General features: G+C 38.8%; 1 protein-coding gene across 1 annotated transcript; it reads right to left on the reverse strand.

Annotated features, from left to right (window-relative positions):
- Positions 1–4,626: 4,626 nt before the first annotated feature.
- On the reverse strand, positions 4,627–203,854 carry MEI4 (meiotic double-stranded break formation protein 4). The gene is made up of 4 exons (XM_060167689.1): positions 203,623–203,854; positions 163,164–163,699; positions 74,265–74,396; positions 4,627–4,896 (listed from the first exon to the last, which is right to left on the reverse strand). Exons 1-4 carry the CDS (start codon positions 203,852–203,854, stop codon positions 4,627–4,629), a joined length of 1,170 nt encoding a protein of 389 aa, XP_060023672.1.
- Positions 203,855–288,358: the final 84,504 nt, after the last annotated feature.

Below are 288,358 nucleotides of genomic sequence, written 5' to 3' on the forward strand. Positions count from 1 at the left end.
TTCTGGCTTGCAGAGTTCTGCTGACGTACCAGCTGTTAACCTTATGGGGATTCCCTTGTGTGTTATTAGTTGTTTTTCCGTGCTGCTTTTAATATGTTTTCTATGTATTTAATTTTTGACAGTTTGATTAATGTGTCTTGGTGTGTTTCTCCTTGGATTTATCCTGTATGGGACTCTCTGTGCTTCCTGGACTTGATTAGCTATTTCCTTTCCCGTATTAGGGAAATTTTCAACTATAATCTCTTCAAATATTTTCTCAGTCCCTTTCTTTTTGTCTTCTTCTTCTGGAACCCCTATAATTCGAATGTTGGTGCATTTAATGTTGTCCCAGAGGTCTCTGAGACTGTCCTCAGTTCTTTTCATTCTTTTTTTCTTTATTCTGCTCTGCAGTAGTTATTTCCACTATTTTATCTTCCAGGTCACTTATCCGTTCTTCTGCCTCAGTTATTCTGCTATTGATCCCATCTAGAGTATTTTTAATTTCATTTATTGTGTTGTTCATCATTGCTTATTTCATCTTTAGTTCTTTTAGGTCCTTGTTAAATGTTTCTTGCATTTTGTCTATTCTATTTTCAAGATTTTGGATCATCTTTACTATCATTATTCTGAATTCTTTTTCAGGTAGACTGCCTATTTCCTCTTCATTTGTTAGGTCTGGTGGGTTTTTATCTTGCTCCTTCATCTGCTGTGTGTTTTTCTGTCTTCTCATTTTGCTTATTTTACTGTGTTTGGGTCTCCTTTTTGCAGGCTGCAGGTTCGTAGTTCCCGTTGTGCTTGGTGTCTGTCCCCAGTGGCTAAAGTTGGTTCAGTGGGTTGTGTAGGCTTTCTGGTGGAGGGGACTAGTGCCTGTGTTGTGGTGGATGAGGCTGGATCTTGTCTTTCTGGTGGGCAGGTCCACGTCTGGTGGTGTGTTTTGGGGTGTCTGTGGACTTATGATTTTAGGCAGCCTCTCTGTTAATGGGTGGGGTTGTGTTCCTGTCTTGCTAGTTGTTTGGCATAGTGTGTCAGCTTGCTGGTCATTGAGTGAAGCTGGGTGCTGGTGTTGAGATGGAGATCTGTGGGAGATTTTCACCATTTGATATTATGTGGAGCTGGGAGGTCTCTTGTGGACCAGTGTCCTGAACTTGGCTCTCCCACCTCAGAGGCACGGCATTGACTCCTGGGTACAGCACCAAGAGCCTTTCATCCACACGGCTCAGAATAAAAGGGAGAATAAGTCGGAAGAAAGAAACGAAAAGGAAAGAAAAGAAAAGAAAGAAAGAAAGAAAGAAGATAGAAGAAAATAAAGTAAGATAAAATAAGAAATATTAAGAAAAAAAATTGTTTTAAAAGAAAAAAAGAAAGGAAGAAAAAAAACAGACGGATAGAACCCTAGGACAAATGGTGGAAGCAAAGCTATACAGACAAAATCTCACACACACAGAAGCATACACATACACACTGACAAAAAGAGGAAGAGGGGAAAAAATCATAAATATTGCTCTCAAAGTCCACCTCCCCAATTTGGGATGATTCGTTGTCTATTCATGTATTTCACAGATGCAGGGTACATCAAGTTGATTGTGGAGCTTTAATCCAACGCTTCTGAGGCTGCTCGGAGAGATTTCCCTTTCTCTTCTTTGTTCGCACAGCTCCGGAGGCTCAGCTTTGGATTTGGCCCCGCCTCTGCGTGTAGGTCGCCGGAGGGCGTCTGTTCTTCGCTCAGACACGTCGGGGTTAAAGAAGCCACTGATTCGGGGGCTCTGGCTCACTCAGGCCGGAGGGAGGGAGGGGTATGGAGTGCAGAGCGAGCCTGCGGTGGCAGAGACCGGCATGACGTTGCATTAGCCTGAGGCGCGCCGTGCGATCTCCCGGGGAAGTTGTCCGTGTATCCCGGGACCCTGACAGTGGTGGGCTGCACAGCCTCCTGGGAGGGGAGGTGTGGATAGTGACCTGTGCTCGCACACAGGCTTCTTGGTGGTGGCAGCAGCAGCCTTAGCATTTCATGCCCGTCTCTGGGGTCCGCGCTTTTAGCCGCGTCTCGCGCCCGTCTTTGGAGCTCGTTTAAGTGGCACTCTGAATCCCCTCTCCTCGTGCACCAGGAAACAAAAAGGCAAGAAAAAGTCTCTTGCCTCTTCGGCAGATCCAGACTTTTCCTGGACTCCCTCCCGGCTAGCCGTGGTGCACAAGCCCCCTGCAGGCTGTGTTAACGCCACCAACCCCAGTCCTCTCCCTGCGCTCCGACCGAAGCCTGAGCCTCAGTTCCCAGCCCCACCCACCCCGGCGGGTGAGCAGACAAGCCTCTCGGGCTGGTGAGTGCCGTTCGGCACCAGTCCTCTGTGCAGGAATCTTTCCGCTTTGCCCTCCGCACCCTTGTTGCTGTTGTCTCCTCCGCGGCTCCAAAGGCCCCCCCCCCCCGTCTGCCACTCGCAGTCTCCACTCGCGAAGGGGCTTCCTAGTGTGTGGAAACCTTTCCTCCTTCACGGCTCCCTCCCACTGGTGCAGGTCCCGTCCCTATTCTTTTGTCTCTATTTTTTCTTTTGCCCTACCCAGGTAGGTGGGGGATTTCTTGTGTTTTTGGAGGTCTGAGGTCTTCTGCCAGTCTTCAGTAGGTGTCCTGTAGGAGTTGTTCCACGTGTAGATGTATTTCTGGTGTATCTGTGGGGAGGAAGGTGATCTCCGCCTCTTACTCTTCTCCCATCTTCCCCTCGTCCTAGTAGTTGATTCTTTTTTTTTTTTTTTTTTTTTTTGCGGTACGTGGGCCTCTCACTGCTGTGGCGTCTCCCGTTGCAGAGCACAGGCTCCGGACGTGCAGGCTCAGCGGCCATGGCTCACGGGCCCAGCCGCTCCGCGGCATGTGGGATCTTCCCAGACTGGGGCCCGAACTCGTGTCCCCTGCATCAGCAGGCGGACTCTCAACCACTGCGCCACCAGGGAAGCCCAGTAGTTGATTCTTAAAACAACTTAGAGCACTTTCATATTAAATGAAAGACAAATAAGAGGCGAACGTCATTTCCTATGTGTCAATCATATTCCACTCAAGGTGAAGGGTACTTCCGTGTCTCTTTCCTGTGGGCTTGACCCTTTGAAGTAACTCGGCCCAGGCATGTGGGCAGGAGTAACAGTGTGTGATTTCTCAGCCGAGCCCTTTTGCTCTTGCCCAGGGTAAGCACATGTGGAAGAGAACAAAGCCCAATCTATAAAATGGAACCTTGCCCAGTGGGAGCTGCCAATGCAGGAGAGTTTTCCAGCAGAGCCCAGATGAACTGACTCTGTAGCAACCTATAGATAGCTGAGAAGAAACACTTATTGCTGTATACCACTAAGATTTTGTGGTTCTTTATTACATAACAATAGCTGTCTGATACATTTTGTTTCAGTATTATAAAAAAGGCTTTATCTTTTCTAGTGATAGAAAGCTAGAAATAACTCCACAAATGTGTGTCAGATAATGATACGATTTTATATAAATTGTTTTTTAATACCAATGACATTCAGGAATGGTAATTAACTTATACAATATCACATACAATTAATAAAGCAAATTTGTATTTGTTGTGCCTTAAATTGCACTATAGGATAGTAAATAATGTGTTCTCATTAAGTTAGTTGGTTATGATTTTAATAATTGAAAGTCAATGAAATTGTGTGACTGGAAAATTCAACGAATACGTTCATAAGTATAAATATACTTTCAATAAATATAAAGTATATTTCTACACAGATGTTAGACTTAATTACACATAAGAACTACATTTTAACAACAGGAATATTTTATATAATCAACAGAATCAAAACAAACATTTGTTGAAAACCAAACAACATTTTTAGCAACTAGTACTTTCAAAAGGACTTGATAAATATGTTGATTATATGAAATTAAAGGCCATTAGGTTTACAAATGTTAAGAACTTTTCTCCTTCTACATTGAGACCCCTCTAAGACAACAGAAAATTATATAAGTGAAACTATTTAAGAAAGAAAAGTTAAAAAAAAATCTCATTGGGCTTCCCTGGTGGCGCAGTGGTTGAGAGTCCGCCTGCCGATGCGGGGGACACGGGTTCGTACCCTGGTCCGGGAAGATCCCACGTGCTGTGGAGCGGCTGGGCCCGTGAGCTATGGCCGCTGAGCCTGCGTGTCCAGAGCCTGTGCTCTGGCAACGGGAGAGGCCACAACAGTGAGAGGCCCGCGTACTGCAAAAAAAAAAAAAAAAAAAAAAAAAAAAAAAAAAAATCTCATTTATAACCACTTATTTTAAATGCTCTGTTGATAAAGTAACAAAACATAAGCTCTTTTCTGTTACCTTTTAGCATCTATTACATGAAAATCTTTTAAAATCTCATTTTTTAATAAAAGACAATTAATGGTCCACTTTAGAGAATAACAGAGCTAGACTGTATTGAGTAACATATTGTAAGGTATCGTTCCGTAAGAATAAGGAGGGCATTCTCAACTGAAACTGGCTGATTTTAGTATAGAAATATGACTAATAATCTTTTATACACAATTTAAGACTATTAAATTGAATTAATGATTATATTTAGAGATGCATTTAAAATGCTCATTTAAAAACATTCTTGAAAATCTGTTAAGCACAAGATCTTCAATAATTTCAACTTTAGTATGCTTCTGATATTTGGTAAATTGCTAAGGAAGTGAGTTATTTTCAACAGTTCCTGTCTCTACTGAGTTCAAGAGAGTGCCCAGTCTCCATAAATAAAAAGTAAATAAAGGAAATGCATCAGAGAGTTGCAAAATAGTTTCATCATGCTTCTGAAGAAATTTCTTGATTTCTTGGTCCTCATGCCCCATTGTTGAAGCGTTGCCTTCTTCGGTTTCCTTCTGAAGAAGTTGTTCCAGAACGCAGAAAACAGAGAAAATATTTTCATAGCGTGTCATGTCGTAACTGGCTTGCACCTACAGATAAACAACAAACTAATGAGAACCTACTGTATAGCACAGGGAACTCTACTCAGTGCTCTGCAGTGATCTAAATGAGAAGGAAATCCAAAAAAGAGGGGATATATGTATATGTATAGCTGATTCACTTTGCTTTACAGTATAAACTAATACAATGTTGTACAATACTGTAAAGCAACTGTACTCCAATTAAAAAAAAAACTCCTTTAAAAAAATATTGGTTGTAGCTCAGATCAGCAAAAGCCAAATAAAGAGATCAAATTTTTGAACAAAAAGTAAAATACTTGGCTTATTTAACACCTTCTATCTTCCCGTTCCTCTGATTGGAGTGGGGGGAGAGAGATCAAAAGAGAACATTTCCTCTTCCAATCTTGGTGAATGACTTTTTCTTCTCATGGTTTGCAAAGTTCTGAATCCTTTCTCTACGGTGCTGCTATAATTCGTTACTGAGATGAATCTGCGAATACTCGGCAGAGAGTCTAACACACAACAAATCTTGTGTGTTGAATTCAATGTTTCACCAAAGACTTCCAATACTCCTGTCAATGATAACAAAAGGCTCTTTGGCAGTAGGATTTTAGGAACATGTTTCGAAGTGTAACTCAGTCCTAAAGCAGTTAGGGTTATGACCTGTAAGCGACTAGATGTGGTCTCATCCTGAGACTACACAAACTGGGGAAAAGGAGGATTAGATTGTGTGGAATCAGATAGATGGTCATGAGAAGAGATGCAGATGTTTCTTGTACAAATTATTTGGCCTAGATGGCTGAAAGTGAGAAAAATCAAAGCAAGGCCTAAAAAGTGCACAGTGGAAAGCAGAACATGAGGGGATACAGGAAGCATGTAAAGATATAAACTGGCTTTATCATTTGCTTATTAAGAAATATGTTGGAAACATTCCAACAAATTTATCCACTGTAATAACACATAAATGAAGAAACATTCTGTTAGAACCCAGAGGAATTATCTTCAACAAGGTTGTCTGATAAAAGAATAAAACATATACAGATAACTGATACTTTCATTTTCTTGACTGAGGTATAATTGACATTACATTATATTAGTTTCATGTGTACAATGTAATGATTCAATATTTGTATATGCTGCAAAATGATCATCAAAATAAGTCCATTTAAAATCCATCAGCCTACATAGTTACAAAATTTTTCTTGTGATATTTTAAGATTGAATCTCCTAGCCACTTTCAAACATGCAATACAGTATTATTAACTATAGTCATCATGTTGTATATTACATCCCCATGACCTATTCATTTTGTAATGAAATCTACACCTTGTGACTCCCTTCACCCATTTTGCCCCCTACCCTCACCTCAGGCAACCCCCAATCTGTTTTCCATATCCAGGAGCTCAGCTGTTTGTTTTTTGGTTTCACATATAAAAGAGATCACACAGTAATTATCTTTTACTATTTGACTTATCTCACTTAGCATAATGCCTCAAGGTCCATCCACATGTTGCAAATGGAATGACTTCATTCTTTTTTACAGCTGAATAATAGTCCATTTTACATACGTGTGTGTGTGTGTGTGTGTGTGTGTGTGTGTGTGTGTGTGTGTGTGTGTACCCCACCTTTTCTTTATTCATCCATCGACAACATTTAGGTTGTTTCCATGTCTTGGCTATTTGGCTGTTGTAAATAATGCTGCAATGGACACAGGGGTGCAGTGCATATATCTTTTCTAATTAGTGTTTCAAATTAGTTAATGCTAGTAGAAGTGGAATTGTTGGATCATACAGTAGTTCTATTTTTAATTTTTTGAGGGATCTCCATACTGTTTTCCATAGTGGCTGCACCAGTTTTCATTCCCACCAGCAGGTGCACAAGGGTTCCCTTTTTCTCTACATCTTCACCATCATTTGTTATTTCTTGTCTTTTTGATAATAACCATCCTAACAGGTGTAAGGTGATATCTCATTGTGGCTTTAATTTGCATTTCCCTGATGACTAGTGGTGTTGGGAATCCTGTCATGTACCTGTTGGCCATGTGTACATCTTCTTTGGAAAAACGTCTATTCAGCTCCTCTGCCCATTTTTTAATTGGATGGTTTTTTGCTATTGAGATATATGAGTTCTTTATATATTTTGGATATTAACCTCTTAACAGATATATGATTTGCAAACATTTTCTCCCATTCAGTAGGTTGCCTTTTCATTTTGTTGACTTTCTTTGCTTTGCTGAAGCTTGTTAAAAGTTTGAAGTAGCCCCAGGTTGATTTTTGCTTTTGGTGTCAATCCAAAAAATAATTGCCAAGACCAATGTCAAGGCACTCACTGCCTATGTTTCTTCCAGGAGTTCTATGGGTGTAAAGCAGGCAGAGTATGTCTTGGTCCCTTTCCATTTGCTTGGAGAATCTCACTTTGGGCGTGTTTAGCTTGCTTCCAGGTGGGCTGGGGTTCCCTGTAGTGTCCCATTTCTCTACTTTGTTTGGGACTTTGCTTTTACCAGAATTTATCTGTCTTGGGTTCCACCTTTATCCCAAATGCCTATTCTCATAATATTAATTGGATAAACTCTTTTGCTCCAAGATATTTACATCTCATAGAACATTAACTTGAAACGAACTCCTCCATTAAGAGACAGTATACATTTAACTTACACCCCTTAGCAGCCCTCCAGCTCACCGTGACTCAGATGGCATGTCTGTGGGGGAGGTCTTTCCTGTAGTTCCCGAATTTTATCACACTGGCAGCCGCCTGCTCTGCCTAATTATATGTTCAGACACTTTCTGAAATAGTGCATACGCTGAATAAAAGCTAAAATAAATGGAATTAAGATGACAGCTGATACCCTTCTACTACATTTTGGTGTAATTTTTACATTCTCACTGTCAAATTAGACTGAACAGCACCAGTACTGGAAAATCCCCAACACAGATGAAACATACTCACCTGGAAAATGCCCACGTGTTTTGCCTGAACACCTACCAGGAAGACTGAATGAAGCCCAGTACACAAGCATGATGGCTCTGTACATCCAATAGAAAGCTATCAATTTGTCTCTCTATCTGGGTCTTTCTGAACTGAAGGACCCCTGAGAGGCAGCTTCGATAGTCCCATGACTACTTCTTATACCTAATCCCATTTTATACAGTAGGGGACCTTCAGAAGAGGAAATACTTCCCTGGTAGGAAAATCACCATGTATTTTTGTAGGTCACTTCTAGAATTAAATATTTCTTATGATTATTTTTCTATTTCTGAGTTGGGCTTGAGAAAGTCAAAGTATCCAAATATTTATTTAAATAGTAAAAAAAAAATATTTCTTTACATGCTGCAAAATTTTACTTCAAAACTTAGATTATGAAATTAAGGCTATAGACAAATGCTGCCAGTTTCCTAACTGTTGTTTCAGTTGAAATTCAGTCAAGGTTAACTTGATATTTTTATAAAGACTTATTATCCTTGAAGCAGACGTATCTACTTGCTTACTCCATACACACTTCTCCCTCATTTTTCATCAACAGAACCCCAGTTTTGTTCAGAATGACAACAGATCAACAAAAAATGTATATTTTCCAGTCTCTCTTAAGGCTAATTCTGGTCAAAGAAATGGAAATATAAGTAACTGGGTGGGGCTTCTGGGAAAGTGCTTTAATAGCAGGCAAAATCTGGTGGAATGCGCTTTTGCCTTCTCTCTTCACCACTGGTCCTGCTTGGAACTACACATGTAATGCTTGGAGGTCCAGCAGCCTTGTTGTGAGCCTGAGGATGAAGGCTGCCCATGGATAAGTAGAAAGGGCCAGATTCTGGATGGCATTGTGCAGCTCAATATACCCACGCAGGATGGCTGTACCTTCCTGCACTGTGCTGGGGCTCCCTTCTTCCATTTTGGTCTTTTAGAATCGGAAGCTTGAGACTTGATCTGGGCAGGAAGGAAGCTCTTAAGTTCCCTTTGTCTTGGAAAGGTGCTGTTTGCTGCTGTCTCTGACACAGAAGGGACAGCGATGGCTAAAGGGACAAAAACAGTCACACTCCTTGGCAGCTGGTCATGTGGCAAAAGGACTGTACATGGAAGGTGTGGCTTGCAGTTTGGATGCTTATATATAATGCTGAAAAATATGAACATGTAAATAGTTCACTAAATTCAACACTTTGACAATTTAAGTGTGCTAACCAAGGGCATGCAGAAGTGCAGTCTGACTCTTTCAGAACTAAGCACGCTGCTACGGAAAGGGTAAAAAAAAAAGCCACGACATTTTTCTTATTGCTCCAAATGTAAGAGATGAAGGAGAAACCTGGATCGTTAAAGGGCAGAAAACCAAGTCAAAGAGTACAGGTGCATGGCCTCAATGTTCAATTAAATGTTCACGGAATATAATATGCCATTGGCTCAGTATCCCACATGCCAGATTTTATTAGACAGAAGCAATAAGTAAGATACAATTAAGACAAGCAGTTTCTAAAAGAATGAATTCAGCACAGTACTTCAAAGGAAAAGGTCAGTTGTCTACCTGATAATTAAGTGAAAAACTTACCCCTAAGTTTTAATAACTTAGCCTTTTTTATCTACTAGAAGGCAGTAGATTTCAGTCAAGGAGCTGAGGAGGATAAAAGTTAACTCTCTAGCAGCTGTTTACTAAGCAGCTTGCAGCTTCTGAAGCACACGAGAAGATGCTGAAAGAGCCCAGTGCGATACTGCACGTGACCATGCTAGCAACCGTGCCTGAGAACAGAGTAGGAGAACCACATGCATATTATATATCATCTATATAAAATATAAATCACACACACACACACACACAATCAATGAACTTATGGTTACAATAGAACCCTGGCAACCTGGGTGCCAGACCCATACCGAGGGAGTATAAGGCAAAAGGCTGATCAGAGCAGAGTGTAGTTAGCTAATTAGGGAAGATTTCCTAGGGATGAATTGTGGGCCAAGGCCCAAAGGGAGTGAGGCGTATAGATGGTGAATCACCTTTTGATCAAAGTGTCAGGTCAAAAAGAATAAAAAGGATTCAATGGATATTAATCCATTTTGCTTTCAGATAATGGTATAGTTATCTGCCTAAAATGTTGCATCCTAGAGACTGGCTCTAAGAGGCTAATGTCTAATTTGTAGGTAACTTAGATGAAAAATCCTAACCTATTAAAATGACTAGCATTTAGGATCTTGATATTTTGCCATGTTTCCAGTGGGAAGTAGTTTAATCTTTCAGTATAAATCTGAAAGATTTATACATAAAAATATCAATGAAAGGAATAGACATAACATAATTTTTAAAAAATCTGTCATAATTAGCCTTGTTTAAAGATGATGGTTTTCTCATGAACCAATTTTACCTACTTTTCTCAAATCTGTTTCTTGAATATTAAGAACACAGCACAGGATCACAAATTTTCAAATAAGTATTACCTATTATCATCATCATTATCGTCATCATCATCATCGTTATGTTTTTACCCAAAGCGAAAAAGATATCATCCCTATCCATAAGGTACTTTGAACCTAGAGGAAAGCTACTGGTATTATTCAAGTACTGTACTATGGTCAGCTGTTGGGGGCATTTCACGTTCACTGTGAACTGTTCCTGTAGAGATGTGTAAGAACCTGAGGATGCACCTTCACCTACTTTCCTCTACCAAGAAAATCCTTCATGAATAGCAGTCATCTAGCAGACAATTCCTTTTTGCATAGAAGGGTGGTAACAAGGAACCTAAATGTGAGACAATTATTTTAAAGTCTTTCTGATATGAGAAGGCCCTGAAGTAGGCGTAGGTGTGGGTTAAACACGGCATCTTACAGGAAATAGAAAAAGTTCCAGTTATTTGACTAGTGTGAGGTGAATCAACTTGTTCATCTATTCTAGTGGTAGGTTGGTAAAAATGACCTTCTAAGCAGTACGCCCTTTTGGTGACTAACTCAATAACATCACAGATTAAACCCCAAGTGCTTTAAATTTTATATTTGCACATCTCTCTGGGGAAATCTCCTGTGGTTTGACTCCAATTCATCCCTTTCTTGGTCATCAGAATAGCAGATTGTTGGACATAATAATAAGATAGATCCCACATCAATTTTAATTCTCAAATCTCTTCGTGTAAAGAACAGAGAGTTCCTGATACAGGGACAAAGCATTTCTTCTATGAGATCCCCTGAGTCAACTTGAAGTAGCTTTACCCGGCATCCCCACTGCTTTCTTAGGATCTGCGCCCTTAATTATGGGGTCATCAACCCCACTCAGAGAAACTTTTTCACTACTTTACTTTATACCACAATATTAAACTTAGTCTCAGGCTGGAAATGCCTTTCAGGCATTTTGAGAAGCAAACAGATCATTTATTTGTCTGGACTTCCATCACAGTAGTTCTTGACAAAGCAGTACAAACCGGATGACTTTGTTATTATTCTGAGAGTCTATTAAGTGAAAGAGCAGGGCTCACAGACTGGAATAAAAGTAGCTGAATTCATTAAGGATGAATTTAGCTGCGAACACTTAGCACTTTATGACGTTATGTTTCTGCCTGCCTCACGCGCGCCTCCTCTCTTGCTTCAGTCCTGTTACAAGCACTGATTGGGTACCTGCAAATGCCAGACCCCACCGTGAGTGCTGAGAACGCAGAGGTGAATAGGACAGGATCCCTACCTGTAGGAGAGCTCCTCGCACGCCTCTAGGGAGACAAAGAAGTAGAAAATAAAGGCAATGCAGAGTGCGTGCATGCTATACGGGCTATAGAGGAACTCTAAAGATAGCTGAGTCACCTGTGTGAGAAGACGCTGAAGGGCAGCAAATGAGTTAGTCGTGAACGATCACCCCGTAGGCTCAGCTCCTGCTGGATGGGATGGCAGGATTCTTTTGCAGAAGTGACTTGAAAGTTATCGTCAGTACAGGCCAACACCTGTTTGGCTTCCACCACAGGGCTCTCAGTCTCTGGTCATTCAGTATGCGCTGGGGCAAGGGAGCAGCAGAGAGCTTAAAGGGGGAGTTGGGGGGTGTCAGCATTCTCTGCAACAGCTCACTCGGCACAGACCCCACCTCTCAGCCTTCTTTAAGGCAGTGGAACCAGACCCATCTGACTGGTACATGCAGTCAAAGGCCAAGTCAGGCCTATATGTTAAGAAAATCTTACAGACTGTGTTTGGTTCCATGAGGTCTATGGTTACTTTCATGCCTGACACTTATCTTCCTGAAGGAAGGCACGGAGAACAAGAGAAATGACGAAGTATAATTCGTCATTATTATACCTTACAGCAGAGAGAATGCACCGCTTCACTAAGTGAAGCCACCACCGCCATGCAGTTCAGACACCGCGTGAGTAGAAGAAATCAGAGCTGGTGAAATGTCTGATATATATTAGAAACAGAGATCCAGATGGCCATTATTTATGGCAAACACACGTCCAAATAGCCAGTGGGGATAAAATCAACAAGAAACTTTCCTCTTTAGGACTCTAAAGACTATCCAAGACAGCATCAAAACCTGCGCAACCAGGCAGAAGGCAGAAACCAGATTTGCTGGAGTAGAATCGATGACCACCCAGACTAAAAAGGAATCTAGAGGCTGCTTAGCTAAGCGTTGATAAATGTGCCAAAGTAAGCAAGAAATGTAGATATATTTTTAAGAGCACTGGATCCAAAGCCTAAGATTAGTGACAACAGGGGGTGGACTCATAAGTGACCAGATCTTTTCCAATACTTTTGTTTGGAAGCTGAAAGCTAACTTTGGCCTCAGATAAATCTACTAATTATCTCCCAAAGCACAACTGAACGGGGTTGTATTTACAGAAATTAAAAGCCAACACATTTGTCCCTTTTTCTTCCTATTTTAAACATGTGTCACCACTGATTCAATGAAATCATTTTATCAGAACTTGCTTTCAAAGGCTAAGTGAAACTGCACAGCACCCAGGAAAGTCTGGAAACACAAAAGAGAAAAAACTGAATGTGTTCTCATGAACATGACTGTGTCTGTAGCAAAGTGAGTACTGCATTTCTTGTTCTTTTGTTCTTTTTTAAAAATCAACTGACCACCATTTCTCTTTTTTTAAAAATCAGATTTTTTGAGATATAATTGACAAACAGTAAAATTTACCCTTTTTAAATTGTTTGGTATCATGAATTTGATAATTTACTTTTAAGAACAAAGAAATGTCATAATAGAAGTAATCTTTGAATAAAAGAAAAAGCAATCATGCTATAGCCATGTGATATTGTTTAACAACATTTTAAATGTTTTGCTACCTTCTAGTTGATTTATTAAAATATATATAAAACATTTAGTGTTTTTTTTACTACTATATGAAATCCTTCTATAACCATGATTATAATAACTATAATTTGTTACTTGAAGATACTCTAGAGAATTTTTTTAAAAGAAAAGATCCATATGCAATGCAGAAGGTTTAGGACAAGGCACTAGACTTCCAACTATGAGACAGTTATCTGGTTTGACTATTTTCATTACCTTTGTGCTGAGAGGCTGCTGGGGAAACTTATCTGTTACAAAAGTGCTAAGTGGTTCTACAGAAAGCTTTGGTATGTTAGTGCTGGTGAAAGTTGCTACCTGATGACAAATGTAAAGAAAGGAATATAAAACCAGAGGACCTAACCTTCCGTGTCTCCTTCAAAGAACATCTCCTCAGTAGCTACAGCCAACCATATGCTGAGATGGAAATTATACAAAGATGACTAGAAGTATGGCTTCATATCCTTTAGGCATCACGGTTCAAGGTAGAATTACATATGGGAATAAGCATAATACAATGGGATGTATATTGTAAGAGTGTTCTTGTATTTGCATTGCTCCTGGATGAGTTACAGTCAAAAACATGAAGAATGCTCTCAGCACATCATCTCAATGGAGAATGCTAAATGCCTCTGTTTTAAACTAGCAATGGCTTACAAGGAAAATTAAATACATTATGGGGAATTAAGTTAACTTAAATGCACTGAAAATAAAACAAGTGGGAGAACTCAGTATACATATATTAATATACAGGTTGTGGGAGAACTCAGTATACATATATTAATATACAGGTTATAAAAGTATTTCTCATCTTTTTTAGATACATGTTCCAAAACGAAAATCAAGTATTCTGAGGAGTACCCACATTTGTAAGACAGATCAGTTACTTTGCTTAACCAGTACTGTATGGACTTGGTTATATGCTTTATAAGCAATTATTTTCAGGAAAAAATAAACGTTCCCAAGTAAGTTGACTATCATTGGTTAATTTCAAAGAAATGTTTAAAATAAACGCTGACCACATTTTAAATGTAACTGTATTTGTTTCTGAATTTTAGTCTGAAATTACAATAAATTTTACCTTTTTTAGAAACTAAACTATGCCGCTAACATTAGAAAAGTGATAGATTCTTTATTCAAACTTAACCCCAAAATGTAATATCTGGATCTGATATAAAAATGACATTAAAACTTTAAGATGATATATGTCACTAATGCAACCAAAAAACTCTCCAAATACTTCAAGAAAGTGGCTTCAGCAATGAAAAATGAATATTTCGTTCAAAAACTTTTTCATACTCTAATTTATAATGTAAGGAAATACAGCAGTTTCCTGTAAAATGTTCCACTTTTGGGGAATAAGAAGCCAACTTCTCCGGATGTCTAACTTCCAGACATCAGGTGTCTTGAAATTTGCAGACCCTGAGACAGTGAAACGTCCACTAGGAGACAGTTCCTGGTGGACTGTGCACGTGACTCTGCAGGAGGGTCTCGGGTCCTCACTCAGATCCTCTCAACTCACTTCAGGGGCTCATTCTGAAGGTAACAAGGACAGAGGAGGAAGTCCTGCTAGAGGAAAGCAAAAGAAGTGAGAACTGACAGCAAAGGAACAACTATAAAACTCAGACTGGGTCTTCTAGAATGGAAAAGGAGCTCTGTATGCTTGAATGTGCCTCCAAGGACATAACTAACACCGCACAATTCAAAAGCAGATGATGGGTATGACAAATGTATAAATGATGCTTGATTCATTCAGTTTAATAAATTGAATTTACTATAGCATTCCATTAAAATGTTAAAGTTTAAAAAGTATCTTATTCATGTGGGAAATTTTCTTATGCAGAATAGTTAATTTTTGTAGTGATTTTAGAAGACGTGATGTACCATCAAATAACGTTACTTATTTTAGCATAACTAATATGTTCCTGAGCATTACCCACAGAAAATTACTACAAAATAGTTTTTCTTGGCAAGTATACTAGAAAGTTTAGTAGCAGTGTCTTTTCAAAGATACACTGCGTTTTAAGAAAACTCAGGCGGAGGGGAAGATGGCGGAAGAGTAAGACGTGGAGATCACCTTCCTCCCCTCAGATACACCAGAAATACGTCTACACGTGGAACAACTCCTACAGGACACCTACTGAACGCTGGCAGAAGACCTCAGACCTCCCAAAAGGCAAGAAAATACCCACATACCTGGGTAGGGCAAAGGAAAAAAGAATAAACAGAGATAAAAGAATAGGGACGGGACCTGCACCAGTGGGAAGCAGCTGTGAAGGAGGAAAGGTTTCCACACACTAGAAGCCCCTTCGTGGGCGGAGACTGCGGGTGGCGGACAGGGAAGCTTCGGCTCCGCGGAGGAGAGCACAGCAACAGGGGTGCGGAGGGCAAAGCGGGGAGATTCCCGCACAGAGGATCGGTGCCCACCAGCACTCACCAGCCCGAAAGGCTTGTCTGCTCACCCGCCGGGGCGGGCGGGGCTGGGAGCTGAGGCTCGGGCTTTGGTCGGAGCACAGGGAGAAGACTGGGGTTGGTGGCGTGAACACAGCCTGCAGGGGGTAAGTGCGCCATGGCTAGCCGGGAGGGAGTCCAGGGAAAAGTCTGGACCTGCCAAAGAGGCAAGAGACTTTTTCTTGCCTCTTTGTTTCCTGGTGCACGAGGAGAGGGGATTAAGAACGCTGCTTAAAGGAGCTCCAGAGACGGGCGCGAGCCGCGGCTAAAAGCGTGGAACACAGAGACAGGCATGAGACGCTAAGGCTGCTGCTGCCTCCACCAAGAAGCCTGCCTGCGAGCACAGGTCAATATCCACACCCCGCTTCCGGGGAACCTGTGCACCCCGCCACTGCCAGGGTCCTGGGATCCAGGGACAACTCCCCCGGGGGAACGCACGGCACGCCTCAGGCTGGTGCAACGTCACGCCGGTCTCTGCTGCCGCAGGCCCGCCCCGCACGCAGTGCCCCTCCCTCCCCCAGGCCTGAGTGAGGCAGAGCCCCCGAATCAGCGGCTTCTTTAACCCCGTCCTCTCTGAGCAAACAACAGACACCCTCCAGCGACCTACACGCAGAGGCAGGGCCAAATCCAAAGCTGGGCCCCTGGGAGCTGTGAGAACAAAGAGGAGAAAGGGAAATCTCTCCCAGCAGCTTCAGGAGCAGCGGATTAAAGCTCCACAATCAACTTGATGTACCTGCACCTCTGGAATACCTGAATAGACAACCAATCATCCCAAATTGAGGAAGTGGACTTTGAGAGCAAGATTTATGATTTTTTCCCCTCTTCCTCTTTTTGTGAGTGTGTATGTGTATGCTTCTGTCTGTATAGCTTTGCTTCCACCATTTGTCCTAGGGTTCTGTCCTTTTTTTCCTTAATTTTTTTTATTTTAATAACTTTATATTTTATCTTTATTTTATTTTACTTTATCTTCTTTCTTTCTCTCTTTCCTTCCTTCCCTCCTTCCTTCCTCCCTCCCTCCTTTCTTTCTATATTTCTATCTTTCTTTCTACTTCTACTAATTCTTTCTTTCTACTTTTTCTCCCTTTTATTCTGAGCTGTGTGGATGAAAGGCTCTTGGTGCTGCAGTCAGGAGTCAGTGATGTGCCTCTGAGGTGGGAGAGCCAACTTCAGGACACTGGTCCACAAGAGACCTCCCAGCTCCACATAATATCAAACGGCGAAAATCGCCCAGAGATCTACATCTCAACACCAGCACCCAACTTCACTCAACGACCAGCAAGCTACAGTGCTGGACACCCTATGCCAAACAACTAGCAAAACAGGAACACAACTCCACCCATTAGCAGAGAGGCTGCCTAAAATCATAGTAAGTCCACAGACACCCCAAAACACACCACCAGACGTGGACCTGCCCACCAGAGAGACAAGATCCAGCCTCATCCACCACAACACAGGCACTAGTCCCCTCCACCAGGAAGCCTACACAACCCTCTGAACCAACGTTAGCCACTGGGGACAGACACCAAAAACAACGGGAACTACGAACCTGCAGCCTGCAAAAAGGAGACCCCAAACACAGTAAGATAAGCAAAATGAGAAGACAGAAAAACACACAGCAGATGAAGGAGCAAGATAAAAACCCACCAGACCTAACAAATGAAGAGGAAATAGGCAGTCTACCTGAAAAAGAATTCAGAATAATGATAGTAAAGATGATCCAAAATCTTGGAAATAGAATAGACAAAATGCAAGAAACATTTAACAAGGACCTAGATGAACTAAAGATGAAACAAACAATGATGAACAACACAATAAATGAAATGAAAAATACTCTAGATGGGATCAATAGCAGAATAACTGAGGCAGAAGAACGCATAAGTGACCTGGAAGATAAAATAGTGGAAGTAACTACTGCAGAGCAGAATACAGAAGAAAAGAATGAAAACAACTGAGGATAGTCTCAGAGACCTCTGGGACAACATTAAACGCACCAACATTCGAATTATAGGGCTTCCAGAAGAAGAAGAGAAAAAGAAAGGGACTGAGAAAATATTTGAAGAGATTATGGTTGAAAACTTCCCTAATATGGGAAAGGAAATAGTTAATCAAGTCCAGGAAGCACAGAGAGTCCCATACAGGATTAATCCAAGGAGAAATACGCCAAGACACATATTAATCAAACTGTCAAAAATTAAATACAAAGAAAGGACATTAAAAGCAGCAAGGGAAAAACAACAAATAACACACAAGGGAATCCCCATAAGGTTAACAGCTGATATGTCAGCAGAAACTCTGCAAGCCAGAAGGGAATGGCAGGACATACTGAAAGTGATGAAGGAGAAAAACCTGAAACCAAGATTACTCTACCCAGCAAGGATCTCATTCAGATTTGATGGAGAAATTAAAACCTTTGCAGACAGGCAAAAGCTGAGAGAGTTCAGCACCAACAAACCAGCTTTACAACAAATGCTAAAGGAACTTCTCTAGGCAAGAAACACAAGAGAAGGAAAAGACCTACAATAACGAACCCATAACAATTAAGAAAATGGGAATAGGAACATACATATCGATAATTACCTTAAATGTAAATGGACTAAATGCACCCACCAAAAGACACAGATTGGCTGAATGGATACAAAAACAAGACCCATATATATGCTGTCTACAAGAGTCCCACTTCAGACCTAGAGACACATACAGACTGAAAGTAAGGGGATGGAAAAAGATATTTCATGAAAATGGAAACCAAAAGAAAGCTGGAGTAGCAATTCTCATATCAGAAAAAATAGACTTTAAAGACTATTAGAAGAGACAAAGAAGGACACTACATAATGATCAAGGGATAGATCCAAGAAGAAGATATAACAATTGTAAATATTTATGCACCCAACATAGGAGCACCTCAATACATAAGGCAAATACTAACAGCCATAAAAGGGGAAATGGACAGTAACACGTTCATAGTAGGGGACTTTAACACCCCCCTTTCACCCATGGACAGATCATCCAAAATGAAAATAAATGAGGAAACCCAAGCTTTAAATGATACATTAAACAAGATAACTTAATTGATATTTATAGGACACTCCATCCAAAAACAACAGAATACACGTTTTTCTCAAGTGCTCATGGAACATTCTCCAGGATAGATCACATCTTAGGTCATAAATCAAGCCTTGGTAAATTTAAAAAATTGAAATTGTATCAAGTATCTTTTCTGACCACAACACCATGAGACTAGATATCAATTACAGGAAAAGATCTGTAAAAAATACAAACACATGGAGGCTAAACAATACACTACTTAATAATGAAGTGATCACTGAAGAAATCAAAGAGGAAATAAAAAAAATACCTAGAAACAAATGACAATGGAGACACGACGACCCAAAACCTATGGGATGCAGCAAAAGCAGTTCTAAGAGGGAAGTTTATAGCAATACAAGCCCACCTTAAGAAACAGGAAACATCTCGAATAAACAACCTAACCTTGCACCTAAAGCAATTAGAGAAAGAAGAACAAAAAAAAAACCCAAAGTTAGCAGAAGGAAAGAAATCATAAAAATCAGATCAGAAATAAATGAAAAAGAAATGAAGGAAACGATAGCAAAGATCAATACAACTAAAAGCTGGTTCTTTTGAGAAGATAAAATAGATAAACCATTATCCAGACTCATCAAGAAAAAAAGGGAGAAGACTGAAATCAATAGAATTAGAAATGAAAAAGGAGAAGTAACAACTGACACTGCAGAAATACAAAAGATCATGAGAGATTACTACAAGCAACTCTATGCCAATAAAATGGACAACCTGGAAGAAATGGACAAATTCTTAGAAATGCACAACCTGCCAAGACTGAATCAGGAAGAAATAGAAAATATGAACAGACCAATCACAAGCACTGAAATTGAAACTGTGATTAAAAATCTTCCAACAAACAAAAGCCCAGGACCAGATGGCTTCACAGGCAAATTCTATCAAACATTTAGAGAAGAGCTAACACCTATCCTTCTCAAACTCTTCCAAAATATAGCAGAGGGAGGAACACTCCCGAATTCATTCTAGGAGGCCACCATCACCTTCATACCAAAACCAGCCCAGGATGTCACAAAGAAAGATAACTACAGGCCAATATCACTGATGAACACAGATGCAAAAATCCTCAACAAAATACTAGCAAACAGAATCCAACAGCACATTAAAAGGATCACACACCATGATCAAGTGGGGTTTATTCCAGGAGTGCAAGGATTCTTCAATATATGCAAATCAATCAACGTGATAAACCATAATAACAATCTGAAGGTTTAAAAACCATATGATAATCTCAGTACATGCAGAAAAAGCTTTCAACAAAATTCATCAGTCATTTATGATAAAAACCCTGCAGAAAGTAGGCATAGAGGGAACTTTCCTCAACATAATAAAGGCCATATATGACAAACCCACAGGCAACATCATCCTCCATGTTGAAAAACTGAAAGCATGTCCACTAAGATCAGGAACAAGACAAGGATGCCCACTCTTACCACTCTTATTCAATATAGTTTTGGAAGTTTTAGCCACAGCAATCAGAGAAGAAAAGGAAATAAAAGGAACCAAAATTGGAAAAGAGGTAAAGCTGTCACTGTTTGCAGATGACATGATACTATATATAGAGAATCCTAAAGATGCTACCAGAAAACTACTAGAGCTAATCAATGAATTTGGTAAAGCGGCAGGATACAAAATTAATGCACAGAAATCTCCTGCATTCCTATACACTGATGAAAAATCTGAAAATGAAATGAAGAAAACACTCCCATTTACCATTGCAACAAAAGGAGTAAAATATCTAGGAATAAACCTACCTAAGGAGACAAAAGACCTGTATGCAGAAAATTATAAGACACTGATGAAAGAAATTAAAGATGATACAAATAGATGGAGAGATATACCATGTTCTTGGATTGGAAGAATCAACATTGTGAAAATGACACTACTACCCAAAGCAATCTAGAGATCCAATGCAATCTCTATCAAACTACCACTGGCATTTCTCACAGAACTAGAACAATTAATTTCACAATTTGTATGGAAACACAAAAGACCCTGAATAGCCAAAGCAATCTTGAGAACGAAAAACAGAGCTGGAGGAATCAGGCTCCCTGACTTCGGACTATACTACCTACAAAGCTACAGTAATCAAGACAGTATGGTACTGGCACAAAAACAGAAAGATAGATCAATGGAACAGGATAGAAAGCCCAGAGATAAACCCACACACATATGGTCACCTTAACTTTGATAAAGGAGGCAGGAATGTACAGTGGAGAAAGGACAGCCTCTTCGATAAGTGGTGCTGGGAATACTGGACAGCTACATGTAAAAGTATGAGATTAGATCACTCCCTAACACCATACACAAAAATAAGCTCAAAATGGATTAAAGATCTAAATGTAAGGCCAGAAACTATCAAACTCTTAGAGGAAAACATAGGCAGAACACTATGACATAAATCACAGCAAGATCCTTTTTGACCCACCTCCTAGAGAAATGGAAATAAAAACAAAATTAAACAAATGGGACCTAATGAAATTTCAAAGCTTTTGCACAGCAAAGGAAACCATAAACAAGACCAAAAGACAACCCTCAGAATGGGAGAAAATATTTGCAAATGAAGCAACTGACAAAGGATTAATCTCCAAAATTTACAAGCAGCTCATGCAGCTCAACATTAAAAAAACAAACAACCCAATCCAAAAATGGGCAGAAGACCTAAACAGACATTTCTCCAAAGAAGATATACAGACTGCCAACAAACACATGAAAGAAAGCTCAACATCGTTAATCATTAGAGAAATGCAAATCAAATCTACAATGAGATATCATCTCACACCAGTCAGAATGGCCATCATCAAAAAATCTAGAAGCAATAAATGCTGGAGAGGGTGTGGAGAAAAGGGAACACTCTTGCACTGCTGGTGGGAATGTGAATTGGTACAGCCACTATGGAGAACAGTATGGAGGTTCCTTAAAAAACTACAAATAGAACTACCATATGACCCAGCAATCCCACTACTGGGCATATACCCTGAGAAAACCATAATTCAAAAAGAGTCATGTACCAAAATGTTCATTGCAGCTCTATTTACAATAGCCCGGAGATGGAAACCACCTAAGTGTCCATCATCGGATGAATGGATAAAGAAGATGTGGCACATATATACAATGGAATATTACTCAGCCATAAAAAGAAATGAAATTGAGCTATTTGTAATGAGGTGGATGGACCTAGAGTCTGTCATACAGAGTGAAATATGTCAGAAAGAGAAAGACAAATACCGTATGCTACCACATATATATGGAATTTAAGAAAAAAGATGTTATGAAGAACCTAGGGGTAAGACAGGAATAAAGACACAGACCTACTAGAGAATGGACTTGAGGATATGCGGATGGGGAAGGGTAAGCTGTGACAAAGTGAGAGAGTGGCATGGACATATATACACTACCAAACGTATATGTATAACTGATTCACTTTGTTATAAAGCAGAAACTAACACACCAGTGTAAAGCAATTATACCCCAATAAAGATGTTAAAACAAAAAAAAAGAAAACTCAAGAGATACCGTATGCTAACACATATATATGGAATCTAAAAAAAAAAAAAAAAGGTCATGAAGAACCTAGGGGCAAGATGGGAATAAAGACGCAGACATATAGAATGGACTTGAGGACACGGGGAGGGGGAAGGGTAAGCTGCGACAAAGTGAGAGAGTGTCATGGACATATATACACTACCAAACGTAAAATAGTTAGCTAGTGGGAAGCAGCCACATAGCACAGGGAGATGAGCTTGGTGCTTTGTGACCACCTAGAGCGGTGGGATAGGGAAGGTGGGAGGGACGAAGATGCAAGAGGGAAGAGATATGGGGACATATGTATATGTATAACTGATTCACTTTGTTATAAAGCAGAAACTAACACACCATTGTAAAGCAATTATACTCCAATAAAGATGTTAAAAAAAAGAAAACTCAGAGTACCCAAACTATATACACAACTTATTTTAGAAAAATTGTGTGTGTATACATGTACACGCATACATATGTTTATGTGTGTATACAATTGCATATAATTAATATGGACATAAATACTTACTTTAATGATTCATAAGTATGTATATAATATCTTTGCAGTAATAATGTTTTATATACATAGTCTTCAAGCAAATTACCTTGAAGGAAAAACCTGCATAGGCTTCCATTAAATAAGAACTCTGGTTTAAAGGTATATTATTTTTCATAAAAGTGTAGGAAAAATGTTCAGTAAGCACATATTATATAATGAAGCATTTGTCTGATCTGTGTCCTTGGAATATCCTGAGTGTCTTTGTTATTCATGGTGGGCCCTTGGCTTCTACTTGACATTATGCTAATGAGATGAGTCAGTATAGGGGTTGGTCACCTGCAACACCAACCATGTAATCAAAAGATTGAGGCTTTGAGCCAGCCTGACCTCTGGGGAGCGGGGGTGCTGGGGACTGAGTTCAATCATGTGGCCAATCATTCAATCAGTCACAGCTACATAAGAAAGTCCAATAAAAACTCTGGAAAATGATGCTGAGTGGAACTTCCTGGTTGGTGAACACACTGATATACCTGGAGGGCACCGCACCCTGATTCCAGGAGGGGAGGGCACGTACCGTTCTATGCTTAGGACCCTCCCAGACCTCAAACTGTGTGTCTCTTCATTAGGCTGATCCTGATCTGTATCTTTTATAATAAGTGTAATACTTTCCTGAGTTCTGTGAGTCATTCTGTTAAATTATCAAGCCAAGGGGGGAGTAGGAACTCCCCCACATATGTAGCCAGTTGGTCAGAAGTGCAGACCCCTGAACCAGTGGCTGGCACCTGAAATGAGGGCAGTCTTGTTGGAGACTGTGTCTGTACCCTGTGAAGTCTGCACTGAGTCCAGGTGGCTAAGCATCAGAACTGAACTGATCTGGAAGACACCAGTCTGTCTTGAAGTTGAGGCAAGTTACACGAAGGTATTCAAAAGATCTAAGAAGTCACAAGAATGTAAAATAAATTTCCCAAGATTTCTTCCTCATCTTTCACACTTGTTTTTACTGAGGTATAACATATAATGCTATATTAGTTTCAGGTGTACAACATAATAATTCAATATCTGTATATATGTGAAATGGTCGCCACAATAAGTCTAGTTAACATCTATCACCACCATACAGTTACAAATGTTTTTTTCTTCTGATGAGGACTTTTAAGATTTACTGTCTTAGCAATCTTCAAATACGCAATACAGTATTATTAACCATAGTTACCATGCTGTACATTACATCCTCATGACATGTATTTTATAACTAGAAGTCTGTACCTTTTGACCACCTTAACCAATTTCACCCATCCCCACCCCCCTGGCCTGTTGTATCTATGAGCTTGTTTTTTTTGGTTTGCTTATTCTGTTACCATCCATCGCCATACAGTTGACCCCCTTCACCCATTTTGCCCACTCCTAACCCCCTTCCCCTCTGATAACCACTAATCTGATCTCTGTATCTATGAGTTTGGTTTTTGTTTTGTTCTTTTAGATTCCACATATAAGTGAAATCATACACATTTCACTTAATATAATACCTTCAAGGTTCATCCACGTTGTGGAACATGGCAGGGCTTCATTCTTTTTAATGGCTGAGTAGTATTCCATTGTATTCATATACCACATCTTTATCCACTCATCATCCATCAGTGAACACCTAGGCTGTTTCCATATCTTGGCTCTCATGAATAATGCCACAATGAACATTGGCATGCATGTATCTCTTTGAATTAGTGTTTTGTGTTCTTTGGATAAACACCCGGAAGTGGAATAACTGGGTCATTCTTTATTTTTCGAGGAATCTCCATACTGTTTTCCATTGTGGCTGTACCAATTTACAGTCCTTCCAAAATGTACAAGCATTCCTTTTGCTCCACAGCCTACCAACATTTGTAATTTCTTGTCTTTTTGATAATAGTCATTCTAACAAATGTGAGGTGATCTCATTGTAGTTTTGATTTGCATTTCCCTAATAATTGGTGATGTTGGGCATGTTTTTCATGCACCTGTTGGCCATGTGTATATCTTCTTTGAAAAAAAGTCTACTCAGATCCTTTCCCCATTTTTAATCAGATTTTTTTTGTTGTTGCTGTGTTGTATAAATTCTATATATTTTGGATATTAACCCCTTAATAAATATGATTTGACAATATTTCTGATTCAGTTCGTGGCCTTTTAATTTTAATCATGGTTTCCTTCACTGTGCAGAAGCTTTTTAGTTTAATGGAATCTCATGTTTATTTTTGCTTTTATTTCCCCTACTTTTGGAGCTAGATTCACAACAACATCGCTAAGACCAATGTAAATGAGTTTCTGCCTATGTTTTCTTTTAGCAATTTTATGGTTTCTGGTCTTACATTCAAGTCTTTAATCCATTTTAATTTTTGTGTATAGTGTAAGATAGTGGTCTAGTTTCATTCTTTCACATGTGGCTGTCCAGTTTTCCCAACACCATTTACTGATGAGATTGGCCTTTCTCCACTGCATGTTCTTTGCTCTTCTGTTGTAAATTAATCGTCCATACATGTGTGGGTTTATTTCTGGGCTCTCTATTCTGTTCCATTGATCTGTGTGTCTTTTTTGTTGCACCAGTACAATGCTGTTTTTATTACTATAGCTTTGTATTACAGTTTGAAAAACACGGAGTATTATATCTCCAGCGTTGTTCTTTTTTCTCAAACTGTTTCACCTACTCAGGGTCTTTTGTGGTTCCATATGAATTTTAGGATTATTTACACTAGTTCTGTGAAATATGCCATTGGAATTTTGATAGGGATTGCACTGAATCTGTATATTGCTTTGGGTAGTATGGGCAACATTTTAACAGTATTAATTCTTCTAACCCAAGAACGTGGAATACCTTTCCATCTACTTGTGTCTTCTTCGCTTTCTTTCATTAGTATCTTATCATTTTCAGGATACAGTTCTTTCACCTCTTTGGTTAAATTTATTTCTAGGTATTTTATTCTATTTGATGCCATTATAAATGAGATTTTCGTAATTTCCCATTCTGATAGCTCATTATTAGTATATAGAAACAACATGATTTCTGTACATTGATTTCGTATCCTGTGACTTTCCTGAATTCATTTATTAGTTCTAACAGATTTTTTGGTGGAGTCTTCAGGGTTTTCTATACATAGTATCATGTCACCTACAAATAGTGGCAGTTTTACTTCTTCCTTTCTGATTTGGATGACATTTAATTCTTTTTCTTACATAATTAGTGTAGCTAAGACTTCCAAAACCATATTGAACAAAAGTGATGAGAGTGGGCATCCTTGTCTTGTTTCTGATCTTAGAGGAAAAGCTTTCAGCCTTTCGTCTTTGAGTATGATGTTAGCTATTGGTTTTTCATATATGGTCTTTATTTTGTTGAGGTACATTCCCTCTATACCCAGTTTGTTGACAGTTGTTATGATAAATGGATGTTGAATTTTATCATATGCTTTTTTCTGCATCTAATGAGATGATTTTTACTCTTCATTTTGTTAATTTGACGGAGCATGATGATTGCTTTGCAGATGTTGAACCATCCTTGTATCTCTGGAGTAAATTCCACCTGATCATGTTGTATGAGCCTTTTAATGTATTGTTGGATTCGGTTTGCTAATATTTTGTTGAGAATTTCTGCATCAGTGTTCATCAGGGATATTGGCCTGATATTGTTCTAACTAAGTGACAAGAATACAAATAAATTTTGCAAAATTTTCACCTCATATTTCATACTCTAGTGACCTCACATGGTACTGTTTAATTAGGGGCCCCTTGCTGTTTAAAACCCTTTCACACCATCACTTAGATGTCTCTTCCTCCAGCTCAAAATCTTTCAATTAGATCAAAACATGGCATAAGCAGTCCAAAAAGTAAATATTTATAACTAACAAAGGTAAATATTCCCACAATATTTATGTCTGCTTGTTGTTCAGCTTCTCTGGAGCTTTTCTGTTTTTCATCAATAATAAAATCTATGTCATTCTAAGGTACAGCTGCCCCACCAGAATAGCTTTTCTGGGATAGTGGAAGTACATCGAACAGTGTCTGTTCTCTTTGCTCTGGGTTTGCTCTAGACACTTTCAGGGTCCAAATATGGATTCTGGGGGATCGAATGTGAAGCCTCAACTACTCAGGGAAGAGCAGTCCTTAAAACAGACCCTGAGGCCCTTGTTCTCATGAACTTCCACAGATCATTCCTCGCATGGCATGTCCTCGTTGTACAGATTGAATCCAAGACAACTTCTAAAACAGCAGCACAAGTCTACGCTGAAGATGGCTACAAAGGTCACTGGTAGGAGGGCATTCTTCTCTCTTCAACCACTAATGGGGCAACTGCAGCATGTAGAGAGGGACTTCTCAACCTTTATATGAGACAAGGATGCTGTTTACTGTGAAATGCTGTGAGGATGCTATGAAATCAAAGATGTAAGTTTGCATGGCCTATGTGTTCTAAATTCAGCCTTGGCACAGTTTCAGAGAATACCCAGAAGCTCGATTTAAAGGGGGAATAAAACACTTATGATTAATTTAGAGTTTGGTTGAATTTAAGCCTTGTGACTTGGTGTTTTAAGTGTCGTTGATGTGCATGGTGTTTTCTCTACATAATACAAGACAATCCCTACGTGTACTTTTCATGTCATCATTTTCTAATCCCAAATGTTTGACTCAGTTTTAGAGACGTAAAAACAGGCAGTTGATATTGAAAATTAAAAAATTTGATAGCCTATAAGTATAAAACAGCATCACATTTTGTTTAATACATTTACTTAATATGAGGAAATATTATATACATATTTTATTTTGAATTCAAAAGAAATAAACTGTTTTGTGTGTGTGTTAATTTGTTTTGGTTAATTTGTTTTTCCAGGTTACTCATGTTTAAAGAGACATTATAGCCTTGTCATGCCAACGGAATATCCGGTATCCTGAAAAATTCTATCCTCAGTATCACTGAATAAATTTGGATTCTAATTGTTTTTAAATGCTGACAATTGTAGAACAGATATTTAGGTCACTGACTGTGGGATCCTCATGAGATTTCAAATGTTTTCCACCTTAAATGTCTATATGTTGCCACATCATACAGATTCTTACACAAAAACCTGGAGTGTAACCTAACCTTTAGGAGGTCCAGACCTAGACCTATATCCTTGTTGTATTAGGTTAGGCCATATCAAATTTTCTATATTTGACAGTTGTGACCTACAAAAACAGCAGTTTTATATGGTTCAATGTAATACCATATGTATGTATCCCTATACCAGTAAATAAAATTTACTTCAATGGTTCATTTGATTAAGAACAAAATGAAAACAAAACGAAAAGACAACCTACGGACTGGGAGAAAATATTTGCAAATGATGCGGCTGATAAGGGCTTAATTTCCAAAATATACAAATAGCTCATACGGCTCAATATCAAAAAAACAAACAGCCCAACTGAAAAATAAGCAGAAGACCTAAATAGACATTTCTCCAAAAAAGATATGAAGATATACAGATGGCCTATAGGCACATAAAAAGATGCTCAACATCACTAATTATTAGAGAAATGCAAATCAAAACTACAATGAGGTATCATCTCACACTGGTCAGAATGGCCATCATTAAAAAGTCTACAAATAACAAATGCTCAAGAAGGTGTAGAGAAAAGGGAACACTCCTACACTGTTAGTCGGAATGTAAATTGGTACAGCCACTATGGAAAACAGTATGGAGGTTCCTCAGAAAGTAAAAATAGAGTTGCCATATGATTCAGCAATCCCATTCCTGGGCATATATCCAGACAAAACTATAATTCGAAAAAATGCATGCACCCCTATGTTCATAGCAGCACTATTTACAATAGCCAAGACATGGAAACAACTTGAATGTCCACTGACAGATGAATGGACAAGGAAGAAATCGTATGTATATACAATGGAATATTACTCAGCCATAAAAATGAATGAAATAATGCCATTTACAGCAACATGGACGGACCTAGAGATTATCATACTAAGCGAAGTAAATCAGAAAAAGACAAATGCCATATGATATCACTTATATGTGGAATCTAAAATATGAAACAAATGAACATGTCTATGAAACAGAAACAGACTGACAGACATAGAGAACAGACTTGTGGTTGCCAAGGGGGAGGGGGTGGGGGAGGGATGGATTGGGAGTTTGGGATGAACAGATGTAAACTATTATATACAGAATGGATAAACAACAAGGTCCTACTGTATAGCACAGGGAACTATATTCAATATCCTCTGATAAACCATAACAAAAAAGAACATGAAATAGTATATATATATATATGTATAACTGAATCACTTTGCTGTACAGCAGAAATTAAAATATTGTAAATCAACTATACTTCAATAAAAAATGAAAAATAAAAAAACTATACTTCAATAAAAAATGAAATAGAAAAAATAAAATAACAAACCTCTGATCAAATATCTGTAGGTCATCTGAAATTAAAACATCCACTACAAAGTGACTATTTCTGACTTAGCTAGCTAATGGTCAACAATTAATTGCATGAAACTAACTTTTAAAGAGATTGCCATCTAAAGATTTCACCATGTCCCTTTACAATGTATTATTATGCTTACCTTTTCTGAAGACTTCTATGCTCATCTCCTATCTATTAATTGTGCATTTTAGAAATCTATTTCAAATCATTTCAAGTATTCATTAGGAAGAGTCCTATGATTATTATTTATTGTTGAACACTTCAAGTTTGGAATACTGACTATCAATGGCACTTAATTTACTAATTAATTCCTTTTTATTTGTCACCTACAGGTAGTCAGGCTTTCAAATCAGGGGGTTATTTATTTATTCTAGTAGGGTGTGTGTGTGTGCGTGCATCTGTGCGTGCATCTGTGTGTGTGTGTGTCGGGGGTGGGGAGAGTGCGTGTGAGCAAGAGAGCTATAAATGACAAAACACAGGCAGAAGCCCATGGAATCAGCTATTCTCCACCCAGTGACACAGTAGTGCTGCCCATGATGACCACTCAGGTCCCGGTGCAAAGCAGTCTTTCAAAAGTGGTCACAGCAAAGGAATTAATTGTTTGATGCATTTTATTGCTAATTTACTATATTAAATTTTAATTATTAAAGAGTGAGTATCATTAAATGCTCTCTTTCCACTTACTTGCATCAGGTTCAACATGTTATGACTTCACCTCTATTTCACGGTGAAAGTAGTAATGCGGTTTTCAAAAAAGTCACACCATAGATTATCTTTTCCAAGCAATCTTCTGATTCTCACATCTTTTTTTTTTTTTAAATGGTGTTTCAATAAGAATAAGAGATTTTTGAGAGGAGGGAGAATCATTCTCACATTTTCCAGTGCCTTTTCCAATGCTCCTTACCCAGTGAGTTTTCCAGAAAAGGGGGTTGACTACTCGGTTTCTGGAGCACAGCATTTTCAGCTCTCCAAATCAAAACCAGCAGGGGGACAGATTGAGTCAATGCTCCCCTCAGTCATAGCAACTGGTATTTTCAAAACACTCAATTTTCAAATGGCTAGATTTGCCATTTCTGATAATCAATATTTAAGATGGTTATTCACGTCCTGAACTATAAGCCATCTACTTGAGTATGTATGTGAATTAAAAAGGTTAGCAAACCTAAGCGTGTGAGGATATCTTCCCTTGTCAGCCATCAAGTGTATGACACTCAGGGAAAACGGCATAATTTCTTTCCTTTTGAATACTGGCATTTCAACCGTCGAAAGATTATCTTCCTAAATATTTGGCCAAGGAAATCTGAGCAACGCCATCTGCTAATGGGCTCTTATCAGTACAAACTGGAAGAATCGTAAGAAACTTAGAAGGAAAGATATATATATATCTTCTGTTTGTAGCTAGTAACACTAAGAGTTAAGTGTGATTCCATTTTATTTGCTTCAGACAAAAAATAAGTATATAATATATATATATAATTACTTATATATTATATATATGAATATATAATATACATGAACAACATGAATAAATAAGCAGTTAAAAGCAAAGTGGGTATTTCTAGGATTTCCATCAGAATATACTTTAAAACTCCATTTTTCCTTACATGTTCCACATTCCGTCCTGAGCCTTAAATCAGTGCTGCTTCATAAGTAGTATCCCTTCTACAAAAGATTAATAGAGTCCTTGAACTGATGGGCATGACCCTAACATTTGACAATTTCACTGTGCACTTCCGTTTTCCTTTCTTTCTCTTCCTTCTTTCTCTCCTCTTCCCCCCCTACTTCACACTTTTTCTATTTCTCTTCCTAATTTGAGAAGCACTGCCTGAGACACTTTGTCATTGAAGTTGTTACGGTATTTTGTCTCATATTTTGCTAAGTCATTATGTTTTATATTTTTAATGGCTTTAACTGATCAGTAAACAGATTGTCTTGGCAGCAACGTTGTGGGGTTGCTATTACTGGACATGGTACGAGGAGAGGTAATATTTAGGAGAAGGCAGAGGAAACTTTTATTGTCAGGCTAGGGACCTGACATATGAACTCTTATTTAAACCACACTGGGTTAGGCAGTTAGTATTATCATTGTTATTTTATAGACCAAGAAACAATGCAACTGACCTGGGTCATGATATAGCTGTGATCCTCCCCAGGTCTCTATGGCTCTGAAGCCTGTGTTCTTTTATATCCTGAACTCCAGTATCTGGTGGTGAGACCCTGATTTACATCATCACATTGCAGAAAAAGGATTTGAAGTAGATTCATTACCTAGTCTCTCTGGATTACAGTTTCTTTGTCAAAAAATGAGGATTTCCATTCAACTATCCCTTGAATACTGTGGTTTGATCACTTCCATATGGACTAGTGGTCCCCAAGTGCCCAGATTAAGTGGTACAGGCATCTCTTATGCTGGATGACTGGCATTTTATCATGAAATACATAATTCAACGCAACTCTTAATTCCTTGAGCAGTCCTAAGATCTGTTAAACTCTGTTGCCACGGAACAGTATTACAACATTTATTTAGTATAAAACTATATGGGTCAGTATTAATCCACGGCCTGTCATTTAGTATAGAAATCCCTTTCCAAGATTCTGAATTGCTGAACTCTTGAAGCCCGAAAAATCATTGACAATGGTTAAAACTACTCTTTGTCTAGTTTGCAGACCATTTGCAAAGCTTGTTTCACAATTTCAGAGACGTATAATGGGGTTTAAAGGCTCCTAGATCTTTAGCAAAAAACTAAAGCTACTGTTAAACTATACTTTGTTCATACTTATCACACAGTCAGTTATTCAAGGAGTCATTCATTCACACAACATTTCCTAACTGCCTATGGGCCACATAAAATTCAGGGCCTCTATGTAGTAGTGAACCAAAAAGATGTAGAATGTGCCTCGTGGAGTCTACAGTCTAATAAAGGAGAAAGAAAAGAAACAACTAAATGTGCACGCACACACACACACGCGCGCGCACACGCACACACGCAGTGATGAGCACCACGAAGAAAACAAATGGAACGCTGTGACAGATCGGCTTAGGAGATGGGGAGCTACCCATGGTGGGCCCGGCAGGGGAGGGGGAGCCTATGGAGGGGCCACCTTTGTGAAGGACGTGGGCTGAGCATGCCAGTAACATGAGCTGGGCTGGGTACCTGGGCCCATGTACACACCTGGACAAGCTGAACCCCATCCTTTAGCCATGACCCTTCAGCTTTTAAAGGAACCAGATTGATAACAGGCAAGACCTTCTACCTCCCTGCCTACTTGAGGGCTCACAGAAGACAATTTTGCCTTCCTGTGTAAACATTTCTCCTGAACGTAACTTTTTATGTTACGGTGTAACATCTGTACCTAAATCTACAAAATTAAATTGAAATTAAAATGAGTATATTCTACAGCATGATTATAATTTCTCAAGGTTTTTTTCAACGGACTTAGGGTTCTTTCTGGTCTTTTTTTTTTTTTTCCTAGTAGGACAAAAGAGCACCAGATGTCAAAAGCTTACAATCCTAGCCCTGACTTTGCCATTTGCTCGATAAAGTCCTTTCTCTCCCTTGAGTTTTGTCTCTTCATTTGTGAAAAGAAGGATTGGCTGTGAGGTATGTAAGTACTTCAAGCCATCTCCAGCTATAAATTCTATGATGATCAAAAACGAGGTAAGGCTCTGTCTGAGTGTTAAGGAATCCAACTCATGGTGCTAAGTCTACAAATACGAAAATATGTGTAGGAGTTGTGTTATTATTACTATAGAAGTCTTCTTTAAACATAATTCATAGGCATTTGCCAAAAAAATACTTAACTGATGAAATCTCCCTCAAAGGAAACCTACAGTTTTGAACCTAATCTAAAATGATGGTATTTCAGTAGTTAATTTAAAAGGAAGAACTAGTTTCAATAATTTATTATCAGAAAGCATTACGCTAACCAGATATTCACTACAAATTCAGGACACGTTTTAGAAACTACACTTCCCTGCTGTAAAAAAACAGCTTTTAAAAATGCAACTACCTGATGAAAACCAGCATATCACAGCTTCGCTCAGTGTAATTATAGTTTTGCTGGCTCTGTAACATTCATGTTTGTAAACTGTTTGAACGGCGTGTAATTATCTGTTTTCTCCTAAAACTCTCCCTGAACCTCTCTGTTAATGTCAAAAAAAAAAAAGAGTGGTTCCAAAATTAAAGGCAGTCAAATTAAAGCGACATCCATTTAACTTCACAGTTTGGGCACATCGCTTTAGGAAGTAAAGTGATATTCAGCAGTACTGCATAACTCACTCTACACTTTATTGACGATTCTTTTGTTCATCCCCCTTGGCATTTAAAACGTGGGTTTAGGGCTTCCCTGGTGGCACAGTGGTTGAGAGTCCGCCTGCCGATGCATGGGACGTGGGTTCGTGCCCCGGTCCGGGAAGATCCCACATGCCGTGGAGCGGCTGGGCCCGTGAGCTATGGCCGCTGAGCCTGCGCGTCCGGAGCCTGTGCTCCACAACGGGAGAGGCCACAGCAGTGAGAGGCCCGCGTACCAAAAAACCAAAAAACCAAAAAAAAACACGTGGGTTTAACACGCATCATTAAAATGTTTACATTCAAAGGGAACCAATTTACCCACGTCCCTTCTGTCTCTCCTCACCCCATCTGTTCTTCTGCCTGCAGCCCCTGCCCGTTTCCTCTCCGGGGGATGGCAGGATCGCCCTCTGAAGCCTCCCCGCGGAGCAGTTCCACATTGTGCCCAGCCTGACCTCCGGAGCCCTCACCAGGTGGCGTGTCCGGCAGCGGGGGAGAGCGGGGGCTCCACCAGCCCCATAAATCCCGATTCGGCAGGTCCGCACTGCATACCCATGTCCCCCCATCCACTCAGCCATTCCCGTGCTCACCAAACATCTATCCCCGGCACTCTGCAGCCTCAGGACTTCTGTGCTTGCTGCCCCTCTCCCTGATGGTCCCCTCACTGAATAGTCACAAGAGTCCATTCCCTTGCTTCATCCAGGCTGGTGTTCCAATGTCACCTCTGCAGGGAGGTCCACCCTTCCTGATGACAGGGCCCCATTCCGTTCCATCTCCTCACTGCATCCTTTTCTTCATAGCACTTACTATGGGACATTCTTTATATGTAGCTTTTTCTTCATGTAAGGTCCAGGAAATACTTTGTCTGGCACTGCACAGTGTTCCCACCATGTAAACTGGTCTCCAGTACGGAGTCGCCATTCAGAATATAAAAGCTGAATGGGGAGTGACTTTTCTGAGGACCTCCGCTGCCTAAGGCAGGGGTCCCCAACCTCCGCGTTGTGGCCTCTTAGGAACCGGGCCGCACAGCAGGAGGTGAGCGGCGGGCGAGGACCGAAGCTTCATCTGCCGCTGCCCGTCGCTCGCGTCACCGCCTGAGCCCTATCCCAGTCCCCCCACCGGCCCCTTTCCATGGAAAAGTTATCTTCCACAAAACCAGTCCCTGGTGCAGAAAAGTTTGGGAACCGCTGGCCTAAGACACTGGACTGGGCCAAGTGGGAGATGCAGCCAAGAGGAGGCCGCATCCCAACAGCAGGGGAGCAGAGCCCAGACAAGGACCGGGGCTGCACCAAGCACAGGGCTCCCTTCAGGTGCCAGTCCCTGCCTTACCACACCCGGGGCCACACTGTGCTGCATCTGGGCACTGCTGGTGGGGATCTTGGGATGACCCCAGAATCAGGGCAAAGGTGAACACCTACTTCATACGTGGCCTAGACGTTAATCCAGTCTTAGATTCTTTCTCTAGAGACTTTGCTCAAGAGCTCTGTCTTTTGACTTACAAGACAGGGGACAAGAACTTTGGAGGTGGGTTCTTACCTTCCTTTCTTTCTCATTACCTTCAACATCTATACTTTTTCCACTTTTGAGTAGAAATCACGTAACTGTTCTTTTGGAGAAACAAGGGGGCATTGAGAGGAGAATTTATTGCACACTGCTCTAGACTGTGCCTTTAATAGCTTGTTTGATTAATTTTGCAAAGTAAAAAAATACAGTTTTAAATATATACACACACACACACACACACACACGTATGGATGTGGAAGACTTCATTTACATGTATATTACTGCTGGTGTGTAATGGGTTAACCTACCCAAGTTTTCCTTTTCTTCAAGTATGTGCAGTGCTGCTCTGTTCACAGAGGCCCTGCAGTCTGATTGCCAAAAGTACATAACATCAGTGTCTGAACATATACTGCTACTAGGGAAAGCAAGGCAAACTGATAAATGTTCTGTATCCCGAGTTTTCTTATATAATCTAAAAAATTAAAACTACTGTACTTACTTGCATAATTAATGAAATTAGTATAATATTTGTAACCAGAAAAATGCTACCTCTACTCATCAATTGCGTATCTTTCCTGCTACTGGCAACTTTTCTTTTTAAATTTTTCCTGCACATGTGCCTTCTGAAACTCACTGGCCACAAAACATGTCCTAGAGTAGTGTTTCCCAAACTGTGTTTGATTAAAAGATGCTTCATCCCAAGAAAATAAAAAGATTTCATGGTCAATAAGCTTGGTAATATTCATAGTAAAGGCTCCGATAAGTTCTTCAGCAAATACATATGAATAACTTTCTTTAAACCAACGTTTCCTATACTTTTATTTTGAATGCCTTATTCGCAGAACAAGATCTAGTGAGACAATGATCTGTGGGGTATTGATTTGGGAAACGCTAGTTTCCAAGCCTTTTGGGTCATACTCTTCTTTCCCCTTTTTCCTACTCCCAAGTCTTTGCATCTGCCATGACACTACCCATCACTTAGAGCCCATTACAAACATTCTCCTGGGGGATTACCCTGCGTTCCTTCCTCCACCCTCTCTGCCCTTCCTTCCAATAATTATTTTTCCCACATCTACTGTGTACCAGGCTCTGTGCTTGGCTCCCATGATGTAAGACCAACAGACTGATTACCCTAGAGGAGTACTGGGGATGTAGAGGAACATGGAACCCAAGCTAAGCTGATAACTGGGCTGAACAAGTATGAATTAGGGAAGTGATCCAGATAAAAGGGGATATGGGGCTGTACGTGTGTGTAGAGGAGTAACTGGGGGAGGGTTATTTGGTGCACATGACACGTTATGTGCAAAAATAACTTGACCTATAGGAATCTGCAGATTTCCCTGCCCTCTCTAGAACTTCCTCTAGGGAGAAAGTAGGGAGGTGGGCTGCAAAGGAGAATGATGGAGAGGTAAGAATTCATGTGATCACAGAGGGCTCTGCATGTTAGACATATTGAATTTATCCTCCAAACCAGAGGTTCTCAACCTAGACGCCGCTTTTGCATTACCTGGAGCTTTTAAGAAATGCTTATTCGTGCAGCCGCCATCAATTCAGGGGGCATCGAGAGGAGAGTCTACTGCATAATGCTCTAGATTTTGTCTTTAACAGTTTGTTTAATTTTGCACAGTTAAAAAAATAAGGTTCTATGTATCTTTTCTGGCATGGAAGATTTATTTTATTTACATGTATATTATTTTTGGTATATAAGGGCTTAACATACCCAAGTTTTTCCTTTGCTTTTAAGTATCTGTATCGCTGCTCTGTTCACGGAGGCCCTGCAGTCTGACTGCCAAAAGCATGTTATATCACTGTCTGGAGTAGGGCCTGTTTTTTGGTTTTGTTTTGCAAACGTCACAGGTGATTTAATATGCAGCCAGAGTTGAAACCGCTGTTGGATGCCTTGGAAACTTTGAAAGCTATTGAAAGGTTTTGAAAAGTATGAAACATGATCAGATTTATATTTCAGAGATATCACTTTAAAGGAAAACAAAAGATGTCTATGATTACAGAATGATGTTTAACCCTGAGAATCCCTGGCACGCAGAAGCTATCCAAGAAACATTTGGTGCAAGAATAAATAGGAAACGAACAAAACGTTTGTGGTAGACACTGGAGCCCTTGCTTTCCAAGCTGGTCAAGGGAGGAGTGGCAGCAGCAGGAACGGAGCTCTCTAATAAGGAAAGAGAGCAGGATAGTATAATCTCAAATCTGACCCTTTTTGTCAAAACCTTTCTCTAAGGGCTGTCTGGTACCCAGGGTAGGGGTATGAGGTTGGAATCAAACAGACCTGGTTTCTAATTCCTACCTAATACATACAACTGTTTACTTTTGGATGAGTTATTCATTCTCTTTAAGCCTCAGCTTTAGTATCTGTAAAATGGGGATGAAGATAAGACAAATGAGGTAATGGTTAAGAATCATTTAGTCTAATGCCTGATACAGAATGAAAACTCATTAAGTGTTCACGGAAAAAAAAAAAAACCTTATGACTGACACATACTTCCTGGGAATTCATCAAGGAATTTCTCCCCTTTCTGTTCTATGTGTAGCCACCAAACACACCAACTGTAAAGAGAAGTTTCACCTACAAAGTATAGCTGTTAGTATACCCTAGGCATATGCTTAGTCTTTCTTAAAGCAAACATCTTGGGATGCCAATATGGCAACACAAAAACACGTACATAGCTCAAAACTTCGCCCAAATGCACTTCTAGGTGAACAGTGAATGAGTAGCATGGTATAGAGAGATTGTGGAAGGCCTGGAGAGGTCAGGCAAGTAGATGGTATGGCAGGCTGCAGGACCCAGTATCAAAGGGTCTAAACCAAAGAAAGCTATAGAGAATACGAATATTATAAAACTTTGTGGCTGTTTTAATCATTATAAAATGTCAACCTCATAGAAAATATAGTATTTATTCAATTGTCTATGAAATATTCACAAAAGGTGATCATATATATTATATATGATTCAATATATAAAGTAAACACAAAAAGAAATACATAGGTCGCATGATCTAACCAGAACACAATAGAAATAGTAATTAATAATAAAAATATAAATAACCAAAAATAGTTAAGATTAACTAAATACTACAAATACTGCTTTGGGCATTTTATATGTTTTTGTTAATTTAATGCTACCAAACACCCCTTGAAGTATTTATTACTATTGTCTGCATTTTACAGATGAAGCTTAAAAAAGATGAATGACTTGTCCAGCTAATTAGAGGTGAAGACAGCACTGAAATTCAAGAAGTCTTATGTCAAAACTTTCAGTTTAACTGCTCTTCTACACTGCCTCTCAAACTCTTGGAAATGAAATTTTCTTTCTCAGAATGAAACTTTAAGTTAAAATAGTTTTTTTTTTTTTAAAACAAAAGAAATGCAATTCAAGAAAGAAGAAAAAATAAAGTCAAAAGCAGAAGTTAATGAACTAAAGACTGAAAACCAATACACATACTAAAGATTCAACATGGTTTTTTTTGAGATGTGCACAATAATAACAAATGACCACATACTCTAATTATAGAAAAAATAATTAGCCATACTGCTTCTACTAGTAAGAGTAATGACAATATGAGAGCCAACTGTTATGCAGAATTTACCATGTGCCAGGCACTGAGCTAAGTGCTTCAATTTGTACTGCATCAATTAATCCTCACAATAAACCTTTATGATAAATACTCTAAAAAAAACTCATTTTACAGATGAGGAAACTGAGTCTCAGAGAAGTTAATTAACTTGCTTAAGTTCACCCAATTACTAAGTGCCTGCATCAGGTTTTGAACTCATGTCCTTTTGATTCCAGAACCCAATCTCATATGATTATACATGTAGCTACTCAGAGAAAACAAATATCTAAAATTAAGAAGAAAGTACATGTAACAAAGTAAGTGAAGAATATTAAAATTTATTAGAGAATACTAGGAAAAAACATTTTGTGGCACAGAAGTCAGAATCTCTATTAAATGAATGATTTTTACCAGGAAAATGGTATTGACTCAAGCTGATGTAAGAAGGAGATTAAAAATGCATAACCATAAAAAAATGGGAGCTGCTGTTTTAAAATAAAACAAAACAAAAACCTTTCAATAAAAGAACCAGGCCTAGATCGTTTTATACGTAAATTTTATCAAGCTTTAAGAGGCAGATAAATCCCTTACTATGTAAATCTTTGCAACCCATCAAAAGGGCACTAGGGAACAAGACAGACAAATGAAGATGGCGTTACAGAGGGTGAGGCAGACAATAAAGTAACCGTTACAATGAAGTAACTTTAGATAAGTTCTATGGAGGTGATGGGGTTGAGAGGAATTCTGCTTCAGATGCTACTGCCAGTACGGCCCCCTCCAAGTATGTGATATTGCTATCGGAGCAATGATGGGACAGGCAAGAAGCGGCTGGACACGACAAGATAGGCAGAAAGCAGCATTCAAGGGAATAACATAGAGAATAACAAGGAAAAACACCCTGCGGCAGGAATGTAAGGAACATGAACGAGAAATAGAAAAAAAGGACAGAACAAAAATATTAACAGTGAAGAGGGAGAAGGGGATGAGATCATTCTGGAGAGGCAATTTCAGTCATCCAAGTGACAGATGGTGGTAACGGGGGAGATGGTGAGATGGGAAAGTTGTGAATTGTATTTTGGAAATGCTGATATTCAATATACATGTGTAATATGTTATATATATTGTATATGTATATATACACACACGTATATCTATTTTACTCTTAATATGGTGAGGGAGGCATAATGAAATGCAAAAAAATATTCTTCCATAAGTGGTCTGATATGAAATGTAATAAAAGAAACTCTGAGTTTAGACTGAGAGACGTGGTTTATTAATGAAAAGATGCTTCTTTATGAAATAAAATCATTCTATAGCATTTCAATCCATCATGACGACCCCTGTTAACACCTCTCTGAGTGGGAACAGATCTTCTAGTAAAGTACACTGACCAGAATGTTGGTTACTGGAATGGAAAAGAATAGGCAACAAACTGTGCCACAGAATCTTTGAAATTGTCAGTTCTAAGGAACCATTAGGAGTACCTTCAAATTACTGTCTGTGTAATTGGAGAATCTGTATCAAAGCAATAGGAATCAGTCTTCTATGAAGTCAATGTCCCACTCCTTTGAACAACGCTTTCTCTAATCAATTCATCAGTAACAACTTCCTATCCCTTTCTTCCAACTATTTGCTGAATAGCAACAAAAACTAAAATGTATCCATATTTAAAAATAGGTCTTTTTTTTTTTTTTTTTCTTGTGGTGCACGGGCCTCTCACTGCCGTGGCCTCTCCCATTGTGGAGCACAGGCTCCGGACGCGCAGGCTCAGCGGCCATGGCTCACGGGCCCAGCCGCTCCGCGGCATGTGGGATCTTCCCGGACCGGGGCACGAACCCATGTCCCCTGCATCAGCAGGCGGACTCCCAACCACTGCGCCACCAGGGAAGCCCTAAAAAATAGGTCTTTTAAGAAGTCCGTGATTAACAAAATGAGAAATTCTGTCCTGAAGATGACTCATTGTATTATAATTTTGAGATGTTCCAAATTATCACAGCATAATCTGAAATTTCTGTTCATGAACCTTCTCTAAAAGAATTGCTTGAGGATGTGCTTCAGCAAATGAAAAAAGGATTCTAAAAAAAAAATGTGGATATAAAAATGGAATACACACTAAGAAAGGCTCCGATGACAGTATTTTTCAGCAATAAAGTATTTTTAATTAAGGTATGTGCATTGTTTTCTAGACATAATGCAATTACGCACTTAACAGACTACAGCATAGTGTAAACATAACTGCACTGGGAAAACAAAAAAATTGCGTGGCTGGCTTTACTGCAGTTGTCTGGAATTGAACCAAGCTGGCTGTAAAGTTCACTAGGAAGAGAAAATTAAACTTATCAGTAAATAGATGAGTGAAGTTAAAAAAAAAGAACCATATTCACATAACAGCAAAGTTCTACAAAGCCTCATGCTGTCCATCAGATACATGGCAAGTCAGCTGTATTCAAAAGGCCACACACCATTTAGGATTCAGTTTGAGACACCTTTTATTCCCTCTATAAAAGCAATAACAGTAACACCAATTGGTTGTAAGATTTAAAATTTTAAAGTATACTAAAAATATCAAAATTAGTACTCTCTTTGAATTCTATATAACCTAAGTAATGTGTCTATTAATTTCTTGAATTTTCATTATTTGCCAGGTATTTTCTTCTTTACACTTCATGACCCTCATTTAAATCTTACTGTAGGGTGTCCAATGTCCTTTCACATACCTGATTTTAGCATCTGCATGCAATAGGGGCATTAAGATTATCCTGCTTTATAAATAAACAGCCCCAAAGTTTAGTTTGCCCAAATCTATGTAGCTGTGAGTGACACAGGTCTAAGCCTAGCTCTTGCACTCGACACTCTGAAGCCCTGAGGGGCCAATGCAGAAGACCTTGATTTATGGTTGGAGATCAAAGGGCATTCCCCAAACCACATGACACGCTCCTGGGCTCTGTCTCTAGATGAGCTATCATCAGTCTGTTTCCCTTCTCCATTCTCAAATAGTTACCAATGTTAATTTCATGAAGCCTGTCCTTCCTGATACATCTGGGTAACTCTTCATGTGTACAATGACATAAATAGATGGGGTTTCATGGGAACATAAGACAGGGATACTCAACAGAGTCTGGGGAGAGTCAGGTAGGCACCTGAGTTGAATTTGAAGGATGAAGAGTCAGCAAAGAGAAGGCAGGCTGGGGTTAGGGAATGACATTCTAGCAGCGAGGGAGTAACCAAGGCAAGGATGTAAGAAAGAGAACACCGCCTGTCAGTACACACTGTGCCACACTGGCTGGAAAGGCCAGTTCACACAGCAGCTTCTCTATCATGCGAGGGAGCCTGGGTTTAACCACGGGACTAATGAGGTGCCGGGGGAATGGATGCAGGTGCAAGAGAAGCACCGTTGATAGAGCCCTGTGGGAGCTGGGTGAAGAACTGATGCCCAGGGTAAAATTATGGGAGTAAGGAAATCGTATTAGGAGAGAAATAGCAACTTCTTCTCCCAAGAATACAAAGCGCCTGTTTTGAATTCTAATTCTTTGTTAAAGTTATAGTTAAGCCAGCTGTCTCAATTACCAACTCCTGATTCTACTGAGATGAGTAAACCATTACAGTTATGTTTCCTTGACAGTGTGATTCCTTTCCAAAGGGAGAGTGAGGAGACGTTTTTGAAACTACCTTTTTAGTGATCGCAGAGTTTTTCTCCATTTTATCTTAGCAAAACAGAAAGTCTTATTAAATTTATCTGCTTTGAACTCTCCCAAGAAGAAAGCTTACTAGTTAAGGGCCCTGAGTTTGGAGTCAGATAGACCTGAGCCTTACCATCCATGTGACCTAAAGCAGTTTATCCACCCTCTCTGAACCTCAGTTCCTGAGCAGTATTGTGAAAGTAATATATATCTTGGGGGGCTTGTAATGTTTAAATGCAGTAATTTTCTTAAGTACTTAGCACAAGTCCCATACATAGGAAGGGCTCAAAAAATAACAGCAGCTATTATTATTATTATTATTATTATTATTGAGGTAGCATAGGTTGATACCTGAAATCATGAGGCTTTGCAATTAGTAAGGTTTGAATTCCAGCTCAGACACCAAGTTTCTGATCTCAAAAGTTATTTATCATCTCATCTGCAAATTGGAAAAAAAATTATACCTACACCAGAGGGCTGTTTTGAAGATTAAACGAGACAATGTAAGTCAAGCACATCTCTGGGCTGGCACAGAGCAAGCAGTCAGGGCATGTTTACACTACCATGTTCACCACCACTACCACTGCCCCTGTCATTAGTAACCTCTTCTCGGCTCAGTCACGAGTATAACAGGCCAGACACAAACATCTTCACATAAGCTCTTTACATAAGCTACTGAAATATGGCTATTACTGGGGCACACATGTATTTTGGCCAAAATTACTTCCTTTCCTTCCTCCTTATCTTTGTTTATAACCATGTGTTTTAGTCTTTAAAGAAAAATACTGCTTTTTTTCCTTATTAAAAAAGACATACCACATGATCCATGAAAGAAATAATTGGTGAGCTGGAGTTTATTAAAATTAAAACCTCTGCTCTATGAAAGACAATGTCAAGAAAAGACACCAAGCCAGAGGCTGGGAGAAAATATTTACAACAGACATATCTGATAAAGGACTGTTATCCAAAATATACAAAGAACTCTTAAAGCTCAACAAGTAGAAAACAACCCAATTAAAAAATGGGCCAAAGATCTTAATAGACACCTCACAAAAGAAGACACACAGATGGCAAATAAGCACATGAAAAGATGCTCAACATCATATATCATCAGGGAAATGCAAATTAAAACAACAAGAGATTGTTATGCACCTACTAAAATGGTTAAAATCCAGAACGTTGACAACACTAAGTGCTGATGAGGAAGGAATTCTCATTCACTGCTGGTGGGAGTGCACAGTGGTACAGCCACTTTGAAAGACAGTTTGGTGGTTTCTTACAAAACTAAACATATCCTTATCACAAGGTCCAGCAATTGTGCTCCTTGGCATTTATCCAACGGAGTTAAAAACATGTCTACACAAAAACCTGTACACAGATGTTTACTGCAGCTTTATTCATAAATGCCCAAACTTGGAAGCAACCAAGGTGTCCTTTAGTGAGTGAATGGATAAATGAACTGTGGAACATCCAGAAAATGGAATGTTATTCAGCACCAAAAAGAAATTAGCTATCAAGCTACGAAAAGACATGGAGGAACTTAAATGCACATTACTAAGTGAAAGAAGTCAATCTGAAAAGGCTACATACTGTGTAATTCCAAGTATATGACATTCTGGACAGGGCAAAACTATGGAGACAGTAAAAAGATCAGTGGTTTGGGGAAGGGGAAGAGATAAAGAGGCAGAGCACAGAAGATTTTTAGATCATTAAACTACACTGTATGATGCTACAATAGTGGGTACATATCATTATACATTTGTCTAAACCCACAGAATGCACAACACCAAGAGGAAATCTTAATGTAAACTATGGACTCTGGGTAATAAAGATGTGCTAGTGTAGGTTCATCAATTGTTTTTTGGTTTTTATTTTTGCGGTACGTGGGCCTCTCACTGTTGTGGCCTCTCCTGTTGCGGAGCACAGGCTCCAGACGCGCAGGCCCAGCGGCCATGGCTCACGGGCGCAGCCGCTCCGCGGCATGTGGGATCTTCCCGAACCGGGGCACGAACCCGCGTCCCCCGCATCGGCAGGCGAACTCCCAACCACTGCGCCACCAGGGAAGCCCTAGGTTCAATTGTAACCAATGTACTACTCTGGTGGGGGCATTGATAATGGGGGTGGCTGTGCATGAGTGGAAACAAGGGGGTATATAGGAAATCTCTGTATCTTCACCTCAATTTTGCAGTGACTGTATAACTGCTCTAAAAATAAAGTATATTAAAAAAAGGCATGCATAGTATAATGGAAATTTAGAGAATATAGATTAACAAAGAATAAATAAAAATCATTCATAATCCATCACTTTACAATTACTGCTGACATTAACATTGTATTGTACATTATTTCACTCATTTTTACATTTGTTCCTGTTTTTTTCTTATTTTAAAACAAGATTATTTCTAGGGCTTCCCTGGTGGCGCAGTGGTTGAGAGTCCGCCTGCCGATGCGGGGGACGTGGGTTCGTGGCCCGGTCCGGGAAGATCCCACATGCCGCGGAGCGGCTGGGCCCGTGAGCCATGGCCGCTGAGCCTGCACGTTCGGAGCCTGTGCTCCGCAACGGGAGAGGCCACAGCAGTGAGAGGCCCGCGTAGCGCAAAAAAAAAAAAAAAAAAAAAAAAAATTATTTCTAGACAAAAGTCTTATATTGAGCACGATGGCCAAGGCTTTCATCTCAAACACTGAAGCAAACAGTTGGGGTGAGTGATACCATCTCTCGTTTAGATTTAAAGGGTAAATTTAATAGCATGTCTTTAATAGAGCAAATTCTCAAACAAAAACCTAACTAGAATCCAAAGGATTTAGAATCCTCATTTAACTTGTTTCCCCCTGCCTCCATGCTGTGCTTTTAGGAGAAATATTAAAATAAGAATACGAAAAGAACACATGATTTATGTTTTAAGAGTAAGTTCACGGTCACAAAGAATCACTATTAATGCAGTCTCTTTAGTTCAGCTAAAGTCCAAGGACAAGTGATATTCACCAGCATCACACTCTTCAAGATTATCTAGAAAATATTTAATTATGTTGAATTGATTCGTAGTTAAACATAAAATCCAATTAACCAGAGTAGCCCATTACTTGGATATTCCAATAAAATATTACATAGTCTTTGAAGAATGAGAGTCATCAAAAATGGATCTTCTTTAACATAGCTACCTTTTAGACTGTACTTTCTAAGACTCTCATTATTTCATTTGCTAATCTTCTAACAGAACCTATTTATTTATTTTTGTCTGTGTGCCGTGCAGCTTGTGGGACCTTAGTTCCCTGACCAGGGATTGAACCCATGCCCCTCCCAGTGGAAGCAGGAGTCCTAACCACTGGACCACTAGGGAATTCCCTAAGAGAACCTAATTTAGACCCTGAAATAGAAAATTCCTGAGACGTACATTCAAGGAATTCAGGCCAACCTTCGGATTTAACTCTTCTGGAAGAGACTGAGCTTTAATACTTTGACAGAGAATAAGAATTCTGCAGACCTCGATCTGTCACAGAGTTTCAGTATAGTTTTCAAAGCACCCAGATACACACTGTCTCATGTGCTTTTCACAGCCATTTAAGTTATGTAGTGAAGACATTGTTATCTTTCACTTAAAACAAAGACACAGATTCAGAGATATTAAATGGCTTTTTTCCTATGGGCGCAAAACACTGAAATTGCAGTTAGCACAGCATTCTTGTTTTTCCTACTGTGAAAATGAGCAACCTTGGGCATGTCACAGAATCTCCTCGGAGTTCTTCTTTCACTAGTAAAATGCAGGGATCAGGCTAGATGACCTTTTATTTCCCACCCAGCAGTATGATTCTATGAGCTATCACCCTCTAGAGCACAACGCTCTTGGGCCCTAACAGTTAGGTAGTAGGAAACCTTATTTTGCTGGAAGTAACCTTTCTTACTGACTTTTCCTCTTAAAGTGTGGTTCACAAACTCCTGGGGGCTGAAGACTCCTTCATAGTGTCTGTGAGTTAAAACTATCAGAATAAAAGTAAGAAATTATCTTTTTCACTGTGTTAATATCTGTTAAGATTATACAAAAGTGATAATGGGTCAAATTGTGAGCACCTAAGCACCAAATCAAAGCAGTGGTACCAAACTATCTAAGCAGGTACTGTTTTCTTCATCATCTAGCAGTACAAACAAAAGTAAAAAGCAAAACAAAACAACAACAAATGCTAGATTCAAGAGTGTCCTCATGGAGCAGTAAAAATTATTCATTTTATTAAATAGCCATGCTTGAGTGCACATCTTTTTAATCATCTATATGACAAAATTGGAAGCATGCAAAAAGCACTTCTGCTGCATGCTTAAGTATGATGGTTTTCACAAGAAAAATGACTTGGGTGATTGAGTTGCAAGCTGAACGAACTTATTTTTAGATGGAACAAATTTTTACTTGGAAAAATAGCTATTAGAAAACTATGAATGACGTGAAGCCACCATTTCAAAGAAAACAAATTACAGTATTTGCTGCTGATGCTAAATTCTAGCTTTCAAGCAAAAATTAGACGTTTGAAAGATTTGTGTCCACCACAATGGGCTGGAAAGTTTTCTAATATTTAGAGACTTTTCTGATGAGATCAATGGTAATATTAACAGATATATTTTTTTTTAGTATTGTATAATGAAATGTGTCAACATTTAGAAAGTTTATGTAACTCAGTGAACCAATATTTTCCAAATAATTAATGCATGGGTAAAAGGTCCATTCAAAGTGCAAGCTAGACCAAAGGATTTGAAGATAACACAGTATGAAAAGTTCACTGTTGTGATTTCTAATCAGTTGATGTCCAGAACAAACACGTCTGGTGTTTCTCATCTTTTTTCTTGTGTGATTCCCCATTCCTACAATTCCGTCCCATTTTTCACTGTGTCTCTATATTCTCATTCTTTAAGGTCTATCAAATCTTGCATACAGGAAGCGCTAAAGAAGTATGTATTAATTTGTGTTAAATTATAACACAAATACACAAGAAGCCAAATCTTTCAAATCTCACCTCACTCAAGAAAAACAAGTACTTATTGCCCATTTCCCATAAGGAATTGGGGATCCAGAGGTGCATGTAATACACGTTCTCCCTGGAGGACAGACATGCTTCCTGCACACTCTCTACCTGGGAACCTCCCACGGCAGCCCAATCCCCTGTGGTCTCTTACTCCACATCTTGGGCAGCAATCACTTGAAGCCTCTGAGTTCTATGTCTATGTCTGTATGTTAATATATGTTGGCATACACTTCACTGCTCGGGAAGACCAAGCCCTTTGAACGCTTGCTTGACTGGTTCTACTGCAATGGAAAATTCACTTGCTCCTTGCCCACAGTTGAAACGTGAAGACTTTTAAATTACTTAGTTGCTGTCTTTCTGTAAAAGTTTTTGCATTTATTTGTATCGCATCTTGATTCAAAAAGGAATCAAAGCATACCAAATTGTTACATATATATGCTTTACACATACTTTGAACTGTGAACTTCGACTTTTTCCCAGGTAGGGACACGTGCTACAACACTCTCATGATGCTGTGTAGTGGCTGCTACTCCCATTCAGTTGGCCACACCATCACAAGGGAAAACAATCAGTACACTTAAAACCATTCTGTGTCCATACGACCATTCTGTTTTTCACTTTCAGTATAGTATTCAACAAATTATGCATGAGAATTCAACAGTATATTATAAAACAGGCTTTGTGTTAGATGATTCTGCCAACTGTAGGCTAGTTTAAGTGTTCTGAGCGCATTTAAGGTGGGCTGGTCTAAGCTCTGAGGCTCCGTAGGGTAGATGTCTGAAATGCATTTTTGACATACAACATTTTCAACTTATGACAACCCATCGTAAGTCCAGGAATATATGTACCTCCTCCTCTGTGACCCCAAAGAAACCTGGCTCTGAACTAACAGTGGCACCTCCAGAGTTTCCTTGAGAGAGGAGCTTAGACAAAGAGAAGGGGGTGGGATAACATAGCAGATCTGGATGTGCTGTGTCATGGCCACCAAGCTCACCTTCCCAGACATCCTAGCAGAGCTGAGCCCAACGCCCATAGCAGCGACCTTCATAACGCGCCCTCACCACCCTCTCTTCTCTACTTCTCATCCAAAGATTTTTCATTCTTTCATTCATTTTCTGAGCTTAGACTTACCCAGCGCTCTTGCAGGCACTGATCAAAGAGTCAGGCACCTGTCTCTCAGGCCCCTTTCCTTCTGTTTTACTCTCATTTGACTGATTCCTTTGCCCACTGAATGAACCACCTAAGAATAATGAACCATACCTCGAATAATTTCTTGGCCTAGTCAACTGCGATAAACTTCACCACCTTCGCTATAACCAAAAGCTACAAGTGAGTGCCCCAATTCTAAAATCTTAAACTCTAAACTTCCACACGCAGGACACAGCTTTCCTTCTTTTTGTTTCTTTCTTTTATTCACTAGACTTGACACTTGACACCCCAGGCCATCCAAAACACCTCTCTTTATCACTGTACCTTTTAGTTGCTTTTGTTTTTTCCCTGTTTTACTGTGAATATAATTGACTTATAACTTTGCATTAGTTTAGGTGTTTTGCCTAATGATTTGATATATATTTTTATCGTGAAATGATTACCACAGTAAGTTTAGTTAACATCCACCACCTCACACAGTTAGAAAGTTTTTTTTCTTCTTCTTTTTATATATATATATATATATATATATATTTATTTATATTTTTGGCTGCATTGGGTCTTCATTGTTGTGCACGGGCTTTCTCTAGTTGCGGCAAGCGGGGGCTACTCTTCGTTGTGGTGCACGGGCTTCTCACTGCGGTGGCTTCTCTTGTTGCAGAGCACCGGCTCTAGGTGCGTGGGCTTCAGTAGTTGTGACACGTGGGCTCAGTAGTTGTGGCTGGTGGGCCCTAGAGCGCAGGCTCAGTAGTTGTGGTGCACGGGCTTAGTTGCTCTGCAGCATGTGGGATCTTCCCCGACCAGGGCTTGAACCCGTGTCCCCTGCATTGGCAGGCGGATTCTTAACCACTGTGCCACCAGGGAAGTCCCAGTTTTTCTTTTTATGGTAAGAACTTTTAAGGTCTACTCTCCTAGCAACTTTCAAATATACAATAGAGTACTGTTTACTATAGTAACTATATTGTATCTTACACCCTAGAACTTATTTATCCTGTAACTGGAAGTCTGCATCTTTTGATCACCTTTCCTATTCCCCCCAGCCCCTATGTGACAGTATGGTATTTGTCCTTCTCTGACTTATTTCACTTGGTATAATGCCCTCAAGATGCAACCATGTTGTCAAAAATGGCAGGATTTCATTCTTTTTTAATGGCTGAATAATATTACATTGTGTGTGTATTATATGTAATACGTACACTATATCTATATATATTTATACCCCGTTTTCTTTATCCACTCATCCACGGATAGACACATTGTTTCCATGTCTTGGCTACTGTGAATAATGCTGTAAAAAACATAGGAATGCAGATTCCCATTCGAGATCCTGATTTCATTTTCTTTGAATACATACCGTAAGTGGGATTGCTGGGTCATATGGTAGCTCTATTTTTAGTTTTCTGAGGACCCTCCACAGTGTTCTCCATAGTGGCTGCACTGGTTTACATTCCCACCAACAGCATACATTTTCTTCACGTCCTTGCCAGCACTTCTTATCTCCTGTCTTTGGATGATGGCCATTCTAAGAGGTGTGAGGTGATGTCTCATTGCAGTTTTGTTTGCCATGTCTCTGATGATTAGTGATGTTGAGCACCTTTTCATGTACGCATTGGCCATCTGTACGTCATCTTTGGAAAAATGTCTATTCAGATCCTCTGCCCATTTTTCAAATCAGATTTTTTTTTTGCTATTGCATTGCATGAATTCTTTATGTATTTTGGATATTAACCCTTTATCAGGAATATGATTCGCAAATATTTTCTCCCATTCCATAGGTTGCCTTTTCGTTTTGTGGATGTTTCCTATGCAGGAAGCTTTTTAGTTTGGTGTAGTCCCAGTTTATTTTTAATTTTGTTGCCTTTGCTTTTGGTGTCAAATTCATTTCTTTCTATTTCTTCAATAAGTACTTTTTGAAGTACCAAATATGTACCTTCTCAGGAAAATACAGAGAGCCATAGATCAGCCTTTCACCTGAAATCATTCTTTTTAGGTCCTCAAAGGATTTCGGCACAAAGTGAACACGGAGAGGAGATTTAGATTCCAACATCCTTTTCTTTCTTTTTTTCCTTTTTAATTTTGAGTGAACCACAGCTTAGAAAACAAGTGGTGTGTGTTTCAGGGTCAGTGAGAGTTGCTGATTATGTGTTGATTCCTTTCTACTTAAACTGAAAAATCCTGATTTGATCAACACATTTCTTTCTTTCATAGGTGAGTTACAGAGAGAGAACAATGGATAAGACATTGTCGCTAACCTCAGTACATTAAAAAAAAAGCATGTGAATGATACTGGATTCTAAGTATTTCCAAGAAAATGTGTTAATGTCTATCATACAGAGACAGGAGTGGGAAGGATTTGGGTGCCCTTGCCCTTGGTGATTAGAGAAGACTTCCAAGAAGGCATTAGGTTTCAGTTGCATCAGAAAATTGTTCAGAACAAATATAATTTTACTTGCCACAGGGAGCAAAAGCAAAACAATCAGGAAAGGATACATTATTGAAATACATTTGGATTTTCTCATGACACTGAAGTGACTCTTATAATTTCTTTTCAGTACTGATAGATCTCAATCTGACAGCCGTTAAAACTGCAGCAATACATTCTCCCACTTATGGAAAAAAGAAAGAATTAATCATATTTAATTGACATTTTATTGCTAGCCTAGCCAAGTACAGTGGAAATAACTGGCTTTATTCTCGGTACTTACTCAAAACTTCTCTTATATTAATTGTACTGTAAGGCACAGAATTGTTGTGACAGCCACTGTTCACCTGGTCTCCCCACAACTTTTTGCTCCTGCATATAACGAATGACTCCATATACCGCCTCAGAACTTGTAGGAAGAGCCCCACTGATTCTTTTATTTAAGCACATTTAAATTTTTTTATTAACTTTCCAAAATAAATGAATAAGGAAATGTTCCCTCACTCCTTTCAACTCCTTATAAGGGCACAGAACCTTTAAAGGTGATAGGAATTCTCGTTAAACATGACTTCCCCAAGAGTCCTCCCGTTTCGCACTAAAGAATCTGTGATGGCAAAAGAAACTCTAAGCAAGAAGCTGACTGAGCAGAACAGAGAAACATAATCCATAACCTCCCCCTAAATTCTCCCGTACTTGCCGAACAACAGGCTGGGGGATCAGGGGGCACTGGTGCCATGCACACGGCAAGGTGTGGCAGAAGCTCTGGAAACCGTCAGTGCTTGACACCCTAGTCCTACTGTTTCTGGTAAACTCATCCAAACGCTATGGTCAAGGCTACCGGAGTCCGTGTCGGGTCAACAGAAAAGCACTGACCACAGGTGCCACAATCTGCTCTCCAGGACAGGAGTGGGAGGGGTGTTTCTCCTGTCATCGAGTGCACTGACCAGGGACAAAGGACACAGGCAATTGTGGGAAAATTCTGGTCAGATCCAATGATAGTTTTCTCATTAGAAGACAAGGGAAAAGGAAAAAGGCAATTAAACAAACGAAACTATAGATCCCATGAGGAACACTGAGGTAACACAAGAAAAGGGATAGCATCCTAAATACAAGGAGGAAGGGCACGACGGAAAAGGCTTACTAAGGAGACCAGACTAAACAGAGGGAAGCGGATGTGGTAAGCTCAGTGGTAGGCAAGGATGTGTACCATTATGAGAGGGGGAAGCCAAGAGAAGATAAAAAGGCAAGCATACTTAATTATGGAAAGCATATAAAAACTGAAATAAAAATGGAATGTGGTGAAATGATGAAAATTTATGAGAACTAAAATTCCAAAAGGAAAACTGAAATCCACCATTGAAGATAATAAACTGAAGAAGCAATACTACAGAAAATCAAATAAACAATGAAGGAAGAACTTGAAAAGTTCCACTTGACATATAATGGGTAAGGACAAAGAAATTAAAATAATAATAAAATATGATACATAGAGAGAATGTCAACTATAAACTACAATGACTGGTCTTTTTGAAGACATAATTTTTAAAAATGTTTCCTCGAAAAAATTCTCAATGAAAATCTATACAGTTTTAATTTTGAACTTGAAAAAAATTATTCTCAAGGCCATTTAGAAGTATGAACAGGAAGAACACCTAATAAAAAGTAGTTATAACAATTGGGCATTAAAATATCTAATAAAGCTAAGGTAACTAAGTTAATGTGGTGGTAGCGTAGGAACCTACAGGTTAGGTGAATAAACAAACGCTGTATGTGAAAACAAAGTATAAACTAAAGGAAGGATCACAAACCAAAGGAAAGGCGTTAGAGTGATTCAACAAATAACTGGGAAGCTGAATTCTTTTTCCACTTGGAGCCTCAGTTCACTCTATGCATCAATATATTTTCCAAATATATTAAATAAAGCTAGAAAACTAAGCTATGAGATGAATCCATTTTTAGCAATATGATGAACCAGGCTACCAAATTAACCCTCATGCTACAGAATACCTAAGAGTATTAAATAGATACATTCCCCCTCACAGACCCATACAGACACACAAACCTAGAATTAACAAGAGGAGGAGGGGGCTGAACTGTCTAGAAAATAAGGATCAGCTGTGGGAGTCCGAAATAACAAGAAAGAGCAAACACCAAGAGCTGATCTGCCTGACACTGCTGAAGCTGCGCTGCTGGGGAAGTTACCAATTCCTTGCTGACAAACAGTTTGGGTTTTACCTGGCTACCTCCACACAGGATGGAAGACAAAGGCTGCTGCCTGTACAGGGTGAGATTTTGGAACTGAGGCAACCACACGAGACTGAAGCCATCAAAAGTCACCGTAAGTAGGTGAACTAGGGGAAAAAAACAAAAGGAGAGTGTGAAATCTTCTCTGCTTCACTGGGTTCCCAGTGGATAAGACAAAAGGAAAAAGAATTTCTGAAAATTCGGAGTTGTAAACCAACCCTCACCCCGGTTGAAGACGAAGTTCGCTTCTATTTTAACACTTACATGGACTGTCTTATTCCTTGAAGGTTAAGTAGTCGTAGGTCCTAAAGCCACCTGCATGTATTGCTTTGTCCAGGAGTCTAGGAAAGGGTGTGGAGATCTTGGCTTCCCTTTCATTTTTTACTAGCCATATGATATAAATATATTTATGGATTATATTCAATCCATATAATATAGATCTATACAATAAAATATAAAACCATTGCCTTTAACTTCCTTCCTCAACGTGTGGCAAGGAGTGGGGGATGGATTCAGGCATGGTAAGTGTTGTAAATATAACAATAAGTATACTCTGATATATTCACTGCATATTTTAAATTTTTGCATCAAAAAATTTACCAAATTACTGATTCCTGTGTAATTATTTAGTGTTTTGTATTTGTCCCATCATTCTTTAACATAAAGATTTCAATTTACAATACACACTTCTGAATTAATAAGCAAAAATTTAGAGAGCTGAGAAAGCTTGATCAATCATGGAGAAATGACTAGCCTAGATCTTCAAGACAGAGGAAATTAACCCCAATGTGTTCATGTATTGCTAGAAGGTTTCTGTTAGGTTTTCAGGGTTTGAAAGATTGTGACCTTTCAAGGTAGACGGAGAGATTTGGTTTGCACGTGTGAAAATACTCAGAAATTCCACATTTAAATTTTAGGACATGGCTTTGTGATCACGAACTCTACTCTTAAAAGAATTATTCATATCATGATTCAAAAAGTTATGAACAATGATTGTGTCAAGAGAAGAACAAACAGAAACAGATTCATGATCCATTCTAGCAAGCAACAGTAACGTCACTATGCTTTGTGTGGGCATCTGCTCTATACAACCCTTGAGATGTTCTCCAAACTAAAATGGTAAAATGGCCAGAAAAGTGGAGTGACCATGATGCAATCTGGTTGAACAATACCCATAAACCACATGTTCGATTGGCTGCCACTCTAAGTCTTTGATTCAACTGCCTGAACACAAAAAAACATACTTCTCACCAAACAGCAACTGCATCTGATTTTAGAATTATGCTCAGAGGAGTGGAGTTTCCAAAGCCACTAAACTAGTTAATGATGGAGCCAGACCAGAGCCCAGGGCTCCCAGCTGGCACTCTGCTCTATGTCCCCACATTTCCCCAATTCTATGACAGCTCCGTCTTCATTATGATCAAATCATGAGTAACTTAATAATTACTTGAAAATGTCATTTTTAAGAATAACTCATTTTCATACTTTGAGTTGCCTTTTCACAGCCCCTTCAGATATGGCTTCTGAAATTAGAACATAGAGGCCATCAAAGTACTCCCAAGTACGCAGTAATGTATGGCCTTTAGTGATAAATCACCCTGGCCTTTATGTTTCTTACAAATTGATTATGCCCTCTAGCACGAACTAGACAGGGATTCAAATGGTTATTTTGAACTACTTGTTCTTCAATAGGTTTTTTAAAATAAAAACGTCTGCCTATGTTTTCATAGCTTTCTCCTTGGTTGTTTTTTCTCAACAGGCCTATGGCTTTGAAATTAAACAGAAAAAATGGGTAATTAAAGTTACCAAACATTTAATGAGGATATTATGGTAATAGAGAAGATTTTGCAAAATAAGGCATCTTAAATAGATCTAAAGAAATTTTACTTTTAGACAAAAATAAAACATCCACTTATTTATCCAGTGTTAACTTCTCAGTAATATTATCTAAGTGGAAGCCATACTCCATAGAAATGCTGTAATGGTGTTTTATTTTAAATACTCACCACCTGCATGCCATTCTACCATAAAGCATTTATTTGAGGTAAGCACAGTGTCCAAAACTTTAGCAGGTTTTTAAAAGGCTAATTATTTTTACATCCCACCACCGCAGAAACTTATAATAGTCAAACCTGTGAAACCAATCCTGGAAATAGAAAAAAACAAAAACAAAAACAAAACACATGCTACCTAATTTCTCTCAAAGACCATCAGAATTTATGTTTGCTCCTCCCATCTCCCCCCTATCCTCTCCTGCTCTCATTTCTCACTGCTTTTTGCCAGAGACACTAGGTGTCTCTCAGTTTTAACCACTCATGCTACTGGTGCACATTGACATGACCATGACCATTACAGAAGGCACTGGAGAGAAAGCAGACACAAAACTAAACATCTATAGGATTCCTGCCACACTTTCCAGCTCATCAAGGCCCTGCTCCCAGTCTGCTTGCCAGAGATGTTTCGGCCCAACCTTTTGGGCAGACACCGTCTTTTTTTTTTTTTTGCGGTACGCTGGCCTCTCACTGCTGTGGCCTCTCCTTTGCAGAGCACAGGCTCCAGACGCGCAGGCTCAGTGGCCACGGCTCATGGGCCCAGCTGCTCCGCAGCATGTGGGATCTTCCCGGACCGTGTCCCCTGCATCAGCAGGCGGACTCTCAACCACTGCGCCACCAGGGAAGCCCCCTGTCTTAAAATATAGCCTCCTTATTCCTCTCTTTCTCCCCCTTCCACTTCTTCTCTCTATAATACAATCTATTTGTTGGGAAAATAAGTTGTTTTTTCCTATACAGGCTGGATTTTACCAAAGGTTTCCTCATGGTTAATTCAACATGTTCCTCTGCATTGCCTATAAGTTTGTAACTCATTCTAGAGCCTTCAAGTTTGATGTGTTGACAAGACAGACTACTTCAGAAGTCACGTGGCATTTTAACCAGGCATCTGATTCCAAAGCTCATGCTCTGAGCCAAAATAATTTCACTTACCCTTGGAGCCATCTCTTAAAAAGATCTAGCCTCCATGTGGCAAATGCCCCAGATAACGTTCATCTTTGTTGCCAGCTGAGTTGATAGATAGAAGTTTTTTCTTAATAAGAAGTAGCTACAAGAAGGCATTCAATGATGTGGAAACGTTTAGGCCAATAGTATATTTTGACAAATTTTAAGCCTTATTTGATCCTTACCTAATAAATTATTATTTGCATCAAAAACACTGGTAAAGGAAAAATTGCGCTAATCTAAAATAGAGCTCATTATTGGGAATTTCTAAGTCCTTGTTAAATAATTCAAAATAAAAAGGGAAAAGCCATACTGAGGACCCCTAATCCCTTATATTGTCCACTTGAGCACAGTTTGATGCAAACTCTATTCTCACTGATGGACTGACTGCTGACTGCACCAGGCTTCCAGATCTTAGAGATGATCAAGATATGCATCATTTGAGAAAACAATATGGTTTCTCTCTCAACTGAAATAGGTCAGCTGTTTCTTGCTCTGAGCTACGATTACTTTTCTCTTTATCTTACTAAAAATGATTATTTTGTTGCCACATTTTGCCCTGATATAAAAAGTTAGTTTACTTTGGAGAAAGTATGCATAATCTCATTCCAGATTCAGAATCTTTAATTCGCATGTTCTATTTTTGTAAATGAGTTGCTTAGCTTTTATTTTATTTAACAAGTTAAACAGACATTTGAAAAGTAAAAGTGCTTCCTGATGTAAGCAGGTGAGTTTTTCAGCTTTCTTTTGCTAATATGCTTTACTTCCAATTAAAAAAAATCTGTTTTCATGTAGAAATTTCATTTACTTTGTAAACATTAGGCTTATAAAGTATTTAATATGAGTAGGCATATAATACTCTAAATTCAGATTTCACCCCAACCTTATCAATATTCCAAAAGCATTGCCACTTCTAATAGCTTGGCTACTACACCCCAAAACATGCTGAGAGGTATGAAATGTACATAAGGAGAAAATATTTCTGTAAAAAAGCCATTAAAAACTGGTTTCATTTTAAATGAATATAGTTCTGATGCTCACAGACTTTTTCTTTTAGAATCTATTTTGTATTTTTAATTGTGAAATATTTTTTCAACATAAAAATATTTCACAATATAAAAAGCATAGCTCTTGAGTACACAAACTATGTATTTTCAACACTCATTGATATTTTTCTTATATTTACTTCAGATTCCGTATTTTTAAAAGAAACTTTAGAAGTATGAGTATACTGGAGAACTGTTTCGTGTGTGTGTGTGTGTTTGTTAAAGTTGTTTTGTGTATATAATTTTCAAAACTGGTTTGAGTATCTCCCCTCCTTGGATACTTCCTTCTTCCTTATAAGTCAACATTTATGCTTTCAAAATTTATCACTGTTGACACATGAAGACCTAATTTATTCATTTCAACTGCCACAGGATATTCATTTTTGCCATACCACATCCAGCCATCTTTTGAAAAGGGACAATGTTATTTCCAAGTTTGAGCTACTTCAGAAATGTTAACATGCACATCCCTGTACAGGTGTCCTTTGTACAGTATACAAAGTATTTTAGAGCATATATATCTTTAACTTTACCCGGTGATAAACTCCATTTCCCCACACAATCACTAACACCTGATATTGTTGCTAAGTTATCTTTTTTTGAAAGTTAATATCAATAGAATTGGTATGAAACATGCCATTGTTTTCTAGACTTGCATTTCCTGGAACCGCTGAGGTTGATCATCATTCAGGTTAATTTTCCTTCTGCGTTTTCCCTTCTATTAAAGTGCCTTTTCATATTGTTACCTCACTTTTCTATTGGATTGTTTATCTCTTCTTATTCATATGCAGTTCATTGTATAATATATATTATATAATTATAATGATAAATTTTACAGATTTTTTGAGGGAAATACCATAACCCTGTTTACCATGTGAACAACTGAAATATACCTTTATATAAACATTTTCTTTCTCAGCTGTCTTGGTTCCATAAACAATTCTAGCACACTGAGGCCTTGGGAACTTGACAGCCAGTTGGGAGGAAGAAGACAAAGCTGCTGGTACTTACTGGGGATATGCCCCCCTGGGAGAAAGACAAGAAGCTGATGACTGGGCCTGTCTCCTCCTCAGGTGGACCTCCTGGCATTTGCTAGTAGGAGGAAATTTTATCTATGGAACATCCTTAGTTGGACATTCCTAGCAAAAGAATTACTTATTTAAATGGACCCAGAATCTATGAGACAGAGCTCCTTGAAGATGGTCATACAAGCTGTAAAATTCTCCGGGTTATAAAATGGAGATGCTCAACAACTTAAAGCTCCCTCTGTGTGAGACACCCTGCAAAATCTCGCTTGGGGACCTCATCTACTGTTCGAGGATAGAGAGACACATCTCTCAACAAGGACCCTGGGAAACACAGAGAATGTCCCACATCTCGTTCTGATTCACCTCTGCCCTGGGATTTTCTATCTCTTTGAAATAATTAGTTACGCTGCTATTGACTAAGGTCTCTCTGATTCACAGGATTCAATGTGACAATCCAATCATGAGTGTGCTCACACGTATGGGCGGCGATTTTGCCTGGATAAGCCTGACCCTCACTGAACCTCTGTATTGTCTACTTTCTGCCTTGTTTCTGGACTCTCTATCTCTGCCTATCTGATTTTACTTGAAACAACATAGAAATGGTCTTTCTATTGATTTCAGTTTCTTCAAAAAATACTCTCTTTGCCACCTTCCTACTTATTCTCGCCTCAAGGCAACTGGTTTGTTAATGAGGCCCAAATTGGAGCCAGGATTGGAGTTAGGATTCTTCAACGTTCATATAAACTAAACAGTTATGCCTCTTTTTCCATGTTGCCTTTCTGCATTAACAAAACGCTCCACTTTTGTTAAAATTTAAAAATAAAATATACTGATAAGCCAGCTTTCAGTAGTATAATATTTTTGTAATGCCTGATCGAAAGGATGATTCTGTGAAAATCAGGTACCATCTAGATCTAGACAAACCTATAAACTTATTAATAAAATTCTAATAAATAAAACAGAAAACTTACTAAAAACATGTGTATTGTTTTTTATAGAGATATCCACCCCGTGCATTCTCTGTAACTATTTGTGTACCGGCTGGCTTTTCCTAGATGGCAGCTGCTTCAATTCTATCTGAAAAGAGGAAGAAAGCTATTCAAAGAAGGAGTTACAAAATTTTCCAACACGAAGTCCCAATGGCATAAGGATAAAAAAATTAAAATCAATGTCTTGATTTTGTTCTCTGTTTTGAACAAACAATGCAGGCCCTTAGAAAATCAGTATGTCAGCAGTCTATGGACTCCTATGGGAGCCACCTTTTCAAAGTTATTTTAAAAACAAATAGAAAATCAAGGTGATTATGTCACAAGGTGGTGAATATACAGTAACTGTGGTAAGAAGATTCTGTCACTCCAAAAATGAATGACAGACACAAATTCTTAATTTTAATCAATTGATAAAGAAAAGACTCCAACAGGAGAATACAAGAAAACATAATTTGTCAAGATATTAGGACAGTTTTATGCTCAGCTTCATGTAAACAATTTTTTCAAGACCTAAGAAAACTGCATTCAAGTAAGCAAAGCTATAGAAAAGGATAACAAAATAAGGGGATACAAGCCCACTTTATCATAAATCTGGTTCACAGATTACAGATGAAGGATATATTAAAATTGACACAAATATATTATCTACTATAATTTTACCTCTATAAAAATAGGTGAGACAATATACATATCAGATGAAGACAAGTTAAAATAAAAACTGTGTCAGTGAAATACAAAGAACTAAGGTGGGCAGTCAGTGGCTTATTTATTTTTTAACTGGAGGTTTGTACCTCTTAATCTTGTTCACCTATTTCCCAGCTGCCCTGGCAACCACCCATTTGTTCTCTGTATCTGTAAGTCTACTTTTGTATTGTATTGTTTGTTATTTTTTTAGATTCTCTATGTAAGTGAGATCATATGGTATTTGACTTATTTCACTTAGCATAACACCCTCTAGATCCATCCATGTTGTCCTAAACGGCAAGATTTCTTTTTATGGCCAAGTAATATTCCATTGTACTGGCTATTTTAAACAAAAAATATATGTAAAAGCCCTGGAGGAGTATGAAATGTTTAGAATAGTGTTTGATATACAGTAGGGCTCAGTAAATATCTACAATAGTAATTATTATTGAATTTCCACTAATTATATAAAACAGGATCTCTCCTGCTTCTGATACACAAATACATTGGAAATTGAATCAGATTCATATACACTGAATTATATATATTTATAGTTTTTGACTTAATGACCACTTAGAAAACTTTCTATCACTAAAACGTAAAATTGTTTCTCATGAAGTCCTTGGTGACATCTTTGCATTCGTTATGATATCAACAAAGAAATAAAGTCGTTAAAGTAAGCTAAAGCACTCACTTTATAAAAGCACTGAGAATATTATGTTATTATAGTTATTTTGGATTCAGAAAAAACTCTTAAATTTCAAAGAATGTATTTTAATTGAGGTATAGTTTACACACAGTGGAATGCCCAGAACTTCAGTGCCTATTTTGATGAGCTGTGACACTTGCAGGTGCCCTTGTAAGCACACGCCAGTCCTTCCTGTCCCTTTTTAGTCAATCCCAGGCCCACCTTTGAATCAAGCACTACTGTGGCATCTTCTGCCATACATTAATTTTGCCTGTTTCAGAACTTATTAGAAATTTAGTCAAACCATATATGTTCTTTTGGGTCTGGTTTATTTTTCTTAGTCTAGTATGTTTTAGGTTGATTCACGCTGTTGTGTGCATCATTGACTCAATACATTTTATGGTTGAATAATATTCTATTAAGTATGTTTAAGATAATTTACTTATTGATCCTCCTGTCAGTGGAAATGAGTCATTTTCAGATTAATACTCAAGATTAAAGATACTATGAACATGCACAGACAATTGTTCTTGTCAACGTAGCTGCTGAATTGCTAGGCCATGTGGTAAGTGTATGATTGACTTTCTGAGGAACTTCCAGTCTTTTTTATGTGCTCACTAGCAATTTATGACTTCCTACAACCCCAGTAGAATTTGGTATTGTTAGCCTTTTAAATTTCAGCCATTCTTGTAACTGTCCATTGTATTTCTCTTCTGACTAATCAAGCTGCACATTATTCATGGATTTACTGTCCATTAGTATATATTTTTTCATGTGTTTAAATCTTTTGCTCATTTTTTTATTGAATTGTTGATCCATTCTTTCCTGATCGAATTACCTTAAGATATGTCTACAACCAACTGGCTATATGTGTGTGCTCTATTGCAGGATTATCTACGTGGTAGCTTTTTGATAAACTCTAGGATTTTCTCCGTTCCTGGTCATGTTGATTCTACATATAGTTTTACTTCTTCCTTTCTCAAAGTACCGCAGCCTTATTGCAATGGCAGGGAGGTCCAGTACAATGATAACTAGAAGAGATGAGAAAGGACATCCCTCCCTTGTTTCTCATCTTGGGGGGAAAATATTTAGTCTTTCACCATTGGTATATCTGTAGGTTTTTCATAAAAAACAAAATTTCTTGAGGAAATTTCCTTCTATTCATACTTTTGTATTTTTTCTAGAAAATCATGAACGAGTGGTGAATTTTGGCAACTGATTTTTCTGCATATACCCGGGTAATATGGGTTCTCTGTTAATATTATGAATTATATTGATTGTTTATGAATGAGAAAACAACATTGCATTCCTGGGATAAATACCACCTGATGATCATGTAGTATTTTTTTGTATGCTGCAGGATTCTATCTATTAATATGCAGTAAGGATTTTACTTCTGTGTTCATCTGAGGTATTCTCAGTTTGTTTTTGTTTTTCCTTGTAATGTGAGTCTGGTTTTGATACTGAAGTACTTATGGTCTCATGAAATGAGTTAGAAATGTTCTCTATTCTTCCATTCTCTAAACAGAGTTTGTGTAAGAGTGCTATTATTTCTTTCTTAAATGCATGATCATTTGGTCCTGGACTGGCCTTTGTAGGGAGGTTTATAAATTCAAATACACTTTATTTAATAAGCATAGGGTAATTTAGGTTTTCTATTTCTTCTTGAGTCAGTTTTCGTAATTTTCAAATTACAAGGACTGTGTGTTTAATCTAAATTGTTGAGATTACTGTCAAAATTTTTTTCATATTTATATTTATCTATTATATTTTAAACAGATATATTGGTATACAGTGCTTTTATATTTATGTTGAAATTTCCTATTTTCTCCTTATTATTCATATTTTCCTTTTTTAATTGAATGAAAGGTTCCTTAAATTCTATAATGCTTTACAATTTTCAAAAGTTTCATTCACATGATTTTATGTAATCCCATAATAACCCTTTCTTTCTTCCTACCCCTATACTGCCCCTACCCCTTCCTTCTCCCGATTGGTAACCACTAGTTTGTTCTCTGTATCTGTAAGTCTGCTTCTTTTTTGTTTTATTCACTAGTTTTTTTTTTTTTCCAGTTCTTTTTTTTTTAACATCTTTATTGGAGTATAATTGCTTTACAATGTTGGGTTATTTCTGTATAACAAAGTAAATCAGCTATATATATACACATATCCCCATATCCCTTCCCTCTTGAGTCTCCCTCCCACCCTCCCTATCCCACCCCTCTAGGTGGTCACAGACCACCAAGCTGATCTCCCTGTGCTATGCAGCTGCTTCCCACTAGCTATCTATTTTACATTTGGTAGAGTATATATGTCAATGCTACTCTCACACTTCGTCCCAGCTTACCCTTGCCCTTCCCTGTGTCCTCAAGTCCATTCCCTACCTCTGTGTCTTTATTCCTGTCCTGCCTCAAGATTCTTAGGAACCACTTTTTTTTTCTTTTTTTTAGATTCCACATATATGTGTTAGCATACGGCATTTGTTTTTCTCTTTCTGACTTACTTCACTCAGTATGACAGTCTCTAGGTCCATCCACCTCACTACAAATAACTCAATTTCATTTCTTTTTATGGCTGAGTAATATTCCATTGTATATATGTGCCACATCATTTTTATCCATTCATCACTCAATGGACACTTAGGTTGCTTCCATGTCCTGGCTATTGTAAACAGTGCTGCAATGAACATTGTGGTACATGATTCATTTTGGATTATGGTTTTCTCAGGGTATACACCCATTAGTGGGATTGCTAGATCATATGGTAGTTCTATGTTTAGTTTTTTAAGGAAATCCCATACTGTTCTCCATAGTGGCTTTATCAATTTAAATTCCAACCAAAAGTGCAAGAGGGTTCCCTTTTCTCCACACCCTCTCCAGCATTTACTGTATGTAGATTTTTTGATGATGGCTATTCTGACCGGTGTGAGGCGATACCTCATTGTAGTTTTAATATGCATTTCTCTAATGATTAGTGATGTTGAGCATCCTTTCATGTGTTTGTGGGCAATCTGTGTATCTTCTTTGGAGAAATGTCTATTTAGACCTTCTGCCCATTTTTGGATTGGGTTGTTTTATTGATATTGAGCTGCATGAGCTGCTTGTAAATCTTGGAGATGAATCCTTTGTCAGTTGCTTCATTTGCAAACATTTTCTCCCATTTTGAGGTTTGTCTTTTCGTCTTGTTTATGTTTTCCTTTGCTGTGCAAAAGCTTTTAAGTTTCATTGGGTCCCATTTGTTTACTTATGTTTTTATTTCCATTTCTCTAGGAGGTGGGTCAAAAAGGATCTTGCTGTGATTTATGTCATAGAGTGTTCCGCCTATGTTTTCCTCTAAGAGTTTTATAGTGTCTGGCCTTACATTTAGGTCTTTAACCCATTCTGAGCTTATTTTTGAGTATGGTGTTAGGGAGTGTTCTAATTTCAGTCTTTTACATGTAGTTGCCCAGTTTTCCCAGCAACACATATTGAAGAGGCTGTCTTTTCTCCACTGTATATTCTTGCCTCCTTTATCAAAGATAAGGTGAACACATGTGTGTGGGTTTATCTCTGGGCTTTCTACATTGTTCCATTGATATATATTTCTGTTTTTGTGCCAGTACCATACTGTCTTGATTACTGTAGCTTTGTAGTATAATTTGAAGTCAGGGAGCCTGATTCCTCTAGCTCCATTTTTCTTTCTCAAGATTGCTTTGGCTATTTGGGGTCTTTTGTGTTTCCATACAAATTGTGAAATGTTTTGTTCTAGTTCTGGGAAAAATGCCACTGGTAGTTTGATACGGATTGCACTGAATCTGTATCTGTAGATTACTTTGGGTACTATAATCATTTTCACAATGTGGATTCTTCCAATCCAGGAACATGGTATATCTCTCCATCTGTTTGTATTGTCTTTAATGTCTTTCATCACTGTCTTACAGGTTTCTGCATAAAGGTCTTTTGTCTCCTTAGGTAGCTTTATTCCTAGGTATTTTATTCTTTTTGTTGCAATGGTAAATGGGAGTGTTTCCTTAATTTCTCTTTCAGATTTTTCGTCGTTAGTGTATTGGAATGCCAGAGATTTCTGTGCATTAATTTTGTATCCTGCTACTTTACCAAACTCATTGATTACTATAGCAGTTTTCTGGTAGCATCTTTAGGATTCTCTATGTATAGTATCATGTCACTGCAAAAAGTGACAGTTTTATTTCTTCCTTCCTAATTTGGATTCCTTTTATTTCTTTTTCTTCTCCGATTTCTGTGGCTGAACACTTCCAAAATGATGTGGAATAACAGTGGTGAAAGTGGGCATACTTGTCTTGTTCCTGATTTTAGAGGAAATGCTTTCAGTTTTTCACCATTGAAAATGATGTTGGCTATGGGTTTGTCTTATATGGCCGTTATTATGTTGAGGTAAGTTCCCTCTATACCCACTTTCTGGAGAGTTTTTATCATAAATGGATGTTGAATTTTGTTGAAAGCTTTTTCTGCATCTATTGAGATTATCATATGGCTTTTATCCTTCAGTTTGTTAATATGGTGTATCATATTGATTGATTTGCTTGTATTGAAGAATCCTTGCATTTGTGGGATAAACCCCACTTGATCATGGTGTATGATCCTTTTAACTGTTGGATCCTGTTCTACTAGTGTTTTGCTAGAGGAACTAGTAGAATGAGTTCCTCCCTCTGCTATATCTTGGAAGAGTTTGAGAAGGATAGGTATTAGCTCTTCGCTAAATGTTTGATACAATTCGCCTGTGAAGCCATCTGGTCCTGAGCTTTCATTTGCTGGAAGATTTTTAATCACAGTCTCAATTTCAGTGCTTGTGATTGGTCTGTTTCTATTTTCTATTTCTTCCTGGTTCAGTCCATAAGGTTGTACTTTTCTAAGAATTTGTCCATTTTTTCCGGGTTGTCCATTTTATTGGCATAGAGTTGCTTGTAGTAATCCCTCATGATTCTTTGTATTTCTGCAGTGTCAATTGTTACTTCTCCTTTTTCATTTCTAATTCTGTGGATTTGAGTCTTCTCCCTTTTTTTTCTTGATGAGTCTGGCTAATGGTTTATCAATTTTGTTTATCTTCTCAGAGAACCAGCTTTAGTTTTATTGATCTTTGCTATTGTTTTCCTCATTTCTTTTTCATTTGTTTTTGCTCTGATCTTTATGATTTCTTTCCTTCTGCTAACTTTGGGTTTTTTTTGTTCTTCCTTCTCTAGCTGCTTTAGGTGTAAGGTTCTGTTGTTTATCTGAGATTTTTCTTATTTCTTGAGGTATGACTGTATTGCTATGAACTTCCCTCTTAGAACTGCTTTTGCTGTGTCCCATAGGTTTTGGGTCGCCATGCTTTCATTGTCATTTGTTTCTAGGTATTTTTTGATTTCCTCTTTGATTTCTTCAGTGATCTCTTGGTTATTTAGTAGTGTATTGTTTAGCCTCCATGTGTTTGTATTTTTTCCTCTAATTGATATCTAGTCTCATAGTGTTGTGGTTGGAAAAGATATTTGATACGAATTCAAATTTCTTAAATTTACCAAAGCTTGATTTGTGACCCAAGATGTGATCTATCCAGGAGAATGTTCCATGAGCACTTGAGAAGAAAGTGTATTCTGTTGTTTTTGGATAGAATGTCCTATAAATATCAATTAACTCCATCTTGTTTAATGTGTCATTTAAAGCTTGTGTTTCTTATGTACTTTCATTTTGGAATGATCTGTCCATTGGTGAAAGTGGGTTGTTAAAGTTCCCTACTATTACTGTGTTACTGTCAATTTCCCCTTTTACGGCTGTTAGCATTTGCCTTATGTATTGAAGTGCTCCTACAATGGGTGCATAAATATTTACAATTGTTATATCTTCTTCTTGGATTGATCCCTTGATCATTATGTAGTGTCCTTCTTCATCTCTTGTAATAGTCTTTATTTAAAAGTCTATTTTGTCTGATATGAGAATTGCTATTCCAGGTTTCTTTTGATTTCCACTTGCATGGAATATCTTTTTCCATACTCTCAATTTCAATCTGTATGTGTCCCTAGGTCTGAAGTGGGTCTCCCGTAGACACTATATATATGGGTCTTGATTTTGTATCCATTCAGTCTGTGTCTTTTGGTTGGAGCATTTATTCTATTTACATTTAAGGTAATTATCTACATATATGTTCTTATTACCATTTTCTTAATTGTTTTGGATTTTTTTTCATAGGTGTTTTCCCTCTTTTGTGTTTTCTGCCTAGAGAAGTTCCTTTAGCATTTGTTGTTAAGCTGGTTTGGTGGTGCTGAATTCTCTTAGCTTTTGCTTGTCTGTAAAGATTTTAATTTCTCCGTCAAATCTAAATGAGATTCTTGTTGGGCAGAATAATCTTGGTTGTAGGTTTTTCCCTTTCATCATTTTAAATATGTCCTGCCACTCCCTTCTGGCTTGCAGAGTTTTTGCTGAAAGAGAAGCTGTTAACCTTATGGAGATTCCCTTGTATGTTATTTATTGCTTTTCCCTTGCTGCTTTTAGTATTTTTCCTTGTATTTAATTTTTGATAGTTTGATTAATATGTGTCTTGGCATGTTTCTCCTTGGATATACCCTGCATGGGACTTTCTGCACTTCCTGGAGTTGACTGACTATTTCCTTCCCCATTTTAGGGAAGTTTTGAACTATAATCTCTTCATGTATTTTCCCAGACCCTTTCTTTTTCTCTTCTTCTTCTGGGACCCCTAAAATTTGAATGTTGTTATATTTCATGTTGTCCCAGAGGTCTCTGAGATTGTCCTCAATTCTTTTCATTCTTTTTTCTTTATTCTGCTCTGTGGTAGTTATATCCACTATTTTATCTTCCAGGTCACTTATCCATTCTTCTGCCTCAGTTATTCTGCTATTGATTCCTTCTAGAGAATTTTTAACTTCATTTATTGTGTTGTTCATCATTGTTTGTTTACTCTTTAGTTCTTCTAGGTCCTTGTTAAACGTTTCTTGTATTTTCTCCATTCTAGTTCCAAGATTTTGCATCATCTTTACTATCAGTACTCTGAATTCTTTTTCAGGTAGACTGCCTATTTCCTCTTCATTTGTTTGGTCTGGTGGGTTTTTACCTTGCTCCTTCATGTACTGCATATTTCTCTGTCTTTTCATTTTGCTTAACTTACTGTGTTTAGGGTCTCCTTTTCGCAGTCTGCCGGTTCATAGTTCCCATTGTTTTTGGTGTCTGCCTCCAATGGGTAAGGTTGGTTCAGTGGCTTGTGTAGGCTTCCTGGTGGAGGAGACTGATGTCTCTGTTCCAGTGGGTGGGGCTGGACCTTGTCTTTCTGGTGGGCAGAGCTGGGTCCAGTGGTGTGTTTTGTGGTGTCTGTGAACTTATTATGATTTTAGGCAGCCTCTCTGCTAATGGATGGGGTTGTGTTCCTGTCTCGCTCATTGTTTGGCATGGGGCATCCAGCACTGGAACTTGCTGGCTGTTGGGTGGAGCTGGGTCTTAGCGTTGAGACAGAGGTCTCTGGGAGAGCTCTCACCGATTTATATTATGTGGGGCTGGGAGGTCTCTGGTGGTCCAATGTCCAGAACTTGGTTTTCTCATCTCAGAGGCTCAGGCCTGACACCAGGGTGGAGCAACAAGACCCTGTCAGCCACACAGCTCAGAAGAATAGGGAGAAAAAATGAAAGAAAAAATAAGAATAATTAAAAAAAATTAAAAAGATAAAATAAAATATTAAAATTATTAAAAGAAAAAAATAAAAAATAATTTAAAAAAAAAGAAGAGAGCAACCAAACCAATAAACAAATCCACCAATGATAACAAGCGCTAAAAACTATATTAAGATAAACATAAAAATCAGAAACACGTCAGTTGCTGACAGCAAACCTCAAGTCTACAGTTGCTCCCAAAGTGTACTGCCTCCATTTTAGGTTGATCCATTGTCTATTCAGGTATTCCACATACGCAGGGTACTTCAAGTTGACTGGGGATTTAATCCGCTGCTCCTGAGGCTGCTGGGAGAGATTTCCCTTTCTATTCTTTGTTTGCACAGCTCCTGGGGTTCAGCTTTCGTTTTGGCCCTGCCTCTGCATGTAGGTTGCCCTCAGGCTTCTGTTCCCACCCAGACAGGATGGGGTTAAAGCAGCAGCTGATTCAGGGGCTCTAACTCACTCAGGCCAGGGGCAGGGAGGGGTACGGAATGCTGGGCAAGCCTGTGGCGGCAGAGGCCAGAGTGAATTTCAACAGCCTGAGGCACACTGTGTGTTCTCCCGAAGAAGTTGTCCCTGGATCATGGGACCCTGGCAGTGGCGGGCTGCACAGGCTCCCCGGGAGGGGAGGTGTGGATAGTGACCTGTGCTCGCACACAGGCTTCTTGGTGGCGGCAGTAGCAGCGTTAGCATTTCATGCCTGTCTCTGGGTTTCGCGCTGATGGCTGCAGCTCGCGACCGTCTCTGGAGCTCATTTAGGCGGTGCTCTGCCTTCTGTGGGCAGACAGGGAAGGAATCCCTTCTCCTCGTGCACCCTGAAACAATGGTCTCTTGCCTCTTAGGCAGTTCCAGACTTTTTCCTGGACTCCCTCCTGGCTAGGCTGTATTTACGCCGCCAACCCTAGTCCTCTCCCTGGGGTCTCCAAAGCCCGGGCCTCAGCTCCCAGCCCCCGCCTGCCCCGGTGGGTGAGCAGACAAGCCTCTCAGGCTGGTGAGTGCTGGTCAGCACGGATCCTCTGTGCGGAAATCTCTCTGCTTTGCCCTCTGCACCCCTGTTGCTGCGCTGCCCTCCGTGGCTCCGAACTTTCCCCCTGCCCACCCCGTCTCTGCAAGTGAAGGGGCTTCCTAGTGTGTGGAAACCTTTCCTCCTTCACAGCTCCCTCCCAGAGGTGCAGGTCCCGTCCCTATTCTTTTGTCTCTGTTTTTTCTTTTTCCCTATCCAGGTACGTTGGGATTTTCTTGCCTTTTGGGAAGTCTGAGGTCTTCTGCCAGCATTCAGTAGGTGTTCTGTAGGAGTTGTTCCACATGTAGATGTATTTCTGATGTATTTGTGGGGAGGAAGGTGATCTCCATGTCTTACTCCTCCACCATCTTGAAGGTCCCTCCCTGTTGTATTTTTTAGATTAAGTGATATCATATCTGTCTTTCTCTGTCTTATTTCACTTAACATAATCCTCTCCAAGTCCATTCATGTTGCTGCAAACGGTAAAATTTTATTCTTTTTTTATTGCTGAATGGTATTCTAGTGTGTGTGTGTGTGTGTGTGTGTGTGTGTGTGTGTGTGTATGAGATCACATCTTTATCCATTCATCTCTTGCTGAACAGTTAGGTTGCTTCCATAACTCAGCAATTATAAATAATACTGTTATGAGCATTGGGGTGCATGTATCTTTTCTAATTATTGTTTTTCAGATATATACCCAGGGGGGTTATATGGTAGTTTTATTTTTAGTTTTTTAAGAAACCTCCATACTGTTTTCTATAGTGGCTGCACCAATTTACATTCCCACCAACCGTGCACGAGGGTTCTCTTTCCTCCACATCCTCACCAACATTAGTTACTTGTTGTCTTTTTGATGATAGCCTGTCTGACAGGTGTGAGACAATATCTAATTGTGGGTTTGATTTGAATTTCCCTGATGATTAGCTATGTTGAGCATCTTTTCACGTGCCTGTTGACCATCTGCATTTCCTCTTTGGAAAAATGTCTATTCAGTTCTTCTGCCCATATTTTTATTCCAGTTGTTTGGTTTTTTTGATGTTGACTTTTATGAGCTATTTATATACGTTGGATATTAACCCCTTATCAGTCACATCATTTGCAAACAGTTTCTCCCATTCTGTGGGTTTTTTTTTCATTTTTCTTTTAACACACATATATATGTGTGTGTGTGTGTATGTATGTATATATATATAAATAACTGTCTTTGTCCTTATATGCTGATTCCATTATTCTGTCATTTCTGGTTCTATTTCTATTAACTAATGCTTTTTCTCATGGCTATGAGTTCCACATTCTTTCTTTTTCACATGCATGATGTCTGAATGGACGTAGACATTAATGATATCATACTGTTGAGCTTCTGTATTATGTTGTTCCAGCAGGCAGCTAATCTAGCTGTGAACCAGCAAGAAATCTTCAAGGTGTGTTTCCAAGCTCTGTTAGAATCCCTCCAGCATAGCCTTTTCCTAGGACTGTAAAGTACTGTACTGCTAAGTTGTAACATTTTAAGGTCTCTACTGAATGCCTTATTGAGTAAGGTCTTGCCATTGTATCTGGATAGAATTTGGATGGTCCCAAGCACTGTGTGAGGTCTGGCCATTATGCAGCTCACAATATCTTTGTAATATTTCTTTCCTGAGTAGTTTTTCTTTGCTTGGCCTTGTGAAGTGTCCTCCTACACATGTGCAGCTTAGTATTCAACAAATGATCCAGAAAACCTCTGTTCAAATTTCCTGAGTTCTTCTTTTCAGGGTTTTCTTCTCTCCATGACTCCGACCCAGAAATTCTCTGCATCAGTTCTCTGGAACTCCAGTCTCTGCCCCATCAGTTCAGTGAGACTGCTGGGACTTGGCTAGGCTTCACTGTGCCACAGTCCAGAAAGGGCCTCCAGGCCCAAAGTCAAGGCAATCACGGGGCTCACATAGTTCGCTTGCCTTATTTCAGGAATTGCAATTTTGTACTGCCTATTGTCTGAAATTCACTAAGTCATATATTTTTCCAGAGTTTTAGCTGTTTACATTGGGAAGGCTACTCTGTTAACAATGAACTTTATGACTTTTTAAATACTTTTTAATAAGTTCCAAGAAATTTCATCTTTTAAAAATAATTAGACATTTTATTATGCTTTTTCCAAAAAATCAATAAGAGTTGAATTCAGTTAATGCAATCAATTCAACTTCTGAAATGTATTGCCATGAATCAGTTTCGGAAAATAGTTAATGTTAAGTTTTATATCAGAGGTCAAAATGTATACAGCAATGACCTGTATGTCCAACAATAAGACTATGTCTAAGAGACATAAAGAAAACTGGAAAGTCAAAAAATATGTAGTATGACTTTAATATTTATAGATTTTTTTGCATAATCCATATTACATATAATATATATTACTGTTTATATCTGATGAAAAATTAAATCATTTAAGCCTGACATTTATAATAGTCAGCTAACATCTAATATTAAAATAAAGCTTGTCTTCTTTCCTTGTTTGTATATCTGCCTCTCCCATTCCACAGTACTTTTCCCTGAGTCCCTGTTCTCTTTCTGACTATGATTTCATGATTGCCATATAGTGATATTCCCCTAATTTGTATGTATGTCCCCTCCTTTCCCTCAAGTTTTAATTTCATATTTCCATCTGCCTATATTTAGATTACTTCAATGTTTCCTCATATTCAATATATACAAACTCAATTTTTTCTGCTCACAAAGAAGCATTGCTTCCCATTTACCTAATTCTTCTTAGTGATATTTTTCCTATCTCTTAGGTTTTTTTTTTTTTAAACATCTTTATTGGAGTATAATTGCTTTACAATGGTATGTTAGTTTCAGCTTCACAACAAAATGAATCAGTTATATATATACATATGTTCCCATATCTCTTCCCGCTTGCGTCTCCCTCCCTCCCACCCTCCCTATCCCACCCCTCCAGGCGGTCACAAAGCACCGAGCTGATCTCCCTGTGCTATGCGGCTGCTTCCCACTAGCTATCTACCTTACGTTTGGTAGCCCTTTGCCCTGTATTCCCTCCTATTCTGACGCCATCTCTTACCACCATGTTACTGAATTTCTGAGCCTTACATGTGATAGACACCTTGGACTGACCACATCATTAGTCATTCTATCATCCTTTTAGAGTAAAGAAGCTGAAAAAGCATAAAACTACATTTTCTGTACCTCCTTGATGCTAGGGTTCTGAATATGTTGTTGGCTTAGAAATAAATGCACTGACAAAAACTGAATTAGTTGAAACTGAATCACACAGTGAGACAGGACAACACAGGGCATATATCTGGCTGTCGTACCTTGTAGCAGGACTGTTTTATGGACCCTGTGTCTGTAGTAGTAGCTCCTTGAGTCAGCAGGCAGCTTCCTGGTCATGACAGCAAAGGCAGCAATTCCTTTGGAGCCTATTCCTATTCAGCTGGGTAGTTGTGGAGGTCATTCATGAAAGTACGGCCTAGTCTCTTCTTCAACTATTCCATAGCTATTCATGTATCCTTTTCTGCTTAAATTGGCTGGAGTGAATCCTGTTATCCATTGTTAAGAATGCTGATGAACAGTTTCCTTGTCTTTAAACAAGGATACTAATATCTTGAAGGGTTACTAAAAGGATTGAATGGGACAATTCGGGTAAAGCATAACACATATTACCCGCCAAAAACTAGTTCTTGTTGTTGTGTTATTGTTACTCTTATTCTAAAGTGGCTTAACAATCAGAATGCCTGGGTCTGAATTATGGCTCTTAGCATATGTTCTTTCTGCAAGCTTGGTCAAGGTGCTTGACTGTTCTAAGGCTTGACTTCTTTATCTATAAACTAGGTAAATAATATAACTACTTCATGTATTTTGGTAAAAATTAAGTGAGAATATGTAAATAACATTTTCTTTTCTGTGTTTTGTTATTTTCCACACAAATCTGATTCCATCAAACTAATTTCCCATATTGCTTCCTATTTTTAATGCCATGACCTTACCTTGTTTCCTCAGAATTCTGAGCACACTTTTTAAAACTAACACCCAGCGCCTCAACATTATGTATTCTCTCCTTTTCAATTCAAATCCATTTTTCAAGCTGTTCCTTTTTCATGAAATCTTTTCAGGGACTTGCAACCTACCTTGATCACTTCCTTGATCTTGGAGCTCCTACAAACGGCACCATGCATTTTAATACTTCACTGTTTTTTTCCCACTAGTAAATGTGCCTTATTTCTTTCTCAGATGGATTTTTAGCTCCTTGAGATCAGTAACAACTACTTTTTAAAAATACATCTACAGAGCTCTTACAAGTGTTCACCATTTAACAGTCACTTGAAAAACTGCTGACTAGATGATTTACCATGACATTGATTGAATTCAAGTAGATTATATAATATTTTGGAATATGTTATTAAATATAGAGAACTTAGACATAAGAACTTGGTTAAAAGCATTTAATATTATATAAATATATATATATATTTCTCTTATTTTTTCTCTTTACCAAAACATTTCTGTCTCTGATTTCCTTTATTTGTGTTTAATTCTAACCACAGAAAGAATAATATTAAGTGAGCTGAGAAAGCGAACACATAATATGCCACTGTCAACATTAGAACATGGGAATAACTTCTGTTTCTTAGACACATTTGTCAGCAGTGACATAAGAGTTTGCACAGATAAAAGAGCATTGTTTTCAACCTTGGTTGCACACTGGAATCATCTGGAGAACTTTAACAATACCAATACCTGCGTCTTAACCCCAGAGACCTCCATTTAATTGGATTGGCATATAGCTTGGCAACAGAGTATTTAAAGTTAGCCACATGAGTGTCATGAGCAATTAGGAATAAGAACCACTGGTCAGAGGCTGTTCTCCATTTATCATCCTCTCCTGTTCACTTTCCTCTCACTGCTTTGCTTTAGGAACACACTGCCTTCTTGGAGAGGTTTAAGGCCATTCCTTTGCCATCACGAGTGACACTTTTGGCACATATATACCAGTAAGGATGATACAATGGCATTATTTTGAAAACTATTTTCTGAAAGTATCTTTCTGTAATTTCAGCAGGCAGCAACACTATTCATGTACGTTAGAAATAAGGTAACGACTAAAATTTCAGCCTGGCAAAAAGAGAGGGGAGAAGAAAGGGAAAGAAAAGTCTACAGCTGCATTAACTATAAATGAAAGTTACAGTATCAAGTTATATGTACCTGATTGATGGTGCCCAGATCATCAGCGAAGCTGTTTACTTCTGACAGAAGCAGAGATATTATAGATCTTCTCAACAAGCTGCAACTTCCCAGGGCTACCAGACTCTGAGAGACATAATGCTGCACCTGAAACTAAAGATCAAAATGAATAGATTTCTATTTTCTATCAAGTTAGCTCAAAATATATTTAATGGGCACTTTCTAAAATTTACTATTGAGCTCCATGCTGCAGGGAGTACAAAAAGTGTCAACATAATTCTGGGTCAGTCTCAAGCAAAACTGTGAAACAGACAGATTATCATAATAGAAGTAATGGAATTTTATAGCAGTTAATATTTTGAAATGTGTGACAAGGTGCTAAAATGGAAGTTTTAGCTGAAGAACCAAAAGATCATATCATTTAGATAGAGTACATACAGAATGAATCAAGATGATAAAACAGGGCTTCCCTGGTGGCTCAGTGGTTGAGAGTCTGCCTGCCGATGCAGGGGACACGGGTTCATGCCCCGGTCCGGGAAGATCCCACATGCTGCGCAGCGGCTGTGCCCATGAGCCATGGCCACTGAGCCCGCGCGTCCAGAGCCTGGGCTCCGCAACGGGAGAGGCCACAACAGTGAGAGGCCCGCGTACCGCAAAAAAACAACAAGATGATAAAACAAGACTCTCAAGCCCTTACCCACTAAATACACTGGGTGGGCCAAAAAATGCCTTCGTTTTTTTAAGTAAAAATAGAAGACACAGCTTTCCTTTTCACCAAGAACTTTATTGAACAACGTATTCACCCTTTTGCTCCACTACCTTCTGCCATTTTTCAAGCAACTTCATAATTCCATCTATCCAAAACTTTTAATCTTTTTGAGCAAAGAACTGTTCCAGGTACCTTTTACAGTCTTCCAGGGAATGGAAATTTTTTCCATTAAGAGAATTTTGTAAAGACCTAAATCAATGGAAATCCGAAGGTGCAATGTCTGGTGAATACAGCGGATGAATCAGAACTTCCCAGCCAAGCTGTAACAACTTTTGCCTGGTCACCAAAGAAACGTGTAGTCTTGCGTTATCTTGATGGAAGATTATGCGTTTTCTGTTGACTAATTCTGGACACTTTTCATTGAGTGCAGCTTTCAGTTGGTCTAACTGGGAGCAATACTTGTTGGAATTAATTAATCGTTTGGTTTTCTGGAAGAAGCTCATAATAGAGGACTCCCTTCCAATCCCACCATATACACCGCATCACCTTCTCTGGATGAAAACCTGCCTTTGGTATAGTTGGTGGTGATTCATTTCACTTGCCCCACGGTCTCTTCTGTGCCACACAGTTGTACAGTATCCATTTTTCATTGCCCGTCACAATTTGTTTTTAAAATGGAACGTTTTCATTACATTTCAGTAGAGAATCGCATGTGGAAATATGGTCAAGAAGGTTTTGTTCACTTAACTTATGTGGAACCCAAACATCAAAGCGATTCACATAACCAAGCTTGTAAAAATGATTTTCACTCTTGATTTGGATAAGTCAGATTTGAGTATGTCGGCTATCTCCCGTGTGGTGTAACGTCTCAATTATTGTTTAGATTTGATCGCTATCAACTTCAACTGGTCTACCCGACCATGGAGCATCGTCCAGCGAGAAATCTCCAGCATGAAACTTCGCAAACCACTTTTGACACATTCAATCAGTCACAGCACCTTCTCCACACACTGCACAAATCTTTTTTTGCATTTTGGTTGCGTTTTTACCTTCTTGAAATAATAAAGCATAATATGCCAAACTGTTGCGTTTTTTTCTTCCATCTTCAATATTAAAATGGATACACAAAAATTCACCAATTTTGATGTCTTTTTTTTAAAAGCAGGTTGATATGACAGCTGTCACATACAGTCTTAACATTGTTTCGAATGAAGTTAAAGACAACTAAGTGCCACTAAAGCCATCTAACGGAAAAAAATCAAACGAACCTTTTGGCCCACCCAATAGATATGGAGATATAGAGGTAGAGGTGGATAAACAGGGTAAGAGGAAAAAGTTTGAAGACGTTTTTGAGGAGAGTCCCACCTCCACGTTGCAGAGGGACAGGTGTGGGTGTGGGTGTTTATTCTCCACTAGCCAAAAGTCTAAAGTCACGGGGCTTCCCTGATGGCGCAGTGGTTGAGAGTCCGCCTGCCCATGCAGGGGACACGGGTTCGTGTCCCGGTCCGGGAGGATCCCACATGCCGCGGAGCGGCTGGGCCCGTGAGCCATGGCCGCTGAGCCTGTGCGTCCGGAGCCTGTGCTCCACAAGGAGAGAGGCCACAACAGTGAGAGGCCCGCGTATCGCAAAAAAAAAAAAAAAAAAAAAAAAAGTCTAAAGTCCAATGTTTTAGAGTGAGGAGAAAGAAATGTGGGACTCTGAATTTTTATGTAGAGGCAGCAAAAGATCTCGTCATTAAATAAATTTCAAAGGATTGTGGGAGACAATAAACTATATCCCCTATAGTTAGTAGGAGAAAGGCCATTTGATTATAATTCACATTAAGTTGCATATAACTCATATCTGGAATTTCATTAAATCTTTCCTTTAATATATCTGGGACAAAGGAGGCTTCATGGAGTATCTCAAAACACAGAAACAGCATCTGCCTTGCCATTGTTCTCTATGGGCTTAAAATCAGATTGAGGAGACACTGCTTTTATATGTAAAATGTTTAAATGACAATGCTGAAATAACTAATGCCATATGAAACTAGGAAATGCCATCTGTGTCCTTTACGAAGTATACTTAACACAGATATTTCTCAAACTGACATCTTAATAATATACTTTAACTTTAAAAGTTAATCAGTGACACTAAGAAAGTGAATGAATTATAGACTTCAAAAGAAATTTCTATTATAAATCTGGGCACGTATAACTAGCTGTTAATAATAATTTTTGAAATCAAGTTATCAAATTTAAAACTAAACCCACATCAATTTATTATCATAGAAAATCATAGTTATTTATCATTATTTCCTAACAATGTAATTAGCAAAGACTCCCATCTTTTGTAACTCTCCAGTATGACTTATTAGATGTCACATGTTTTATAACATTTTAATTTGTACCTGAAAAAACAGTACTTTTACCTAAGTCCTAAAAAACTTCGGTTGAGTATTTCACTGATGCTTTAATTGTTTATTTATCTTTTTTCCTCAATATTTAATCTTTAGGAGATAACTTAAAGAGAAGAAAAATTTCACCATAAACTGAAAGGGACTTTACAGAATGGGGATGAAATGAAAATGTGACAGGGTAGGCTAGACTCTGGAGTCCAACACCGCCTGAGTCAAATCCCAACTCCATGCTTACTAACTTGTACTAACAACTTACTTAACCTTTTATGTCTCAGCTTACACATCTGCAAAACAGTGTCTGGGACAGCACCCACTACATAGAGTCGTGCATATTAAGTTAGACAGCAAGACTGATTAACATAGTGTCAAGCCCCTAGCAAGTGCCCAATAAGTGTTAAATGTTATAATGTAGGATAATAATGTAAAAGCATTGAAGGTTATACGTGTAATTCATTGACCCTTAAGAAGTTAAATACTAGAAATAAAATCCATTTGTCTAGAGTTAATACGGTCCTTTTAGAGGACATTGCTGAGAAGGAAATTTCACCACAAATAGATTTTCCACAATACAGCTATGAACTGTGACTGTCTCCCCCGTATGACTGAGGTTCAAACGAGAGCAGACTAAGTATAGAGCCATTAAGGTGATTTAAAATTCTGTGAATATTACTATAAAATGGCCTCTCTTCTTCCTTAAATTTTAATTGTCACTTGCCCTTTTGTAAATGCAGTGGAACTTTGAGAGAGGCTGACATGGAGGCCTGGGCTCACATTATGCATGCAGCAACTGCAGCGGAAACCATGGAAGGACCTGCCAACACCCACGCCATCATTTTCTACTCTAGCACATCTTTCTGCATTTCAGGGACAGAGGAGCTAGAAATAAATTTCCCCAGATTCCTCTGCAGTTAGGATTTTGGATGAGGTTTGAGTTCTGCCAATCAGAGCATTCATTTGAGAACCGGATTTAGCAGTGCATTACGGAAGAAGAGAAGCGGGCTCAGGGCATGCGTTTTGCTGGCGCGGACTGTAGCAGAGGCGGCACAGTTCTGGCTTATCCTGCAGCTGGTTCAGAGGCTTCCTGCGTTTCCAGGTTCTTAATCCTAGTAGAAGCAGCGGGATGCTATCTTGGTGACCCACTGGTTTAGGGAGTCATTGCTGTAAACTCAGTCTTCCCAAATGTGCTTGGATCTATATATCCACCTGGAAGATTCACAGAGCTCAGTGCCACGCTGAAGTCTTGAAATATTCAGGGGTGGAAATTCCTACCACATGCCCAATAAATTTGCCTATCTGACCTGTTCAGGACACTGAAGGATCTTGGAGAATAACAGTGAATTATCACAAAATTCATCGGGTGGTGTTTGTAATTACACAGTGCTAATTACTGTTCCAGATGCAGCTCCCTGCCTCTGATGCATATTAGACAGGTCTTGATCTGGGGGTTTGCATTCACCTAGGAGACGGCAGGGCACTTTTCCTGTCCTATTAAGGCTATGTTAACTTGCTGGCTCCAGGCCATTATTTAATAGTTCATAGGATTCTGAACATTGAAACGTTCCACAGGATATCGTGCCACTGCACTGTACTGATGACATCATGCTGATATGGCAGGGTTTGAGGGCCCTGGTAAATCACATGCATTCCAGAGAGGGAACCCCAGAATTCAGGTGCCTGACACACTTGGGCAGTTTCTGGGTCTTAGGCATGTTGGAATACACCCCTAAAGCGAAAAACATGTTGCTTCAGATGTACTTACTATCACTAATAAACAGATACAATGCTTGATGGGTCTCTGGATATTTGAGGCAACATATATTTCTTTGGTTTTCTACTCAGATGCATATATTGAGCAACCACAAGGCTATGAACTTTGAGAAGGGCCCAGAGGAGCATATTAAGATCTCTAGCTGGTCTACGTTGGGGAACAACAGGCTCTGCCACATGGACCTTATGACCAGTAAGAGCCAATATTCCTGGAGCTAATCAGTATACCTGTAGCTGACCCTAAAGAGACAATCACAAGGGGGGGAGGGGACTTGGGTTTGGGAAGAATGTCATAACTTTCTTGACAAGTAAATATTACCCTTTATAGAAAAAAGAAAAACTCCTTGCTTATGCTATTTGGCCCCAGTAATGACTGAATGAGTGCCGGATAGTGGGACACCAAGTGACTATACGCCCAGAGCTGCTCATCTGAACTGGGTGTCGCCTAAGGTTAGGTATACACAGCCGTACTCCATCATCAAGTAGGTGTACTAGATACAAAATTGGGATCAAGCGGGAACTGAAAACAGAAGTAAATTTTCCTTGAACAGTTAGTTCCAACTAGAATACCACTTCTTATAAGGCTGAGTGATAGGAAACTTATGTTCTAAACCAGTGACCGATATCCGACGCTCTTTCTCCCACATCCAGAATATACAGGTTCAGGAGCCAAGGTATGAAAGTCAGACTGGGAACTCTCAATATTACATCTAATGATTTATTGGCAAAGTGTTATTCCCATCCTTGTGGCATTGGATTTTGTCTTAGAGGTCTACATAACCAAGTGAAAATGGTTCCGACCAAAGGACTGAACAATGGCTTCGTGAACTGGAAGCTGAGATTTCCACCTGGCTACACGGATTTCTTTATGCCACTGTACCAATGGCAAAAAGAAGTTCCTGTGTTGGCTGGTGCAATTGACCTCTATGGTGGAGTGGAGGAAAACAGGCATTTACAATGCCATGTCAGCAGGGAAGATTACATCTGGAAGCCAGGGATTGCCCTCTATTTCTGACACGTCCAAGTGGCAGAAATAAATAGGATACTACAGCAACCTCATGAGGCAAGATGACCAAAAGGTCAGATCCTTCAGGGATGAAACTCTGGGTAAGCCAACTAAATGAGGTTCTGGCTGAGGGCAAAGGGAGAATGTAATTGGCAGTGGAGGAAGAAAATCAATACAAATTATGGAATTATAACCAGTTACAGAACCGAAGGCCATGATGGGTTACTTTATTCCTTCTTTGTGGGTATGTGTGTGTGTATTTTATAATTTAGTCCATGAATTACAAAGTATCAAACTAGAATTGTGACTGAACTAGCATAGGGATGATCATCACATCACACTATATCACACGAAAAGATCGAGATTGAATCCTTCCTTTTGATAAGAGGTCTATAGATTTTTGTTTCTATAGAGCACTGGTGCATTATGTTTTCACAGCATGTTGCTGTTGCTACTGAGATTTGGTGGAAGTTTGAATATGGGGAAAAGGGAGTATATGAACACTGAATAATTAGAGGAGCAGTCCACAGCAGGTAGACTGGGATCACCACTCAAATATTCTTCAAGCATGCTTCCAGTGCTAAAGAGGCTAAAACTCTCTTTTAGGGAGGGTTCTGGATATAATGTAAATGTTTGTAGTAAGTCGATCTTATGTAAGACATAGTCAGAATTACTTGAGGTGAAAGGCAGGTTGCAGGGCATCCCTTTTTTTTTTTTTAAAGAAGATGTTGGGGGTTGGAGTTTATTAATTCATTAGTTTATTTTTTGCTGTGTTGGGTCTTCATTTCTGTGCGAGGGCTTTCTCTAGTTGTGGCAAGCGGGGGCCGCTCTTCATCGTGGTGCGCGGGCCTCTCTCACTATCACGGCCTCTCTTGTTGCGGAGCACAGGCTCCAGACACGCAGGCTCAGTAGTTGTGGCTCACGGGCCTAGTTGCTCCGCGGCATGTGGGATCCTCCCAAACCAGTGCTCGAACCCGTGTCCCCTGCATTAGCAGGCAGATTCTCAACCACTGCGCCAGCAGGGAAGCCCCAGGGCATCCCTTTTGAATGATGATATGGTTCCTAGAAGATGCAGCAGGATTCTGGAACAGATGGCAGAAGTGTACCTGATTCAGGAGATTCCTGACGATGACAGAAGTGCTATCGATCTGGGACTGGCAGCTTTGGAAACTTCTATCTCTGTGCTGCCTCGATCATGGCAGAAGCAGCAGCAACCCTGATTCTGTGGTGTGGTTTACAAGAAGAGATTTTAAGACAAATTTCAGAACTGTGCTTAATGTGAGCACTGATCCCAAAGATACAAGTTCAGTAGAGAAAGAGAAAAGAGTAAAAAGAACCAAGCAGAGATTCAAGAACATGTGAAATAAAAACTCAAGGCAGATGAGCTCAGGAGCAGAATGAAGATGACTGAGGAAAAAGTCTATGTACTTGAATACAGGTCAGTAGAATTTATGCAGCCTGAGGAATGAACAGAATCTCAGGGGCGCATGGGACAATATACACAGGTCTATCAAGTGTAATTGGGATCCAGAAGGAGAAATGGGTCAGCAAAGGCAGAAAATGTTTGAACAAATAATGGCTGAAAACTCCCTGAATTTGGCCAAAGACATACATTAAAGAATCTCACTGAACCCAAGCAATAAATATAAAAAGAAAAAATAAAGCCTAGGCATATCAGAGCCAAACCCTTAAAACTGTGGATAAAGAGACAAAGTTGAGAGCAATCAGAGAAAAATGACACCTTACAGGGCACATAATACAAATAACTGTGGACTTCCCATCAGAAACTAGGGTGGTTTGAAAAGACTAGATTATTATCTTTAAATTGCTGGAAAAAAAAGAAATGTCAACCTAGTATTCTACATCCAGCAAAAAATCCTTCAAGAATAAAGGTAAAATAGATATTTTCAGATAAAAAGTAAAAGTAAGAAAATAGGTAACCAACAGAGCCACAGTATAAGAAATGCTAAGATAAATTATTTTTATGCTTAGTAGAAATGATACTAGTGGAAAATTTGAATCTTCATGAAGAAACGAAGGGCATCAAAAATGGTAACTATTTGGGTAAATGTAAAAGTTTATTTTCCCCTTAATTTCTTCAAAATACAAGTAAAATATATACAATATTGTCTTGGATGTGGATTAATATATGTGACAATTATAGCATAAGAAATAAGGGCATGAGCCAATGGTCAATTTACCACCTCTCAGCTCCAAATTCACCCTTCAATATATGATCAGCGACAACAGACAGCATTCTTTTAAATATCTCTCCTTTACATGAGCAACACAGCAGGTTTCTCAGCAGAGGATACTGAGAAAGGATTAACTGCAGGAGAAAGAAGGTTTCCTGCTGTTTCTGGCTGCTGCACAGCGGGCCGGCGGCGTGGATGGGAGGACATCTGGTGGAGCTCAGCCCCAGCTGCCCATCCAGAACATCAGGTCCCCTGAAGACCTTGCAAGCTCACCCTAGCCTGGCGATAATCCTCCCATAACCCTCTCTCCACAGAAACCAGCAGCCTGAAGTCCTCCTGCCCTGGATGCCGGCTGCAGGCATCAGGGTGGCTCGTCTGCAGCCCAGAAGGTTCCTGCCAAGCTGACCCTTCCTCTGTGGCTTTCCTGTGACCTGGAGGGTTTCCTCTGAGCCCCCACTCCCTGTGTACACTCACTCCACTAATAGCTGACCACCTGAATCCTACTGCGTGAAAATACAACATATCGACACTTGTGTAATACAGCTGAAGATGCTCTTGGAGGCAAATTTAGGGGGGAAGCACGGGAAGAAAAGCCTAAATCAAAGTAACTGATCGTTCACTATTTCTTACCTTCATTCATCTGGAAAGCAGAAGCTAAGCTGCCTTTGAAGGTCTTAGAGATTATATTGCCCACCTCTCATCAGCCAACAATGACTTTTGCAATTTGATCTTTTTTTTTTTGGATAACAGCTCTCCATTTGCCACCCTCCCCCAACAGCCCCTGGCAACCACTAATCTACATTCTGTCTCTACTCTGTCTCTATAGATTTACCTATCTGGACATTTCATGTAATAGAATGATACCACACGTGGTGTTCGTGTCTGGCTTGTGCCACTTAGAATATTTTTTCGAAGTTCATAAATTCTGTAGCATGTATCAGTATGTCATTCTTTTTAATGGCCAAATAATAGTCCATTGTATTTATGAATATACCATTTTTGTTTATCCACCCATCAACTGATGGACATTTGTGTTCTTTCCACTTTTTGGCTATTAGGAATGTTGCTGCTATGAACATTCACGTACATGTTTTTAGATAGATACATGTTTCAACTCTCTTGAACACATACCTAGGAGTGGAACTGCTCAGTAACATGATAACTCTGTATTTAACTTTTTGAGGAAATGCCAAACTGTTTTTCAAAGTGACTACACCATTTTGTATTCCCACCAGCAATGTAGAATGATGAGTTTCTCCACATCGTTGTTACATCCTCATCAACACCTGCTATCTTTTTTATTTTAGCGATCCTACTGGATGCGAAATAGTATCTCATTGTGCTTTTGGTTTGTACTTCCCTTAAGGACTAATGCTTCTGAGCATCTTTTCATGTTGTTTATTGGCCATCTGTATATTTCCTTTACAGAAATATCTACTCAACTCATTTGCCTATTTTTATTGGTTTATTTATCTTTTTTTATTATTGAGTTTTAAGAGTTCCTTACATAGTCTGGATATAGGTCCCATATCAGACATATGACTTGCAAAAATTTTCTCCCATTCTGTGGGATGTCTATTTTCCTGTTATCACTAATAGCACAAAAGTTTATTTATTTTTTTTCTTTTGGCATCTCTGTGTTTCACATCTAAGAAACAAATGCCTAGCCCTAGGTCAGAAATAATTACTCCTATGTTTGCTCCTCAGAATTCACAGTTTTAGTTCTTTAACCTATGATCCATTTTGAGTTAGTTTTGGTATATGGTCCATTTGCATGTGGATATCCAGTTCTTCCAGGACCATTTATTGAAAAAACTATTTTTACCACACTGAACTGCTTTAGTACCCTTGCTGAAATCAACTGTCTACAAATTTAAGGGCTTACTGACAGATCCTCAATTCTGTTACATTAATATATATACGTATCCTTAACCCTTACTCTTTGCTATAAATTTGTATTTAGGACATGTGAATCCTCCAACTTTGTTCTCCTTTTTGAAGATTATTTTGGTTATTCTGGGTCCTTTTTTTTTTTTTTTTTGCGGTACGTGGGCCTCTCACTGTTGCGGCCTCTCCCGTCGTGGAGCACAGGCTCCGGACGCGCATCAGCGGCCATGGCTCACGGGCCCAGCCGCTCCGTGGCACGTGGGCTCCTCCTGGACCGGGGCACAAACCCGTGTCCCCTGCATCGGCAGGCGGACTCTCGACCACTGCACCACCAGGGAAGCCCTCTGGGTCCGTTTTATTTCCATGTGAACTTTAGTGTCAGCTTGTCAATTTCTGCAAAAAAATGTGGCTGGGATTTTAATAGGGATTGTGTGGAATCCCTAGATCAATTTGGGGAATATTACCATCTTAATAATATAATCCCTGAACATGAAATATTTTTCTCTTTGATTTCTTTCAACAATGTCTGGTAGTTTTTAGCAAGGATATCTTGTACTTCTCTTGATAATTTATTCCTAAGTATTTTGTTATTTTCATGCTAATATAAACAGAATTATCTTAATTTCATTTTAGAATCAAATCACTTTTTGAATATGTATTTTATATATAACTTCCCTTAATATATATTTTTCTTAAACATGTGCAAGAAACAACCAAATTATCAATACATTCTTCCTATAGTATATAAGATAAATCAATAAACCTAAGAATTGTGGGTGGGAAGCAAAAAAAAAAAATTACATACAGCATCTCCTTTGGTTCCCTTTTTGCTTCAAAAATACTAACTTCAGCCATTAAAGATAGGAAATGAAATTTGTAACAGAATTATATCATCAAAGTGGTACTGCTGTGTAGCATTTTCATGAATATTTGGGATATACAATACTATGGATTCTGTAATCATCTCTATATTCTCTAAAATGTCCATCACATAACCTCTCAGGAGGCTCCCATAACTTGGGGTATAACTTGCCTATCCCTCTGCTGCTGCTATAGCTACTACTAAGATACTTAGAACTATTACTACTACTATCCCCACCTCTGAGAGGTGAGATAATCTGGTCACTAAGAGTTCAGACTCTGAAGCCAGACGCCTGTTCAAAACTTGACTCTGCAAAGTACTCCCTATGTGACCATTGGGAAGTTACCACACTTCTCTTCACCTCAGTTTTCTCACTTGTAAAAGGGGGATAAGAAGAGTTAAAATTTCATAGGCTTGTTTTGAAAAATAGATGAGTTAATATACATAGGTACTTGTAACAGTGCTTGGCACATAGAAATGCCCAATAAATGTCAGCTATTTTCAACTCCAAGAAAAGAAGATAACAAAATGGAAGTATGGAGATGTCTTTTTTTTTCTTCTCACCTGCAGCTTTATGAAGCGCTTACATCTCCTCTACCCTATTTCTTCTCTCAAGGAGGAGAAGTGCAGGAATGACTGGGTTCTGGACTGAAGTGCTAAAGAAGGAACAGGTTGGGTAAAGAAATAACAGGATCTGTGCCTTTGGCTTTAGCTCTCAGGGAACATCATCTCTTTGTGACTGCAGTGATGAGAGACTCTCAGAGGGTGCCTATCTCCTGACTAAGAGTACACCCCAGTTAAAAAAAAAAGAAGGGGGCTTCCCTGGTGGCGCAGTGGTTGACAGTCCGCCTGCCGATGCAGGGGACACGGGTTTGTGTGCCGGTCCGGGAGGATCCCACATGCCATGGAGCGGCTGGGCCCGTGAGCCATGGCCGCTGAGCCTGCGTGTCCGGAGCCTGTGCTCCACGACGGGAGAGGCCACAGCAGTGAGAGGCCTGCGTACCGCAAAAAAAAAAAAAAAGAAGGGAAAAAGGGTGACAGGAGGAACACGGTATGGCCAAGAATGCCTAGATCAAGCACTATTGTTGACTAGAGATATGCACATATGCCTGACACAGGTACATCCCAGTCCTTTAAGGCAACGTTACAGGTAGGCCTTCATTATAGTAGGGCTTTTGCTCTAAAGACAGTGCATACGCCTGTGGGCAGAATTCTGGAAATCTTCTCCTCAGAGGCGCCACTAAGGAGAAATCTACAAACTAGAGCTTAGCAGGTTTCCAGAGGAGAGACCTAGTGTTGGATAACACTGGTCAGCAGGAGGGATAACTCCAACGAAGTGTGTTTAGAAAGACAGTAATAGTAGACAAGTTCAGACCTTGTCAGAAGAACAACAAGAAGTGACAGGCACCCTGGCAATCAAGTTCAGTACAAGAGCAGAGGTCGTGTTTGAAAATCCATGATCAGCTGTACACTGCAGGATCTCAGTGTTGAGGATAAAGTAAGAAATGGGGAAGGCTGACAATGCAGGGAGCCAAGCAGAGAGAAATAAGACAGGAACTCAGTTCCCATGCCTGCCAGACATGGGCAAAGCACGAAATACGCTTACTGGGATTAGAATGGGAGGTCTGCAGTTCTAGAAGTGCTACTGATTTGAGATGAAATTATCCAGGGCTCCTCGAATCCTCGCCATGGAACAGCCGGGAGCCCAGGGCTTGAGGAAGAGTTAAGCACACAGATATGGGTCGACTGACTGCTGGGGAAATAGGTAGAAGGGGCAAAGTCCCACTATGTGAAGACACTCAAATACTTCGTGTATCATGGAGCTTCAAAATAAAGCAAGGCTTTAAGAACAATCAAAAGGTAGGCAAACGTTTGATTAAGTTTAGGGCAAGGAGTAAAAAATGTAAAAAATGGTGGTACAGGGCTAACAGATGACCCAAAAACCCCCATTTTTCCCATTCAAAGGGATGATCCTCAATCTGGAGATAATAAAAAACAGTATAAATAGAAGATAATATAATGCAGAATTAGAAGTTCAAATTCAGTGATTACTGGGTAGAGCAGATCTAAGTGCTTTGTAAAGCTGCAGATGTGATGAAAAAAAGACATACTGTGAGAACTGAACTACTTGAACTGAGCTCAAAGTTTCAAGAATTTTATCCTAAAGTACACAAGGTACTTGTAAATGTGACTGATGATATATTCATGATAACTGTTGAGAAATCAGAAAAAAGGCCCTAATGAATAGAAATGGGCAAGTGACACATGGATTTGAAAAAAAATATGAGAGTAGACGTCTTGAGTCATAGAATAATACGTATGTAGATACTGGGACAATTCTAGACATTACTATGCAGAACGTTTTTGACAACTAAGAGAAGCATACAGAGTCCAGGAGAAACGTGCATCAGTTAATAAATGCCAGGCACACTAACCTTAATTTCTGTCCTGTTATGACAGAGTTGGTATACTCAATCAAAAGAAGTCCCAGACGTAGAATGTATTGATTTCAACAAAGGCTCTGAGCAAGCCTTTAGCATTTCCTGTGGTTATAATAGGGGCCGTATGAGTTTCAGGCTGGTTCAATGAACTGCATATGAATTGCATGTGTGGATTGTAACTGCAGGGGCTCCTCTAACATCATGCCACAGTATTTGGTCCTTTGGTCACATTTTTAATGAATAATTTGAACAGAATCTTGCAAATCAAAATTTAAACTATGCAATACTGGAAGAGACAGCTAGTGCTGTGGTAGCAAGATCAAGATTCAAATGAATTCCCTCAGCTACAATAACTAGCCCTAATTAAGTGAAATTTAATAGGGATATGTGAACAGTTATGTTTATTTAAATTCTTATAAATGCTGAAAACAAGAATTGTAGCTAGGGATATTAAAAATATCTTTTTTTAATATGCTAAGTACCTACTCAGGTTGGTGCTAAAGACAATTAACATTCAGAAGAATCCAAAAGGTCCCAAAAGGGAACAGTGGTACCTTCATAAAGGTCTTCATATTTCCTATAAGATTTCTCACGTAGGCTCAGACATGGGATAGGCAGTGACTTCTGTTAGACTTTGTCATTTTGTTCAAGCCAGTGTGACTGAGAATCTGGAAAGGTGTGGGGCCCTATCCAATAAACTTTAAAACAGCCATCTGCCTATATGCAGATGGCTTATTTATGAAACTTCTCAAAGGCAGCAGATTAACTGAACAAAATTTCATTTCCTTATCACTGGGGACTGTGTGACATTTGAATGGAAGTCAAAAGCAAATAATAATAACATGGCATTTTATATGCTCAAACTGATCTGAGGGGGTTGTAGAAATTCTATGCTTTGTCATTTATTCAAATGGTTCCTATCCTTGAGTCACTGACATGTGTTTAAAGATGTACATGCTAGTAAGAGATATATCATATCACATTTCACAAAAGAATAACAGCAAACATGTGAGTGCTAGCAAGTTCACACTGAATTCTGGGAAACAATCTGAAGAAAACGGTTTGAGATCAAAGGTACATAATTATCACTGAATAACCAAACACGTAGTAGAGATTGGTTATATGGAAGGACTGCCTTGGATAAGCATTAGGATGCTGAATCACGCCTTCTATTTCTATGATATCTATTTGTATAACTCTACTAATGAAGGAAACTAAGTTAAACCAACTAAAAATGTCTATTAGAACGACAAGAACTATGCTAGTTTCTTCTGCCTAAGAATTTAGGCAAAAGAATTGGGATACTCCATTTAGTATCCTGAGGACACTGATAATGGCATTCCCCATTTGCAAAAGAATTTGAAAAATGAGGCAATTAAGGCTCAAAAATGTTAAGGTTACACGGTGAGTGGTAGAGTCTAGTACTAGATTTAGATTTTTTTTTCAACTTGAATGCCTATTATCTCTGCTGCCAGTAAAGTAAAACTTACAGGATAACATGGCAACAGAGTAGCAGAAAATAATATCGGTAAAAATACACTGCAACTTATTAAGCTTTTATGTTGCATTATGCACAGTGCTTAGTGTCTATATATTATATCATTTAATCCTCAAAACAATCCTAGGAGGAGGTGTAATCTCAATCTAAATAATAGGAATTCGGTTGAGAGAGAGTAATCTGTTCAAAGTTAGATCAAATACACATTAGAATCAGAATTCTCTTGTGCTCTTAACCATTGCATACCTAAAGCTATCATATCCCAATCTCTCATGGAGGCATAATTAATCCGAAAGCCTCCAAGAGCATTCATGGAGAATGTTCAACTACTTGCCATATATTTTTTTTTTTTTTGGCACGCGGGTCTCTCACTGTTGTGGCCTCTCCCGTTGCGGAGCACAGGCTCCGGACGCGCAGGCTCAGCATGGCTCACGGGCCCAGCCACTCCGCGGCATGTGGGATCTTCCCGGACCGGGGCACGAACCCGTGTCCCCTGCATGGGCAGGCGGACTCTGAACCACTGCGCCACCAGGGAAGCCCACTTGCCATATTTTGATAAGAATGTGATTACCACTTTGAATTAAAGATACAACTGCTGGACTATAAAGTATCGATTTCTGTTACTAGGCCAACACTGGAAACAAGCTGAACTGTAAGGGAAAAGAGACTCAAATACACAGGTACAGATGGTATCAGCCCTAAATCTGGGTGGACAATGCAGTGATAATTGTTTCCTACTTCCTGAAACATCTAACATTATATTTCACCCCTTTATTTCCCTAGTATTCTATAGTTAACATGCATTAATTGTATAAAACAAGAAAACCAAAGTCTATGTAGAACAAAATATATATATTCTAGGGACTGTTACTCCAGGAAAGCTGGGGAAATAAACAGGTATGAAAACCCTCTTCCCATAAATGTTACAAGCACACCTATGAAACTTCTGAAATAACCAAAATATTCATCAATATAAACTGTAGCTATTAATATAAATCTGTATTATCAGAATGGAGGTGACCACAGTAGTCAAGCAATTTAGAGGTAGAAATGTCCAGAGAATTGACCTCTGGAACTAACCACGGCTTTACACAAACCATATGAAGGGCCCTGCCACCTCCCTAGCCCTCCAGGATCTGAGCAGTGCTGATGTGTGGAAGAGAAGCTGTTTTACAAAGATCTTAGAACTTCAGTGCAGTAAGAGTGAAGGTAAGCCATCCAAACTCAATCGAAAGGAAATCACAGTAAAAAATTTTCAAGGCTCTCACTCATATGAAAAAATATGTACTACAAAAGTAAATATGTTGTAGAGTTTAGAGTAAAAGTTACTGCTACAATTAATTACATAAAACGATTTTTTTTAAACAACTGCATGTGTTAAGATTTCCTATGAGGTAGGAGATTATTCATGAAAATGCCATGATTCTAAAGAATAGGACACAACAAAATTAAAGCTATAATAGTCAAAAGTAAATGGTCATACATTCATTCATTCTTTAGAGCAAACTCCGACTGAGTGCAGACCTTGTGCAAATGACTGAGCTAGTCCCCATGGTCACTTAGAATTCAATAAAGAATAAAATAAGATTACTTTTGCTTTAGTGGTTACTTCTGCCTATGGTGGGCAAGATAATTTAAAAAGCTTTCAAAATGCAATCCAATTTGATCCTGATGTGAAAGGATTCTTCTCAGAAAGTTTAAAACGTGACTCTTACAAATTTGGAGTGAACACATCAGTGGTGTATTTGTATCATTAATGAGGGTAAAGAACATTTGAGGAATTGAGCATTGGCTTTAAAGAAAGAATACTGTAGTAAGACTGCTAGGTAAGATACAAAACTGGTTAATACCTTACAGAATAAATCCCTAACGTAACCTCCAGGCTAATCTTTTTCTTTTCTTTTTATAAGGTTTGAGAGAGTTTATGCATTAACACAAATGGCTGTGCCTAGTAGGGCTTATCTTTTCAACTGTACAGAATCATTTGCATCTACACTAGACAATAATCAATGTGTTAATACGGAACTTTACAGAGTCAGGGCTCTGATGAAGTACATTCCCAGACATTTCGATACTCCTTGGGTTACCCTATTAGATAAGGCCCTAGTATGTCACTAAGAGGATGATCAGCTAACCTCTTGTCTTATTTCTAGCTCTTGATAATGTATCTTAACACTAGATAGAGCAGTATATGTTAATGCATTGTTGAATTCTTAAGAAAGAAGGAGGGATCCTCAGAGGCCAAAAGACAAAGAGGAAATAAAGAGAAAAAAGATGAAATCAGACAATTAACTTTTAGAAATGGATAAGCTGGGGCTGCCTTGTCAGTTAACAAGTACTAACAGCACAGAATTCTCAACTAATGACTGGGCACTTCTGATGCAAGTGAAAGCCTGAGATTCCCTAGATTAAGTCTAAAGGGCTAAAGTACTAATGAAAGGCATCCTGGGAAACATCTACTAGCAAAAGAAACTTCCAAATTAATAATGATAATACCAGTGGAAGAACTAGTAATAATCACCTCTAAGGACGTGCAAAGTCAGCTATGTCTACATGGGGTCTGCAGTTCAAATTTATACTACTGAGTATTCCAGGACCCCAAGCTGAGAAAGTCAGCTAGTTTCTTCTGGCAACTAGAAGATGCAAATATAAAAACACTTTTTTTCTAGCTTTACTGAGATATAATTGATATATAATCTTGTGTACGTTTCAGATATATAATTTGATGATTTGATGCACTTACATATTGTGAAATGATTACCACTGTAGGGTTAGTGAACACCTCCATCACCTCACATAATCACCATTTCCTTTTTTGTAGTAAAAGTTTAAGATCTACTCTCTTAGCATCTTTCAAGTATATAATACAATATGATTAGCTATAATCACCATGCTGTACATTAGATCTCTAGAACTTGTTCATCTTATAGCTGAAAGTCTGTACCCCTTGACGAACATCTCCCAGTTTCCTCCACCCAACAGCCCTTCATAAACACCATTCTACTCTCTGTTTCTATGAGTTCAGCACTTTTAGAATTCACTTATAAGTGATATCATATGGCATTTGTCTTTCTCTGTCTGACTTATTTCACTTTGCATAATGCCCTCAAGCTCCACCCATGTTGTCAAAAATGGCAGGATTTCCTTCTTTCTTGTGACTGAATAATATTCCATTATATGTATATATGCCACATCATCTTCACCCATTCATCTACAGACAGACACTTATGTTGTTTCCTTCCTTATCTTGGCCATTATGAATAATGCTACAATGAACATAGGAATAAGGATATCTCTTCGAGATCCTGATTTCACTTCCTTTGGATATATAACCAGAAGTGGAATTGCTGGATCATATGGTAGTTCTGATTTTAATTTTTGAGGAACCTCCATACTATTTTCCCTACTGGCTGTACATTTTACATTCCCACCAACAGTGCACCAGGGCCCCTTTTCTCTACATCCTCATCAACATTTATCTCTTGCCTTTTTTATGACAGCTGTTCTAACAGGTGTAAGGTGATATCTCCTTGTGGTTTTGTTTTGCATTTGCCTGTTGATTTGTGATATTGAGCGTTCTTTCATGTACCTGTTGGTCATGTTTATGCCTTCTTTGGAAAAATGCCTGTTCAGTTCCTCTGCCCATTTTTAAACAGATTGTATGTTTTTTCGTTATTCAGTTGTACAAGTTCTTTATTTTCTCCCATTCTGTAGGTAGCCTTTTCATTTTGGTGATTCTTTCTTTTGCTGTGCAGAAGCTTTGTAGTTTGATGTAGTCCCACTTGTTGAATTTTGCTTTTGTTGCATGTGCTTTGGTGTCATATCCAAAAAAATCACTGCCAAGACCAATGTTAAAGAGCTTCCTCCCTGTCTTCTTCCAGGAATTTTACAGTGTTAGCTCTTATGTTTAAACCTTTAATCCATTTCAAATTAATATTTGTGAGTGGTATAAGATAGGACTAGGGGTCTGATTTCATTTTTCTGCATGTGGTTACACAGTTTTCCCAACACAATTTGTTGAAGAAACTATCTTTTCCCCATTGAGTCCCCTTGCCTCCCTTGTCAAATATTAGTTGACCATATATGTGGAGGATTTATTTCAGCTCTGTATTCTGTTCCATTGGTCTCTGTGTCTATTTCTATGTCAGAAACATACTGTTTTAATTACTATAGCTTTGTACCATGGTTTGGAAATGTGTGATGCCTCCAGCTTTGTAACTTCTTTCTTAGGATTGTTTTGGTTATTTGGGGTCTTTTGTGGTTCCATAAGAATTTTAGGATTAGGGTTTCTATTTCTGTGAAAAATACCATTTGAATTTTAATAGGGATGCCATTCAATCTATAGATAGTTTTGGGTAGTATGGACATTTTAACAACATTAATTTTTTCTGACCCATGAATATAGAATATTTTTCTATTTATTTGTATCTTTAATTTCTTTCCCCAACATCTTTAAGTTTTCAGTGTACAGATTTTTCACTTCCTTGGTTATACTTATTCCAAACTATTTTTTTGTTAATTAATTTCTGGCTGTGTTGGGTCTTTGTCGCTGTGCATGGGCTTTCTCTATTTGTGGTGAGCAGGGGCTACTCTTCATCGTGGTGCATGGGCTTCTCATTGTGGTGGATTCTCTCATTGTGGAGCATGGGCTCTAGGCACACAGGCTTCAGTAGTTGTGGTGTACAGGCTCAGTAGTTATGGCTTGCAGGCTCTAGAGCACAGGCTCAGTAGTTGTGGTGCATGGGCTCAGTTGCTCCGTGGCAGGTGGGATCTTTCCAGACCAGGGCTCAAACCTGTGTCCCTAACATTGGCAGGCAGATTCTTAACCACTGTGCCACCAGGGAAGTCTCCAAACTATTTTATTGTATAATACATTTGGGAGTGTTCCAACCTCTTCAATTATTTGGAAGACTTTGAGACAAACTGGCATTAATTCCTTAAACATTTGGTAGAATTCACCAGAGAAACTACTACAAAACCATTCTTGAGGAAAACATTCCCAACTTAGTTCTTCAGGATACACACAGATTAAATTCAAATATGGGCTTATAATAAAAACTGACTAAATAAACTTGAAAACAAGCCATCATCCATTAAACAGCAATAACAACGTAACAAATTTGGATCTCTGAAGACTTCAGACATAACTAGATTTATGAAATATAGGCTATAAAGTAACTATGAGTGAAATGATGAGATTTGAAAAAATAAAAGTGACTGAAGCTGAAAAATAAAATATTAAAATTATACACAGTTAATGAGAGAAATAGCAGTTTAGTCACAGTTAAAGGGAAAAGTAGTAAGTTAGAAATGGATATAAAGAAACCATCCAGAATATAGAAATACAGAAAAGAGAAGATTTTTTTTTGGCCATGACACATGGCTTGTGGGATCTTATTTGCCTGACCAGGGATTGAACCTGGGCCACAGCAGTGAAAGAACTGAGTCCTAACCAGTGGACCACCAGGGTATTCCCAAGAAAGGATGTTTAATATGTGAATAAAGATTAAGAGACATAGAGAATAGAATGACAAAATATATATGTATAGAGTTTTGCTTTTTTTTTTTAAAGAGAGAAATCTGGACAGGAAACAATATAGGAAAATATAAAGGAAGAAAGTTTTCCAGGCATAAGGAACAACAAGAATTTATAGATAAGGGAAGCACAACGTATACTAACAGAAAAGAACAGACTGACAACATACTTCCTCAATAGCAACAACTAAAGCCGTAAGTATTTGGTATATTATCTTCAAGATACCTAGAAATAATTGTGTACCTAGCAGAACTATTCTTCAAGAACAAAGAGAAAATAAGACAATTTTAATGACTAAAACATGATTTCAACACTTAATTGTACTGAAGGGACCTCTGAAGGTTGGACTTAAAGAAAAAGGAAAATGGTCCCAGGAGTCTCTTTTTGTTTAGTATTCTGAAGAGGTCTGTTTCCCTTTTCTTATGTCTATTTATTTTAAAGATTTTTTTAGACATACTTTTATATTCATTTTAACCTGCATCAAAAGAAAGCTTATCCCAATACTGACATTCGTTGGATGTGTTAAGTAAAGCCACACACTGCATAGTGAGAAAAGGGCTAACATGGTAAAAAAATAAATAAGGTTTATGCTCTCAGAAAGCTCAGTAAAAAGCAAACACAAACTTAAATAATACATGGAGGAAATAAATGAAGAAAAGAAAATAAGAAAAGCAGGTACATATAAAGGTTAGATATTGTGAAAATCAGACTTTCTTGAAGAAGAAAATAGAACAAATGAATCAGAATAAATTCTCAAAGCTCAAAGTAAATAAATCTTCCTAGAAAAAAACAAAAGATCAGATATAGGAAACCAAAGGACCTCTTCTTCCAAACAAAATCGATACACTAAAACCAACACCATGATATATGTAGGAAATATTAAATCCCAGTTAAAAAGTAAGGCCCTTATTATTTCCTTCCAAGGCAGTTTTTGGATCTCTTTAATGGAGGAAAGCTACCAGCCAATTTCCAGTTCTCGAGCATCACTTAAAAGTATTTCTCACGTCGCAGGTTAATGTATTCATAGGGGGAAGACAAGGGCAAAGTGAAGAAAACTCTGGATGGAAAGAACTTGGGGTGATCAATGGTTAAACTTAGCCTTTTGGGGAAGAGCCTGGACTCTAGAGCAGGAGCTCGCACCTCTTCATTCTTTGATCCATGAGTAAAGCTTTCCTTTGCTTCTCAACCGAACTTGGTCTCATTCTACTGACGCAAGCGACACCAGACAGAAGGACCAGCTCAAGAGGATCCCATTAGACCACTGCATTTATTTTTCTCAAGTTTGTTTTTCCCTTCTGAGAAGATCTCTTAACAAGCATGAGCACCAAAAGTACTTGTTTTTGACTTTAGTCTTCACTAGCTCTTTAAAAGAGCCATTATAGGGGAGAGACCTTCAAGATGGTGGAGGAGTAAGATGTGGAGATCACCTTGCTCCCCATAAATACATCAAAGATACATCCACATGTGGAACAACTCCTATAAAACACTTACTGAACACTGGCAGAAGACCTCAGACTTCCCAAAAGGCAAGAAAATCCCCACATACCAGGGCAGGGCAAAAGGAAAAAACAGAGAGAAAAGAATAGGGACAGGACCCACACCTCTGGGAGGGACCTGTGAAGGAGGAAAAGTTTCCACACACTAGGAAGCCTCTTCACTGGCGGTGATGCGGGGGTGGGAAGCTTCAGAGCCATGAAGGAAATGCAGCAACAGGGATGCGGAGGGCAAAGTGGAGAGATTCCCGCACAAAGGATTGGTGCTGACCAGCACTCACCAGCCTGAGAGGCTTGTCTGCTCACCTGCCCGGGCAGGTGGGGGGTGGGAGCTGAGGCTCAGGCTTTCGAGGTCAGATCCCAGGGAGAGGACTGGGGTTGGCTGCATGAACACAGCCTGAAGGGGGCTAGTGCACCACAGCTAGCCAGGAGTGTGGCCGGGAAAGAGTCTGGACCTGTGGAGAAGCAAAAGACCTTTGTTTTGGGGGTCCGCGAGGAGAGGGGATTCCTTCCCAGTGTGCCCACAGAAGCAGAGCACCAACTAAGCGAGCTCCAGAGATGGGTGCGAGCCGCGGCTATCAGCTTAGACCCCAGAGATGGGAATGAAATGCCAAGGCTGCTGCCGCTGCCACCAAGAATCCTGTATGCAAGCACAGGTCAATACGCACAACATCCCAGGAGCCTGTGCAGCCCGCCACTGCAAGGGTCCTAGGATCCAGGCACAACTTCCCCGGGAGAACACACAGCGTGCCTCAGGCTACTGCAACGTCATTCCGGCCTCTGCTGCCTCAGGCTTGCCCCGCAGTTCAATTTGACAACTGTACCCCTCCCTCTCCCTGGCCTGAGTGAGCAACAGCCCCCTCATCAGCTGCTGCTCTAACCTCCTACCGTCTGGGCAGGTAAGACTCCTGCAGGCAGCCTACACACAGAGGCGGGGCCAAATCCAAAGCTGAACCCCAGGAACTGTGCGAACAAAGAAGAGAAAGGGAAATTTCTCCGTGCAGCCTCCATGCAGACTCAGGAGCAGCAGATTAAATCCCCACAATCAATTTGATAAACCCTGCATCTGAAGAATACCTGAATAGACAACAAATGTTCCCAAAACTGAGGCGGTAGACTTTGGGAGCAACTGTAGAGTTGGGGTTTGCCTTCTGCATCTGATTTGTTTCTGGCTTTTTATTTATCTTAGTATAGTATTTAGTGCTTATTATCACTGGTGGATTTGTTTATTGATTTGGTTGTTCTCTTCCTTTATTTTATATATATATATATATATATAGTGTTTTTCCTTTTTCTCTTTTTTTGAGTGTGTATGTGTAAGCTTCTTTGTGTGCTTTTGTCTGTAGAGGTTTGCTTTTACAAACCTAGGGTTGTCCAAGGGTTCTGTCTGTTCTTTTTTGTTAGTTTGTTTCTTTTCTCTCTTCCTTTTCTTCAGAGCAATGTAGCTGGCAGGGTCCTGGTGCCCCAGACAGGTGTCAGGCCTGAGACTTAGAGGTGGGAGGGCCACATCCTGGACACTGGACCACCAGAAACCTCCCGGACCCATGTGATATCAATTGGTGAGAGCTCTCCCAGAGATCTCTGTCTAAACACAAAGACCCAGCTGCATCCAATGGCCAGCAAGCTCCAGTGCTGGACGCCCCACGCAAAACAATGACCAAGACAGGAACACAACCACACCCATTAGCAGAGAGGCTCCCTAAAGTCATACTAAGTTCAAAGAAACTCCAAAACACATCACTGGACACGGCCCTGACCACCAGAAGAACAAGGTAAAGTCCACCCAGCAGAACACAGGCACAAACCCACTGGGGGCAGACACCAAAAATAACAGGAACTACGAACTTGCAGCCTGCCAAAAAGGAGACGCCAAAAACAGTAAGTTAAACAAAATGAGAAGACAGATATATATGCAGCAGATGAAGGAGCAAGGTAAAAACCCAATAGAACAAAAAAATGAAGAGGAAATAGTCAGTCTACCTGAAAAGGAATACAGAGCAGTGAGAATAAGGATGATCCAAAACCTCGGAAACAGAATGGAGAAACTACAAGAAACGTTTAACAAGGACCTGGAAGAACTACAGAGCAAACAAACAATGATGAACAACACAATAAGTGAAACTGAAAACACTCTAAAAGAAATCGATAGCAGAATAACTGAGGCAGAAGAACGGAGAAGTGACCTGGAAGATAAAATAGTGGAAATAACTGCCACAGAGTAGAACAAAGAAAAAAGAATGAAAAGAATTGAGGACAGTGTCAGAGACCTCTGGGACAACATTAAATGCACCAACATTCGAATTATACGGGTCCCAGAAGCAGAAGAGAAAAAGAAAGGGTCTGAGAAAATATTTGAAGAGATCATAGTTGAAAACTTCCCTAATATGGGAAAGGAAATAGCCAATCAAGTCCAGGAAGCACAGAGAGTCCCATACTGGATAAACCCAAGGAGAAACAGGCCAAGACACATATTAATCAATCTATAAAAATTTAAATTCAAAAAAAATATTAAAAGCAGCAAGGGAAAAGCAACAAACAACACACAAGGGAAACCCCATAAGGATAAAAGCTGATCTTTCAGCAGAAACTCTCTAAGCCAGAAGGGAGGGGCAGGGCAAATTTAAAGTGATGAAAGGGAAAACCATACAATCAAGATTACTGGATCAAGATACCCAGAAAGCATCTCATTCAGATTCGACAGAGAAATTAAAACCTTTACAGACAAGCAAAAGTTAAGAGAATTCAGCACCACAAAACCAGCTTTACAACAAATGCTCAGGGAACTTCCCTAGGCAGGAAACACCACAGAAGGTAAAAACCTACAATAACAAACCCAAAACAATTAAGAAAATGGTAATAGGAACATACATAAGGATAATTACCTTAAATATAAATGGATTAAATGCTCCAACTAAAAGACATAGACTGACTGAATGCATAGAGAAACAAGACCAGTATATATGCTATCTACAAGAGACCCACTTCAGACCTAGGGACAAACACAGACTGAAAGAGAGGGGATGGAAAAAGATATTCCATGCAAATGGAAATCAAAAGAAAGCTGGAGTAGCAATATGCATACCATACAAAACAGAATTTAAAATAAAGAATGTTACAAGAGAAAAAGGAGGACACTATATAATGATCAAGGGATCAATCGAAGAAGAAGATATAACAACTGTAAATATTTATGCACCCAACATAGGAGCACCTCAATACATAAGGCAAATGCTAACAGCTATAAAAGAGGAAATTGACAGTAACACAATAATAGTGGGAGAGTTTAATACCCCACTTTCACCAATGGACATATCATCCAGACAGAAAATTAATAAGGAAACACAAGCATTAAATGACACAATAGACCAGATAGATTTAATTGATATTTATAGGACATTCCATCCAAAAACAGCTGATTACACTGTCTTCTCAAGTGCACATGAAACATTCGCCAGGATTGATAACATCTTGGGTCACAAATCAAGCCTCGGTAAACTTAAGAAAATTGAATCATATCAAGCATCTTTTCCAACCACAACGCTATGAGATTAGAAATGAATTACAGGGAAAAAAACATAAAAAAACACAAAAACATGGAGGCTAAACAATACAGTACTAAAAAATCAAGAGATCATTGAAGAAATCAAAGAGGAAATCAAAAAATACCGAGAGACAAATTACAATGAAAACACGACGATCCAAAACCTATGGGATGCAGCAAAAGCAGTTCTAAGAGGGAAGTTTAGAGCAAATAAACTGAATCTAACCTTATCAAATAAAAAATAAAAATCAAATATATAATCTAAACTTACACCTAAAGGAACTAGAGAAAGAAGAACAAACAAACCCCAAAGTTAGTAGAAGGAAAGAAATCATAAAGATCAGAGCAGAAGTAAATGAAATAGAAACAAAGAAAACAATAGCAAAGATCAATAAAACTAAAAGCTGGTTCTTTGAGAAGACAAACAAATTTGATAAAACTTTAGCCAGACTCATCAAGAAAAAGAGGGAGAGAGACAGACACCGCAGAAATACAAAGCATCCTAAGAGACTACTACAGGCAACTCTATGCCAATAAAATGGAAAACCTGGAAGAAATGAACAAATTCTTAGAAAGGTATAACCTTCCAAGACTGAACCAGGAAGAAATACAAAATATGAACAGACCAATCGCAAGTAATGAAATTTAAAGTGTGATTAAAATCTTCCAACAAGCAAAAGTCCAGGACCAGATGGCTTCACAGGTGAATTCTATCAAACATTTAGAGAAGAGCTAACACCTATCCTTCTCAAGCTCTTCCAATATAAAACAGAGGGAGGAACACTCCAAAACTCATTCTATGAGGCCACCATCACCCTGATATCAAAACCAGACAAAGATACTACAAAAAAAGAAAATTATAAATCAGTATCACTGATGAATATAGATGCAAAAATTCTCAGAAAAATACTAGCACAAAGAATTCAACAACACATTAAAAGGATCATACACCATGATCAAGTGGGATTTATCCCAGGGACGCAAGGGTTCTCCAATATACGCAAATCAATCAATGTGATACACCATGTTAACAAATTGAAAAATAAAAACCCTATGATCTCAATAGATGCTGGAAAACATTTTGACAAAATTCAACACCCATTTATGATAAAAACTCTCTAGAAAGTGGGCCTAGAGGGAACCTACCTCAACATACTAAAGGCCATATACGACAGACCCACAGCAAACATCTTTCGCAATGGTGAAAAACTGAAACCATTTCCACTAAGATCAGGAAAAAGACAAGGATGTCCTCTCACTGCTATTATTCAACACAGTTTTGGGGTCCTACCCATGGCAATCAGAGAAGTAAATGAAATAAAAGTAATACAGATTGGAAAAGAAGAAGTAAAACTGTCACTGTTTGCAGATGACATGATACTATACATAGAGAATCCTAAAGATGCCACCAGAAAACTACTAGAGCTAATTAATGAATTTGGTAAAGTTTCAGGATACAAAATTAATGCACAGAAATCTCTTGCATTCCTATACACTAACAACAAAAGATCAGAAAGAGAAATTAAGGAAACAATCCCATTCACCACTGTAACAAAAAGAATAAAATACCTAGGAATAAACCTGCCTAAGGAGACAAGAGACCTGTATGCAGAAAACTGTAAGACACTGATGAAAGAAATTAAAGACAATACAAACAGATGGAGAGATACACCATGTTCTTGGTTTAGAATGATTAACGTTATGAAAGTGACTATACTACTCAAAGCAATCTACGCATACAATGCAATCCCTATCAAACTACCAAAGGCATTTTTCAGAGAACTAGAACAAAAAATTTCTCAATTTGTATGGAAACACAAAAGACCCTGAATAGGCAAAGCAATCTTGAGAAAGAAAAACAGAGCAGGAGGAATCAGGCTCCCTCACTTCAAACTATACCACAAAGCTACAGTAATCAAAACAGTATGGTACTGGCACAAAAAGAGAAATATAGATCAATGGAACAGGATAGAAAGCTCAGAGCTTAACCCACACACATGTGGTCACCTTATCTTTAATAAAGGAAACAAGAATCTATAAGGGAGAAGAGATAGCCTCTTCAATAAGTGGGGCTGGGAAATCTGGACAGCTACATGTAAACGAATGTAATTAGAACACTTCCTAACACCATACACACAAAAAACCTCGGAAGGATTAAAGACTTAAATGTAAGGTCAGAAACTATTAAACTCTTAGAGGAAAACATAGCTAAAACACTCTATGACATAAATCATAGAAAGATCCTTTTTCACCCACTTCCTAGAGAAACGGAAATAAACACAGAAATAAATTAATGGGACCTAATGAATCTTAAAAGCTTTTGCACAGCAAAGGAAACCATAAACAAGACGAAAAGACAACCCTCAGAATGGGAGAAAATATTTGCAAATGAATCAACAGACAATGGATTAATCTCTAAAATATACAAGCAGCTCATGCAGCTCAATATCAAAAAAACAAACAACCCAATCCAAAAATGGGCAGAAGACCTAAATAGACATTTCTCCAAAGAAGATATACAGATTGCCAACAAACACAAGAAAGAATGCTCAACATCATTAATCATTAGAGAAATGCAAATCAAAACTACAATGAGATATCATCTCACACCAGTCAGCATGGCCATCATCAAAAAATCTACAAACAATAAATGCTGGAGAGGGTGTGGAGAAAAGGAAACCCTCTTGCACTGTCAGTGGGAATGTAAATTGATACCACCACTATCAGAACAGTATGGAGGTTCCTTAAAAAACTAAAAACAGAACTACCATATGACCCAGCAATCCCACTACTGGGCATATACCCTGAGAAAACCGTAATTCAAAACGACTCATGTACCACATTGCTAATTGCAGTACTATTTACAGTAGCCAGGACATGGAAGCAACGTAAATGTCCATTGACAGATGAATGGATAAATAAGATGTGGCACATATTTACAATGGAATATTACTCAGCCATAGAAAGAAATGAAATTGAGTTATTTGTAGTGACGTGGATCGACTTAGAGTCTGTCATACAGAGTGAAGTAAGTCTGAAAGAGAAAAACAAATACCATATGCTAACACATATGTAATCTAAAATAAAAAACAAATGTTTTCAATGAACCTAGGCACAGGACAGGAATAAATATGCAGAGGTAGAGAATGGACTTGAGGACACGGGGAGGGGGAAGGGTAAAGTGGGATGAAGTGAAAGAGTAGCATTGACATATATACACTACTAAATGTAAAATAGATAGCTAGTGGGAAGCAGCTGCATAGCACAGGGAGATCAGCTTGGTGGTCTGTGACCACCTAGAGGGGTGGGATAGGGAGGGTGGGAGGGAGGCACAGGAGGGAGGGGATATGGGGATACATATATACATATAGCTGATTCACTTGTTTTACAGCAGAGGCTAACACAACATTGTAAGGTGACTATGCTCCAATAAAGATATTAAAAATAATGAAAAAATTAAAAAATAAAGTAAAAAAAAATAAAAGTGCCATTATCAAAAAAAAGGTTAATCATAATATCCATATCACATTGAATTAAGAGTAGATTAAGGAGTTACTTTTTTAATCCTAGGAATAATACCAGAATGTAATACTAATATCCATTAGAGTTCTGATCAGGTAATAACTTTTCTAAGTTTTGAGCAGTAATATGATTAAGACAAAAAAATCACCTATACAAAATGTTTAAACTACAGTACCACAACTTTAAGTAAACTAAAAGTGAAAAAAAACTGTGAGAAAAAAAAATCTACTAAATATGACAAAAGAGTTAATGGTGCTAGTCAAAAAGCACTTAAATCAGTTAAAATATTATTGAGTACCCAATGATTAACAGCAAAATATTAATAGATAATTCATACAGAAGTAAAAAGAGATAATACACCCTACTATATATAAAATAGATAACTAATAGGGACCTACTGTATAGCACAGGGAACTCTACTTAGTACTCTGTAATGGCCTATATGGGAAAAGAATCTAAAGAGTGGATATATGTATACGTATAGCTGATTCACTTTGCTGTACACTTGAAACTAACACAACATTGTAAATCAACTATATGGCAATAAAAATATTAAAAGAAAGAAGTAGACAGAAATAGTAAATACAGTAAATATATATTAAAAAATGTTCTACACCGCAAAATAACCAAATTTAAATTAAAACAAGGTATCACCTCATTAAATTGGAATATAATATTTAAATAATGTGAATGAATGAAAATACTGTATATTTACACTGAAACTGTATTTTTTTTTTTTTTTTTTTTTGCGGTACACGGGCCTCTCAGTGTTGTGGCCTGTCCCGTTGCGGAACACAGGCTCCGGACGCACAGGCTCAGTGGCCATGGCTCACGGGCCCAGCCGCTCCGCGGAATGTGGGATTTTCCCAGACTGGGGCACGAACCCGTGTCCCCTGCATCGGCAGGCGGACTCTCAACCACTGTGCCACCAGGGAAGCCCAAAACTGTATTTTTTAAACAGCTAAATACCCAGCAATGTAGGAACAGTAAGAGTAGGTTGTATCCATTAAATAAGTACCATAAATATTAAAATTATATAATAACACAGAATACTTATAATACACAGCAGAAAAGTATAAAAAATAATGGTGTAAAAAACTAATTGATGGTTTTAAAAATAAAATTTTTAAATGTGTGTATATTAACAATGACCAGGAAGGAAATTTTAAGCTTCTAAAGAAGAAGGATTGTGAAAATTAATTCAGTGTAATTTGAGAGTTGTATTGATGTTGACATTTCTGTTTAAAAACTCAATAAATCATGAATTTAAGAAGCCAATTAGATTGATATAAATGTAACTCATATACTGCTATACATCTGAGACATACAAATTTTTACCTTATGAAAAGATATGAAAGATAAGACTCCTATTTTGACACATCCTCTAATGCTTTCCAAATATGATATAAAGGAAAATTAGATATAAAATAAACTTTTCCAGGGACAATGATTATAAACACTGGTTTCCAATGAAAACTTAAGGCAGTAAACATACAAAGTACCAAAACATAATGAAAGTCCTGAAACATAGGCTATGCGGCAAAGTAAATTTTCCAGACTAGTGGGTAGGTGGCAGAAATCATATTTAAAAAAAAACAAGACAAGCTCTAATTTAATAAAACTTTGAAAAAGCCTTGTTCTGTTGGCTTCAATGACTTGGTTTATAGATTGTGATGAGCAGGTTCTTACACACTGGCTAAGGGCTCTGCAGCCCATGAGCAATGAGGTTCAAGTCATTATCAAGACGACAAGGCCAGTGAGCAGCAGGAGAAGGCACTGCCCAAGTGAGGGACAGGAGCACTGCCTAGTGCAGCCCTGAAGAACACGGTAAGCCACGGGATACGTGAGATCGCTTCCCGTGTTACCTGAGCTCTGGGCCCTAAAAGCCAGTCTGCTTGCATTATTCTGGCCTATTTCAGGGAGGAAAAGAAAAGAAAAAGAGTGAAAAAGTAAAATCGATTTTCAAGAAGAATCAAAACATTGTCAGAGTAGTTAAGAGTAAGACTAGAGAAATAAGAAGAGGTTGTAGAGCCTACAAAGGCTAAGCTAATTATTGCTTTGAACATGGCACATGGCAAACTTCCTTCAAGATGGTACAGATTCATGGGGAATGAACAGAGAGCAGGCCAAGTCCAGAGACAACCCAGCCGGCCATTAATGACAGTCAGAACTCAGGTCTGCAGAGGTGTAAACAGAAAGGCAACTCTGATGAGGATTCAGGTGGCTAAGGTTACCCTGGATGTACGAATTGAAACTTAGGGATCCTAAGCTCAAGGATGCCCCTCGCCCCTCAGGGAACTTTAGCATTCAATCCTCACAAAGGGAGACATCTTTCAGAAGGATGCAGGAGACCATCAGGAAGGTCAACTTAACCCACAGGGTGCGAGAAAGTGTTGTCTTTATTACCTATATTTTTTTCAGTACCTGAGTTATACCAAGGATAATGTACATATAGTAATAATAAAACTGAGCTACAGATAAAATGCTGGAAAGCAGGAATATTTTAAAAAGTAAAAACAAATAAACAAGCAAACACACACACACACACACACACACACACACACACACACACCCCAGTGTCATCCAGCGACAAATACAGGATGAATTACAGCTTCACTCAATAACATGATCAGATCTTACAGACATAACATTTTTCTCAACACATTAAAGAATATTTATGGTATTTTATTTGCAAAAAGTTCAAAAACAGACAAAGCTAAACTATATTCTTTAGAAACACATGCATAGGTAATATAACTATTTCAAAAAAGAAGGTTATTGGTGTAAAAGTCAGAAAAGTGTTTATGTCTGGTGGAGAGGGGGTGCCAGGCAAATTTTATTTCTTGACCTGGGGTGGTGGTTACATGGGTGTCCATTTTCTAACCATCTGTTAAAATGTGAATGTGTGTGTATGTGTGTGTGTGTGCGCACGCATGTGTGTGTAACAAAGCACTTTTCTGTATATGTTATTTGGAAAGAAGAGGCCTAAAATTTAATAATGCCGCCATCATACTCTTGCAAATGCAAGAGAACATGACAGAAACTGAGCCCAGGAATGTGTGGGTCAGTATAAAGGGCCAGCCACGAAGAAGCTTGGTAGAAGACCTGGGCCTTTAGCACATTCGGCAGTGAGTCTTCTTGTGAGATGACACTGAGCAGCATTTTAATGAGGAGAATAAAACAGGAGTCCCTGTCTAGTAAACTCAAGTAGAAAACCATATGGGAAAAGCATGTACAGATTTGATGTTTGGGTGTACACTCTTTTGGATACTTCTGACAGATTTTGCCCATGGTCTGAATCTAGAATTTTGGCTGACATGGTGTTGTTTCACTTAGCCACTCCACTGTCCCTTCGCCACCCCATGGGTTAAGGGAGCAACTAACACGGTCTAGCTCTTTTTAAGACTCCACCCATCTTTTAATCAGCATTCCCTGTAACTGGCCCTTTGTTCTTCTATAGATGAGAAAACAAAAGATAAACTGATAGTGATTATAAGAAATGGAAGCGATGTTGGTTTCTCTAAGGTACTGATAACTTCTTTTATGTATCTAGGATGCAGGAAAGTCAGAGTTTGGGGTCAAAGGTAACAGCAGTTAACAGTCTGGGAGGTTGTGTCAGGAGAGGGGCATGGGAATGCCTGGGATGATTTCCTCTGACTCCTGGGGCTTGATCTGATTTTGTTTCTCCTCATCTGGGTCTCCACTTTAATTTGGTCTGTGGGCTGATTTCTACTGAGCTGAAGGAGATTCATTGCCCATCAGAGGCCAAAACTAATATCCAAATGTGCCCTCACTATGTACAGGACTGCTCAAGAGCCCTGTAGGGTGTCTCCATAATACCTTTTAGGTCACATCTTTGAACACTTTAAGTATGGAGCTAATATTTTATGACCAAGACATTTTTATTAACAAAAAGTGTTACTGCTTCTTTTTCTTAGTGGTATTTTAGACTATGAAATTCATAAAAGTTTGCTTTGTTTTGCTCTTGATTTCCATTTATTCTCGTGTAGCAACTCATCACTTACTCCTTTTCATTCTCAAAATTTCTGTATACTATCTTGCTGTCTTCATTAGGTAGCTTCAGTTTTATGGTTTCCTCCTTACCCATACATAGCAATGTGCGTTGTTACCCTCCCTTCTGTAGGCACTTAACTGTAAATACAATTAACTTCCTAAATAATATAAGTAGCTGAACTAAGCTAAAATACTACCTTGCCTAGATGTTTTAATACATTGTCAACCTGACTTTGGCTTCTTATTCATTCTCTTGTAAGCAGATATTTTAAATTATTAATAGTAAATATTTAAACTACTGTTGGCAAATTTTGAGCCTAAAATTTATCATTTCATAATTAAATAACCCATATCCAATTCAATCCAATCCAATTTGATTCTGTTATTTAGAATACTAAATCAAAGCTTTACATCAAATAAGAGCCAAAGATGGATTGTCAATACAAGTACTCTAACATGACTTCAAGTAAGCGTTTAAACAGTTTATTCCCTAAGTGATGTTTTGAGCTATAAACTTATTGCAGTTGTGAATACCAATGCTTGGAATACTCTAGTGTTTAATGTTCAATTCCAACTTGTCCTAATGAAATCCTCACCATCATCTGAATACTGTCATCATCATATTTATCTTTTAAAGACTACATTTGCTTACTCCTTCAGGCTATAATTCATAAAACAGCCCTTTTTCACAAAAAATCAAAGACTGTACTTATTACCTGGTTAGAGACTACAGAGAATAAAAAATAAACATTAACTTTGTTATTCAACGTAAACTCTCAGGCACCATTATAATTCTGTGCATTATTACAGATCTTCCTTGACTTACAATGGGGTTACATCCCAATAAATCCATTGTAGTTGAAAATATCATTAAGTCGAACATGCATTTAATATACCAAACCAACCAAATATCATAGCTTATGCTAGCCCACCTCAAACGTGCACAGAACATCTGCATTAGTTTATAGTTGGGCAAAATCATTTAACACAAAGCCTGTTTTACAATACAGTGTTGAATATCTCATGTAGTTTATTGAATACTCTACTGAAAGTGAAAAACAGAATGGTTCTATGGGTACAGAATTGTTGTAAATCACTAAGAACTTCAACAAGGAGAAAATATGAGAAAGTTCATAACAGAAGTCACAGACCTGAAGAATACAATAACTGAATTGAAAAATACACTAGAAGAGTATATGAACCAGTAGACTATATGAACAGCAGACTATATGAACCAGGAAAGGATCATGAAGGCAGAGGAACTCACCCAATCAGAGCAAGGAAAGAAAGAGAAGGAAGGAGGAAGGGAGGGAGGGAGAAGGAGAGGAGGAAGAAAAAAAGTGAAGATAGCCTAAGGGACTTATGGAACAACATCAAGAGGACTAACTGTCAAATTAAAGGAGTTCCTTAAGGTGAAAAGAGAAAGGGGCGGAAAACTTATTTAAAGAAATAATGGCTGAAAACTCCCATAACCTGGAGAAAGAAAAAGACATCCAGATCCAGTAAGCTCAGCAAGTCCCAAATAAAATAAATCCAAGGAGGCCCACAACAAGATACATTATAATGAAAAAGTCAAAGTTTAAGGACAAGAAGAGATCTTAAAAGCAGAAAGGAAAAAAACATCTTGTTACAAACAAGGGAATGCCCATAAAACTATGGGCAGATTTCTCAAGAGAAACTTTGCAGGCCAGAAAGGAGTGACACAATATATTCAAAGTGCTAAAAGGAAAGAATTTCAACCAAGAATATTCTACCCAGCAAAGATGAGTTTTCCAGCCAAGCAAAAGCTAAAGGAGTTCATCACCACTAAGCCAGTCTTACAAGGAATGTTAAAGGGATTTCTTTAAGGTGACTAGCTAATAAGTAACAAGAAAATATATAAAGTGTAAATCTCACTGATAAGGTTAAATATATAGTATGTATAGTGTATTAATCACTTATAAGGCTAGTATGAAGGTTAAAAGACAAAATTAGTAAAAGTAACTGTAATTACACACTTAGTTAAGGAATATACAAGGTAAAAGGGGCAAAGTGAGAGTAGCATTGACATATATACACTACCAAATGTAAAATAGTTAGCTAGTGGGAAGCAGCAGCATAGCACACGGAGATCAGCTCGGTGCTTTGTGATGACCTAGAGGGGTAGGATAGGGAGTGTGGGAGGGAGGCTTAAGAGGGAGGGGATATGGGGATATATGTACGCATATGGCTGATTTACTCTGTTGTACAACAGAAACTAACACAGTATTGTGAAGCAATTATACTCCAATAAAGATTTATTAAAAAAACATAAAACATGGTTGGGGGGAGAGTAAAAATGTAGACCTTTAGAATGTGTTCAAATTTAAGTTTTTTATGAACTTAAAATAGACTTTTATAAATATTAGTTTTCATATAGAAGCCTCACATTAACCACAAAGGTAAAACAATGGATAAACAAGAGACAATGAGAAAGAAATCTAAGCATACCACTAAAGAAAGTCATCAAACCACAAAGGAAGAAAACAAGAGAAGAAGGAGCAGAGAAACTGCAAAACAGACAGAAAACAATGAACAAAATGGCAATAAGTACATACCTATCAGTAATTACTTTAAATGTAAATGGACTAAATTCTCCAAACAAAAGACACAGAGTGGCAGAATGGATAAAAAAACAAGACCCATCTATATGCCACCTATAAGAGACTTACTTCATATGTAACAACACACACAGACTGAAAGTAAAGGAATGGAAAAAGATATTCCATGCAAATGCAAACCAAAGGAAAGCTGGGATAGCTACGCTAATATCAGATAAAACAGACTTCAAAACAAAGACTGTAATAACAAAGAATGATACTATATAGTAACAAAGGGGTCAATCCAACTACAGAATGTAATATTTGTAAATATTTATGCATCCCATACAGGAGCACCTAAATATACAAAGCAAATATTAACAAATCTAAGGGAAAAATAAACAGCAATACAATAATAGTAGGGGACTTTAACACCCCACTTAAATCAATGAATAGATCATCAAGACATTAAATCAATAAGGAAACATCACATAATAAATAACGCATAAGAACAGATTAACTTAACACGTATATACAGAAAATTCCATCTGAAAGCAACAGAATACAAATTCTTCTCAAGTGCCCTGGTACATTCTTTAGGATAGATTATGTGATAGTCCAAAATACAAGTCTTAACAAATTTAAAAGGAATGAAATCATATCAAGCATCTTTACCATTGTGGTAAAGATGGTATGAAACTAGAAATCAATTAGAAGAAAAAACTGGAAAATTCATAGATATGCAGAGATTAAAAAACATTCTACTGAACAATCAATGGATCAACAAAGAAATCAAAATCAAAATTTAAAAAATCTGAGACAAATAAAAATTGAAATACAATATACAAAAACTTATGTATATAAGTTGCAGCAAAAGCAGTCCTAGGGATGCAGCAAAAGCAGTCCTAGGAGGGACATTCATAGTGACAAATGCTTACCTCAAGAAACAAGAAAAATCTCAAATGAACAACCTAACTTTACACCTCAAGGAACTGGAAGAAGAACAAGCAAAGCACAATGTTAGCAGAAGGAAGAGAATTACAAAAATTAGAACAAAAATAAAGACTGAAAAAAAATAGAAAAGATCACTGAAAACAAGAGTTGGTTCTTTGAAAATAAAAAATTGACACTTAGCTAGATTCACCAAGAAAAAAAGAGAGAGGACTCAAATAAATTAAATCAGAAACAGATAATGAGACATTACACTGATACCACACAAATACAAAGGGTCATAAGATGGTACTCTGGTATCAACAATGGTAAGACAGTATAAACAATTATATACCAACAAACTGGACAACCTAAAAAATGAAAAAATTCCTAGAAATAGACAATCTTCCAAGATTAAATCATGATGAAGTAGAAAATCTGAACAGACTGATTGCTAGTAAGGAAACTGAATCAGTAATTAACACTCTCCCAACAAACAAAGGTCCAGGACCAGATGGCTTCAAATTCTACCAAACATTCAAAGAAGAATTAATACAAATTCTTCTAAAAAGCATTAGGGAAGGGAATACTTCCAAACTCATTTTATGAGGCTAGTATTACCCCACTATCAAAACAAGACAAGGACACCCACCAGGAAAGAAAACTACAGGCCAATATTCCTGATGAACATAAATGTAAAATTCCTCCAAACAATACTAGTGAACTGGATTCAATGATATATTAAAAGGATCGTACACCATAACCAAATGGAATTTATTCCCACTTGGTTATTAAGATTTACTCCTAAGGTGACTTATTTTAAATGCCCTTCTAGAGAATATTTTGAAATTACTTCATCATCTCTAAATCAATAAGCGTATCATAAACAATAGCATCAAAATACACTGTAAAGAATCATTATGCTAGATAGCATTTTGAGTATCCTCTCTAGATTAACTCATTCAATCCTCACAGCAACCTTATGAAGTAGATATGATGATTTGCCCTCTTTTACAAGATTAAGGAATTGAAGTTCAGAGGGGTGAAGTGACTTTCCCAAGGTCACACAGTAAACAAATGGTGAAGCCAGGATTCAAACCCAGACCGTCTGACGTCTGATACAAGAGTCTCTTCTTAACTATATGCCAACCTACCAAATACATATGTATACTTGAACAAATCTGTTTTCCAATACTGGAGATGCATCTATAAACAATGGAATGATATCTCTGATACCTATTTACACAGCTTTAATCAATTGTTAAAAGAAAATTGGAGTACAACTGAGCTTTAATTAAACACTCTTGAATAACCAATCATGCAATCAATTTCAATATAAGCAGTTCTGATTTTAAGTAAATAGATTTTTTTCCCTTCTCTTCCCACTCACAGCAAGAGATCTAATCAAGAAGATATATTCAAATGCATTAATTTGGAGACAGATCGATTGTTACGATATAAAAGGAAACCATTTGTCACATCCAAAGTACAAACAAGGATAGATTCTGCTGCTTGTGCACTAGAACAAAAATCTATTTCATTTCTGGACCCTTCCTTCTATATTTTGTGACCTACTTATGTATTGGCCTTTGAATATTAAGAATTCAGGGTGTCTATGACTTGTATTTTCCCTTTGATAGCAGTAAGACTCTACTAATGGGGCCAAAACGAAAAAGGCCCCCCAAAATCTGAGTTTTAATTACTTTTTACATTATAAAAATAAGAGCCTAGGAGCTTCGTATAAGCTTGACATTAACCATGATGTTCAAACAAATGCTTGCGAAATGTATTGACTAACTTGCCTTTACCTTTTATTCGCTGGCACTAGGCAAATGCCTTCTTTCCCTCTTGCCACGCTCATAAACAGCTGTATTCCTATGATCATACCCCTCAAGGTGCCTTCCCTGGCAGCAGCTGGCCTAGAGATCAGTGTCCAATCATGGTGTACCGAGACACACTGCTCCTATTCCCTTCTTTCCAGAACAGTTACGGTTCTAAGGTCCAAACAAGGCTGCCAGAGTCTCGACCAGGTGGCCTGAAGGAAGACTTGGAGATCCACTCAAGTGTTAACCACAGAGTTTCGCTGCTTGGCACTCAAAATGCTAGACCATCTGCCAGGTACACCTCCACACTCGTGAAAACTATTTTGTCATGTCTCTCCTCACCTGGGAAGGTTCGGTGGACATTAATGAGATTCCACATCTGATCACAGGCAACATATACAAGCTGGACTTGCTCAGCATGCACTGATTTAGCTCACTCTAACTTACATTCATTTATGCATGCCCAGCAACATGGCTCTTCTACTTGGCAGGTGTTATATTTCTAATGTCACCAATTGCAATTGCATATGCTATGAGGGAATTCCTTCCTTCCTCCCTCCCTTCCTTCTTTCCTCCCTCCCTCTTTTTTTTTTTTTTTTTTTTTTTGGCACAGACTGTAAAGGCAGCAAATACCATCGTGTCATACAACCAGAGCTGCCAGACTTAGCAAATTAATAGAGGAAACCCAGTTACTTTGAATTTCAGGTAAACAAGGAACAGTTTTTTAGGATAAGCATGTCCCAAATATTGCATTTCATTTGGTAACTCTACATACAACATGATTATCTGAATTTGATAAAAGATATTTAAGTCCTGGTTAGTAGGTCAGCTTGATTTAACAGAAAGACTAGTGGACAATATGTCAAAAGATGGGTTTCTCAGCCTCATTCCACCTCCTCCCATATGCTAACTCTCAGTTTATCCCCTCCCTCTGTGAACTCCAGTCTTCCTTATAAAATAGGCTGAATGATGCTTTTCCTGTCAGTCTTACAGGGCAGAAAATCAACTAAATGAACAGAAGTGAAAGAATTCTAAAAATTGAATGTAAGACAACCTTATCTATGAGTCATTATTAATCAGTATGTTTTTAATAAGAATAGTTTACATATTATCTTTCCACACAGAAACAATTCATAACTTCCCTGTTCGAAAATAAAACTATCACATTAATTGCTCAAACTACTTCAGTCTATTTCTCTCCAAACCATGCCATCCAACGACTATTGTAAAGGTCACAAGGGCCTCCTTAAACACGCTAAGTAAATCCCAACCCAGCAGTCACCATTACTTAGCTCTGTTCCCTTCGTTCACTACAACTTATTACAATGTGTGAAATTGTTTTACGTATTTATCCACAAGCACGAAGCGCACTGCCTGGCACACTAGAGATGTTCAATAAATATGTTAAGTAAGTAAACAAAGGTCACTAATTGGTCCTCATCTAGCTTGTCCTCTGTAGTCGACACTAAGATGGGTCCCCAGATCCCCGTCCAATGAAACAGCTGTTGCCCCAGCTGGTAGTAATGCTCTTGGCAGATAGCCTTCAATGGACGGTGTCTTCAGACACTGCCTCAGCTACAGGGAGCTACCTCACCCAAAGTATCAGCCCTTCTTTGGGTGCCCACACTCCAGTGGGAATTCAATGACCCGGCCTTTTGGCCCAAGCTGGGAGAGCTCTGAAGGACCATCCTAGCTGCGGAGCTCCACTGAGGGGTCAGCCAAGGTTGCTGTCGGGCCTACACAGTGGCTCCACTTCTCCTGTAACCCTCCTTCCTAACCTTCTCTTCCACAGATTCTGATCCCAAAGACCTGGACAAACACCCCGCATGTTACACTTCTCCTCAGAATTGGCTTCCCAGAGAATTCAACCTGTCGATAGTCTCATAATAGCTTCTAACAGAGATGAAACTCTCTCTTAGAAACAACCTCCTCCCAAGATTTTCATTTTGCCAGTTCTCTTTTCCCCTCTTACAAACATGAAGGTGCTAGAATTACCAGAGCCAGTCCTCCTGGCTCTCTTGCTTTTTATTTTATATTTTAAATTGTTTTACATTCTCTCTTTAGTTGATCTCAACCATATATTTTTTGATGTTAAGGGTTCCCACACTGATCTCTAATCCACACTGCTCTTCTGAATTTCACATTTGTACACTTCATCTGAATGGCATCCCCATTTGGAACCGTCATCTGGAAGCAGGGACACCCTTGCTGCCTTTCAATTGATTCTTCACATGCCAACCACTGATCTTTAAAAAACAAATCAAACTACATTATTCTTCTACTTTAGTGGCTTTCCATTGTACTTTTAGGTAAAAATTCAAATTACTTTCATGACCTAAAAGGAAGCTGAGGGCTTCCCTGGTAGCGCACTGGTTGGGAGTCTGCCTGCCGATGCAGGGACACGGGTTCGTACCCCGGTCTGGAAAGATCCCACATGCTGTGGAGCAGCTGGGCCCATGAGCCATGGCCGCTGAGCCTGTGCTCCGCAACAGGAGAGGCCACAACAGTGAGAGGCCTGTGTACCGCAAAAAAAAAAAAAAAAAAAAAAAAAAAAAAAAAAAAAAAAAAGAAGCTGAATACTTTTCATATCAGTGAACATTTGCTCTTCATATTCAATAAGATTCATAATTACCCAAACTGGGATGCTTTAGAGAGTGACACAGAGTGCTGTTAACAATTACTCCAAGACAACAGACAATAAGCAGAACAAGCCCAGGCAATCGGATACGTATGTTCAGTCTATGTATAAGATGTCCACTACATTGTTTTCAAACGTTCTGAAGTTAGAGAATGCCTACAGCTACTTTTAGTGTCCTAAGGTTCACAGCTCTTAGTACTGATTTAGGTCCCAAATGCAGTAGCTACATACATTTTGTGTGTGAAACCATAAAGATAAGATGTCTCATGGAGACACGGTGTTTAACCAAGCTGGTGCTTCACAGCCTTTGGTGCTCTTCAGCATCACTGCTGGGACATTTTCAAAATGTATGACCGTAGGATCTTTCCAGAACCACAAAATCAAAATGTCTGGGGATAGGGCCAGGCATGTGCATTTCGGAAAACCTTTCCAGGGTGAGAACCATTGCACAACTCTATGACTGCTTCAGCCACTTTTTAAGTTAAAAGGCAAATACACTAAAATTGATTGTGAACCCTTATCTGCAGTGAGAGTATTACTAAACTTAGCAGTACTGATTACGCTTAGACTAGTGCTTGGTTTTGCTTTAGAATACTCCAGCAATAATAGTATTTTTTTTAGCAGTGAAGAGAGAGAAAACATGACTGGCAAATGTTGATTACTGTTGAAACCAGGGGCTCATTACATGGCTGCCCACCCTTACAGTAAGTCCCCTACATATGAACCTTCAAGTTGCAAGCTTTCAAAGATGCGAACGTGTGTTCGCATGTCCAATCACATAAGTTAGTTCACGTGTCTGGTGTATATTGTCACGTGTGTGCATCCTCTACAAGTGGTTGTGCTTTTGTGTACTTTACTGCACAGTACTGTATAGAGTACAGTAGTACAGTATCTTTATATCAAGCCCAGGATGTCCAGAAGCAGCGGTGATGAGGCTGGTACTACTGTACTTTTCAAGGCACTGCACTGCAAGATTAAAAATGTTTTCTTTACTTTTTGTGACTGTTTGTTTTGTATGTATTATTTGTGTGAAAAGTATTATGAACCTATTACAGTACAGTACTATATAGCCAACTGTGTCAGTTGGGTACCTAGGCTAACTTTGTTGGCCTTACAAACTGGACTTACGAACACGCTCTTGGAACAAAACTCCTTCTTATATAGGGGACTTACTGTACTTTTGCGTATACTTAAAGCTTTTGATAACTAAATGCTTAAAACATAAGATCCACTGGTAAAAACGAACAAATGACTGATTTACTAAAATGAACAAGCGAAGTCCAGCTATTTCTATTTCTCAAATAACTTTAACTTAGACCCTCTCTTTACTACCTCTCTTTCCACTATCCTTATTTAAGGCTTTTATTAACTCTCCCCTGAAATCTGAATTTACTTTTTAACTCACTCTAATATCCCATGATGAATATAGTCATTCATTTTCTCATTCATTCTTCAAAATGCCTCTATGAAGCAGCATATCTATTTGCAAAGAACTAGGATATGACAAGAAGCTACTATCCTCTTAATGCTGCCAACCTGATAAGTCATAAATCCGATGAAGCCATTTTCCAGGGAAAAGAAAACAAAACTATCATCTGTGAAAGAGGTGGGCAAACCTTTACTATAAAGGGTCAGATAATAAATATATTAGGCTTTGTGGGCCGTAAGAGCTCTCTTGCAACTACCCATTCTGCCATGATAATGCAAAAGCAGCCATAGATAATATATAAACAAATGTGTTGATGTATTTCAATAAAACAAGGTGACAGGCTGAATCTGACCCACTAGCATAGTTTTCTAACCCTGACCTGTATTAAACAACCAAATTTCTTTAAAATAGTAATCTAAGGTACTTCATGACTACCCAAACCACACTTATCGTTGTATTTCCTACTACTATCCCATGTCTGGAAGCTCACATTTTTTATGTTGCCACAGATCTGGGTAACTCTTTGGTTGAGCACATATTAATACTCCAACACCCAGAACAAATATAACTCTGTAGGTGAATCCTGCCCCATATTTTAAACATTCCTTGAATTTTGGTAGCGTTAACAGCACCCCATAAATGCATATATAAAATGCTGTGAAAGTACTTATTACATATTACAGATTCTCTAAGTTCTTATCTCCACCACCACTGACCTGGTTAATCTGTAATCATAGGGTCTCTGAAGGGAATTTCTGGGTGTTTTAAAACATCAATAAATATAGAATCATGGACAGTACCACTTCCGCCTCTCAGAGTAGATACTGCACTTCTTCTAGGAAAAGACAACCAAACAGTACTGATAAAATTGAACTTTATTTCTCTTTCTTAAAGTCCAAAGCAATATATATGCAGAAATAGGACTTCATGGAAATTAACAGCATGACGCATGTGCACTTTATGTATGTGCGTTCTAAAACCATTCCTTTAGTCCTCTTTGTTTTTTTTTTGTTTTTTTTTTGTTTTTTTTGCCAAGACCCTAATGAGGTTTCTGAGCATGTTTTTTCCTCACACTCAGTAACCTGCAACAGGCCAGATGAAAGGGACAGTTAGAGTCAGGTTATTCATCCCTCTTCTCTTAGGAAGAAGCATTCCTAACATACCAGGAAAAGAAGAAATCATTCTATTTTTAGGGATCTCAAGAGAAAGCGATTTTACAACCTCCTCTGGTAATCTGTTCTAACGCTTAACAAATTTTGCTGTCAGAAAACAATCTTCGTAAGTCTCTTATGCTACAGAATAAAATGATTTTTTTCTTGCTCTGTTCTTGGGGGAAATGGAAAACAGTTTATATTACCTGTGTAAGAGACCTGAATATGTTTAAAACCTGTATGAAATTATCCCTAACCTATCTGCCATCATCCTTATAGAATTTTTCATTTCTTGAAGCAATAATCCTGGTTCCAAACTGCAAGGTATTTGAAACTTAATTCCAAATATTTATTTTTCTTGTCTAACGTACTAGTACTAAGTAACAGCTTATACTGGCTTTCTTTCCCTACATGTTATAAAAATAAGAATTATTCATCAGACTGTAAAGTTCTAATTATTATTTAAGAGAAATTTTAAAAATTAGAATTTAAAATTCACCTCTTATCTTTTGCTTAGCCCTTGAGCAATAATGTTCCCCCAGCAAAGTTTTTTTTTAACTTGAGAAGGTTCTTCAAATATCCATTTTTATATAATAATATCTAACTGAAATAAATGAATATGGCATTATCTAAAGTAGGAGGTTTGAAAGCACATGAAGTTATAACGATTCACCTTGAATAAGAAAAACATATAGCGGTAATGAGATAGTTTGCAGAATACTATTTCATTCATATTCAAGACACCACTGTTTGAGTTAATCAGAAAGCTAAAGGAATGACAGGGGCAAGGAATTCTTATTTGTGTCTAAGTCTTATCATTCTTCACTACTTATACTTTACTTTTCCAACCTGAAGACATTTTCTTTATCTTTCGCATCCAAGATCAAAATATCTTCTATTATTTTATTCTACTTTATTGTATAATAACAAAAGTTACAAATAACACACTGCTCAACAGGATTTCAAAGTGTTTTATCATTAAAATGTCATATGCCTAATAGTGATGCTGAAAGTACAGATAAAGCCTGCTGATCGATGACCCATAAAATATATTTGATTGGCATATTATACCAATATTAAGATCTATAGGATCTCTATGAAATAAAATTGACAGATGATTCTTATCGTAGGAGACTAGAAAACTATCACGTGTAGATCAGTGCCTCTCAAGCCTGGATATACTTCAGAATCACTTGGGAAGCTTTTAAAAGCAGATTGATACCTGAACCACATCACCCAGATATTTTGATTTCTCTGAGATGCATCCTGGACATCAATATGTTTAAAAATTGGCCAAAAAATTCGAATACACAGCAAGGGATGTGAACCACTGATGGAGCTACACAACAGAGAAAGCACTATATTAAAAAATGGAAAAAGAAAGGAAGGAGAGAAAGAAAAAAAAGAAGGAGAGAAAGAAATGGTCTGGTAGAAAGGGGCAGTGTGCTGAACTGAATAGACAGGCCAATGAGAAATGAAGTTGTCAATGGCTAGTTTCTCTGTCTCTGCTGGGAACCACTGCCTTTATTGTTTCTACTTTTCTGTTTACTCCATTCTCCTCTGTAAAATCTGGATGCTACCATTTTCCCACAGCTCAACATTCTGATCAACCCTTGGATTGTATAACCCTAAAGTTCTAGTGTTCACCATCAGCTGACTTCAGTATCTTGTTCCAGTTCTAAATTCCTGGAGAGCAAACCTGTCTTTACTCACTTGAATTAAGCATCCTCTCCTGGTCAACTTATTAGTTGTAACCAAGAAGGAAGCAGATACAAACATGGCCACCTACACCTATCCATCACCATGATCTGTGGCTAGGGGAAGATTTTCTTAAATGATGTTAGAGAGATGAACTAGAATCTAAGGACTGTTTTCCACTCTGAATATATTATTATATATTTTATTATAATATATATTATGTATAACATATTATTGTATATTATTTTATATATATATAATATAGTATATTATATATATTCAGGTTTAGCCTGAATAGGTTTGTCCACTTTGCCAAACTTTGCTATTTATGGCTGACTCTAAAACTCATAGAGTGCACAATATGTATGATCACCTTGAATTCTGCAAGCTCAAAGTGCAATGTTCCCAACTGGTCCATTCGTAGTTCAGCATTCCCAAGGGTCAACTGTCTCTAGCTTGATTTTTTGGCTTTTATTTCTTCTGCTTATATTCTCAGTTATTACACTCCTACTAACTACATAAAATCTAGTCCAATAAAGCTGGAATAAAACCTGAATGGCTGTAATTTTGGTACACCAGGTGAACTAATGCTCAAGTAGTCACACTGACAGCGCAGATAACAGAATATTTCCATCATTGCAGAAAGTTCTATTGGACAGTGCTGGAATCCTGTTCTATTATCCAGACATCAGCATTTTACTGTATTGTAGGTTTTCTATGCTGTACGTAGGTATCCACAATTATTTTCTTCAATTTTAGTTTTGGTTACTGTACCAGAACATAATGAAAATACAAAATGTTTCAAATGCTTGGTCCAGATATGATCAACTCCTGATTTTTTTTTAAATTTTTTTAAAATTTATTTTTGCCTGCACTGGGTCTTCGCTGAGGTGCGTGGGCTTCTCACTGCGGTAGCCTCTCCTGTTGCGGTGCACGGGCTTCAGTAGTCGTGGCACATGAGCTCAGCAGTTGTGGCTCGCAGGCTCAGTAGTTGTGGCCCACGGGCCCAGCTGCTCCACGGCATGCGGGATCCCCCCGGACCAGGGCCCGAACCCGTGTGCCTTGCACTGCCAGGCAGATTCCCAACCGCTGTGCCACCAGAGAAACCCTCAACTCCTGATTTTTTGTGTGTCGATATCCTGAGAGCTTTGCCCAAAAAAACCTGTCCAATTCATCGTCACTGTTTCCGACAGAACATGTGACCAACCTGACCATCTCATATCTTGGTTTAAATTGTTTCTTAAAAAACTATAGCTTCCTCGTGTTTGGAAGCTTTAAATAAAAACGTTTTTAAAGAAAGCTTTAAGCAAAAACACAACATCTAAAATAACAGCTAGGAAATAAGCAGTCATATTATTTAAAAGTCTTTTCAATACTCACCATATATTCTTCCCAAAGTATCACAAGTCATGGCTACCTTTCTGCAACTAGAATGCAAATGTCATACTATTCTAAGTCTACACTAAAAACCAGAAGTTTTCTTTTTACATATCTCAAATGTAATATATAACAGATGCTAATGTCCCACTTTCAAGTTGGTTTGTAGCTTGGAAATATTGCACGGGATTTTTACCACCTACATATTTCTTTTTTTAATTATTGACGTATAGTTGATTTACAGTATTGCATTAGTTTCAGCTGTACAACAGTGATTTAGTATTTTTATAGATTATACTACACTTAAATTTATTATAGGGCTTCCCTGGTGGCGCAGTGGTTGAGAGTCCGCCTGCCGATGCAGGCGACACGGGTTCGTGCCCCAGTCTGGGAAGATCCCACATGCCGTGGAGCGGCTGGGCCCGTGAGCCACGGCCACTGAGCCTGCGCGTCCAGAGCCTGTGTTCCGCAACGGGAGAGGCCACAACAGTGAGAGGCCTGCGTACCGAAAAAAAAAAAAATTATAAAATATTGGCTGTATTCCTTGTGCTGTACAATATATCCTTGCAACTTATTTATTTTACACATAGTAATCTGGACCTCTTAATCCCCTACCTATATTTTACCCCTCTCCCTTCTTATATCCAGAATAATATTCAGAAACTTGCCAACTTGATTTCATCAATAACAGGTAAATGGGATCACTCTGAATAAAAGTGTCAAAAATCTATAGATCCCTAGTGAATAATTTAAATTATGGAAAAAGATAACACATAACCTGTATATTCTGAAAGGTAAAAAGAAACTACTTAAGAGGAAAGTGAATTTAATTTGGTTACTCATTTTTAAAGCAATTTCTTCTAAAACATGTAAGAAGTATATTTTGAGCTGAATTTTTTTTTACCAATGTGAGTGATATCTTCCTATTTTGAATTTGGTAACACCATTAACCATGTCAGAAATAAAAACAAAATAATACTACTAAAACAGTAAAGAAATATTTGTACAAAACTGATACTAAATGAAAAGGCATACATATGGTAAGTTAATCATAGACAATTTTTAAAAACTGAGGAGAGGGGTTGGAGCAAATCAGTAAGACTAGTCTCATTGATTTGAACCTGCAGGTAATGACTATTAAAGACAATTTTATAAAATTCATAACTGTCTTAGCATCAAAATAAGCATTTTTATCCCAAACAGTTCTGTAAAAGACATAAAGTATTCAATCCACACTCCATCACCACCATCCCCAGGTAACCACTGGCCTTCTTTCTGTCACTATAGTTTTGCCTTTTTCTAGAAATTTCATATAAGTGGAATACAATTCGTAGTCTTTTTTTGTATGGAATCTTTCACTTAACATGATGTTTTTAAGATTTATCTATGTTGTAGCATACAAGTAGTTTGTACCTTTTTACTGTTTAACAGTATTTCATTGTGTGGATATACCACAATTTGTTCATTCACAAGCAAATGTACATCTGTGCTGTGTCCATTTGGGGGTTGTTATGAAAATTCACAAGCAAGCACTATTATGGTCTAGCATATAGCCTATGCTCATGAATGTATCAGGTGTGCTTAAAAAGAATGTGGAGTCTGCTGTGTTGGATGGAGTTTTCTATATAAGTCAGTTGGGGTTGGTGTTTGATAGGCTTATTGATTTTCTACCTACTTGTTCTATCATTTATTGCAGGAGGAGCATTAACTTTTCTTACTCCTTTTAATTCTGAAAGTTTTGTGGTTCTGTTATTCGGAGCGTATACACTTATAAATGTTATATATTCCTGATGTACTGACACTTTTATCATTACGAAATGTCCCTCTTCTCTCTAGTATTATTCTTCCCTTAAAGTCTATTTTGTCTGACATTAACGTACCCACTCCAGGTCTTTTATGCTTACAGTTAGCATAGTGTATATTTTTTAATCTTTACTTACAAACTATTTACGTCTTCGAATTTAAAGTGCCTCACTTATATTATAGATAGCATACAGTTGAATCTTACATTTTTGCCTAGTCTGATAATCTCTTAATTAAAATGTTTAGTCCTTCACATTTAATGTATTTAAGGTTATTAATAATATTTAATAAATTTATGTTCAATGTTTAATATAATACTTAAATGATATTAAATATATAAAATAAATTATTATTTAATTAACTATTCAGATGTTGGGATTTAGTACTGTCATCTTGCTTTTTGATTTATATTTGTCTCATCTCTTTTTTTGTTCTACTATTCCTTCTTTATTGCCTTCTTTGTGTCAAATGTATAGTTTTTTATTTACCTGTCAATTTTTTAGTGGCATTTATGTGTTTGTTTTTAGTGTTATACCGAAAATTATAATACGCATCTATAACTCACCATGATCGTCAAGTTACTACTGACATTTCCAGTACAATACAGTAAGCTTCCTCCAGTTTAGCTCCATTTTCCCCTTCTTGTACTATTGTTAAAACATACATATTTACTTATATTAGAAACACATTTACAGTATTTTGTACATAAGTGTGTGTTTATAATTTTTACTTTACTGAGTCATTAACAGAAGAAATTAACAGAAGAAAAATATAAATATATTTCCTCACATATTTGATACTTCCAGTACTCTTAATTCCTCCTAGGATCTCAGTTACATCTGTAGTCACGTCCTTTCAGCCTAAAGAATTTCCTTTAGTGATTCTTTTTCTTTTTAATTGAAATACAGTTGATTTATAATATCATGTTAGTTTCAGGTGTACGGCACAGTGATTCAGTTATTTCTTCAATTTATATTCCATTATAGGTTATTACAAGATATTAAATATAATTTCTGTACTATAAAGTAAATCCTTGTTGCTTAGCTATTGTTTGTATCTGTTAATCCTATATTCTAATTTGTTTCTCGCTATGCCCTACCTTTGGTAACCATAAGTTTGTTTTCTGTGTCGGTGAGTCTGTTTCTGTCTTGTATATAGACTCACTTGTATTATGTTTTTAGATTCCACATATAAGTGATATGATACAGTATTTGTCTTTCTCTGTATGACTTACTTCACTAAGCATAATATTCTCTAGGTCCATCCATGCTGCTGCAAATGGCAATATTTCATTATTTTTAATGGCTGAGTAATATTCCATTGTATATATACACCACATCTTCTTAAGCCAACTGTCTGTTGATGGGCACTTGGACTGTTTACAGTTTTTGTTTTTTCTGTATATATACCCAGGAGTGGAATTGCTGGGTCATATAATCGCTCTATTTTTAGTTTTTTAATGAACTTCCATACTGTTTCCCAATAGTGGCTGCACCAAATTACATTCCCACCAACAGTGTAAAAGGGTTCTTTCTTTTCCACACTCTTTCCAGTCATTCTGACAAGTGTAAGGTTATAACTCACTGTGATTTTGATTTGCATTTCTCTAATAATTAGTGATTTTGAGCTCCTTTTCATGTGCCCGTTGGCCATCTGTATGTCTTCTTTGGAAAAATGTCTATTTAGATCTTCTGCCATTTTTTGATTGGGTTCTTTTTTCAATAGTGAATTGGATGAGCTGTTTGTGTATTTTGGATATTAACCCCTCACCAGTTGCATCATTTGTAAATATATTTTCCGATTCTGTAGGTTGTCTTATTGTTTTCATGGAGGTTTCTGTTGCTGTGCAAAAGCTTTTTTGGTCCATTCAGTAATTCTTGAAGTGCAAGTATGCTAAAAACAAATTCTCTCCATTTTGCTTTATCTGTAAACATCTTTATTTTACTCTCGTTTTTAAAATTCTGTTATCTCCTAGATATAGAATTTTTGTTGTCAGTTTTTCCATTCAACACTTTGACTATGTCATTCCATTGCCTTCCTGCCTCTTATTTTTTGATGAAAAGCCAGATGTTCATCATGTCATTGTGTCTTTCTTCTCTTGCTGCTTCAAATATTTTTCTCTTTGACTTTGCTGACAGTAGTTTGACTATATTGGGTCTATGCGTGTTCTTATTTATATTTATCCTATTTGACATTCAGTGAGCTTCTTCAATCTGCAAGGTAATGTTTTTTCATCAAATTTATATGTTTTCTACAGAAACCTTCCATTGGCAGAAGAAGTGGTTCCCAAAATTTTAACTGGAATCATTTATGAATTGATGAATCTAGTAACCAGAACATAAATCTTGAACAAATACACATAATTACAAATAAACTGGAGAGAATTGACATCCTTACCATATTGAGTTTTATTATTCATGAATCTGGTATAGCTGTCTATTTATTTTACTTCCCTTTTTAATGTTAATCTTTTTTCCACAGAGATCTTACATAAATCTGTGTTTCTTTCTGTTTGTTTTTTGTTGCTATTGCAAGTGGACTTTTTTCCTATCCAATTTGTTAATTAATCATTACTGGTATAAAAACCTTTGAATCTGAATAATGACTTTACATCTAAGAACCTTCTTAAATTCTGACTTTACATCTGAAAACCTTGTTAAATTCTAATATTTCTAATCTGTACATTCTCTTGTATTTACTACATAGATTAATCATATTAACTACAAATATGGACAGTTTTACCTCTTCCCTTCTAATCCTTAGTACGTATTTCCTTTTCTTGTCTTACTACATTACTTAGCATCTCCACTAAAATGCTGTATAGAAGCAGTGATACTATTTCTTATTTTAAAACAGGCATGTTTGAAATTGATTATCAAACACTTCTACTTATAGCAATGTTAGAGTGTTTATTAATATAGATTTATTAACAAATTTTTGACTGGAGACATACTACAGCCATAGGCATTAGTTTCTGCAAAAATCCCCCAGTCAGTAACATGTTAAGGGAGACCTTCAAGATGCCGGAGGAGTAAGACGTGGAGACCACCTTCCTCCCCACAAATACATCAGAAATACATCTACATGTGGAACAACAACTACAGAACACCTACTGAACGCTAGCAGAAGACCTGAGACTTCCCAAAAGGCAAGAAAATCCCCACATACATGGGTAGGGCAAAGGAAAAAAGAGAAAACAAAGACAAAAAGAAGAGGGCTGGGACGGACCCACACTGTGGGAGGGAGCTGTGAAGGAAGAAAAGTTTCCAAACGCATATATGTGGAACCTAGAAAAATGATACAGCTGAACCAGTTTGCAGGGCAGAAATAGAGACACACGTGTAGAGAACAAATGTATGGACACCAAGGGGGGAAAGTGGCGGGGGGTGGTGGTGTGATGAATTGGGAGATTGGGATTGATATATATACACTAATATGTATAAAATGGATAACTAATAAGAATCTGCTGTATAAAAAAATAAATAAAATAAAATTGCAAAAAAAAAAAAAAGAAAAGTTTCCACACACTAGGAAGCCCCTTCACTGGCGGGGATGGGGGGTTGGGGGGGAGGCTTCAGAGCCACGAAGGAGAGCGCAGCAACAGGGGTGCAAAGGGCAAAGTAGAGAGATTCCTGAACAGGGATCAGTGTCAACCAGCACTCACCAACCTGAGAGCCTTGTCTCCTCACCCACCAGGGCAGGTGGGGGCTGGAAGCTGAGGCTTGGGCTTTGGAGGTCAGACGTCAGGGAGGGAAATGGGGTTGGCTGTGGGAACACAGCCTGAAGGGGGCTAGTGCACCAGATCTAACTGGCAGGAAGTCCAGGAAAAAGTCTGGACCTGCCAAAGAAGCAAGAGACCTTTGTTTTGGGGTGCATGAGGAGAGGGGATTCCTTCCCAGTGTGCACACAGAAGGCAGACCACAGCCTAAGCGAGCTCCAGAGATGGGCTTGAGCTGCGGCTATCAGCACGGACACCAGAGATGGGCATGAAAAACTAATGCTACTGCTGCTGCCACCAAGAACCCTGTGTGCAAGCGCAGGTCATTATCCACCCCCCCCACCGTGGGAGCCTGTGCATCACGCCACTGCCAGGGTCCTGAGATCCAGAGAAAACTTCCCTGGGAGAACACACGGGTGCCTCAGGCTGGTGCAACATCACGCTGGCCTCGGCTGCCTCAGGCTCACCCCACATTCTAATTATGACTGCAGTACCACTTCCCCGCAATGGCCTGAGTGACTAAGAGAGCCGCAATGAGCTGCTGCTTTAACCCCCTCCTCTCTGGGCAGGTAACAGACTCCAGAGGGCGGCCCACATGCAGAGGCAGGGCCAAAACCAAAGCTGAACCTCAGGAGCTGTGCAAACAAAGAAGAGAAAGGGAAATTTCTCTGTGCAGCCTCAGGAGCAGCAGATTAAATCCCCACAATCAACATGATACATCCTGAATCTGAAGAATACCTGAATAGAAAACAAATGTTCCCAAATTGAGGCAGTGGACTTTGGGAGCAACTGTAGACTTGGGGTTTGCTTTATGTGTCTAACTTGTTTCTGGTTTTACGTTTATCTTAGTTTAGTATTTAGTGTTTAATATCACTGGTGGATTTGTTTATTGGTTTCATGGCTCTCTTCCCGTTTTTTTCTTTTTTTTATATAAATATATACATTTTTCTCCTTTTTCTCTTTTTGTGAGTGTGTATGAGTATGTTTCTTTGTGTCATTTTGTCTGTATACATTTGCTTTTATCATTTGTCCTAGGGTTCTGTCTGTCCGTTTTTTTGTTTCTCTTTTTGTTTTTGTTTTCTTTCTTTCTTCCTTTTCTTCTGAGCCTTGTGGCTGGCAGGGTCTTGGTACTCTGGCTGGGTGTCAGGCTTGAGCCTTCGAGGTGGGAGGGCCGAGTCCTGGACACTGGACCACCAGAAACCTCCCTGCTCCACGTAATATCACTCAGCTAGAGCTCTCCGAAAGATCTTCCTCTCAAAACAGACCCAGCTCCACCCAAAGGCCAGCAAGCTCCAGGGCCGGATGCCCCAAGCCAAACAACTAGCAAGACAGGAACAACCCCAACCATTAGCAGAGAGGCTGGTTAAAGTCATATTAGGTTCACAGACACTCCAAAACATACCACCGGATGCAGAACTGCCCACCAGAAAGACAATATCCAGCCCACCCACCAGAACACAGGCACCAGTCCCCTCTACGAGGAAGTCTACACAAGCCACTGAACGAACCTCACCCACTGGGGGCAGACGCCAAAAATATGGGAACTACGAACCTGCAGCCTGCAAAAAGGAGATCCTAAATACAGTAAGTTAAACAAAATGAGAAAACAGAGAATTATGCAGCAGAGGAAGGAGCAATGTAAAAACCCACCAGAACAAAAAAATGAAGAGGAAACAGGGAGTCTACCTGAAAAAGAATACAGAGTAATAATAGTAAAGATGATCCAAAATCAAGGACACAGAATGCAGAAAATACAAGAAACATTTATCAAGGACCTAGAAGAACTAAAGAGCAAACAAAAAAAAATGAAATTAAAAATGCGCTAGAAGGAATTGATAGCAGAATAACTGAGGCAAAAGAACGGATAAGCGACTTAGAAGATAAAATAGTGGAAATAACTGCCACAGAGGAGAATAAAGAAAAAAGAATGAAAAGAACTGAAGACAATCTCAGAGACCTCTGGGACAACATTAAATGCACCAACATTCGAATTATAGGGGTCCCAGAAGAAGAAGAGAAAAAGAAGGGGTCTGAGAAAATATCTGAAGAGATTGTAGTTGAGAACTTTCTAACACGGGAAAGGAAACAGCCAATCAAGTCCAGGAAGCACAGAGAGACCCATACAGGAGGAGAAACACACCAAAACACATATTAATCAAACTATCAAAACTTAAGTTCAAAGAAAAAATATTAAAAGCAGCAAGGGAAAAGCAACAAATAACATACAAGGGAAACCACATAAGGTTAACAGCTGACCTTTCAGCAGAAACGCTGCAAGCCAGAAGTGAGTGGCAGAACATATTTAAAGTGAGGAATGGGAAAAACCTACAACAAAAATTACTCTACCCAGAAAGGATCTCATTCATTCGACGGAGAAATTAAAACCTTCACAGACAAGCAAAAGCTAAGAGAATTCATCACCACCAAACCAACTTTACAACAAATTCTAAAGGAACTCCTCTAGGCAGGAAACACAAAAGAAGGAAAAGACCTACAAAAACAAACCCAAAACACTTAAGAAAATGGTAATAGGAACATCCATATTGATAATTACCTTAAATGTAAATGGATTAAATGCTCCAAACAAAAGACAAAGACTGTCTGAATGGATACAAACAAAAGACCCATATATATGCTGTCTGCAAGAGACCCAATTCAACCTAGGGCCACTTACAGACTGAAAGTGAAGGAATGGAAAAAGATATTCCATGCAAATGGAAATCAAAGGAAAGTTGGAATAGCAATACTCATACCAGACAAAATAGACTTTAAAATAAAGACTAGGGCTTCCCTGGTGGCCCAGTGGTTGGGAGTCCGCCTGCCGACGCAGGGGACGCGGGTTCGTGCCCCGGTCCGGGAAGATCCCACATGCCGCGGAGCGGCTGGGCCCGTAAGCCATGGCCGCTGAGCCTGCGCGTCCGGAGCCTGTGCTCCGCAACGGGAGAGGCCACAACAGTGAGAGGCCCTCATACCGCAAAAAAAATAAATAAATAAAAAATAAAAATAAAGACTATTAAAAGAGACAAAGAAGGACACTACAGAATGATCAAGGGATCAATCCAAGAAGAAGACATAACAATTGTAAATATATATGCACCCAACATAGGAGCACCTCAATACATAAGGCAAAGGCTAACAGCCATAAAATGGAAAATCGACAGTAACACAATAATAGTAGGGGACTTTAACACCTCACTTTCACCGATGGACAGATCATCCAAAATGAAAAAAAATAAGGAAACACAAGCTTTAAATGACACATTACACAAGATGGACTTAATTGATATTTATAGGACATTCTATCCAAAAACAACAGAATACACTTCCTTCTCAAGTGCTTATAAAACATTCTCCAGGATAGATCATATCTTGGGTCACAAATCAAGGCTCGGTTAGTTTAAGAAAACTGAAATCCCATCAAGTATCTTTTCCAACCACAACCCTATGAGACTAGATATAAATTACAGGAAAAATCTGTAAAAACTGCAAATACATGGAGGTTAAACAATACACTACTAAATAACCAAGAGATCACTGAAGAAATCAAACAGGAAATTTAAAAAAAACCTAGAAACAAATGACAATGAAAACACGAAGACCCAAAACCTATCGGACATAGCAAATGCAGTTCTAAGAGGGAAGTTTACAGCAATACAATCCTACCTCAAGAAACACGAAAAATCTCAAATAAACAACCGAACCTCACACCTAAAGCAGTTAGAGAAAGAAAAACAAAAACCCCCACAAAGTGAGCAGAAGGAAAGAGCATAAATAACATATCAGAAAAAAATGAAAAAGAAATGAAGGAAACGATAGAAAAGATCAATAAAACTCAAAGCTGGTTCTTTGAGAAGACAAAATTGATAAACCATTAGCAAGATTCATCAAGAACAAAAGGGAGAAGACTCAAATCAACAGAATTAGAAATGAAAAAAGAAAAGTAACAACTGACACTGCAGAAATACAAAGGATCATGAGAGACTACTACAAGCAACTATATGCCAATAAAATGGACAACCTGGAAGAAATGGACAAATGCTAGAAAGGTACAACCTTCTGAGACGGAACCAGGAAGAAATAGAAAATATAAACAGACCAATCACAAGCACTGAAATTGAAACTGTGATTAAAAATCTTCCAACAAAAGCCCAGGACCAGATGGCTTTACAGGTGAATTCTATCAAACATTTAGAGAAGAGCTAACACCTATCCTTCTCAAACTCTTCCAAAATATAGCAGAGGGAGGAACACTCCCAAACTCATTCCACGAGGTCACCATCACCTTGACACCAAAACCAGACAAGGATGTCACAAAGAAAGAAAACTACAGGCCAATATCACTAATGAACATAGATGCAAAAAACCTCAACAAAATACTAGCAAAGAGAATCCAACAGCACATTAAAAGGATCATACACCAGGATCAAGGGGGTTTATCTCAAGAATGCAAGGTTTCTTCTATATATGCAAATCAATCAATGTGATAAACCACAATAACAAATTGAAGGAGAAAAACCATATGATCCTCTCAATAGATACAGAAAAAACTTCTGACAAAATTCAATACTCATTTATGATAAAAACCCTCCAGGAAGTAGGAATAGAGGGAACTTACCTCAACATAATAAAGGCCATATATGACAAACCCACAGCCAACATCTTTCTCAATGGTGGGAAACTGAAACCATCTCCTCTAAGATCAGGAACAAGACAAGGTTGCCCACTCTCACTGCTATTATTCAACACAGTTTTGGAAGTTTTAGCCACAGCAATCAGAGAAGAAAAAGAAATAAAAGGAATAAAAGGAAATAAAAGGAATTGGAAATGAAGAAGTAAAACTGTCACTGTTTACAGATGACATGATACTGTGGATAGAGAATCCTAAAGACGCTACCAGAAAACTACTAGAGCTAATCAATGAATTTTGTAAAGTAGCAGGATACAAAATTAATGCACAGAAATCTCTTGCATTCCTGTACACTACTGATGAAAAATCAGAAAGAGAAATTAAGGAAACAATCCCGTTTACCATTGCAACAAGAAGAATAAAATACCTAGAAATAAACTTTCCTAAGGAGACAAGAGCACTGCATGCAGAAAACTATAAGACACTGATGAAAGAAATTAAAGATGATACAAACAGATGGAGAGATATACCATGTTATTGATTTGGAAGAAACAACACTGTGAAAATGACTATCCTATCCAAAGCAATCTACAGATTCAGTGCAATCCCTATCAAGATATGAAATGCAATTTTCACAGAACTAAAACAAAAAATTTCAGTTTGTATGGAAACACTAATGACCCTGAATAGCCAAAGCAATCTTGAGAAAGAAAAACATAGCTGGAGGAATCAGGTTCCCTTACTTCAGAGTATACTACTCAGCTACAGTAATCAAGACAGTATGGTACTGGCACAAAAGCAAAAATATAGATCAATGGAACAGGATAGAAAACCCAGAGATAAACCCACACACATATGGTCACCTTATCTCTGACAAAGGCAAGAATATACAATGGAGAAAAGACAGCCTCTTCTATAAGTGGTGCTGGGAAAACTGGACAGTTACATGTAAAAGAATGAAATTAGAACACTTCCTAACACCATACACAAAAATAAACTCAAAATGGATTAAAGACCTAAATGTAAGGCCAGACACTGTAAAACTCTTAGAGGAAAACATAGGCAGAACACTCTATGACAAAAATCACAGCAAGATCCTTCTTGACCCACCTACTAGAGAAATGGAAATAAAAACAAAAATAAACAAATGGGACCTAATGAAACTTAAAAGCTTTTGCACAGCAAATGAAAACAAGCCAAAATCAAGACAAGCCCTCAGAAGGGGAGAAAATATTTGCAAACGAAGCAACTGACAAAGGGTTAATCTCCAAAATTGCAAGCAGCTCATGAAGCTGAATATCAAAAAAACAACCCAATCCAAAAATGGGCAGAAGACCTAAATAGACATTTCTCCAAAGAAGATATACAGATTGCCAACAAGCACATGGAAGAATGCTCAACATCACTAATCACTAAATGCAAATCAGAACCACAATGAATTATCACCTCACGCCAGTCAGCATGGCCATCATCAAAAAATCTACAAACAATAAATGCTGGAGAGGGTGTGGAGAAAAGGGAACCCTCTTGTGCTGTTGGTGGGAATGTAAATTGATACAGCCACTATGGAGAACAGTATGGAGGTTCCTTAAAATACTAAAGATAGACCTACCATATGACCCAGCAATTTCACTAGTGGGCATATACCCTGAGAAAACCATTATTCAAAAAGAGACATGTACCATAATGTTCACTGCAGCACTATTTACAATAGGCAGGACATGGAAGCAACCTAAGTGTCCATCAACAGAGGAATGGATAAAGAAGATGTGGCACATATATACAACGGAATACTACTCGGACATAAAAAGTAATGAAACTGAGTATTTGTAGTGAGGTGGGTGGACCTAGGGACTGTCATACAGAGTGAAGTAAGTCAGAAAGAGAAAAACAAATACCGTATGCTAACACATATATATAGAATCTAAAAAAAAATGTTGTGATGAACCTAGGGGCAGGACAGGAATAAAGACGCAGACATAGAGAATGGACTTGAGGACACGAGGAGGGGGAAGGGTAAGCTGTGACAAAGTGAGAAAGTGGCATGGACATATATACACTACCAAATGTAAAACAGACAGCTAGTGGGAAGCAGCTACATAGCACAGGGAGAGCAGCTCAGTGGTTTGTGACCACCTAGAGGAGTGGGATAGGGAGGATGGAGGGAGATGCAAGAGGGAGGAGATATATGTGTACATATAACTGACTCACTCTCTTATAGAGCAGAAACTAATACAACATTGTAAAGCAATTATACTCCAATAAAGATGTTAAAAAAATTAATGTGTTAAGATTTATTAAGATTGCCTCTTAAGAAAGATGCTGATAATTTATTGAACGTATATTATTGTGTATATTCTACAATCAAGCTTACCATTATTACAATTTTCTCTTAATGAGAGTTTGTTGATAATTAAGTAATTATGCATGAACTGTCAGTTGTCATCATGACAGTCACTCAAAATTCAGTTAATTTACATATTCCTCATAAAAAATTCTTCTCTCCACTATTTCTCCCTTTAGTGAATTGTCTCCCACAGTTCCAATTTAAAAAAAAATTAAGGAAACAGTTTAACCAAATAGTTCCCAAGCTGTAAGTTTTTTTGTTTGTTTTTTCTACTTTGAAACAGAAATAGTGGATACTTGAAGAGCCATTTCGGTTTGTTGAGTAAGAGACATCAAAGGCAGAAACAGGATGAAATACTGGCTGTGCATCAGACATTTTTGTGCCTCTCATTCAAAAGTAAATATGCCACAGGTACTAAGATCCTAAAACTGTATATCTAATGGGAACTATGAGGGTGATTCTGAGGTTTAGTGAGAACTGGGGATCTCTGGGCAAACCAACAAAGCTGATGATGACTTACATCAACTGCAGGAAGAATGACAGCTCCTTGTTCAATTTCCTGCTTTCTATCTAGCTGATTATTTCTCCACTTTCTCCTAATCCATTTCCTCCAAGCTACATTTGCTAGGTTATTCTTACCCTAGGGCCAAAGGTCTTCCTTATAAAGAAAACTGAAAAGTCCACTCACCTCTCCTGCCCCCCAAATACAAAACTAGTAATTTCTCCCATATTCTCACAAAAATAAACTAGCAGATGTCCAGTGGTACGTGCATACACAATCTCTGTCACAATGTCTTGCTTTTGCTTGTCCATTCTACCTAACTCCTTTATAGAATCATGTAGCAGAGTCTGATAAGAATGAAGGAATAGTGAAATGTGAGAAATTTCTAGCCTGTGTCCTACCGTTTTCCTTCTCAGTGACCTCTTATTCTACTTGCTATGCCTTCCCTCATTCCTTAGAGTTTACTGCAAATGTGTAAAGTATGATACCTCTGGATAGCAACTTAGGTCTATTATCCCCAAGCTACGACCCGTAGTTGTGATTTGCATTGAAACAAATGCTCACAAGGATTTTAATGATGAATTGGTTTTTATGTATCATCTCTCACTCCAGAGAGAGCTGAATTAATAATAAAATAATAGAATTTGCATAAAGCTTCAAAAATTTACAAAGTGCCTCTACAAACACCATTTTATCCTTCGCTAATCCATTTTCAAATGATAAAATGCAATGACTCAGAGGTTACTTGACTTTCTGAGAAGTGAAAAACTCTCTCACTTCCCACTCCAAATCCCTAGTGACTTCCTATATTCTATCCTAGCTTAACCCAAATGTTTATCTGTCGGAGAAATTGTAGAGCCAGTATGTTATTCATAAAGGTAACAGGGAGAGAAGGAAAAAGTATGGACAATTTCTAATATGCCTCAATCCTGAGTCAGCAATGTGCCTTGCCACTGATTTCTTGGAAATTCTGGATAATTACCTCATTAGAAAGTAAGAGGAAGAAGTAGGATTTATGAGTTGCCTAGACTGAAAACTTAACAGGACCCAGATGGTGGGTTATATTTCCTCTTCTATTTATCATGGGGTATAAAGGGAGAAATAATGCATGTAAATATGGTACTCTGAAAAAACAACCTAGGGCACGTCAACTGAATTCAACATTTACATTTAACAATGCTCTGCATCCAGTCGTTTGCTGTTACTTACCAGGTTGCAAATTTTAAAAGAGCTTCTTAATAAACCCTGTGATTGAACTGTTGTTCTGCCAGCATTAACTGACACTCTTGCACCTAAGAATGTACAGTGTTTCTTCAGCATTAATTCCCTTGGTATTTAATTAATTCATGGAGAATGAAGCCTCATGTTCATAAACTTGAAATGCATCAAGGGCATACATTAATCTATTTTTAAATAGCATTTGTCCATGAACAGAAAATCTCTCCTGGTTGCTAACTCAGGTTTTCTCAACGCAGTAGCTGTCACAACCAACCAGCATGAGATGGCTCACAGTGGCGGCTTAGTAACAGCTTTAACTAGCCGACACACAAACACAGCACTGAGAGATCAGTGTGCATTTCAGCATCTGAAAACTTCAGGACCCACACCCCATCATCTAAAGAAAAATGTATCTGATCAGTTAGTAAATGGTGTGTGTGTGTCTGTATGTTTGTGCACGCGCGCCTGCATTTTGTTTTTTAAATAGACCACCCCTTTAGCTCAATGGTTCTCCATCATACTGAGTGTTAGGATAATCTGTGAAACTTTTAAAGACATCAGATGCCCAAAATTCCATTTCAATGGGTCTGGCATGGGATTCAAGCACCAGTATTTTTTTAAAAAACAGGTTAAGGACCATTGTTAATTTCATGTCAGCCAGTAGAAATTATTTGAAGATGAATTCTACGCTCAGGTTCTCTATAATTCTGTCCAACTTGATTTCTCTCACGTCAATTATTTAAGATTAGTTTGCTATAAAAAGGAAGTTTCAGTACTGTTTCTAGGGAACTCATCTCTTAGCAAAAGACTGAAACTAAGCATTAGTAAACATATTTATAAGTAACTACGTATAAATCTTCATTTAAATGTAGCATGTATTAGTGTTTAAGTGTTCTTATTATTTGATTTTACTCTGAAGCAATGAAAACAAGATCCGACTGATGATATTTACTTTCTAGTATTTTCCTCAATTTTGTGTTCTTTCTCAAAAAAAATTGCTTTGCATAAAATAACAAATATTCATGAAAATGGCTAAAATAAAAGAAAATAATACTTTGGATAAAAATGTATGTCATATTTCTGAATAACTCTCTTCCACAGTACAAGGTAAAACTCCTGGTGAAGGAAATTAAGAGACCTTTCTAAGCCTTTTCTGGTTTCAATTATCTGAATATATATTATTTTTATATTTCCTGTTTGCCTTATGTTGAGAGATCAGCTTCATCAGATTTTTTTATGGCTTTTATTAAGACTCATGGAAAAAACTGAACGCATTTAAAAAGTAAACCAAGCTGTTTATCATGAAGGAAGGCATGGGGTTTTTTAAAAATTATTTTGCCATTTTCCCCTTTTATACCCTTAGGTCTATCACAAACTAAGTATATATTATTACATACATGCTCACCTGTACTCCAATTCATCCAACTAACTCCTCTTAGATGAGCCTAAATTCATTGTTCTGTGATTGCTAGGGAATAGGCTGGAGAAATGCCCTCATCTTTCAGACAGTGATCCCAGGAATGTACATGAAAGCTCGTCTTCTGTTTCCCAGACAAATACATCCCATGGTTTCCCTTGAAAGTGCAAAGCTGCAATGGACAGCAACACAGGAGTGCAAGAAAACAACAGATTTACAAAGAAATATAATGACTCCTTTTGAGTTTCAGGTAAATGCCCTAAGGAGAAATAAAGTCAACTAAGATGGAGGCTTACTACTCTATGTGCTATACTAACTCAGCAATAGACTGATACGAATTTGAAGTTGCTAGGCCTTTGGTGAAAAGCAAAAGGCCTGTTGGTGAAAAACAGTAAGCAATTTTACATATGTTCAGTAAGTTACTCATTCAAAACTCATAATTAATTTGTTACTTTTATGTGCAAAGCAATGGATGAGCAATGGTCATGCTTCTAGTTCAGCCACAGCTACATACAACAACCCTTTTGTTTATACACCTGATAATAAATGGACTAAAACTGTCAAATTAGAGAACTGGCCCCAATCTTCCTTTATTCCAATTTCAGGTGCACCCTGTTCCTTACCCCTTGAAGTCAGCCTGTGACTTCTCTCCTCCAGACCTCTTCCCTTATCAAAACAAAAAGATTCAATATCATTTGGCCAAGATCTCAACTACTGTGGTATAAACTTTCCCACATAATTCTAATTTTATATTTTGTGGTATAAGAGTGTTTGCCTCCTGTGAAAAGAATTGCAGACAAAACCGAAGAGATGAAAATTTATCAAACTGGGTATTTTAAGCACATGTAGTTTACTTTACAACTCAGTAAAGCTGTTTTAAAAACCTGAGTAGATGAAGATATTTTTCTGAGATGGAAATCCTTTCCCTTATTGTAAAATCACGTCTTAGGCTGATACGGAAGATTCATCTACTTCCATGGTTTTAGGGTATCTAGACCAAAAGGGACTCAGACTCTCTCCTCGTTTCTCATCTTTCCCTTAAGCCTAACCAACAACTCCCTAAGGCAATTATAAATGCCAGAATCCAGACCGTATTCATAACATTCCTCCCTCTCCATTCTGCCTGCCTCCTGAGGGCTAACACACAGCAAGTACAAAATCCATGCATGTGGCTCCAAAGCCCTCAGGAACCAGGGCAGACAGAAGGTGAACATTCTCCTCAAACACTTCTGCGCTTAGGGTATGGGGAGGAAAGAGATTCTCTGAGCTTAGAGGACAGACACCACACCAGTGGAGCACAGGTTACTAGGAGCTGGGCATAAGCAAACCACAGCTCTGGGGAGGCAGCCACTGTCTTGATGAAGAACAGAGCCTGCTGAGTAGGACTGCCTGGGTCGGATCCAGGGTCTGCCTACCTCTGTCTATGGAAAAGTTCTTATACCTCTTTATGCCTCAGTTTCTCCATCTATAAAATAAGGATAATAAAAACACCTTTCCTGGGTTGTTATAAGGATTACGTGAAATGATCTATGCAAAGAACTTAGCAAGAATTCAATAAATACAGGACTTCATTACTGGGGAGTTAGAATCAAAATTTATTTTTTAATTCAGTGCACCTCACACTTTCATATGTATATGAACTACCTGGGGATCTTGTTAACATGCAGAATCAGATTCCGTAGATCTGGGAGGGGGGCTGAGAGTCTGCATTTCTAAGAAGCTCCCAGATGATGTCAGCATGGCTGGTCCCTGGAGCACGCTTTGAGGAGTAAGGCCTTAATGTATTTAGGAACAAGCATTCATGTGCTATGGGGGAGAACAGCACACAGTATGTGGAAAATCTAACTGCACTGATGTGAACAGATCAAAGGCATTAGGAAAATAACACAGAAGAGGGAAGGCAATGTCTGTCCAGCTCTATAAAAACAATCTTGAATTAACACACAACACAATATCAGTATAATTTTTACCATGATTTACTTTAAGAGTACATTCTGCATATAAATACTAATCTTCATATGTGATGATTATTTGAGCACATTTGGTGATTCTGGCATGATGGTCTTGGCATATACTTTTAACAGAAGGAACATTAGCTACTCACTCATTAATTATTCAGTTCGATAAGACTATAATAGAATTAGAACTATTTAATTCAATTAGACTATAATATGCCAGGGACTGTGCTGAGCCCTCAACTTCGTTTCAAGCACAGAACTGAAAGGTCATGATATATAGAGAAGAGATGAACAGTAAGCCAAGATTACAAGTGAGCTAGAGAAGCAGATGAGCAGCTTTACACCTGTAGAGCCTGAAAAGAGCAACCGTGAGAGGGTCACAGAAGCACCTTGCTTTGACCTGAAGGGGCTGAGGTTGAGCTTTAAGGAGTCTCCGTTCCTCGCAACCTCCTGAGAATGCTGTTACTTTCCAGGACACATCCCTATCAGGCGACTACTACCTAAAACTCTAATACCCAGATGTCCCCAAGTCACTTCAAGTAGCTACCATGCCATTCCAAAACGGTCATAGGTGTTTCTTCACTAAGACATAATACTTTTTGTTTGAAAGTGTTAAGAATTCCTCCTATGAACACGAACAACTATAGCCAGCTCAACACCAATGTTCTTCTGTTGTTTGTTTCTAAGTGTTTCTGAATAAAAGTGTAGAACTAAAGAATTAAAGTGTGGAAGTAAGGGGTGTGTGTGAAAATAGCATTTGACAGAACTGAGAGATAGAAGCCCAGGAAAGTGGCAAACTGTGACCAACAAAAAGACAGCTGTGGTAAACGTCATAACATCTTTCCTTACACACTAGTCACAGAAAGAGCAATCAACAGGTTCCAGTCAAAAGCCCGCCAAAAGTTAAATCCAAATATAACAACATATTTTAGAAGAATACATAATTTTAAATTATTATTTTGAATTATCTATAGTATGTTTCCCCAGCATTAACTCAAAAATTAAGGTGTCTGTGTACAAGTAATAAAGTGACCACCAGTACATTAAGATTTGAGAGCATCCTCAGTAAATGCATGGCAACAGCACTAAGTTTATCAAGTTACATACGAACAACATGAGCTTATGATGGACACCTTTCAGCTTCCCCGTCCGAAAGCTCTGAGTATCACGCAGCAAGACAACCAACCCCTTCTCTTTGAAAGATGCTCTTCTCTTCACTTCCATGACAACACTCGCTAACTTTTCTGCTACTGCTCAGTGCTCTAATTCTTTATCTCCTTTTCAGGATCCTTCCTGGCTCCTAGCACACCAAACGCCCAGGGCTCCTAGGGCTCTCCCTAGGCCCTGCTCAATTTCTGCTTATGAGCTGTCTCCCACAGCTTTAAATAACCTCTATACGCTGATGAAGACTCAATAATCTCCAGGCCGGTTCTCTACTTTGGGTCCCAGGCTGATAAAGCCCACTGCCTTGCTAAGCACATCATCTTACAGTCATCATAAAACTCAGTACTTGGTCTGCCCATCCCCACTCCTACCCCCCTCCTCCTCCAGGCTGTCCTCCTTGAATCTGTAAATGGCACCTCTATTCACCTGGTTGTTAGCGACCAGAAAGCAAGGAATACTGCTGAATGACTACTTCTCCCTCATCCTCCACGCTGTCCATAGCCAAATCCAGCGGATTCTCCCTCTAACATACTTTCTTTTCAGTTTTTAATTTTTTCAAAGTGTTGCAAGCAGATACTGTCCAAGAGTTGTACAGCATTTATCCCAAAGACAGTGGTACCCTACCCCTCTCCACCATCATTCTCATTTGAAACTATTCTAGTTGATTCTTTTGGTATTTACCCTCATGATTATAAATAACATACTTCCTTAAAAAACACTGATTTTCCACTATGGGAGGGACTATCTTTCTTTGCCCTGCACTCATCTCCATTCTCCTCCTCTCTCTCTCTCTCTCTCTCTCTCTCTCTCTCTCTCTCTCTCTCACACACACACACACACACACACACACACACACACACACACACACACTCACACACACATCCACTTTTCATCCATGACTTTGGATAGATATCCACTCTGTGTTTTTATTATTGTAACTACATAAATGCTATGCACAGACAAACCATGTAGATTACCATATATTTTTCCTTTTCTGCACATTCTTCCCTGTAATTAATAACTGTCTAGTTTTATTCATTGGTTAATTTTTTATGTACGTAATAAAAATTCACCCCCACACTCTTCTTCAATTGTCTTAATATGCTCTGAAGATGTTCCTACATACTCCACATTCTGTCAGTCTTGCTTTCTTAAAGGCTCGTGCCTGGAACCTCTGACCAACTCCACCAGGTTGCTCTCTAGGCCTTGTGCCACGCTGCCGTCCTGAAACTGCCTTCAGCATAACCTTCCACCATGGGTTGGTCTTCAGCTTCCTGTATTTCCTGCCTTCTACTCCTGTTTCACTAGCTCATTTTGTGACAGAACAGCATCAATAGTGTCCTGAGAGAAAATACATACATGGGAGGTATAATCCGAGACCTAATATGCCTGAAAATATCCCCATTTACTCTTATACTTGATTGATAGTTTGATCAGGTACTAAATGCTGAGTTGGAAATCAATTTCCTGGAAAATATTCGGTAAGATTTCATTGTCTTCAATTCTTCCACTATTTTTGCTTTTGAAAAATCTGAAATATGTGTATTCCTGGTATTTGGCTCATAAAACTGTAAATGTGTTTCCTCTTCTCTCTGGAAGTAGCTTTTTTCTTTGAGATAGTATTTAGAAATTTCACAGTGATGGCCTTAGTTTAAGTCTATTTTCATCCAAGTACAGGGTACTTGGTAGTCTGACAACCTAAAAATACAGGTTTTTTTTTTCACTGTTAGGAAATTTCTTAAATTGTATCTTCAATGATTTCCTCTTATTTTCTTATTCCCTCTTTCCGGAACTCTATAATTCAAATGTTCGGTTCCAAAAATTGGCCCTCCAGCTTTCTTTCTATTGCTCCATTATTTTCTATTTTCTTTCTTCCTTTACTCTCTGGAAGATTTCCCTACCTAAACTTCCAAACCTTTAGTAATTTTAATTTTAAAAGTCTTATTTATTCCCTGAAAATTTTATTTTAAAGCACCATTTTCTTTTTTGTTACAAAACATGCTTTTACCTTTCTGAGACCATTAAATATATATATATAGCTATATAGATATATAATACATATATTTGTGTGTGTTATGTGTGTGTGTGTACACACACATATATACATATATATTTTACTGTTAAATTTAACTTTTGCCTCTCTGCCTGCTCTCTGAATCCACCAAATTGTTTTCAGGAACTGACTTTCATATTAGACACTTTCCTCAGAAATCCGCTAATTCTGCTTCATAAGAGCCACGACTGAAAGCTGACTGCAAGCTCCCATTTGTGGGTGGGCTCGTGTACTATAAGCTTCAGTACAGGATCCACTGCTGTTTCCCTTAGGGAAACTTTGATTTCAGTGCGTTCGTGCTTTTCCTCTTGGGATGTTCAATTTCCCCAGAAAAGATTTCTCATTTGCTGTCTGAGAGGTAAAGGTCTTGTTGCCAGTGTTCTGGAGCCAAACGGGAGAAGAAGGTTGGGGAAGTATCAGCAACCGTACACATAGGTTTATTTAATCCCCGTTTAAAAAGAGCACCTTTACCCTCAACTCTAATTTCCAGAATAAGATGCCTTATCATTATTATTACTACTCCTGTTTCCAGAGAATAAATCCCCAGGCTTTTGCCGGTTGTGGGAGTGGCACATCCCTGCCATGTGTGGTAGGGGAGGGGATCCAGGGCTCTAATGCTTCCAAAGCACACTTCTGACCAAACCTCCTTATTCTACCTACCGCCACCTGGTCTCCATTTCCTCTTCCAAAGGTAACTAGCAGAGCTACTTTCTGAGTCTTTGTCAAGTCTACTGTGTAAACTAGTTTGGATAACAGCTTTCTCAAATGCTCCTTTACAGTTCTGTTTTCTTGGATCCACTAAGGCATTTTCCAATTGTCCAAGTCTTCTCCAGCTTCTAACAGTTTGTTGCTATTGTCTGGCTTCCCATTTCCCCCATATGCTTACACCTTTAAAAAGTCCTTTACTATTGTTTTAATCAGGGTAGAAGCCAAGTTAGATGTCTGTCCTCACTCTACCAACTTTAAGGAGAAATCTTCCAGTACATACTTTTGTCCCCAGTATCTATTTTAAATCTGTGTAACTCTTTTCATTTCTACCTCCACCAACCTAGTGTAAGCCGTCATCCACTCTCACCTGGACTGCAACAGGGTCTAAATGGTTTCTCTACCTCCACCTCTTGTCCCCCTTCTAATCAATGACCTCAGAGGTATTCAGAGTGAGGTTTTGAAATCTAAAGCAATGACTTCCATTGCACAGCAAATAAAATCCAAACTCCTTGCAGCAGCCTATCGAAAAGATGCTGCGGGCTGCAAGTTGCAGAAAACCCAACTCAAACCACTTCAAAGGCTAACGAAATGCACTGACTCCTGTGAGTGGAAATCCAGAGACTGAGGAGGCTGCTCTGGCTGCTGACCGGCTCTGGTAGGATTTCCTGTGGTTTTTCTCGACTGGACCCTCCTTTATGTAGCTACTCTGCCCTTCAGATGCCGCAGGGTGATTGTGAGTCCCAGCTTTACATCTCCTCAAGACAGTAGCCAGAGGAAGAGATGGAGAATTGCTTCTAGGAATCTCTCAGAGAATGAGAAGAAACTTCCCCAGAAGCCCAGAGAAACACATGCATGACCTGTACATAGGTAGGGATAGACATTTTAATACAATCAAAGGGTAATAAGAGTGGAAACGAACAGTGGGTAGGTGCGGTAGGCTAGAGCATGGCCCTCAAAAGATATCTACATCAAGTCCCTGTAACCTGTGAATGCCACTATCTTATTTAGAAAAAGGGTCCTTGCGGAGGCGATTAAGTAAAGGATCTTGAAATGAAGAGAGAATCCTGGATTGTTCAGGAAGTCCCTAAATACCATCACCAGTATCCTCATAAGTAAGAGGCACAGGGAGCTTGGACACACAGTGAAGAAGGCAACGTGAAGATGAAAGGCAGCGGGATGCAGCCACACCCAGCAATGCCAGAAGCCACCAGGAGCTGTCAGAGGCAAGGAACAGACTCTCCCCGAGCATCTCTAGACAAAAACACCTTTATTTCAGATTTCCGGCCACCAGAACTGTGAGAGAATAAATTTCTGTTGTTAAGCCTTTGAGATTATGGCAATTCGTTTCAGCGGCCCCAGGAAATAAACACAGTAGGCATCCTACCAATCCATTAGAGTCCATACTTTCCCAAACTCATCACGCAGCTCTCCGCCCTTCCCTCTCTCAACTTGAGCACACGACACCTTCCAATCACTCACCCATCCTGTCTCAGGGGCACATGCTGCAACCACTGTCTCAAGAGTCCTTATTCGAAATTCCCTCTCATTTTATTTAAAAGCTACTTCTTCCATGAGGCCTTTCATGTCCCACCAATTTAAATTAGATCTTTTCTTTCATCCTCTCCCATTGCACCCTGCTCATTTCTTTTTTTGCATACCTGTTACGTTAGTTTACAGTTTATGGCTATCTCATTAGCTCCCTAAGTCAGTGACTGTGTCTCATTAGTCAACCACAGTATATCCAGTATCTCTGACAGAATCCAGCCCATTAGAGGGGTCCGTGTTTCACATTACAGACCTCACACTCAAAAAATACCATGGGAAAAACAAATAAATGAGTTAATGGTTAATTATATGCTCAAAGTAAAATGTTCTGCTTCAAAGTCATCGTTGCCTATAAATAAAGGAGAAGCAATTTAATGTTCTCAGAATTCTTTGATTTTTCCAGGTCTCACATTTGATAGCTATGATTTAAGCTTTTCCAACCCTTATGAGTACTGATAACTAAGTGGGGTGGGTACTTTAAGCAGATTCTGAACTCAGTGGGAAAAATAAACTATAAAAAAATGATAGCTTCAAATTCCTATTTATAAATTTATAAAGAGCAAAATTTGAATGTATTTCACAAAACTTATTAAAACAGGAAGGAAGATATTTTAATTTTTATGTAGACACAAGCAAAACCACATAGTTTATATACTCAATTAGAAATTAGTGCTATACGACTCAATATACAATCATAAAGTCTCCAACAGACTGTTATATATAGCCAATAAAGAAAAAAAGGAACAAGTGACCCTATATTAAATACAGAGCAGTAGTTTTTTTTTCCATTATTGCTTTCTGTAAACATAAACCTTTGTACAGAATAAAATGCAGCAACTTACCCAAGCAAACTATACATATCCTTCTTATAAAATTGAGAGAAATATTGCTAAGGTCTTTGATTTCTAATGAATATTTTTTTATCCCATAAATTGAAGTCAGTTTACTTCTTTTGCATTTAGGACAAAAACGTATGGATATATTTTTTAAATTAATGATGGAAATAAGATATAATAGAAAAGGGGAAAAATTTGTGGTCACATCTATAGGTTTGAGACACAGGTGTTCCATGACTGGCTAATTAAGTAACTTTACTGAGTCCTTTAACCTACCCATCCTCAATCTTTTCCGCTATAAAATGAAGATAGTAATAACAGCCATGACACAGAGCTGTTGACAGAAGAGATAATAAACTCCATGTGAAACGGCTTCACAAGCTATGAAGTATAATATGAAGATAGACTGCAGTTAATTATCTTAGGAAGAGATAAACTATACCTTGCAAGTAAACTGAACCAAGTTATGCTCTGTCCATCCCTGTTTTCTCTGAATGAGTGCTGCAAGTTAAACACTACTTAGAAAATCCAAGGAATGTCTGATTTATGCAGTGGTCAAATGAGTATTAAGATTTTAGTTTATGACACAACTTGTTTCAGTAAATGCTTATTAAATTAAACTACAACCGCAGGAATATTAGCCTAGAATTTTTTTTTTTTAAACACAGCTCTGCAAAAAAAGATGCAAAGGGGCATGGAGGCTTAACCTTAGACACAACTTCTGTTTCCCCAGGAGTGTCGAAAAAAAAGCAGACTGTGAGTAGCCTTAAAAATCTGGCAGGCAGGGCTTCCCTGGTGGCGCAGTGGTTGAGAGTCCGCCTGCCGATGCAGGGGACACGGGTTCGTGCCCCGGTCCGGGAAGATCCCACATGCCGCGGAGCAGCTGGGCCCGTGAGCCACGGCCACTGAGCCTGCGCGTCCGGAGCCTGTGCTCCGCAACGGGAGAGGCCACAACAGTGAGAGGCCCGCGTACCACCAAAACAAAAACAGAAACAACAACAAAAAATTCTGGCAGGCAAACTTAAAGAAACTGATGAACACCCATGACAAAAACAAAAACAGAGAATAAATCAGCAAAGGAGCAAAAGCCTATGTCATTACTACAATGATGCCCTAACTCACAGCAAAAAAAAGGTCAAACAAATGCTGCTACCTAGACAGAACTATAATAAAAAGTTAAGGGCTTCCCTGGTGGCTCAGTGGTTGAGAGTCCGCCTGCCGATGCAGGGGACACGGGTTCGTGCCCCAGTCCGGGAAGATCCCACATGCCGTGGAGCGGCTGGGCCCGTGAGCCATGGCCGCTGAGCCTGCGCGTCCGGAGCCTGTGCTCCACAACAGGAGACGCCACAACAGTGAGAGGTCCGCGTACCGCAAAAAAATATAATAAATAAATAAATAGAAAGTTAATAAATGTTTTATTTGTTGATACGATTGTGGCATGATTGAGTTTTAGATAAAACTAGGAAACATGGGCTTCCCTGGTGGCGCAGTGGTTGAGAGTCCGCCTGCCGATGCAGGGGACAAGGGTTCGTGCCCTGATCCGGGAAGATCCCACATGCCGTGGAGCGGCTGCGCCCATGAGCCATGGCCGCTGAGCCTGTGTGTCCGGAGCCTGTGCTCCGCAACGGGAGAGGCCACAGCAGTGAGAGGCCCGCGTACCGCAAAAAAAAAACCAACCAACCAAACAAAAAAAACCCCAAAACTAGGAAACACAGATTGGTGAAAAAAAAATCCGATTTCATGAACCGTATCTTCAGATTTACCTAAAAACTGCCTGAAGGTCACATCATTGGTGATCTAAGCAAAAAGGACAGTCTGAGGGGAATCAACAGCTAGCAAATCTGAGAGCAGAAACATAACCTAGACAGGAAGGGAAGGGTGCAAAGAGTAAGTGAAACCAAGACACTCAAATAGTTAACTTACATTGGATTTTCTTGTTTTAAGATTTTTTTTTTTAAGTGGACAACTTTTTTTAAAAAATATCTTTCTCGGAATGTAATTGCTTTACAATGTTGTGTTACAAAGTGAATCAGATATAGGTATACATTTATCCCCATATCTCCTCCCTCTTATGTCTCCCTCCCAACCTCCCTATCGTACCCCTCTAGGTGGACACAAAGCACCAAGCTGACCTCCCTGTGCTGGGCGAGTGCTTCCACCAGCTCTCTGTTTTACGTTTGGTGGTGTATATATGTCCTTGCCACTCTCTCACTTTGTGCCAGCTTACCCGCCCCCTCCCCATGTCCTCAACTCCATTCTCTATGTCTGAGTCTTTATTCCTGTCCTGCACCTAGGTTCTTCAGAACCTTTTTTTCTTTTGATTGCATATATATGTATTAGCATATGGTATTTGTTTCTCTTTCTGACTTACTTCACTCTATATGACAGTCTCTAGGTAAACCCACCTCACTACAAATAACTCAATTTCTTTTCTTTTTAAGGCAGAGTAATATTCCATTGCATATATGCACTACATCTTCTTTATCCATTCATCCGTCGATGGACACTTAGCTTGCTTCCATGTCCTGGCTATCGTAAATAGAGCTGCAATGAACATTGTGGTACATGACTGTTCTTGAATGACAGTTTTCTCAGAGTATATGTTCAGTAGTGGGATTGCTGGGTTGTATGGTAGTTCTATTTTTACTTTTATAAGGACCTTCTATACTGTTCTCCATAATGGCTGTAGCAATTTACATTCCCACCAACAGTGCAGGAAGGTCCCATTTTCTCCACACCCTCTCCAGCATTTGTTGTTTGTAGATTTTTTAATGATGGCCATTCTGACCGGTGTGAGGTGATACCTCATTGTAGTTTTGATTTGCATTTCTCTAATGATTAGGGATGATTAGCATCCTTTCATGTGTTTGTTGGCAACCTGTATATCTTCTTTGGAGAAACGTCTATTTATGTCTATGCCAATTAGTGGACTGGGTTGTTTGTTTTTTGATATTGAGCTGCATGAGCTGCTTGTATATTGTGCAGATTAATCCTTTGTCCGTTGATTCGTTTGCAAATACTTTCTCCCATTCTGAGGGCTGTCTTTTCGTCTTGTTTATGTTTTCCTTTGCTGTGCAAAAGCTTTTAAGCTTCATTAGGTCCCATTTGTTTATTTTTATTTTTATTTCCATTTCTCTAGGAGGTAGGTCAAAAAGGATCTTGCTGTGATTTATGTCACAGAGTGTTCTGCCTATGTTTTCCTCTAAGAGTTTTACAGTGTCTGGCCTTACATTTAAGTCTTTAATCCATTATAAGTTTATTTTTGTGTATAGTGTTAGGGAGTGTTCTAATTTCATTCTTTGACATGTAGCTGTCCAGTTTTCCAAGCACCACTTACTGAAGTGCTGTCTTTTCTCCAATGTATATTCTTGCCTCCTTTATCAAAAATAAGGTGACCATATGTGTGTGGGTTTATCTCTGGGCTTTCTATCCTGTTCCATTGATCTATATTTCCGTTCTTATGCCAGTACCATACTGCCTTGATTACTATAGCTTTGTAGTATACTCTGAAGCCAGGGAGCGTGTTTCCTCCAGCTCAGTTTTTCTTTCTCAAGATTGCGTGGGCTATTCAGGGTCTTTTGTGTTTCCATAAAAATTATGATATTTTTTGTTTTAGTTCTGTAAAAAATGCCATTGGTAGTTTGATAGGGATTGCACTGAACCTGTAGATTGCTTTGGGTACTATAGTCATTTTAACAATGTTGATTCTTCCAATCCAAGAACATGGTTTATCTCTCCATCTGCTGGTATCTTTAATTTCTTTCATCAGTGTTCAATAGTTTTCTGCATACAAGTGTTTTGTCTCCTTAGGTGGGTTTATTCCTAGGTATTTTATACTTCTTGTTGAAATGGTAAATGGGATTGTTTCCTTAATTTCTCTTTCAGATTTTTCAGCATCAGCATATAGGAATGCAAGAGATTTCTGTGCATTAATTTTGTATCCTGCTGCTTTGCCAAATTCATTGATTAGCTCTAGTAGCTTTCTAGTACCATCTTTAGGATTCTCTATGTATAGTATCATGTCATCTGCAAACAGTGACAGCTTTACTTCTTTCTGATTTGGATTCTTTTATTTCTTTTTCTTCTCTGATTGCTGTGGCTAAAACTTCTAAAACTATTTTGAATAATAGTGGTGAGAGTGGGCAACCATGTCTTGTTCCTGATCTTAGTGGAAATGCTTTCAGTTTTTCACCATTGAGAACAAGGTTGGCTGTGGGTTTCTCATATATGGAGTTTATTATTTTGAGGTAAGTTTGCTCTATGCCCACCTTCTAGAGGGTTTTTATCAAAAATGGGTGTTGAATTTTTACTAAAGCTTTTTCTGCATCTATTCAGATGATCATATGGTTTTTGCCCTCCAGTTTGTTATTATGGTGTATCACATTGATTGATTTGCATATGTAGAAGATTCCTTGCATTCCTTGGATAAACCCCACTTGATCCTGGTGTATGATCCTTCTGATGTGCTGTTGGATTCTGTTTGCTAGTATTTTGCTGAGGATTTTTACATCTATGTTCATCAGTGATATTGGCCTGTAGTTTTCTTTTTTTGTGACATCTTTGCCTCATTTTGGTATGGGGGTGATGGTGGCCTTGTAGAATGAGTTGGGGAGTGTTCCTACCTCTGCTATATTTTGGAAGAGGTTGAGAAGGAGAGGTGTTAGCTCTTCTCTAAATGTCTGATAGAATTCACCTGAGAAGCCGTCTGGTCCTGGGCTTTTATTTGTTGGAAGATTTTTAATCATAGTTTCAATTTCAGCACTTGTGATTGATCTGCTTATATTTTCTATTTCCTCTAGGTTCAGTCTTGGAAGGTTGTGCTTTTCTGCGAATTTGTCCATTTTTTCCAGGTCATTTTATTGGCATATAGTTGCTTGTAGTAATCTCTCACGATCCTTTGTATTTCTACAGTGTCAGTTGTTATCTCTCCTTTTTTCATTTCTAATTCTATTGATTTGAGTCTTCTCCCTTTTTTCCTGATGAATCTGGCAATGGTTTATCAATTTTGGTTATCTTCTCAAAGAACCAGCTTTTAGTTTACTGATCTTTGCTATCGTTTCCTTCATTTCTTTTTCATTTATTTCTGATCTGATCTTCATGATTTCTTTCCTTCTGCTAACTTTGGGGTTTTTTAGTTTGTTTGCTCTAATTGCGCTATGCATGAGGTTAAGTCGTTTATTTGAGATGTTTCTTGTTTCTTGAGGTAGGACTGTATTACTATAAACTTCCCTCTTAGAACTGCTTTTGCTGCTTCCCATAGGTTTTGTGTCATTGTGTTTTCATTGCCATTTATTCTAGGTATTGTTTGATTTCCTCTTTGGTTTCTTCAGTGATATCTTGGTTATTTAGTAGCGTACTGTTTAGCCTCCATGTGTTTGTATATTCTACAGACTTTTTCCTGTAATTGATATCTAGTCTCATAGCGTTGTGGTCAGAAAAGATACTTGATACAATTTCAAGTTTCTTAAATTTACCAAGGCTTGATTTGTGACCCAAGATATGATCTATCCTGGAGAATGTTCCATGAGCACTTGAGAAGAAAGTATATTCTGTTGTTTTTGGATGGAATGTCCTATAAATACCAATTAAGTATATCTTGTTTAATGTATCATTTAAAGCTTGTGTTTATTTATTTTCATTTTGGATGATCTGCCCATTGGTGAAAGTGGGGTGTTGAAGTCCCCTACTGTTATCGTGTTACTGTCGATTTCCCCTTTTATAGCTGTTAGTATTTGCCTTATGTATTGAGGTGCTCCTATGTTGGGTGCATAAATATTTGCAATTGTTATATCTTCTTCTTGGATTGATCCCTTGATCATTAGGTAGTGTCCTTCTTTGTCTCTTGTAGCAGTCTTTATTTTAAAGTCTATTTTGTGTGATATGAGAATTGCTACTCCAGCTTTCTTTTGATTTCCATTGCATGGAATATCTTTTTCCATCCCCTCACTATCAGTCTGTATCTGTCCCTAGGTGTGAAGTGGGTCTCTTGTAGACAGCATATATACAGGCCCTAATTTTGTATCCATTCAGCCAGTCTCTGTCTTTTGGTTGGAGCATATAATCCATTTATATTTAAGGTAATTATCGATATGTATGTTCCTATTAACATTTTCTTAATTGTTTTGGGTTTGTTATTGTAGCTCTTTTCCTTCTCTTGTGTTTCCTGCCTAGAGAAGTTCCTGTAGCATTTGCTGTAAAGCTGCTTTGGTGGTGCTGAACTCTCTCAGCTTTTGCTTGTCTGTGAAGGTTTTAATTTCTCCATTGAATCTGAATGAGATCCTTGCTGGGTAGAGTATTCTTGGTTGCAGGTTTTTCTCCTTCATCACATTAAATATATCCTGCCACTCCCTTCTGGCTTGCAGAGTTTCTGCTGAAAGATCAGCTCTTAACCTTGTGGGGATTCCCCTGTATGTTATTTGTTGCTTTCCCCTGGCTGCTTTTAACATGTTTTCCTTGTATTTAATTTTTGATAGTTGGAGTAATATATGTCTTGGTATGTTTCTCCTTGGATTTATCCTGTATGGGTTTCTCGAGCTTCCTGGACTTGATTGACTATTCCCTTTCCCATATTAGGGAAGTTTTCAACTATAATCCCTTCAAATATTTTCTCAGTCCCTTTCTTTTTGTCTTCTTCTTCTGGGACCCCTATAATATGAATCATGGTGCATTTAATGTTGTCCCAGTGGTCTCTGAGACTATCCTCAATTCTTTTCAGTCTTTTTTCTTTATTCTCTGTGGTAGCTATTTCTGCTCTTTTATCTTCCAGGTCACTTCTTCTGCTTCAGTTATTTTGCTATTGATTCCTTCTAGAGAATTTTTAATGTCATTTATTATGTTGTTCATCACTGTTTGTTTGCTCTTGAGTTCTTCAATTTCCTAGTTAAATGTTTCTTGTATTTTCTCCATTCTAGTTTCAAGATTTTGGATCATCTTTACTATCATTACTGTGGATTCTTTTTCAGGTAGACTGCCTATTTCCTCTTCATTTGTTTGGTCTGGTCGGTTTTTACTTTGATCCTTGATCTTCTGTGTATTTCTCTGTCTTCTCATTTTGCTTAACTTACTGCATTTGGGGGTCTCCTTTTTGCCAGCTGCAGTTTCGTATTTCCCGTTGTTTTTGGTGTCTTCCCCCAGTGCGTAAGGTTGGTCACTGGGTTGTGTAGGCTTCTTGGTGGAGGGGACTGGTGCCTGTGTTCTGGTGGATGAGACTGGATCTTGCCTTTCTGGTGGGCAGGGCTGCATCCGGTGGCGTGTTTTGAGGTTTCTGTGAACTTATTATGATTCCAGGCAGCCTCTCAGCGAATGTGTGGGGTTGTTTTCCTGTCTTGCTAGTTGTTTGGCATGGGGTGTCCAGCACTGTAGCTTGCTGGTCGTTGAGTGGAGCTGGGTCTTAGCATTGAGATGGAGATCTCTGGGAGAGCTTTTGCTATTTGATATTATGTGGGGCCAGGAGGTCTCTGGTGGACCAGTATCCTGGACTCAGCTCTCCCACCTAAGAAGCTCAGGCCTGACACCCAGCTGGAGCACAAAGACCCTGTCACCCGCACAGGTCAGAAGAAAATGGAGGACAAAGAAAGAAAGAAAGAAAAATAAATAAATAAAATAAAATTATTAAAATAAAAACAATATAATATTAAAAATAAAATTTTAAAAGCAATAAATAAAGAAGAATGAAAGAATAGAGCAAAAAAACCAATAAAGAAATCCACCAATGATAACAAGCACTAAAAAACTATACTAAAAAAAGAAAAAAAAACGGACAGAAAGAAACCTAGGACAAATGGTAAAAGCAAAGCTATACCAGACAAAATCACACAATGAAGCATACACATACACACTCAGAATAAGAGAAAAAGGAAAAATATATATATATATTAAGAAAACAAGAGAGCAACCAAATCAATAAACAAATCTACCAATGATAATAAGCTGTAAATACTAAGCTAAGATAAACAAAACCAGAAACAAATTAGATGCAGAAAGCAAACCCCATGTCTACAGTTGCTCCCAAAGTCTACTGCCTCAATGCTGGGATGAATCGTTGTCTATTCAGGTATTCCACAGATGCAGGTACATCAAGTTGATTTTGGAGCTTTAATCCGCTGCTCCTGAGGCTGCTAGGAGAGATTTCCCTTTCTCTTCTTTGTTCGCACAGCTCCCGGGGCTCAGCTTTGGATTTGGCCCCGCCTCTGCGTGTAGGTTGCCTGAGGGCGTCTGTTCCTGCCCAGATTGGAGGAAGTTAAAGTAGCAGCTGATTAGGGGCCTCTGGCTCACTGAGGCCGGGGGAGGGAGGGGTACAGAATGCGGGGTGAGCCTGCGGTGGCAGAGGCCGGCGTGATGTTGCAACAGCCTGAGGCACGCCATGTGTTCTCCCAGTGAAGTTGTCCCTGTATCACAGGACTCTGGCAGTGGCGGGCTGCACAGCCTCCTGGGGTGGGGTGAGGTGTGGATAGTGACCTGTGGTTTCACACAGGATTCCTGGTGGCTGCAGCAGCAGCCTTAGCATTTCATGTTGGTCTCTGGGGTCCGTGCTGATAGCCATGGCTCATGCCTCTCTCTGGAGCTCGTTTAGGCAGTGCTCTGAATCCCCTCTCCTCGTGCAGCCCGAAACAATGATCTCTTGCCTCTTAGGCAGCTCCAGACTTTTTCCCAGACTCCCTCCTGGCTCACTGTGGTGCACTAGCTGTGTGTGTGTTCACACAGCCAACCCCAGTCCTCTCCTTGGGGTCTGACCTCCAAAGCCTGAGCCTCAGCTCCCAGCCCCCACCTGCCCCAGCGGGTGAGCAGACACGCCTCTCAGGCTGGTGAGTGCCAGTCAGCACCGATCCTCTGTGCAGGAATCTCTCCACTTTGCCTTCTGCACCCCTGTTGCTGTGCTCTCCTCTGTGGCTCCGAAGCTTCCTCCCCGCCCACCCCCCGTTTCCGCCAGTGAATGGGCTTCCTAGTGTGTGGAAACTTTTCCTCCTTCACAGCACCCTCCCAGAGATGCAGGTCCCATCCCTATTCTTTTGTCTCTGTTTTTTCTTTTCTTCTTTTGCTCTACCCAGGTACGTGGGGATTTTCTTGCCTTTTGGGAAGTCTGAGGTCTTCTGCCAGTCTTCAGTAGGTGTTCTGTAAGAGTTGTTCCACATGTAGATGTATATCTGATGTATTTGTGGGGAGGAAGGTGATCTCCACATCTTACTCCTCTGCCACCTTGAAGTTTCCCGCTATGTGGACCATTTTTAAAGTTTTTATTGAATTTGTTACAACAGTGCTTCTGTTTTATGTTTCATATTTTTGGCTGCAAGGCATGTGGGATCTTAGCTCCCCAACCGGGGATTGAACCTGCACCCCTGCATTGGAAGGCAATGTCTTAACCACTAGACCACCAGGGAAGTCCCTAAAATTGATTTTCTATAATTAAACTAGGAAGAAAAACCCATGATACCTGCTAATAAGCTCATCGGTCAGCGAGAAGCTGTGGCCATTGGAAGGGTAAGTTTGTGACACCACAGAATGAGGCCCTGCTGCCTAGTACACGGAGGTGCTTCAGGAATGTCATTACAGTGTCAGTAAGACAGAGCTGCTCCTTGGGAAGGTTTTATACACAGAAAAATTTGACCAAAAGACAGAAGACGGTATTTAAGTATATAGGAGTATATGAAGTATAACTTGTCATTTACTTTCATTCTCTTATTTTCAATTCACAAAATACTTCATTTTGCTCCTGGAATGAGCTCAGCATTATATCAGGAATAGTAGAGAAAACAGGATATGGCCCTTCCTCAGGAGAGCATATGATACCTGATATTATGCTAATAAGCACTTCATTTGCATCTACACATTGAAAATTCCCAACAGCCCTATGAGGTAATCACATTTACTGTCCCCATTTTATAGACGTGGAACTTGATATCAGTTATCTAAGGCCAGCGCTAGTAAATAAAAGTTTGGGCGTGCTAACCTAAGCTGTTAATCTCTGTGATAAAAACATTTGACAGGTTTAATAAAACATTAAAAAAATTCAAGCCATACTAGATAAGCTGAAATAATACAGCATATGGCAAACTGAAAAGTGAATTATGTAGACAATAATCACTACAGAAATTCAGAAGAGGAGCCCATTTCAGGATCAAATTGATAAGACAGAATTTATGAGTGAAGTAAGATTTGAGTCATGTTTTGACGTATTTATTTGGGTGGGGTGTGCAAGTCAATCTCAATGGTTTTCCCAGATGTTGTTTACTTTGGGGGTCACAGCATCGTTTCGGAATCACATGAAAAGGATGAGCGCCCTCCTAGGAAAAAGAGCACATGCTCCAACACACAAAATTGTGCACATGATTTTAAATTGTACACCTTATACCTCAGGGCTGCAGAAGACACTCGAGTTATTTAACAAAACAATAGAAGAACCTTCACTACTTGGACCTTCTCATCTCATTAGGCGCATGTCTTCCAAAGCTCCACTCCTTCCCAACCGAACCCCCCAGACTGCAGCAGTTCCAGGGCTCTCCAAGCTTCCCCCTGCCTCAGTGTCTCTCGTCAAGGAGCTGGCATACCTCCCCCAAGTTATCTTTCAGGGGGCCCTTCTAAATCTTGCCCATCTTTCCAGGTTAGTTCAAGGCACTGGAAAGCCTCAAGTATGAAAAACAGTGATCAACTGAGATGGGGAAATCAAGACCAGAAGAAAATAGAGGCAAAGCAGGGAACAAGGAAAATATAAAAGTTTTACACATTACTGTACATAAAACAAGAACTGGGAGCTATGAAAAGGAACAATCAAGAGAACAGGAACTCATACAAACGAAAAATATTTCAGCAGAAATAAAAATTCAATAGAATGGCTAAAATAAAACGTTGAGGAAATCTCCTAGGAAAAAGAAAAAGGAAAAGAATAAATAGTACAAGAAAAAAAGATAAGAAATCTAGAGGATCAGACCAAGAACTGTTCTAGACAAAGGATACAGAGAAAAGGCAGAAATATATGAGAAAAACTATTCAAAAATTTTTCAGAACTGAAAGATGGAATCCCAAATTCAAAGACTCACCAAGGACTCAAGAGAAAGACCCACACTAAGGTACACCATCTGTAATTACAAAACAACGGAAACAGGAGAGATCCTAAGTGCTTCTGCGGGTGTGCGAGGTTGAGGGATAGATCACGTTGAAGGAATTACAATCAGAATTACACTGGAAATCTCATTAGAAACACTGGAATCCAGAAGTTAGTAAAAAAATGTTATAAATTCTATGGAAAAAATGATTTCCAACCAGAAATCTATCCTAATCCACCAATAAAGTTTAAAGTTGGAATAAAATATTTTAAGCAAACAAATATTTTTCAAGTTTACATTCCAGGAATCCATTCTAAGTGAGCTCGTAAACAATGTGCATCACCTAAATGAAGTTATAAACTAAGGAAAGGAATATATGAGATCTAGGGACTCGGAGACACAGCACAAAAAAAGCAGCAAAGGGAATTCCCAGGGTGGTGATTAAAAGAAGTCCATGGAATAAAGTTGATCAGAGACACAGGAAGCTCAGCCCAGAGGAGAACAGGAAGATGAAGGGCTCCAGAAGGTGTATCTTAAAATAAATAAAAGATGGAACTGATAAATGACTTAATTTGTTTGGCCATACTGAGAGGATGTTTACAACCCTGTCAAAGTATATGAAAGAAGCATCAATTATAGGTATGCAGAAAACTAAGCAAGTGGAAAAAAATATCCTAAGGAAAAAAAAAGCTGTAAAAAAAGGAAATGAAACCATTGTATATTAGATGTGTTGGTGTTAAAAATTACATCTTTATAATAATATAAATATGCAGTAACATATTTATAATAATACAAATACATCATGGCATATTTATAATAATACAAATACATCATGGCATGTTTATAATAGTACAAATATGTCTTGGCATGTTTATAATAATACAAATACATCTTGGCATGTTTATAATAATAAAAATACATCATGGCATGTTTATAATAATACAAATATGTCATGACATGTTTATAATAATATGAATATGTAATATTTACTTAACCAAAACTATGACAAAATTATGATTGAGGAGAGCAGCCACATAAGACATAAATTTGTGTCTTCTATGATAAAAAGTGAACAGATAAAAAAGAAAATAACTTGAGAAATAGGAGCATAAGCATTTTGTTTAAAAGCACAGGTGTAAGTGGGGGCAGAAGAGGAGTACAGACCTGGCCATGGTGGTCTCGGGTGGGACAGAGGGCTAGCTCTTTGTCATTATAATATGGAATAGTACATATTTTAAAAATACATTCACAGGTTTCCACTTCTGCAAAGTGGACTTGCGTATCTCTCATCCTCTCACTAAGTACTAAAAACCCTAGGCATTATATTTAAAACACACCCAAGAAGACTGACAGGTGGACAGGCTACGAACCTTAGGACCAAAGAAGGACTAGGTGGTGAGTTCTCCGGTTTTCTTTTTTTTTCTGTAATTCCTTAGGTTTTTGTTTTGTTTGTTTTTTTACATTGAAGTATAGTTCATTTACAATGTTGTGTTAGTTTCAAGTGTACAGAAAAGTGATTCAGTTATACATATATATACATATATATTCTTTCTCAGATTCTTTTCCCTTGTAGGTTATTACAAAATACTGAGTATAGCTCCCTGTGCTGTACGGTAGTTCCTTGTCGGTTATTTTACATATAGTAATGTGTATATATCAATCCCAAACTCCTAATTTATCCCTCCCCACCTTTCCCCTTTGGTAACCATAAGCTTGCTTTCCATGTTTGTAGGTCTATTTCTGTTTTGTTAATAAGTTCATTTGCACCATTTTGTTTTAGATTCCACATATAAGTGATGTCATATGATACTTGTCTTTCTCTGTCTGACTTACTTCACTTAGTATGACAATCTCTAGGGTCCATCCATGTTGCTGCAAATGGCATTATTTCATTCTTTTTTATGGCTGAGTAATATTCCATTGTGTATATATACCACATATTCTTTATCCATTCATCTGCCAATGGTTAAATATTTAGGTTGTTTTCATGTCTTGGCTATTGTAAACAGTGTTGCTGTCAATATCGGGGAGCACGTATCTTTTCGAGTTATGGTTTTCTCCAGATATATGCCCAGGAGTGGGATTGAGAGAGTGTGGAGAAAAGAGGGAATATAAATTGGTGCAGCAACTATGGAAAACAGTATGGAGGTTCCTCAAAAAACAAAAAATAGATCTGATTTCCTTTTTGTCTCGTTTATCCCACATTTGGAAATAAAAAAGCCAACAACCCAGAAATGCCACTGGGTACAGACAAAAACAACAACAACAATAGAAGTCTGCTCCCCTAGCCAAAGGACAGAAAAGGGGCATCCTAGCAAGATGGAGAGCTTTAAAAGATAACCTCCCTAAAGCTGCCAAACATCACAGGAGAAGACTGTGGCCCAGCCCCCTGTGGGAGCAAAGGCCACGGGAGGAGCCTAGACCCCACCTGCACCAGCTACAGTGAGACCCCCAAACCCACCCCACCAAGCACCGCATGGAGCCCTGAGGACAGAGTGAGGACAGCCTGGCACTGGCCCAGAGACTGGATTCTGATGGAGGATAAATCCGAGTCAGGAGCCCCTGCACAGTGAGACGTGTGCTGCGGTGAATTCATGGGAAGGGCATTTAATCAGCCAAAGGAAAGGGAGACGGAGGCAGGGGACGAGGGAAGCTTCGCCAGGGAGCTGAGCCTCAAGCTCCGTCTGGAAAGCCGGGTGGAACTGGCTGGACAGCAGAAGGGCCTGGAAGGTCCTGCAGCACAGAGGGCAGGGACAGAACAGCAAGTCCTCGGACAACCACAAACACGTCTGCCTGACCGGGTGAAGAAGGTTTAGGATGGAATGGAGAGAGCTAAGGCCAAAGAGGCTGGATGAGGCCGTAGGAAAGGGCCCCACGGGCTGCGATGAGGAATGTGCCTCCTCGCAGATCCAGCGGGGCCACCGCCGGACTCCCAGCCGTGAGGCGGGGGATCAGACGGGGCCAGACGAGTCAGGACTCTGGCAGGACGGGATGAGCATCAGGGAGCCAGCAGCAGGTGGGAAGAGGATTCTGTAGGCGATACCTGCAGACATCTGGGTCAGTCTTCCAGATTTGAGGATTGTGAGGAGAAGGGAGCGAGCAAGCACAGCCACATGCCGTCCTCATTCGAGGGGCTAGTGTGCACAGCACCGCTAACTAGTTTTCTGAGCCTCATCTTTCCTATCTATCAAGTGGAAATAAGAATGGCAACCACACGTATCTCACAGAGTTACTGTATGAAAATGGGGAACACAGCTTATTACATCCCGTTGCTGCTGTATCAAACTACCGCAAACTTAGTGGCTTGAAAGCACATACATTTCTTCCGTTACAGTTCTGGGGGTCAGGAGTCTGAAGGGGTCTCACTGGGCCAAAGGGAAGGGGCTGGCAGGCCTGCGATCCTTGTGGAGCCCATTTCCCTGCCTTCTCCAGCCTGCACTTCTTGGCTCTCGGCCCCCTCCTCCATCTCTACAGCAAGCAGCATAGCATCTTCAAAATTCTCTCTGATTTGGACACTGACTCTCCTGCCACCCTCTTTCACTTACAAGCACCCTTGTGGGTACTGGGCCCAGGTGGGTAATCCAGGAAAACCTCATCCCAAGGTCAGCTGATAAGCAACCTGCAATCCCACCCACCTGCTGTCATGGAAGGTAACATACTCACAAGCTCCAGGGATTAGGATGTGATTATTCTGCTTACCATACATACAAAAGATTCTAATTTAATGTCTATTTGATAATCAGGATTTTTTTTCAATTTCACAACTAATATGTCTGGGAGTTGTTTTATGGTTTAAAAAAATAAGAAATTTGAAGAATATGCATTCTAAGTAACTCACTATTATGTCTCTAAGATTTAGCAATGTATGCTAAATATCTAAAAAGCTCAATGATAACTGTAGGTTTTGATATTTAACTTAATCATTCCCATCTCTTGAAAACAAATGAAAATTTAAGACGAAGATACCACTTCAAAATCTAAATAGAACTATAAGCATTCTAGTGTTAAACTTCCATGATAGTAGAAATAGGTGGCCATACAATGCTAGGATTAGCTCATGCTGTTTCTAATCATAGAAATAAACACATTTGGAAGTCTGGAAGTATAGGAAAGGTCAGTTTGTCAGTCAAACAAAGGGCATTAAATAACTCAAAGGGAAACTTTCCTGACCCCAAGCAAGTACCCAGAGGAATGAGGAAGGTGCCATACTGGAGCCTGTAAGTAGAAGACAGTTCAACCCAAGTCAAGTCACCATTGCATCCCAGGACCCCTAGAACAGGCCCATTGCAGATCCCTGGAAGCCATCTGGTTTCAAGATACATATCTTCCATGCCTGTCAAATGTCACACTATAGACTATACCTTCAAGTCCTACGCCTAATGGTTATCCTAAAAATATAATACAGACATGGAACTAAGATAACAATTCCTAAAAAATTTGTTATTAAATAAACATAATATAAAGTTCCTTAAAAAAAAAAGCACAAAAATAAATAGGATTTATCCAAATCTAAAAAAATCAGAAATCATATACTTTCCCCTAAGCTTATTAATAATTTCAACCAAGCTAATATCAGAGAATTACTCAAAATAATTTCTAAGATATCTCATTTCAATCTCCTATTTCTTGAACATATGTATATATATATACACACACATATATATATATGTATATGCAGCTCTAATATAACTGATATTCATCATGATGACCTCAAGATTTTGAAAGATACCAAGTTCTTATTGGTATCATTAAAGAAAGACTAAGTTATGGTCAGAATAATTTTACTACTGACTGTGTTGAGAACATGTTGTTGACTATTTAGATTTTATTTAAAACCTGCCTGTACATGAATTATAGATACATGAAATCCCTCAGTCAGAATATTAAAGTATTCATACCACACCTTTTCCTATCACATTGCACAAACAGTTTCACTTTAATGAAATCAATAGCAGGGCTCACATTTTTAACCAGTATAATTTAATTAAACACTTCCAATCTATGGAAACAAGGTTTTTCAAAAGAAGTACTTTTTTCCCCTAAACTAGGATTTTTTTTTAATAAATCAAGAATAGTATCAATAAAAAATATAATAGTAGGAGCTATCCTATATTTCATGTCAGGATATATTCTTTCTTGAGATTTTGTTTATTACTCAAGGAAAGCTAAAAAAAACACAGAAAAGCATTTATAAAGAGTAAATGTTAGTCAATTTTTCTACTAAAGAAGTTTTGTGAACATATCTGGAACAAGATGACAATGGTAATAATAATAATGATGGTAGTAATAATGACAAAAGTTTGAATGATTTAGTCTAAGATGCTTTTGCTGGGGAGAAGAAAAATCCCCAGAGATAAAGTCATTAAAACTTATTTATGAACCATCATCCTAACTGTGAATGCAGTGAGCAATTTTATGATCCTACTTTCTCTAAATGGCAACAATGACCTCTCCAAGAAAAGTAGAGGTAATTGCAAGCAAAGGACAGCTTAACCTTCCCAGACAGACACAGGACCAAGATAACAATTAGATATTGGCTAAACAACAAAGCCTCTCATTCACTCATTCTTCCACTGCTGACCAACTATTCAACAATGGCTTGTACCATGATACATGGTATGAAAATACACTTCAGACCCACCCGTACCATCACAAGTTTCTTCTATACATACAGTTCCCAACTCTACTCTTGTGTTGGCCAATCCTTCAGTGAGAGAAAGACTAGACTGAAAAAACATTTGCATCATCTGGTAACTGATAAGGAATATGAATGCTAGTATCTGGAAGGCTCCAAGTCACACAAAACCTGTTTAAAGTAGTTTTAAAAGAAGAGAGCAAACATATGCAAAAAAACAGATTTAGGAATATTAAGTATTCGAGGTATTTATTGATGGCTAAGAAGCTGATTATATATTGCAGATAGAAACCATGGAAAATCTGATATTTAATTCCTGATTGACCATATGAGGTAGAAAAAATTTTCAGTTTCCTAGACAGAAAATTCAGTATCTTTCAAAATACCAAAAGCTTAATGGTAAAGTTTTCTATAATACTGATCAAATCATACCTTAATAGAGAAGGAAAGAACAGATGGACGTGCAACAAATCAGCTTATTAGTTCAATTCTGTCTGAGTTTTGAAAATTCAGGTAAAGCCGATATTGTACAAAAACTCTGAGCATTAGATGACACTGGGAACAAACATGAGACAGAGAGGTATCAGAAAAAACAAGGTCCAACAACCTTGTGAACCTTTACCCAATGAAATGTAGTAAATAAGTTAAATGGACATTTTAGTCTCCTCTGATATTTTTAGTAGTCAATTAAAAAAGATTAAAATATGAAGGCATTTACAACCATCCCAAAGGATAAGATAGTGAAGAAGATAGAAAGTAATACCAAAAAGAAACTCTCCATTATGTCTCAAGAGCCAAACAACAAAACAACTTCAGGTTACCTCAATGTCACCTGTAAGAAAAGAATCCCTGAGTCAACTTTTCTAAGCCATGTTAAGTAAATAAGAAAAACAAAAACCAAAACAATGCCATATAGTATCTGTTCCTCAGCCAATGTATTCTATTAACCCACATCTGCAGTGGGTCCATGCGGTATTATGCCACTTACAAGGGAAATTCTAACAGAAGAGAAAAACAGTCTTTGACCTTCAGGCATCTGCTAGTCAATGCCAGAGAAAGAACAAACTCAATATAGTACAGGTAATCCATCCTGAGGAATTTAACAGTCATAGACGTTACAGATTGGAAAACCATAAGTATAAGTGGTGTTCTGAAAAGCATAGAGACTTTTTGAGCAATAGGAAGTAAATGTAGGCAGGGGAAAACAAAAGGGAAGCATCCAGGGCTTCCTCGGTGGTGCAGTGGTTGAGAATCCGCCTGCCAAAGCAGGGGACACGGGTTCGATCCCTGCTCCGGGAAAATCCCACATGCTGTGGAGAAACTAAGCCCATGTGCCACAACTACTAAGCCTGCGCTCTAGAGCCCGTGAGCCACAACTACTGAGCCTGCGTGCCACAACTACCAAAGCCCGCGTGCCTAGAGGCCCTGCTCCACAACAAGAGAAGCCATGGCAATGAGAAGCCCACACACTGCAACGAAGAACAGCCCCCGCTCGCCGCAACTAGAGAAAGCCTGTGTGCAGCAACAAAGACCCAACACAGCCCGAAATAAATAAATAAATTTTTTTTTTTAAAAAGAGAAGTATCCAAAGATACCAATTAAAAAAACAGGGAAGGTAACTCAAAGTGGAGAAGCATAAACTTGAAAGCATAGGCGTCTATGGAGAGAACAAAGCTGTGGCATCAGAGGCCATAGCTGGGTCGTGAGGACCCAAGCAGATGTTGCTGGGTCAGAACTCCAGATGGCTGCAAAACAAGGTCCAGATGGAGACTGAGCCACGAGGCCAAGGGACCACAACAGGCACTGCCCAGTGGGCGTGCTCACCCAAACTACTGACATGGTATTTCATACAAAGAAAAGATGCATTACTTACCCGATTGATATGGTTGTTGCTTAAAATAACCTGGAGCAGGGTCTTCTCGAATTCTTCCAACTTCTTGGAACACTTTTTAAGAATGTGATTAGATAAGTTACAATCACCGATCAGTCTAGCTAAAGTATCCACAGCTTCGATCCAGAAGCTTGAACAAGGAAGTTTGGGTTCTCGGTAAAAAGTGATCAAGCCATCCAGCAACTGAAAAACAGAATCGGATACTGTGGAAGAGGCGTTTTCAAAGTGGCTTAAGTCTGTTTTCAGACTTTCTGACTCGGTCAAGGTCTTCAGTCCAAGCAGACGTTGCAAGAACTGCATGTGAGAAGACAGAGGCTTTTCCAGAGGAGCACAAGGTCTGTTCACAATGGACAGTGGTGGGAAGGGGGTGGAGATGCAGCTCTCCCCAGAATGCTCGGTCATCTCTGAAGGTTCAGTTCTCTGATCATTTGATAAAACGCACCCAGAATCTTCCAGCAGAGTCAAAGTGTTTTCAGAACTTCTAGGTTCCTGAGCCTGCAACTGGGAAGATGGACCTCCTGAAATAGAAAGGAACAGAAGTGTTATCTTTCTGTATCTTTTTTTTTTTTTTTTTTTGCTGCACCGCACAGCTTGTGGGATCTTAGTTCCCTGACCAGGGATCGAACCTGCATCTCCTGCTTTGGAAGCACAGTCTTAACCATTGGGCCACCAGGGAAGTCCCTAACATTTCTTCATATAAAAACTAAACATTGAGTTTTCTAACTTAAAATACTAAATGAAGCATGAACTATGTATTAAACATTTGAAAAGCAGTAGTATAAAAATTGATAGAGGAGAAACTGTGAATGAAATTGCTTAGACTGACTGCAGACAAGGTCTTTATCTGGTAGAAAGCACAGATGATTCACCCATGTTTTGTCAAGTCACTATCTCCCAGTCAAGGCCATGCTTGAAAGGTACAGAGGAGAGACCACGAAACCTGAAGGAGGTCACTGTCTGGTATAGATTCCAACAGGTATCTGCAAAACAACAGGTGTATGTAAGATAGAGATATGCTCAGGGCACTATGAAAATAGGAGGAACACTGAACAGCCCACCCCAGTTAGACCAGTGCCTTCTGGAAGAAGTGATGGTAGAACTAATTTATAACACATAAGCAAGAATTCCAAGTTAAAAAGTTGGGGGAATGGAAGAAGAGAAGAGAGTTCCATCTACCAAAGGGTATGCACAAAAGCACAACTTAAGAAGGAAAAGAAAAGCACTGTATATATAAGGACCCACCAGTAGTTTCATGTTCCTTTTACAGAAAATATAAGGCAAGATATTATGTTGGAGAAATACGTAGAGGCCGGTCACAAAAGATCTTAAAAGAGATATTAAGGACCTCAGAATTTATATGTAGAGTGTAGAGTGAGTGTAAGTTGGAAAAATTATCTATATACCCACACATATACCTAATATATAAAAATAAATATATAAACAATGTATATATGTATGTGTACTTATTTATAATTATTAAGTATATCTGTCTATATCTATGTATATGTGTGTGTGTGTGTGTGTGTGTGTGTGTGTGTATGTCATAGATCCTTGAAACTATATATATAACCATCAGAATTTTCCGACATCAGCTGAGACATACTGCAGTTCAGGCTTAACTTAGTAACTTTAGGTCATTCTGTGACAGAGATGCCATTGTAAACACAAAAAGGCTATTGTTTGTAAAATGATTATCAGTAAGACGTACACACAAAATTTTCACTGAACGTTCTACAGCACATGCATACATCTATGCAACCACATCTGAGAAATACTGATGTCAGCAGTGGAAGCAGGAATAGGACAATAAACAGTATAACGTAGGAAAGTGAAATGGTCGCATTTTCATTTCACAGATCACTCTATGGGCTTTGTGAAGGAGACACTGGAGAAGGACCCAATGAGACACTGAAAGATCAGTTCAGAGTCACTCCTATCAGTCCTGATATCAAGTGATGAGAGAAATGAAACAAGCAATTACAGTGGAAGACTGGAAAGGAAACACAAAGGGAAGCCAGCTGACTGACTGACAGGCATTACAGTAGAGTAGGAATAAATGCATCCCGTGATTCTGAATTAGGTGACTGGGTGGACGACGGTGCTACCAAATGATCAGTAAAAATACAAACAGAAAAATGGCTTAGGAGAAACAAAGAGAAGCTAGTCTTGGCCATGTAAACTTGGAAGCAACCAGAGGAAATCTAGGTGAAGATATTCACCTGGAAACTGGCCACATGAGCCAAAGGATGGGGAAAAGGTCTAGACTGAAGCTACATTTTAGGAGCCATCAGTGTGCAGGTGGGATGTAGAAGGATGAAAATGGTAATGATCACTCGGGGACGGGATGCGCAGTGGCCAGAGCAGAGGCTCCAAGAGGAACCCTGAGAAGCATCAATCTGAGGGCTGAGTAGAGCAAAGACAATCACCAGGGAGACAGAGAAGAAACAATTAAAGAGGTACAAGCAGAATAAAAACAACAGTGTCATGAAAGGCTAGGGAATAGTTTCAAGGAGAATTACATGCAGGAGGGAAGTCCAATAAAATGCAGAGCTAAAAAAACACGTCGGAATTACCAGCTAGAAAATCACCAGCGATCAAGTCCAAAGCAGCTTCGGTCAGTCGGGGCGGTGGGCAGAAGCCACAGTGAGCGGACTGAAGAGTGACGGGGAAAGTCACAAAGACAGTGAAGAGTGGCGAAGGCTTCTGAGGACCTGGGTCGGGACAGCTTAACACAGAGAGTAACTGCAGCAAACATGGCCAGACACACTGTGAGAAACATGAGCAACTATAGATTATGAAGAAAAACGCTGGAGAAGCAAAAGCTGGAGGCAGGAGAGAAAACAGGTGGGGCGGGACTCGGGAGCAGGCGGAAGGAGACTGAGTCAAGGACCAGTGGATGGGTTGCACTTACTGATGAGGAAGGAGTTTCCCCACACACCCCCACCCCCAGGCTGAAGGAAATAGGATGAGAATGTACAGGGATGTAAAAATACCCCTGGCACACAGGAAGTGAAAGGAGATCTCATCCAAGTCTTTTAAATTTTTTTTTTTATTTTGGAGATGGGGGACACTAGTTGAACAGGACATAATAACAATGGCAAAAGCAGCACCCTCTCCCTGCCCCAGCATAAACTGGAAATCTACCTAATTTACTGCTCTTTTTTCCTTCAGTAAAATGAGAAGCTGATGAGGCAGAAGCAGAGGATTAAGCTTTAATTTAGCATGCATTCATTTAACAAGTGTCTACTATGACCACTACAAATATGCAAGTGTGTGCTTGGGATTTATCACTACAGTATCTGTACTCCAAGTTAGGGAGGTGATGCAGCCAATCCCCAAATGTGGTGGTGCCCAGAGCAGTGAACCGTCAGCAACATGTTTAACGACACGTGGCTGTTTCTATATTAAAGCAGGCAGACAACATGTTCTTTGAAGCCAACAGACATTTCCTTTTTCGTAGGAGCAAAGGAAAAACATTAGAAATCACTTCTCAAGACATCCATCTCACACTTCACACAAGTGAAACGGGGTACTACGGTAATTATTCAGGTAGATTACATATTTCTTTCACAAAATTCAAAAAGGTTCTCCACTAAGAAAGTGAACATAAGTTTAAATATTTTATTAACCTACTCAATTTTCCAGCAAAGTAAGCTGAACTTCACAGGTGATGATTTCAGGGAAGACTCATAAAATGAATTCTCCCAACAACTAAGTTGGGAAGCAAAGCTGCTTTCTTGTTTCTGCTTCTCACTCACTCCTCATTGGCGTGACTTTGGGCAAGTAATGATCATGCCATCTCATCTCCAGTTGCTCACAGGTGCAAATTTGAAGGGAGTAGTTCTAGACGCATGGGCTCTGGTGATAGGAATACACAAAACCGAGTACCATTCTTCCTCTCTGGTTTGTTTCTGTGTCCTCAGAGAAGAGTGATAAGGCCATATGCTGAGGATGACAATTACTAAAGTCATGCTACCAAATCGAAGAAAAGAATCTATATTCACATTTCACTTTACAAAGTAGCTCCAGGGAATAATTCAATTGTTCAGAGGAACCCTGGAAAGTGTGCTGTTATCCCTAATTTACCAATAAGGACATAAAACACAGGCTCAACTTGATGAAGAGGCCTGAGAAAAGCCACACAGTGAGCAAGGAAAACCAAGCCTTCTGTTTCAAGGCCTTCCAACCATGGCAACGAGGCCTGTGTGTTTCCATACCAGCTTCTGTACATGTCCACTATGGCATTCATCAATTTTTTTTTTAAATAAATTTATTTACTTATTTTTGGCTGCATTGGGTCTTCCTTCATTGCTGTACACGAGCTTTCTCTAGTTGTGGTGAGCAGGGACTACTCTTCGTTGCGGTGCGCGGGCTTCTCATTGCGGTGGCTTCTGTTGTTGTGGAGCATGGGCTCTGGGCATGCGGGCTTCAGTACTTGTGGCGCGCGGGCTCAGTAGTTGTGGCTCACAGGCTCTAGAGCGCAGGCTCAGTAGTTGTGGCGCATAGGCTTAGTTGCTCCATGGCATGTGGGATCTTCCTGGACCAGGACTCGAACCCATGTCTCCTGCACTGGCAGGCGGATTCTTAACCACTGTGCCACCAGGGAAGCCCCCATCAATTTCTATATGTTATCCACTTCTTTCTGGGCTCCTGAATGGCAGAAGTCCTGTCTCTTGTCATCTTTGTGGTCCCCTCACTGAGTAATGTTATCATCTGTAAAAGACACCTCATCAGGGGAAATGCTTAGGGCGACAACCTGCTGCTGGCTGAGACAGACCTCCTCTCATCCCTCAATATTCACGGTGCACCGCGATTTTACACCAAACTGCGATAATTACATACACAGATAAGAGAAATCAAACAGAACAGATAGAAAGACAGAAAGAATATGGTTATTCCAATAATAACTGATAATGTCTCAGAGTACTTGCTAACAAAAAGCCAATAATTTACTTTTTATAGGATCTACTACTTCTGGTAACCAATAACCAATTAACTTCCTCTTCTATTTGTCCTCAGTGATGAAACTGTGTAGAAATGCAAACAGCATTAGCACTGGAAACCAACACTTTCAGGGTGAAAACCCCTCACTGCCTACTAAATAAAGTAAATAATAGTGGGCAAATGTTCCTATTGTATATATTCTTATAAAATGGAAAAGACAAACAGGGGGAAAAAGCTTTCCTAGAGAGGATTAAACATTTTCAGTGATACTGAATATATTAACAGGTTATAATCTTGCAATAGTCATAAATGAAGTATTTATTCATAAAACAAGATTTTTAAATATCCACCCTTATTTGGGTAACACAGAGCATGGAAACAGAAAAGGATCCCTGTCTCTTTAAATGAATCTTACATAACCACAATCAGATTTCACTCATTTGCTTGGATGACTTTTCTCAACATAAATCACAAAGCATGGCTAACAAAGGAGAGGAGAGAAAATGAAGCCATGCTCCTGCAACTTTTTGTAATTCCTGTTGTTCCAGGAGGGATTAAGGTAAAGCAGAAGTCAAATGATGCTTCTTTCTTAACTTGTTATTGGGCTGAAGGGACTGAGGACTGTAATTTCCCTCCAAGTCACTGGATATGATCTAATTAACACGTGTGTTATTAGATATAAAAGAGATAATAAACTACACACACACAAACTGATCAAGCACAGTCCAGTACATATGAAATGCAAATATTATCTATTATTGTTAAATGATTATAGATGTCAAGAATCTAAATTATGCTGAAGTGTGAAACCATATACAAAAGTACATGAAATAAGATAGCAATTAAAACTACAGGTTCTGCCTAAAATATTCTATAGTCTCTCCCATACACTGGATCCCACAGACCTTCTATTCCACTTTACTGGACACTTAACTCTCCCATTTTCTTGCAGTTGTTAACTTCCACTTTAATCCACTTACCATTTCAGAGTGGATCGCAAGCATACTTAACAAAACAGAGCCAGTGCCCTCTTGCCACACATGCTGCCCTAGAAATGCTCACCCTTGAGCAGTAATTATATATTCTGCTGCCCCCACAAAACACTCACACCCACATCAACTTTCATGCTTTTCCTCATCCATTTCCAGAGTTCCTACTTCATTTATAAAAGAACCAGCTGTTTAAAATGCATCTTTACACCTTGCAAACCCCATGAACTCTATGTTTATAAAACTGAACAAGTCATCTTCACACTCTGCACACACACACAACACAACTTATGTTTCTCCTATGTGCTACCTATGTCAGCTGACAGCAGGACTATGCCTCCAGTCACCAGGCCTGGGGAGAGGGACCAGCCTCACCCCCCTCTTTTTCCTATCCTACACACACACTGCAATGCTACATTATGTCGGTTCTACCTTCTGCACATGTGTAAGTCAGGACCCTCCAGAGAAACAGAACCAATAGGGTAGAAAGAGAGACAAAGAAGTAAATTTATTATGAGGAATTGGCTCACATGATTATGGAAACTGAGAAATTCCTAGATCTGCATTCAGCAAGCTGGAGCCCCAGGAGAGCTGAGGTGTGAGTTCCCGTCTGAAATTCAGCAGGTTCCAGACCCAAGAAGAGCCAAGGTTTCAGTTCACATTGAGTCCAAAGGCCGGAAAATACAGACATCCCAGCTCAGAAGCAGTCAGGCAGGAGGACTTCTCTCTCAATTTTCTTCAATTTACCGAGGCTTGATATGTGACCCAAGATGTGCTCTATGCTGGAGAATGTTCCATGTGCACTTGAGAAGAAAGTGTAACCTGCTGTTTTTGGATGGAGTGTCCTATAAATATCAATTAAATCTATCTGGTCTATTGTGCCATGTAAAGCTTGTGTTTCCTTATTAATTTTCTGTCTGGATGATCTGTCCATTGGTGTAAGTGTGGTGTTAAAGTCCCCTACTATTATTGTATTACTGGCCATTTCCTCTTTTATAGCTGTTAGCAGTTGCCTTATGTATGGAAGTGCTCCTATACTGGATGCATATATATTTATAATTGTTATATCTTCTTTTTGGATTGATCCCTTGATCATTATGTAGTGTCTTTCCTTGTCTCTTATAACATTCTTTATTTTAAAGTCTACTTTATCTGATACGAGTATTGCTACTCCAGCTTTCTTTTGATTTGAATTTGCATGGAATATCTTTTTCCATCCCCTCACATTCAGTCTGTATGTATCCCTACGTCTGAAGTGGGTCTCTTGTAGACAGCACACATACAGGTCTTGTTTCTGTATCCATTTAGTGAGCCTATGTCTTTTGGTTGGAGCATATAATCCACTCACATTTAAGGTAATTATCGATATGTATGCTCCTATTACCATTTTCTTAAATGTTTGGGGTTTGTTTCAGGTCCTTTTCTTCCCTTTTGTTTCCCACTTAGAGAAGTTCCCTTAGCATTTGTTGTAGAGATAGTTTGGTGGTGCTGAATTCTCTTAGCTTTTGCTTGTCTGTAAAGCTTTTGATTTCTGTCGAATCTAAATGAGATCCTTTCTGGGTAGAGTAATCTTGGTTGTAGGTTATTCCCTTTCATCACTTTAAATATATCGTGCCACTCCTGGCTTGTAGAGTTTCTGCTGAGAAATCAGCTGTTATCGTTATGGGAGTTCCACTGTATATCATTTGTCATTTTTCCCTTGTTGCTTTTAATAATTTTTCTTTGTCTTTAATTTTTGTCAATTTGATTACTATGTGTCTTGGCGTGTTTGTCCTTGGGTTTATCCTGCCTGGGGCTCTGTGCGCTTCCTGGCCTTGGGTGGCTATTTCCTTTCCCATGTTAGGGAAGTTTTCGACTATAAGCTCTTCAAATATTTTCTCAGTTCCTTTCTCTCTTTCTTCTCCTTCTGGGACCCCTAAAATGCAAATGTTGGTAAATTTAATGTTGTCCCAGAGGTCTCTTAAGCTGTCTTCATTTCTTTTCATTCTTTTTTCTTTATTCTACTTTGCAGCAGTGATTTCCATCATTCTGTCTTCCAAGTCACTTATTTGTTCCTCTGTCTCAGTTATTCTGCTATTGATTCCTTCTAGTGTATTTTTCATTTCAGTTATTGTATTGTTCATCTGTTTGTTCTTTAATTCCTCTAGGTCTTTGTTAAACATTTCTTGCATCTTCTAGATCTTTGCCTCCATTCTTTTTCTGAGGTCCTGGATCATCTTCACTTTCATTACCCTGAATTCTTTTTCTGGAAGGTTGCCTACCTCCACTTCATTTAGTCGTTTTTCTGGGGTTTTATCTTGTTCCTTCATCTGGTACATAGTCCTCTGCCTTTTCATCTGGTCTTTCTGTGAATGTGATTTTCATTCAACAGGCTGCAGGACTGTAGCTCTTCTTGCTTCTGCTGTCTGCCCTCTGGTGGATGACTCTATCTAAGAGGCTTGTGCAAGTTTCCTGATGGGAGGGACTGGTGGTGGGTAGAGCTGGGTGTTGCTCTGGTGGGCAGATCTCAGTAAAACTTCAATCCGCTTGTCTGCTGATGGGTGGGGCTGAGTTCCCTCCCTGTTGGTTGTCTGGCCTGAGGCAACCCTGCACTGGAGCCTACAGGCTCTTTGGTGGGGCTAGTGGCGGACTCCAGGAGGGCTCAAGCCAAGGAGTACTTCCCAGAACTTCTGCTGCCAGTGTTCTTGTCCCCATGGTGAGCCACAGCAGCCCCCCGCCTCTGCAGGAGACCCTCCAACACTAGCAGGTAGGTCTGGTTCAGTCTCCTATGGGGTTACTGCTCCTTCCTCTGGGTCCCGATGTACACACTACTTTGTGTGTGCCCTCCAAGAGTGGAGTCCCTGTTTCCCCCAGTCCTGTCGACGTCCTGCAATCAAATCCCCCTAGCCTTCAAAGTCTGATTCTCTGGGATTTCCTCCTCCCATTGCTGGGCCCCCAGGTTGGGAAGCCTGACATGGGGCTCAGAACCTTCACTCCAGTGGGTGGACTTCTGTGGTATAAGTGCTCTCCAGTCTGTGCGTTGCCCACCCAGCGGTTATCGGATTTGATTTTATTGTGATTGCACCCCTCCTACCGCCTCACTGCAGCTTCTCCTTTGTCTTTGGATGTGGGGTATCTTTTCTGGTGTTCCAGTGTCTTCCTGTTGATGATTGTTCAGCAGTTAGTTGTGATGTCAGTGGTCTTGCAAGAGGGAGTGAGCGCACATCCTTCTACTCTGCCATTTTGAACCAATCTCTAAATTTAACAATAATCACTCACTTGTACATTGAACAACTTAAAAGTAATGTTTACATTACCTGGTGGCCAATTTGGAAAAGCTATTTTAAAATGAATTCATCTTCTAATAGACAATTTTCAGTTTAAAGGAACTGTTTGATTTCTGCCTCTGGAAGGGTATATTTTAGCATATGACAAAGCATGTTTAAGAAATTCTGACCAAGAAAAGGCTGCAGTTTTGTTTAATCCCTCTCTCGAAGCCTGCATTACAATTCTAAATTTGAATACACCAAGACAGGCAGTAACATCAAATGCATGAAATTATAAACTAATGAAATAACTGTCTTAGCTGGACTGTCTTCGCTGCACAAGAGTCACAAAACAAAACAGTGTATTTGTGTGCCTGGCTGGTTCAGGACCATATGACAGTATGATTCCTCCTGCCTTCGATGCTCAAACTCTGGACTTTCCTAGTTATCCCGATACTCTTTCTCCCAAGTCATCCTCTAGTTCCCAAAGTAAACCATCCTCATGGCTGTGCCTTTGGCTTCCCCCCCTGTTCTAACTTCCTAGACATCCCCACCTTTCCTACAGCCTCAAAGAATTCCTTTGGGCAGATGATTCCCAAATCTCTATCTCCAATCCTACTCCCCTCCCAAGCTCAAGCCCCTAGGTATCTTGATGTGACCTGACCTCTCAACATTAAACCACAAATGTCCAAAACAAATCATCACCTTCACCTACACTTGGTCCAGCTTCCAAACAATGGTGCTACGACTTTCCAGTCTCCAATGTTTGAACCCCAAGAGTCACCTCTGACTTCTTCCTTGACCCCCCCCTTTACACTCCACTGACAAATAACATGACCCTGCCTCACGCTTCTGTTCCTCAGAATCACTAAATTGGTTCCCCTTTTAGGGCCTTTATGCTAAACATTCGCTCTGCCTCGGTTGCTCTCCCCACAACCCATTCCTAATTTTCTCAAGGCTGGTTCCTCCTTATCATTCAAGTGTCTGTTTAAAGCCACTTCTTCAGGGAGGCCTTCCCTGACCACTCAGTCTAAAGATGTCACCAGATCAGCCTCTGTCTCATCTCCCTGTTTTCATTCTCTGAATCTCCTTGTCACTGCCTGATCATTTCCTGCTGGTAAAATCTGTCTCACCCATAAGAATGTGGGCTCTATGAGAGTCTTGGACTGCCTGGTTTACTGCCATAGCCCAGAGCCTGGAATACTGAGTAAGAGTTCAATAAATATTACTCAGTAAATAAAAATCTTTTTATATCACCTCTTTATTTCTATGCCAAAATAATTACATGTCAGACGTGGGCTATGACAATGATGTTCCCATCTCCAATCTCTTCCCTCCCCAAACAATTCTAAACACGCAGCCCAATTACACTGAATAATATTATCCCTCAGGTCACCTAGAGGAATCACTTTCGGAAAGAATACTGCTTGGCACGTGCAGAGCACACACCCAATAAATGTTGGTTTCTCTTCTATTCTCCTGCTGGAAAATCTCCAAGGGCCCCTTACTGCCTGTAGAATAAAGTACGTTTCCCACTGGCTGTCACACCTCTTCTTAATAGGCTCCAACCTGGTTTTTCATCTTATTTTCCAGAATACCTCTTCATGCCCCACATGCCCAGTCAAATTAAACCATTTGCCAGGAGTAGATTCTTGTGTTCCTAATTTACACTGTTCCTTCTTGCCTGAAATACTCTAGTATCCATAGCTTTCTAAATCCTACCCATCCTTCAAGGTCAGCAACTTCCTCCAAAAAGACATTTAAGAGACCTAGTTCTCTAAGGCAAAAGAATCACTTTCTCTCTCCTCTGAACATCAGTATCAATCTCTGGACCACAGAGTCTCCCCGGGTACAATACGTGATACGATTTTGTTCCCAATAGACTCAGCAGGGCTCAGACCTTATCCCTCTCTGGCATCCTCACTTCGTTTGTAACTGACAGCTAGTGAATAAAAAGGGGCTGATTAAATGTACAAGAGAATTTCTCTAAAGAAAAGAATTACTGGGATAAAATTAGGAGCTGATAAGAAGAAGTGCCTTCTCTTTGGATGCAATCATTTAGGGGTCAGAGACGTGCAGTACAGGGAAAATGCAGAGTCCTAATTCCTAACAAATGGGAAGTGTGAGGCTGAGAGATGGTGGATACTTCTACTGATGCCAGTATCACAGCCCCATAGAATAACATGAAAACTATGAAAAGACAACTCACTATCAAGTGAACTGATGACTCCACTGGCATAACTTCCACTCATCAGTGTGTGGGTGTTATGAACACCATGGGGAACTGGCAAAAATAATAAAATGACTGAAGTCAGCAATATACCACATTCACTGGCCTCCTAATACTGTGGATGCCAAACCACATCGCTCTCTACCATCTCACCCGTTACCTTTCCTGCTGAGATCCCACACACCTTCAATCTCTCCTTGACCAAGCCTCTTCCAAGAGAATCTGCCTGAATTTGTCTTCCACCAAACCGCTGAAAGCACTGCTTTGACTTCAGCTCTTGGCCTCAGGGCTCCCCCTGCTCACAGAGTACACTGCTGAGATGGCACCTTGAAGCTGGCTTGGTCCCCTAGCCTTCCTGCTAGACAACTGAAACTGACATTCATTTCCACCAGATGTGTCCTCTTCACTCTCTTTATCAGAAAACAAAAGCACTGAGATCTTTTACCCAGTTCAATGTTTCCACAACCATAAAGGGAACACACTAAACATAGGCCTTCCTAGGTACGGTAATCAGAGTTTCCATGGGAGGACTCTAGGAGCCTGGGTTTTACATGAACATCTCAGAGGAGTCCCATAATTGAGAAAACTTCAAAAGCACTGCTGTGCTCTGCTCCCAAATCATGCACTCAGCCCGCTTCGTTCATTTTTTGCTAGGCTCAAAGCCTCCTGCCTGTGTCTAAGAAGCTACACTGACGATCCTACAGCAGTGGTTTTCAACCTTGCTGCACATTACAGTGACGTGCATACTAGACCACACCCCATGCCAAGGACATCAGAATCTCCAGGGCTGGGGACCAGATATTAATATTTTTTAAAACTCCCCAAGTGATTCCAGTGTCAGGAACATGACCTTACATCAATGCATGTTTGTTCTGCTTTCTTAGGAGAGCAGGGGAGTGGGCTGTGCCCCCTTCGTGCCATCTCCACCCCTGCCTTCCAACCTCCTAGAAAAGCCTTTCTCCTTCCTCTCTACACGTCCTCCTTCCTCTTTCTCCTTCCCCTCTACATGTTTAATTCATGCTGAACCTTTCAGAGTTCAGCTGGGATGCCACTCCCTTTTCAGGGTTCACCTTTACCACAGAATTTTCTCTCTTGTAATTGGAGAGCCTCATATAGCCTAGCTGTCTGCTTCCTGCCTTATCCTAAGACAGTGGCACCTGCCTTATGGACTGCAGCCTTGGATTCTACCCAGCAGCCCTGCCTCTCCTCCCATTTATGTTCTCCACACAGCAGCCAGGGCAAGAAGCTTCAAACTCCTGCTCAATACCTACCAAAGGATTCCACTCTCCTTAAAGTCCCACCCACTGGAACAAGCCCGACATAACCTGTGCTCCTGCCGTGCCTCAGGCCTCCTCCCCCGCCTCTATTCCTCACTCTGCTCCCCAGCCATGCCATCCACTTTCTGCTAACTGAGCACACATGCTACTTCCTGCCTCGGGGCCACTTGGATGACCCTGCTCCTTCAGGAGTCAGCTCCATCTCCTCTCCTTCTCACGAGGTCTCACTGACAACAGTCTAAGTCGGTAGCCCTGCCCCATCCCCAGACACTACATCACTTCAACCTGGTTTAGCATCTCCACAGCTTTTAACACTCTCGGAAATTTTCTTGCTTATAGGTTTACTTGCTATTGTCTGTCCCCCCTTCCCCATAGGAATATAAATTCTATTTCTTCTGTTGTTTTCATCACCACTTCAGAAATTAAGTTTCTGTGGAATAAAGAAATTACTGAATTAATCAACGAGTGAATAAACATGAATAAATATAACTTAAAACAAATTTATATACATTACATGTAGTACCTTTACAAGTGACTATCTCAAGAGCTCTTGCCTCTCTAATCATACCATAAACTCATAATGGCACCAAGTAAACCTCTTCTCCTTTTCCAGCCTTGAAAGTCAAGCACTGTACTGAGCAAATATCATCTTTAGTATGTACAAGTTGATATTTCTTGCTATTTTAGAAGATCCTCTGTACTGTATTCAAAAAGATATGTGTTTTTCAGCATATTACACTTTCTTCCCAAGTGCTCATGGAACATTCTCCAGGTTAGGTCATCTTGGGTCACAAATCAAGCCTCAGTAAATTTAAGAAAAATGAAATTGTATCAAGTATCTTTTCCAACCACAACGCTCTGAGACTAGATATCAATTACAGGAAAAAATCTGTAAAAAATACAAAAACATGGAGGCTAAAACATACACTACTAAATAACCAAGAGATCACTGAAGAAATCAAAGGAAAACTAAAAAAATACCTAGAAACAAATAACGAAAACATGAAAACCCAAAACCTATGGGATGCAGCAAAAGCAGTTCTAAGAGGGAAGTTTATAGCAATACAATCCTACCTCAAGAAACAAGAAACATCTCAAATACACAACCTAACATTACACCTAAAGCAGTTAGAGAAAAAAGAACAAACCCCCCCCCCAAAGTTAGCAGAAGGAAAGAAACCATAAAGATCACAGCAGAAATAAATAAAAAAGAAATGAAGGGAACGATAGCAAAGATCAGTAAAACTAAAACCTGGTTCTTTGAGAAGATAAACAAAATTGATAAACCATTAGCCAGACTCATCAACAAAAAGAGGGAAAAGACTCAAATCAACAGAATTAAAAATGAAAAAGGAGTAGTAGCAACTGACCCTGCAGAAACACAAAGGATCATGAGCGATTACTACAAGCAACTATATGAAAATAAAATGGACAACCTGGAAGAAATGGACAAATTCTTAGAAAAGCAGAACCTTCTGAGACTGAACCAGGAAGAAAAAGAAAATATAAACAGACCAATCACAAGCACTGAAATTGAAACTGCGATTAAAAATCTTCCTTCCCAGGACCAGATGGCTTCACAGGCAAATTCTATCAAACATTTAGAGAAGAGCTAACACCTATCCTTCTCAAAGTCTGCCAAAATATAGCAGAGGGAGGAACACTCCCACACTCATTCTATGAGGCCACCATCACCCTGATACCAAAACCAGAAAAAGATGCCACAAAAAAAGAAAACTACAGGTCAATATCACTGATGAACATAGATGCAAAAATCTGCAACAAAATACTAGCAAACAGAATCCAACAGCACATTAAAAGGATCATACACCATGATCAAGTGGGGTTTATCCCAGGAATGCAAGGATTCTTCAATATACGCAAATCAATCAATGTGATAAACCATATTAACAAATTGAAGGAGAAAAATCATATGATCATCTCAATAGATGCAGAAAAAGCTTTCAACAAAATTCAACACCCATTTATGATAAAAACCCTCCAGAAAGTAGGCATAGAGGTAACTTACCTCAACATAATAAATGCCATATATGACAAACTCACAGCCAACATTGCTCTCAATGGTGAAAAACCAAAATCATTTCTGCTAAGATCAGGAACAAGACAAGGTTGTGCACTCTCATCACTATTACTCAACATAGTTTTGGAAGTTTTAGCCACAGCAATCAAAGAAAAAGAAATTAAGGGATTCCGAATAGGTAAAGAAGAAATAAAGCTGTCCCTGTTTGCAGATGACATGATACTATACATAGAGAATCCTAAAGATGCTACCAGAAAACTACTAGAGCTAATTGATGAATTTGGAAAGTAGCAGGATACAAAATTAATACACAGAAATCGCTTGCATTTCTATACACTAATGATGAAAAATCTGAAAGAGAAAATAAGGAACAAATACCATTACCACTGCAACAAAAAGAATAAAATACCTAGGAATAAACCTACCTAAGGAGACAAAAGACCTGTATGCAGAAAACTATAAGACACTGATGAAAGAAATTAAAGACGATACCAGCAGATGGAGAGATATGTTCTTGCATTGGAAGAATCAACATTGTGAAAATGACTATACTACCCAAAGCAATCTACAGATTCAATGCAATCCCTATCAAACCACCAATGGCATTTTTCACAGAACTAGAACAAAAGATTTCACAATTTGTATGGAAACACAAAAGACCCCGAATAGCCAAAGCAATCAAGAGAAAGAAGAACGGAGCTGGAGGAATCAGGCTCCTGGACTTCAGACTATACTACAAAGCTACAGTAATCAAGACAGTATGGTTCTGGAACAGAAACAGAAATATAGATCAATGGAACATGATAGAAAGCTCAAAGATAAATCCACACACATATGGTCACCTTATCTTTGATAAAGGAGGCAAGAATACACCATGGAGAAAAGACAGCCTCTTCAATAAGTGGTGCTGGGAAAACTGGACAGCTACATGTAAAAGAATGAAATTAGAACACTCCCTAACACCATACACAAAAATAAACTCAAAGTGGATTAAAGACCTCAGTGTAAGAACAGACACCATAAAACTCTTAGAGGAAAACATAGGCAGAACACTCTATGACATAAATCACAGCAAGATTCTTTTTGACCCACCTCCTAGAGTAATGGAAATAAAAACAAAAATAAACAAATGGGACATAATGAAGCTTAAAAGCTTTTGCACAGCAAAGGGAACTACAAACAAGATGAAAAGACAACCCTCAGAAAATATTTGCAAATGAATCAAGGGATAAAGGATTAATCTCCAAAATATATAAACAGCTTATGCAGCTCAATATTAAAAAAACAAACAACCCAATCCAAAAATGGTCAGAAGACCTAAATAGACATCTCTCCAAAGAAGACATACAGATGGCCAAGAAGCACGTGAAAAGTTGCTCAACATCACTAATTACTAGAGAAATGCAAAGCAAAACTACAATGAGGTATCACCTCACGCCAGTTAGAATGGGCATTATCAGAAAATCTACAAACAACAAATGCTGGAGAGGATGTGGAGAAAAGGGTACCCTCTTGCACGCTTGGTGGGAATGTAAATTGATACAGCCACTATGGAGAACAGTATGGAGGTTCCTCAAAAAACTAAAAATAGAACTACCATACGACCCAGCAATCCTACTACTGGGCATATACCCTGAGAAAACCATAATTCAAAAAGAGTCATGTACCACAATGTTCATTGCAGCTCTATTTACAATAGCCAGGACAATGTTCATTGCAGCTCTATTTACAATAGCCAGGAAATGGAAGCAACCTAAGTGTCCATAAACAGATGAATGTTTAAAGAAGATGTGGCACATATATACAATGGAATATTACTCAGCCATAAAAAGGAATGAAAGTGAGTTATTTGTAGTGAGGTGGGTGGACCTAGAGACTGTCATACAGAGTGAAGTAAGTCAGAAAGAGAAAAACAAATACCGTATTCTAACATATATATGGAATCTAAAAAAAAAAAAGGTTCTGAAGCACCTAGGGGCAGGACAGTAATAAAGACGCAGACATAGAGAATAGACTTGAGGACACGAGGAGGGGGAAGGTTAAGCTGGGACGAAGTGAGAGGTGAGAGAGTGGCATGGATATATATACACTACCAAATGTAAAATAGACAGCTAGTGGGAAGCAGCCACATAGCACAGGGAGATCAGCTCGGTGCTTTGTGACCACCTAGAGGGGTGGGATAGGGAGGGTGGGAGGGAGACGCGAGAGGGAGGAGATATGGGGATATATGTATATGTATAGCTGATTCACTTTGTTATACAGCAGAAACTAACCATTGTAAAGCAGTTATACTCCAATAAAGATTTTTTTAATGTGTTTTTTTAACCAACTTTCAGTTACCTGTAGTCCTCCAACCCCTAAACATGTACCCGAATTTTTACATTTACTGTATCACACCTGAACAAGCACAGCAAAAAGTCTCTTATTTTAATTCATCTTCCAATGTTGTCACCTTCAATCCCACTCTCTAAATTACTTCCATCTTATTAGGTGCTGAACGACTTCTGAGTCTGCAATTGCAGGCTTTGCCTGGATGTGGCCGTTGATCTGCCTAATATAGAGCCAAGCACATTTCTGTCTAACTGACGTGCACCTGTTCAGATCAGACAGAGGCCTCAGCCGGGAAACTGCTACAGGGATGCTCCATGTCCGAGCCGCATTTATGGAGATAAGGCCTTCCTCTGACTAGGATATCTCTGAAAGCCTGCCTCAGAGAGGCTATTGGTTCTGGTTTCAAGATTTTATTGTATTTGTTAGTCTCCATCTGACATATCAAAACCAGTCTGTGAAATCTAGACTTCATTAAGAAGCAATCAAAAACTTATTGGGCAAGAAGATAATCATTTCTTTTCCCTAAAACCTTGCTGACAATCTCAGATACTAAGGAAACTGCTTTTGATGAAATAGAAGGAAGAAAAACCCCACAAAATTCAGGCAATTTTTCTAGGATCACTTAAAATATAATTTTATTTATGCCCATAATGGGCAATACTACCTTCCAATGCCCCCTTCTTATTTACTTCAGAATCAGTAACAGTTCAGTCTTTCCCCAGGTAACTGCTAAACATGTATCTTCAAATAACTCAGGCTTCTCCAAGGAAATAATCTCATAGTCCTAGGATACACAAAACATTCGTAAAATCCCCTTTAATCTTCAGTTCTGATGACTAAAGATAACGTTTCTCCCTAGGGCAGATGATTATAATACAAGCCATAAAACACACCAGTCCTCCTACTAGTGCCTTTCAGAGCCTTGATGTATGTACTTATTGTCCCCCAGGTTCTGAGAGTCCCCATAAATTCTGTTGACCCAGGTGGGGGGACTCTGATCCAAGACCCTCACTGACCCTGCAGGGCTCAGAAATCAGCACTCACATCTGAGACATCCTCTCTCCCTTTCACATGGAGACGTCACTCCACCAGGACTCTGACAATGGATCTTGCTGGTACCAAAAAGACATTTTTATATGTTGGTTCATTAAATACATGTTTCCTTTCCCTGTCAAAATGTGAAATATTTTTGACCTCATAATCAACTAAATCAATAAACAGCATATACATGTATCACTGTTATCACTGTTAAATAAAAAGTTCTTTCTTCAAACCACCAAATTTCAAAACGTTGAATCCAACTCTGAGCACTCTCTTTTTCTTCTCTCCCTACAGCCAGTTATTTGATAAGCTGTATTATTTTTGTTTGTTTCAAAATGCATCAACTTTGCCCCTTTTCATTCCCTGTTCCAGCATCCTAGGCCATGCTCTTCTCATTTCGTGCTTAGAACACTACCGTCTTCTCCTATCAGGCTTTCCTGCCCTCAGTATAGTTTCTCCCCCTCTCCTGCAATCAATACCTTGCTGCTGGACTAACTCCAGTCCGAGTGCATAACTTTTAATGTCTCCTCATTATGGAAAATAAAGCCGGAACTTCATAAAAGCAATCATATATTCTGGTCCTGGACACACCACATCCACACCACGGGATGTTCTTTTCTTCCTGGGCTGTGTATTCCCATTTACTGAAGTTCTACGTGTCCTTCAAGGCTCACTCACATGCTCTCTCTTCCCTTAAGTGTTTCCTAATCACATTATACCAGTTACTTTTCTATGATTGTTCACGAAACTCACTGCCTACTGCATGTGGATGGGTTTTTCATATATATTCTACTTCTCTAGGCAAAGATGCTACTGAACAAAGGACCTCCTGGTCACTTGCATAAATGGACAGTCAACAGTTTCCACCTTGCTTGACCTCTCACCTCATACATTTCCTCATTCTCAAATTACTCTCTTCATTTGGTTTATGTGATATTAACTTCAGATTTTCTCAAAACTAATTAGCCTCTTTTCTCTTTTCTCTTTGCCAACTGCTGTGGTTTGAATGTTCACGTCTCCTCCAAAATTCATAGGTTGAAATCCTAAGCCCCAGTGTGCTGGTTTAGGAAGTGGGATCTTTGGGAGGTGATTAGGTCATGTGGGTGTAGCCCTCATGAGTGGGATCAGTGCCCTTACAGAGAGGCCCCGGAGAGGTCCCTCAGCCCTTCCACCATGTGAGGACACAGCGAGAAGGTGCTGCCTATAAACCAGGCAGCAAGCCCACACCAGACACCAAATCTGCTGGTGCCTTAATTTGGGACTTCTGAGCCTCCAGAAGTGTGAGAAATCAACGCCCGCTGTTTATGAGCCACCCAGTCTGTGGTATTTTTGTTATAACAGCCTGAAAAGTCTAAGACACCCACTTCTACTCTCACCATTGTTCTTCATCCCAGCTGACGCCAAGCTGTTCTCCTCTGTTGCCCAGTTCACTGCAGTGCCTCTCAGTGGGTCTGTGCCCACCGAGCCTCAGCCCTCTGCAATCTGTCTCAGGCTGAAGCCCAGTGATCTTCTCCCACAATCATACTGTGTCACCCACCTGCTCAAAATACCTCAATAATGGTTTTCCAAGTATCCAACAGTGTCTCTCAGAATGGGATCTAAGCAGTGACCTTTTTCAAACTCTTCAGGTGATTCTAATGTGCACCCAAGTTTGGAAACCACTCCTCTAACTATATTTACCTCCATACCTCTGTGTTTTGTTTTGTTTTTATCTAGAACATTCTCCTACCCCTTATAAACCCACCTATCCTGACTACTATTCAATCTCCAGATTTTAATTTAAATGCCTTCTCTGATGCTTAGATCAGATCAGATTCCCCTGAAATGGGCTCCACAGGACCTGTTATTACACATTAACTGTCTTCTCTTTGTGACTGTAAACTCCAAACATCAGTCTTATACTATATATCCTAAGCACTCAACACAGTGCCAGGCACAAGGTGGGTGGTCAGAGGTCCCTGCTAAATGGATATTATAACAGCATTACAAGAAAAGGGTTAGGAAAGCTCAGAGGTGAAAAGATTATTTCATCATGGAATCACATAAATTATCCTTTTCTTTAAAAACTCACAAGACTATCTGAAAATATGAATAACAGCCCTAGACTGACAGACAATCCAGAAATAGAAAAACACTGTAATTGGCCAATTTTGAATTTCATTTCACTGTGGAATAAAACATTTGAGGGATGACATAATAGCTCATCATATGCCTTAAGTATGTGAGCTAATTATAGGCTTGTTACAAAGACCAAGAGTCATTCACATGCCACTGTCTGGAGACACACGCATTTTCAGAGCTAACATTCTTTTCTTAAGTACAGTCTATCTGCCAGTAAAGTCCCAAATGACAACTCTGTAAGAACATATGGATATGGCCAAAAGTCACATACTTAATTCTGTAGAGTCTGTTCCCTAGTATACGGAGACAAGGTAAAAATAGTCTTAATTCTGATAAAAGAGGCATAACCAGAGAGAGCTCAAATAGTCAATTATTACACTGTCAATTGATTAAAATTTATTCTTCGGTAAAAAGGAAAGCTCAAAGTCAGTTTTCTGCAGACACCTTATTGCTAACCAAGCAGAACTCATTTCCACTGCTCTTTACTATTGTGATCTTCCTGAAAATAAAGTCCACTCTCAGGAGTTCTGGTTTCCATAACTTGAAAGGCTGAATTATAAAGCAGTACAGCACAGCTTTAGTGTTACAGTTCATCCATCCATCACTCATTGTAAAAATCAGTGGTCTAGGAAATTAAATAAACTTGACCAAAGGTGCAGCATAATCTCTTGCCATTAAAAAAAAGAAATGAACACACATTTTTCAGGGAGAAAATAAACCAAACTAAGTATATCCTGTCTTGCCAGATCAGAGGATTCACAGAGCTTATACTGTTTTCAATTTAATTCATCAGATATGTGTTGGGTGCCACAATGTAAAGGCACTAGAATAAGGGGGGAGAGGACTCAAAGGGTAAAGAAGGCAAGGCCTCCTACCATCAGGGAGCGAGAAAAAGGCAGGCCAAGAACAAGCTCTACCACAGGCAAAAATGCATCATTGTCAAACTGAGGTCCATGTGATGCTACAGGAACCTGAAGGAGTCAGTTCTGACCAGGGAGAAGCCAGAAAGACCTCATGTGGTATGAGTGTCAAGGGATCACAGAGCTTTCCCCAGGGAGTCTTTTGCAGAAGGAAGGAGCATGGAGGAAGGGCACAGAGGCAGGTGTGTGGGCAAGGGCTGTGTGAAGGTAGAGCTGGAGCAGAGGGAACGAACAGGCACGTGGAGACGAGCATGTGGAGCTGAGAAAAAATTCTGGGTTCACGACAGGGAAGGACCTGAATTACATCTATTCCTACACAATGGAACACTGTCACTGCTTAAAAACTGATCTTAACTGTGCGTTAGGAAAAACTGCAGAGGTAAAACGGGTGGTAGATGACCTCCAGGGTGCTCCTACAACGTTCAAGGAGAAATAATGATTTCAGAAAAGACAGAACTCACAGGGCTCCTTGTGGAAGGGGTACACTGAAAATTATGATTGAGAAATGAGAACAAAAGAATAGAAACGAGATTAGAATTTTTAATAACAATATAGAGACAGGGCAGAGAATGAAAATCCAGTTCCATTAATATAACTCCCCAAATAATGAGACAGGGTAAAAGCTAAATTCCTACAGAATGTTCTAAAGAGTTTACTTACTCCTAACAGAATCAGACTTCCAGGCCTGCAGCACATCAAGGAGCTTCCACTTCTGCTACCGGACCAAACTGAAAACATGGCAATGATGCCAATCATTCAATTTTACTACTGGAAAAAAGAAAACTTACACACACACTTAAACCTTTGTTCTTTCCTTTCCCACTGGAATAACCTGCTAAAAAGCTAGATTCAGGTCTTTGCAAGACAGAATTAAACAATAAAAGTCTCAAGTCAAAAAAAAAAAACACAAGAAACTTAAGTTTTTCTGCTGTTAAGGAATCAATGACAATTCCCAGCAGACCATCAAGCTGAGGAAGAAAACTAGTATTTGTTTTCTGTCTACGTGTCAAGAAGCTTGGGGCCAAGCACTCCCCATTAAACCTCAGCACTGCCCATCACTATCCCCCTCCTCATTTTACAGAGGAGGAAAGTGAGACTCACAGAAGGAAAGCGAGTTGTCTAAAGGAACTTAACCAATGTCGGTAGAACTGAGACTCAACCCAGATTCCTCTAATTCCCAAATCCATGCTCTTTCCAGTAAGCTCTCCACCTCCAGAATTTGTCCTCAGCAACCTTCCCCCCATCAATAATACCTCCTCTTCCTGTGCTGGTTCTTTTTTCATTCATTTATGTATGTTCATTCTTAAATTAATCACTGAGCACCTACTGGTACTAGACTTGCATGATGACCACTCATTAGTGTATTCAGGTGTTTTCCACTAAGCATGGTGCTCTAGGCATTGCCCTTTTCCTCATTCAAACATGCCAGAATGGATGTTAAAATCACATCATTTCCATTTGCTTACAAGATGCCTTCTGGTAAACATAAATCCATGATATTCAAGCCACAAAAAGTCAGTGTCTACTACCTTCCAGTAAACATTGAAGATTTTAGCTAGTTGGGGGGGAAAAGCATTTACTTCAGAACTATCTGGAAGATAACATCCTAATTAATTAATTTTCGTAGCTGAGAATTCTTGGTAAAATTGTCCACAGCATTAAAAGCAGAATATATGAATTAAGACCATGCTGCCACAACGTTTTTAGTGTAATTTTAATTAAAGCATTATGTAGTTGTGTGCATATATATATTAAGTGCTCTATTAATTAAATAGTTATTTATGAATCATACAATAGAAAACATCTCTGCACCAACTGGTATAGGGTTTCTCAGTAATATACCACAGTACTGCTAATATTTCATCTCCAAATGTTAGTCAAAGGGAGGAATAATATTTGATTCTTTCCTAAGAGGTATCTTAACTCATCATGAACTGCAGAGTATTACTGCTCATTCAAGGACCCTGAACAGTACAGTAATTACAGCAATAACCTAAGAAGAGCATTTTAAAAGCATACCACAGATTGTTCAATAAGCCGTATACTAAAGTGAACAAATAATACTGGAGAAAGAGCAGAAGTACAAGTATTCCCTAATTTAAAAATGATATGCCTGTGACATTGCTTTTGGAGCTAGAAGAAGCTGTCTACTACTACTACTCTCTGCCCTTACAGAATAAAGGAAGAGGAGATTGAAAAAAAATGCCATTTCATTTAATAGTTGCTCACCATCCACACCAAAGAGCTTGCCAGCCCCACCAAGGGCCCAACTCCAATCCTAGTCAGGTCACCAGCATATCCAAACACACACAGAGGCAACTGGACAGCCCTTCCCTAGCTGCCTACGCACCCACCATCCCCTCCGCCGGTATAACCCATGCTCCCAAATATCTCATAATTACAGTAAATTAGTGTGGATTAAGTCTATCACCAGGTAACTCCCGCAAAGGGCCAATATCAGTGTGTTCTACTCTTTCTAGTCAATAACTGCAGCATTCCACAGAGAATATGCCAAGAAAACAGGGGCATTAAAATTACATGGGATTAGTAATGAAAACTGGAAATAAGGGCATTTGGGTTGAACACAGAAAATAAAAGTTGGCCTTAAAGCAGTGTTTCTCAATCTTGGCTGCACTTTAGAATAACATAGGGATAGTGAAAGAATAAGGATACCTCAGTCCAACCCCTAGAGATTCTGACCTCATCCGTCTGCGGTGCAACCCAGGCATCAAGATATTTTCACAGCTCCCCGGGGATTTGAATGCAGGGGCAGGATTTAAGTCACTACCGGGAACTCTGGCCTGATGTCTACCAGCTCTGAAGAGGAAAAGCCTTTCAGAAAGTCACTTAAAAATAAAAACAAATTTTAAAACTGTACATTGAACATCTGATTAAACGTACTTTTCTTTTTTACACAGACCTGTGGGTACAAAACGCCTAGGTGCATGTGGCATTTGCTGTCTATAAGGGAAGTGAGCAGCTAAGTTTGTCATCACTGTGTTCACCGTCACAGATGCCTGTGCACCGACTCAGTGCTTCTTTAAAGAGAAGCTTCAAAAGGCCTGGAAAAGTACAGCTCACTGAGGCCCAGAGCCCTCCGGGCCACCTCCTCTGTCTCCCTCACACCATCAGACATGAGAGAGCTGCGTGACCACACAGAACAGCCACCAGCATGGACTTGGCCTACTTTGGACCAACTCCTGCTTGGAAATTACAGATATGAAGAGACGCTCTGTGGTTCACAGGGGAAAAACGAATCAGATCAGGATAAACACTTCATAAAATACACAGATAGAAATAACTGCAGCGTTATTAAAGGCATAATGATCAACAAAATTAGATATTAAATATGCAAAATGCCATCTTATCTGTATGACCTGGGTTGAAGAATAAGGTCATTCTAACAAAAATATTATTTTAGATAAAGAATGGACAAATTACTCCCTCTTGCAAGAGCACCAGAATCAAAACTAACTGCTGAACAATCATCGAAAGGAAGACACTGGAACTCACCAAAAAAGACACCCCACATCCAAAGCCAAAGGAGAAGCCACAATGAGACGGTAGGAGGGGCGCAATCACAGTAAAATCAAATCACATAACTGCTGGGTGGGTGACTCACAGACTGGAGAACACTTATACCACAGAAGTCCACCCACTGGAGTGAAGGTTCTGAGCCCCACGTCAGGCTTCCCAACCTGGGGGTCCAGCAAAGGGAGGAGGAATTCCAAGAGATTCAGACTCTGAAGGCTAGTAGGATTTGATTGCAGAACTACAACAGGACTGGGGGAAATGGAGACTCCACTCTTACAGGGCACACACAAAGTAGTGTGCACATAGGGACACAGGGGAAGGAGCAGTGACCCCACAGAAGACTGAACCAGACCTACCTGCTAGTGTTGGAGGGTCTCCTGCAGAGGTGAGGCATGGCTGTGTCTCACCATGAGGATAAGGACACTGGCAGCAGAAGATCTGAGAAGTACTCCTTCTGGGAGGGTGTGAGCCCTCCCAGAGTCCACCACTGGCCCCACCAAAGAGCCCGGGTAGGCTCCAGTGTTGGGTCGCCTCAGGCCAAACAACCAACAGGGAGGGAACCCAGCCCCACCCATCACAGACAAGCAGATTAAAGTTTTACTGAGCTCTGCCCACCAGAGCAACAGTCAGCTCTACCCACCACCAGTCCCTCCCATCAGGAAACCTGCACAAGCCTCCTAGATAGCCTCATCCACCAGAGGGAAGATAGCAGAAGTAAGAAGAGCTAAAATCCTGCAGCCTGTTGAACAAAAACCACATTCACAGAAAGACAGACAAGACGAAAAGGCAGACAGCTATGTACCAGATGAAGGAACAAGTTAAAACCCCCCAAAAACAACCAAATGAAGTGGAGATAGGCAACCTTCCAGAAAAAGAATTCAGAATAATGTTAGTGAAGATGATCCAGGACCTCGGAAAAAGAATGGAGGCAAAGATTGAGAAGATGCAAGGACGTTTAACAAAGACGTAGAAGAACTAAAGAACAAACAAACAGAGATGAACAGTACAATAACTGAAATGAAAAATACACTAGAAGCAATCAATAGCAGTATAACTGAGGCAGAAGAACGGATAAGTGACCTGGAAGACAGAACGGTGGAATTCACTGCTGTGGAACAGAATAAAGAAAAAAGAATGAAAAGAAATGAAGACAGCTTAAGAGACCTCTGGGACAACATTAAATGCAACAACATTCGCATTATAGGGGTCACAGAAGGAGAAGAGAGAAAGGACCCAAGAAAATATGTGAATAGATTATAGTCGAAAACTTCCCTAACATGGGAAAGGAAATAACCACCCAAGTCCATGAAGTGCAGAGACTCCCAGACAGGACAAACCCAAGGAGAAACACACCGAGACACATAATAATCAAATTGGCAAAAATTAAAGACAAAGAAAAATTACTGAAAGCAGCAAGAGAAAAACAACAAATAACATACAAGGGAACTCCCATAAGGTTAACAGCTGATTTCTCAGCAGAAACTCTACAAGCCAGAAGGGAGTGGCATGACACATTTAAAGTGATGAAAGGGAAGAACCTAAAACAAAGATTACCCTACCCAGCAAGGATCTCATTCAGATTCACTGGAGAAATCAAATGCTTTACAGACAAGCAAAAGCTAAAAGAATTCAGCACCACCAAACCAACTCTACAACAAATGCTAAAGGAACTTCTCTAAGTGGGAAACACAAGAGAAGAAAAGGACCTACAAAAACAAACCCAAAACAATTAAGAAAATGGTAACAGGAACATACATATCGATAATTACCTTAAATGTGAATGGATTAAATGCTCCAACCAAAAGACACAGCCTTGCTGAATGGATACAATAACAAGACTCATATATATGCTGTCTACAAGAGACCCATTTCAGACCTAGGGATACATACAGACTGAAAGTGAGGGGATGGAAAAAGATATTCCATGAAAATGGAAATCAAAAGAAAGCTGGAGTAGCAATCGTCATAACAGATAAAATAGACTTTAAAATAAAGAATGTTACAAGAGACACGGACGGACACTACATAATGATCAAGGGATCACTCCAAGAAGAAGAAACAACAATTATAAATATATATGCACCCAACATATGGGCACCTCAATACACAAGCTATAAAAGCTATAAAATACAAAAGCTATAAAAGAAGAAATCGACAGTAACACAATAATAGTTGGGGACTTTAACACCTCACTTACACCAATGGACAGATCATCCAAAATGAAAATTAATAAGGAAACATAAGCTTTAAATGACACAACAGACCAGATAGATTTAATTGACATTTATAGGACATTCCACCCAAAAACAGCAGATTACACTTTCTTCTCAAGTGCACACAGAACATTCTCCAGGATAGATCACATCTTGGGTCACAAATCAAGCCTCAGTAAATTTAAGAAAACTGAAATCATATCAAGCATCTTTTCTGTCCACAACGTTATGAGATTAGAAATCAATTACAGGGGAAAATACTGTAAAACTCACAAACACATGGAGGCTAAACATTACGTTACTAAATAACCAAGAGATCACTGAAGAAATCAAAGAGGAAATCAAAAAATATCTAGAGACAAATGACAATGAAAACAAAACGATCCAAAACCTATGGGATGCAGCAAAAGCAGTTCTAAGAGGGAACTTTATAGCAATACAATCCTACCTCAATAAACAACAAACATCTCAAATAAACAATCTAACCTTACACCTAAAGGAACTAGAGAAGAACAAACAAAACCCAAAGTCAGTAGAAGGAAAGAAATCATAAAGATCAGACAGAAATAAATGAAACAGAAACAAAGAAAACAATAGCAAAGATTAATAAAACTAAAAGCTGGTTCTTTGAGAATATAAAATTGATAATCCATTAGCCAGACTCATCAAGAAAAAGAGGGAGAGGACTCAAATCAGTAAAATTAGAAATGAAAAAGGAGAAGTTACAACAGACACTGCAGAAATACAAAGCATCCTAAGAGAGTACTACAAGCAACTCTATGCCAATAAAATGGAGAACCCGGAAAAATGGACAAATTCTTAGAAAAGTATAACCTTCCAAGACTGAACCAGAAAGCCATAGAAAATATGAACAGACCAATCACAAGTAACGAAATTGAATCTGTGATTAAAAATCTTCCAACAAAGGTCCAGTACCAGATGGTTTCACAGATGAATTCTATCAAACATTTAGAGAAGAGCTAACACCTATCCTTCTCAAACTCTTCCAAAAAATTGCAGAGGAAGGAATATTCCCAAACTCATTCTATAAGGCCATCATCACCCTGATGCCAAAACCACACAAAGATACTACAAAAAAAGAAAATTACAGACCAATTTCACTGATGAATACAGATGCAAAAATCCTCAACAAAATACTAGCAAACAGAATCCAACAACACATTAAAAGGACCATACACCATGATCAAGTGGGATTTATCCAAGGGACGCAAGGATTCTTCAATATACTCAAATCAATCAATGTGATACACCATATTAACAAATTGAAGAATAAAAACCATATGATCGGGCTTCCCTGGTGGCACAGTGGTTGGGAGTCTGCCTGCTGATGCAGGGGACGTGGGTTCGTGCCCCAGTCTGGGAGGATCCCACATGCCGCGGAGCGGCTGGGCCCATGGGCCACGGCCGCTGAGCCTATGCGTCTGGAGCCTGTGCTCCGCAATGGCAGAGGCCACAACAGTGAGAGGCCTGCGTACCGCAAAAAAACCCAAAACAAAACAATATGATCATCTCAATAGATGCAGAAAAAGCTTTTGACAAAATTCAACACCCATTTATGATAAAAACTCTCCAGAAAGTGGGTACAGAGGGAACCTACCTCAACATAATAAAGGCCATATACGACAAGCACACAGCTAACATCATTCTCAATGATGAATAACTGAAAGCGTTTCCTCTAAGATCAGGACCAAGACAAGGACGTCCACTCTCACCACTATTATTCAACATAGTTGTGGAAGTCCTAGCCATGGCAATCATAGAAGAAAAAGAAATAAAAGGAATACAAATTGGAAAAGAAGATGTAAAACTGTCACTGTTTGCAGATCACATGATACTATACATACAGAATCCTAAAGATGCCACCAGAAAACTACTAGAGCTAACGGTAAAGTTGCAGGATACAAAATTAATGCACCAAAATCGCTTGCATTCCTATACACTAATGATGAAAAATCTGAAAGAGAAATTAAGGAAACCCTCCCATTTACCATTGCAACAAAAAGAATAAAATACCTAGGAATAAACCTACCTAGGGAGACAAAAGACCTGTATGCAGAAAACTGTAAGACACTGATGAAAGAAATTAAAGATGATACAAACAGATGGAGAGATATACCATGTTCTTGGATTGGAAAAATCACTACTGTGAAAATGCCTATACTACCCAAAGCAATCTACATATTCAATGCAATCCCTATCAAATTACCAATGGCATTTTTTACAGAACTAGAACAAAAATCTTAAAATTTGTATGGAGACACAAAAGACCCCAAATAGCCAAAGCGGACTGGAGGGAAATAAATGGAGCTGGAGGAATCAGACTCCCTGACTTCAGACTACGACAAAGCTACAGTAATCAAGACAATATGGTACTGGCTCAGAAACAGAAATACAGATCAATGGAACAGGATATTAAGCCCAGAGATAAACCCACACACCTATGGTCAACTAATGTATGACAAAGGAGGCAAGGATATACAATGGAGAAAAGACAGCCTCTTCAATAAGTGGTGCTGGGAAAACTGGACAGCTACATGTAAAAGAATGAAATTAGAACATTCACTAACACCATACACAAAAATAAACTCAAAATGGATTAGACACCTAAATGTAAGACCAGACACTATAAAACTCTTAGAGGAAAACATAGGAAGAACATTCTTTGACATAAATCACAGCAAGATCTTTTTTGATCCACCTCCTAGAGTACTGGAAGTAAAAACAATAACAATAAACAAATGGGACCTAATGAAACTTAAAAGCTTTTGCAAAGCAAAGGAAACCATAAACAAGACCAAAGACAACCCTCAGAATGGGAGAAAGTATTTGCAAACGAATCAACGGACAAAGGATTAATCTCTAAAATATATAAACAGCTTATGCAACTCAATATTAAAAAAACAAACAACCCAATCCAAAAATGGGCAGAAGACCTAAATAGACATTTCTCCAAAGAAGACATACAGATGGCCAAGGAGCACATGAAAAGCTGCTCAACATCACTAATTATCAGAGAAATGAAAATCAAAACTACAATGAGGTATCACCTCACACCAGTTAGAACGGGCATCATCAGAAAATCTACAAACAACAAATGCTGGAGAGGGTGTGGAGAAAAGGGAATCCTCTTGCACTGTTAGTGGGAATGTAAATTGATACAGCCACTATGGAGAACAGTATGGAGGTTCCTCAAAAAACTAAAAATAGAACTACCATACGACCCAGCAATCCCACTACTGCACATATACCCAGAGAAAACCATAATTCAAAAAGGCACCTGCACCCCAATGTTCATTGCAGCACTATTTACAATAGCCAGGACATGGAAGCAACCTAAATGCCCATCGACAGACAAATGGATAAAGAAGATGTGGTACATATATACAGTGGAATATTATTCAGCCATAAAAAGGAACGAAACTGGGTCATTTTTAGAGACGTGTATGGACCTAGAGACTGTCATACAGAGTGAAGTATGTCAGAAAAACAAATATCGTACATTAACGCATATATGTGGAACCTAGAAAAATGGTACAGATGAACTGGTTTGCAGGGTAGAAATTGAGACACAGATGTAGAGAACAAATGTATGGACACCAAAGGGGGAAAGCAGCGGGGGTGTGGTGGTGGGATGAACTGGGAGACTGGGTTTGACATGTATACACTAATATGTATAAAATGGATAACTAATAAGAACCTGCTGTATAAAAAAATAAAGAGAATAAAATTCAAAAATTCAACAACAACAAAAAAAAACCAAAGAAAATATCTCTAAAAAAAAAAAAGAATGGACAAATTATACTAAATTCCAGGGGAAGTTCTAGATATAATCTGTTACTAGAATAACAAGGGAGAGAGGAAAGATGCTTAAATTCTGCATATTCTGTTTTATTAATAAGTTAGAAAAACTCCAAATATAATTAGAAGTATGTAGAAGTAGAAGGATCAGACGCATTACTTAAAGTTTTACCAGTTTCTTTTTCACCAAGTGGTTACTTTTCAAATTGATATAAAATGTTAACATTTTATCTGTATTACATTACATTTTACATAGAAAATCCCACCTTACCTGGAAAATTATTTCTGCTACAAATCTTTACAAGCCTAATCAGAGTCAATAATTTAAAAATCAAGCCAAGGAACGTCTTTGAAAATCGACTGTGTGTAAGATGGTATTGAATGAAGAACCAAGGGAGGACACAAAGGCAACTTAGTCTTTGTTCTTTGTGTGACATTAATTAAAAGAGTAATGAGGAATGTTTAGAGCTGGGCGTTGAAAGCATAAGAACTAGCTTGCTCTGGCAGCAATCTTTTTCTTGTTTACGTCAAAGCACAAAACTTGGTAGACGTGGTCTGAATGAATTAAAAACACACAGGCAATATTTCTCTCTGACTCTGAGAGAAATGGGAGCGACTGAAAACAAGAAAAATTATCACACGCTTACCATGAAATAACTGACGATGTGATAGGACAGATCTGCTGGTGGCTGAGAGCAGCTCCCAGCCCCGTTGTCCCCTTTACAGCACACACCCCAGCCAGGCACTCGCCCATGGATTTAATTTTCACAGTAACTCTAAGAAAGGCTTACAAGAAATTTAATTTTTAAAAATCACAGAAATGAGGTCTCTAAAACAGGAGATTCAACTGAAAAGGCCACAGTTTAGGTGCAGTATGAGAAATATGTAACGATGCCCTTCCTCCTGAATGAGGGCTGTACCTGCATATTCCATTTAGGAATTCATTCAAGTTCATTTGATAACCAGGTTACCTGGTTCAGCCCTCAGAATCACCCAGAATACAATGTAAGTACCTGTGTTTATAGTTGTACATGTGTGACAGACTTTATTTATGACTCAGTGTTTTTTGTCTTGTGGCCTGCACCATGCTGGCATTCATTGTTGGCAATATATTTCTTTCTAGGTATGTTACATTATATTCTTTTTGAAGGACTGGTAAAATATTATCAGAATTTAAGATTTTCTACTAGTTTTTAGAATACAGTATATTGCTTCTCCTATGCAATATTTCCCCCTACAATATATCTCCAAAATTACTTGAAATAGATATAAGAAACATTTTCCCCTGCAAAAATGGGAGCTGTCTTATACAACTGTACATATATACAGAAAACATGGCATATATTCAGGATTGCACATAGGATGCTTATGAGGAAGAGAGGAGGGAAGCAGGATGGAGGGAGGAGGAGAGGAGAGAGGGGTAAGGAGGGAAGAGAGAAGTTCTCCTAGAACAAGAACGTACAATACTCACTCCTTGTATTCCTATTATGCTTACATACATATTTCACTGAATGGTATGGAACAGTATCAAACACGGTTGTTAGAGTCATGTTCATGTTACTATTTTATATTTTTATTCATTTTCTCTAAGTTCTACTACCTGCCCCAGCTCAATCAGGCTCTAAATGAACATTTTCTCAGTACTCCGGTGACTGAGGGTATCAGCTGGTATTAAGGAATCTTTCAGAGTCTTGCCAACAAATCCCTTGATGTGTGACATTCGGATGGTTTTGACCCCTTTTCTGGAGAGGTCTCACTATGCTCCCTGAACATATATTTCACGTTTATGTGTTTAATTCAGTGGTTTCAGTGGTTCTCAAACTTCAGTTTTCAGCAGAATCACTGGGGGGCTAGTTAAGCCACAGATGCTGGCTCTCCCGCCAAGGTTTCTGATTCAGGTCAGGGGTGAGGTCTGTAAATCTGTCACATCTCCACCTGATGCTGACACAGCTGGTCTGGGGACCACAGTTTGAGAAATACCTGTTTAAGAAAACATCTTCAAGTACTAGAAAGGCATGGTTCAAGGATCCTACGGGAATCCCACTCCATTTACCATCCATTTAACCTCAGGCAAGTTAGCCAACTTGCTTTCCTCATTCCTTTATCTATACAACCAAAGCAAGAGGTAGGGAAAGAGGTAGGGAGGATTCAGACCAGAGCTGAAACAGCAGGGAAAGAAATGTGAGAATGAGACTCCAAAGGCAGTTTGAAAAAAGAAACAACACAACCAGAAGTCATTAGGAAGCAGGGGCGCTGGGTGGGCTGGGAGAGCTTTAAAGGGAAGGAACTCCTTGCAGAGCTGCCAGGAACGACTCAGAGAAACACAAATCAAGGGGCAGCGACTCTCTCCTTCAGAAGACAGGGCGGCTCCTTTTGGGGCCCAGGGCCCGTCTCTCCCTCTCTCCGTGTGTGCTCTGTAAATCTTCTAGGTTTAGGGCCCCAAGCCACCTGGGATTCCTTTATTATCTTCCTTTTGTATCTTCCCCTTTCCTCTCTCTGCCAATTCCTTCCCATCAAAGTACCAGTGGGCTAACGTCTTTTCCATCCTAAAGAGAAAACTTTCCCTCCACCTTGCACGCCCCGCCCCCAACTGCCAACCTATCACTTCTCCTTCCTTCACAGACCAACGCCCCACCAGGGATTCCCCAGCCCCATGGCTCCTTACCCGGGTCTTCAGACGCCACCTGGGAGCTAATAAGAAATGCACAATCTCCAGCCTACTCCCATTTACCCTCATCATCTGATCTCCTGGCTTTGATAATGGAATTGATATTATTCCATCAATTTTCCCACTCCAAACTGTAGCCCACAGCTACCTACCTGGTTTCTCTTCACTGCACACTGAACTTATCCAAAAAAATTCATTTTAGGATGTTTAGGATCCAAGTATTGAATCCAAAATCCTCAAGGTACTTTCATATTTCTAACAGAATCTTGAAATTTGAAAACCAACAGCAGGGCATTCAAAAAACACAAATAAAACCTGAAAAAAATGAAATATAATCCTAAACGAAAGGACTAGATGAGAATTTGCTACAGGTTAAACTATTCCAAAAATATCACAATGAGTAAAGACCTAGGAATACACAAGTGCTTTGAGCAGTTTTAGCTTTTGTTCCACAGAGGGGCCCTCAACACCGTCACTCTTTGTTTATTCTGTTCTGGTTACATGACTGTGCACCTGCACAGCTCCCGCAGAGGAAGAGCCCTGATACTCACCCTACCTGAGTCGGCTCCCTTTCCGAGGATGCTGGACCTCCCTCTCTGATTCTCCTTCCATCATTACAGTGGTTTGGTAGATCTCCAGAAACGACAGATCAGCAAGGCCACTTTGTTCGCGGTATTAAATAACACCCACATAAACCTTTTCTAAACATATTCATCCACAAATGTCACCAAGGAGCCCTTCCATGCCAGGTGTTGTGCTAACCTAGGAGTACAGTGGTAATGAGAAAAGACACACTCCCTGAAAGCATGGAATGTAGGCCCTACAGGGAAGACAGGCTGATTAAACCATAGTAATTTAGCTCAAAAATGCCGTAAACAGTACAGAATATCATGGGGACCCCTAGCAGGGGAATCTGATCTAGTCTAGGGAGGTAGTCAAGGAAGGCAAAAGAGATTTTAAAACTACGTCAGCAGAAAAGAATACTGTAGTGCACAACTAGACCAAAAGGAGAGGGAGAACACATCCTCCAAAGAGAAATCACGTGTGTACAAGCCTGGAGCTGAGAGCGAACAAGGCGGATTCAAGTAAGTGGAAGAAATTTCGCATGTCGCCGAGCAGAACGTGGAGGACACAGTGGTGAGAGGCTGGGCTGGAGAGGGAAGCAAGTACCACACTGTGGAGAGGCTTGGAGCCCGTTTTATGGGTTGAGGACTTCATCCTAAAGTAAGTGAGAGGACCTGAGACCAGGCTGCAATATGGATTTGAACACAGCAAGGCTACAACCACAGACATGGAGTCCAGTTGGGATTTTTCAGACAAGACCAAGACAGTGGTACTGGGAATGCAGAGAAGTGGAGGGAATCCAGAGATGCACCCCAACTAGGGCATCACCTGGACATGCCAGACACCCACCTGAAACCCAGCTCAGGCTGCATCACAAAGTGACATTCGGAGCCTGGTACAGGAAGAGCATGGGAGGACGGATGGCCTCCACCTGGAACACTCCGCATGTGAGACGCCAGGCTGCCCTGCCCAGGCCCAGCCTCTGCGGCTCCCTCAGGCCTCGTCCATGTGCCAGGACTTGTTCGGCCCTCCTGATTCCCTATCTCCACCATTCCCACCAGAGCCAGCGCCTGTGATGATAAGGAACGTGTTCACATTTCTAAACTATCGCTGTTACTGTTAAAGCCATTTGATACTGAGCTTTTTCAGCCTTAACTTTAATTTCTTTGCATGTTGACAGTGGTCTCTAATATCAAAAGTTTAATTCAGTTTTTATATATAATGAGTAAAGCATTTCTAACGTACAATTATAAATTTACTTTAAATTATTGTACAGACTTTCATTAGAATCCATACTAAATTAAGGGCGTATTCTCTGATGTTTATGTACATTATGCATGTGTGCTTTAAATCAACTGCAATTTTAGGCAAATTCCCATTATTATTATATTTGACAATTTATATTACAGGAGCTCTTGTGAAGAAGGAAATGCTATGCATTCATAGTCTATGCTCTTTCAGCATCTGTAAAACAGAGAAGGCCCCAACATATAAATGCTGAGCTCCACAGCTGTGTCTGCAAGTCTGTTATTTGTGGTGTCTCCCCATTATGTGGTCTGGAACAGGGTGAGAAGGAAGGGAGGGGACAGAGGCTGAGTAGGCGGGGCCAGAAGAGTGGCAGCTGGGAGCCAAGACAAGCTCCGAGCAGGGTGGCGGCGATATCCAGCCCCTACTCTGGTACCTCAGCAGCACCAGTCGGCTGAGAACCTTTGCCTGAACGCAAACTTACAGGAAATGAGAAGTGGGGTCTGGGGTAGGCAGTGCTGCAGTAATGGGAACAGCAGGGGAGGCTGGACAAACTTGAACAATGACAGCAAGAAGGACGGGGAAGCTTCCACAGCCATCTGGTTGTGCTGGTTGCTCCCCAGGACCCCAAACTGACAAGAGCTGAGTTCAACCTAAACTGCCCTGCCCACCACGCTCCCCAGCCCCAAGCCCGTGACACCTGAGCCCCAGATTCAATGAGTATTTACTAAATAAACAGACAAATTGATGCGTTAATTTCGTTTGATTTTCTTGTACTTTTTTACTTTAGCTAGTTGCTCATCCAGTAACCTATGTATCATTTATGAAGATACTGAGTGCCTATGTTGTAGGGGAAAAAGCATATGCCTGACAGGACATCCATCTCTGCCCCTCCTGTAAATGCCAAAGCACTGTGCAAGTCTCACAGCAACCGTCCAGATCCCACCAGCACATTCACACACACACGCAAAGCTTAGCTCTAAATCTGCTCACTGAAATCCTAGGCCAGTCTTCCCACTAACAAGGCCCTATGCCTGTCGTCACATCCCTTTCAAACCCTGGTCAACATTTAAGAACAACCACTAATGTCTTCCTGGCCATTCTCTATGCTCTGTGTCTCCCTCAACTACCTACTCAGACCCCACCTAAATGCTCACAACATTATAAGGCCATCATTTAACCGGAAGCTGTTCTAGATAAAAGAACACTTCTCTCTCTCTCTGTCTCTCTCTCTCTCTCTCTCATTTTCTCCTCTATAAATCAAGAAGATTCTTGGGGAAAAAAAAGCTCTCTAATTTATTCATTATCCCCACCACTTCCCCACTCTTTAAGTTAGGATGTGTTCAGTTACAAGGAAGAGAATTATGTGGATAACAGTGGCTTAAACCATTATTTATCTTTTAAAACAAAATTCCTAATAAAGTAATCCTAGAGTTGCTTTGGCTGGTCAGATGACAAGAAGGAGCAAGGCTCCTCTCACCCTCCTGCTTATCATCCTTACCATGTTGACATTAATTTTTCAATATTGCCACATGGTCGTAAAACGGCTACCGCAGTTCCAGGCATCACATCTTCATGTGGCAGTGCCCATACAGGAAGCAAGTGGTTGAGGTAAAAACATTTTAAAATTGCTACCTTTCACAAGCCTCAATCTCTTTATACAATGAGGTGAATCTTTACCAAAAGCTCTAAAGATTCCTCTTTAGCTTCCACTGCCCAACCACAGAACAATACTGGCAAAACAAGTCTAAGCCTTTCATAGATTAACCCACTAGGCATGGGCACATGTCTGTCAAAACAAAATTGGAGTGTTTTAGTAAAGAAGAAGGAAGCTGGCTTTTGAGTAGACAGCTAACCTGTCTGTCACATATCACCCAGAAGATTTTAAGAAGTGTGACACCGGATGTCTGGGCTTCTTCCATCCATCCTCCCTTCCTTCCTCTAATAAGAAGCATTTAGGTAAAATTAAAATGTGGCATAATTCCAAGAGCAAGTTCTACTTATCCCTTCTCTATATAGTCTAGCCCCCTAATAAATACAATAAAGAATATTTCCCTTTAAGAAATTACAGAAAAATAAATCAGAATAAAGAAATAGCTGAGTTCCTGAAATGCTGTATAAACCATATCATACTTCCTTATTTGTTTACTTTGCCATTTCAGCTCTGCTTTATCTAATTCTGGGTTGTTCGGTTGCTTCAATGGGTAGCTAATGCTGTAGATTAAGTTCCCCAGCCTCTCAATCTGTCAGGAAGGATTCCATTCACCATTTTTTGAGGGCCTGTGGTCTCTGAACACTGGAGAACATGCATGTGTAAAGAAACACATAATATAAATACACAAAATATAAATACGCCTATAAAATAGTTTGATTTTCAGCGATGGAGTTTTCTTAGAGCAAGGCGTGTCAGTCTTTCAAGTCATACATCTTTAAAAACCAACTGTGTTCCTCCTTTATTTTCCTATCAATCTAATAGCCCCCCTTTCTTAGGTTTTTTTCCTTTCCCCTTTAATACTGACTCTATTTATCTGAATCTATCCATTTATTCCTCATTTTTCAAGTTTAAGCTAACAGATGGAGAGTCAGACTACTTCCAAACATCTGCACTGAAACGCTTTACCTGCAACTCTCGCTGCGAGTAAAAGAGATTTTAATTACATGATATTTGAAAATTCCTCTCACAGGCACTGCAATTGAAAGATTTCAGTGTAAAAACAAGTTGTCCTGGAGGCTCTCACCGTTAGGTCCACTCACGTCCCAAACAAATCACACACCCCACACCGTATTGGTGTTGTAAGCAGACCCTTGACGGTAAACAACAGCTCTGATACCATGGATGCTTACGATATTCACAGTTCAATATTACTGGGAATTTTTACATGTGTGCCATTATATCAGTCATATGACTGCACAAAAAAAGTTAAAAATAATTATGTTTGCCATTCACAGATATTCTCAAAGAGGCCATTGCCTAGAAAGACGAGAGAGACTAAAATGTGGCTATAAGTCATGTAACACTGTTTCTGCTCACACAGTGATGAGATTTAGTAACACCATGGGTATCGGTTAGCAGGGTTTGCCTGAACCTAGAAAGTACCCTACTATCACCCATGGCAGGCACCAGTCCACTACACCTGCACATCCTAATATGACAGTCACAGTCTTTCCAACGGCTCCTTTCCCTCTGCCCACCCTGCAGTGTTGGAACCTGCAGCCTCCCTGTCAAAGCTGCACCCTCCCTGTAGCCTCATCCACAGTGATAACTTCACTATCACTTAAATACCAAGAAATCCTTACTGACAGTCTATATTTCCAGTCTGCTCATCCCCTTTGATATTTAGGACCATACTTCTACCTTCCTTCTAGGTAATGGCTATATACTCAGGGATATGTTCAGAACACTCTCAGACAGACCTGGACTCAACCTGTTATCCTATACGCTTTTTTCTGTGTTCACTCTCTGGAGTCGAAGCATCGCAATCAATTTAACGAACAAGAACTAGAAACCTCAATTATCCTACACGCCTCCAGCTCCCTTAAAACCCCCTCTTAACTCAGTCACAAACTTCTGAAGTTTCTACTCTGAAACTGTGCTTTTTGGTTCTCCCTATCACAGATCTAGTTCAACGCATCACTCTTCATGTGGGCTTGGTAAACCCTTTTAGAAGCTGCCTCCTTGCCTCCAACCACTGCCACAGCCAAAGCATCCTCTACGCTCCACTTCGTTTGACAAATATGGATCGAGCACCTTCTGTGAGGCAGGCTTTGGGGTGGGTCTTGAGGAGAGAGTGGTGAGCAAATCAAAGACCCTCTCCTCAGCAAACCCAGACTCAAGTCAAAGAGATCAAGCAGCAACCAAGTAAGCAAACAGGTACATAACCCATAGGGGGGTGTTTGGGTAAAAAATAACTGTGAGTGGTGCTATACCTGTAGCGATCACTGAGCAGGGGTCACTTAGAATAAGAACTCTGGGAAGGGAAGAGGCAGCCACACATCAGAGAGACGAGCACAGCAAAGCTCCGAGGAGAGAAGAGCCTGCCCAGGCTGGAAGGAAGCCCAGGGACACTGGAGCTGTGTGCAGAGCGGGAGGGTATATGCATGCAGGGGAGCAGAAGTGAAATCACCGTGGCATCAGGAGCCACAGCCACGAGGGGGGATCTAGTGCGAGGCACAACGCGAAGTCAGGGAAAGGTTTTAGGCAAAGGAGTAACATGATCTGATCTACATTTTCAAATAATCGGCAGAATTACGTTTCATAATCACAATGTGAGGGTCAGTCCTCTGAGTCAAAAAGGTGAACGGCTCCTGACGAAGGAGGTGCCCATGTGCTCTGGTTTGTCCTAGAGGGTCCTGGTCTTCCCTGCTGTCCTCGTGTCATTATTACAGTCCCCCTTTCACGCTCTCTCACAGGTTCTATGGAGATCACACGTTGTTTGGCCAACTCACGGATAAGGAACATTCCTCAGGCTGACATCCAAAGCCCTTCTGAGCCTGGTCCCCACTCACCTCTCTGCCTCTCCCTGTCAGATCTCTACCATACGGTGTTCTGGGCTCTGGGATGTCCCGCTGGCCATGGTGAATGGGGCATATATTCTCCTTGCTGCCCAGCTCACGCTCCTGCCTCTTGCTGCAAGCTCTGACCGCCTCACTATTATGGACAGACCCACGAGGGCCAAACCTGAGAAGCCTTTCCGGAAACCAGGCAGAATGAATGGCTTCCTGCTCTGCTCTGCACTTTGTCACTGACTCTATGATAATGTTCATCACAACTGGGCTAATTATCTATATATAGGTCTTTTTTCCCTGCTGGAATGGTAGGTACTTCACGGTAAGGGCAGCACCTCTCTCTCTGTGTTTTTGGGTCCTCACCACCCACTGCATGCCTGGTCCAGAGCTGGTACTTGATACAGAGCTGCTGGGTGAATTATGTAATATAAAAGCAACATAAAATACAGAGTAAAATAATATGGATGAGTAAGATTTTTAAATTAATTTCTCCAGTAAACTTACAGTATTATTATTGCCTTTGCATCTAGACAATTTATTCTCCAACTTCATCCCCATGTGTAATGCAGCCCCATTGATTAGAAAGTGACAATAGGTTCTTCATGAATGATTAGAAGTAAAAAATCTTTATAGGGTAAGAAGAAGAAGTCTAATTTTAGGAAACTAAACAACGGTGTCTTGGTAACAAATTTCTAAATAACTGTGAAGCTGAAATAAAACAGACTGATACATCCCCAGGATTCATCCACTCACCACTCTCAAATGATCCTGAACAAATCCTGCTCAGAAGTTGTTTTTGACGTAATTGCAGAACTTCAGCTTCCAAGGCTTTGACTTTTGCTCTCCACTTTGATTCCTGACCAGACACCGTCCTTGCGAGATGCTCTGTGTATTCTCTGCTGCTTTTGTCTGCTGGTTTTGAGTGGATAATTGCCAAGGCCAGAGCCAGCTTTGAAGTTCTCAAATACCATGCTTGACCATCCATCCTGGCTTTTGTCCCTATCATGTAATAAGAAAAAAAAGTTACAGAAATTCTTTGCAGTACATTTCATTTGCTCAAAATTGATTTTGCAGAATAACACTAATAAGTTTACAACTTGAAACCAAGTAGCAGAAAAATTTCTCAGGAACTGAAGACAGTTTGAAAAAAACACGCAGAAGAGAAATGCAAACACATGCACATTAAGTGTATTAAGATTCAAAACAGTAGGTGAGGATACTCTGACAATTTCTTGGAATTTAAAAAAACACAAATTAATTCATTTAGTGGTTTCTAACCAGAGACACACATTGAAATCTCTGAGGGAGCTTTTTTTTTTTTAACATCTTTATTGGGGTATAATTGCTTTACAATGGTGTGTTAGTTTCTGCTTTATAACAAAGTGAATCAGTTATACATATACATATGTTCCCATATCTCTTCCCTCTTGCGTCTCTCTCCCTTCTGAGGGAGCTTTTTAATATATATACCTGGTCTCATCCCTCCAAAATTCTGACTCGGCAAATCTGGGGTAGGACTGAGGCTTTTATATCTTACCAAGAGTTCACTGTGTAATCAGAATCACTAAATTATATCCTTCGTTTAAATGTAAGCCCTTCTACTTCTCTAATCCACTCTAAGTCTTGAAGTCAGTGCCCCCCAATCCTGAATTCCCTAGTGAACATTTACCCACTATTCCTACTTCTCACCAAGCCCCTCTAATCTATATTTAGAACAATCTTTCAAATATTTGCATCATTTTCGCTATGACTCTGCTCTGACTCCACACCTCCAAAGCTTTCCAATTGCCACCGTGAGGATACTTTTCCAAACCAACACTGTACCACAGTCTGACAATTATGAGGACAACATGACACTACGTTCATTGGTTTAATACAAATGAAGTATAAGGCCCTGTGGACCTCCACCATGCTTTACTGAATTTAGGGGCTTTGCACATAAAACATGCTACATAAACATTTTTAATGAATGTACAATAAAAAGTACAATAGTGCAGAAAATTCAGGACTTTTAGTTGCCACATCTACATACTAACATAATTTCAAATTCCACACTCCCATCTTCATTTCCTTCAGTTTCTCAAGGCTATTCTCCACCATGGTTGGATCAGTCATACAAATAGATGTACACAGCCCAAGGTCATTCCCATTCACTTCTCTGCTCATGAATTTTCCGCAATTATGACGCCCTGACAGTCTTACAGCTGCCAAGGCCCTGTGTGCACCTTTCAAAGAACAGCTTGAAAGCCTGCATATCCAATCTTACCAGATGTATTCCCACCCTCTACAATGAGTACCTATCCGATATCCTATAAATTTTCACTGGAAATATACAATCTAATAGGTAGCATAATGCTGTTTTATTATAATCAGAGATGAACACAAGAATGCGTGTACAATATGTTCATTACAGGATTATAATATTTAAAACTGGGACCAACAACCAGTTCAGTAAATAATCATATACCATACAAATGATAATTACATATCCATTAAATACTGAATTTTCAGAGATATCTTTATTAGCATGGGAAAGTGTTAATGATGGGCTGAGGGGGAAGACAGTGAGTTCATGAAATTATATGTAAAACACAATCATGTACAAAAATTAAGTAGGACTTCCCTCTACTGGAGAATTATTACTGATTTTTTCTCATATTTCTCTAAATTTTCCTGACTTTCTGCATTGAATATATATCTACTATAATCAGAAAAAATTTTATAAAAAATGGATTTCTAAAAGCAAAATACAGCTGCCATTTTCCCAACTTTCGCAGCTGGAGAATACACCAAGGACTAGATACTGTTAAGATGGACAAACTAGTAAGAGTTACAGCTCCACTTATTTTAGCTGTCACAGCACCCCTTTCACTTGGCTGGCTCATCCTCCATCTGTTGTGTCGGCACGGGAAGCAGGAGAACCCACCTCTCAGCACTCCACAAAGGCACACTGTGCAGAAAGCGCACAGGGACGGATGTCTCTCCCTAAGGAAGGTTAACACGTATATACAACAGTACTGAGAGAAGATAACAACGGTAATAGTAATTAATAATAAGTGACCTATTTAAAGTGTTTCTGTTAGAAAAGAATCTGACATTCAATTATGAATGGTGGGAATCTTGGGTAAAAAAAAAAAAGAAAACAGTTTATTAGCATAAGAGGACAAACTTCTCTGATAATGAAACACAGCAAACTCCCTGTCATTTTGCGGAAATATTTAATTAATTGATTCAAGAAAGCTGATTAATTAAATGTTCTGATTTTTAAGTCATCATATGTGATTTGTTAATAGTCTTAAAACCATGCTGAGTATCAGTGAATGGAAAAAAAGATCGAATTATAATGTCCTTCTGGATCAAAAATATCCCAGGGTCACTTTTCTGAACATTAATCAGAAAGAAATGTATCATAAATAAGCAGAATACGACTGCTAATAGACATCTCTGGTACAGACTCTATGGTATAAATCACACTCAAAACACACACAGAACCACAACCTACACCCAAACAGAGCAAGCTTTTAAACTCCTTCCTCATGTTTGTTTGGGTTTTTTTTTGTACGTGTGTATTATAAATATATGCCTTCTTTATTTTAGGATAGCATTCCTATCCTCAAAGTACCATTTGCAAGGTGAAGATAATTCTATTTCCCCTAAAATTTCATGGAGAAAAAGATGAGCTTCCTAGATATATCCTCTGTTTAACTGAGAAAAAAAAATCAGTAGTAACTTTCAGAAAGACTTTTGTAAATTCAATTTATGCTCAAATAATTATACTAAATAATTAAAATGAACATTTAATGTTCTTCAATAAGGTATTTAGTGTCTTTGAATTCTTAATAGCGTAAAATATAAAATTTTAACAGTCTTTTTAGAATAGTGCATTTGATCAAATGGGCTTTCTTTTTCTTGCATTTGGGAACAGTCCTCACCATAACAAAGTCCCCCACTGGGCTACTGAAAAATCTAGTCATTTTCCCTCTGTCCTCTACTCTCCTTCAGGCATGTGTGCAGAAACAGCTACTCAGCAAACAGTATTTTAGCAATTTTTATCTACCCTATTTCTGCTACCCTCATTTTCCCCTACTGAACTTAAATTTGTTATCAACTAACCAATTCTCTGTACTGTCAAAACTGTTTTAAATTATAATCCTGAATTCTGAAGTTAGTTCATCTCCAAGATCATTGACAAAAATTCTATGAAGAGCCCCAGATCACTCATATATAAGAGGAATGGAAGTTTAAATTAGATAACCATTCAGGAAAATATTTTCCTAATATGTACCAAACACCTTCAAAACATTTATCCCCCTTTGGCCCAGCAATACAAGTCCTAAGATTTTATCTTAAAGAAATGACCAGAACTACAACAAAACTTTATGCAGCTAGATGGTCTTACAGGATTACTTATAACTACCGAACAAAAAACCAAAAACAAAACAAAACAAAATAAAACCTGTCACCAGCTTCAACATCTAACAATCGAAATGTATTAATTAAATTGTCACATATTATACAACTTAATTGAAAATGTTTTTGAAAACATTTAAAAGTATGGGAAAATATTTCCCACATGATGTTAACTACAGATGCTAATGTTAACTACTAAATGCAAAACCACAATGAGATAACATCTCACACCTGTCAGAGCATCTATCATGAAAAAGAACACAATAAAAGTTGGTAGGGATGTGGAAAAAAGGGAATCCTTGTACACTGTTGGTGGAACTGTAAATTGGTGCAGCCACTATGGAACAGTATGGAGGTTTCTCGAAAAACTAAAAATAGAACTATCGTTATGACCCAGCAATTCCACTCCTGGGTATATATCTAAAAACAAAAACAATAATTCAAAAAGATACATGCACCCCAACGTTTATAGCAGCATTGTTTACAATAGCCAAGATATATGGAAAGCAACCTATGTGTCCATCAACAGATGAATGGTTAAGGAAGATGTGGTACATATTTTTACAATGGAATACTACTCAGCCATAAAAACGAATGAAATTTTGCCATTTGCAGCAACATGGATGGACTTGGAGGGTATTATGCTAAGTGAAGTTAAGTCAGACAGAGAAAGGCAAATACTGCATGACATCACTCATATGTAATCTAAAAAAATACAACAAACTAGTAAATATAACAAAAAAGAAGCAGATTCACAGATATAGAGAACAAACTACTGGTTACCAGTTGGGGGGAGGGGCAGTATAAGGGTAGTAGAGTGGGAGGTACAAACTATTGGGTGTAAGATCGGCTCAAGGATGTATTGTACAACACAGGGAATAGAGCCAATATTTTGTAGTAACTGTAAATGGAGTGTAATGTTTAAAAACTGTATAAAAATAAATAAATTTTTAAGAAGTTAAAAAAAACAGTAAATGCAAAAATGCAATAAAATCAGAAAAAAAAATGAAATAACCACACATTAAACATGCTCAGAAATGTTTAACTGTCCAAGTGCTCTCAGAACTGAGGAAACACAACCAATGGAATGAGAATTCTGCCTCCTAGGTTTTCTAGTCTCCCTTCCTGATCAGCCTTCACCAAGTTCTACTAATGAAACCAAGTCCCCCTAAAGCGCAGTTCCCTTACCGAGTTTATTACTAATCTCTCTATCCAAATCATTATTCCCTTTCTTGTTCCCTCTGACCTCCGTCCTGTGCTAACTGAACACTAATCAACCAGAGTCAGATGACTAAGATTGCTGCTGCCAATAACAGCGTTAATGTCCTAAAATTGCTCTAACAGTTATTATCATTAACGTACAAACTCAGGTTGTTTCTCCTAACAGGCCCCTAAGCCGTGGACCACCCGGCCAGAGAATAATAAACCAGAGTCATCCTGACCCCTGAAACTATGATTAAGGACTAAGAAATATCACAGCAATGTCACAAAACAATGATTAATCCCTGCACCTTTGTTCTTTGCCTTTAAAACATCCCTAACTCAAAGACCAAGCTAAAGTGGATCTGAGGCTTGTCTCCCATTCCCTCGCCTGGTGCCCTGCAATAAATGCTGTGCTTTCCTTCACAACCTGGGGTCAGTAGATTGGCTTTGCTGCACATCGGGTTAGTGGACCCAACTTCGGTTCGATAACACTTACCCTGTGGACTTCAGATCTTTCCATGTCCATAGGAGATGCATGTCCTTTCGTTAGATGTGTTTTGTGTTCCTTCTAATTCAAAATACACAGTGGATTTTGGAGGTAGTGGGGGCAGAAAAACTTTCCAGTGTGACTAAGCAGCAAGCTACTAGCCACTGTATCCCCAGTGCCGTGATAGCTGACTGGCTCATAGCAGGCATTCTACTGCGTACTCGAAGGACTGAATGAGTGAGTAACTATATCGGTGAGGGTCAGGCAGTCACAGAGGGCTGCTTGGCCAGCTCTTATCCCCGGCGCTCAGCTAGTCTTTGTTAATTACATACTAGGGAGAATGGCACTGCAGGGAGAATGGATTAGGAGGGGAATTTAATTAGTTAACCTGAAGGTCACATCTGTCTCTCTTCACTTTACAAAGCATCCTTTCTTGACTACCTCCAATGAGTCTACTCCCTCTAAACTTATGCCTTTCTAGAGTATACCCTTAAACTTTCAACAATATAACTCCTGAGTAAAGAAAATACAAGACAAAATCTAGTTCATACACAGGTTTAGGTCAGAGGGTAAGCTATAAGGAAGAAAACCAGATTTTATCTCATGTAAACCCTATGATAAATACTTGCTTTCCCAGTAAAGCAAGAAACTGAAGAACATTGGCTGAACATTCCCTAAATGACTGAGCTGACTACGATAAGACAAGCCTGGATGCTGGAGGAGATCCCAAGACCATAACGCCATATGCATTTATCAAATACCAGTCTGGGGACAGCTGAGCTATGGCAATGCCAGAACGGTAAGACATTACAAGCCTTTTTCGATAGGTTCAGTAAAGTTTGGACAAGGCCTAACATGCACTTTTTAGATCAGATCCAGCTGACAAGTTCTCTAATTACTGTTATAGTTTCAGCACATACTGTACTGTGAATTGTTCTGCAGATTAACATCATGTGAAATTTTACATAAAAGAATCAGGAGTTCCTCAAAATTTCCAATCCCTCCACTTTAATTATTAAGGGGGTCTTTAAAGCCTTCTCAGCAAAGAGTCTGTGCATAACAAGACGCTTAGAAAGATAAAAGGATACTTGCTTTTTTTCTTTCTGTTTCATTCCCATCATTAACAGGCTAACTACCTGTAATCTTCCTTTTGTTGAAAGAATTAATTAAACATAGATTTAAATTGTCTACAGAGTCTCTTAACATGGTTTTCTTTTCATGCAACCCCCCAACTCTCACCTTTGGATTCCTCAATGCCTCTTTTTTGTCATAGAAAAGATTTTCTCTGGATTCTGGCAAGAAATACTGCAGAATTTCACACAGGAAAAGTGCATCACACACATTTCATAAGTCAGCAAAAAGTACACTGATTCAGAAACGCAGACTCATGTATATTCAGCACAATCAGTAATCATCTTCCACTATGCAAATCCACAGAAGGAATGGGGATCTGATACGTACTATTAACACGTATTTAGAAAATAAATTGGAAGAATTATAGGTATTTCCTAGTTCCTAGCTACTTCACACATTAATAAAGACATAATGCTTATCACAAAAACAATCATATTGTTTTATTAAAAAGTCTGATAATCTACATAACTCAAATTCACAAACTGCACAAATTTGGAATCTTTGTTAGTCAGAAAATGAGGAAGACTGCAGAATGAAGCCAGAAACCAAAGAAACCACCAGAAGAGGCAACTGAGAGAGGATCAGTCAATCCCAGGAGAGACAGAGGAGCAGCTGAGACCACTGAGCCAGGGCCTGAGCATCAAGAAAAACAGAAGACTAAAGAGGGAAGACGGTGAGCACAGAGTACCCTGCAAAAGGTAAAAGGCCCTATCCAAAGAAGACCCCTTTTGTAAATGACACATTAGGAAATAAGATGTGCTTTCACCACGCCATCTTAGACTTCACTTGTGCACTTGAAATGTGAACTCAAGGAAGCACAAGCAGCAGCACAGAAACATTTTCTTTAAGGCTCATCTTAACTCTGAAGAAGTGCCCTAATTCCCATCTATCTCACCAAGTAAGTCTCACCAAGGAGACCACCACAAATTTCACAGAGCAACTGGCAATGCTTCATGGCCTCTCACAGGGCCTCATTTCACAAGTAAGTCTTTATTAAGTAGAAAGTTTTTACTTTCTACTTAGATTTGCATTTAAAATATTGATAGATTAGCGTTCTACTTTTTTACTTGCCTTAGAATGGCCCACAAAAAAGGGAGACCGTTTCACAGATATTGAGCACTTTGATGCTAGACATCCTCTAGCACTTGATGTTCTTTGCCCTTTTGTCCATTTAAACTCAGCCCCTCAACTTGCTGCAGACAACAAAAACAGAGGCAATGTAGCCCTTGCTGTAGGGAAGCCATCACTCAGGACTGGTCCTCATGCTTTCCTCCACAGTGTGCATCTCTACCTGCTTCTGCCCAGACTCTCAACCTAGTCCTACTGTTCCTGCAAAATCAGACAGTGACAAATATCTATATCAATATAATGCTCTTCTCTACCAAGGATCTGTCAATTCACAGGATACATACTACTTCCCCTCTTCCCCTCTGAGTACAACTGTAACCCTCAACCAACTAAGGAATACCAGAAGGAGCAGCAGGCCACTCCAAAAGATTGGCATGCAACCCTCTACAAGACAGAATAGAGGGAATAGAACAAGAAAGACAGAATAAGGCACATGTCTCTGGGTACCAGGTGAGGGAATGGGGCAGGAATTGGTTCCCGGCTTTCCTCCCATCATTGTAACCAACACCTACCTCTACCCATGTAACAGGGCCCTTTCAAGGTCAAAGGCATCAGCAATCCTGTGGCCTAACACCTGCTGTCTAATTTTCCCAGGCAACTATACCACACTTTCCAAACTCCCTATTTCTTCTACCGTCAGAACTTGCCTTCCTCCTTAAAGTTTAGACCTGGCCAACCTGAGATTACCAACCCAAACAATGTCATGATAGCTAAGAACTGGCCTCATGAGGACACCATAGCCAGGTCTGAACCTTGGTGCCCATGGAAAATATAGGCAGAACAGCAGCTGCATAGGCATCTTTTTTTTTTTTCTTTTAGTAACATCACTTGTATTAAGAATTTCTAGAACCTCTTTTATTACGCTATGCTATGGCCATGAAAGAGGCCTTTTATTGAAAATAATATCAATCTACTTCATCTTCTACATGGTATACTCCAACAAAAACTAGACTTAGCTGGATCAGGAGTTCAATGTTACTCCAGGGTAAAGTCAAGTAAAGTCATTTCTTTAAAGCCATAGGAATTTACCAAAGTAACTCAGGTTGTAAAAAAAATTCAGATCTTTAACTCATCATGGTTTCTGAATCTATTTGTCCTTTCAATTACTATAAGAAAATTGTAAGATTTGGGTTTTACTCCCTTACTAATTTTTCTGAAATAAAGAAAATAAAGGAGGATCATTAATTTACACATATATTTGGCAATTTATCTCAAAGTAAAACTTCTACCTGGATGCTCTACCTAAGTTATTTGATTTGTGTCCGAAGGGCTAAACTGAAAATACGTAGGTTAAAGCAATTAACTATTTTCAAACAAATACGGGCTGAAAGTAACTGAAAATGCAAACAGTAAACATAAGAAATCTGCAACAGGTATGTTAATGTCAGACAAAAGAAACTTCATGACAAGAAAATATTACCTAAGATGTAGAGGAACATTTCATAATAATTTAAAAAGGTCAATTAATCATGAAGATTAACAATCCTAAATCTGTATGCACATAAAAGCAATCACAGAACTTCCAAATATATGATGCAAAAATTGAAAGTACTTAAGGAAGAGAGGACAAATCCACAATCATATGCGAAGATTTTAACACATTTCTTTCAGTAATTGGTAGAATAACTAGACCTTGAATAAACTGATGATTATATAAGATTTGAAAAATACTACCAACCATCTAGAACTCACTGGTATTTATAGAACATTACGACTTATAAATGCAGACGTATGCATATTCTTTGCAAGTTAACATGGGACGTTCAACAATACAAATCATATGCTGAGACAAAATAATTCTCCTTAAATTTCAAGACAGAAATCTTACACAATATGTTCTCTAACCAATATGTTCTCTAACCATAAGAAAAACAATTAGAAAATTTCTAGAAAATCTCTCAACTATTTGGAAAATAAACAATACATTTCTAAATAAAACAGGGGACAAAGAAAAACTTGTAAATGTAATTAGAGTACTTTGAAAGCATATTTCAAACCGAATAATAATGAAAACACAGCATATCAAAATTTGAAGGAGGAAGCTAAAAGAGCCTGTAAAGGAAATTTTATTTTAAATAAATACTTATCTTTATAAAAGAAAAGTTTAAATTCAATGAACTACATTTCCACCTTAGAAAATTAGAAAAAGAATAGCAAATTAAAACCAGAGGAAATAGAAGGAAGGATGTCATAAAGATATAATCAGAATGCAGTTAAATAGAAAATAAACAATTTTTAAAAGGCAAAAGCTATTTTTTTAGATTAATAAAATTGATAAATATGTAGAAGGAATTATCAAGAAAAAAGAGAAATAACACCAATCATATCATGATCAGGAGAAACAGAAGTGATTTCACTATATATCCCTTCAACCATTTAAAAAGCAAAATTATGAACAATTTATTTTAATAAATTTGAGAAGTTATGATGAAATAAATACAACTCTTGAAAAAAAATATACTGACCAACACTGATAAAAGAAGATAAAGAACTCTGGGGAGCCCTATACCTATTAAAGAAATTCAATGTTTATTAAAAACCTCACCCACACTCATACAAAAATTCCATTCCCATATGGTTTCACTACTAGATTCTAGTTAACAATGAAAGAATAAATTGTACTAAGTTTATCTCTTTCAAAAACTATGGGAATTCCCTGGAGGTCCAGTGGTAAGGACTCTGTACTTCCACTGCAGGGAACACGGGTTCACAATCCCAGGTCAGGTAACTAAGATCCCACAAACCGTGTAGTGTGGCCAAAACACACACACACAAAAAAAAAAAAAAAAAAAAAAAACTAATGGAAGTAGGGTAGAACAAACCTCACAAACTCTTTCTGTGAAAAACAGAAGAAAGAGAAAACACCACACATTGTTTTATAATTTGATATGTATACTGGTATAACCCTGATACTAATAATACAAAAATATTACAGGGGGAAAAAAGAAACACTACAAACCAATATACGTAACGAACAAAGATTCAAAAATCCTTTACACAATACTAGCAAATCAAACAGCAATTTATAAAAAGAGTAATCATCATCACCAAGGAGAGTTTTTCCAAGAATGTAAGATTACTTTAACATTCAAAAATCAATCACTGTAATTCAACATATTAACAAAATAAGTTATTTTAAAAGCAACTTATGATCATCTTAATAGTTTCATAAGTAACTTTTAAAAAATGCAAACTCGTGATAGAAAAAAACTTCTTCATAAACAAACAAAAACAAACAAACAAAAGAATAGAACGTTCAGAACTTACTCACTGTGATAAAGTTCTACAAAAGTGCACAGGAAATATTATACTTAATGATGAAACATTGAATGCCTTACCACTAAGACTGGAAATACAACAAGGATACCCACTCTTCTCAACTCTATTAAATACTTTACTGGATATAACAGGGAGTAGAATACAGAAAAAAGTAAGAAGATATATAGATTGGAAATAAAGAGGTAAAATTCTACTTATTAATATAGAGCATGAATGTCTACAGAAAACCCTCAGGAAGCTGAGAACAAACAATTATTAGAATTTATGAATGAATTTAGCTAGGTCTCAGGACACAAGGTCAATATGCAAAAATCCAGTTAAGTCAGAATAATAATAATGATGATGATGATGAATAAATTTAACAGCAGATGTGAAAGACTTCTACCTTGAAATCTATAAAACGTCCAGTAAAATTGAAGACGTTAATAAATCAAGAGATGTACAATGTTCATTGACTAGAAGACTTGACATTACTAAGATCTTAATTCTCCTCAAATTGACCCATATAAACAATCCTAAATCAAAATTCTAATCAACTACATTGTAGAACTTGATAAGTTAATTCTAAATTTTATACTGAAATTTAAAAAAAAACTAGAATAGCCAAAATAATCTTGAAAAAGAACAAAGCCGGACAAATCAAACGGCTTAACTGCAACACAATATACAGACAAAGCAATCAAGACAATGTGGTATTAGAATAATGATAGACAAATATATCGATGGAGCAAAATAGCGAGTTTAGAACTAGATCCACATTTTTAGAGTCAATTCATTTTTGACAACGGCAATTGGGAAAGTAAAGTCTTTTCAACACACAGTGCTAGAACAATTAGTTAAATATATGGAAAAAAGGAACACTGCCATCTATTCAGATCTTACACAAAAATCACATCTAATTAAATCACAGGCCTAAACATAAAAACTAAAATGAGAAGAAAACAGAATGAATTAAGGAATGAGAAAGATTATTGATAAAAGTCATAAAAAAACTGATCATTGAAGAAACACTGATAAATTAGACATCATCAAAATTAAGTCTGCTACTCATCAAAAGGCATCATTAAGAAAAGAAAAAGCAAAACCACAAACTAGGAGGAAATATTCACTATATATTTACCTGACAAAATACTTGGATACAACTCTATAAAGAACTGCTAAAAATCCTTAAGGAAAAAGACAAGCAACCCAACTAAAAAATGGCCCAAAGACATAAACATATATCATAAAAGAAGCTAGAAAAACAGTCAATAGTCAACAGTCAACCACATGAAAAGGTATTCAAAGTTATAAGTTATTAGAGAAACACAAATTAAAATCACAGTGAGATACCACTTCACATCCGTAAGAGCTAAAATTAAGAAGTGTATGAAGTAACTGAGGCTCTCATACATGGCTGGTGGAAATGTAAAATGGCTTAACCATTCTTGGAAAAGGTTTCACAGTTTCTAAGAAAACTGAACATATAATCTCCCTATAGCCCAGGAAATCCACTCATTTATTTACCCAAGAGGTAATATAAATATATGTCAAAAAGACTTGTACAAGAATGTTCATCGCAACTTTAATTGTAATAGCCAAAAACTGGAAATGGCCCAGGTGTCATCAGTAACAGTATGGAATAAAACAAATTCTGGCATATCCATACAATGAAATACTACTCAGCAATAAAAAGTAATGAACTACAGATACACTCAATATCACGAATGAATGTTAAAACATTCTACTGTGTGAATAATGAAAGCATACATAGAAGTATACATATTCTAAGTTTCCATTTAAATGAAGTTCTAGAACACTCTTATCAATGGTGGAAAAAATAACAATAATGTTTTCTCTATGAGACGGGGAAAGGGATTAACTAGGAAGAATAATGAAGGGATTTTCCAGGGTGACAGTAATATTCTATATCTCATGGGGCTGATATGCACGGGTGTGCTAATTTATCAGAACCACCAATGGTACACTTAATCTTTTCCATTTCCTTGTATTTAAACCCCCCATAAAACAGGGGGTTTCTAGCAAAGATGGAGTTTAAAAGGACCAGATTGACACTCCACCTTAAACAACTAGACAGCAAAACAAAACTGGACAGAAAGCATGCAGGGCTCTAACTTCCTAGAGAAGGAAACCAAGGTGAACCCCACACTGCACCAGCTTCTTGCTTGAAGGCAGTTCCCAGGCCACAATGCAAGGAGCTGGAACCCAAACAGAGCCTGAGTATCTCAGAGAAATGAGCAGACTGAGGTCGGAATTCAGAAGCCAGAGATGCAAGAACTGTCAGGGCAGAGTCCCACAGAGGAGGGAACTGCACAGAGAGAAAGTTCTGGAAATCTGCAGAAGGAGTCCCTCAAAATGTTAGCTACTTATTTGTGCATGTGTAAAAGCAAACTATGCAAAGTCCAGTGGTTCCAATGTTCCTCCACTTAACGGTAAGTAACAAAGGCAAATCCTTCGAAAGAAGAATATGAAGAAAGGTTAGACAACAATGATAAACACTTGCCGCGCTCCACTTTGACCGTGTGCGGCCATCACTGTGGGCAAAACATCTGATAAAGGAAGGTCAAGAAGAGGCAACAGATGAAAAGGCAACCCACGGAAATGCCACCAACACAAAGCAGTCCAAAAAATAACAGAATTGGTGCTTCCTTCTCCTTTATCCTGTTTCAGTAATTCTTACACTTGAAGCTGCCTTGGAATCACCTGGAAGCCTTGTAAAACACAGATCCCTCGGGTCCACAACCAGAGTTTCTGATTCAATAGGTCTGGAGTTGGCCTGATAATCTGTATTTCTTACATGTTCCCAGGTAATAGTGATGTCGCTGGTTTGAGGACGACACTTAGAGCATCACTACCATACTCCCTTCCTGGAATAATACCACTTTCAAAAGTCTATACTTTCTCTAAGCAATGGTCCATTCCAAAACTGTTATGACTTTCAGCCCCAAAACAAGAATAAAACAAACAATAAAAAGCACTCATATTTTAGGTAGTTTCATAGTTTATCTCACAATAACCCTGAAAATATTTCTACCTTCCACTCCTCTCTACCATATTTTTTTTCTTTTTTAACAGATTAGGAATCTGGAATTCAGAGATACTTTTAAGAAACCATCCTTAATCTCACAGCCCATCTGATATCAAAGCACATGCTCTTTTCTGTATGTCCTGCTGTCACCCTCTGAAATCCCCAAGTGCCAAGCCTCTTATGGGGGCTTTGGTTGTTGATATCCACCCACATTGAGGCTGTACCTAGTACTCTGTTACATGACAAAGTCCAAATTCCACTTTGAATTGGAACAATACATATTTGACTAAACTACTGAGAATGGTAGGCGAGATTCTGTCGCATCTCACAAAGCACAACTTCCTAAGAACTTACTTTGGGCAGACCTTTACTCCTCCCACCCCAAGAACTGATAACAGCCAACATTTAATGAGTATTTCCTATGTGTCTCTTAGCAACTTTCAAATACACACTACAGTAATTTTAACCATAGTCACTATGTTGTACATTACATCCCCAGAATCAATTGTTACCTCAAGATAAACCTCGTAATATTTCTTATAAAATTTTCTAGGGTAAGTGGTTTAAAGTAATGCAAAGGTCTTAACCACAGTCCAAACAATTTGCCATCCTATAGGCCATTAATTTTATATTTTTACTCACAAAGACTAAACATGTGGTCAGTGCTCTAATAACCATTCTGTGTGGTATAGGGCAACTTGGTGACAGCAATTCAGTTCGACCAACATATTGTGAGTGTGTATAACACTCAAGGCCAAAACTGTATTAGAATTTGACCAAAGATGAATTATATGTATTCTCTGTTTTTTTTAAAGTTCATTAAAACGTCTGTTTTCTTGTGGGGAAGGGGTCAGAGAGAGAGAGAAAAGCATAATTCAATCTGATAAGAGACCTAATCAGAGTCAGAGCACAAAAGATGATACCCATGAGGTCATCATAACCTCTGGCTCCAATCCAAAAGCTCTTAAACGCATACTCAATGGGTCTCTAAGAAAGAGAATGCCTGGAATACTGAAGCCAACATCCAACTACATCACTGCTTTACAGCAAAGCCCAACAAGATCATTTGGGAATCTTACTGAGGGCTTCATAGGGGTTTTTCATCCTCTTCTGAAATCCAGTAGTAGTTTAACTTTTACTGTTAATGGTAACAACCATTTCATAGTAAACTGTAGCTATACTTTATGACTGATAAAAAAAAGATAAAACAAATAACTGAGACATGACAGATAAATTCAGACGCATCAAGAGATACACCAGTGGTTTTTATGAGCATCTCTCCTTACAAGACTTCACACTTGTGAACAGGTTCACAAAAGACAAGATTTCAGGAGTTCTGGACACCAAGCATTAAGTCATTGCGCAACTAAGATCAAACTTATCAAAAAAGATGATGACAAGTAAGTAGAACAGCTTGAGAAGGCTACGAGAACAGCCATACGAATGAAACACTTCAGGGTCACTCCACCAAAATTATATCCAAAGCCTCTTCTTCCTTCATTACAGCTAGCAATGGCCCATCTGAATTACTTATGGTTACTCTGAGCTTTCTGTACAGGAAGGAATGTGCACAAGTGTGAATAAACACTTTGTTATAAATGAAAAATGTTTTATTAATAAACAGACTGATAATTCTGTAAATACTGAGGTTTTACCATGGTTTCCCCTCCCTAAGCTCTCATTTTATAAAATGAATTATTGAGTTTGGACAGAAAATTTATATATACAGTAGTTATGGTACAATGGTGGGCTCTGTTTTGAGTAAACTGGTATTGATAAAAGATATGTCAAACTGCACTGAGCCAATTTTGACTTTTGACTTTTTAAAAAATCCATGCTTTTCATCTTTACATTTAAGGATTACTTTTAAATTAAATTTCCTTCCCTCAATATGAAAGAATTCTTAAATTAGACACATATGGTATAAATGATAAAAGAGAAAATGACAAATTTTACTACATCAAAAGTAAGTCTGTTCATAAAAAGACACCACAAAAAAGCAAAAAGGTAGCCCAGTCTAGGCAAAGACATTTTCAACACATATAGTCAATAAAGGGTAACTATTCATAACATATAAAAAAGTCTATAAATCAATAAAGATCATCCATTATAAAAAATGAGCAAAAGAGATGAACAAGCAAGTCACAGAAAAGGTAAGAAAATGGTCTGTAAACATATGAAAGACTTGCACATATATACACAGAGAGACATGTTCAAAACTGTTTATAACTTCATTACTTGTAATAAAAATTACAAACTAAATATCTGCTAATAGAAAAATAGCTAAATAAATTGTGATATACTAATGCAGTCAAATACTATTAGGTGATAAAAAACAAATGAACTAAAGCTATACACATCAAAATGAATGATTTCATAGTTAAAAGAAAAAACAAGAATTAAAAATGCATATAACTTAATATAATTATTTAATATAAAGAGTACTATATATTGCTTAGAAATATAACCATATGTAGGAAAAATACAAAGAAATGCATGGGGTGATACATTCCAAATTTAGAACTATGATTACTCCTGCAGGGGAAGGTGAAATCAGAAAGAGGAAGGTTTTTTTTTCTGCCTTGCAAAGATCTAGTTTTGTAAGCTGGAAGTTGAGTACACTGATATTTGTTGTATTATTCTTTATGTTTTTTTGTATGTCTTAAAATGTTATAGCATATATGTATTTTAAAGATTATTTTCTGTTGGAATGACTGAATGATCTTATATGTGAGTTAAAAACAATGGTCCAAAGGTGAGATCTCAATGAACAATTCATGTAGTTAACATAGTCAAGACCAACCCAACTGCTAAAAGAAGGAAGCATCTGCTGTGGGTGTCATCACAAAACATGGAAAGTTGTCTTTGTAAAGCATTGTTCTCTCTTGCAGCAGAATACTACCTTTCAATTCTTCCTAAACACCTCTCTGAACTGTTTCTTCCACATCTATACAGAAGACACCATTAATAAGCTAATATTGTCTGCTTCCACTTTTAGAAGGCACAGCAATAAGTTATATCAATTTTCAGAAATGAACTACATCGAAAGTATACACATATTGGAGCTATTTTTTAAAAGTGTCCAAAACCCGTTTAAAGATAAAGAAGGATATAATTTGTTAGGGTGCAGTTCATAAAATTCTTATCAGAATCTGAACACTAAAGGGTACAATATGCTGTGGCAAAAAGCTTATTCAGCACTTAAGCAATAAGCCAAAGCCCACCTCTTCCAGGAAGCCTTCCCTAATCAATTCAGCCCAGAGTCATTTTTTCTTTTCTCAGCAGTTGCTGGAGCACTCATCACCTGAACCACTGATTCTGGCTCTTAATCAATAACCGTCTGCTTGTCTTTTCTCTCTGGTAGGATTAAATTCCTTGGGGATCACGGGCTATGTCTCCTTCCCTTTCTTCACTCCTCCACCAACACCCGCAAGAGGGTCCAAAGAAGTAGGTACACATTTTCTCAAATGAATTATACAGCAGAGGGACTAAGAGCCAGATGTCAAAACAGAGGATTTGCATTTGCCCTTTGCCAGCTGAATGACAGAGTAATTTCTACATCTCGCTTCATCCATAAAATGAAAAATATATTAGTAACATTCTCATAAGACTGGTTTAAAGACTAAAGTAAATCATGGTTGAAAAGCGCATGCGGTAGTATCTGGCACTCATGGCATGGTAGGACTCAAAGAGTTGTTAGTTATTTTTATCACTAATGAGAAATGAGTCTTGGAACCACATAATTCCTAATGTTGTGCTCTCCTACCCAATTTTATCAGTTTAACCATTACTTGATCAACGTCTTCCTTGACACCCAATTAATAAGCATGAATCCAAATGCAGTTCTGGTGTAACTAGAAAAACAACTATTCAATTCTGTGCCCAAATGTTCACTTCCCTAGACAGGGGTATTCATTTACTTAACAAAAGCTTCTACCACGATTGCTGCTAATAATAAAAGTTTATACTGACCTTGTATCCATGATATATTAATTTTGTTTAATTTCAATATCCTTTATAAAATCATAAAGACATTTTCATGCATTTAGTACAATACAGATTCTTCTATAACACACCCCCCTTCCCATTTAAAACAGAATGTAAATAAACAACTTGTTCATTTGGTCATTATTCTCCCATGCCAAGTATATTTGCAACGTCTGGTACTTAGCAATGATAGATTTTCATTCTGCTGAAAGCTCCTCAGTGATTAAAATACACTATAGAGCAAATTAAAAATTAGTTTAAATAAGCAGCTGTGGGATTTTTCAGGCACTCTGACCAAACATTATTCTGCAGCTTTAAATTCAGGACAGTTTGGCCAAACACGGACTGCTGACAGCATTATTTGATCTGGGTAGACATGCAAACGTTCAACAACAAAAAAGCGTGTGTCAATAATTCACAGCTCTAGAGTCAACTCTCTGGGGGAAGGAAAGTGGATCTTTTTATTTTGGTTTCCCTGTACCCCAAGGCTATTTTTTTTTTTTTTTTTGCTGTGAGTTAATTCTTCCCTCTTCAGTCTGCCAGGAGTCAGATCACCTGCTACAATCAGATGTTGCGCCCGGACAACCAGGCAGCCAGCCAGTTCAATGTGCAAGTCTCTAAACCACCAAAGACAGCCATCAGTCTGGAAATGGGGCACTCCTTGCACTCCCAGTTACCAGAAGCCCACCACCTCCTTCACGTAGATGAATGAAGTTTTCCCAACCCAAGCCCGAGAACTCTATCTAGGCAGAAAACATGTTTCTAGACTCTGTTCATGCAGAAGGGCAAGCTAAGACCTCAGCACCCTTCCGGTTCCACTTAATCTCCCATTTGCAGGATCTAAATGCGTTTGCATTTCTGCCTCCCTTGCCCTGTTAATTCCCCTGTATCCAGTAACTCCAAAAACCATACCAACACAGAAACAGCCAACAAGCGGCAGCTGTAAGACGCACTGGCAGTCAGAAACTGGGAGGGTGAGCAGCTACAGGGAACATATAAACAGAAAATGGAATGACCTGTTGTTACTTTAAAATAAAAATGTATATGCATTTACCCATCAAACTGTGACCTTGAGCCATTAGAAACTGAAGCTAGTGATTAACTACATTTTCTTCATTTTCAGTAACATGTTTTAAGTTGAGAATTTTAATATTTCACTCCAGGAGTCCAGCTCAGATAACTGTTCTGTGAGAAAATACCCTCGAAGCACAAGGAAATCAACTGACTAATTTATGAAACTGAAATATTAGAAGAGAAATTAATAACTTTGCCAGCTGTACTTTTTTTCTGTTTTAAAAACAAAACTGAGAAGCACCTCACTGGGCTTTTTGATGGTAAGACCACATGAGAAACATAAACATGATGGTAATTCATTCATTTATTCACCAAGTATTTTTTATGACCTGCTCTGTCCAGAGAATATATAGCAGTGATGAAAACAGATGCATTCTTGAGCTCACCTTTTTTTACATTCTGGTTGGGGGAGTCACAAAATAAATACCTGTAAAATAGATGTACATTGAATTGTCATAAACACAGCTGAGAAAACTAATGCAGGTAAGATGGAGAGAGAAGGTAAGGGATTAGTTACCATTTAAAATACAGTGGTTAAGAAAGGCCTCAACTAGCAGATGACTACTGAGAGAGCAAGTCTTGCTGACACAGAGAGCAGAGAGCGTGAAAGAGGCGGGCCGATGAGAGGCAGGGGCTGGGGTACACAGAGCACTCTCCCCAGCACCAGCTTATCTGACCCCCATAATAACGCTGTATTTTAGGGCTGTTATCATGCCGGTGTTACATCAGGGTCTGAGGCTCAGCTATGTCACCACCTGCCCGAGGTCACACAGGAAGCAGCAGTGCTGACACCTTAACCCAGGGGTTACAGCTCAGACCAGAAACTTTTCCACTGCATCCAATTCTGTTACTACAACTTGTCAGAAACGACCGATTAAACTAGGATGTCAGAAAGGGTGACTGTGTGGTGAGGGCTCTAGGGAACAGCAAGTGGAACTGAAGAAAGAAGCCTCGGAGAAGCACAGCAACTGAAGGGCTGCCAGACAGAAGAGGAGAGAGAGGTGTTCAGCACTTCCCCAGAAGGCCGAACTAGGCCCAATACCTGGAAATTACAGTAAGACAAATTTCCAATAATTAGATGAATAAGAGATCTAGTGGTAGGAGCTGTCCAACGATGGAATGGGTTGGCTTGTGAAGTTATGAAGTTCCAATTACAGGAGTTACTCAAGCAGAGGCTGAACGGCCACCTGCCTGAGATGAAGACAGATTCTAGCACTGACGTGAAGGCTAGTGACCGATGGCTTTTCCAATCCTGAGTCTGTGATTATACAAGCACCTGCGCAGTACAGTGTGGCAATGAGAAGTTCTAGCTGTGAAGTCAGACAGCTTGGTTAAAATCCAGTCTCCACCACTTATAAGCTTTGTACACTTAACCTCTATAAGCCTCGGTTTGCTTATCTGAAAAAGGAAGCAAATAACAGAAGCTACTTCATAGCGGTTGTTGTGAGAATTAAATGAGATACTCCATGTAAAGGACTTAACACAGGGCCTGGCACACAATCAAAGGTCAGTGAAGTTTAGCTTAGACAGACACGTATATTCGGGAGCCTGTGTATAAAAAATAAATAAATATGTATATAATGTGTATAAGTTTGTTTTTCTATTTCTGTTTTTACTCATATTCAGTGGCAAGAAGAGTTCAATGTCCAAAGCTGAATTGTTACAGCATATTAAATGACAGCATGATGATACTAACCATAATAGTTACAATAAACATTTAAACAGTCAGCTTCTTAGCATCATCATTCCATGGTAGACCTCTTTTAAGTACCAGGAAATATGCAGAAACGTTCATCTTTTAAACATCTGAGGTGCCAGTTTAAAACTTATGGAAGAAAACATCAACATTTTCTCAAATGAAACAACTATTAAAACTGCGGTATTTTAGCAGAAGAAAGAATATCTAACAACCTGCACCTGTATTTAATATGCATTTATATGCAAATACGTGAGTGTACCAGTGTGTGTGTACACACAGATCCGCACACACACACACACTCTTACACAGGCTTTCTATTTTGAAATTGTAAACTAGCAAGCCCGCAGTTACTTTTATATTACTTCTTAATCAGCAAAATGATTCCAGATATTTCTTATCAGGGTCAAGTATTTTAAGCATATGTGTCTGTGTTAATAGAAAATGAAGAAGAAATAACCATAGAGTGTTGCATCTATATGCTAGAATCTAGAGATGCTTCCAGATGGCAGAGTGAGTTATAATTTTAGATTAATTTGCCATCACTCTTTTGTCATTCCGGATAAACTCACATTTACTATTCATTGAAAAAACATTCAAGAATGGACCTGATTGATAAAAGGAAGCCTCCACTTTAGGAAAAATTCAGGCAATGTTTTATTTCTTCACTAGGGTACTCAATGCTTTTAGAAAGTGATAGCTGATAGTATCTGTACGATACAACAGTATATGTATGGATGTACATCCACCATCGTACTGATCCTCCCTCTGACATAACTGCTATCATTCCTGCTCTATCAGTATGCAAACAGAGGCTCAGGGAGTAACTTGCTCAAAGCCACACAGGAAGAAATGAAGATACAATCTGACTCTAAAACCTTTCATCTTTCTGTATGTACATTAAATTAACATATTTGGGCACAGATAACCTATATTAATAAATGCATTTAGCACCAAAACTCTGTTGAATCTATTTCCTGGACTCTTAAGAGCTTGGTGTCAGAAGGGATGATGCAGTCTGTCACCCAATGACAGCGTCAGGAACCCAACCCAGTCTCCACGGACAATACCATGTGGAAAATGTGGTTACCTAACCATCAGTTCTTAGAAATTCCTGCCAGACACTCTATAATGTCTGCTTATATTAATCCCAGGTCCACCCTTGAAGCAAAATAAAGTCCACTTTCCCCAATCACCCTTCAAGGATCTGAAGTGAGCAATCACTGTCTCCCCTTATAAAATCCCCTGGACCCTCTCTCATAACCTCATAACATTTAGCCTCTTTCCATTCTGGCAGCCTCTCCTGCCTGCTCTTTGATTTGTCAAAATCCCTCTTCAGTGACACCCAGCACTAAACCTCCAATTCCGCGATGAACGTGATCAGTTACAACCCTTGAACCTTTCTCTTAATGTCACCCAAGATGGTATTAAGTTGTTGAACTGTCAGGTCTCAGTGATGGCTCAGATGGACATAATGGAAAAACAATTGAAATCTTTTTTCCAAAGTTGCTTTTAAGCTAGATCTCTAGTTGCACAACAGATTCTGCTGAGAACCAAAAACCTGACTTATCTCCAATGCCCGTGGGCAATCTAGCCACAGAGCAACACACCATTCTCATGACTGTGAGCCTCTTCCGTGATCCCCGATGTTCACTCTGGGACAGAAACGCCCTTCCCCAAGCCGCTGTCTGCAGACTCTCCCCTCACCCTTCACTGCCTTGTTCAGCTGCCTGGTCTGAAGTCCTCTGGATTCACCCCTCCTTCCTTCCTCACCCTGGGCTACCCTCTGCTCCTTTACCTGCATTTCCACAGCACTCTGGAAACACAGAAACTTGCTCTTACCACAAGGTAGGATCAATAGCCATCTGGGGGTCCCGCTCCCCTACTAGAACAGAGAGGGAGCTCATCAGACATGTGGACTCTGCCCTCATCTATTATTTCCAGCGCTGGGCTCGGTGGGAAAATCAAGCCACGCTGTATGTGAATAACTCAGAAAGGGTTAGAAGTGGAACAGTTCACAGAAAGGAGAGCTAAGACAGGATAAGTTTAGGAGACTTAGCTACACGGAATTGAGGGGCTGCTTGGATATATGGACAACGGAGAAGATGTCAGCAGAGGGGAGAAAGCCTTGAGCCTGGAGCATGAAGCATGAGGAAGCATGAAGGCTGGAGCATGAAGCCTCAAAGGGAAATATAAACACCTCTTGGACACCTCTGCACACCAGACACCACACACTCACTTTACAGCCAGTACCTCGTGTAATGACCTCAGTTAATAATTCTGTGATTGCATAAATAACAAGGTCCTACTGTAGAGCACAGGGAACTATATTCAATATCCTCTGATAAACCATAATGGAAAAGAATATATGTATAACTGAATCGCTTTGCTGTGTAGCAGAAATTAACACAACATTGTAAATCAACTATACTTCAATAAAATTTAAAAACATAATTCTGTGATGTAGAATCTAGTATCACTTTTTGGAGCGAAGGAAATTGAAGTTCAGAGGGCAGGTTTCTCAAGGATATCCGGTTAACAAATGGTAGAACTGGACTTTTTAATATTTCTCTCTCGGCACGCATTCCTTCTACAACGCAGTTCTGGATAGGACTGGGCCTCCCTGAACTGCCCTGTGTTCTTGTGTCTACCTTCACATGCATCTTAGCTTATCACCACAGCAGCACATATACATACATACATACATACACACACACACACACACACACACACACACACACACTGACAGGCCCACTAACTCCATAAGCACTGCTAGAAAGGGATTTTTATCCCCAAAGACAGCCCAGTGAGACAGGAAAGAGCAACACTGCATATTAATCAACTCTAAAACACCCCATCAGAAATAATTTCAAATATGTCTTCGAGAGGCAAGGATAACATAGGGAATAGGAGAGCAGGTTCAGGAGCCAGGCTTCCTAGCTCTGTCCTGTACTAGCTGTGTGACCTCAGATAGGTTACTCAACCTCTCTGTGCCTCAGTTTGCACATCTGTAAAAAGGGACTCAAAAGAGTATTCAACTTACAGATACTAAGGAGATGAAATGAGTTAAGGCACATGACCCCTATGAACTCTGTTGGGCACACAGGAAACACTCAATTCAATGCTTGGTCCACTTGAGACTAGTATGTGGCCATGAGTTAATCCCAGGCCTACTGTCTCCAAAGCCTGTGCCTCTGCACGGCGTAAATCTAGTAAGAGCTCAAGGAAAGAGGCACGTGTGGGCTGATGTGAACAGGAGAAGAACAGACCTCTGGAGCCAGCGTGGAAGATCCGAAGGATGAGTAGGACTCAGAAAGGCAAAGAGGAGGCAAAAGAGCGCCCCAGATGGGGTGAACAGTACAGCCAGCCAGCAGATAATGGCAGGCATATATGTGGGAGAGTGCACGGATCTCTTTGACTAAAGAATAAGGTATTTTAGGGAAGCAAAGGAAATAATATAGAATAGGGAAGTTGGGATCTCGAAGGTGAGTTAGAGGAGTCTGAACTTACTGCCGTGGACGGCTGGAAACAGGCATGGTCTTCTGAGTGGATGAGTGCAATGGTCCCAGTGATGTTTCCGGAAGAGAATATTGCCGGGTAGGAAGGACTCAGGGACTGTTGACGCCCCGCAGGGAAGAAGGGATGGCAGGAGAGGCAGGCCAGGACACTAAAGTGTGCACACAGAATACGACATGCCCTGAAAGATGTTTGTGACATGGTAGGGCTTACTGCCAGATTGGAAAGAGGGAGACAAAGCGAGGGGATACTTGAATATGACTCCAATATTAGGCCAGCAATGTGATGGACTCCAATCAGAAACTCATACTAAAATTACTGGCAAGTAGAAAACATACAAAATAACGTTGATAAAATATTTACTCAGACCACTGGAACTATTCCCGGAAGCTGTTTCCTTAATTCTTTACTGAACCTTCACTTTTTAACAATGAGTGATGAAAAGGAGGGAAGCACATTAATAATGAAAGAAGCCAGCTTCCTGCCAAGTAGTCTGAATCAGTGCCTTTCTCAGTGATCTTATGCAGTCGTCACATGCTGGGAAACTGGGAAATTGTCTATTATTTATCACTAAAGATTTTTACATCAGCAACCTAGTATGAAATGTACCTTCAGGGTCTTTGAGCTGAAACACTGCTTCATTTGCTATCCACGGTGACGCTGTAGTTACTTGCCTGTGTGCAGGCAGCACTTTTTAAATCACTACAATTTTGGTTTGGGGAAACTGATTTTGATGAAGAGTCTGTTGGTGATATATGCAATTTTAAAAATCTGTGCATTATATAGATGAAATAGTGCTTAGTAATTGTCAAATAAATAGATGAATGATGGATGGTGGATAAATTTTTTTTAGTTAAAAGACAAGACAATCTTATAAGAGTAGATGCTTTAGGAGCCATATTTATTAAAAAAATAATTTTTTAGAAAGCAGCGACCTTTTGAGAACTACATAAGCGTTTTGTGCACTGTCATAAAAAGGCGGATTGGCATGAGAAACTTATATTCTGCCAACTAACATATAACACCATTTATCGGTTATGCCTGGCACTGGAAATAAGGATGTCCCTTCCCTCAGGAGCCTTCTTTCTGGGGCAGGCCAATAAATAAGAAAATAAATAAAATACCAGCTAATGCATAACAACTTTGGATAAAGTATAAAACCATTCAGAAGAGAAAGAAAGTAGGTTTCTCTTACCATTGTTGCAAGAGATAAAAAATAAATGGGTCATAAACCATCAGCAATTACAAACCCCTTTGGGGGGGTTGTAAAGAATCATAAGTATGTTTTGTTTTGCTTTTTAATCTTTCAAGAAAAAGCTATTCATGAAAGCAGAAGGAAGGCATGGGAGAAGGGGCCATCAGCAAGCAGCCTCCGAAATATATTTCTTAGAAATTATTAAAGATTAAGAAAGTCACATCTCTCTCTTCAACAATCAAAATTACTTTCTAATGGGTTGTTTTCATTCTTTTATTCATCCAAATTAAACCAAGGCATACATTAAATACAAAAGGATTTATTTTCCAGAGTTCTGCCAGGGTGAAAGCCATCTAATCAAAAACGAAATGGGGAATGAGCTCACTGAATAAATCAGAAGGAAGAATTAAAGAAGCTGACATGTATTTTGGAGGCCAGTTAAAAAATAAATTGGACTTTCATTATAAAAATTGACTTAAATGAATGATACACTTAAAACCTACTTCAGAACATTTCCTTAAAGTCAATTTGATTATAGACCCCAAGATACTACATTTCAATATATTTTGGTATATTTCCAAAATGTAAGAGGCACAGTAATGGGCATATACAAGTAAATGTCCAGAAAATAAAAGGAACGAAATACTAAAAAAACCTATGAGTCTGCTGATATCTGCTGTTCAGATTTGAAACCTAAATAGTTAGGCAAAATACTTTAAATACTGCCTCTAAAGCAATTAAAGGATAATTTAGGTACATTTGACATCTGAGGAAAAGCAAAAGAAAATGGAATAGTAGACATAGCCCTCTAAAATCTATAATTTATAAACTACTTTACTCTCCTGATGGATAATCTGTAAGTATAGATAAATCTAATAACAGGGACAAAATTAAGCCTTCATCAAAGACATCCAAGTTCATATGACATATGAGACTTAAATCAGCAGACATGGGGCATGTAGACGGGGGTCGGATCTGTTCCCCTTATATTTCCAAGCAAGGAATGAGGAAATGTAGATCTTCTCATAATCTCTGGAGGTAGTGAGCCTTCCAGATAAAATTATCATGTTCATGCTCACTCAGCATGATCAGACGACACACGAGAAAAGAGATTCTGTTTTTAAACAGACAGAGCTGGAAAAGGAACTCAAAACCTGCTGTCTGAAGAACAGAGGAGTGAAATGTAAACTGGACTTGTTCCATGAAACCCCAAGGAACAGGACAAGGGCAGGGGCTGGAAGTTGTGTATACATAGTCTATTAGTCAGATGTGTCTAAAGATGTGTGAGAGAGCTTTAGGTGGAGTGAGTTCCCTGTTGAGGAAGGTATTCAAGCACAGAGAGAGATGACAGGGATGAGGCAGAACGCACCCAAACTCTGAACAGAAAAGTTAAATGCATCACCTTCCAGGACAACTTTCACCCTGAGATCTTGTGATTATAAGAAATAGAAGCCACAGTCACTGACTTTGGGGGACTTAAAAGTCATTCAGTGACAGTGACATACAATAGGTGCCTTTGAGAAAAGTGTTAAGGACGCTATACCCATCAGGGTCCAGGCAGAAAGCTAACGGTACCTCAATTTGGGTAATACGATGAAAGGCTAATAAAAGAGACAATTTCTAAAGGCGTGGGCAACCCAATGTGCTAAGGGCCAGAAATAACAGCAGTGGGCCAGGGGTATCCTTCACTTACCCAGGGCCTAAAGGGAAGAGAGGGAGGAGGGAGCAGTTACCAGAACAGGGAGAGACAGCACAGTAGGGACAGGACCACCCGGCAGGAGCTGTGACTTTCCATCCTAGGACCATCCTCATGACCAGAGGGATCAGGGACTGGTGTGGACCTGCAGGGTGGAGGGGACGGGGGGAGGAGATCTGGAAGGCCAAACAGAAGGTATCCAGCACAAATGCCAGCAAAGCCACAGGAAACAGAGCAGACATGAAAGCCCCAGACTGGGGAAGAGGCTGGACTGCCTTCTCTCTCAGGTCCCTTCCAAAGAGAACAACATGCATTTGTACCGGTGGGGAGTCATAGACCTGTGTTCTTTATCATCCTTTCATAGCGCTGGCTCTTTTTCATTCTTCAGGCACCCCCCCCCCCGCCCCCGTGGATTTGTTTTCTGAACTAAGCACTCAACTGCAATATATCTGCTCTACCCCAAATTGGTAGTGCCATAGAATACATGTTGTAGGACCTGAAAATCTGAATATAGAACCATCCAGCCTACCTTAGCCGGGCAGTTTTCCATCTGATATCCCTGCTACTCATTCCTTTATTCAACAGATATGTTTAACGACCTCCTATCTGTCAGGTGCTGTGCTACACCTGGGGACACAACAGTCAACAAGAAAAGTCCATCACTGCCTTCTTAGAGCTTTCAGCTGACTATCAATCACTCCAATCTACAACACCCTCTGTTCAGTAAAGAAATCTTGTAAGTGCTGTGGATCAGACGTTGGCAGACTATGGCCCACAGGTCAAATCTGGGTGGCCTTGCATCCGTCAACCATGTCTTATTGAAACAGCCATGTCCATTGGCCTATGTGTTGTCTATTGCTGCTTTAGTGCTACAATCTCAGAGTTGCTACAGGTAGATTGCAAAGCCTGATATATTACTAACTGGTCCTGTACAAAAAAAGTTTGCCAACGCTTGCTTTAAATAAAACCTAATGTTTTAAGGACAAACATATTAAAGGATACATACCGTCACTCATAAAACATCCCTGGGGGCCCTAGTTACAAACCAAGTCATCATGAGGGGGTTTGGCTTCCTGCAGGGGTGCATTTCTATTGTTGTAAGTTTTGTTTCTTTTATTTTTTTTTCTTTCATTATAAAGGCAGATAACAGAAAAGTGTCATGTGGCTAATGTCTTCTATTAACAGCTAGCCTTCTTCAGATGATACTCACATTCTCTTACATTACATCTAGTCTTTTGATTGATCAGAGTTCTTCCACATTATGGAAGGCCCAGTTTTACAAAGATCCTTTTCCCTGAACCACACCAAACAAAATTTGACAGGGGTGATTTTAGGCTCTCTTTTAAATTGAACAATAAAATGGATTGTCAAGTGCTATATAAAGGCAAGATCACAGCAGCAATAGTGTCTTCACTTCCCTGCAGAGAGAAACATGAGTGGATGCTTATTCCCCAATCACTTGACCCAGAGAGCATTAAAATTGTAGATGTAAGAAAAAAAAAAAACAACTAGCTTTCATTGGCTGTTACCAAAACTTCCTAAGAAGAAGTGACAGGATCTGTGCTTGTTGTGGTCCCTCCAAAGGACATTAAGAGGCTCAGTCCCAAAACCCTTTTCATCCCCCAATGGGAATCAATGTAGCATGAATAAAATTAAATGGCCATTTAGTCACTATAACGAAGCAATAGCTGGCTTGAGAAAGATCCTTGCCAAGCCTTGGTTCCTGAAAGTTTTCTCACCCGCTAACCCACTGATAACGTACATTTCAAGTGTCAAGAGAAGGGAGACTGAGCCCACCAGTGAACCAAGAACCGGGAATAAGATGATTACAGGAGGCAGCATGGGGAAGGCATAGCTGATCTGGTAACCAGGGGGGTTTCTGCTAGGTACCAGCTTAAGCATTCTACCTTGAAAAAGGCTTCCTTGATACCCTTAGACCACATCAGTTCCCTTTAATACATATGCTCTTAACATTCCGTATTCTTGCATCGCAATTGCATCTGGGTAATTCCTTACTTCATTGGTCTTTTGATGTCAGTGGCCCTCAGGGGCAAGTGAGTTCCACTGAGCTCACGACCTGCCTGTGCAGAGCAGAAATCGCTACCGTGAACACACGATGAGCACTGAAAAAAACATTAGCTGGCTGACCTGACGAATGAATGGATGGGTAAGCAAGCTGGATCCTAGGCACTCTGCTAGCATATAAGAACACCTGGTTCCCCTGTGACATGCTCCTCAAAACTAACGGTCAATGTCTCCTGTCCTTACAGACCCTGAGCTAGGCTCTAGGAATATGCGCGAACTGCATACCAGCTCCTGGTAGCTTCACCCTCCACCATCTCTTCTCTGCTCTTTCAATCTCTTCTTCTGTCCTGACTTCTCTCTCTCAATATATAATCATGCTCAGATTGCTCCCAGCTGTAAAAAATAAGGAAAAAAAGCTATCCCATCACCCCCACCCCACCCAGCTGTTGTTACTAAGGCTGAAAATAACATCATCACAGTGGCCAAACCTGATGCCTATTTATAAACTCTCATTCCACTTCTCTGCAGACCTGACCCTAAGACCACGCCTCTGTTCTTAAAACGCTTTGCTCTCTGCCTTTAGTGCCACTATTCCCGATTCTCCTTCTACACTAAGTCTTGTCAATTCTATAACCCGATATATCTAAAAACGTGTCTACTTTTTCCCTCAAACCATTAACACCTCTTGTCTTCATGACGGCATCAGGCTGCTGCCAGGCCTCTCAGTTCCCTTCAATCCATTCTGCACAGTGAAGTCACATGTTCACCTCAATAATGCTCCAAAGTAATTTAACTGGTTCTATTAAGTTGTGATTCTGACCCTCAGCTTCAAGTGCCTTTGGACAGCAGAGTTTAATGTACATATTGTACATTATGTACATATGTACATACACAGGCCCCGTGAAAGAGCTGAAGTATTCAGTCTGATCTTCACCACAGTATCCAGTGGACTTGTACCATCTTTACATACGTCAAAACATTTAAGGTAACGTTTTCTAAATCTTAACAAGGCCTCCAAAATACCGGTTTTGGAAAGCTGGTTCCAAATACTGGTATTCCCACCATCACCCAAGAAAAAAAGAACAAAACCCTTACTCAGAGTCATCAATTTGTGTTCCTGACCTTCATTCTCAAATTTTACCTCTGAATTATGTCATCGGTCATCCATTTCCCTGCTCTGAAAGTCATCCGCATTATGCATGTTCCAAATTACAAAGGCTCTTTATTGCACTTGATCTAAAACCCTTCTAAAGCAGTAAGTCTTCACAAAGAAAAACAAGTAGAATGGTAGATAACACACAATTCTCTGCCAAGTGACTGCGTCTCATTGCAACCACATGATACACTGTAAATCTCTCGATTTTAAGTAGAAAAAAGGCAATGCAAACAATCCCAAGAAAGTGATCAATGTGTGTGTAATTAGACAGAAATATTGCTCTTGAAAAACACATCCTGCTCATGAACACAGTCTATGTTATCCTGGGGTTTTTCTACATTATGAGCGTTTTGTGAATATTAAACAACGGTGTCTTTATAATCTACGGATCCTGATGGAACGCAAGTCCAAAATGTGTTTCTGCACTTCCATAATAAAGAGCCTTTCATAATTCGGTACAAACCACTTTCCCACCTTATTTCCTGCCACTTTCGACATTGTAGTTACACTAAAATATTGTTTTCTCCATGCTTCTTGCCTTTCCTCTTACCCTCCGTTTCATCTGTAATAGAGTCCCCACTTCTGCCCCTATTTCCCAAATACCTTGTACTTACGCCTCCGTTAAGGTGCCATCGTCTCCAGGAAGCCTCTCTGTCCCACAGCATTTTATCTGATCCTCCGACTGCAATCCCACCCTGTCCCCGAATGTCTCCTAGCTCTACATCCATCTCCAGCCCAGGTCTGCGAGGTCCTTGAGCGAAGAGGCCATGAGTGTCCCATCTTTGACACCTCCGGCACTTTACACAGTTCCTCCAGTACAATGGGGGCTCATTAAACGACCCACCAATGGTCTCCAAGCACAAGCCTCTCCTTCCCCAGGAAGGAGCCATCTTGGTGGTCAGGCCAGGCTCGAACTCGCCCGGAAGCTGGAACACACCTCAGAAACCCACCAACTTGGGGGCCCAGGCCTGAGTCTAACTCCAGAAGCTCCAGCGCACAGGCGATCGACTTGATTAGGTAGAGAGAGACGCCCACGGTATGTGCGGAGCTCCCCGCGGCTCTGTGAACAGCGCGAACTCGGGTGGGAACCCACACCAGGGGTGAGGGGCGCCTCCCCACCTACCTTCTGGGCTCCCGCAGAGGAGAGAGGGCACCTCCGGCGGGGAGCCGGTGCAGGCGTGGAGAGGGGCGCGGGGGCGAGAGCTCTGCGCCGTTCCCAGGCGGCGGCTCCCCGGCCGGAGTGAGAACGCCGACCGGCGCCGGCTTCCGCCCTCCGGCAGGAGGCGGGGAGGGCCTGACCACGCGTCCCACAAGGCCCCGCGGCGCGCTCGCCCGTCGGCACCTGAGCTGCGGGTCCCAGGGGCCGGCTCAAGGCAGAGAGGGCGCCTCCTGCGGGGTGGGAGCAGGCCCGCCCGGCCGAGGGCCAGCGCTGCGAAGGCAAGGGAAGAGGAGAGGCCAGGCGCTTTCTCAAGGAGGGCGCCTCCTCGGCTTTATAGCCGGAAGGGGAACTCGGCGCTTCAAAAGAAGGCCAGAAAAAGAAGGAAAAGGTCCTCTGCGAGACTTCTGGAAAGAGGTACAATGATTCCACCGGGGGCGGGGGAACTTCGACGACTAAAGACAGCATGAATTCTAAAACGACTTTTCTTTTTTCAGAAGTGAAATTTAACTTGGATTTCTTCCCCCCAAAATGTGATTATTATAGAGTGATTTTGCTCGCTTTTCACCTTTCACATCGTATTATTTATCTATATTGTCTTTTTTTTTTTCTTGTCTTTCGTCGTTCAAAAATTCTTATTCTGAGGACAGATTCTCCGTAGGCTTCTTTAGTTTTACATACTTGGTTGCTATTGGGTGGAAGTCTCCGCATATAGTTATAGAATAAAATACAGAGGATGTCTACGTGAAGATCTGTTTGGCTTATTTTACTAAATGGATGAACGTTCTTTATTAAGACATCCATTTGCATCCGATCCATTATTGTAAATTTCTTTAAAATGTTAAGCATCATTGCTCTAGCCATCTGCCCATTAAAGAGAATCAATGATTTTAAGTCCATTGTAATTTGTTTACTATAGCATTCTTCATTAATCCTGAAGAGGTAAATTTCAGGTAAGCCAAGACAGAATTATCTTGAACTACAAATTAATGAATACTAGATTAATGGTTTACTGTAATGATTCTAGTGCGGGAAGGGGGATTTCAAACTTGGAATACTGTATTTGCTGTTCTTTTGCAGAAATGTAAATCCAATCATAGTTCACTGATCGCAGACATAATCTAGGGTCACATAGGGGAAGTGTTGCAAACTTGTCAGTGTTGCTGCATGTGCGAAATGCATTTCAATTTCACTCATTCATTCATTATGCAAATTGCATTGAACTATTATGTGCCAGGCACTGAGGCATGATTATTGCCCTTTACAACTGTACAGTCTGGTAATTAAAACAAATGGGTAAACAAACTATCAAAATATCGTGCAAGCACTGAAACCCTATTGGAAAACTGCAGAGTCAGTTTTAAAGTCTTATCCTTTCTCATCAAACCGTGGGTAAAATATCTATTAACCTGAGAAACATTTATAGTTTTTTTTAGCTTCTGAAGATGGAATGGTTATGGATTTTACAAAAATGTATAGTGGAAAATAACTTCCTTGAAAATTGTACAAGTTTTCATACTAGTTTTTGTCTTAGTCATCCCTAGTGGAAATGTATAATAAGACATCATTAAATGTTTGGTGAATAAAGAAATAAGTGGATTCCCAGTATCTTAAAATATTTAATTTGTGCCTTTTAGAAACTACTTTTCTAAAAATATTGTCATCTGGCTGTGTGTACCAGGGCCCAAACAACTTTGCTAAAGGAGTTTATAAAGACCAAAGGAAGGTGAAAATGTGGAAAGATGCACCTAGGGGCTTCTCTGTCTTCTTTGCACTTCATTTAAGTTCATTGCACTTAAATGCAAAATATTTGAAGGGGGCTTGAGTAGACAGGCAGAATAGAATGTCTTAGAAAATCATGCTTCTCTCATGTAAAGTTTCAAGACGGCAATTTCATTGATTGCCAGTCTGTTTATAGAAGAGGAAATTGTTAATGGTACCCACAAATTTTCAGGGTCCAAATAAAAGCGCAAAGGAAAAATGGTTTACCTCTGTGCAAAATGTAAAACCTTAGCTGGAGAAGAATACTAAGTTATTATTAGACAGTTTAATATAAATCTAAAAGAAGTTAAATGGATAAATTAAGTGCAAAAAATGTAATCAAGGAACAACACTAATTTTAAAATGGCTGTTTTAACCTCAAAGAGCAGAGAGTAGAATATCTGATAAAATGTCAAAGGAGAATGTAAATTATATTTTTAAAAGTTAAAAATGTTATTTGTTTAAAAAATATTTTGCATTATTTTAAAAAATAAAATTGTGAAAATGGTAGTAAATTGTTCTATCAAGAAACAGAGAAACTTCATCAATAATTCGTAGGCCAACACCCATTTACACAGCAGAAAATTATTAGCTCTGGATTCAATTCAGTAGTTCAAGAAACATTTATTATGTTAGGTCCTAAGTATAAATAAGAAAGTCCTGTTCTCAATGATCTCACCATGTAGTAAGGGAGCCAGATTTTACAGCTAAGATAATGACTAGCAAACACCTAACACACGGTGCCAGTTAATCATGGATTGTCTCATTTACTTAATCCTCACAAAATTTTTAGAGGTTAAGTACTGTTTTCCAGTCTTATTTTACAAGGAGGAAACTGAAACTAATATTTAGCTTGGTTAAGTCATCCAAGGACATTCAGTTAATAGATGGTGGAGCTAGACTCCCACCTCACTCCATCTTACTCCAAAGTGCATGAACTTAATCCCTTCACTCTAGCATATCCAGGAAGTCAGACGCACTCTCTTTAGCTGCTGCCATCTAATTTCAGTCCCTATACAGAGTGTTCCATCCGCTAGTATCTTAATATTCTCAGTGGTATCTGAGGCAGCAAGCTCTACAATGCTTTTAACCGTTCATCAGACTTCTTGGACCTAAGTCTCTCGGTTAGGCTTCTACCTGATCACCTTCACACCTGCTTTAATTTCATATCCATATTTATCAACACTCACTATTCCATCGCCCACATTTTCTTCAAGTTGATCTAACAGCATAACATAATTTTCAGCAGATTATGATCTCCTGATCATTAGAATTAATATTATTCCACAGAATCCTACATAGCATTATCTTTAATAGTTCAGTTACTCTTAACATAAAATTAGTAATTTATTCTGTGGTGTATATGATTATTAGTATTGTCCAGATGGCATCTTGCAACTTTTCCCCCACCTTTGTCAATATGGTTGTTATCTTTAAGAAGAGTAAAATCCATAAAAGTTTCCAAGTGTTTAGCACCATTAAACTACATCAAATGCATGAAAAAATAAAAAGTATGTTTTTTAAAAGCACTTAATTTTGAATCTAAAAGTTTAGAATTCTACAAAAGAGGAAAAATTGAGAACAAGGCTAAGGAAAGGAAGCTTTTGTATCTATGAATTATATCTCTTTTCAATCTACCTGAAATGACATACTGTAAAAATAATTATTTCCCAAATTAAAGTATGCTACCTTACCTAACTATATTTGAGAAGAATTTTTAAAGTATTTTTAAGAGATTTTTATTTAGGATTTATAGAGAATCTTCGGTTTTAAAAGAAACATACCAAAAAACAAAAATCTATTTGTAAAGTGAATAATTTTTTTCATATGAAAACTATTTCCTAATTTATATGATTGTAAACTCAATTGTTGGCATATTTTATCTTCTCAGAGCAGCACATTAGTGAATTTTTGTGCTTTTTTTAGATGAAAAGTTTCACAGTTTTATCACTTTAATTAATGAAAAGATGCACAAAATAAATTAGACTAACCCACCACAATTCTAAACAGGACAGAAGGCATTTTAGGTCTGTTAGGAAACAAAGGTACTCTATTAACTATTCAAGTAAAAAAGAAGCTTGGGCTCATCTTGGAAATCACTTAGGTATGGTAACAATTTGGAAAAGGGGTTTTAGAGGCACTATATATAGAAAGCGTTCTGAGAAGATGAAAGAGAGCTTGCAGAAGTGCAGGCTGCTCAGCTGCTGCAGATTCATTGTGATTTTCTGAAAGACTAACAAATGCTAACAAAGAACGTTAAGGCAAAATAGGTGCTATAAAAATGTACTTTCAAAGCATTAATTTTATATAAAAGAAACATAGGAATTAGGCAGAAATATCAAGAAACACTCAGAATGAATTCTGGTAAGGTCAACCATTAAAAATGCAAACAAAATTAATTTAGTAATGGTAACATTTTAAAGTGACAATATTTTGGTCTTATTTAACAACAGAAGTTATTCATCTGTGTCAAACAGCCTGGATAAAATACTATGTTAAAGAAAGGAACATTAAGATTATCTGAAAAAAGGCATATTCAGGGAAGAAAAAATGCACAGCAGTGGCAAATCTACTAGTGGAAGAGTGTGGATCTGACCATGGAGATGCCACAGTAAGAAATGAAAACTGCCTGAGTCAGAAAGATAGGTATTAAAAATACTGAGGAATAGAGAAAAGCCCATCTCATATTGTTTTATCTAACAATACATCTGTTTTATCCTTAATTGAGATGAATTTGTCTTTTTTTTTCTTTTAACATTGATAGGAGGCATAGAGTGTAGTGATTATGGGCATAGCTCTGAACTAAGACTGCCTGGTTTCAGCTCCTAGTTTTACCTCTAAGTAGCAAGTGACACAGGATAAATTGCTTGACTTCTAAGATTTCAGTTCCCTAATCTATAAAATGGAGATGATGACAGTTGCACTCATATTAAATGATATAATTTATACATAACAGTTCAGTCTGTCGACTGAAAAAAATGCACAACCTAAAAGCTGAGAGTTATGTATTATTCCGTGGACAAAACTGAGGACTTAAGCCCGGGACACAGCATCTCAGAGAGCTCTGAGGGACTGCTCTGAAGAGGCAAGTGCGAGTGAAGGGGGAGCCAGGATACATAGGAGTTTTTGCAACAAAGACCCAGGTAGTCGGAACATCAAAAGATTACTGCTAATTAAGGAGAAACAGGCATCTCAAGTTAAGGAATTTAGTGCTTTTCTACGTATGGGAAAATGCAAGAGTCTGGACTCTGAAATCATTCCTTTTACATGCATCTCAGCTATCTGGGGCCAGGATCCTGTGCTTTCCCACCCTGAGTCTCCTCAGGGTGCACCATCAGGGTGCCTGCAGCAGCTGACTGCTAGATGGGGGGGCATCCTGCCTCCACCCTGAGTTCCCTCAGGGCTCACCGTCAGGCTTGATGGCTGCAGCATCCTTTGCTTACAGATATAGCAGGCTGTATTTTTCATTCACAAGTCTTTAGCACACACTAAGTTTTACATAAATATTAGCTATTATTACTACCTGAATTCTGACCTCCCTTGCATACTGATTTGTTTTAGCAACTCAGATATAAAAGTAAATAGATTACTATAGTTCATATTGCTGTGTTTCTCTGCCCATTAGCAAAGGAGTATAGCAACTGCTATCCATAAGAAAACCCTCAACTGCTTTTATCCTCAGTAATAAGAATTCATAAGTAAATCTGGGTCTCCTAACAGAACACAAATTTTCCAATTAACTTTTCCCAAACACTTTCCTATGCACTGAGCCTCCCAAAATCACTGCCTTTGAGCACATCTTTTTAAATAAGGTTTATTTTAGAAAGGTGCGATAGAAATTGAAAAGATATTCCAACCGGCCAAAATAACCTTCTTCATAGTATCAACTAAAAAATTATTCACAACCTAAAAGTTGAGAGTTATGTTTCATTTGGGGGATTATTGTTAATTAAAAAAAAAAACCCTGATATGTCAAGTTAAGGAATGTAGCGCTTTTCTTTGTTTGGGAAGATGCAAGAGTCTGGGCTCACTGAAATTATTTCTTTGATAGGCACCTCAGCTATCTGGGGCCAGTATCCTGTGTTTTCACATCCTGAGTTTCCTCAGGGCTCACCATGGGGAGTGGCTGCAGTCTGATGGCTGCTAGATGGCAGGTATGCTTTCCTTCCTGAGTTTCCTCAGGGCTCACTGGCTTACGTTGGAGGGCTGCAATCGCTGATGACTGTGGCAGGCAATATTCCATTTATCAATAGCGTCCTCCAAATGTAAATTTTAAAGAACTGTGTAAAGATTACCCAAATTCCAGTTTTTATTCAAAGAGAAGTTTACATAGCCAACAGTATCAAATTTTCTATATGACATGCAGCCCAAGAGAAGAGAAAGAATCTACACAATTATGATGTGTTGAAGACAAATTTTACACATTATTTTCTGTTTCGACTTCTGTTTGTTGAGTGTTTATTTGGGTACAGACCTGAGCCAAGGCTGTTTAAGCTGCACATCTGAAACGTGCACACAATAACAAGTAACCACAATATCTATTGTTTATTGATGCCTCACTCTTTGCTGAGGTCTTTGCATGCCTCTTCTCATGTAAACCTCACCACAACTCTAGGAGATAAGTATTCCTATTTTCTTTTCCCTCCATTAACAAATCACAGAAAGTGAGGAACGTTCACAAAGTCACCCAAGCATTTTAAGTAGCAAAACCAAGGCTCCAACCCATTTCAGACACTCTTTAACCCTCTGAGGAGTCACTTTCAGCCTCAGGTTTATTCCTTCCAGATGAAGCAAATACCCCTCTAGCTCCCCCCACCCCTCCCTGTACCACACACACACATAACTCACACACACACTGAGATTTGTTGACTTTTGTCTATGTTCAAAGACTTAGTTCAGGCGAGACTTTCTGATGATGCACCTTCAGTGCCAAGTGAACCACAGTTGTATCTCCTGACAAACTGTGAGACTAACTGTACCCTAAAATCATATTCCTTTCTGTTCTACTAGTTAGCCAGCAAATGATCTTGTATAAAGGGTTATTCATTTGATTCTAATGGTATTGCCTTATTACAGCAGAAGGAATTTGTGTCACAAATGGCGACAGACATTTTCAACTTAAAGCAATAAACATCTGTTATTCCTATTGCTAAATTGGAGCCAGAAACATGCAGCTTCTACTTTCACTGTTGATGGGATCTGTCATATCCTGAAATAGACAGTGGATTTAGAGCCAGAGCACCTGGGATTTCATCTGTATTCTGCCATTTATTGCACTGTGACCCTGGGAAGATCGCTCTACCTCTCTGTAAAAGGAAGGATTTGGGCAAGATGACCTCAGAAATTCCTCTCAGCCCTGAAATTGTAATTGTGCCCAGACCATATTATTAACTTTCAATTTCTGAAATTGTCATTTATCCTTCTGCATAACCTCCACATTTCCCACCATTTTTCTAGAAAAATGTTTAAAAAACATTTTTTTTGTTTAAAAAAATGTCACATATGACCTTATTAAGAAAAATGGATAAATGTATAATACGGATTGTGTATAGAATTTAAGTACGTTCAATTTGTTACTAATCTTCAAGTGTTTGGTATATCGCTTACAAGAATCAGGCTGCCTTAGCTGCTCCTCGAATATATAACTTGCCAGGGGGCCTTGGAGAGACTGAAAACCTTGTATTCATTTCTTAGTGGCCCATGCTGGTTAGACTCCTATGAGATGCCATGCAAAACACTGGGCAAAGAATGTAGAAATTGCCATTAAGGAACTCACAGCGTCTCAGGGACACAGACAGTTAACAAACATCACAGGGCAGCACGTGTTTTAATGATGGCCAACACTGGATGCTATGGGAAATATGGGAACAGACACCAGACTTACTTAGGGGAGGGAGTTAGGAGTGGCTTTTTAGAAGACGTAATGGCAAAGGTGAATTCTGATAAGATGAGTAAAGTTATGACAAGGGAGGATACACAGTGTTTTGGGACAAAAGTGCCTGGTCTCAGATCCCAGGACTAATGGGGTCTGGTGTACCAGGATGTGTATCAAAGTAGATCTACTGGTAATTTTTAATTGCTACCTCTTTAAAACAAACAAAAACACTTTCCAGTTAATATCCCTGATGTACATTATCAAAATAAACTGAGCTGTGCTGGTAGATTAATAACAACTGAATATTCGTTTTCTTACCTATATACTACTTAACTCCCTGCTGGAAAAGCTGTCTCCAGTTGTTTATTGTGAAAAGACCTTTGGCCTTTTTGTATGCTCTTCAGAAATTATAGTATTTTTATTTATTCTAATTCTTACCTGTCCTTTCAAGTTGTACTCCTCAGGCTGAAAATCAGTAGCTTTGGTTCACAAATAATAATTCATTTTAAGAGTTAAAACTGAAGATCTGATACTGTATCTTGAGATAACTAAAGCTCTTTGTTCTCAATGATTTCACTATTTGATTATCTTTTAGAAATGCTATGCTATTGAGGATCGCTTTCTATACTATCTAATGCCTCATCCAGATAAACAGATTTTAAAATCCCAGCTGGAGGTGAGTGTTTGCCTTTACGGTAGACTCATAAGAGGCTTATTGTCTCCATCCTTTTCTTACTCTAGCTTAAACCCATCCTCAAGCAAATCCTTTCCTTTTGTTTGTCTCTTGGTTTGATGGGACAGATGCAGCAACAGCGTGAAAATGTATTTGGAAAAGCTAAAACTTCATTTATAAATTGTTCTGTGCTAGCACTTCATAGAGTCGCCCTGTCTTTGTGCATTAGGAAAAGAAGCCTCTGCCGTCCATAATGGTCTCTTTCCAGTTCTGAGTGACGTGGGGTACGAACGAGCCTTGGCTGTGATCCCTGTTTTACATCTTTACTACAGCATCTCTAGAGGTGAGAGGGGTAAACCATACAAAAATGTTCATTGAAATCTTTATGCATGTGTCTTAGAATTAAGAAGGAGTAAGAATATTCTGGAAGCTACTTTTAAAATCAAATCTGTGCGAATATTAATATGTCAGTGTGCTGCTTCAAGTAAGAGTTCTGTCTTTCAAAAATGCCTAATTTCCATTCAAAATATTCTGATGAAGTAAAATGGAGTGATTCCCAATATAAAGTAATAAAGTCCCTCAGGTTTTTTAATAAAAAATAAGAGGAAATGACAGTGGAGGTTGAAGAGGATGGTAAGAGAAAGTTATGATATTAACAACTCTTTTATTCTGTGTTCATTATGTTAATTCTCGTCTGAATATATTTAAGATACGAATAATAGGAGAGAAATGCTTTAAGAGAACAGTAAGGGAAATATGGAAAATCCTTCTTGAAATTCAATCCGGCTTTAATTTAAGCTTGAGGCACATAGATCTTCTATCCAATTAAGTGTTCATTCCCCTAAATGAGTTAAGAGTTTCAAAAGTACTGGAGCTTTTCAGCACTGTGGTTAAAAGTACAAATTCTAGAGTCAGACAACTTCAACTCCAATGCCAGCTTTTCTACTTACTGGCTGTGTCACCTTAAAAACTTAACTTTTCCAGCTCTCAGTTTTCATATCTATAAAATGAAGATGATAATAGGTTTATTGTGAAAATTAAAAGATGATTCACTTGAAGCACATAGCAAAGAGTCTGGCACACAGAAAATGTCCAATATGTTAACTATTATAAACAGATAAATAAGGCACGTTAATGTCTTTACTATGCTCAAGATTGCCTACAGAGTGATTATGGTGCTTCTTCATTAGAGCCATCAGTGGCATGTGAGTATGTGTCAGGGTGAATGTATGTGAACCAGCGGAGATGGTAGGTAATATCATCCCTATTTTCAGGCCATCTATGATATTCAACTTAATTTTTCTGGGCAACACATTTGATTGTGATCTTTGTTTATTATGTCCACAAGCCCAACTTATTTTAGAAATTTGGATTTGAAATATTATTTCTAAATTTAGAACAGAACAACAGAAGAGAAATTAGGTACAAATGTTCTGTACTTCAGAAATTATCGCCAGAGGCATATTACAACTACGAACAGAAAAATTGCTGTATTAAATATTCATAACACATTAAGGTTATATATCACCTAAGTAGCTAATTAATTTACTTCATCAATCTAAAATATAGAGATTGTTAAAGGTGAAATATGATTATATAACTAGTCATTTTTAATATCAAAATCGATAAGCTATAATTCCCTCATTTGTGAATTAAGACAAAATATAAATAGTCAAAGAAAAATGTTTCCATTAAAATGTAAAAAGTGAAGACAAAATAAGTATATGCTTTAGGGTGGTGGCCTGCACATTGTAGGTGGTTAGTAAATATTTGCTAAATTGAACTGAGATACACAAAATGAGGTTCAGAGTAACCAGAGTAGATTGAAGAGCAAAGTCAAGAACAAAGATTTAAGGGTAAGGGCCTGTTTGGGGAAATTTTAAATCTGGACCCATAACCTTGGTCCTGTGGAGAGCACTGAAATTCCAATTAAATTTCTAAGTTTGCAAAGAAAGCCAGCTGCATTCAGCATGTATTATTTTAACTTTTCAACAATTAACTGCTACTTTTAATCATGCGTTTTAACCAGTCCAGGTTTCCATATTGCCTCATCTTTATTATTATTTTTTTCTACATGGATCATCATAGCATGTTTATTTTTAATAGACAGAATTGTAACAACCTCGAGCACCCATCAACCGGCGAGTGAACAAACATACTGTGGTATACTCATACAGTGAAACACTACTCAGCAAAACAAAGTAATAAACTAATCATACCCACAAAAATATGAATTACTCTCAAAATAATTACATTGAGTGAAAGAAGCCAGACGAAAGAGTCCTCACTGTGTGAATCCATTTATAAAATTTCTAGAAAAGTGCAAACACATCTATAACGATAGAAAACATATCAGTGGTCACCTGGGGATGTGGAGGGGTGGAATGTGGGGGAAAAAAGGGGGCTTTATGAATGAGGCATAAAAACACTTGCAAGTGATGGATATGTTCCTTTTCTTGATTGTGTTGGCAGTTCCATGGGTATATGCATATTTCAGAACTTAAATAGTGTTCTTTAAATATGTGCAGTTTACTGTGTGTCAGTTATATTTTAACAGAGCCATATAAAAAGGCTAAGAACAGACGTTTGTCTCAACAAATAAATGTAGCAAAGAACAGAAAAGTCAAGTACAGTATGATCTCTGTCAGTTGAATTTTTTTGTTTGTTTGTTTTCTTTTTTTTTCACATTTTTATTGGAGTATAATTGCTTTACAATGGTGTGTTAGTTTCTGCTTTATAACAAAGTGAATCATTTATACATATACATATATCCCCATATCTCTTCCCTCCTGCGTCTCCCTCCCTCCCACCCTCCCTATCCCACGCTTCTAGCTGGTCACAAAGCACCGAGCTGATCTACCTGTGCTATGCGACTGCTTCCCACTAGCTATCTATTTTACATTTGGTAGTGTATGTATGGACATATATACACTACCACTCTCTCACTTTGTCCCAGCTTACCCTTCCCCCTCCCCATGTACTCAAGTCCATTCTCTAGTAGGTCTGCGTCTTTATTCCCATTTTGCCCCTAGGTTCTTCATGACCAATTTTTTTTTTATTTTTTACATTCCATATATATGTGTTAGCATACGGTATTTGTTTTTCTCTTTCTGACCTACTTCACTCTGTATGACAGACTCTAGGTCCATCCACCTCACTACAAATGACTCAATTTCGTTTCTTTTTATGGCTGAGTAATATTCCATTGTATATATGTGCCACATCTTCTTTATCCATTCATCTGTCAATGGACACGTAGGTTGCTTCCATGTCCTGGCTATTGTAAATACAGCTGCAATGAACATTTTAGTACATGACTCTTTTTGAATTATGGTTTTCTCAGTGTATATGCCCAGTAGTGAGATTGCTGGGTCGTATGGTAGTTCTATTTTTAGTTTTTTAAGGAACCTCCGTACTGTTCTCCATAGTGGCTGTATCAATTTACATTCCCACCAACAGTGTATGAGTGTTCCCTTTTCTCCATACCCTCTCCAGCATTTATTGTTTGTAGATTTTTTGATGATGGCCATTCTGACCAGTGTGAGATGATATCTCATTGTAGTTTCGATTTGCATTTCTCTAATGATTAATGATGTTGAGCATTCTTTCATGTGTTTGTTGGCCATATTGCCTCATCTTTAAAGGGGGATGGCAGTAATGTTCTGTGCTGTTGTGAACCCCCTGAATCAGGGGTACCTGATGGAGTTTATCAACAAGCACAACCCAGGGCCTGTATCAGGCCTCCTGAATTGAAATCTCAAGCTGGGCCTGGGGAGCTACAATTTAAGAAGCCCCCCATGTGGTTCTTAGGCAGAATCAGCCCTGAGAGTCACTGGTCCTCAGAGTTTCTGTTAATGACGGAGTGAGGAAAGGTGCAAAGACATCCTTTCCTCTTGGAACAGAATTCAGAGACCTAATGCTTTGCTAAAAATTAAAATAATAAAAATACCTCTATAAATGGAAGTAAAAATAAATGATAGTATATAGTAAACTATTATTTACTGCCTCCCGAATCAAGGAAAAAGTAATGAAAAATCATATTTTCTTGTGTGATTAGTATATTACATGTTTAGAAGTTTGTGGTTATTCCTTAAAATTCAGGCCTCATATTACCCGCCATTCATGCCTTTGCTACTGTGTCCGTATTTTTAGTTTTCAGATCCATACAGAGCACATGCTTTGTGGCCAGACATTGTCATAAGCACATTACAAATTCTAACAAATTTAATAATCAAACAGCATACATGCTGCTTTTTTGATATAATACAGGTTTCCATTCCCAACATATATTCATACTGGCTTATCAAAAGAAGTATTAATAGAAAATGCACTTTCTTCACACAGTATTCTGTCTTCAAAATAGGAATATGAGCAGAAGAATGCATTTCTGTTTGAATCAATTCTCTTTGGCTATTTGGCTGCCTTGTTACAGTAAAAGTGAAAAGGCTCACACAAAATGATTCATTACATGCAGAAAAGAAATCCAAGATACAAGGAAAAAATAATTCAGAAAGATTTAATCTCAGAATTCATTTTCTAGTAGAAATTTTTTAAAAATTGCTGAGATAATTTAATGCTCCTAAATGTTCAATAATAAATGCTTTAAATAATGATTTTATGTGAATTTTTAATATTTCTTTTCTTTTCAGAATAGAATATACTATTCACTGCCTCAGCTCCAGAAAAAATAAGGGAGAGTCACTTTTCCTCAATGCAGCAAAGGCTTTGAATACAGTTACAAAAATGCTGCACATATTTAGGGAATCTGACTGCTTTTGAGCAGTAGCATATGAGGAGAAACTTGAAAGTGAAAAGAAAAATACTATAGTTTTGAATTAAATCAAAAGATTTTTCTGCTGGCAAGTTTTTCCTATCTCCTTGTAATAGAAATATATCTGATTTTTCAGAACTTTCAGTGCCTATGTCTATTATCTCTCTTACAAAAGACACGCTTGGGTATTTTGTTCTAATAGATGTCTTAACTGGAGTCTGAAAATCAGGGAGGTGTTTTGTTTTTCGTTTTTTTTCCCCGCTTTCTTTTTTTTTTCCTGCTAGTTCTATTGCCTCACAAGTCATTTGGCTCTTTTGATCCTCACTTTATAATCCTATTTATTCACTGATTCAACAAATTATAAGCTTAATATGTGGCACTATGTTAGATATAGTGAATTTAAAAAAAAAAAGATTCATTCCTTCAAAGAGTTGATCCCTCAATACCACAAACCCTTCCAGACATTGCTTTACATAAATCAGGTTGAACCAGTCAGGTTCCAGGACCAAAATATCATATTCTAGTCAATGCTGCTTTTATTCCTAGCACTAATACGATGTATATCTCTGCGCTGTATTTTCATATCCCATGTCCATGCATTGAAATTCATTGCTTTTCCAAACAACACCTGTATTTTGTGTGTGGAAAATGTCTTTCAAAACCAATCAGTATTTCTTACTTACAATCTCTGAATGACCTGCAAAATGGCAGACTGCAACCCAATGTGTATTTTTTTGGAATTTTGACATGTAATTAATATATTGAAGAGGTTTTTAGCCATATAAGCACATAATTATAAACACTTTTTAATCTATGTTACCAGTCGGTCACTTAAGCTTATTTTCCACCAGTAAAAATACTGCTATTTCAAAATTAATGATAGCTCTTAGATAGCCTCATCCACCAGAGAGCAGACAGCAGACGCAAGAAGAACTACAGTCCTGCAGCCTATGGAACAAAATCCACATTCACAGAAAGATAAACGAAGTAAAAAGGCAGAGGGCTATGTACCAGATGAAGGAACAAGATAAAACCCCAGAAAAACAACTAAATGAAGTGGAGATAGTCAACCATCCAGAAAAAGAATTCAGAATAATGATAGTGAAGATGATCCAGGACCTCGGAAAAAGAATGGAGGCAAAGATTGAGAAGATGCAAGAAATGTTTAAGAAAGACCTAGAAAAATTAAAGAACAAACAGAGATGAGCAATACAATAACTGAAATGAAAAATACATTAGAAGGAATCAATAGCAGAATAAAAGGCAGAAGAACAGATAAGTGACATGGAAGACAGAATGGTGGAATTCACTGCTGCAGAACAGAATAAAGAAAAAGAATGATAAGAAATGAAGACAGCCTAAGACACCTCTGGGATAACATTAAATGCAACAACATTTGCATTATAGGGGTCACAGAAGGAGAAGAGACAGAGAAAGGACCCAAGAAAATATTTGAAGAGATTATAATCGAAAACTTCCCCAACATGGGAAAGGAAATAACCACCCAAGCCCAGGAAACGCAGAGAGTCCCAGACAGGATAAACCCAAGGCAACACATGCTGAGACGCATAGTAATCAAATTGACAAAAATTAAAGACAAAAAAATTGTTAAAAGCAATAAGGGAAAAATGACAACATACAAGGGAACTTCCATAAGGTTAACAGCTGATTTCTCAGCAGAAACTCTACAAGCCAGAAGGGAGTGGCATGGCATATTTAACGTGATGAAAGGGAAGAAACTACAACCAAGGTTACTCTACCCAGCAAGGATCTTATTCATATTCGATGGAGAAATCAAAAGCTTTACAGACAAGCAAAAGCTTAAGAGAATTCAGCACCACCAAACTAGCTCTACAACAAATGCTAAAGGAACCTCTCTAAGTGGGACCACAGGGAAGGGGTTTGTTTTTTACAAAAACAAATCCCAAACAATTAAGAAAATGGTAATAGGAACATACATATCAATAATTACCGTGATGTGAATGGATTAAATGGTCCAACCAGAAGACACAGGCTCGCTAAATGGATACAAAAACAAGACCCATATACATGCCGTCTACAGGAGACCCACTGCAGACCTAGAGACACATACATACTGAAAGTGAGGGGATGGAAGAAGATATTCCATGCAAATCGAAATCAAAAGAAAGCTGCAGTAGCAATACTCATATCAGGTAAAATAGACTTTAAAATAAAGAATGTTACAAGAGACAAGGAAGGACAGTACATTATGATCAACAGATCAATCCAAGAAGAAGATATAACAATTGTAAATATATATGCATTCAACATAGGAGCACCTCAATACATAAGGCAACTGCTAACAACTATAAAAGAGGAAATTGACAGTAACACAATAATAGTGGGGAACTTTAACACTTCACTTACACCAATGGACAGATCATCCAAACAGAAAATTAATAAGGAAACACAAGCTTTAAATGACACAATAGACCGGATAGATTTAATTGATATTTATAGGACATTCCATCCAAAAACAGCAGATTACACTTTCTTCTCAAGTGCACATGGAACATTCTCCAGGATAGATCACATCTTGGGTCAGAAATCAAGCCTCAGTAAATTTAAGAAAACAAATCATATCAAGCATCTTTTCTAACCACAACGTTACGAGATTAGAGATCAGTTACAGGGGAAAAAAATGTAAAAAACACAAACACATGGAGGCTAAACATTACATTACTAAATAACCAAGAGATCACTGAAGAAATCCAAGAGCAAATTAAAAAATATCTGAGACAAATGACAATGAAGACACGACGATCCAAAACCTATGGGATGCAGCAAAAGCAGTTCTAAGAGGGAAGTTTAGAGCAATACAAGCCTACCTCAAGAAACAAGAAAAATCTCAAATAAACAATCTAAACTTACACCTAAATGAGCTAGAGAAAGAAGAACAAACAAAACCCAAAGTTAGTAGAAGGAAAGAAATCATAAAGGTCAGAGCAGAAATAAATAAAATAGAAACAAAACAATAGCAAAGATCAATAAAACTAAAAGCTGGTTCTTTGAGAAGATAAAAAAAAATTGATAAACCATTAGCCAGACTCATCAAGAAAAAGAGGGAGAGGACTCAAATCAATAAAATTAGAAATGAAAAAGGAGAAGTTACAACAGACACTGCAGAAATACAAAGCATTCTAAGAGACTACTACAGGCAACTCTATGCGAGTAAAATGGACAACCTGGAAGAAATGGACAAATTCTTAGAAAGGGATAACCTTCCAAGACTGAACCAGGAAGAAATAGAAAATACAAACAGACCAATCACAAGTAATGAAATTGAAACTGTGATTAAAAATCTTCCAGCAAACAAAAGTCCAGGACCAGATGGCTTCACAGGTGAATTCTATCAAAGATTTAGAGAAGAGCTAACACCCATCCTTCTCAAACTCTTCCAAAAAATTGCAGAGGAAAGAACACTCCCAAACTCATTCTATGAGGTCACCATCACAAGGTAAGAATGAAAAAGAATGCAATAGTCATGCAATCTGAAAGACTGACTGGCAATGAATTAATGATTACTTTAATGGGAAACATTATTTTTACATAGATATTTTAACCACCCTGAAGTTTGATAGCATATATGGCATGAAGGAGAAATTTTTAAGAACCCAAATGGTAACATTAAAATATGTGTGAAGTTTTCCCAGCAGTTGCTTCATGGAGAAAGGGGTAGATTTCAGAAGTTTCCCTAAGGGAAAAGTAAATTTAGCCAAGTGAGATGAAAGAAAAATGATCAGAGGTTACCCCTGATTTGCTCGCTTAAAGTCAGTAACAATAATGGGTGGGAAAGATGAGAAGAGAAACTAAGTAGAATTTTTTTTTTTATTTATGGACAGTCAGAAATACAACCTTGTTCATCTGACAGCTGAAAGGAGAAGTCAAATCTAGAAGTGTAGAATTAATGTGGGCCCTGTACAATTGTGATTAAAATAAATCAAATGATAGAAAATTGTAAGCTTCAGTTTCAAAGATTCTGTTTAAAAATTTCAGTTTAGAAGATCAACTGTCACAAAATAAATATCCAGATTAAATAATGGAAAGAATAGCAGAGATGACTAAACAAGGGAAATTAAAGAAAAAGGAAAGACAAAGATTGTGGGAAAGAGTTTTAAAATTGTGTCACAATTGAAGTCACAATATTCAAAATCAGAATAGCTGGGATCACTATTTGTTAAACTTGTTGCTAATGATCTTTTTATAACAACACAACACCTATTTAAAAGTTTCTATCACTATAACAATTGCCACTAAAAACCAATAACTTCTTTCTTGTCTGATAAAATTTTCTTTGGGAAAAAAAGACATTATAATTGTTTGTTTGCCAGTATAATAGACTCTTTTTATGTTTATATTGATCAAATCACATGTTATCAAAGTTTTCTGCAGAAGATATTTCTTAATTTGTGGATTCTAGTTTATGTTGAATCTTGTCATCTTAAATAAAATTTCCAAAGAGCAGATAAATATTCTATTATTTCAGATTGAAAGCAAACTACTAAATTGTTTAAAAATATTTTTACAGGGGACTAGAAAGTTCAATCTGTGGTGTTTTATGAATTTAGCCCTTTTTGGTTAAATTTATTACATTGATGGGGAAAAAAACACTCAGACAACCCCTCTGGCAGTGATTATGGATTTAATATACTATATTAGTTGAATATTCCAATATGCCACACACATTATTAACAGCAACCCAGAATGTAATATCCCTGAAGTACTGCTTCAGTGATTTTTTTTCACATGAAAACTTTATGAACTTCAAAGTAAAACTGATATGTTATTGGCAGTTTCTTTCCTCTAATGTAAGAATTTGGGGGAAAAATCAAAAGACACAATTTAGAATGTAATATTACAATAGATAAAATTTGCAAAAACTGGCAACCCTAAATATTCAAATGATGATAATCAGTTACTTGTGTATGATGGTATTAATGATAACTTTAAAAACAAGTTTATGCTTTCACATTTTTCCCGTTTGCCTCCCACAAATCATTATCTTACTTGTTTTACACATAGGAAACCAAAGTGTCAAGTGATTTGTCCAAGGTCATTCATACATATTCAAATTAAACAACTTATGTTGTTTGCAAAGTGATCACTCAGGGATTATAATTAAAAACACTCCTCAATGCATATGAAAGTCCATAGTTTAATTATATACCTCTATCCATATTTCCTCCTGCACAAATAATTTAGGCATCTTGCCAGAGCGGCCTACTCTGGTAGCAAGAGAAGGGAAAGCCAGTTTCAATTGTAATTTTAATGGCATGCTCCTGAAAAATTCCATGTGTAATGGTATTTCCTAAATTAATGGAAGGTGATAATATTTCATCAGTTAGTGCCTGTCAATTCCAGAATATTCTGTCTTGCCATTCTGAGATGGGGTAGGGGAACATCTTAGCCCTTTGTACAGAAATTCTTCTTTGATCAGAGCTAATGGCTAACATTAATTCTGGAAAACAGTAGGTCATACATATTTGCTTTGCCTCTTAAAATAATAGTTATATTGTTTCATATTTTTCCTTATCATATTTAATTGAAATGTATTTTAATTTAATATAATTGTCATTCAACATATTATTACAGATGCAGTAATTCCACATCTAAATAAATAATCAAATACGTGGGTGCTGAAGTATTTTTGTACCCTCATCATAGCATGTTGAACAATGCAAAAAATCCTAAGTGTGTTACACTCGAGAGTGGTTAAATAAATCCAAGTGCCCTAAGACATAGAATATTATTGCACCATTAAAAATGATTTCAAAATCTTTTTGTGATATGGAAAAATTCTTAGATTGCATTATTGGAAATGAAAACCAGGGCTCCAAAGGAAATATACAACATGACCTAAACCATTGTAAAAATTATGTGCATAGAATAAAATACTAGAAACACTCTAATGAAAATAGTAGTTTTTTCTGAGTGGGAAAAATTGTAAATGTTCATCACTTTCTTCTCTGTCCTTATCTGGATTTCCAAATTGCATTGAATGGGTATGCATTTCTTCTATAGTCAGAAACACACTACTTTTAAAAACTGACTATTGCTCTTGATATTAACTTTTAAAAAGTAAATCAGTTTTTTTCTGCTAGCATTCGTATTCAGAATCAGTCATTTCTGTGACTACACATAATTTTAGTTCCTTCTGAATGCGGAAAATGAGTGACAATATCAAAGAAAGCCATAATTATTGTTATTTTTGATAAGATCATTTCATACTTTAATACTTCTTGAGCACTTTCAAAAACATGGGTCTTCATAAAGTCTGTGAAACATGGTATGAATGATGTACAAAAGGAAAAAAATGTGTTTAGTATTGAGAGAATAGAGTTCATGCTTTCCTACCTGAGTTACTTACATAGTTTAGTTCACAATGTTTCGTTGCAAGGACTGAAAGAAGGAATTTCATTTTAAAGTTCACATAAAACATAAGAGATTTTGAAGTTTTTGGAAGAAAATCAATTACTAGAAAAAATGATACAAGATTGCATACAAGTAATTGAGTAAAAACTTTTATTCCTCCCTGCAAAGATAAATTTTATATTAACGTGGATGCACTGTAAATGTCAACTTGACATTCTTTCGTTGCTATATTAGTTTCTTGATGTTGCCCAACAAATTACCACATGCTTAGTGACTTAAAACAACAGAAATTTATTTTTTCATGGTCCTGGAGGCTGGAATATTGAAATCTAGTCTGCAGCGCCATGCTCCTTCTTAAGGCTCTGGGGGAGATCCTACCTTGCCTTTTCCCAGTTTTGGGTGGTTGCCAGCAATTCTTGGGGCAACCCTTGAAGTTCACTGGTTTACAGCTTTATCACTCCAATTTCTGCCTCTTTTTATTCATGTGGCTATCTTCCCTCTGTGTCTGTCTGTGTCCAAAATTTTCCCTTCTATGTACCCATGATAATCCACATCATCTAAACTTGATTACATCTGCAAAGACCCTATTATGGCCCAGTAAGGTCACATTGATGGGTACCAAGAACTATGACTTCAACATATCTTTCCTGGAGACACAAATCAAAACTGTACTCCTCTCTTTTCTGTCCTTCTGTCTTTCCCTCTCCTTCCTTCCTCCCTCCCTCCCTTCCTTCCTTCCTTCCTTCCTCCCTCCCTCCCTCCCTCCCTCCCTTCCTCACACAAATTAAACACTTTCTTCTCTTGTCATCCTTGAACCTACAGTCTCCCAGATGTATTTATACCTCGTTGACTGCTTTCACTCAGTCTCCTTGCTAGAGCCTCCTTTTCTGGTCAACTCTCAAAATTTGCTGAGTCCAGAACTTGATTCTTAGCTTCTTTACCTTTAGAATCCTTAGATTTTTCCCTAGATGATCTTATCCCATTTCTAGGCTCTAAATAGCATTTACAAAACCTTGTAATTTAGAATTGCTTAGGACTGGATATCAGACTATCTAACTATGCACTACTGTGCACTCATTCCCTAGATAATGTTGTTAATTTCAGGCTTTCAGATATTATCTACTAGCAAAAAATTCTCAACTTATCCATCTCCAGTCTGGTTTCTGAACCACAATTCCTTTTCCCACCTGCCTACCGAGCATCTCTATGTGGTGTCTCGCAGGCACTCAAAACAAGCATGTTCAAAATTCATCTTGAAGGGCTCTACCTTTCATTCCTAAGAGGTTTCCTCCTTTAATGTTTTCCATCTCAGGAGTGGCTTCCATTCAGTTGCTGGTGGTAGGAATTGGTCTAACTTAGTTCATACTTTAACCCCATTTCTCCTGGTTTGTTTCTAAGTCTTAGTTTCTAAGTCTAAGTCTTAGTGGAGAAGAAGAAACCCCAAGGAGCCTAAACACAGGGACCAGAGAGGTAAGAGAGTGGAGAGTCACAGGAGTGAAGGGAAAGGTGTCTTAAGAAGAGATTCATCAGCTGTTTTAAATGGTGCAACATTTAAAACATTTAATGGTGCAACATTCCTTACAATGAAAACATTTTTTTAAATTTTCTTTAAATGGAACAATGTGGAAGTCAGTGTTTACTTTAAAAGGTGGGCTTTTAATGGAGATGTTGGGATAAAATATGTTGAGGCATAAATGGAGAACAAGGAAGTGGAGACAGATGGCATCTAAGAAGTTTGGCTATGAAGGGAAGTTGCAAGATAGGGTGATGGCTTGCTAGGAGGTATAGTGTAAGGATATATTTGTGGTTTATTTGTTTTTATTGTTTTTAATTTGAAAGAAAGCATATTTGAATGTTGATAGGAAAGGCCCAGTAGAGCCACCAGAGAATGATTTAAAGGAAGCAGGTTACTTGATGGAACAAAAATCCTAAGAATGCAGATTAGGGTGGAATCCAAAAATATATGACAGATTTGACCCCTGGCTGAAATACCTGCACCTGTAAGATTGAGATAGAAGACTCCTTCTCCTGAGATAGTTACAGGTTCAGATAAGTTTGTGGATGAAGTGATAGGAAGGTGAGAAAATTTCTGATGTCTTCTGTTCTTGTTGGGGAGTGTGAGGGAAGGTCATCCACTGAAAGTGATTGATAAGGGGTGAGGCATGATGCTTGCGGGGAGTGAATTAGATGGGAGATAGTTTCCTTAGAGATTGGAAGAGTAAACTAATTAGAGAAGCATGGAAGAGTATCTGGCAGTATTGGGGTCAAATTGCGATTGGTAATCATGATTTCAGGGTAATATCAACATGCATGTTTTTAAATATATTGGTGTGACCTGCTAACATACCATGTAGGTGTTTTAAGGAAGTTGAAGAGGTAGTATAATAGCCTTGACAACAGGTACGCTTTTGTCATAAGACCAGAGATACCAGAAAGGTTGGGCCAGGATACTGTCTTTGGGCGGCAATGACTTATGCACAGCCGGTGGGGGCTTGCCACCTCACCTCATTTTCGGCTTTCCTAGCTTGTTCACCTCCTTCCAAATGACACATTTTTTTTTACTTTGGCCTGGGACCCCTTATGTAACACCAAGTGGCTTTGCCTATCTCTAGTTTATTCCGTTATGGGCAGATTCGTAATAATTCTCACATGGCAATCTCAATCTTCTTTTCCACATTCTTGGAATATATCATTAGCATGATTAAGAAATGTCATAATTTCTAGTTTTCCCCTAATTTTACAACAATTTGTTATTTTCAGTTTGTGACCAGTTAATGAGAAGAAAGGTGATAATCTTAAAATTTACAGGTGATATATGAAGATTAACTTCAACTGTTTCCCTTAACATGTATCAGCAACTTCTAGAGAAAAACTTATGAATAACTTATTGTTAATTAGCTCAGTTTATACAAGTAAATATACAGTACTCTTAACTACAGAACAAGTCACATCCTGTTAATTAGCCTGGTTTATACAAAGTAAACACACAGTACTTTGAACTGTAGCTGTAATAGTTTAAAAATGAAGTGTGACTATATAGCATTTCATCCTTTGAGTTTCCACACTAAAATGCTGAATAAAGAAATCCTGAATCCTCTTCTCCCAGTTTCTCAAACTAGTTCCAACCAAAAGATTTTCAAAAATCCACTTTACAAAATTTAGTGGTCAGAGGAACATGCTAAAAATCACTAACTTGACCAGAGACAGATTTCTGAAAGTCTTTTGCAGAGGCCTAAAGAATATTTCTATATCTTTTAGTCTTATCTTGCTCTGTTCCTTAAATCAATTCAGATATTTTTATGCTCCAATTATTTCTTTCCTGGATACATGTTCAAAGACTGTTAAGTAGAAATCATCCTTTAAACATTCTCTTCTAGAGGCAACCACGAGACCTAATTTCTGATCTTTTATAAGGCCATTGCTACCAACTAGGCCAGAAGTAGTCAGTGTGGGTTCCCATTTCCACCAGTGACCTCAATATCAAGTTTTTGCACTCTGCTACCTTAAGGACAATAAAATTATGGCAGTCATGATGATAATGATGCTACTTTTCACTGAGCACCTGTAAATCAAGAACTTTCCTTGCACTGTTTCATTTAATTCTACTTAATCCTCAAAGCAAACCTTTCTGGGATTCAGTGGCGGAATAGACCTGGTAGCACAACTCTCAGAGACTTCTGGGTAAACGTTCATCATTCTGGTTCCGTACCTGGGAATTCTTGAATCTGCCTGGACCAGACTCTGTTAGCCTAGGAAGGCTGGTAATAAACGATGGGAATTTCATTCAAGACTGACTATATATCACACATAAAATAATTCTGGGATTGGTGAGGGGTATCTGGCTCAGGTAACAAGGTTTTCAGCATGTCTCCAGGCAAGACTATTTGTAGGATGACCCCAGTCTTATATATGTAAGATCACATCTGTAAGAAAACACAGAACGGGCTTCCCTGGTGGCGCAGTGGTTGAGAGTCTGCCTGCCGGTGCAGGGGACACGGCTTCGTGCCCCGGTCCGGAAAGATCCCACATGCCGCGGAGCGGCTGGGCCCGTGAGCCATGGCCGCTGAGCCTGCGCGTCCGGAGCCTGTGCTCCGCAACGGGAGAGGCCACAACAGTGAGAGGCCTGCGTACCGCAAAAAAAAAAAAAAAAAAGAAAACACAAAACACTCAACCTCTAGAGGTTCTGATGTTATTTCATTCCCTCACTGTGTTACCCACCCCATATATGCATCCTCCTACCAGCTGCTCCAGTACCATGTGGTGATCATCCTACCTCCAGGGTGAAGCCTCTCCCTCTGCTTTGGATGATGTATCCCTGCCAGGTATCTTCACCACACTGCTTCCTTCTGTATCTTTCAGGTGAGAAAATTCTATTTGATGAGCCCAGTGTTTTCTCTAATTAGATCTTTCCATTAATCTGAGCCTACTGTTAGCATGTGTATATAGCATGGTTACACAGCATAACTATCCCTCTTTTTACTAATTAAAGGGAAAAAAACCTGGAAGGCAACATGGTTGTGTAAAGTTACAGGTCATCCAGCACTGAAACAAAGGTCTGTGTGGTTTGAATATTGTCACCCTGCACATCACTGGGACTGCAGGGTGATATGATGAGGCCATGGGAACCTCACTACTGAGGTATCATGAGGGATCACTCTAAGTATACTTTACATCTTAAAGTAACACTCATAGACCTAAAAGAGTGGCTCTAAGCAGGGAAAATTTTGCCTCCCAGAGCACACTTGACAATGTTTTTAGGGGGGTCCTTCTGGAAACTAGTGGGTAAAAGCCAGGAATGCTGCTGAATATCCTACAGTGCACAGGACAGTTTCTTACAACAAAGAACTATCTGGTCTAAAATATCAGTAATGCCAAGTTTCAGAAACGCTGCCCTAAAGATTTTTGGTGTTCTGTAAAATACAACGATACTTTGAATATTTGTGTTGAACATTGAATATTTGTGAGGCAGGTGTGCTTTATCTCTAACCACTCCTCACCTCCCCATCTGGACATCTTTGCCGGAAGTGCTGTTCTTTCCTCATCTCTCTGGGACAATAGGATGAGTCTCACTTAAAAGTATTCACATTCATGTATTGGATATTTATTTTTTAGTATTTATTTTTACAAATATTTTTTTAAAGTGACCATAATAAATATGGTTTTCAAACCCCTCAAAAACTATATGTGGAGGGCTTCCCTGGTGGCACAGTTGTTGAGAGTCTGCCTGCCGATGCAGGGGACACAGGTTCGTGCCCCGGTCCATGAAGATCCCACATGCCGCGGAGCGGCTGGGCCCGTGAGCCATGGCCGCTGAGCCTGCGCGTCTGGAGCCTGTGCTCCACAACGGAAGAGGCCACAACAGTGAGAGAGGCCTGCGTACCTCAAAAAAAACCAAAAATAAACAAAAAACTATATGTGGAAAAAAATTAATTCTAATTCAGATATTTTCAGTTTATAATCTGTGGCTCTTCTTTTGTTCCAAACATATAACAATAATGGGTAACATGTAAAAAAAAAAACTAAAAATTCATTACTGTGTTTAAAATAAAATTAATACCTTCATAGATTAGAAATGAGAGGAATCATACAGAGATAAGTGGGCTGCTTTCTTACCAGTACAGAAATAAGCAGAGTTGAAGAAAAATTCTAGCCTTGCAGAAAAAAAAGGAGATTAAAAAGTCTTCAGCTCCAACAATAACAAAAAAGCATGCTGAAAAAAAAAACAAAAATGAGCAAAGCACTTGAATAAACATTTCTCCAAAGACATTACACAAGTGGCCAATAAGCACATAAAAAGATGCTTATCAACATTAGTCTTTAGGAAAATTCAAATTAAAACTATAATTAGATATCATCTCACACCTATTAGGATGGCTATTATAAAAATGAAAACAGAAAATAACAAATGTTGGCAAGAATGTGGAGGAACTGTAACCCTTGTGCATTGGGAATGTGAAATGTGGAATGTAAAATTGAAATGTGGAACGGTGAGAGTGTAAAGTGGTGCACCACTGTGGAAAACAGTATGGTAGTTCCTGAAAAAAAACAAAACATAGAATTACCATATGGTGCAGCAATTCATTTTCTGGGTTTATAGGCTCCAAAATTGAAAGCAGAGACTTGGGTGGTCGTAAATCCATGTTCATAGCAGCATTATTCACAATAGTCAAAAGATAGAAGCAACCTAAGTGCCCATCAACAGGTGAATGGATAAACAAAACGTAGTATATACATACAATGGAATATTATTTAACCTTAAAAAGGAAGGAAATTCTAATATATGCTTCAACATGGATGTACCTTGAGGGCTTATACTAAGTCTTGAAATAAGACAGTTACAAAAGGACAAATATATGATTCCACTTGTGTGAGTTACCTAGAATAGTCAAATTCACTGAGGCAGAAAGTAGAATGGTGGATGTCTGGGGCAAGGGGAAGGAGGGAATAGGGAGTTATTGTCTAAGGGGTACAGGGTTTTAGTTTGGAAAGATAAAAAAGTTCTGGTGATGGATGGTGGTGATAATTACACTGCAATGTGAATATCCTTAATGTCTCTGAACAGTACACATACAAATTTAACACATACAAGGTTAAAATGGTACATTTTATGCTGTGTATATTTTACCATACAAAAAAGTTCCCAGTCCAAAACTGCAAACAACCAAAGTGTCTATCAACACTCCAATGGATAAATAAATTGTGGTACATTCATACAATGGAATACAACACAGCAACAACACAACAGTGTGAATAGATTTCAGACATAATACTGAGTTAAAGGAGCCAAAGAGTACATACTGTAGGATTATACTTCCATTTATGTGAAGTATAACTTCATATAAAACTAGTCTGTGGTCATAAAAATCAGAACAATATTTACCTTTGTGGGGGATATTGACTGGGAAGGGGCACTAGGGAAATTCCTAGGGCTGGAAATGAGGTACATCTTGATCTGTATGTTAGTTACAGGGTGTCTACATATGTGTACTTTATTATATATGTTATACCTAAATTTTAGTAGAAAAAAAAAATCTCACCATGTAAGGCCAAGGACCTAAGTCAGTGTCACTTTCTGAAAAGAGTTATGTGACGTTCTTATACTCATGAAAAAGTTGGAAAGACCTACACCTGACTTTGCCTGATACTTTAATTAAAGGAGCTGCTGGCATGACGAGGTGGGGATGAAGCCAGTACACAAAGATGCAAGAGGAAATAGACACTACTTGAGGCCAGGTTATTCCACTAGCTTGGTGATGTACAGGCAGAATTCCCAGTGTCACTGGATTGGTTGCCCTTCACCACACACACACACACACACACACACACACACACACACACACATATACCTATATACATGTGTATATGTATATATATGTGTGTAACAGGGGCTATAATTTAAAACTTTAATGTATTTTTGCCTTTCTGAGTAACGACCTCCTACCATCTATGTCCACCCTAGAAATCCTTTTGCAGGGAGAGGGTGGAAAAGCTGGAAGAGATTAGAATTTGTTACGGAGTATTGCCATGAGAAAAAGATAATAGTTTTTACATCTCAAAGTCGTTTTTTATACATATGGTTCAAGCTGAACTTAAAAAGATTAATAAGAGATGCTATGACTCCTGATACTTTGCTCAGTATTTCATGCCAAGATGTTATTTTGAATATATGCCACTTTTTTCCCCCCAAATATGAGGCTACCACTTTTATAAAAGCTAAGGGGAATTGTTTGCCCAATAGGATGCTGGTAAAAGATTGTGTATTCATAGTCAGAAGGTGTGAGGAGAATTTCAGTAACCTAGGACTAGTGGGTGTTTTATGTTGTCTTCATTAGCCCTTAATGCTTTCTTTTATTGCCTCCTTTTTTTGTGGCAGTGGTGTCTTTGGGCTGACTTTCTGAGAGTCAGCAGTGTGAAGAGCCATTCACAATAAGGTATTCTGCTTCCTAAGGGGTAGAGGGTAGAATTTAATATTTGTAGTATGTCTTTAATTTCAAAAGTCAGAAGGAAAAATATTGAAATATTCAAATAATTATTAGTCGACACTCTTGTGCTTTATACCCACATAGGAATTTCATAGCTGGATTCTGTGAGATTGACTGATTAACTACCAAATTTTATAAATTCTTTTTTTTTTTACATCTTTATTGGAGTATAATTGCTTTACAATGGTGTGTTAGTTTCTGCTTTATAACAAAGTGAATCAGTTATACATATACATATGTTCCCATATCTCTTCCCTCTTACGTCTCCCTACCTCCCACCCCCGCATCCCACCCCACCGCTTGGTGGTCACAAAGCACCGAGCTGATCTCACTGTGTTATGCGGCTGCTTCCCACTAGCTATCTACCTTACGTTTGGTAGTGTATATATGTCCATGCCTCTCTCTCACTTTGTCACAGCTTACCCTTCCCCCTCCCCATATCCTCAAATCCATTCTCTAGTAGGTCTGTGTCTTTATTCCTGTCTTACCCCTAGGTTCTTCATAACATTTTTTTCTTAAATTCCATATATATGTGTTAGCATACGGTATTTGTCTTTCTCTTTCTGACTTAACTTCACTCTGTATGACAGACTCTAGGTCTATCGAACTCATTACAAATAGTTCAATTTCGTTTCTTTTTACGGCCGAGTAATATTCCATTGTATATATGTGCCACATCTTCTTTATCCATTCATCTGATGATGGACACCTAGGTTGTTTCCATCTCCGGGCTATTGTAAATAGAGCTGCAATGAACATTTTGGTACATGACTCTTTTTAAATTATGGTTTTCTCAGGGTATATGCCCAGTAGTGGGATTGCTGGGTCATATGGTAGATCTATTTGTAGTTTTTTAAGAAACCTCCATACTGTTCTCCACAGTGGCTGTATCAATTTACATTCCCACCAACAGTGCAAGAGGGTTTCCTTTTCTCCACACCCTCTCCAGCATTTATTGTTTCTAGATTTTTTGATGATGGCCATTCTGACTGGTGTGAGATGATATCTCATGGTAGTTTTGATTTGCATTTCTCTAATGATTAATGAAGTTAAGCATTCTTTCATGTGTTTGTTGGCAGTCTGTATATCTTCTTTGGAGAAATGTCTATTTAGGTCTTCTGCCCATTTTTGGATTGGGTTGTTTGTTTTTTTGTTATTTAGCTGCATGAGTTGCTTGTAAATTTCAGAGATAAATCCTTTGTCAGTTGCTTCATTTGCAAATATTTTCTCCCATTCTGAGGGTTGTCTTTTGGTCTTGCTTATGGTTTCCTTCGCTGTGCAAAAGCTTTTAAGCTTCATTATGTCCCATTTGTTTACTTTTGTTTTTATTTCCATTTCTCTGGGAGGTGGGTCAGAAAGGATCTTGCTGTGATTTATGTCATAGAGTGTTCTGCCTATGTTTTCCTCTAAGAGTTTGATAGTTTCTGGCCTTACAGTTAGGTCTTTAATCCATTTTGAGCTTATTTTTGTGTATGGTGTCAGGGAGTGATCTAATCTCATACTTTTACATGTACCTGTCCAGTATTCCCAGCACCACTTATTGAAGAGGCTGTCCTTTCTCCACTGTACATGCCTGCCTTCTTTATCACAGATAAGGTGACCATATGTGCGTGGGTTTATCTCTGGGCTTTCTATCCTGTTCCATTGATCTGTCTTTCTGTTTCTGTGCCAGTACCATACCGTCTTGATTACTGTAGCTTTGTAGTATAGTCTGAAGTCAGGGAGCCTGATTCCTCCAGCTCCGTTTTTCGTTCTCAAGATTGCTTTGGCTATTCGGGGTCTATTATGTTTCCATACAAACTGTGAAATTTTTTGTTCTAGTTCTGTGAAAAATACCAGTGGTAGTTTCATAGGGATTGCATTGAATCTGTAGATTGCTTTGGGTAGTAGAATCATTTTCACAATGTTGATTCTTCCAATCCAAGAACATGGTATATCTCTCCATCTATTTGTATCACCTTTAATTTCTTTCATCAGTGTCTTACAATTTTCTGCATACAGGTCTTTTGTCTCCTTAGGTAGGTTTATTCTTAGATATTTTATTCTTTTTGTTGTAATGGTAAATGGGAGTGTTTTCTTCATTCCACTTAAAGATTTTTCATCATTAGTGTATAGGAATGCCAGAGATTTCTGTGCATTAATTTTGTATACTGCTACTTTACCAAATTCATTGATTAGCTCTAGTAGTTTTCTGGTAGCATCTTTAGGATTCTCTATATATAGTATCATGTCATCTGCAAACAGTGACAGCTTTACTTCTTCTTTTCCGATTTGGATTCCTTTTATTTCCTTTTCTCCTCTGATTGCTGTGGCTAAAACATCCAAAACTATGTTGAATAAGAGTGGTGACAGTGGGCAACCTTGTCTTTTTCCCGATCTTCGTGTAAATGCTTTCAGTTTTCCACCATTGAGGATGATATTGGCTGTGGGTTTGTCATATATGGCCTTTATTATGTTGAGGAAAGTTCCCTCTGTGGCTACTTTCTGCAGGGTTTTTATCATAAATGGGTGTTGAATTTTGTCGAACGCTTTCTCTGCATCTATTGAGATGACCATATGGTTTTTCTCCTTCAATTTGTTAATATGGTTTATCACATTGATTGTTTTGCATATACTGAAGAATCCTTGTATTCCTGGAATAAACCCCACTTGATAATGGTGTATGATCCTTTTAATGTGCTGTTGGATTCTGTTTGCTAGTATTTTGTTGAGGATTTTTGCATCTATGTTCATCAGTGATATTGGCCTGTAGTTTTCTTTCTTTGTGACATCCTTGTCTGGTTTTGGTATCAAGGTGATGGTGGCCTCGTAGAATGAGTATGGGAGTGTTCCTCCCTCTGCTATATTTTGGAAGAGTTTGAGAAGGATAGGTGTTAGCTCTTCTCTAAATGTTTGATAGAATTCGCCTGTGAAGCCATCTGGTCCTGGGCTTTTGTTTGTTGGAAGATTTTTAATCACAGTTTCAATTTCACTGCTTGTGATTGGTCTGTTCATATTTTCTATTTCTTCCTGATTCAGGCTTGGCAGGTTGTGTATTTCTAAGAATTTGTCCATTTCTTCCAGGTTGTCCATTTTATTGGCATAGAGTTGCTTGTAGTAATCTCTCATGATCTTTTGTATTTCTGCAGTGTCAGTTGTTACTTCTCCTTTTTCATTTCTAATTCTATTGATTTGAGTCTTCTCCCTTTTTTTCTTGATGAGTCTGGCTAATGGTTTATCAATTTTGTTTATCTTCTCAAAAAACCAGCTTTTAGTTTTATTGATTTTTGCTATCGTTTTCTTCATTTCTTTTTCATTTATTTCTGATCTGATTTTTATGATTTCTTTCCTTCTGCTAGCTTTGGGTTTTTTTGGTTCTTCTTTCTCTAATTGCTTTAGGTGCAAGGTTAGGATGTTTATTGGAGATGTTTCCTGTTTCTTAAGGTAGGATTGTATTGCTATAAACTTCCCTCTTAGAACTGCTTTTGCTGCATCCCATAGATTTTGGGTCCTCGTGTCTCCACTGTCATTTGTTTCTAGGTATTTTTTAATTTCCTCTTTGATTTCTTCAGTGATCACTTCGTTATTAAGTAGTGTATTGTTTAGCCTCCATGTGTGTGTATTTTTTACAGATCTTTTCCTGTAATTGATATCTAGTCTCAGCGTTGTGGTCGGAAAAGTTACTTGAAACAATTTCAGTTTTCTTAAATTTACCAAGGCTTGACTTGTGACCCGAGATATGATCTATCCTGGAGAATGTTCCAGGAGCACTTGAGAAAAATGTGTATTCTGTTGTTTTTGGATGGAATGTCCTATAAATATCAATTAAGTCCATCTTGTTTAATGTATCATTTAAAGCTTGTGTCTCCTTATTTATTTTCATTTTGGATGATCTGTCCATGGGTGAAAGTGGGGTGTTAAAGTCCCCTAGTATGAATGTGTTACTGTCGATTTCTCCTTTTATGGCAGTTAGTATTTGCCTTATATATTGAGGTGCTCCTATGTTGGGTGCATAAATATTTACAATTGTTATATCTTCTTCTTGGATCGATCCCTTGATCATTATATAGTGTCCTTCTTTGTGTCTTCTAATAGTCTTTATTTTAAAGTCTATTTTGTCTGATATGAGAATTGCTACTCCAGCTTTCTTTATTCCATTTGCATGAAATATCTTTTTCCATCCCCTTACTTTCGGTCTGTATGTGTCTCTAGGTCTGAAGTGGGTCTCTTGTAGACAGCAAATATATGGGTCTTGTTTTCGTATCCATTCAGCCAATCTGTGTCTTTTGGTGGGAGCATTTAGTCCATTTACATTTAAGGTAATTATTGTTATGTATGTTCCTATTCCCATTTTCTTAATTGTTTTGGGTTCGTTATTGTAGGTCTTTTCCTTCTCTTGTGTTTCTTGCCTAGAGAAGTTCCTTTAGCAGTTGTTGTAAAGCTGGTTTGGTGGTGCTGAACTCTCTCAGCTTTTGCTTGTCTGTAAAGGTTTTAATTTCTCCATCAAATCTGAATGAGATCTTTGCTGGGTAGAGTAATCTTGGTTTCAGGTTTTTCTCCTTCATCACTTTAAATATGTCCTGCTAGTCCCTTCTGGCTTGCAGAGTTTCTGCTGAAAGATCAGCTGTTAACCTTATGGGGATTCCCTTGTGTGTTAATTGTTGTTTTTCTCTTGCTGCTTTTAATATGTTTTCTTTGTATTTAATTTTTGATAGTTTGATTAATATGTGTCTTGGCATGTTTCTCCTTGGATTTATCCTGTATGGGACTCTCTGTGCTTCCTGGACTTGATTAACTATTTCCTTTCCCATATTAGGGAAGTTTTCAACTATAATCTCTTCAAATATTTTCTCAGTCCCTTGCTTTTTCTCTTCTTCTTCTGGAAACCCTGTAATTCGAATGTTGGTGCATTTAATGTTGTCCCAGAGGTCTCTGAGACTGTCCTCAGTTCTTATTCTTTTTTCTTTATTCTGCTCTGCAGTAGTTATTTCCACTATTTTATCTTCCAGGTCACTTATCCATTCTTTTGCCTCAGTTATTCTGCTATTGATCCCATCTAGAGTATTTTTCATTTCATTTATTATGTTGTTCATCGTTGATTGTTTCATCTTTAGTTCGTCTAGGTCCTTGTTAAATGTTTCTTGCATTTTCTCCATTCTATTTCCCAGATTTTGGATCATCTTTACTATCATTATTCTGAATTCTTTTTCAGGTAGACTGCCTATTTCCTCTTCATTTGTTAGGTCTGGTTTGTTTTTATCTTGCTGCTTCATCTGTGTGTTTTGGGGTGTCTGTGGACTTACTATGATTTTAGGCAGCCTCTCTTCTAATGGATGGGTTTGTGTTCCTGCCTTGATAGTTGTTTGGCATAGGATGTTCAGCACTGTAGCTTGCTGGTCGTTGAGTGAAGCTGGCTGCTGGTGTTGAGGTGGAGATCTCTGGGAGATTTTCGCCATTTGATATTATGTGGAGCTGGGAGGTCTCTTGTGGACCAGTGTCCTGAAGTTTGCTCTCCCACCTCAGAGGCACAGCACTGACTCCTGACTGGAGCACCAAGAGCCTTTCATCTGTACGGCTCAGAATAAAAGGGAGAAAAATAGAAAGAAAGAATTAGTAGAAGTAGAAAGAAAGAGATACTAAGAAAGAAAGAAAGGAGGGAGGGAGGTAGGAAGGAAGGAAGGAGGGAAGGAAGGAAAAGAAAGAAAGAAAGAAAAAGTAAAATAAAGATAAAATATAATAAAGTTATTAAAATAAAAAAATAATTATTAAGGAAAAAAACGGACAGTTAGAACCCTAGGACAATTGGTGGAAGCAAAGCTATACAGACATAATCTCACACAGAAACATACACATACACACTCACAAAAAGAGGAAAAAATCATAAATCTTGCTCTCAAAGTCCACCTCCTCAATTTGGGATTATTCGTTGTGTATTCATGTATTCCACAGATGCAGGTACATCAAATTGATTGTGGAGGTTTAATCCGCTGCTCCTGAAGCTTCTGGGAGAGATTTCCCTTTCTCTTCTTTGTTCGCACTGCTCCCAGGGGCTCAGCTTTGGATTTGGTCCCGCCTCTGCGTGTAGGTCGCCTGAGGGTGTCTGTTCTTCTCTCAGACAGGACGGGGTTAAAGGAGCAGCTGATTCGAGGGCTCTGGCTCACTCAGGCCCGGGAGGGGGGATGGAGGGGCACGGAGTGCGGGGGCGGGCCTGCGGCGGAAGAGGCCGGCGTGATGTTGCACCAGCCAGAGGCGCGCCGTGCTTTCTCCCAGGTAAGTTGTCCCTGGATTCCGGGACCCTGGCAGTGGTGGGCTGCACAGGCTCCCGGGAGGGGGTGTGTGGCTAGTGACCTGTGCTCGCACACAGGCTTCTTTGTGGCGGCAACAGCAGCCTTAGCGTCTAGTGTCTCATGCCCGTCTCTGGGTTCCGCGCTTTTAGCCGCGGCTGGCGCCCATCTCTGGAGCCCTTTTAAGCAGCGCTCTTAATTTCCTCTCCTCGTGCACCAGGAAACAAAGAGGGAAGAAAAAGTCTCTTGCCTCTTCGGCAGGTACAGACTTTTTCCCGGGCTCCCTCCCTGCCAGCTGTGGCGCACTAGCCCCCTGCAGGCTGTGTTCACGCCGCCAACCCCAGTCCTCTCCCTGTGCTCCGACCAAAGCCGAGCCTCAGCTCCCAGCCCTGCCCGCCCCGGCGGGTGAGCAGACAAACCTCTCGGGCTGGTGAGTGCCGGTTGGCCCTGATGCTCTGTGCGGGAATCTCCCCGCTTTGCCGTCTGCACCCCTGTTGCTGTGCTCTCCTCCGGGGCGCCGAAGTTTCCCTTCTCCGCCACCCATAGCCTCCGCCCGCGAAGGGGCTTCCTAGTGTGTGGTAACCTTTCCTCCTTCACAGCTCCCTCCCACCGGTGCGGGTCCCGTCCATATCCTTTTGTTTCTGTTTATTCTTTTTTCTTTTGCCCTACCCAGCTACGTGGGGGGTTTCTTGCCTTTTGGGAGGTCTGAGGTCTTCTGCCAGCGTTCAGTAGGTGTTCTGTAGGAGTTGTTCCACGTGTAGATGTATTTCTGGTGTATCTGTGGAGAGGAAGGTGATCTCCGTGTCTTACTCTTCCGCCATCTTCCGAATTTATCAATTCTAAGATGCATATTAGAAAATATTTTAGTATCTTTAAATTGAGATGCATGTTAAAATCCTGGTATTTTAAGATCGTGGTCAGCTAATTAGAAGTCATTACCTTGTTATATAAAATTCTTCAAGAAATACCAATATCAAAGGTACTTTGCTCAATGAAATATGGTAATTCACAGTGGCACGTAGAGTGCCCATTATGTGCCAGGTACTATGTGAAGTGCTGAGAGTAAAGAAAAAGGCAGACATAATCCCCACTTCCCATGGAGTTTACAGTCTGTGAAGGAAATAGTTAACAAACAGTATTAAAGTAAAGAATAATGAATGCTATAGCAGGAAAAGCATAGTAAAAATTATTTTGTATGTTACTGTGAGGGTTTTTTTTTGATGAGATCTACATTTAAACTGGTGGACTTCGAGTAAAACAGATTGCCCTCCATGATGTGGGTGGGCCTCATCCAATCAGTTGAAGGCCTGACTTGAACAAAAGATAGACCTCTTCTGAGCAAGGGGAAATTCTGCAGTAGACAACTTTCATACTTGAACTGAATTATGGGCTCTTCGCTGGTTTCCAGCCTGCTGGTCTACCCTACAGATTTTGGACTTGCCAGTCTCCATAATTGCATGAGGCAGTTCCTTAAGTAAATCTTTTTCTCTCTGTATATACACATATTATTGACTCTGTTTCTCTGAGGAACCCTGACTAATACAGCAACCTATTCCCTTGGTCAGGTGTCCTTATATCTAGCAAATGCTATGCTGCATTTTGTAACAAATATATGTTAATACTTCCGTATTTCCTTCCTAAAATTTAACAGTAGACAATATAACCTACCAAAACAAGTGATAAAAGTCAATATGATGTTGTAACAGTACCATAAGTAAATATAAAATGAAATATACTTATAAGATATTTTTCACCATGAAAATTCACAGTCTTGACTCCCCTAAAAGACAGAATGAAGTAGTTAAATGCTTGCAATGATTTACAGTAAGTATAGCTGTAAGATAAATAAAAAGGCCAGAAGTTATTTGGAGCCAGAAACACCAGTCAATGAAGAATCAAAGGTTTTGAGTAGACCCTAAAGTAAAAACTACAGTTAGGAAAGGAAGAAAAAAAACAAAAAAAGACCTGAGTTATTGCTCTATAATAAGGAAAGAGGTTAAGTAACTTTAAGTGAAGTAAGAATAATGTTCCAAACCAAACTGAAGACTACTGAAATAACAGAAATGAGAAAATATGATACTCTCATATCATAAATGAGCTGGACCATATTTATAAAAGTATTGTATCAAAAATATTCTATATGTTATACACATGTTATCACATAAAATACATCTTTACCAAGAAATTCACTAATTGCTTCTAGTATTTAATGAGATCTTGAAAATCCTGTTGGCATTACAGAGAAAAACAAAAACAAAAATAAAACATAAAAACCCCACCTCTTTTAAACTGGTAGAGAATCCTGAATCTTACAGACATCATTACAGATAGTAAAAAAGCTGGTGTCTAGAAAAGATAAACAACATCTTTCACATCTCTCACCCAAAAAAAAAGGCTTATTTTTTTCTAGATGTGCTATGTATAACATTACTCTTAAATATATCTTCTATAAAATTTCTCGTGTAAATAAATCATAAGAAAGTTAAATTTTTCATTTTCAGAGCTAGAAAACAAATTAATTAGAATTTAAATTTCTTTTGCATGAGTGATTTTGGTTATTTTCTTCCAAGCAAACATGAAATGACTATATATTTACATACTGAATATATTCAAATTTCTCTTTGTGTTCTTTATTAAGCACAATTGTCTAGGGCAGAAATTAGACATATTCTTTTCAAGAATACATCGGCACAAAACACTATAGACTTCAAAAGACTGTTTAGATTAAGAGATATTTCTAGCTAGAAGCACTTGACGAGTTCATTCCTGTTGGAGGATCAGCTGTGACATGGTTCTGAATTTGCTATTAGTAGGAAAACTAAATTGCGCTGAAGGAGGAGTCCAGAGAAGGAAAGTGTATTTCTCAGGATTCATTCTTTGGCAAATAACAGAGACCCAACTCAAACAAGTTAAAGCAAAACCAAAATCTACTTGCTGACACAACTAAAAAAATCCAGAGTTCCAGGTGCTCATCCAGAACTCCTCTCCTCTCTTTTAATTTTTTTCTATCTTTCATATTTATTGTCATTTTTAAAAATTCAAGTATAATTAATTCACAATATTGTGTTAGTTTCAGGTGTACAGCAAATTGATTCCATTATACATACATATATATATTTATTTTTCAGATTCTTTTCCCTTATAGGTTATTACAAAATACTGAGTATGTTACACAGTAGATCCTTACTGGTTATCTTTTTTATATATAGTAGTGTGTATATGTTAATCCCAAACTCTTAATTTTGATTTCTTGCATGTGGCTCTACTCTCAGAAAAGCTTTTTATAGTGACATATCCACGAGCAGCTCCATGCTGATATTCTCATAACTATGCCCTTGCCCTGCCAACAAAGTGAGAGACCTCTTTCCTCAATGATTTCAGCAGAGTCAAGTCAAATATGTATCTCTGACACATAGATTGTTTCCAGCAAGATGGAATATGATGATTGTTCAACTTGGTCACATGTCCATTCCTGGAGTGGGGACTGGAAAAGGGGGAATGGAAAGAATGGGGCATAGGGTCAGGCCAACCTAAATGATATGGACTGAGTGTGGGGAAGGGGCAGTTCTCAAAGGAAGATCCAAGTGTCCTCTGTAGACACAGGGAGGGTGGGCAGGTGAAAACCACCAGTTGGCCATGCTCATCTCACTCTTGGGGCTTAAAAAGAGCAGATGATGGAAAAAGGGTTGGAGAGTAGAAAAAAAAAAATGATGAGAGAGAAAACCTCAACCTCCTAGCACAATGGGTGGGAGTTGTCAGAGAAAATAGTTCTGAAACCCAGTTTGGCAAAACATGTCAATAAGTCAAGAGACAAGGTGTTGGGGCAAGGAAAGTGACTTTATTCTAGAAAGCCAGCTAACCGAGAAGAGGGTGGACTAGTGTCCTTAAAAACCATCTTAACATCTCGGCACAGGCAATGGGCTTTAAAGGCAGAGTGAGGGGTGCGCGAGCAGCTCGTGACAGTTCTGGGATTGGTTGGCATCAAGGTGAATTTTCGAGGGTCAGCAGTCTTCTGGTTTCAACCGGTCTGGGGTCTACCTGCTTGTGGTCAGCAGTTTTCATCTGGTGGAGGTTGCTTCCTATAAAACAACTTAGGAATATGTGTCAGACCTTTACCTACATCTTTCAGGGAATTTGGTGACCTGGCTATGTGACTGGCTTATAGTCTAGATTGTTACCAGTGTCCTGATCCAACAGCTATTCTTTGTTTCTACATCTTCATGTTTCCTAATCATTAACTCTTGAACCAGCTTTTGACCCTCAGGGGAGGCCTGGGAGACTAAAGCAAAAGCCTTTTACTTCAAAGGACAGGGACACAGGGACTGGTATACGGTTTCAAAGGTTCAGTCCCCCCTTTTCTTTGTTATTCCTCAGTTTTGAGGGGAACGGGTTTGGAACAAAAAAGGGAATACAATTTTGTATGGAGAGGTTAATCATAAACTTGGCAACGGAACTCTGTTTCAAAAGCAGACTTAATCAGCTCAGAAACAAGGAGCATGGGAGTGAAGTTCCCAGAGGAACTAACTTCCATTCCGTACAGTCAGTGTTGAATTAAATGTGGATCTCACTTTTAACAATGATTGCCAGGACTTCAGGAGTGGAAATGGCTGTTAGCTAAATTATTTGAGCTTCCTGCAAACTCACACTTTCCAGATTACGTGGATGATGGCTTCCAGTTTTGTGGTCCAGAGAGTAGTTCCATAGTTTTTTGTTCAGTTTAGTATAATTATAAAGCAACCTTCATCTCTATGTCTCCTATAATGTGATGAGAAGCTAGCCTGATTTTATTGGGCAGATCCTATATTACACTTTTGTACATGTAATCCAGAAGAATAACAGGCATCTGCTGGAAGAGTAAAACAGAATCATGTAGGAAGTAAACACATTCCATTGGTTGTGTACTTGAGTGATTAGGGCCATGTATCTCTCTCCTGCAGGCTGACTAAACGGATTTTATAAACAGCTTTGCTTTAGGCTACTTGCAGCCACATGCCAGCCTGTCTTAAACTTTCATGTTCTATTGAAAAACTTAAAAAAAAATTTTTCTGAACCTGAATCCCACTGCTCTACTAGTCTATATGTGTCTGTGTAGCTCTCTCACATACATACCAAGTACTCTAATTTGGTAGAGAATATTACAGTGAGAAGAGAATGGACAGTTCTATCAAGTCCAGAAGCTCAGCCTCCCAGACCAGGGAGATTTTCGACTACACTACCTTGAAAGTCTAGACAAGCCATAAAAGGAAAATAACAATGCATTTTTCTTAATATACTATCAACATCCTGTTTCATTATGGAATATGTGTGGAGAACAACAAGAAATATTTTATAATTAAATTTTAACAGCATTTGCATCGTACTTTGGAAACAAAATCAAATATTTGTACGATATGTGGTATACATATAACATTTATGGCAGGCTTTTTATAGAGGTTAATTATTTTTATAATCAACAAAGTTCTGAGTCCAGAAATTTTAGTGGTAACTCAGATACATGTCAGATTTGAGTATAAGATCATTTAAAAGTTGAAAACTTTTATTTTATATATGCATATTTAATGAGGGAGAAGCTAAGTTATTACCTTGTGTAAATACTCCTAGTTGATGGTGATTATTTTAAAAGAAGAAACTTGCTGACATAATAAATAGTTTGTTTGTGTATGATCAAAGTATTTAGTTTGATTCTACCAGCTGTATGACCTGGGCGAGCCACTGAACCTCTGGGGCCTCATTTTCCCATGAGAGACTTGGATTGTATCATTTCTGTGGATCTCTGGAACTCTAAAATTCTAATTTCCTAAAAAGGAGAATGTCTCTTGTTTAATCTGCCGCTAGACAGAATGGGACTTTAATAGTTCTGATCAGATAGATATAATATATCATGTTTAAAAGCAAAAACAAAGTAAGTGTGTAAAATGAGAAAAGTTTCTCCTGAACTTCTGGTAACTTTCATCATCTTGAATTTGCTCCCTGCAGGAGGGAACAACTATCGATTTAGTAGCTTGTTGACAAATTTCACGCTTGGCATCTCTGCCCCTCATCTTGGTATCTAAAAACTTAAACTATATTATTTATGAATATAGTTTGAGTTCTCAGATGCAGCTGATACCAAACTAATGTCTGGAGAAATAATGGCATTCTTCATATTTCAGAGTTTCAGCCAAGTTTTTTGTTTGTTTTTTTTTAACATTTTTTATGGTATAGTTCTGAACCATATACAAAATTCAAGAGACTTCCCCCTTTCCTAAGGACTGATCAAACCTAGACTGACAATCCCTAGGACTTCCCTGCAACAAAGTGACCTTTTCTGTGTTCCCATATAAGATGAAGACTTATTTCTCAAACATCTCCATAGGTTCGTGTAAGGCAAAATCATAGCACAACTAATAAAGACAGTTTATCTCTAAATGGTTAAAATATGTGAGAAAAATCAAGGTAAGAAGGAAAATGGCTCTCATTGACTCATACTCTGGGCTATGTTGATTCCTTCTAAGGAAAGCTAAAGTCAAACGATAATTTATCCATAGAAACCTCACAGGACTAAAGGCCTTATAGAGTAAGAGTGACACTAATAACTTTTCTAGACTTTACCACGTTCTGCTGCAAAGCATCTATTATGGACAGTTGCTACACAGTTGGTTGATTTAAGACTGATTCTATACCTTTTATTCAATTTCTCCAGGGCTAAATTACATACTAAGCTATATTTCTAGGCAGGACATAAACACAGAATTTACAGATTTCATGTATTAGTCATTAGTAAATTTTGGAATCTATTCGAGGTAAATTTGATACATTGCAAATGATTTGATTTTGTGACTACTTTCCCCACTTATTTTAGATAATGCAAGGAACAAGGGGTGAACTGTGATATTTAGCTTTCTATTACCTGTACTATTTGAAAGCATGAATATTTTTTGTGGAGACTGGTCAGGAGAACAAAGGTTGCAATTCGTTTTTCAATAATTGTGTTACTCATGTTAAATTTGCCTTTCAATTATTGCTGCATTTAAAGGTTTTTGATTGTCATAGTGATATGAAAAAAATCAGAATGCTATCCATAACCTTTGTAAAATTGTCACAAACTTTATAAATCAGATAACATTAATAATGTAAAGTGACGTAAATTTCAAGAAATTCCAAGTACACTTTGTGAAGTGATTACCACATTCAGGTTAATTAACACATCCATCACCTCACATAGTTAGCATTTTTCCTCCCACCATGGTTGGCATTAGCACTTTCCTACGCTAAGCCCTAATTATCTCGTGTTTCACTCTTTACAGAGACTTTCCCAACTGGTCCTCCTGCCTCCAATATGCACTCTTCCACTTCCTTCTGTAGATTATTGTCAGATCAGTTTTCTTTATGACTGCTCTCAGTATGTCACCTCCTACTGGAAAGCTTTCCTTATTGCCAACTCTATTAAGTCCAAGCGGCTCAGTCTGGCATCCAGTATCTTCTATGATACAGCCTTCTGCTACCTCTCTCACCTTACTATTCTGTTCTCTTGTCATCCTATATACCTTCTCTCTATGTGCCCCAACATCATAACAATGCCATGTTTTTCATCCAGTTGGTTAAGAACTCTCTCTTCTCTAAACTCCTATAAAACTTGTGGTTTGTTCTCTTTTGGGACTTGATTAGACACTGACTTATGACAACTCATTTGCTATAATGATATATTTTTCATTAACTTGTAGATTGTGATGTGTGGTGTGTCTCCTTACTCTGTTAAATATTAAGCTCTTTGAAAGAGAGAATGTAGAATCATATCTCCCAAGGTTCCAGGCTAACCTAATTAGTGGATTTTGAGATATCAGCTGAATTAATGAAGTTAAAACAGTAGATTCAATATTTTAAATTACCACAGTATGCATAAACAATACTAAAAGAATGTATAGTAAAATGTTTGTTATATTTTTCACAAGGGGCAGAGCTGATTTATTCATTATTCAACAAGTATTTGTGGGGTGCTAACTCTGTTCCCGGCACAGTTCTGCTTCTAGGCATACAGAGAGAGAAAGTTGGACTAAATCTCTACACTCATACAACTTACATTAAAGTAAACGGAGACACACACACACAAAAGAAAATATGGGGAGGGGATAAAGAAAGAGGGGATAAGATAGACTAAGTATTATGATAAGAATTAAAATGGTATAATATAATAAAGAATGGCTTCTTAAGTGCTCTAGACTGTGTGATCAGGAAAGTTCTCTCTGAGCGGGTGTCATCTGAGGTGAGTTATGATAAGCTATCCCAAAATTTTTTTAAAGAATGTTGCTGGCTATAGTAACAACCACTATTGCAAAGAGAGTACATGGATTCTGAGTGTGACATATTTAAGGAAATAAAAGAAGGCCGCATTGATGAGGCCTGATAAGGTTAGGAGGTGGGCATCCTCTAGACTGTTTTGAAAGCCAGGATAATGAGTTTAGATTTTAATTTCAAATGGAATTTTTACTTTTAAGAAAGGTGTGTAACTGATATGATTAGACTGTTGTTTTTACAAGAGTCCTCTGATTTTGTGAAGTAGACTATGGGAGGCATGGAGATTGTTGCAGTGGTCTAGAGTATAGGTTATGGTGACTTGGATCATGGTGATTGTACTGGAGAAAGAGTGAGATGCAGATTTTCAGGAAATATTTTGGAGATTGACATGACAGGATTTGATTAGAAATTAGATATGGATCTAGGAAAAGAGAGTAACCAAGAATAAATCTTAGGTATTAGGTTTGAGCTGGAATAGAGGGGTGAGGATGGGTTGTATCACTTTTTGAGGTGGGGAGAATTAAGGCAGAGTAAGTTGAGGGCGGGGAAGGAAATCAGTGTTTCTGTTTGGTACCATTTAATTTGTGATGCCAATTAAGCATCCAACTAGAGATGTATTATAGGCCTTTGTTTTCGAGTCCGGAGTTCTGGGAAGATTGGGAGATCTCAGTGCTGTAGATAAATATTTTGGAGTTGTTAATGTGTAGATTCTATTTATAGCCGTGGAACTAGATGAGATCACCTTGGAAGACTACATAGAAGAAAAGAGAAGCAGAGGAAGGGGGGTTTCATTAAAGACCCAGAGGAGAAGAGCTACAAAATTTCAAAAGGAGCATCCTAGGCAAATAGAACAACCAAGAGAGTGTGATGTCGTGAAAGAACATATTTCAAAGAGGAGAAATGCTTAGTGATGATTTTATTTTCTGTTTGTGCTCTCCTGTATTTCTCAGATTTTTTTCTGTCAATGTAGTGACTATTTGGAGCATCTCCCTAACATATATTTCTATAAAGTTGCTGTGTGGTTTGGATGGGCTTGACCCTACCGCTGCTTTCCAGTGTGTGCCTAGATTGGTATATGCCACTGTTTCTCAATGCAGATGCTGTTAGTATTTTGAACAGTATAAAATCCATCATTGTGTAAGACTGTTCAGGAATGGCAGGCTGTTTAGCTTCCTACTAAATTCTACTCAATTCCAATAACACCCTCAGTCATTTTGACAATCAAAAGAACATCTTTATAACAATATAACTTGTATGGATTCTTATGTTATGAATGAGCCTGTCTGTATATAGAGATGTACTAGAATGTTAAACTGGTTTATATAATTTATTAGTTTGTCCATTCATTCATCATGCACTTATTGATAGCCTGTCATGTCTCAGCCATTGCAATCAGTACAGCGAATACAAAGATGCTTAAGACGCATTCCCTCGGGGAGCTTGCAGTTATGGATCAGAGACAGAGAAACCAATAATAACAATATAATGTGATGAGTGCAGCACTGAAGTTGTGTACCCATTATGGTAGTGCTGGAAAGGAGAGAGTGATCAATTTTATCTGAATGTCTAGAGAACTCACATTTCAGCACTGGTCCTTCCATTCCCTGATAAAAATGCCTAAACTGTTTATACAAACGATACACTTTTGCTGAGTTTCTGGTTTCCTTCTAGGAGTCTAGAAATTTGATACGTGCTAAGGTGTTAGGTAAGGGGTGCCTATGTACCGAGCCCCCATTAAAAATTCTGGCACTGAGGTGTTTTTTTGGTTTTTGTTTTTTTTTTGCGGTATGCGGGCCTCTCACTGTTGTGGCCTCTCCCATTGCGGAGCACAGGCTCCGGACACGCAGGCTTAGCGGCCATGGCTCACGGGCCCAGCCGCTCCGCGGCATGCGGCATGTGGGATCTTCCCGGACCGGGGCACGAACCCGTGTCCCCTGCATCAGCAGGCGGACTCTCAACCACTGCGCCACCAGGGAAGCCCTGGCACTGAGTTTTTAATGAGCTTCCCGAATAGACAATATTTCACATGTATTGTCACAACTTTTTGCTGGAGGATTAAGTGCATCCTATGTGACTCCACTGGGAGAAGACTCTTGGAAGCTTGCACCTGGTTTCCTCCAGACCTCACTCCATGTACCTTTTCCCTTTGCTGATAGTATATCAGCAAGCTGTATATATATCCTAACCTTCTATCCTTCGGCTGTAATAAATCACAACCATGAGTATGACTGTATTCTGAGTTCTGTGACTCCTCCCAGCAAATCAACCTAAGGGTAGTATTGGAGAGACCCAGGACAGGATATATTTTGGGAGGTCATCTTTGGCAGAGGGAACAGCATTGGGTCAGAGACAAGAAGACTCAGAAAGAAACAAGGTATATTTTGGGAATTGCACCTCATTTTGAATGATTCTGCTAAGATGGGGAGATCATTGTACAAGAGACCAAAGATGACCTTAAACATTATCTAGGTATTTCATTGTCTCTCTTTTTAAGGGCTTTGGTTAGTCTGATTCTTCTTTGACCATGCCGCCTTAAAATCTTGATGTTTCTTACAGGGAATGAAAACAGAGAGGTGGTAATAGTGCAGCTAAGTCATGGACCCAACTCAAATATCACTGCTTTTATGAAAATTTTTTCTGATTGTTACCAGTAAAAATGAAATCTGTCCATAGTCTTGTTTTTCAAGATGTTTATTATAAAATAAGTTTCCTGAGAGAAGACTTGTGTTTTATTTATCCTCAGTGCAGTGCCAAGGATAGTGTTTTGTCAATAGAAGACATCTAATGAACATTATGATCCTTTATGAGATTATGGGTTTCTTACAAGATGGGACCAAATCTTATTCATCTTTGTATCTCTGGAATCTAGTACAATATCTGGTTTACATAATCCATTCCTTCATTCTCAGGATATGTATTGAGCACTTGTGGTGTGGCACACACAGTTCTGGGTGCTTATAATTAAATAGCAAGCTAGGTAGCAGGGCTAACATGTCACATGGTAACTGGATAAGTGTTTGTTGCATTCAGTTCTATTTCTCTGCTCTTACATAAGTCAGCCAGAGTACTGTCTCCCCACAAGCCTGGCACTGTGAAAGCTGCACCTTTCTTTATCCTTTATGTTGCTTGCTATATTCCTTTATCAGTTATTCCAGTTTTGAAACTTATAACTATTGCTGATCTTGTCATTCAGAGAGTTTTTTTAGAAATAGCATAACATATGTGGGATTGGCATACACTACTATATTTAAAATAGATAACTAACAAGGACCTACTGTATAGCACAGGGTACTCTGCTCAATATTCTGTAATAACCTAAATGGGAAAAGAATTTGAAAAATAATTGATATATGTATGTGTATAACTGAATCACTTTGCTGTACAACTGAAACTAACATAACATTGTAAATCAACTATACTCCAATATAAAAAAAATTCAAAAAAAAAGAAATCTCATAAACTCCCAGTCTAAAACAATTCTAACCAAAGACACAATTTCATTGACCAAGATGGAATATGACAATTATAAACTAAAATGTGTAACTTAGATTTTATGTTCCAGTGAGGGCAAGGATTTTTATTTGGTTTTTTGACTTCCATATTCTCAGAATTTATAATAGTGATTGGTATACAGCAATTGCTCAATTAAAAGTTGTTCACCAATTAGTGGAATAATTATGTTTGTATCCAAGGAAATTTTTATCAATGAAATATTACTTAGAATGATTTTTTTCAGGAAATACTATTAGTCATGGAAGCCAAAACATACAACACAATGTAAAAGAAGCTGAAAACCTCAAGGTGATTCTATAATGAAAAAAATTTCCAAAGATAGGAGGCAGACAACTTAGGCTCCCAGTGCTTTGCCATTAACTTGCAATAATATGACCTTTGGTCATTTTAAACTTTCTGAACCTCAGTTTTCTCTTCTGTGAATTAGAGGTATTAAAATTTTGAGATTTCTAAACTCTCTTTCAGCGTATTAAATCTGTGTGATTGTTTAAAAGGAATGGTATCTCATTGGAGTTATGTAAAACCTAATTTGATTAAATTTTAGACTAATTCCATCAGTTGCTGGTCATTTTCTCATATTCAAAATTTACTAATGTCTCAGAGTGGGATGACAGTGGTGGATGGGCAGGCAATGATACAAACAATGCTATGAACTTACAATGTTATAAACAGGAAAAACTGTTTCCACCAGATGAGACTTTATCAGAAAATAAAATAAAGAGCTAGGCAATGGGAAAGTAGGGAACACAATAGGATGATGCATTTTTTAAAAAATAAATTTATTTATTTATTTATTTTTGCCTGTGTTGGGTCTTCGTTGCTGCACACGGGCTTTCTCTAGTTGCGGCAAGCGGGGGCTACTCTTTGTTGTGGTGCGCAGGCTTCTCATTGCAGTAGCTTCTCTTGTTGTGGTGCGCAGGCTCTAGGCACACGGGCTTCAGTAGTTGTGGCATGTGGGCTCAGTAGTTGTGACTCACGGGCTCTAGAGTGCAGACGCAGTAGTTGTGGTGCATGGGCTTAGCTGCTCAGTGGCATGTGGGATCTTCCCGGACCAGAGCTCGAACCTGTGTCCCCTGCACTGGCAGGCAGATTCTCAACCACTGCGCCACCAGGGAAGCCTGGATGATGCATTTTTATCTTTGTCTTCTATGATGTATTTGAATTTAGGTTATGAAGAGCAGGAAGAAGGTTAGATTGACATAGACGGATGTGGGAAGACTGACTTTCTTTTCCGAAAAATTTATCATAGAATTTCACATTTCTAATTGATATTAAATTTATTACCTATATTTTTAATAGTGATATGTCTTAGATCTATTACTTACATTTTACTATAATAGTTTCCAGTAAAATTGTATAATTTCGTAAAACAATGTATTTGATGCAATAAAATGAATACCAGTGATATCTAGTTTCCCTCTGTGCCAAGCTCTCTTGAGAATTAACACATGTAAAACACTATAACACATAGCTCACATTATTGAGGATTGCCATGGGATAGGATGCTATTGTTATTTACCCAAATATACAATTATCCAGGGTTTTCATTGGGAATTAGAATTCTTGGACAAAAACAAGTATTTACCGTGGAGTCTGAATTAGGCAGACAAGTAGCTTAAACAGCAAGCAGTCTTTTCAGATTGATTTTTTTTTCCCCTCATGAAGAGTCTGTGCCAATGGGACTTCCTTGGTGGCACAGAGTCCGTCTGCCAACACAGAGGACACGGTTCGAGCCCTGGTCCGGGAAGATCCCACATGCCACAGAGCGGCTGGGCCCATCCAGCAAAGCTGCTAAGCTTGTGCTCTAGAACCTGTGAGCCCGCGTGCCACGGCTGCTGAGGCCTGTATGCCTGGAGCCCATGCTCCGCAACAGAAGAGGCCACCGCGGTGAGAGGTTCACGCACCACAATGAGGAGTGGCCCCTCTTCGCCGCAACTAGAGGGGGCCTGTGTGCAGCAGCGAAAACCCAGTGCAGCCCCAAAATAAATAAACAAACAAATAAATAAATATATTTTTAAAAATAAAGGAAAAGGGAAGGCCAAAATTATTTTTAAAAAATTAAAAAAGAGTCTGTGTCACTGACGTCTGGCTTTCCCCAGGATTCATGTCATGAAATCTTTATCTTAAGAAATATTTGTTAAAAGTAGAAAGTATTTAATGTGTATTCTTATCATACGATGGCTATAATGTAGCCTTATAAGTTATTAAGTTATATCTGCCCATAGTTTATTTATCCAAATGTAAGTTTTTAAAGGACCTGATTCTGTAAATACATAAGAATATCATAAAGTTTATACTTGGGCTAATTAATACTAGCCCCAAATTAATATACTTCGGGCTAATTAATGAGTGGAGGGACTTGTATAATTCTTCTAAGTCTTTTTTTAAAACTAAAAGAAAAGTTTATGACTACACAAGTATGACCTCTTACTTTTTGAAAAAACCCTGTGATTTGTAAGCAACAACTATAGTCAAACTAATTTTAAAACACAATTTTAAATAATTCTAAGTTCAGTGTGTCATTCATGAAGCTCTCTGTAGTGAATTTTCCAAGTATTATATATGAACCTAGTCACCTTTGTCCAAATGCTCGATTATGATGTAACTCTGAAATACTAATTATTGCGTATTGGTTTCTTTAGACATCTCCTTGATTATTGATTCATGTCATTTTTCAAGGAAATTATGTTGTCAGAATTTATATTTCATATTTTTCTATTCAAATTTTTCAACCATAGTCCTCTTGGCCCAAAATTATCTCATTTAATACCAGCATTCTCTTTTCTGTTTATGCAGTTCCTCAAAGAATTCATCCAGTCCCAAGTCTTCAACTCTAACATCTAAGCTAGTTATCACCAAATTCATTCAGTTATCAATCCCATTAATTGATATTTATTGAGTGTCTGCTGACCTTTTAGGCAGTGTGCTGAGTACAGTGGTGAGATTCCCTCCCCTCCCAGACTTTCTTTCTTCTTGTTTTGTCATTCATTATTTCATTCAACAAATAGTTAATGGATTGCTATTTTGTGCCAGGAAAAGCACTAAGTGGGAGGAATGACAATTTCTTGGAAAAGAGAGAAATGTAAACAGATAATTTCAGCTTCACGAATTAAGTGCTATTATGATAAAGATGTTTTCACAGGAAGCTGTGGGAGATTGATGGGCATGGAGGTTCAAGAAAAGGTTCTGCATTCTTTAGTGTCTTGCCTAGGATATCAAACTCAATCCAGTTGGCATGGTTTCAGTTTCCCTAGACGCTGATCCTGAGGCAAGGATTCAAGTGCAAGTAATTTATCTGGAACACTGGTAATGAGCAGGGAGTTAAGACAGGGAAGAGAAGGAAGCCAATATAAAGTGTGTATGATCAAGCCAGGTACCATCATAGGCAGCTGGGACTCAATCCTTCTAGGGAACTATGAGACAAAGTGTGATACACAACTCGGAGTTACCCTCCTCCCTCCGCTCCAGGGTGAGGAACCTGGTTTTTAATCCATCAACCTCCTGCCCATCATTGTCTGCTTCTGGCTTTCCTTATGCATGACTGAACGTACTCCCGTGGTTAAATAAAACCTTTAGATCAATAAGTGCAGATATTTACATTAAGCAGTCTCCGCTGTGTATAAATGAATGTCGCAGGCATAGGCACAGGGAGCAACACCATCTGCTAAACCAGGTAATTCAACAGGAGGAATTTAACACAGGAAATTGAATACTAATCTGTCAGAATTGCCAAAAGGACAAACAGGAAAAGGCGAGGTGATATAAAATGCAGCCATTACAAGAAGTCACTTTAACCCCTCGACTAGAGGAACACAGGGAGGAGTGTCTGAGCCCAGGAGCCAGGGCTGTGTTGCAGAAATTGGAACCACTGAGGAAACATAGCTGCTACTAGAGACCTTGACTGTAGAAGAGTAAGAGGAAATGTTACCCTGGTATCATCCATCCTTGTGTTCTCCAATATCTTGCTAGTATTTTCCATTGGCCAAACCCACATAAGAAGACTTAGTCAAAGGAGCCTGTAAGTGTGGCTTGAGGGATCAGGCCCTTGTAATACACAGCAAAATAGAGAAGGGCAGGGGACAGACGTCAGGGCCAGTAGGCAAATAACCAGCACAGGTTTCTTCAGGATGTTGCCTAAGCAGAGTTTTCAGGATTTCCCCCCTCCTAATTTTATTTTGCACTGTTGGCCACCAAATCATCTCTATTGTGTTCAGGGTAGTCTCTTTCTTAGTCCAAAAGTAACAGTATGTTCAGGTTGTTTTCCCAGTCTACAGTCTTCCTTTCTACATTCTAATCATCTTTCAAAGTCTAGGTTAATTCCTTCCCCAGATATTCCAGTTGGCAATGATGTCCCATTCTCTGAGTTGTGTGTGTGTGTGTGTGTGTGTGTGTGTGTGTGTGTGTGAGAGAGAGAGAGAGAGAGTTTTCCATGCTGTCAGCACTGGTTCCTGTTTAATAAGTGTTTTATTTGCCCCTCCCCCGCCTCCCTGGAGGGTAGGGACCTGTATAAGTTAAGATGATGTTATACTGTTTGATAGGAAAGCAAAAATAGCACTGACCATTTTTCTTTCTCATGGAAACATGGATCATCCATGCTGATATGACAGTTTCTCTATCATCAGGGATCTGTAACCTAAGTATATTGCTTCCACTTTCTAATCTGAGTTAGCTGCTGTGGATCTCACCATTATGCCGCTATTCTAGTTAGTGGGGTGGAGACCATGGGAAGAGAAGGCCAAGACTCCTTCTGTCAGATCCCTTCAAGGGTATTACATATCATATCCACCTATAACTATACAGTTACACGTGGTCACAGCTGGCTGCCAGAGAGTCTGGAATATTCCTCATTCCACGTAGTCCTATATGTTTTGGTGGGTCCTTTAAGAAGCAAACACCAAGATGGAATGAGACATGCAAAAGCTTTACTAAGGGGAAGAATGCCCATGAAGGCTAAAGGAGAGAGAGTGTAGGAGAAGGCAGGGAAAGCTTTCAGTCACAATTGGTGCAGGCCTGACATCTGTGAAAGGGAAGGCACTGGATAGAAAGGACTTCATACTGCAGGGAAGCTTTGAGAAAGCTCAGCCAGGCCTATGAGAAGCCCCAAAGCAATGACTTCCCAGTAAAGATGTGCTACGTTGGGAGGAATTACCCAGCTTCTGTGCCCGCACTGTGCTCCATGCTCCCAGCTGGTTGTGTCAGGGAGGGAGACACAATGGCGCATCGCCAGGTTGTCATGCCAGGTGACCGTGGACTGCTGTAGAACCTCCACAGGACCCTTCCTCACACTTCTTTCCTACCCTGTTGGCCTCCGACGCAACGTTACCTACACAGGTGTGGAGTAACATGTACACGTGCTTCTGTGTGATTCTCTCACCTTAAATGTCAGTCCATAGATTATAGCTTTTTCTTCATGATCTAAGCAAAACCACACATACACAAATGAAGACTTTTAGAAGTAACAAAATTATGAGTCGCAACGTTTCTCTGAAAACTAAGAAACATTTTCTAAAAGAGATGAGATTTTGTTAGTTGTTTGATGGAATTCGTTAAAGGGGATGAGACAGGGAGTCTTGAATACCAATAAAAGCAGCATAAAATGATGGATTCGTAGAATTCAGAGTTGAGGAGGTGAACACAAAGAATTTTACAGATGAAATCTAGTTCACCTTCTCCTATTAGGAAACAGATGCGAAAAACAAGGCAGAGGGGATAATCTACTGCAGTTCACCCAGTGCATGGAGGCATGATCACACTCAGGTCCCAGGTCTCTTGACTTCCCAATGTAGCCTGTGTTCTGCTCAGCTTCTCTACTTCTAAAAGGGGTACCTTTTTTGTATAGGGTTTTATCAGCAAACTTTGCTAAGTAATAAATTCTCTTTGGAGGTCATATCCTACAAAAGGAACTGAAAAGTAATAAAAGGATTTGGGATTTGAAAGGTCAGGCCTAAGAGGCTGTTTTCCTGGTAAATGAGAGGCTTTGTTATACCCATTAAGCATCGTAGTTGGGGACTGGTGCCTTGTGCTCTGGTTAACCTAATCAACAGAATCTGGAAAATATTCACTGTTTACCTTAGGAGGTGCTTTTGGAGAGATGCTAGGCTTTCATATTCATTGGAACAGATTGCACATAATGAGTTTGGTCTGGTGCCTCACACTGTCCAGTCTTCAGGAAAGACTGGACAGATCGGGAGGATCATTCTCTTGGGTATAAAGATGTAAACAGCTGTATCTCTTCAAAGTTGTCCACCTGAGGTGTAAGAGGATTGCTTCATGAATCACAAGTAATAAGAGTTTGCCGCTCCTTCTCCCGTTATTGTCAAGCAGAAAATAAACTGCAAAGCTACACACTCAGCCCAGGGTTACTTACATCTTCATTTCCTCACCTCTGAGAATTCAGGTGCATTTTCAAGAAGTTTACAGCCTCATAAGACATTAATACAGCCCATTGGCTGCCATAATGTTCTACCAAGTGCAGTGTTCTCAGAATGGCACCACGTGTACCACTAACGGTGCGTTAAATCTCTCTTAGGTCCCGCCAGCCTCCATGATCAAGGCTATTTCAGGGGAGCTGTTTGAAGAGGTTGCCGATTCTCAGTATCGACAACAAGGAATCAAAGGTAAGGGCTGCGTTCAATACTAAAAGTGTGTCTTGTTTTGCAACAAAAGCCTACAGCTTCCTTTTCTGTTTTGGACCCTAATGTCTTATAATCAGAGAAGGATCCTCAACAAAAAGAAGGTAACTGGTCCAATTAACTAACAATCAATGCATGAGGTAAACTCCAGCAACTAGATAAGAACCAGTTGGATCAGTGTTGTGCTAGTTTGTTCTGACTTTTCTGCTGTTTCCCAATCACACTTAGGAAAAGGTGCCCGGGTAATTGTAGCATCTTGTTGTTGTTGTTGTTGTTGTTGTAGCAGCATCTTTTATCAAATAGCAAGAGTTTAGCTGCAAGTAACAGAATATTCAGATAGAGTGGCTAAGGCAGTAAGGACATTGTTACCTCATATAGTAAGAAGTCTGGAAATAGGTGGTTCCAGGGTTTATTTAGGGGCTGAATGACATCATCAAGGCTTAAGGGTCTTCTTATTTTTCTAATACTATGCCAGTGGCCATTATTGTTGGTCAAAGACCATGTTGATCACATTACCAAGTCAAACAGCAACAACTGCTAATAACTAATTGTTATTAGTAACACATTATTTGTGCCATCTTGCCTTTGCACGCCAGTGCTCAGTGGGTTTTGATGAACATGGCTCAGCATTGCTCTACTGGACTGAAAATTTGGATCTGAGTCTTTTCATACTTAGTACTGTTGGTCCTACTACACCATAATATCTTGCTCGTGGATTCTTTTGCTTTACTTTATTTCGATGTATTTGGAACTATAATATTTTCCACTCTCCGTTGTTACTGGAACCAACGGAGACATTGACAGTCAAAAATCTCTGTTATTGGTGCTTCATTTCCTTACTGTCTACATAAGCAGCTTGGAAGACCAGAGATATTTGGCTATGATATACTTTCCCTTAATGAATGTCACCAAGAAAACCCACAAGATCTTCCTTTACAGTTTAAATTCAGGAGACTCATGACACAGTTATGAAAAATCAATTTAACTCTGCACTGTTATTAAAGGAAAGGGATGAGGGCATCTAACCTGACTTGTCACCATCATCATAGACATCAACATCACGCTAGGGCAGAGAGTTAATTAGGTTTAAAGGCAGTTAGGGGAGTGGGGAGATTTTGTATAAAGCACAATGGCTTTCACTCACATTATCCTCATTCTGAAGTTTTAGGGTTTAAAAAGGAC

Source organism: Lagenorhynchus albirostris, chromosome 12 (genome assembly GCF_949774975.1).
Source record: "Lagenorhynchus albirostris chromosome 12, mLagAlb1.1, whole genome shotgun sequence".
Lineage (NCBI taxonomy): Eukaryota > Metazoa > Chordata > Mammalia > Artiodactyla > Delphinidae > Lagenorhynchus > Lagenorhynchus albirostris.

Excerpts from the sequence above, each read along its gene's own strand:
- MEI4 (XM_060167689.1), bottom strand. The coding sequence starts at position 203,854 with ATGGATGGTCAAGCATGGTATTTGAGAACTTCAAAGCTGGCTCTGGCC. Across the intron at positions 163,700-203,622 it reads TTCAGGATCATTTGAGAGTG|GAGGTCCATCTTCCCAGTTG; the intron begins GTGAGTGGATGA and ends TTTCTATTTCAG. Across the intron at positions 74,397-163,163 it reads GCAACAACCATATCAATCGG|TTTCAGGTGCAGCATTATGT; the intron begins GTAAGTAATGCA and ends TTTGATCTTTAG.